This window comes from Nothobranchius furzeri, chromosome 2 (assembly GCF_043380555.1).
Source record: "Nothobranchius furzeri strain GRZ-AD chromosome 2, NfurGRZ-RIMD1, whole genome shotgun sequence".
NCBI classification, from domain to species: Eukaryota; Metazoa; Chordata; class Actinopteri; order Cyprinodontiformes; family Nothobranchiidae; genus Nothobranchius; species Nothobranchius furzeri.
The window spans coordinates 91,852,343-92,140,700 of NC_091742.1; the positions used below are offsets into that span (position 1 = coordinate 91,852,343).

At 43.9% G+C, this 288,358-nt stretch overlaps 11 protein-coding genes and 1 pseudogene across 18 annotated transcripts; 6 read left to right on the plus strand and 6 right to left on the minus strand.

The window, feature by feature from the left end:
- Nucleotides 1–40,823: 40,823 nt before the first annotated feature.
- LOC129159907 (zinc finger protein 721-like) lies at nt 40,824–73,901 on the minus strand. The gene is made up of 17 exons (XM_070542399.1): nt 71,987–73,901; nt 71,759–71,815; nt 59,917–61,388; nt 59,725–59,802; nt 57,909–57,957; nt 57,593–57,720; nt 55,925–56,051; nt 55,749–55,815; nt 55,400–55,508; nt 55,218–55,346; nt 54,903–55,060; nt 54,579–54,760; nt 54,459–54,535; nt 53,537–53,664; nt 53,337–53,361; nt 52,963–53,065; nt 40,824–45,563 (listed from the first exon to the last, which is right to left on the minus strand). Exons 1-17 carry the CDS (start codon nt 72,087–72,089, stop codon nt 43,783–43,785), a joined length of 4,773 nt encoding a protein of 1,590 aa, XP_070398500.1. The 5' UTR covers nt 72,090–73,901; the 3' UTR covers nt 40,824–43,782.
- Nucleotides 73,902–78,716: 4,815 nt separating this feature from the next.
- On the minus strand, nt 78,717–87,317 carry LOC139066170 (zinc finger protein OZF-like). Its single transcript, XM_070548332.1, has 3 exons — nt 86,995–87,317; nt 80,119–80,240; nt 78,717–80,013 (listed from the first exon to the last, which is right to left on the minus strand). The coding sequence occupies exons 1-3, from the start codon at nt 87,002–87,004 to the stop codon at nt 79,069–79,071; spliced, it is 1,077 nt and encodes a 358-aa protein (XP_070404433.1). The 5' UTR covers nt 87,005–87,317; the 3' UTR covers nt 78,717–79,068.
- Nucleotides 87,318–96,580: 9,263 nt separating this feature from the next.
- Nucleotides 96,581–124,928, minus strand: LOC107372905 (zinc finger protein 235-like; annotated as a pseudogene).
- An 8,078-nt stretch (nt 124,929–133,006) lies between these two features.
- LOC107372906 (glutathione S-transferase A) lies at nt 133,007–135,734 on the plus strand. Its single transcript, XM_054734807.2, has 6 exons — nt 133,007–133,528; nt 133,606–133,671; nt 133,840–133,945; nt 134,460–134,575; nt 135,268–135,356; nt 135,436–135,734. Exons 1-6 carry the CDS (start codon nt 133,361–133,363, stop codon nt 135,563–135,565), a joined length of 675 nt encoding a protein of 224 aa, XP_054590782.2. The 5' UTR covers nt 133,007–133,360; the 3' UTR covers nt 135,566–135,734.
- A 7,571-nt stretch (nt 135,735–143,305) lies between these two features.
- LOC107395687 (zinc finger protein OZF) lies at nt 143,306–156,132 on the plus strand. Of its 2 annotated transcripts, XM_054734808.2 has the most exons (4): nt 143,306–143,681; nt 144,003–144,115; nt 144,247–144,359; nt 151,894–156,132. In XM_054734808.2, the coding sequence occupies exons 3-4, from the start codon at nt 144,350–144,352 to the stop codon at nt 153,234–153,236; spliced, it is 1,353 nt and encodes a 450-aa protein (XP_054590783.2). In that variant the 5' UTR covers nt 143,306–143,681; nt 144,003–144,115; nt 144,247–144,349; the 3' UTR covers nt 153,237–156,132. The 2 variants fall into 2 exon arrangements, with proteins under 2 accessions (XP_054590783.2, XP_070404386.1); XM_070548285.1 differs by lacking the exons at nt 143,306–143,681; nt 144,003–144,115 and having other exon boundaries at nt 144,127–144,359.
- A 7,334-nt stretch (nt 156,133–163,466) lies between these two features.
- Nucleotides 163,467–182,925, minus strand: LOC107395685 (zinc finger protein ZFP2). 5 transcript variants are annotated; one of them, XM_070548331.1, is made up of 7 exons: nt 182,647–182,924; nt 182,388–182,550; nt 182,154–182,256; nt 172,837–173,079; nt 165,991–166,488; nt 164,012–164,073; nt 163,469–163,874 (listed from the first exon to the last, which is right to left on the minus strand). In XM_070548331.1, the coding sequence occupies exons 3-6, from the start codon at nt 182,161–182,163 to the stop codon at nt 164,042–164,044; spliced, it is 783 nt and encodes a 260-aa protein (XP_070404432.1). In that variant the 5' UTR covers nt 182,164–182,256; nt 182,388–182,550; nt 182,647–182,924; the 3' UTR covers nt 163,469–163,874; nt 164,012–164,041. The 5 variants fall into 5 exon arrangements, with proteins under 5 accessions (XP_070404431.1, XP_070404432.1, XP_070404430.1 ...); XM_070548330.1 differs by having other exon boundaries at nt 163,467–164,073; XM_070548329.1 differs by lacking the exons at nt 163,469–163,874; nt 164,012–164,073 and having other exon boundaries at nt 164,319–166,485; nt 182,647–182,925.
- Nucleotides 182,926–187,812: 4,887 nt separating this feature from the next.
- On the minus strand, nt 187,813–190,425 carry LOC107395686 (glutathione S-transferase A). The gene is made up of 6 exons (XM_054734814.2): nt 189,904–190,425; nt 189,761–189,826; nt 189,487–189,592; nt 188,859–188,974; nt 188,165–188,253; nt 187,813–188,085 (listed from the first exon to the last, which is right to left on the minus strand). The coding sequence occupies exons 1-6, from the start codon at nt 190,069–190,071 to the stop codon at nt 187,956–187,958; spliced, it is 675 nt and encodes a 224-aa protein (XP_054590789.2). The 5' UTR covers nt 190,072–190,425; the 3' UTR covers nt 187,813–187,955.
- Nucleotides 190,426–200,444: 10,019 nt separating this feature from the next.
- Nucleotides 200,445–214,430, minus strand: LOC107395684 (oocyte zinc finger protein XlCOF22). Its single transcript, XM_015975115.3, has 3 exons — nt 214,101–214,430; nt 206,381–206,743; nt 200,445–202,129 (listed from the first exon to the last, which is right to left on the minus strand). Exons 1-3 carry the CDS (start codon nt 214,270–214,272, stop codon nt 200,937–200,939), a joined length of 1,728 nt encoding a protein of 575 aa, XP_015830601.3. The 5' UTR covers nt 214,273–214,430; the 3' UTR covers nt 200,445–200,936.
- A 3,337-nt stretch (nt 214,431–217,767) lies between these two features.
- Nucleotides 217,768–223,248, plus strand: LOC129154824 (zinc finger protein 84-like). The gene is made up of 3 exons (XM_054735061.2): nt 217,768–218,043; nt 218,186–218,298; nt 220,516–223,248. The coding sequence occupies exon 3, from the start codon at nt 220,635–220,637 to the stop codon at nt 222,309–222,311; it is 1,677 nt and encodes a 558-aa protein (XP_054591036.2). The 5' UTR covers nt 217,768–218,043; nt 218,186–218,298; nt 220,516–220,634; the 3' UTR covers nt 222,312–223,248.
- A 10,958-nt stretch (nt 223,249–234,206) lies between these two features.
- Nucleotides 234,207–246,340, plus strand: LOC129154823 (zinc finger protein 235-like). Of its 3 annotated transcripts, XM_054735055.2 has the most exons (4): nt 234,207–239,680; nt 240,633–240,736; nt 241,233–241,343; nt 243,490–246,340. In XM_054735055.2, the coding sequence occupies exon 4, from the start codon at nt 243,609–243,611 to the stop codon at nt 245,058–245,060; it is 1,452 nt and encodes a 483-aa protein (XP_054591030.2). In that variant the 5' UTR covers nt 234,207–239,680; nt 240,633–240,736; nt 241,233–241,343; nt 243,490–243,608; the 3' UTR covers nt 245,061–246,340. The 3 variants fall into 3 exon arrangements, with proteins under 3 accessions (XP_054591030.2, XP_070404384.1, XP_070404385.1); XM_070548283.1 differs by having other exon boundaries at nt 241,233–246,340; XM_070548284.1 differs by lacking the exons at nt 240,633–240,736; nt 241,233–241,343 and having other exon boundaries at nt 234,207–234,634.
- Nucleotides 246,341–248,453: 2,113 nt separating this feature from the next.
- On the plus strand, nt 248,454–260,844 carry LOC107372467 (zinc finger protein OZF-like). Its single transcript, XM_070548299.1, has 3 exons — nt 248,454–249,261; nt 249,405–249,685; nt 257,339–260,844. Exon 3 carries the CDS (start codon nt 257,350–257,352, stop codon nt 258,688–258,690), a length of 1,341 nt encoding a protein of 446 aa, XP_070404400.1. The 5' UTR covers nt 248,454–249,261; nt 249,405–249,685; nt 257,339–257,349; the 3' UTR covers nt 258,691–260,844.
- Nucleotides 260,845–273,599: 12,755 nt separating this feature from the next.
- On the plus strand, nt 273,600–287,807 carry LOC129154822 (gastrula zinc finger protein XlCGF26.1-like). The gene is made up of 3 exons (XM_054735053.2): nt 273,600–273,856; nt 274,000–274,112; nt 286,209–287,807. Exons 2-3 carry the CDS (start codon nt 274,103–274,105, stop codon nt 287,753–287,755), a joined length of 1,557 nt encoding a protein of 518 aa, XP_054591028.2. The 5' UTR covers nt 273,600–273,856; nt 274,000–274,102; the 3' UTR covers nt 287,756–287,807.
- The last annotated feature ends 551 nt before the right edge of the window (nt 287,808–288,358 follow it).

Here is a 288,358-nt window from a genome sequence, read left to right on the forward strand (position 1 = left end):
ATTGAATGAGTATTGAACACATACTGAATATTGCATTGGTGGTATTGTGTACCAGGATAATGTCAGTACCAGTTAAACTGAGGAGTTATACACTCTTACTGGAGAGGGGATGAATGAGCTACGGTAGTGTTGTTTTACATCTGGGATGTCTCAGTCTGCCTCTGAAGGAGCTGTCCATGGTCTCCACAGTGGAATGCAGTGGGTGGGAGGATTTTTTTTAAGATGGTGGTCATCTACCCCAGCATCCTCCTTTCACACGTCTCCTTAACTGAATCCAGTGGGCAGCTCAGAACCGAGCTAGCCTTGTTATCCAACGTGTTCAGTCTCTTCCTGTCTTGATCAGAGCTGCCTGCACCCCAACAGACCACAGCAGAGTGGACAACAGAGCCAACCACAGAGTGATAAAAGGATTTTAGCAGCTGGGAATTAACTCCTAAGGACCTCAGCCTCCTCAGGAGGTAAAGGTGGCTTTGGCCCTTCTTATACAGAGCATCTGTGTTGTTGGACCAGTTCAGTTTGCTGTTGAGGTGAATAAGCAGGTACTTAAAGGTATCCACCTTCTCAATGTCTGCTCCCTGGATGTCTACCGGTGAGTGAGGAGGAGTGTTTCTCACATAAAAGCTCTTAATAACCAAGCTCCATCATACATCAGTGATCTGATTTTTCCATATGTTCCTAACAGAGCACTTCGCTCTCAGACTGCAGGTTTACTGGTGGTTCCCAGAATATCTGAAAATAGGAATTTGATAGTTAAAACTGCTTTAATCTTTGATTTTGTCTGGTTTCCTTCTCATCTAACAAGTTTGGCAGACTCAAGAGACACAGATTAAATCTCAAAAACACATTTTCTTATCTTTGTTAAGACAGAAGCTTAGGATTCGTCACTTTCTGAAGTTCTGACAATTCACCCTGAAAACAAGTTCTCTGGACATAACGTACAAAACGTGAGTTAAATTTCAGATTTTTCTTTTTTGTTGTAGATCTTTTTAACCAAACCTGGTGACTTAAATCTTAAAAACGTACATATTTTATCATCTTGGTTAGGATTGAAGCTTAGGATGGAATCTGTGAAAAACTGAGGCTGGACTAAACAAGACAGCTTTATTTATATAGCACATTTGCCAAACAAAGGCAACTCTGTATGCTTTACAGCTGAAATAACCTTTGTTATCCTCCTAGCTTATAAAAACCACCACGCAGCACAGTCTTGACTCGGCTTCTTTATTTTTTGTATTTTTTCCCCCACACTTCCTCATGCCCTCTTTTTTTCTTCCCCTCCAACACAGCACATAGGAACCAAAACTACGGCAAGGGGGTATATATAAGAATAACTTTGAGAGAATATAAAACAAATAATCAGATCAATTCTGTATTATTATACACAAAATAATTCCTTACTAAATGACACTAATTCCTCATTCTGATTGAATGAAACTGAAATTATTGTCATCCATATTAAAGATTACACTAGCTAGCTATTAAAGATTACACTAGCTAGCTATTAAAGATTACACTAGCTAGCTATTAAAGATTACACTAGCTAGCTATTAAAGATTACACTAGCTAGCTATTTCAAACTCATCTGGAAGTTTTGTGCTAAACATCATTAGCTTAGAGAATGTTTATTTTTGGTTCATCTACACCAAGATGTGTTAAATAATCTAAAGTAGTCATATGTAAATGCCTAGGTTTTATTTTGTTAACTTAAATCATGGAGATACAGCTCTGGGTAACGGCTGGAGACGGGGTTCTAGCCCTCCAGCTAGTGTGGATGTGCTCAGTTACCTGGATGTAAACAATAATATGCAATGGATCTATACTTTATTGTGTTTGGTGAAAACTGAAGCAAAGGATGGAATCTGTGTATATAAAAAAAGAGACTTATAAAATATTATATAATTTTAGATACACCTTTTCTAAAAGACATTTTTGTGCTAAGGATCCCAAACATTGCGTTTACCAAAAGAAGAGAAGTTGTGCTTTTAGAGGCACTTTTAAGGCAACTAAATGTTATATTAAACCCCATTTTGTTGCTAGAAGCCTAGTAAGAAGTCACTCTGTCTGTAACCCCCTCAACCCTGACCCTGAAGCTTGGTTTATGCTTGACTCATTTACTTTCCGCTTGGTGATGCGGCTTGCGGATGGAACGCGCTTCACAACTCACAGCGTTTATGGTTCATGCGACTTGTCTCTGAGGTGAGCCGATATTCTCCCAAACTGAATGGGGCAGCATGGAGCTCTACAGCATGCATCCAACACTACACCATCGTAGAAGTAAAAATTACTGTTGTTTACAACATGGCATTCCAGTATTTTTTACCAGCGTCCTCGTCTTTTCCAACAGTGCGAGCTATTTCTCTCCAAGAATTATTAACAACATGTTGATCACGGTGATCTTTGAGAGCGGAATCATACAAATGTCTACATTTACTTACCTCTGCCAAACTAGTTCTTGCCAGTTCGCCAAGTTTTTCTGTGTCCAACTGTCTGCGTGGTTAGAAAATTTCCTAAGTGCGCGGTGCGGAAAGTTTGGGCCGTGCGGAGGCGCGGTGGAGGGGCGTGGTTGTTAAAATGACGCAATTTTGCCGTGCGGAGCCATGCGAACCTCGCGGACGTGTCAAGCATAAACCAACCTTAACCCTACCACCATAACACTTAACTCATTAACTTTCAATGACGACTTTAAACGATCACGTGAGAGTCCACTAAAGTTGTCATTTGCATTTTTTTACTGTGTGGGCGTCGGAATGAGCCCCCGCACTGTAAGAACGAACATCCCAGCTCTAAAGCCGATCTTCATCTGCATACGTCACACATCATGTGATCAGGAAGCAGAAAATCCATGTGTTAGCAGATCGTTTTGGGCCATTGCTGTAAAAAAAGTGAGGCTCAAACCTGAAAAGCTTCTGCCGATCACAACTCAACAACGGATTATGAAAAAACGTATAACGTGTGAAACACACATATTCTCCTTAATTTTAGAGGTGAGTCTACTCTTTGTTTTGTTGGTTTTGGTGTTGGCATCATCCTAGCGCACAACATTCTGTGACTCTTAAAAATACAGTGAAAACGCTGGCAGCGAAGGGCTTTTCTGATCAGGAAACGGCTGGGAGTGAATGAGTTAAAATAGTGTAAAAACACAGAAGTCTAAAATACTTGACACAAATGAACATGGGTCAGTCGGGAGCACAAACACCCAACCCCCACCCCCGCAGCAGAGATCCGATGAAGTACATGTTTGAAAAGTGCAGATGTTTTTGACCCTAATAGCCATCCATTGGTCAAGTCTTACTTGAACACAAACATACTGCTTGCTTGCAATCATTTAGGTTTGTACTGCCCCCCTATTGCCAGGGAAAGTACACACTGTCACTTTAAATTTGTCAGCACAGCTCATTAACAGAAGGTTTCTATCCTGTGTGGACACTCATGTGCCTGAATTTTTTTTTCTTTTGTTCATATCTTTCTCCACAGAATTCACAAGTAAATGGTTATGTCCTGTGTGGACTCTCATGTGAGTGTTTAAATGCGACTTTTGGGTAAATCTTTTTTCACAGAGCTCACAGACAAAAGGTTTATGTCCTGTGTGGACTCTCACGTGATCGTTTAAAGTCGACTTCTCTGTAAATCTTTTTCCACAGAGCTCACAGACAAAAGGTTTCTGTCCTGTGTGGACTCTCATGTGACTGTTTAAATTTGACTTATGTTTAAAGCTTTTTTCACAGAGCTCACAGATAAAAGGTTTCTGTCCTGTGTGGACTCTCATGTGAGTGTTTAAGTTTGACTTACGTGTAAATCGATTTCCACAGAGCTCACAGGCAAAAGGTTTCTGTCCTGTGTGTATTCTCATGTGAGTGTTTAAAGTTGACTTTTCAGTAAATCTTTTTCCACAGAGCTCACAGGCAAAAGGTTTCTGTCCTGTGTGGACTCTCTGGTGTCTGTTAAAAGTTGATTTTCTCCTAAATATTTTTCCACAGTCACCACAACTAAATGATTTTAGTTCTTTCTGGACTTCCCTATATGAGTCTACAGATTGCTTAAGTCTTACCGATTTCTTATTAACCAAAGAGCTGGGAGACCTGATTGCTGAATGGCTGGTTACTCTCACGTGTTTCTGGAGAGACTGCTTGTCATGAAATCGTTCACCGCACTCAAGACAGCTAAAAGATATGTTGACAGTCTTAACACCTGACTCAGAAGACCTTTTCTCATTCCAGTCATGGTCTTCGTCTCCAGTTTCAGACCCAGAGTCTGACATCCCAGAGTCTAGATTCATATCATCATCTCCACTAACTTCAGTCTCTGAAGAATCAGATGTTTGTTCATGAGGGTTCAGATCTGGGTTCCTGCTAGTTCCTGCTCCTCCACCAGTTTCCGCTGTCATCTGGTCAGCTGAGCCGCTGGTTGGAACATCTTTGTCTTCTATTTGCTGCTGATGAATCTGTGATAACAGACGTTTTTCTTCATCATCCTCACTCTTTAAAGAAACAGCACTGAACTGAAACCAGGCAGAATCAGTCTCCTCCTTCAAACAGAGATGCTCTCCCTTAAGACTGGTCCAGAGTTCCTCCTTTTCCTCCTTTATGTGGAGATGTTCTGGGTCCTGCTGGTCCACACCCGCACTCTGTTCTTCAGGATCTTCTTTAACCTGCACCATCTGTTGAACACCTGTAGGAAACAGAAACACATAACGTGAAATACCGACTGCTGTAACTTTAAATTCACACACATGACAGTTGTGTTATTGCAGGGGTCTCCAACATGTTGGTCGCGATTTACTGGTAACTCTTGAAAGTCGCTGGCCTGGAAGCAGCCAGTGAGCTGCCCAGCCTGACTTGTACTTAACAAGGCACGGATTTCTAATTTGATGGCAAGCCTTCCCCGGTTCTCGTAATATCTAATGTAAAATTAGCATTTTGTGGAAGTAAAATAAAATCGGATTATTGCACAAATCTTTCAGCAAACATGTTCTACTGTAAATACAGTCAGGTCCATAAATACTGGGACATCGACACAATGCTCAACATTTTTGGCTCTATACACCACCACAATGGATATCAAATGAAACGAACAAGATGTGCTTTAACTGCAGACTGTCAGCTTTTTTTGTGGGTATTTACATCCAAATCAGGTGAAGGGTGTAGGAATTACAACATTTTGCATTTGTGCCTCCCACTTGTTAAGGGGCCAAAAGTAATGGGATAGAATAAGAACCATAAATCAAACTTATACATTTCAATACTTTGTTGCAAATCCTTTCCAGTCAATTACAGCCTGAAGTCTGGAACACATAGACATCACCAGACGTTGGGTTTCATCCCTGGTGATGCTCTGCCAGGCCTCTGCTGCAACAGTCTTCAGTTCCTGCTTGTTCCTGGGGCTTTTTCCCTTCAGTTTTGTCTTCAGCAAGTGAAATGCATGCTCACTCGGATTCAGGTCAGGTGATTGACTTGGCCATTGCAAAACAGTCCACTTCTTTCTGTTCAAAAACTCTTTGGCTGCTTTTGCAGTATGCTTTGGGTCATTGTCCATCTTTATTGTGAAGCACCATCCAATGAGTTCTGAGGCATTTGGCTGAATATGAGCAGATAATATTGCCCAAAACACTTCAGAATTCATCGTGTTGCTTTTGTCAGCGGTCACTTAATCAAAAATACAAGAGAACCAGTTCCACTGGCAGCCATACATGCCCACGCCATGACACTTCCAGCACCATGCTTCACTGATGAGGTGGTATGCTTAGGATCATGAGCAGTTCCTTTCCGTTTCCATACTCTTCTCTTCCCATCACTCTGGTACAAGTTGATCTTGGTCTCATCTGTCCGTAGGATGTTGTTCCAGACCTGTGAAGGCTTTTTTAGATGTTGTTTAGCAAACTTTAATCTGGCCTTCCTGTTTTTGGGGGTCACCAATGGTTTACATCTTGTGGTGAACCCTCTGTATTCACACTGGTGGAGTCTTCTCTTGATTGTTGACTTCGACACAGATACACCTTCCTCCTGGAGAGCGTTCTTGATCTGGCCAACTGTTGTGAAGGGTGTTTTCTTCACCAGGGAAAGGATTCTTTGGTCATCCACCACGGTTGTTTTCCGTGGTCTTCCGGGTCTTTTGGTGTTGCTGAGCTCACCGGTGCGTTCCTTCTTTTTGAGAATGTTCCAAACTGTTGTTTTGGCCACGCCTAATGTTTTTGCTACCTCTCTGATATGTTTCTTTTGTTTTTCCAGCCTAATGATGGCTTGCTTCACTGATAGTGACAGCTCTTTGGATCTCATCTTGACAGTTGACAGCAACAGATTCCAAATGCAAATAGCACACTTGAAATGAACTCTGGACCTTTTATCTACTCATTGTAATTGGGACAATGAGGGAATAATACACACCTGGCCATGGAACAGTTGGGAAGCCAATTGTCCCATTACTTTTGTAACCGTTCACCTGATTTGGATGTAAATACCCTCAAATAAAAGCCAACAGTCTGCAGTTAAAGCACATCTTGTTCGTTTCATTTAATATCCATTGTGGTGGTGTATAGAGCCAAAAATGTTAGCATTGTGTCGATGTCCCAATATTTATGGACCTGACTGTATTTGGAATGGATTAACTGCTCAGGTTGCAGCGCGGATCCCCGTTTCTGATAGCGGCTGCAGCTGCAGGTGCTTCTAAAGACGAGGTGACGTCAGTCACACAGACCTGATTTCAGAAAAAAACATCCTCAATAAAATATTGTGGGCGACTGTAAAGTCCTATCTGCATAAATAGTATGTCCTTAAAGCAAATTAAATGCCCTTCGCTTATTAACACAATTAACAGGCTTCCAAAGTCTGGACATCTCCGGTGATTTAGTTTCAACAAATTTCCCTCAAAAGTTTCAGCTGATTGTCCCGTTTAGGAATAAAACACGATTCTTAAATCTCTCGATCTCTCTGCTCTGTGTTGCTCATCCGTCAGACCCGCTGATCCAGAGGCAGAGAAAAAGGTTAAACCTCCAACCCTGCTTTAATGTTGTCTACAATAAATGCAGCAAAGCATTTATTGTTGACAGGTTAATCATTCACAGAAAGTAGATTTGTTATTCATTATCTGAAAGTATCTGATTAGTTAATAAACAAAATATTTTGTTTAGATTGAATTTCAGAATTCATCATTTTTCTTGTACTTTTTTATAATATTGATGTATTGAAATTCAGAGAAATCAACTAACATAAGCACATTCACACATGTGCTCTACTCATGATGTGGCACACCTGTGAGGTTGGATGGATTATCTCAGCAAAGCAGAAGTGCTCACTATCACACATTTAGACTGATTTGTGAACAATGTTAGAGAGAAATGGTAATATTGTGTATCTGGAATGAATTTTAGATCTTTAAGTCCCATCTCATGAAAAATCGGAGCAGAAACAAAGGTGTTGCGTTTATTTTTTGTTGAGTGTATGTACAGAAAAGGTTTCAATGTAAGATTATAGGCACCGCAGCTGTTGATGAAATTATGCAAAGTTTAACAATTGAAATCAGGACAAAAAGGTGTAAGAGTATAGTTTTGAGTTGTATCTATAGAACACCTGGCTCCTGTATGGAGCAGTATTTCAACATTTTAACAAACATCTTTGAAAGAATACGTGATAAAAAGTCTGATTCTGTGTGGGGATTTTAATATTGATTTGATGAAAGGAATGTTCATAAAGCAACAAATGACTTTTGCAATACTATGTTTAGTTTTGGATTAAGGCCACTAATACACAAGCCCTCCAGAATTACGAAAGACAATGCTACACTAATAGATAACATTTTTACAAATGTGTACATTTCAGCTACATGTGGTATATTCCTAAATGACATTATAGATCATCTCCCTATATTTGGAATTTTGCATAGGTTAATAGATAACACTTTAGTCGCAAACGATGAGTCAATGCATAAATGAGAATAAGGACCCTAGAAAGAATTGAGGCTTTAAAGGTAGACTTTGCAGATTTTGTTTGGGATGATGTGTATGAAGAGGATGTGAATTTGGCATATGATACATTTTGTCAATATTTTTAGATTTCTATAACAAACCTTGTACTATTAGAAAATGTAAGGTGAGGAAAAATCGTAACAGAAAACCATGGATGACTAAGAGTTTACAAAAGGCATGCAGAAAGAAAAAATGTACTATATAAGAAATATTTACTATTAAAAACTATTGAAAGTGAAAAAACATATAAACAATATAAGAATTGTTGACCTCTATCATAAGAAGACAGAAAAAGGAGCACTATAATACATTAGAAGGAAGTAAAAATAATATTCAAGCGACTTGGAATATTATAAATTATCTTATCAATAAAAATATGAATAAAACAGAATTTCCTAGACATTTTTAGATAAATGTGGTGATATTATAGTGGACAATAAACAAGATAATGCTGAAAAATTTAACAATTATTTTGCTGATGTCGGTAGAAGTCTGGCCAAATTCCAAATTGTGGTAAAAAATTAAATATGTTTGATCACCTTATTAAGGATAATAAAGATTCATTTTTTTGGGAGGGATCAATGATGGTGATTTAACAGAAACTGTTAGAAAACTTAAAAATAAGAAATCCACTGATATTAATTTTATTGATGCATTCATAATTAAAGAGGTCATTGATTTTATTGTAAAACCTCTGACTTTAATTTGTAAGCTATCCTTTCAAAAATGTGTTTTTCCAAACAGCATGAAAACGTCTAAAATCAAACCAATTTTTAAAAATGGAGACAAACATTGTGTTGATAATTATAGACAAGTGTCCATACTTCCTCAATTCTCAAAAATATTTGAGAAATAATTTGCAAAACAGCTGGATCTTTTCACTGAAGAATATGAGTTAAATAGTGAGCACCAATACAGGTTTAGAGCAAAAAGAACAACTACATATGCAATTATGGAAATGGTAGAAAAAATAACAGAGGCAAGGGAAAATGATGAGTATTTAGTAGGGGTGCTCCGATTGATCGGCCACAGATAATTATCGGCCGATTTTCCTGCAAAAGTGTGTGATCTGTGATCGCCGATCACTGCCTTTCATTTTCGATCTGGCGCTTACTCTTCCCGGCCGGTAGTTCACCCTTCCGCTTCTCCCCACTTAGTGCGCATGCGCGTGGCGGCAAACCCGCAAAGACAAACATGTCTGCCGTGTGGAACTTCTTTTCGGTGTGCGAGAGTGATATTAAGTTTGCGTCTTGCAACACTTGCAACGAAAACATACCCCGCGGAGGAAGCACTTCAAAAAAATTCAACACAACGAATTTGATCCGACATTAGACTAAACACTTGGTGGAGCATGGTGAGTTTTTGAGGCTCACCGCAGACAAGGAAAAGAAGCCTACTAATGCTAATGCAGCCACAGTCAGACGGCAGCTAACGCAGCCGACGCTTGGAAACACTCGCCCATATGAGCGTGACAGTCAAAAGGCTAAGCAAATTACCCGTAAAATAATCGAGTTTATTGGACTAGACGACCAGCCCTTTTCAGTTGTGGAAGACGCCGGATTCCGCCGACTACTAACCCACTTGGAACCTCGCTACATGCTACCGGGACGTAAATATTTCGCCGACGTAGCCCTTCCAGAGCTCCACCAGACAGTGTATTCTTTCATCGAGGGACTCCTTAACGAAAGCGTCTCATCCTCTGTGAGTTTCACAAGTGACATTTGGAGCTCAGATGTCAGTCCTGTGTCAATGCTGAGATTAACAGCTCACTGGATAGATGCAGACTTTCAACTTCAAAGAGCTGTTCTGCATGCCCAGGAGTTTTCCGGTTCCCATACTGCGCTAGCTTTAGCAGCTGCATTAGAACAAATGTTTCAAACATGGCATATTCCAAAAGATAGGGTACATAAGAGACAATGCCAGAAACATGACGAAAGCTATGGCAGATGCTGGGTTACCAAGTTTGGGGTGTATGGCACACACCCTGCAGCTGGCCATCCATGATGCTGTGCTGTCATAAGTGACAGTATTGCCAAAGGGAGACGCATTGTGGGACACTTCAGGCACTCTCCATTAGCATATGCAAGACTTAAGAGTGTACAAAAACAACTGGGACAGCCCACCAAAAGACTGCAGCAAGATGTCAGCACGAGGTGGAACAGCACCTATTATATGCTCCGCAGCCTCTTGGAGCAAAAAACGAGCTTTGGGCGTTTATGCTGCTGACTTTGAGCTACCTGCTACCTTTACATCTTCCCAGTGGGACCTGATTGAAAGCACAACACTACTCCTGGAACCCTTTGAAGAGCTGACTAAAGAAATATGCTCATCAACTGCATCTGCTGCTGATGTCATACCCTCTGTGCTGGTTTTAAAGCGCCTACTTGCCAAAGATGCTGCAGCAGATCATGGTGTGAAGACAACTAAGGCCACATTGCTGGAAGCTGTCTCCAAAAGATTTGCTGATATCGAAAAGGAACCTCTCTACAGTTTGGCCACCTTCATAGACCCAAGGTGAGAAAACTGTAAAATAAATAATGCTGAAATGTAAGCATTTACTTATCCATAGTTAATTATTTTGTTTTCAAGTTGCCAGAAGCTACAAGTTTAATAAGAAATGAATGCGATGTCCCCCCATCCCTATTCTAGGTACAAAGACAAATTCTACTCTGAAGACGCAGTCAAGATCGAGACACACAGACAGCTTCTTCGTCTGATCACAAAGGCCTCTCAGAGGGACCCAAACCAAGAAGCTGAAGCCAGCAACACAGGACCACCAGCAGAGAAAGTGCCACGACCAGGATCCTTTTCTTCCATGTTTGGTGAAATCCTGGCAGAAGAAACCCCACGACAGGCTCACACTGACACTCCAGCAGGACCAGCACCATCAGAGATGATTGTCTATCTCTCAGAGCCACCCATCCCTCGGAGTGCATCACCTTTGGCATTCTGGAAAACTAATAAGGAGAGATTTCCAGACCTTGCTAAAGTAGCTTGAGCCTACCTGTCTGCACCCTGCACAAGTGTAGAGAGTGAGCGATTATTCAGTGCTGCATCCAACATTGTAGATGAACACAGGAATAGACTCATGACTGAAAAAGCAGAGATGCTCCTCTTTATTAAAAAGAATCTTCCCATGATGCTTCTCAACAAGTCAAACACGTCATAAATATTTAGCGTACACAAATGCTGTTTAACACGTTTCCCTGTTTAAAGCAGTTGCACTTTAAGTTGTGCCAGTTTTCTGTTTCAGGGTCTTTAGGACCATATGTATGTTGTTCGAGTGACAAATGGGCTATTTTATTTACCTTGTGAAACAGTCATATTTATTTTATACTTTATAAGAAAGTGACAAATGTGCTATTTTTTTTTTACCGGTACCTTGAGAAACAGAGTCATATTTATTTTATACGTTATAAGAATGGTAAGCACTTTCATTTTTGGTATAACAATAAACAGAGTTTGATAATTCATGGCCTCAGGTATTTTTGATTTTGTAAGTTATAGTTAATAGGAATACATGCACCATTTGAATCTGAATGTATCCTTGGTTACTTAATTTGATTTAGGCGGTGATGTGAGATATTGACTTTTTTTGCACTATTTGTAGCCTAAAGAGAGCCTTAATGCTTTCAATTTCTTATAACTTGTTACTGATATTACATAATTTGACGTGAAGTAAAACCATGTTTTTTCTGAATTAATATGTAACACATGCATTAGAACTCACCATAGCTAAATGAACAATTTACAGCCAGTCTATGTAATTGGTATCGGTAATCGGCTGATCGGCCATGATCGGCCTCTTGGCTGATCGGTATCGGTGATCGGCAGATTAAAACCTGATCGGAGCATCCCTAGTATTTAGTTGGGATTTTTATTGATTGGCAAAAAGCATTTGATACTATTGATCACAGTATCTTATAAAAAAAATTGAGAAGTATGGATTAAGAGGGGTGACTTATTCATGGATGAGGAGATATTTGGACAATAGGAAGCAATATGTAGAAATCAATAAAGAACAAAATTAAGGAAGGTTACTTGTGGTATGCCCCAGGAATCTGTTCTTGGAACAAAACTTTTTATTTTTACTTTACATTAATTGTATTAGTAAGGTCACTAATTTATTGAAATTTGTGATTTTTGCAGATGATACAAATTTATGTTGTTCAGGTAATAATTTACAGAAATTTTTGCCCTTAATAATAAAACAATTGGGAATCCTTAAGACTTGGTTTGATATTAACAGATTATCACTCAATTTAAAAAAGACAAAATTTATGATATTCGGTAATCAAAAGGAACTTGAGAGGGAAATTAATAAATAAATAAAGCAAATCATGGAAATCTCATAAATATTAGAACAAATTAAACAGAGCAGAAAACTAGAAAAATTAAATGTGGGTTATTGAACATTAGGTCTATTTTTTCTAAGACTTTGTTAGTTAATGACTTGATTTGTGATAATCAGATCTCTTTGCTCTCTCTCACAGAATCCTGGCAGCAGCAAGAGGATTATGTTAGTTTAAACAAGTTGACTCCTAATAATTTAAATCATCATATTGCACGAGGTACAGGGCGAGGAGGAGGAGTAGCAACTATTTTTCATTCAGACCTATTAATCGTACTCTTAGTTTTCCTAATCCAGACTGAAAAACTGTGTAACGTGGTGACGGAGCTATTCCACCGAAGGTTATTTACCCTCTCTCCTCAGATGCCGCTGACACAGAACTAATCTGCATGAGACTGCCTCAAGGTCATGCATTTGCTTCTAAACTGCTTCCTTTCCAGCCCAAGAGAAGAATGAAGGCAAAGGACTCTTTCCTTTTAATAAATCTAAGAACTTTCTTTTTAATAAAGCTAATCAAACAAAGTAGAGCTGAAACAACTAATCGATTTAATCGATTATAATCGATTATTAAAATAGTTAACATCTTTTTTAGTCATCGATTAGTTGTTTAATAATCATATTTTACCGCATAAAGTCTATTTTTTACCACAATCTGACATCGGTTACAATCTGTTAAATTTGCCGCCAGTGTGTGGCAGTAATGAGCCACTGATCTACCAGTGGAGCCATAGAAGAAGAAATGAGGCAATAAGTGCCCTCGGTTTTCATGACGTAACACGTTACTGACGCTCATCTTGCTGTGAGAGATGGCAGAACAAGAAGAAATACAGAAGAAAAATAGAAGCGACAAAACAAGAGAAACCCCGGACAAAAACCTCACGAGTATGGGAGCACTTCACTCTAGATGTCATGAAAAGACGGTTGACCTGCAAAATATGCAAAAACCATCTAGCATGGCATGGAAGCACGACGTCCCTAAGTGAACATTTGAGCCGAAAACATGTGGGGGCTGATGCAGCAGAGGAAGAGCCAGCCCGGTAAATCCGGTAAGTAACAGAAAATAAACAAGCTAATGCAGATCAAATTTGGGAGCTGAGTTCGTTATAGTGGATGTTAAACATGTTGTTTTTTTGCCGCGCCAGTCTACGGTGTTCTACTTCTGATTGACTAGATGCAATCGTGAATCTCCTCCGTGTTGTGAATCATGCGCTTGCCAAATTTAGCACATCTGTTTATAAGAATGTTCTCGTTAAGAGAAAAACGGCACAAACCCATAACTATGTTCCCCATTCAAAAAAGGCCAACTCCGCGGAGAAAAATATACAGACGAGCTGTGTCCAGGTGAATATAACGCGGCATAGTTGTACGCTTTCAATTTTTAAATACAGGAGAAATTCAGAAAGTCATTTTTTTTACTATTAAAAGGCTGTTTTACTGTCTAACGCTGTAAAACGCCTCACAACACATTTTTGTCAAAATAAATGATCACTGTATATTGTTAATTAATTCAAATAATGTAATATTGATTTAGTGTTGTAGTGTGTGTGCTGCTTTATTTTATATGTGTACTTATTTCAGTCTATTTGTGTTTCTTACGCAGAAAAAAACAAGCAACGATGGACAACTACATGGGGAACAAGACACTCACCCGCCAGCAATGCATACCACTTACAAACTCTATTCTAGATTCTACATTATTTGTTATGGAATTTACCTCTTATATTTTGATGCCAAAAAATTATTCTGGACTGATATTTTGCACTGTTTAGCTCATTTTACACCGCTGACTGTGTTCATGTGCAATAAAATAGATTGCAGTCAACTGCACAATTCTCTTATGTTTTTCTTTTTCTTAACTGAAATGTATTCTTCACTTGTATAGGTTATATAGCTAAACAATAACAAACCGATTAATCGATTAATCGAAAAAAATAATCGACAGATTAATCGATTATGAAAATAATCGTTAGTTGCAGCCCTAAAACAAACTGTTAGTCAATAATAAGATGTTGACTGATCTGTGAAATGACAATGTTATGATTAGTAAGTTTTAGGGCTGTAGCGAAGCCTCGACAAAGTCGACGGCTCGATTCTAAAAATTTGTCGACGTCAGATCCGGAAGTCGACGCACCGCGCCCACTTGTTGCATCCCCAGGAGTTTGTAAATAGAGGAGGAATCTGCCCGTTTTTCCTCTAGTTCGCCCTCTTCTCGGCCTTCACTAAAATCTCCGCCAAATACCGAAGACCCGGAACAACGTCCGTCCACTACTAGATTATTTTCCTGTTTTGCCCCTTCGTCTCCCGGCAACGGACAACAACTTCCGGGGTCAGATGCGCTGCTTCGTGTCTATCGCAGATGTAGAAAATCACCGGGAGCGCTTCTCCCTTCATTAAGGAGCTTCTTTCAGACATGAGGAGAGCTGTTTTGGTGGTAGCAGTCTCTCCTCCGTGCTGGTCTGTTTGCTGCTGGGTGTTTTTGGTTTATTTAAACTTGGTAACTTGAACTTAACGTTGGTAAAGCTACTGTTAGCATCTTCGCTAACAGCTTCTTGCGTTGGGATAAGCTGTTACGTTTTGGTTTAGAGTTCATCTTTTTGTGGTGTAGATCTCCCTTTTATTACATTTAGAGTGTTGTGGGTTTTCGGTTTAGTGTAAAATATCACCTGAGTTTGGTTTAACCCGTAAGACCACTCGCCTCACGCACATAAGTGACCAAAACAAAGCAGCATGGAGACACTCCATCTTCTACCACCTCTCAGGCAGCAGCCTGCACTCCCAAGTTCTACACATCACCAGAACATAACCAACCGCAACACAATAAAAGCAGTGTTATACAAAATGGAAGGCCTGTAGTGTTTATTCTCTTACAGTAAGAATTTATCAATTTTTTTGAGGAATTTATTTGAGATTTTCTGGTTTTTGTTAATTGTGCAATAGAAAAATAATCATTAGATTAATTTTCTAAATAGTCATTAGAATAGTCGACTATTCGATAAAATAATCGTCAGAATAATCGTTTTAAAAATAATCGTTTACCCCCAGCCCTAGTAAGTTTCAATGAGTAATAGGACTTAAATCTAGCTGCACTAGACATGCTGACTACACGTAATGGACACACTGCTTTTACTGCAATCAGAACCTTCCTTTCTGAAGCGTGGCATAGTCTCTGTGGTGTTTATAAATCTGCCAACTTTTATTCAACCATAAATCAAAACATCCAGATTAATAAAACCAGTCCCCACGCCATCTTAGTTCAGTTCTCGTGAGTTCTCTGCTGTTCACTGCAGTTCACCGCATGCTAAGAGAAGTATCGGACTGGCCACGCGGACTTTCTTTTTAAGCAAAGAACCAACAAGCTGGATAAAATCTGTTGCATTTTACCAACCAAGCAATGATTCCTTTCAGAATAAAAGCTGAACTCACTGACCCTCTGGGTCCATCTGACGCTGTCACCCAACTGTCGCTTTTACCTGAGACAATCCAAAGCCTATTCTGTCGTACTGCTGACGCTGTTTCATCGGCTCCGGTACCGAAAGGGGGGTCCGAGGACCTGGCGGTCTGGATCTGTACGGAGGTCTCATCCTGAAGGGTATGTGTGGAGTGACAACATGGCGTCTTATGTGTTCATGAAACTACGATCATAGCTAATGAGCAAAACATCAGTTAGACTTGCTTCTCCGGAAACGAGAGTTCTGATGACAAACTTCACTCACACATACACCATTCATCTCACGTCTCATTCACACTAAGATCTATCCATTCACTTAGAATTTAGAGTTAGTCTTGTTTAAAATTGTTTTAGAAATAAATCTTCTTAAACGTTTTAAAGGTGACTCTCTTATGTTGTCTCTCAGTTAAAACGAAGTGTTACATAATCCCTGCAATAAAAAGTTCCAATTTTCTGGTTAAGAGTACCCAAAGATCCGTAAGATTGATTCCATTGTCATGACTTCCTATCCTTCACCCTCCTCTTCCTCTTCATTCAGCTCACCTGGTCCCCTCACCAAGCTCCAGCCAAGTCCTGTTTTCTCTAGCAACCTCAGTCAGCATCACAATCAACTCCATTCATCTCACCTGTTCCTGTAATCAGCTTCATCCACTTCACCTGCTCCTGACTTCTCAGCTCATCACTCACACCTGCTCCCCCTGCTATATATTCACCAGTCAGCCACCAGTTCCCTGCCAGATTATTGAAAGCTTCTTGCAAGTAAATCTTCCAGCCATCCACCCTGCCTGATCTCTGCCTCCGGACCTCGTTTTTCGCCTAACCCCTGCCTTGTACTCTGCCTGCCATCACTACCCTTGCCTGTCCTCCACCTCGTCTCCAGTCTGTTCCCTGTACCTGCTAGTCTGATCTGGTTTTGACCCTCGCCTCCTCTCCAAATCTGTCTCCAGCCTCGCCATCCTCTGGTAACCCTGCATCCAAATAAAGACTTTTAAGGAACTTTACTGTGTTTGGCGTCATTACGGGCCTTCTGAGTTCTGTTTGTGACAGAATAATCTGGCCACAACATTGACCCGATGCTGACACAGTACCTGTCATGGAGGATCTCACGCTCCTTGAGTTTATGGAGCTAGAAAGGGAACAAGAGTCACCATTTTGGCGAACACGTTTAGCCATCAGGCCACTGCCGCGCAGAGGTTCCACCCCTCCATCCAGGGCTGCTACAACCGTCTTGTGCAGCGGGTTCATGACCACGCAACAGTGCTGGACCCCTCCTGTCATCGCGCCGCTCCCGCCTCAAGCGCCTCCTATCATCACGCCACTTCAGCCTCAAACCCCTCCTGTCAGGTCACGACAGCGGCGGTCCCGGAGGTTTTCTGGAGCTGCAAAGAGGGTTGATTCTTCTCTCGTGCTGGTATCTGCGGGTTCCTCGGACAACACCTCATGTTTTGCTTCTGGACCGGTCCCAATGGAGAAGATTGTTCAGAAGATGATGCAGATGGTCGAGGAGGCTATGTGGGAGGTCTTTGCCAAGCCAACCTGCCCCCACTTACGTCTGCGGACGGCTGAAAGTTTTAATACCATCTTCTCCACCCATCCAGAATTGATAGCAGTTTCAGCCCTTGGTAATTACTACCTTTATGTCCGGAGTGTATATGGGTCCACACTTAAGGATGTCACAGCAGAGGGTCTGACCTTCTGTGAGAGGTGGTCACCTTCCCCAGAACCCTCCAACGCGCCGCTTCCTGCTCCAGCGGTGGTCCCAGAGGTCACACCGCATCCTGCCTCGGCGGTGGTCCCGGAGGACGCATCGCATCCTGCCTCAGCGGTGGTCCCGGAGGACGCATCGCATCCTGCCTCGGTGGTGGTCCCGGAGGACGCATCGCATCCTGCCTCGGCGGTGGTCCCGGGGGACGCATCGCATCCTGCTTCGGCGGTGGTCCCGGAGGACGCATCGCATCCTGCTTCGGCGGTGGTCCCGGAGGACGCACCGCAAAAGGTCCAGCCCATCCACGAGGCTCAGGTCCAGCCCGTCCACGAGGCTCAGGTCCAGCCCATCCACGAGGCTCAGGTACAGCCCATCCATGAGGCTCAGGTCCAGCCCGTTCCAGAGGCTCAGGTCCAGCCCGTTCCAGAGTTCCCAACTCCAGAGTTCCCGTCTCCAGAGTTCCTGTCTTCACCTGTCCCAGAGTCTGCGTCCCTGTCTCCAGAGTTCACGTCTTCACCTGTCCCAGAGTCTACGTCCCTGTTTCCAGAGTTCCCGTCTTCACCTGTCCCAGAGTCTAAATCCCTGTCTCCAGAGTTCCCATCTTCACCTGTCCCAGAGTCTACGTCCCTGTCTCCAGAGTTCCCGTCTTCACCTGTCCCAGAGTCTATGTCCCTGTCTCCAGAGTTCCTGTCTTCACCAGTCCCAGAGTCTACGTCCCTATTTCCAGAATTCCCGTCTTCACCAGTCCCAGAGTCTACGTCCCTATTTCCAGAATTCCCGTCTTCACCAGTCCCAGAGTCTATGTCCCTGTTTCCAGAGTTCCCGTCATCACCAGTCCCAGAGTCTACATCCCTCTCTCCAGAGTTCCCGCCTTCACCTGTCCCAGAGTCTACGTCCCTGTCTCCAGAGTTCCCGTCTTCACCTGTCCCAGAGGCTACGCCCCTGTCTCCAGAGTTCCCTCTGTCCCCTCAGTCTCCAGAGTTCCCTCTTAGCTTTAGTCCAGAGTTCCCTCTGTCCCCTCTGGGTCTTAGTCCAGAGTCCCCTCTTAGTCTTAGCTCAGAGTCCCCTCTTAGTCTTAGCTCAGAGTCCCCTCTTGGTCTTAGCCCAGAGACCCCTCTTGGTCTTAGCCCAGAGTCTCCTCTAAGTCCAGAGTCCCCTCTTAGCCCAGAATCCCCTCTTCATCCTCGTCCTCCAGTGTCCCCTATCCCGAGACTCCCGCAGTCCCAGCTCCTGGCTCCCCGTCGCCGGCCCCCCAAACTCCCGCAGTCCCGGCTCCTGGTTCCCTGTCACCGGCCCCCCAGACTCCTGCTGTCCCGGCTCCTGGTTCCCCGTTGCCGGCCCCCCAGACTCATCTGGCCCTCCTTCCTGGTCCCCCTCCTCCTGCCCTGCTCTGGCCCTCCCTCCTGCCCTGCTCTGGCCCTCCCTCCTGGTCCCCCTCTTCTGGCCTTCTCTGGCCCTCCCTCCTAGTCCCCCTCCTCCCACCCTGCTCTGGTTTCCTGTGGGGGTCTTGGATCCGCCCTGGGGGGGAGGGGGGGGGGGTCCTGTCATGACATCCTATCCTTCACCCTCCTCTGCCTCTTCATTCAGCTCACCTGGTCCCCTCACCAAGCTCCAGCCAAGTCCTGTTTTCCCTAGCAACCTCAGTCAGCATCACAGTCAACTCCATTCATCTCGCCTGTTCCTTGCTTGCTCCACTCAAAACCAAAAACTTAAGGCGAGTCAAATCATACATCACCTTGGAGAAATGAAAACCTAAGAAAACTAAAGAGAAACTGCAGAGTGGTGGAGAGGAGATGGAGGAAAAACTAATTAATAATAAACCATCAGATATATTCAGAACTACTTAAAACATACAATAATGCCGTAAGAAATTCAAGAAATTCATACTTTTCCAAAATCCTCTGACAATAAAAATAACCCTAAAATTATTTTCTCCACAATCAATAATATTCTCAACTCCAAACCAAACTCAACTCAGAAAACCCCCTCAAACACTCTCTGTGAGGAGTTTGCAGCCCACTTCAGAGGTAAGGTAGACACCATCAGATGTAACCCACGCGGTCTCTGCGCTCCTCTGGCAGCCGTCTCCTTGTCATCCCTAAAGTCAGGACACATATTCACGGCAAGGCGTCCTTCCAGTACTACAATCCTTGCCTCTGGAACGAGCTGCCAGGGGACCTCAGGGCTGCTGAGAATGTTCTTGTTTTTAGAAACGGGCTCAAGACTCATCTTTTTAGCTTAGCTTTTAACTGAATATTATCACTTTTTAAATTATTTAATTACTTAGGTTATTTATTTATCTTTATTTTTATTTAATGTATTCTTTCTTTATACGTACTTTTGAAACTGTTTTTTTTACCATGATTTATGATCAACATTATTGTTAGGACTGGCTCTTGATTAATTGTAACCTCCTGGAAGCCGCTGGTGTTTTAAAACAGCGATTTTTGGAATGATGGCAGAATCACAACCTGGCTTCTCAGACGGATTAATGATATTACATTGATCAGAGATATGATTGGAATGTAGAGAATTAAATTTTTTCTAGAACATAATTTTTCTTTCAGGATTAGAAGCTTAGCCTCCACGTGAGTTGACCCAAAACAAAGTTCATGCATGTTGGAGACAAACCAGATCCACCCCCAATATACCTTGGTAATGACCTGTGAAGAATTTAGTGTATCTGGGCTCCTTAGTGACGGACAACGGAAACCTGAAACTAGCGATCAATCGCAGAAGAGCCCTGGCTGCATCAGCTCTACAGTCGCTCTGGAAACCATTCTGGCAGCACCAAACCATCTCTCGCAAGATGAAGGTCCGTTTTTACAACTCTGCCATAATCTCCATTCTGCTCTATGGCTCGGAGACCTGGCCCATAAACAAGACTTTGGCTGAAAGAATCGATGGCTTTGATAGCAGGACTTTATGAAACATTGTGAACATCAGGTGGCCCCAGTGGACCTCCAACAGAGTGCTAAGAGAACGCACGCGCCAGCCAAGAGCACCACGCCTGGCAGTGCAAAGCTGCACCCGCTGGCTCGGACATGTTTTTTGTCTTCCCTTTCACCATCCGACCAGAGCCATTCTGCAGTTGGACCCCTGGCCCGCCAGCTGGAGACTATCACGAGATAAACCTCACACTCGATGGCTCGACATTGAAGCGGACGACATTAAATCACCACCAGCAGGCAACGTGGGTTAAGTGTCTTGCCCAAGGACACAAAGACAGCGACAGACTGAGTGGGGCTCAAACCTGCAACCTTCCGATTACTGGGCGAGCACTTAACTCCTGTGCCCCCGTCACCCACCGTTGTTGACATTCAACATTTTGGAGTTGCTGTGGCGAATGCAGAACAGCTGGCACAAGACCGCCAGCAATGGAGACAACCGGTTCACCTGGTGGGCTCAACGCACCAGAGCGAGACAACACCCGACCCCTTACAGGAGCCGTGGTGATGATGATAATGATGATGCCTTAGTTTTGGGTATGAAGTGGGAATAACATGGCTCTGGCAGGGATCTAAATAAAAATATCAATAAGTGTTAACTAAAGAAACAAAGAAACAGAAAATACATTTCTTTTCTTAGTGCCTCTCAAGTTAAAAATCACAAGGCTCTTCACCAGCACAAACTTCCAGAGTCTGGGCGCACAGCAGCTAATGATCCGACACCTTTGGTCTTTAGCCTGGTGCTGCACAACCAGTAGGCTTTGGTCACTGGACCTCAGGGACCTGCTGGGGGGGGGGGGGGGGGGGGGTTCTGAGAAGATCACCAATGTTTGATTGTGCTTGTCCATGTAAGGCCCTAAAGACCAATATATATATCCAGGAGGGGCTCTGAGTAGAACCGCTGCTCCTCCACATTGAGAGGAGCCAGTTGAGGTCTTCATTTAGCATCAGCATTATGTAGTCATTCTGGATACACGGTATTTGTGCTTGTACTATTGTCTCTGCTTTTTATTTATAAACCAAGATAAAAATGAATCACTGCCTCATCGTATTATTGAGGTATCGCCTTGGTAAAATTAATGTGAGCTGAAATACTTCAAAATCTCTCGAGCATCTATCCCCTGTGAGGCCAGAACCAGAGAGGTTCTAACCGAGCTTAATTAGCCCGCCGTGGACCGGATCTCAGAAACAAATCCAGCAAGACCATTATTTAAATATTGCAGCTCATGGGAGAGGTACTGTAATGTCCCACCATGCAGTGATGATATATTCATTCATCCACCAGTACCTGTGTCCATGCTGTCCAGGTCCAGGTGGTGAAGAACACACGATGAATCAGTCCCTGCTGATGGATGATCCTGAAGTGGTAGCAGGTTTTCTTTAGCCGTGTTTAGCTAACAGCTGCAATAGAAACAAAGACGGAGAGCTGATTAAGATGCTGCTTCAGAACAACGCAGGAGATTAAAGATCCAACGCTTTGGTTCTGATCAGCTGAGGACAGATCCAGTCTGGAAAAGAGGACCTTTGGTCACCTGAGTTCACGGAGTACAGCTAACCGCCTCAAATATTCTCCTCACACACCAGAACAACAAGCTAGCTCTGTTAGCAGCTTCCGGTTTCTGCTTTTTCCGGTGGTCGGTGACCAGCGTAAAGGTGCACTACCGCCACCTGCTGGACTTTCTGAGCTCTGATAAGCTAAAGAAAAATCGAATGTTGCATTTTCTACATGTAATCAATTCAATATAATACTATAATTATTATATAGCTATGCTAAAAATATTCTACACACATAAGTAATACACTATTCTAACACAACAGTTGACCTTATTTTATTTAATCTTTATTAAACCAGACGAGTCGATTGAGACTCATTCTCATTTGTGACGCTCTGGCCAAGAGGCAGCAGCAGCAGATTCATAGTTAGCTTTACACCAAAGACGTTTGTATTTTGGACAGAGAACACAAGTGGTCTGAGAGAAGCTTCTGGAAGCTTTAGAATAGAATAGACTTTATTGATCCCACGGTGGGGGGAATTAGTTACAGCCAGTGGTGGTTCTACATGGAATTACTCCCCGGGTGAGGCCCCCCTTTGATCCATAATATTTTAGAATAGCCTCTGAAATCGTAATTTAAACTGACATAAAAAAAAACTGTAGACTACCAAAAATGCCAACTTTTACAGAACAAATCATGTGAGAAATAATCAGTGCAGCCATCTGCAATTAATAAACAGGATAGTTAGTGGTGACTGGGGCCTTTTCTTCTGCTTGTAGAGATGTTTTATTTATTGTTATGTGAATATGATCAACATGTGTTTGTTGTTGTTCAGGCAGACCACAGGCTGCAGCGAGCATTTAAGAAATCCTAGTTTGAATCAGTAAAACACGATTCAAGGATTTTTTTCGAATCATTTGAATATTTGTTTCAATATTTCAGCTCTATTAGCTCTGTTAGCAATTTGTTGACCGAATTTAACCGTTAAAATCCCAGTTAACTGGTTCAAAAAATTGAAAACATGCATCATGAGAGCGTACATACCTTTATCTTTCTCCTCTTTTTTTTGTCCTGAATCGGGCACCTGGTGGTTAGCCTTTTTATGTTCATCTCTTCTGTTTGGCTCTTGACTCAATACGTTTCCTTTAGTCAGGACTAAACAATTTGACCTTGATGGTTGGGTGACCACAAAATCGTTTTTTCCTTTATTTGGTCATTTCACACAATTCAGAAAAACCTGAAAGAATGATAGGCCTGTGTTTATATTATGAATGAAATGTGCGTTTAATGGAAGAACATCAAGATGTGATTGACTTTAGCCATGTTAATACAGTTGATTCAGCCCCTACCCGCTCATTTCATTTGGGAAAGACCCAGAGGTGAATTCCCCCCCGCACCCCTCTCCTTCCTGTTCTTCATACACACACGGTGCACCTGAATCCTCTCAGTCAGGAGGAGCGCCTGCAGCTGCAGGGGGCGCCAACTTGCTGTTTCCAATCCAGACACTGTGATACGACAGATAATAGAAAACCTTGGTGCGGCGCAGATTTCTTTCTTTTTTATTTTTTTACTCAGCACTTGTGCGCCCCTTTTGTGTCATGAAAAAATAACGCCCCGGGCAACTGCCTTATCTGCCCGTGTCTAAAACCGCTACTGGTTACAGCAGCATCAACACTTAAGGGAATAATTTGAAGAAAAATGTTAGCAAAGCTACGTGTATTCATACACATAGGCAGTAGTCTAGAATTGTGACCTTCGACCACTAAAAATCACAAATAAAAAAGGAAAAAACTTTGGTTCCAACACTGCAGCATAGTGCAAGAGACACATACATACAATGTAAATCTGGTATTGAATGAGTATTGAACACATACTGAATATTGCATTGGTGTTATTGTGTACCAGGATAATGTCAGTACCAGTTAAACTGAGGAGTTCTACACTCTTAAGCCTGATTTATGCTTCTCCGTCTGCGTCAGTGCAGAGAAATGCAACGCCATTATCCGTCCTTGCGTAGGGCTCCGGCAGGCACGCAAGTACGTACGGAGTCGAGCCCACTTTTTAAACATCCGTCGAACGAAACGGATTACGCAAGCTTGTGATTGGTCAGGACGCCCCTGTTGTTTACAGTGGCACCATTGCAAAGAGAGCCGAGGATAACTAGCTGCAGACACGGAGAAGCTTGAAGAATACTTTGCGAAAAAACTCTAATAAATATGAAGGTTTAATTCCCCCGTGACTGGAGGAGTGAAAAGATGCACAGCAAGCATTTTATTTGTGGACGGAAATGACAGGAAACGTGGGTTTAGAGGTGGGGAGCGCATGAAGCGGTGGGAGAATGAGAGACAAATATGTCCGTGTTAAAAGTCTCTTATAAACACAAAAAACACAATATAAACAAACGATCTTGGACCGGATACATGACAGGGTACCACAGAACAGCGCTACGCCCTCTGTGGTCCTGCCAGGCAATTGCTTTGCAACACTCCCCAGCAGACGAAGAAGTAAAAGAGCAAAACGCTTCCGTCAATCCGTGCGTGTCTGTCCCTTGCGGAGCTGACGGAGAAGCATGGACCAGGCTTCACTGGAGAGGGGATGAATGACCTATGGTAGTGTTGTTTTACATCTGGGATGTCTCAGTCTGCCTCCGAAGGAGCTGTCCATGATCTCCACAGTGGAATGCAGTGGGTGGGAGGATTTTTTTTTAAGATGGTGGTCATCTTCCCCAGCATCCTCCTTTCACACGTCTCCTTAACTGAATCCAGTGGGCAGCTCAGAACCGAGCTAGCCTTGTTATCCAACTTGTTCAGTCTCTTCCTGTCTTGATCAGAGCTGCCTGCACCCGAACAGACCACAGCAGAGTGGACAACAGAGCCAACCACAGAATGATAAAAGGATTTTAGCAGCTGGGAATTAACTCCAAAGGACCTCAGCCTCCTCAGGAGGTAAAGGTGGCTTTGGCCCTTCTTATACAGAGCATCTGTGTTGTTGGACCAGTGCAGTTTGCTGTTGAGGCGAATAAGCAGGTACTTAAAGGTATCCACCTTCTCAATGTCTGCTCCCTGGATGTTTACCGGTGAGTGAGGAGGAGTGTTTCTCACATAAAAGCTCTTAATAACCAAGCTCCATCATACATCAGTGATCTGATTTTTCCATATGTTCCTAACAGAGCACTTCGCTCTCAGACTGCAGGTTTTCTGGTGGTTCCCAGAATATCTGAAAATAGGAATTTAAAAGTTAAAACTGCTTTAATCTTTAATTTTGTCTGGTTTCCTTCTCATCTAACAAGTTTGGCAGAATCAAGAGACACAGATTAAATCTCAAAAACACTCACATTTTCTTATCTTTGTTAAGACAGAAGATTAGGATTCGTCACTTTCTGAAGTTCTGACAATTCACCCTGAAAACAAGTTCTCTGGACATAACTTACAAAACGTGAGATAAATTTCAGTTTTTTCTTTTTTGCTGTAGATCTTTTTAACCAAACCTGGTGACTTAAATCTGAAAAACGTACATATTTTATCTTCTTGGTTAGGATTGAAGCTTAGGATGGAATCTGTGAAAAACTGAGGTTGGACTAAACAAGACAGCTTTATTTATATAGCACATTTGCCACACAAAGGCAACTCAGTATGCTTTACAGCAATAAAGGACAAAACAAAAATGAACAATAGAATTCACAAGCAAATGGTTCTGTCCTGTGAGGACTCTCATGTGCAACTTTTGGGTAAATCTTTTTTCACCGAGCTAACAGAAAAAGGTTTCTGTCCTGTGTGGACTCTCATGTGACTGTTTAAATTTGACTTATTTTTAAATCTTTTTTCACAGAGCTCACAGATAAAAGGTTTCTGTCCAGTGTGGACTCTCATGTAACTGTTTAAGTTTGACTTACAGGTAAATCGATTTCCACAGAGATCACAGATAAAAGGTTTCTGTCCTGTGTGGACTCTCATGTGAGTGTTTAAAGTTGACTTTTCAGTAAATCGATCTCCACAGAGCTCACAGATAAAAGGTTTCTGTCCTGTGTGGACTCTCATGTGACTGTTTAAGTTTGACTTACGGGTAAATCCATTTCCACAGAGATCACAGATATAAGGTTTCAGCCCTGTGTGGACTCTCATGTGACTGTGTAAAGTTGACTTTTCGGTAAATCGATTTCCACAGAGCTCACAGATAAAAGGTTTCTGTCCTGTGTGGACTCTCATGTGAGTGTTTAAAGTTGATTTTTCGGTAAATCCATTTCCACAGAGCTCACAGATAAAAGGTTTCTGTCCTGTGTGTTTGATCATGTGAGTGTTTAAGTTTGACTTACGGGTAAATCCACTTCCACAGAGATTACAGATAAAAGGTTTCTGCCCTGTGTGGATTCTCATGTGACTGCGTAAAGTTGACTTTTCGGTAAATCCATTTCCACAGAGCTCACAGATAAAAGGTTTCTGTCCTGTGTGGACTCTCATGTGAGTGTTTAAAGTTGACTTTTGGGTAAATCGATTTCCACAGAGCTCACAGGCAAAAGGTTTCTGTCCTGTGTGGATTCTCTGGTGTCTGTTAAAACTTGATTTTCTCCCAAATATTTTTCCACAGTCACAAATAAATGATTTTAGTTCTTTCTGGACTTCCCTGTTTGGATCTACAGGTTGCTTAAGTCTAACCGATTTCTTATTAACCAAAGAGCTGGAAGACCTGATTACTGAATGGCTGGTTACTCTCACGTGTTTCTGGAGAGACTGCTTGTCATGAAATCGTTCACCACACTCAAGACAGCTAAAAGATATGTTGACTGTCTTAACATCTGACTCAGAAGACCTTTTCTCATTCCAGTCATGGTCTTTGTCTCCAGTTTCAGACCCAGAGTCTGACATCCCAGAGTCAAGATTCATATCATCATCTCCACTAACTTCAGTCTCTGAAGAATCAGATGTTTGTTCATGAGGGTTCAGATCTGGGTTCCTGCTAGTTCCTGATACCCCACAAATTTCCGCTGTCATCTGGTCAGATGAGCTGCTGGTTGGAACATCTTTGTCTTCTACTTGCTGCTGATGAAGCTGTGAAAACAGACGTTTCTCTTCATCATCCTCACTCTTTGTAGAAACAACACTGAATTGAGACCAGGCAGAATCAGTTTCCTCCTTCAAATGGAGATGCTCTCCCTTAAGACTGGTCCAGAGTTCCACCTTTTCCTCCTTTATGTGGAGATGTTCTGGGCCCTGCTGGTCCACACCCGCACTCTGTTCTTCAGGATCTTCTTTAACCTGCACAATCTGTTGAACATCTGTAGGAAACAGAAACACATAACGTGAAATACCGACTGCTGTAACTTTAAATTCACACCAAGTCCCCACAATGCGGCTCTAAAATTGGGCCCAACCCGGAAGTACCAAAAATTGCAGTTCCACCCTCATCCGCTGGGGGCTGGTGTCAAAAGCGAGCAAATCCTCATTGACTCCCATGTTAAAAATACCAATTTCACAGCAGAAATAAACATGTTTACAGCCTGGTTCCAAAACATGTTTTTTGTTTAAATTATCTAGTGTACACTCATGACAACTCTGAGGGGGGTGATTTTTTTCTCACTCTTCTGTTTAAGTGTATTAAAAGCCTAAAATTCTGTATAATTAATGAGCATCAGAACCACATGACCACAGAGCTAGCTCCGTGGAAAGGACTCAGTAGAGCCTCGGTCTGGCCTGGAAACTGCTCCGGGATTTTGGGTCTCTGTGTTTATGTATTCTTTTTTGGATTTTTGTGCAATTGTTGGACAAAATGACTTGCTGTGGCATTAATTGCACTAATAGAGCGTCCAAGGAGTCTCCACTTCATTTTATTCGGTAAGTAAAATTATATTTATGTATTTTAGGTCACTGCTGAGCTGAGCTTAGATTTTAACATGTACTGTTTAACCATGAAATTTAAATGTAATAGGGTAAAACCCAGTGCATTTAACATAATGCTGCACTTTAGAAAATGGGTTAAAATATAACATGTTGGTGGAGCTGGGTTCTGACTATCGGCTTGTGGAGCTCTCAGGAGGCCGATGTTTTCCACCCGTTTCTCCCCTCCCCGCAGCTCGGTGCATCTCTGTCTGATCGCGGCTCCTGTGTGCTGTGCGGCTGCCGGCTTGTGGAGGTCTCGGAGACCTCTGTGTTCCACCCGGTTTTAACCAGCGGTCAGCCCGGCGTATCTCTGACTCAGAAGCTCTGGTGCACAGGTAACTCCGGTTGTAGCTAGGTTGCTACCTCCGTTAGCTTAGCTCCCACCTCCGCATTAGCTTTGGGTTAGCTTGTAGCTAGTTCGACCGGGTGTCGTCAGTTGATCCCAGCCTTACAGCCCCACCCTCAGCTCCTCCTCTCTTCCCTTTTTTGGAATTGTCTGGGCTTGACGGAACCTGTGACACGGTCAAAATGGCGGTGGCTACCTCCCATTTTAGTACAAAAACGTGATATTGGAGCCTATGGAAAGGAGATGTCCAGTATATTTATGTCGATGATTCACACATGAGAGTTGTGTTATTGCAGGGGTCTCCAGCATGTTGGTCGCGAGCTACCGGTAGCTCTTGAAAGTCACTGGCCTGGAAGCAGCCAGTGAGCTGCCCAGCCTGACTTGTAATTAACAAGGGACGGATTTCTAATTTGATGGCAAGCCTTCCCCGGTTCTCGTAATATCTCATGTAAAATCTGCATTTTGTGGAAGTAAAATAAAATTGGATTATTGCACAAATCTTTCAGCAAACGTGTTCTACTGTAAATACAGTCAGGTCCATAAATACTGGGACATCGACACAATGCTCAACATTTTTGGCTCTATACACAACCACAATGGATATCAAATGAAACGAACAAGATGCGCTTTAACTGCAGACTGTCAGCTTTTATTTGAGGGTATTTACATCCAAATCAGGTGAACGGTGTAGGAATTACAACAGTTTGCAAATGTGCCTCCCACTTGTTAAGGGACCAAAAGTAATGGGACAGAATAAGAACCATAAATCAAACTTATGTTTATGTATTTAGCAGATGCTTTTGTCCAAAGCCACTTACAAGTGATAATCGGCATATTGCCCTTGAGGCTAACAACAACAAAAACAACAACAACTTGACATCAGTCATGGAGAGTAGGGAACAAGGAGTAGACGGTAGAGAGGGGGGACGGGTGCAGGGAGGGGTGCTAGTTTAGAAGATGCTCTCTGAAGAGTTATACAAGTTATACATTTCAATACTTTGTTGCAAATCCTTCGCAGTCAATTACAGCCTGACGTCTGGAACACATAGACATCACCAGACGTTGGGTGTCATCCCTGGTGATGCTCTGCCAGGCCTCTGCTGCAACAGTCTTCAGTTCCTGCTTGTTCCTGGGGCATTTTCCCTTCAGTTTTGTCTTCAGCAAGTGAAATGCATGCTCAATCGGATTCAGGTCAGGTGATTGACTTGGCCATCGCAAAACAGTCCACTTCTTTCTGTTCAAAAACTCTTTGGTTGCTTTTGCAGTATGCATTGGGTCATTGTCCATCTGCACTGTGAAACACCATCTAATGAGTTCTGAGGCATTTGGCTGAATATGAGCAGATAATATTGCCCGAAACACTTCAGAATTCATCGTGTTGCTTTTGTCAGCGGTCACTTAATCAAAAATACAAGAGAACCAGTTCCACTGGCAGCCGGTGTTTCCCTTACATAGGCGTAGCCGTGGCGGCCCGCCACGGCTGAAATCCCAGAGCCACGCCTACAAGATCCCAAGTTTTATAGATTTTTTTTTGAGCCGTTTCCCGAAGAAGCAGCGGGAACTACTATGTTGTTGCTTGTGATCACAGCCGGCAGGCAGCAAGGAGGAGGAGGCAGGGCAGGGTGGTTACAGCTAGGGATGAGCCGGATACTCATTTCAGACTAGTATCCGGTACGGATAAAGAATTTTTGACGAATACGAGCATGAAACGAGTAAAACTCGTAAATATCTGTAATCATGCTGAAGGAAAATTCTCATTAGGTAACTGACTGTCTTCACGCTGTGATTGGCCAGTCACATTGAGCGCCCGCCCCTCCCTACACACAAAACTCTGCAGCCGGGAGCTCAGTCCGTCCGGCCCATCCATGCACACACACGCACGCACGCACACACACACACACACACACACACACACACACACACACACACACACACAGTAACAGATCTCTCTGTGCTTGCTTCACTGTTGCAAACGTTTCTCCAGTGCTCCCTAGGTTTTCTTCAGCTCGACTTTTTCGGTTGAATATTTAAAGTTACTTTTTCGTAACGTACATGGTGCATTTGACAAGACAGAGCTGAAAACGGCTTGTGCATGCGTCGGTCACTGCCTCCACTCTGGTCGTTCTCTCTCTCTGGGTAGGACATATTCATGTCTGTCACCCGGCCTTCCTTCTCTCTCTCTCTCTCTCTCTCTCTCTCTCTCTCTCTCTCTCTCTCTCTCTCTCTCTCTCTCTCTCTCTCTCTCTCTCTCTCTCTCTCTCTCTCTCTCTCTCTCTCTCTCTCTCTCTCTCTCTCTCTCTCTCTCTCTCTCTCTCTCTCTCTCTCTCTCTCTCTCTCTCTCTCTCTCTCTCTCTCTCCCTCTCTCCCTCTCACACACACACACCTCAATCAACATTGTTTTGTTTAACTGTGTGTGGGAAAAATGCCAACAACGTTAGGAAAAAATCAGTTTAATCAAATTAAAATAAAATGGTTCTAGTATTTCATATTTCCTAGTTCCTACTGCATGAGTTCAGATGCATTAATTCATGCACGTAAACATTAATGTTCTGATTTTACTGGAAAACTGGTTCTGTAATAGTTCCTTTACTACTGTGATCAAAACTATTTAATGTCATTTCTGAGGCTGCTCTGTAAATAGTTTTCAAATAAACAATACACATAGCAACTTCTGATCAATCCATATCAATATCACATTTAAAATAATGTATTGATGTAAACCACACCCACTCATTTCCAAATAATAAGGTGCATTCATCTGTGTATGTCCTTTGATCCGCATTAGTGATAATTTCAGCACCAGAACAGTGAAGCAAAGAAACAGATTCCTGAGTTTATATTAGTAATTTTATTTATTAGATGCATCTGATCTGTTCTACTTTTCTCTGAAATGAGATCAAATCAGTGCTTCTATGGGTTGTCTCCTCTCTGCACTAGAAACATGTACTTTATTATAATGTTCACTGTAATGCATCTTGATGTTCTTTAAATTAAATCAAAGATATTGGTCAATAATGCCAAATATGTACATTTGTGTTTCAGTCATTTTTATACTGGCTTAAAATACTTCATTAAGTCTACTAAGCAGGGGTGTTACGGATCCTGGGCTCCCGCACCTTGTATGGCCCGGTCCTGTTCCCTCTCTGCTGTTCAGGACCTTGGACAGGTCCTCCATCAGGCTGGCCTCCGCCTCGGCCCGCCCACTCTGCTTCAGCTGCGGACAATCTACCGCTGATGAGACGCTCTTAAAAGATTCCTGTTTCAGTTTCTCAGCGGGAGAACCACAGATTAAACCTCTGTCTTTCTCTCCTCGATTAGCTCGGTTTGGTAATTCGGATTGACTTGGCTTGACTTCAGCTAACAGTAAAGAGTATCCTTGGTTCGTTTGGAAGATCTGTTTGATTCTGCCCCAGTGAGGCCGTTTGTTTTCGTTTTCAGCTTTATAGCTCGCTTTAAGTTGTGTTTGTAATAATATTGATAGCAGTCGAGATTTGGTTTTTAGTTAGTTCCGGCTCTTTGTTTTTCGTTTCTAGGTCTATAGTTATTGTGGTGTTTTCCTCCCCGGGACCGTTTGTCCCAGGCGTTTTGAGTTATCTCCAGTTTCTCCTTCATGTGTTTTGTTTAAGTACATTCATTTTGAACTTTTCCAGTCTAGGACTGTGTATTTTGGGTTGAATTCTGCGAAATAAAACCCTTTTATTTACTCTCACCCCTCCTTTCTCCGCATCAGTTTTTATGTTACCCCTTGCCACAACGCTTAACACCTAGGGTTTGTAACAAGGGGTGTAGAATGTTTTTATTAGGACCAGCCCAGTAATGACCTAGGACCAAAATAAAGGGGGCAGAAGGAGATGTTTTTTCAGATACAAAGAAAAATTAAATGCCAAATCCCCCCTACAAAGTGCGTCACTGAGAGTTTAAAACAAAAAGTGTTCTTGTGCAAATATTGGTGTATTCACCTTTAATACTAGTTATTAAAATGCAGCAGTTGCTGGATTGGTGCAGTTCAAAGTGGAGTGCATCAAATAAAACAATATTAACATAAAGGTGAGACGTGGGAGGCACAAATGCAAACTGTTGTAATTCCTACACCGTTCACCTGATTTGGATGTAAATACCCTCAAATAAAAGCTGACAGTCTGCAGTTAAAGCACATCTTGTTCGTTTCATTTGATATCCATTGTGGTGGTGTATAGAGCCAAAAATGTTAGCATTGTGTCGATGTCCCAATATTTATGGACCTGACTGTATGTGGAAGGGATTAATTGCTCAGGTTGCAGTGCGGATCCCCGTTTCTGATATCAGCGGCTGCAGCTGCATCTAAAGACGAGGTGACGTCAGTCACACAGACCTGAATTCAGAAAAAACATCCTCAATAAAATATTGTGGGCGACTGTAAAGTCCTATCTGTGTAAATATGTCATTAAAACAAATTAAAAGCCCTTCGCTTATTAACACAATTAACAGGCTTCCAAAGTCTGGACATCTTTAACTTGTCAGTTTCTGGGTCCCCACCTCCTGCTCGCCGTATGGTTAGTTCTCGTTTTCTTAATGAGAGCACAGCTAGCAATTTTTCTGCTGCTTTTGATCCACCCTGTTCTTCTGATAACGACCCAGATTCCTTAACTTCTCAGTTTAACGAGCACTGCCTCTCCATTCTGGACAACATCTGTCCTGTCAGAACCAGATCAGTTCCTGCAGTGAACCCTACTCCCTGGTTTAATGACAGCCTGAAGCGCCAATGCAGAAAAATTGAGCGTTTATGGAAGAAAACCCATCTCCACGTCCATCTGCTGCACCTAAAGGATCTTCTGACATCCTTTAACTCTGCAGTCAGAGACGCTAGGGTTTCATATTTCTCCAACCTGGTGTCCCAGAGCAAAGGGAACCCCAAGGTGCTGTTTAACACCATCAGCAGCATCGTCTCTCCTGCCTCTGCTACAGCCTCCATCCACTCTGTTACAGACTGTGAGAACTTTCTGTCTTTCTTTGTGGACAAAGTCAATAAGGTTAGATCTAGCACCTCTCCTTCAGCCTTATCGCTGCCTCTGCCGACTCACACCAGGCCCATCATCCTAGATAGCTTTGCTCCTGTTTCTTTGCCTGAGTTAACCAAACTAGTTAACTCTATGAAGACCTCTGCATGCCCCCTCGACATCTTACCCTCATCTTTGTTTAAAAGTGCTTTTCAGTCCATCGGTCCCAGCGTGCTCTCTATAATTAATGCTTCTCTGGTTTCTGGTCAGGTCCCTGCTTACTTTAAGAACGCTGTAATCCACCCGCTTCTTACAAAACCGAGTCTCGACCCCTCTCTCCATAGCAGCTTCAGACCCATCTCTAAACTTCCGTTCATCTCCAAGATCTTGGAAAAGGTTGTGGCTAAACAACTCACAGCTGCTCTTGATGAACAGAACATCTATGATAGCTTCCAGTCAGGTTTTTGTAGAGCTCATTCTACTGAAACAGCTCTTCTTAGGGTCTCTAATGACCTTCTGACTCACAGTGATGCAGGAGACTGTTCTATTCTGGTCCTGCTGGACCTGACTGCAGCCTTTGACACAGTTGACCATCATCACCTGCTACTGGAGAGGCTGAGAGACTGGGTCAGCCTAGCAGGATCTGCTCTGGAGTGGTTCTCCTCTTATCTCTCTGAGCGCTCCTTTTCTGTGGCCGTCTCCAAGTTTAGGTCCTCCACCACCTCCCTTACCCATGGTGTCCCACAGGGTTCTGTGCTGGGGCCTCTGCTCTTCCTCCTCTATCTGCTTCCTCTTCAGCACATCCTGAGCTCCTTCAAAGGAATCTCCTACCATCTTTATGCAGATGACATCCAACTGTACATCTCCTTTAAGCCCCATGAGATGCCTAAGCTGCAGCTGTTACACACCTGCTTAGACTCTATTAAAACCTGGATGGCTGGGAGCTTTCTTCAGCTGAATGAAGATAAGACTGAGATCCTCATCTGTGCCCCAGACAAGCTGGTTCCCAAAGTCAGAGACTCTCTTGGTCAGCTTGCTTCCCACACCAAACCTTCTGTCAGGAATCTTGGCGTGACCTTTGACCCAGCTCTCACCCTGGATTCTCATGTCAGTTCTCTTGTTCGCTCTTCCTTCTTCCATCTCAGGAACATTGCTAAGCTAAATCATTAATTACTAAATCATTAATTTTCATAACATGTGATTTTAAAAACAACAGATGTGTATGTGCCAAATAATCTACCTTATTAATAAGTATTGCACGTTTTTGTAAGAGCACTATTGCACTAACGTTTGATTAGCCAGTCCCCAGACTTCCACACAGTGTGAAATGTAAGGTAGTATGAGTGAACAATAAATTATATGTAAAGCTGCATTATTCAACTTATGTCTTGATTTATACAGTATTGCTGTAATCTTAGAAAGTTTTCCTTTAATGTAATAAACATGCTGTCTCCATTTCATTTTAGTCAGAGGTTTTACAATAAAATCAATGACCTCTTTAATTATGAATGTATCAATAAAATCAAGACCATTATTTAAATATTGCAACTCATGGGAGAGGTACTGTAATGTCCCACCATACAGTGATAAAAAAGTCATTCATCCACCAGTACCTGTGTCCATGCTGTCCAGGTCCAGGTGGTGAAGAACACACGATGAATCAGTCCCAGCTGATGGATGATCCTGAAGTGGTAGCAGGTTTTCTTTAGCCGTGTTTAGCTAACAGCTGCAATAGAAACAAAGCAGGAGAGCTGATTAAGATGCTGCTTCAGAACAACGCAGGAGATTAAAGATCCAGCCCTTTGGTTCTGATCAGCTGAGGACAGATCCAGTCTGGAAAAGAGGACCTTTGGTCACCTGAGTTCACGGAGTAGAGCTAACCGCCTCAAAAAGTCTCCTCACACACCAGAACAACAAGCTAGGCTAGCTCTGCTAGCAGCTTTCGGTTTCTGCCTTTTCCGGTGGTCGGTGACCAGCGTAAAGGTGCACTACCGCCACCTGCTGGACGCTCTGAGCTCTGATAAGCTAAAGAAAAAACGAATGTTGCATTTTCTACATGTAATCAATTGAATATAATACTATAATTATTATATAGCTATGCTAAAAATATTCTACATACATAAGTAATACACTATTCTAACACAACAGTTGACCTTCTTTTATTTAATCTTTATTAAACCAGACCAAGGGCGTAGGAACGAGTTTAATATTGGGGGGGACACGTTTTGGAAATCTAACAAATCTGTTGTAGGTCAATATATAGGTCAACTTCACTGAAAAAATACATTTAATGATTATTTCTGATTCGAACGTGTCACTGAGTGTTTCATGCAGGCTGGACATGAACATAGTCTCCTACCGCTAGCTCCTGCAATAGCTTCTGATAGAAAATCTGATAGACGGTGAAACTCTAGGATTAGAAAACTCTGACAGATGTGACTCAGGGCGTAAGGCAAAGCCCAGAAAGATAAGAAAATAACTTTTATAGCCCAGTTCACTAACATTCTGGGTTTTTTTATTTTTGATCGGGGACCCTTGAGCAAGCCAGAAGGTGAGGAGACTTAGGCTCCCCATTAGCCAGATCCAGGTGATTACCGGCCAACGCGGACTTTTTAATTATAAAAAAAGCTGTTTATGTGTCAGTACTGTTTTACTTTTATTTAATAATATGAATGTAGGATATATTATCTTATTCATATGGGTAGAGATGTGTAAACAGATTTAATACAAGTGTAGCGTTGTGGTTTTATGCTCTTTTATGAAAGAGGAACCATGCTACGTATTAATTCGGAATATTAATTTTTAATAAATCAATAACCAAATTTTATATTGTTAAGAAGACTCAAAGGTTGTTTTCATCGATAAACTGACGATAATATCTGTGTGTCTGTGTTTCAGTTCAATGAGGAAACCAATTTGACAATGAAAAGTTTTAATGCTTCAAATTAAACTAATGATTTTGAAATTGACAAACAGGAAATAACAATCAACATTGGCAACTTGTGGGACAATCTTTAACAGTTGATATGATCAAATAGACCTTGTGGTGAATTTATGAAGCTTGAGAATGTTGTGATATGAATGCGTGTGTGAGTCTGATTTTGCTTCAGGAAGAAACAGGTGTCTGAGTGAAGTGATGGTTTGGATAAACTTAGGTCTTATCAGAGAACTGCATCAAACGCTAAACACCGTGTTCTGTCTCACCGAACTCTTGTGGACCCTCTTTCGGATCCGGGCCGTGGAGGATGGTGATGGTTCATCCAGATGACACCAACGGCTGACAGGGGAGACGTAGGTGTCGAACGGAACCGGTCCAGAGTTGCCCTCGGTACACGTTGATGGTAAAGCGTTTTGTCGATGCGCTTTCTTAAGTTAATTCACTCAGAAATCAAAGACTCTGTATGAGTCTGCGTTAGAAGTCGCGATTCAGCTGTCCTGTCTGGCTGACAGGAACAGCGTGAGGGGGGGGGGGGGGGGGAAACGAGCCAACCGGCTCCCCCCTTTTAGCGTTTATTCAGGTCCTCTCTCTTTCGTTGTCAAGCACGAACTGAAATCATAAGACTGAAACTTACCAAAAGCCTTTCTCTTCTCAAAGCAAACATGTGCGTCATCAAATGTGTTTTGGAGTTTACTGTGGGAAGATGTGTGTGGGTGTGTGTGAAGGTCGATAACAAACATCCTCAAACATTATTTAAGTATGGATTCATTAATCCATTATAATTACCCAAAGCATAAGAATCATTCATTTGATTAAAACACATTTATAATGAGCAAATTGATGATTAAACTTTTAACATTCAAAACAAGAAAAGAAAGTTTTAAGACTTGTTATGACTACATTTATGGGAACAACATCTTCTGGCACGAAGCTGCAGGTGGCTGATGTTATGGTTTCCTCCCAGACTCGCTGGCGTTCAGGTCTTAATCTGTGGGTGAAAGTTCTCAACGACCCAGCTTTGACCCAGCTGAGTCCAACACCACCTTTGTGACAGAAAACCCATATTTCCTCACGTTACACAAGACTAAAGCTGTGAATATTCAGTCTGAATTGATCTTACTCTGATCAGAATATTTTAAACTACATCAGCCAACAAGGCTGACCAACAATCAGAAAAATCTGTTTGTTTCTGACAGAATGAAAAAAGAAATAATTCACTTACAACAACAGCTGGAACTACGTTAATTTTCAGATGGACAAAAGAAAAAAACAGTGGCCACAATTGCAGTCTAAATGCACCAGAAAGCAGAGTTTAACACTTATTTTTCTAATATTTCTAAGGAAGCGTGTACAGAATGTAATTTATTCTTAAACCGTACTGCCCAGCCCTACTTGTAATGGGATTACATTTATTTAACTGTGTTCACTTATTATTACATTCAAATCTTCCTCTGATCAGCAACCTAAAACCATCTCATTCTTCACTGTAGCACCTCAGCAGGTCTGGCGCTGCCTGTCTCACCCTCAGCAGGTCTGGCGCTGCCTGTCTCACCCTCAGCAGGTCTGGCGCTGCCTGTCTCACCTTCTTCATCATTTCCTGCTGAACTTCCTCTGGTCTCTTATATGAAAAAAGTGACATGAATAAGGTTTAAAAATGAAATGTGATGAGAATGTCAAAAACAAGCAACAATCACACTTACAAACTCCATTTTTATGTGGAGATTCAACTTTTTTATTTATTTCGTGTCAAATGGTTTTTGTCTGTTACTGTAAAATTCGCCATTTTTTGTTGACTAGTAGTGTTGTTTAATGTTTAACGCTAACTAGCAAGATGTTTACGTTAGTCAGCAATTTTAGCGTTTGACCAGAAATACAATTATACTCTTGGACTAAATTATTACCAACTCACAATTCCTTTCTTTCTTTTTTTTACCCATGAAAAGAACTCGCTGAGCTGCAGCCGTCTGTCTTTGACACCTGTGTGCTTCACTCAGCCAGCCTGTCTAACTCCCTGAGGGGAGGGGCTGTGTCGGAGAGAAGTCCGCGGTGTCTTTCAAAATAAAAGCTCGCGAGTCAAATATTTCAAAATCATTCTTTTTCTTCTCCACGTTATTGGGGGGGGGGGGGGGGGGGAATGCGCGTTTGTCCAATACTGGAGGGGACATGTCCCACCCGGTTCCTACGCCCTTGAACCAGACGAGTCGACTGAGACTCATTCTCATTTGTGACGATCTGGCCCAAGGCCGGATTAACCATATGGGCAACTGGGCAATTGCCCAGGACCCACGAACTCTAAAGGGCCCAGGGCACGAGCAAAATACTGTATCTATAATTTCCCGCTTTATGAGGACTATGGTGACCGTACGTTCCGTTTTCGCCGGACATGTCCACTTTTCACTCTCTGTCCGGCGCGTCCGGACTGCGGGTTCTTGTATTGATGAAAATGTCCGGCTTTTCATCCAGGAGCAGGGATCGAATTATGGGGGAGATGGATATCCTACACATCCAGGGGAGCCGGAAAAAAGTTTTCTACCTATATTATATCATTTATGGACTCTTTTTAGCAGAGAGCACAGAGAGCGGCAGAGCGCTGCGTTGTTGCGCAGCGATCCAGGCAGCTGCGTCCAGCGCACGGTCCATTCTCAAAGTGGCGCAACCAAAAAACTATAATTAGCGCACGATCGTTCATGTCTGCACATGTTCTCTACTTTCTGTCTTATTTGCGCCTAAAGCGCTCTGCTACTGCGGAGCTCATCACCTGTGCTGCGGTGATTTCACCTCACCGACGCAGCATCGAATCGCGCTCTGCGCTTTGCGGTCAGGAGATCCCTTTGATCTGCTCAAAAGTAACTGATGAGGTGAAAAAGTAAGAATCCAGGCAGCAGTTTTTCTGGAGAGTTTAGAGGAGATGCAGGAAGATGAGAGACAGGACAGGACAGGAAAATAGTTAAATAAAAACAAGAAAACAAAGTAAAATGTAGGATTTATCTCCACTACGTGTTTTTACCTGTATAAAACAATAAATTATACACATGTAATATTTATACATCTGATACAATTCAGATCACCTTCTAAACTCAGTCACACACCCAGGGCCCTTTCAAGACATTTTGGGGCCAAGGCAAAGCCCCCACCCCCCACCCCCACCCCCACCCCATAACTGGGCTCCCCAGAAGCCTCTGTGTAATTCATACCCTCTCCAGTAGTGTTAGTTATACAGTGTTTGTAAAAGCCCCTCAGACATTACTGACATGCTCTAATATTATCAGATGAAAAACTAAATTATCAGACATGGTGTCTCATCTGCTGCTTTTCTAAACTTGCTAAAAGTAACAAAATCATTTGAAAGCCACTATTTGTGGATTCTCTGAAAGTTTCCATGGAGTGTGTGACCACTTATTTTTTCATTGATCCTATCGTCTAATCTCACAGCTGAAACAAGCATCCTTAATAATCTGTGCACAGGAAGCGTACCGATGCTGTAGTAAAACAAAAGGTATAATAATTTATTATTAATAAAACCTTGTTGCAGCACTAAAGCAGAAAAATAAGATTTTGCAGTAAATATGCTAAGTATTTATTGTTTTAGAGCCCTTTTATTGACAGAATCTGATATTAATTTAGTTCTTACAAAAAAATGGGTCCCAGCGTTGTGTGGAGTTGCCATAGTGTGATGTCATAGGCACAGACCCCCTGTCCTGTTTTTTGGAAATGGAAATATGGTCACCCTATATTAAACAAACTGTCCACTAGAGCTGAAACAACTAATCGATTTAATCGATTATAATCGATTATTAAAATAGTTAACAACTTTTTTAGTCGTCGATTAGTTGTTTAATAATCATATTTTACCGCATAAAGTCAATTTTTTTACCACAATCTGACATCGGTTACAATCTGTTAAATTTGCCGCCAGTGTGTGGCAGTAATGAGCCACTGATCTACCAGTGGAGCCGTAGAAGAAGAAATGAGCCAATAAGTGCCCTCGGTTTTCATGACGTATCACGTTACTGACGCTCATCTTGCTGTGAGAGATGGCAGATCAGAGAAATACGGAAGAAAAATAGAAGCGACAAAACAAGAGAAACCCCGGACAACAACCACACGAGTATGGGAGCACTTCACTAGATGCCTTGAAAAGACCGGTGACCTGCAAAATATGCAAAAACCATCTAGCATGGCACGACGGAAGCACGACGTCCCTAAGTGAACATTTGAGACGAAAACATGTGGGGGCTGATGCAGCAGAGGAATGTCCGGTAAGTAACAGAAAATAAACAAGCTAACGCAGATCAAATTTGGGACTTAGTACAGTTAGCTGAGTTCGTTATAGTGGATGTTAAACATGTTTTTTTGCCGCGTCAGTCTACGGTGTTCTACTTCTGACTGACTAGATGCAATCGTGAATCTCCTCCGTGTTGTATATCATGCGCTTGCCAAATTTAGCACGTCTGTTTATAAGAATGTTCTCATTAAGATAAAAACGGCACAAACCCATAACTGTGTTCCTCATTCAAAAAAGGACAACTCCGCGGAGAAAAATATACAGACGAGCTGTGTCCAGGTGAATATAACGCGGCATAGTTGTACGCTTTCAATTTTTAAATACAGGAGAAATTCAGAAAGTCCTTTTTTTAACTATTAAAAGGCTGTTTTACCGTCTAACGCTGTAAAACGCCTCACAACACATTTTTGTCAAAATAAATGATCACTGTATATTGTTAATTAATTCAAATAATGTAATATTGATTTAGTGTTGTAGTGTGTGTGCTGCTTTATTTTATATGTGTACTTAATTCAGTTTATTTGTGTTTCTTATGCAGAAAAAAACAAGCAACGATGGACAACTACATGGGGAACAAGACACTCACCCCCCAGCAATGCATACCACTGACAAACTCTATTCTAGATTCTACATTATTTTTTTATGGAATTTACCTCTTATATTTTGATGCCAAAAAATTATTCTGGACTGATATTTTGCACAGTTTAGCTCATTTTACACCACTGACTGTGTTCATGTGCAATAAAATAGATTGCAGTCAACTGCACAATTCTCTTATGTTTTTCTTTTTCTTAACTGAAATGTATTCATCACTTGTATAGGTTAAATAGCTAAACAATAACAAACCGATTAATCGATTAATCGAAAAAATAATCGACAGATTAATCGATTATGAAAATAATCGTTAGTTGCAGCCCTACTGTCCACCCGGGCTTTTGTGCTGCACAGAGACGCTTCGCTGCCTATGACTGAACGTCAGTTGAGAGTCAGTCTCATGCAGACTGACCAATGAAGAGAGGGCCTCAAGTTAAGACCCTCTCCGCATTGGTTAAACCACACAAGGTGGGTCAAAGGTTACCCAGAACAGTTTACTGATGTCAGGCATTCAAGTATTGAGTATTTTTACTGCATATTACAGTAAAATATTCTGTATGTGACCATATTATGGTGATCCTTGGGTCGTGATGATGGGGCCCTTGAATATTGTTGCCCAGGGTACAACAAAGTGTTAATCTGGCCCTGATCTGGCCAAGAGGCAGCAGCAGCAGACTCATAGTTAGCTTTACACCAAGGACGTTTGTATTTTGGACAGAGAACACAAGTGGTCTGAGAGAAGCTTCTGGAAGCTTTAGAATAGAATAGACATCGTTGATCACACATAGGCAGTAGTCTAGAATTGTGACCTTCGACCACTAAAAACCACAAATAAAAAAGGAAAAAACTTTGGTTCCAACACTGCAGCATAGTGCAAGAGACACGTACATACAATGTAAATCTGGTATTGAATGAGTATTGAACACATACTGAATATTGCATTGGTGGTATTGTGTACCAGGATAATGTCAGTACCAGTTAAACTGAGGAGTTCTCACTCTTACTGGAGAGGGGATGAATGAGCTATGGTAGTGTTGTTTTACATCTGGGATGTCTCAGTCTGCCTCTGAAGGGGCTGTCCATGGTCTCCACAGTGGAATGCAGTGGGTGGGAGGATTTATTTTAAGATGGTGGTCATCTACCCCAGCATCCTCCTTTCACACGTCTCCTTAACTGAATCCAGTGGGCAGCTCAGAACCGAGCTAGCCTTGTTATCCAACGTGTTCAGTCTCTTCCTGTCTTGATCAGAGCTGCCTGCACCCCAACAGACCACAGCAGAGTGGACAACAGAGCCAACCACAGAGTGATAAAATAATTTTAGCAGCTGGGAATTAACTCCAAAGGACCTCAGCCTCCTCAGGAGGTAAAGGTGGCTTTGGCCCTTCTTATACAGAGCATCTGTGTTGTTGGACCAGTGCAGTTTGCTGTTGAGGCGAATAAGCAGGTACTTAAAGGTATCCACCTTCTCAATGTCTGCTCCCTGGATGTCTACCGGTGAGTGAGGAGGAGTGTGTCTCACCTATAAAGCTCTTAATAACCAAGCTCCATCATACATCAGTGATCTGATTGTTCCATATCTAAATGCCTAGGTTTTATTTTGTTAACTTAAATCATGGAGATACAGCTCTGGATAACGGCTGGAGACGGGGTTCTAGCCCTACAGCTAGTGTGGATGTGCTCAGTTACCTGGATGTAAACAACATGCAATGGGTCTATATTTTACTGTTTGGTGAAAACTGAAGCAAAGGATGGAATCTGTGTATATAAAAAAAGAGACTTATAAAATATTATATAATTTTAGATACACCTTTTGCTAAAAAACATTTTTATGCTAAGGATCCCAAACACTGCATTTACTAAGAGAAGTTGTGCTTTTAGAGGCACTTTTAAGTCAACTAAATGTTATATTAAACCACATTTTGTTGCTGGAAGCCTAGTAAGAAGTCACTCTGTCTGTAACCTCAACCCTGACCCTAACCCTACCACCATAACACTTAACTCATTAACTGCCAATGACAACTTTAAACCATCACGTGAGAGTCCATTGAAGTCATCATTTGCATATTTTTTTCTGTGTGGGCGTTGAAACGAGCCCCCAATGTGAGAACAAACATCCCAGCTCTAAAGCCGATCTTCATCTGCGTACGACACACATCACGTGATCAGGAAGCAGAAAATCCATGTGTTAGCAGATCGTTTTGGGCCGTTGCTGTAAAAAAAGTGAGGCTCGAACCGGAAAAGCTTCTGCCGATCACAACTCAACAACGGATTATGAAAAAACGTATAACGTTTGAAACGCACAGATTCTTCCTAATTTTAGAGGTGAGACTACTCTTTGTTTTGTTAGTTTTGGTGTTGGCATCATCCTAGCACGCAATGTTCTGTGACTCTTAAAAATACAGTGAAAACGCTGGCAGCAAAGGGCTTTTCTGATCAGGAAACGGCCGGAAGTGAATGAGTTTAAAGCAGCGAAAAACACAGAAGTCTAAAATACTTGACACAACTGAACATGGGTGAGTCGGGAGCACAAACACCCAACCCCCCACCCCCACAGCAGAGATCTGATGAAGTGCATGTTTGAAAAGTGCAGAGGTTTTTGACCCTAATAGCCTTCAATTTACATTGGTCAAGTCTTACTTGAACACAAACATACTGCTTGCTTGCAATCATTTAGATTTGTACTGCCCCCTATTGCCAGGGAAAGTACACACTGTCACTTTTAATTTGTCCACAGAGCTCATTAACAGAAGGTTTCTATCCTGTGTGAACACTCATGTGCTTGAATAAAAATGTCTTTTTTCCATATCTTTCTCCACAGAATTCACAAGCAAATGGTTTATGTCCTGTGAGGACTCTCATGTGAGTGTTTAAATGCGTCTATTGGGTAAATCTTTTTTCACAGAGCTCAGACAAAAAGGTTTCTGTCCTGTGTGGACTATCATGTGCCTGTTTAAATGCGACTTATTTTTAAATCTTTTTTCACAGAGCTCACAGATAAAAGGTTTCTGTCCTGTGTGGACTCTCATGTGACAGTTTAAATTTGACTTATTTTGAAATCTTTTTTCACAGAGCTCACAGATAAAAGGTTTCTGTCCTGTGTGGACTCTCATGTGACTGTTTAAATGCGACTTATTTTTAAATCTTTTTTCACAGAGCTCACAGATAAAAGGTTTCTGTCCTGTGTGGACTCTCATGTGACTGCTTAAATTTGACTTATTTTTAAATCTTTTTTCACAGAGCTCACAGATAAAAGGTTTCTGTCCTGTGTGGACTCTCATGTGACTGTTTAAAGTTGACTTTTCGGTAAATCGATTTCCACAGAGCTCACAGATAAAAGGTTTCTGTCCTGTGTGGATTCTCATGTGAGTGTTTAAAGCTGACTTTTTGCTAAATCTTTTTTCACAGAGCTCACAGATAAAAGGTTTCTGTCCTGTATGGACTCTCATGTGACTGTTTAAGTTTGACTTACGGGTAAATCCATTTCCACAGAGATCACAGATAAAAGGTTTCTGTCCTTTGTGGACTCTCATGTGACTGTGTAAAGTTGACTTTTCAGTAAATCGATTTCCACAGAGCTCACAGATAAAAGGTTTCTGTCCTGTATGGACTCTCATGTGACTGTTTAGGTTTGACTCACGGGAAAATCCATTTCCACAGAGATCACAGATAAAAGGTTTCTGTCCTGTGTGGACTCTCATGTGTCTGTGTAAAGTTGACTTTTCGGTAAATCGATTTCCACAGAGCTCACAGATAAAAGGTTTCTGTCCTGTGTGGACTCTCATGTGAGCGTTTAAAGATGACTTTTCGGTAAATCGATTTCCACAGAGCTCACAGACAAAAGGTTTCTGTCCTGTGTGTTTGATCATGTGAGTGTTTAAGTTTGACTTACGGGTAAATCGATTTCCACAGAGCTCACAAGCAAAAGGTTTCTGTCCTGTGTGGATTCTCTGGTGTCTGTTAAAACTTGATTTTTTCCCAAATATTTTTCCACAGTCACAACTAAATGATTTTAGTTCTTTCTGGACTTCCCTATATGAGTCTACAGGTTGCTTAAGTCTAACCGATTTCTTATTAACCAAAAAGCTGGAAGACCTGATTACTGAATGACTGGTTACTCTCACATGTTTCTGGAGAGACTGCTTATCATGAAATCGTTCACCACACTCAAGACAGCTAGAAGATATGTTGACTGTCTTAACATCTGACTCAGAAGACCTTTTCTCTTTCCAGTCATGGTCTTCGTCTCCAGTTTCAGACCCAGAGTCTGACATCCCAGAGTCTAGATTCATATCATCACCTCCACTAACTTCAGTCTCTGAAGAATCAGATGTTTGTTCATGAGGGTTCAGATCGGGATTCCTGCTAGTTCCTGATACCCCACAAATTTCCGCTGTCATCTGGTCAGATGAGCTGCTGGTTGGAACATCTTTGTCTTCTATTTGCTGCTGATGAAGCTGTGAAAACAGACGTTTCTCTTCATCATCCTCACTCTTTATAGAAACAGCACTGAATTGAAACCAGGCAGAATCAGTCTCCTCCTTCAAATGGAGATGCTCTCCCTTAAGACTGGTCCAGAGTTCCTCCTTTTCCTTCTTTATGTGGAGATGTTCTGGGTCCTGCTGTTCCACACCCGCACTCTGTTGAACACCTGTAGGAAACAGAAACACATAACGTGAAATACAGACTGCTGTAACTTTAAATTCACACCAAGCCCCCACAATGCGGCTCTAAAATTGGGCCCAACCCGGAAGTACCAAAAATTGCAGTTCCACCCTCATCCGCTGGGGGCTGGTGTCAAAAGCGAGTAAATCCTCATTGACTCCCATGTTAAAAATACCAATTTCACAGCAGAAATAAACATTTTTACAGCCTGGTATCAAATCATGTTTTTTGTCTAAATGATCTAGTTTACACTCATGACAACTCTGAGGGGGGTGAATTTTTTTTCTCACTCTTCTGTTTAAGTGTATTAAAAGCCTAAAATTCTGTATAATTAATGAGCATCCGACACACGTGTGACCACCGCCTCAGACCCACGTGACCACAAAGATCTCTGACAACCCACCTTTCACCAACCTGAATAAAGAATAAAAGCAGAGAGCTGAAGCCAACAGGATGCAGGTTAAAACAGAAACATGAACTAAATCAGCTAGCTCCATGGAAAGGCCTCAGTAGAGCCTCGGTCTGGCTTGGAAACTGCTCCAGGATTTTGAGTCTCTGTGTTTGTGTGTTCTTTTTTGGATATTTGTGCAATTGTTGGACAAAATGACTTACTGTGGCATTAATTGCACTAATAGAGCGTCCAAGGAGTCTCCACTTCATTTTTTGTCGGTAAGTAAAATTATATTGATGTATTTTAGGTCACTGCCGAGCTGAGCTTAGATTTTAACATGTACTGTTTAACCATGAAATTTAAATGTAATAGGGTAAAACCCAGTGCATTTAACATAATGCTGCACTTTAGAAAAAGGGTTGAAATATAACATGTTGGTGGAGCTGGGGTCCGACTATCAGCCTGGGGAGCTCTCGGGAGGCCGATGTTTTCCAACCGTTTCTCCCCTCCCCGCAGCTCGGCGCTTCTCTGTCTGATTGCGGCTCCTGTTTGATGCGCGGGCTGCCGGCTTGTGGAGCTCTGGGATGGAAACCATTCCACCCGGTTCTCCCCAGCAGCAGCTCTGCGCATCTCAGATCGCAGCGGCGCTAGTCTGCTGTGCGGCTGCTGGCTTGTCAGGGGTGGACCTTTAAAGCGCCCGAGCGCCAATGGCGCTAAATTTTCTCGTCGGGCGGTAAATACTTGACGACTTACCGCCCGGGTGGCGTTCAAGCCTTATTTGTCATTTACACACCGGCTTTCACCTGCATCATGTCCCCGCCCTGTAGGAATCTGCCGTTTTCGTTTCGTGCGCGCGAACCTGCGCGCCTCTAGCCACGTACTGCACTTGTACGATTCGTGCACGTACTGCACATTCTAGTTATAGTCACGTGAACTATAAGTTCACTATTAAAGACGAAGTGGAACCACGCTAGAAACACACAGGGCGATCGCGCCACCACAGGGATGGGATTTCTTGATGAAATCTCCGGCAAAACGCTTTAAAACTGGTGCGGAGAAGCGAGACAGTTCGAAACGGTATGAAGCAGAGAAGCGTGTGCGTAGGTGGAATGATTCTTGGCGGTTTAAAGAAGACGGGAGGCGCAGAGAATGGCAGTGTTCGAGTTGAGCAGCGCCTGGAAAACAGGCGAGAGAAGACGGAAGCAGCGGGGGGAGTGGCTGAAAGCCGGCGTTTTGCCGGGTACACACCGGCCGCGGAAGCGCCCGAAGCGAATCGCTCACGAAGTCCGGCCGCTGCTCGCCGCTCCTCAGTTCAGATCACGCGCGCCCCATTCGAGGCGCGCCTCGGCTCAGCTGTAGTTTTTCTTTTAGCTACTTGTCCTCCATTTCCTCGGCTCTTTTCCTCTACGTGTGTGTGTGTGTGTGTGTGTGTGTGTGTGTGTGTGTGTGTGTGTGTGTGTGAGAGAGAGAGAGACTGGTGTGAACCAGTTGTTTCTGCCAGTTGAATCTCTTGGATTTTCCTGCATGTGTAGCTCGGGGGTGACGATGGCTGAAGATATCACGTTAGCGTTCACACTTGTTCAATTTTCAATTTAAATTCTGGTGCCTGTTAGCAGCTGAAACACATCCTTACATACTTGTGGATATCATATATTGTATATGAAAACATGACTGTAATAATAAGTAAAGGTTATCAGCTGTAGCTTCAGTGTGCTCATAGGAAACGTGACAAAAGAAAACAAAACACATTTCTCTTTATGGCCTATATAGTTGTCATCATCAACGTAACATGATTTACAGAATACATGTGACCAACTAACATTTCATGTTCTACCACCGGATGTTTGGATCAAAATATGAACCAATCAGATCTTAGATCAGGTGAGAGCCAGGCGTTTCCCGTCATCCTCTAGGTTTTGCAGCCGAGGGAGAGCAACTGCAGCGCCTTGCTCCAAAATCTGCGGCCGCCTTGATCTCACGAGGTTATCGTTGCCTACGTATGCATGACGTCAGAGCAAGTCGGCGTCAAGTCGGACACAAATCTAACCGGCATGCACTGCTCGCCGATCACCGCTGGTCTAATCTGCGCAGAACTGGCTCATCTCGAACACAGCCAATGGCTCGAGTACAGCAAAGCGGAGTTGGTGATGTACTGCGTTGTATGCCGGAAGTATGCAACGACAAAATCGTGTTTTGTTGACGGAACAAATTCAAACTTGAATACGTTATTATGTTTGTGAATGTGTACAAAATAAAGGTTTATTACATTTAAAACGGTTCAGTTGTTATTTTGACTCGTTTTGGCAGCTGACCAGCGGGGCCGGTAGATTCTTGGCAGGGCCGGTAAATATTCAGAGTTACCGGCCCGGCTGGCCGGTTGGTTTTGAAGTTAATGTCCACCCCTGCTTGTGGAGGTCTCGGAGACCTCTGTGTTCCACCCGGTTTTACCCAGCGGTCAGCCCGACGTATCTCTGACTCAGAAGCTCTGGTGTTGTGCACAGGTAACTCCGGTTGTAGCTAGGTTGCCACCTCCGTTAGCTTAGCTCCCACCTCTGCATTAGCTTTGGGTTAGCTTCAGGTTAGCTTGTAGCTAGTTCGACCGGGTGTCGTCAGTTGATCCCAGCCTTACAGCCCCACCCTCAGCTCCTCCTCTCTTCCCTTTTTTGGAATTGTCTGGGCTTGACAGAACCTGTGACACGGTCAAAATGGCGGTGGTGGCCACCTCCCATTTTAGTACAAAAACGTGATATTGGAGCCTATGGAAAGGAGATGTCCAGTATATTTATGTCGATGATTCACACATGACAGTTGTGTTATTGCAGGGGTCTCCAACATGTTGGTCGCGAGTTACCGGTAGCTCTTGAAAGTTACTGGCCTGGAAGCAGCCAGTGAGCTGCTCAACCTGACTTGTAATTAACAAGGGACGGATTTCTAATTTGATGGCAAGCCTTCCCCAGTTCTCGTAATATCTAATGTAAAATTAGAATTTTTTGGATGTAAAATAAAATCTGATTATTGCACAAATCTTTCAGCAAACGTGTTCTACTGTAAATACAGTCAGGTCTATAAATACTGGGACATCGACACAATGCTCAACATTTTTGGCTCTATACACCACCACAATGGATATCAAATAAAACGAACAAGATGTGCTTTAACTGCAGACTGTCAGCTTTTATTTGAGGGTATTTACATCCAAATCCTGACTTTATGTGGAAATTTGCTGCCAGTGTGTGGCAGTAAAGAGCCACTGATCTAACAGTGGAGCCGTAGAAGAAGAAAGGAGCCAATAAGTGCCCTCGGTTTTCATGACGTATCACATTACTGATGCTCATCTTGCTGTGAGAGATGGCGGAACAAGAAGAAATACGGAAGCAAAATAGAAGCGACAAAACTGAAGAGAAACCCCGGACAAAAACCTCACGAGTATGGGAGCACTTCACTCTAGATGTCATGAAAAGACGGGTGACCTGCTAAATATGCAAAAACCATCTAGTATGGCACGGAAGCACGACGTCCCTAAGTGAACATTTGAGACGAAAACATGTGGGGGCTGATGCAGCAGAGGAAAGTCCGGTAAGTAACAGAAAATAAACAAGCTAACGCAGATCAAATTTGGGACTTAGTGTTTTAGCTGAGTTCGTTATAGTGAATGTTAAACATGTTTTGTTTTGTTTTTTTGCCGCGTCAGTCTACGGTGTTCTACTTCTGATTGACTAGATGCAATCGTGAATCTCCTCCGTGTTGTGAATCATGCGCTTGCCAAATTTAGCACGTCTGTTTATAAGAATGTTCTCGTTAAGAGAAAAATGGCACAAACCCTTAACTATGTTCCTCATTTAAAAAAAGGACAACTCCGCGGAGAAAAATATACAGACGAGCTGTGTCCAGGTGAATATAACGCGGCATAGTTGTACGCTTTCAATTTTTAAATACAGGAGAAATTCAGAAAAAGTCTTTTTTTTTTTACTATTAAAAGGCTGTTTTACTATCTAACACTGTAAAACGCCTCACAACACATTTTTGTCAAAATAAATGATCACTGTATATTGTTAATTAATTCAAATAATATAATACTGATTTAGTGTTGTAGTGTGTGTGCTGCTTTATTTTATATGTGTACTTATTTCAGTTTATTTGTGTTTCTTATGCAGAAAAAAACAAGCAATGATGGACAACTACATGGGGAACAAGACACTCACCCCCCAGCAATGCATACCACTTACAAACTCTATTCTAGATTCCACATAATTTTTTATGGAATTTACCTCTTATATTTTGATGCCAAAAAATTATTCTGGACTGATATTTTGCACTGTTTAGCTCATTTTACACTGCTGACTGTGTTCATGTGCAATAAAATAGATTGCAGTCAACTGCACAATTCTCCTATGTTTTTCTTTTTCTTAACTGAAATGTATTCATCACTTGTATAGGTTAAATAGCTAAACAATAACAAACCGATTAATCGAAAAAAAAAATAATCGACAGATTAATCGATTATGAAAATAATCGTTAGTTGCAGCCCTAGTTAAAGGAATCACTGAAGCGGTGTGAAGCGCTCCGTTGCACGTCTAGGCGGTACCATAGGAGGCGAGCTGCCGTGGTTCGCCGCATGCTGCAGGAGCGAGCTTTCTAGGTGCGCACAGCATCCCCCGGTCCCCTCCTCCTCCCCCTCCCCCTTGTCCGGAACTCTACCTCACCAGTCTGAAGCAGCCACCCTGTCCGTAACAAGTCCGGACCTGTTATTAGGGGCTTAGTCCGGTTAAATTTCGGAACACGTTATCCGGATGTTTGTATTCAGACACAAAGGTCTTACTTTTGTTCTGAAAAAATACAACATATTACCTTCAAATATAGCAGGTTTTTTCTGTTCCCTATATTCCAGACTGAAAAAGCTGAATTATTTCATTTTGAGGAATGCACTTTTGATCTGTATGGCAGCTTGTTTGTAATGTTATCATATGCCAGACTCATTAAGTTTCCATTAAATAAATTTGATGGAAGTAAAAATCGTGTTTACTTGAATTAATGATCTCATTAAATCCAGGGCTTGCCTGTTTCCAGTGTTTCCCAACAATGGAGGGGACACTAATGTAAGTAAAGCTTTCCCTGATCGAAGTTAAGTTGGTCAAACTGCAAATATTTACACGTCATACAGTCATAAAATGAGAATTTGACTTTCAAAAATAGTTAAATGTTAAAAAATGTATTTACTAACAGAGAGTAGTTTTAGAGGAACTGAATTAATTGATAGGTTATTTATTTACAAATGTAGATAAAGAAAAAGACAATCTTGCATGAAAAAAGAATTAAAAATGTCAATAATCGAAGAATCGTGGTACCAGTAATTGAATCGAACCAAAAATCATTATAATCAAAGAATCGAAGCATTGAAGCTCCCATAATCAAAACTGAATCGTGAAGTACCCTTTTTGGAACACCCCTACCGATTACTGGGCGAGCACTTAACTCCTGTGCCCCCGTCGCCCACCGTTGTTGACATTCAACATTTTGGAGTTGCTGTGGCGAATGCAGAACAGCTGGCACAAGACCGCTAGCAATGGAGACAACCGGTTCACCTGGTGGGCTCAACGCACCAGAGCGAGACAACACCCAACCCCTTACAGGAGCCGTGGTGATGATGATAATGCCTTAGTTCTGGGTACGAAGTGGGAATAACATGACTCTGGCAGGAACCAAAATAAAAATATCAATAGGTGTTAACTAAAGAAACAAAGAAACAGAAAATACATTTCTTTTTTTAGTGCCTCTCAAGTTAAAAATCACAAGGCTCTTCACCAGAACAAACTTCCAGAGTCTGGGCTCACAGCAGCTAATGAGCCGTCACCTTTGGTCTTTAGCCTGGTGCTGCACAACCAGTAGGCTTTGGTCACTGGACCTCTGGGACCTGCTGGGGGGGGGGGGGGGGGGGGGTCTAAAGAAGATCACCAATGTATGATTGTGCTTGTCCATGTAAGGCCCTAAAGACCAATATATATATATATATATATATATATATATATCCAGGAGGGGCTCTGAGTAGACCCGCTGCTCCTCCACATTGAGAGGAGCCAGTTGAGGTGGCTGTAACCTCCACTTAAATTACTGCAAAATGCTGTAAGAACAGGACTTTAATTTAAATACTTAAGCCATAGATTATTTTTTTTAATCAGCAATGATTGATATTGAAACATCAACATATTAACCCCAAATTCAATACCCTAAGGACTGAGAAAAAATGCAGGAACGTTACAAGTAGAGAATAAAATGGATGCCATTTTCTTAGAACAACGGGATAAAAAATAACAATTCTCACACAATTCCAGTTGGCCAAATAATCCATCAGGTTTTTGAAGGGGTGGCTTGACCTCTACAGTGGGTCTGTTGGATTATTTGTGTATTAACTCACCTGGGTCACAATGCTCCAGGGTTTTATCTGACCTTTGAAAAACTAGTTAGAACTTGCTAGAATTGCCTTGATTTAATTCCACAGTCACTTATATTAGGTGCAGACACCACATAACTCACTATCTCTTCATTCAGCATCAGCATTATGTAGTCATTCTGGACACACGGTCTGGTTTCTAATCTAATCAGGGAATGCCCTTGGAGGGTTAGAATAGATTATGACAGCCAAGTATAGGAACTCTTGGAAAGATCCAAAGAGCCCGGCATTTCTGTATTTGTGCTTGTACTGTTGTCTCTGCTATTTATTTATAAACCAAGATAAAAATGAATCATTGCCTCATCGTATTATTGAGGTATCGCCTTGGTAAAATTAATGTGAGCTGAAATACTTCAAAATCTCTCGAGCATCTCTCCCCTGTGAGGACAGAACCAGAGAGGTTCTAACCGAGCTTCATCAGCCCGCCGTGGACCGGATCTCAGAAACAAATCCAACAAGACCAATATTTAAATATTGCAGCTCATGGGAGAGGTACTGTAATGTCCCACCATGCAGTGATAAAAAAAGTCATTCATCTATCAGTACCTGTGTCCATGCTGTCCAGGTCCAGGTGGTGAAGAACACACGATGAATCAGTCCCAGCTGATGGATGATCCTGAAGTGGTAGCAGGTTTTCTTTAGCCGTGTTTAGCTAACAGCTGCAATAGAAACAAAGCAGGAGAGCTGATTAAGATGCTGCTTCAGAACAACGCAGGCGATTAAAGATCCAACGCTTTGGTTCTGATCAGCTGAGGACAGATCCAGTCTGGAAAAGAGGACCTTTGGTCACCTGAGTTCACGGAGTAGAGCTAACCGCCTCAAAAATTCTCCTCACACACCAGAACAACAAGCTAGCTCTGTTAGCAGCTTTCGGTTTCTGCTTTTTCCGGTGGTCGGTGACCAGCGTAAAGGTGCACTACCGCCACCTGCTGGACTCTCTGAGCTCTGATAAGTTAAAGAAAAAACGAATGTTGCATTTTCTACATGTAATCAATTGAATATAATACTATAATTATTATATAGCTATGCTAAAAATATTCTACATGCATAAGTAATACACAATTCTAACACAACAGTTGACCTTATTTTATTTAATCTTCATTAAACCAGACGAGTCTACTGAGACTCATTCTCATTTGTGACGCTCTGGCCAAGAGGCAGCAGCAGACTCATAGTTAGCTTTACACCAAGGAGGACGTTTGTATTTTGGACAGAGAACACAAGTGGTCTCAGAGAAGCTTCTGGAAGCTTTAGAATAGAATAGACTTTATTGATCCCACGGTGGGGGAATTAGTTATAGCAGCATCAACACTTAAGAGAATAATTTGAAGAAAAAAGTTAGCAAAGCTACGTGTATTTATACACATAGGCACTAGTCTAGAATTGTGACCTTCGACCACTAAAAACTACATATAAAAAAGGAAAATACTTTGGTTCCAACACTGCAGCATAGTGCAAGAGACACTTACATACAATGTAAATCTGGTATTGAATGAGTATTGAACACATACTGAATATTGCATTGGTGGTATTGTGTACCAGGATAATGTCAGTACCAGTTAAACTGAGGAGTTATACACTCTTACTGGAGAGGGGATGAATGAGCTACGGTAGTGTTGTTTTACATCTGGGATGTCTCAGTCTGCCTCTGAAGGAGCTGTCCATGGTCTCCACAGCGGAATGCAGTGGGTGGGAGGATTTTTTTAAGATGGTGGTCATCTTCCCCAGCATCCTCCTTTCACACATCTCCTTAACTGAATCCAGTGGGCAGCTCAGAACCGAGCTAGTCTTGTTATCCAACGTGTTCAGTCTCTTCCTCGACAAGATGGCGCCGAGTATGGCTGCCTCGTCGCGAGCTCCACCAAGCAAGTTTTTGTGTTTACTACTTTTTCTTTTTCTTTATTTTTTCATGAGTAGCACATGTATCCTTGTGTACGACCGACAAACCTTACTGGACATAAAAGACGGATTTTCTCATTGCTTCCCGGAGTTCAGGTTTTTCATCACGGACCCGCCGTTTGCAGATCCTCCATTCATCTCACCTGAGACGCCTTTGTTATGGGTCCGTGGAGGCCGCAAGCGCCGACGCAGAGGGAGAAGATCTGGCGTTGTGGTTCGACTGAGACGGCGCACTAACAGACCACCATTACCCAGTTTAGTACTGGCTAATGTGCAGTCCCTGGAGAACAAGCTGTGCAAGCTTCGGGCTCGGATCTCATTCCAGCGAGAGATGCGGGACTGCTGCGTGATCTGCCTCATAGAAACCTGGCTATCGGACAAAGTACCGGACAACGCACTACAACTACCGGGGTTCTCCGTGCACCGCGCGGATAGGTCACAGGAGCTTACAGGGAAAAGCAGAGGTGGCGGTGTGTGTTTCATGATCAACAACAGCTGGTGTGATTATGCGAACGTGCACCCGGTCAAATCCTTCTGCTCTCCGGACCTGGAGTACCTGATGATTAAGTGCCGACCATTCTGGCTACCGAGGGAATTCACAGCAGTGACTATTACGGCTGTTTACATTCCCCCACAAGCCGGCACTGACCGAGCACTCAGAGAACTGTACAGCGCGATCAGCAATGAGGAAACCGTACACCCAGAGGCGGCGTTTATTACGATCGGCGACCTTAAGAAGGGTAACCTGAAGAAAGTCTCACCAAAACTACACTAACACATCCATTTCAATACACGTGGAGACCGGCTACTCGACCACTGCTACACCTCTTTCCGAGATGCGTACAAAGCCCTCCCCCGCGCCCCATTCAGCCAATAAGATCACCGCTCTATCCTGCTTATACCTGCCTACAGACAGAAGCTGAAACGGGAAGCTCCAACCCTGAGGGCGGTGCATCGTTGGTCAGACCAATCGGAGTCTGCGCTGCAGGTTTGTTTTGATCGTGCGGACTGGGAAATGTTTCACGCGGCTGCTAGAGACATTGATGAGTACACAGACTCAGTCTGCGGATTTATCAGGAAATACGTGGAAGATGTTGTCCCATCCAGAACAGTTAAATCCTTCCCGAATCAAAAACCCTGGATTATTGGAGGTGTGCGAACGGCGCTGGCGGCGCGATGCACCGCCTTTGCCTCTGCGAACACATCAGACTACAAACACGCACATTACCAACTCCGGAAGACGATCAAAGCAGCCAAACTTGAGTACAGAGACAGGGTGGAGCAACAGTTTGACAACCCCCGGAGTATGTGGCAGGGACTAAACACAATCACAGACTTTAGAGGGAAAACCAGAACACCACAGACCACGGCCTCTCTGTGTGAGGATCTAAACGCATTCTATGCCAGATTCGACACAGCGAACACCATGAGACCGGACAGTGAGCGCACCGAGGATGACGTCTGTGCTCACACTGTGTCTGAAGAGGATGTGCGGAGGTGCTTCAGGAGGGTGAACGCACGCAAAGCTACTGGTCCGGACGGGATTCCCGGCCGCGTCCTCAGGTCATGCGCGGCTCAGCTGGCTGGAGTGTTTACACACATCTTCAACCTTTCCCTCTGTCTGTAGTCCCAGCCTGCTTCAAAATGGCCACAATTGTCCCTGTACCAAAATCCTCCACCATCTCCTCATTGAATGACTGGCGACCTGTAGCCCTGACCCCCATCGTGAGCAAATGCTTCGAGAAGTTGGTCAGGGACTTCATCTGCTCTGCACTGCCCGATTCACTGGACCCTCTACTGTTCGCATATCGCCACAACAGGTCCACTGATGATGCCATAGCCCTGACACTCCATGCTGCCCGTCACACCTGGAGAAGAGGGACATGTATGTGAGAATGCTGTTTGTAGATTACAGCGCAGCATTCAACACCATTGTTCCCTCGAAGCTGGACAGGAAACTGCAGGATCTAGGACTGAGCAGCTCCCTCTGCAGCTGGATCCTTAACTTTCTGTCTGACAGACGCCAGGTGGTCAGACTGGGCGGCACCACCTCATCCCCCGTCACACTGAACACTGGTGCTCCACAGGGGTGTGCGCTGAGCCCTCTCCTGTACTCACTCTACAGCCACGACTGCACGGCCACGAGAAACTCCAAGATCATTGTGAAGTTTGCAGATGACACCACAGTGGTAGGTCTCATCACCAACAATGATGAGACGGCCTACAGGGAGGAGATCAGCGCCCTGACCCACTGGTGTCAGGACAACCGTCTCACCCTCAACGTCACAAAGACAAAGGAGATGATAGTGGACTTCCGGAGGAGCAGAGGAATGCACACCCCCATCACCATCAACGGCGACGCTGTGGAGAGGGTGAGCAGCTTCCATTTCCTTGGAGTTCATCTGGCTGAGGATCTTACGTGGTCAGTGCACACGAACAATACAGTGAAGAAGGCACAGCAGCGCCTCTTCTTTCTCAGGAGACTGAAAAGATTTGGCATGAGCCGCCGCATCCTCAGGACCTTCTATCGCTGTGCCATTGAGAGCATCCTCACTGGATGCATCTCCGCCTGGTATGGCAACAGCACCGCTTACAACCGCAAATCTCTCCAGAGAGTAGTGCGGTGTGCAGAAAGGATTATTGGAGGTGAGCTTCCCTCCCTCCAAGACATCTACAGGAAGCGGTGCCTGAGGAAAGCGGGGAGGATCATCAAGGACTCAAGTCACCCCAGCCATAAACTGTTCAGACTACTTCCATCAGGAAGGAGGTTCTGCAGCATCCGGTCCAGAACCAGCAGACTGAGAGACAGCTTTTTCCATCAGGCCATCAGACTGCTGAACACTTCACAGACGCCTCACCCTCACTACTGAAACTCCAACATTACACACTCCATACTGTACATTAATGCCACTGTTTTGCACATGCCAGCCTCTGTATATTTTATATCTCTGATTTTATTGTTTACTTTATTCATTTGTAAAACATGAACATACACACTATACACACTCACACACGTAGAAAAAAAATACTAGCACACACATTAGTAATGTACATACCTTACATACTATACATATTACTTAGATTAGCCATTTTTTTATTTTATATTTTGCTTGTTTTTACGTTACTGTATTTTTTCACAACTCTGTTGCAGTGAAGCGCGCACACAAGAATTTCACTCGCATGTACTGTACCAGTGAACCTGCACATGTGACGTGACAATAAAAGTGATTTGATTTGATTTCCTGTCCTGATCAGAGCTGCCTGCACCCCAACAGACCACAGCAGAGTGGACAACAGAGCCAACCACAGAGTGATAAAAGGATTTTAGCAGCTGGGAATGAGCTCCTAAGGACCTCAGCCTCCTCAGGAGGTAAAGGTGGCTTTGGCCCTTCTTATACAGAGCATCTGTGTTGTTGGACCAGTCCAGTTTGCTGTTGAGGCGAATAAGCAGGTACTTAAAGGTATCCACCTTCTCAATGTCTGCTCCCTGGATGTTTACTGGTGAGTGAGGAGGAGTGTGTCTCACCTATAAAGCTCTTAATAACCAAGCTCCATCAAACATCAGTGATCTGATTGTTCCATATGTTCCTAACAGAGCACTTCGCTCTCAGACTGCAGGTTTACTGGTGGTTCCCAGAATATCTGAAAATAGGAATTTAAAAGTTAAAACTGCTTTAATCTTTAATTTTGTCTGGTTTCCTTATCATCTAACAAGTTTGGCAGAATCAAGAGACACAGATTAAATCTCAAAAACACTCACCTTTTCTTATCTTTGTTAAGACAGAAGCTTAGGATTCGTCACTTTCTGAAGTTCTGACAATTCACCCTGAAAACAAGTTCTCTGGACATAACGTACAAAACGTGAGTTAAATTTCAGTTTTTTCTTTTTTGTTGTAGATCTTTTTAACCAAACCTGGTGACTTAAATCTTAAAAACATACATTATTTTATCATCTTGGTTAGGATTGAAGCTTAGGACCCACAGTAATTTTATCATGAGTGTTTTATTAGTTCTTAAATTTGCTTATCGCTTAATAAAAAATTTTTTCTATCTTACCTTGTGCACCAAAATACCGCAGCAATTTCCTAATGTTGTGACTTGGCACACATATGGCAATAAAAACTTCTGATTCTGAATCTGTGAAAAACAGACTCGACTAAACAAGACAGCTTTATTTATATAGCACATTTGCCAAACAAAGGCAACTCATTATGCTTTACAGCAATAAAGGACAAAAACAAAAATGAACAATAGAATTAGATATAAAACACTGAAGACTAAAACTAGAAAACACACACAGTCCTGTAGGCTGCACAAGTAGATGAATGAAGAACAGAAAAGTTAAAATTTACAGGTTTCCAGCTAATAAAATAAACTAAAGTCAGGACCAGTTCTAGTGGCTAAACCATCCACATAGTGGGAGACAGTGACAGAATTAAAGTAAAATATCTGCCTCACATATCCATCATTTTCACTGCTCATCAGTACCGGAGGCTGTGGGTCTTAGGCGGGTTACAGTTGAGCTGAAGTGAGTTATAACCTTTGTTATCCTCCTAGCTTATAAAAACCATCACGCAGCACAGTCTTGACTTGGCTTCTTTATTTTTTTCCCCCACACTTCCTTGTGCCCTCTTTTTTTCTTCCCCTCCAACACAGCACATAGGAACCAAAACTAGGGCAAGGGGGTATATATAAGAATAACTTTGAGAGAATATAAAACAAATAATCAGATCAATTCTGTATTGTTATACACAAAATAATTCCTTACTAAATGACACTAATTCCTCATTCTGATTGAATGAAACTGAAACTATTGTCATTCATATTAAAGATTACACTAGCTAGCTATTTCAAACTCATCTGGAAGCTTTGTGCTAAACATCATTAGCATAGAGATGTTTATTTTTTGTTCATCTACACCAAGATGTGTTAAATAATCTAAAGTAGTCATATCTAAATGCCTAGGTTTTATTTTGTTAACTTAAATCATGGAGATACAGCTCTGGGTAACGGCTGGAGATGGGGTTCTAGCCCTCCAGCTAGTGTGGATGTGCTCAGTTACCTGGATGTAAACAACATGCAGTGGATCTATATTTTATTGTGTTTGGTGAAAACTGAAGCAAAGGATGGAATCTGTGTATATAAAAGAGACTTATAAGATATTATATAATTTTAGATACACCTTTTGCTAAAAAACATTTTTGTGCTAAGGATCCCAAACATTGCGTTTACTAAGAGAAGTTGTGCTTTTAGAGGCACTTTTAGGTCAACTAAATGTTATATTAAACCACATTTTGTTGCTGGAAGCCAAGTAAAAAGTCACTCTGTCTGTAACCTCATCTACTCCACCTAACCCTACCACCATAACACTTGACTCATTAACTGCCAATGACGACTTTAAACCATCACGTGAGAGTCCACTAAAGTTGTGATTTGCACTGTCACTTTTAATTTGTCCACAGAGCTCATTAACAGAAGGTTTCTATCCTGTGTGGACACTCATGTGCTTGAATAAAAATGTCTTTTGTCCATATCTTTCTCCACAGAATTCACAAGCAAATGGTTTATGTCCTGTGAGGACTCTCATGTGAGTGTTTAAATGCGACTTTTGGGTAAATCTTTTTTCACAGAGCTCACAGAAAAAGGTTTCTGTCCGGTGTGGACTCTCATGTGATAGTTTAAGTTTGACTTACTGGTAAATCCATTTCCACAGAGATCACAGATAAAAGGTTTCTGTCCTGTGTGGACCCTCATGTGAGTGTTTAAAGTTGACTTTTCGGTAAATCGATTTCCACAGAGCTCACAGATAAAAGGTTTCTGTCCTGTGTGGACTCTCATGTGACTGTTTAAGTTTGACTTACGGGTAAATCCATTTCCACAGAGCTCACAGATAAAAGGTTTCTGCCCTGTGTGGACTCTCATGTGACTGTGTAAAGTTGACTTTTCGGTAAATCGATTTCCACAGAGCTCACAGATAAAAGGTTTCTGTCCTGTGTGGACTCTCATGTGAGTGTTTAAAGTTGACTTTTCGGTAAATCGATTTCCACAGAGCTCACAGATAAAAGGGTTCTGTCCTGTGTGTTTAATCACGTGAGTGTTTAAGTTTGACTTACGGGTAAATCCATTTCCACAGAGATCACAGATAAAAGGTTTCTGCCCTGTGTGGACTCTCATGTGACTGTGTAAAGCTGACTTTTTGTTGAATCGATTTCCACAGAGCTCACAGATAAAAGGTTTCTGTCCTGTGTGGACTGTCATGTGAGTGTTTAAAGTTGACTTTTCGGTAAATCGATTTCCACAGAGCTCACAGGCAAAAGGTTTCTGTCCTGTGTGGATTCTCTGGTGTCTGTTAAAACTTGATTTTCTCCCAAATATTTTTCCACAGTCACAACTAAATGATTTTAGTTCTTTCTGGACTTCCCTGTTTGGATCTACAGGTTGCTTAAATCTAACTGATTTCTTATTAACCAAAAAGCTGGAAGACCTGATTACTGAATGGCTGGTTACTCTCACGTGTTTCTGGAGAGACTGCTTATCATGAAATTGTTCACCGCACTCAAGACAGCTAGAAGATATGTTGACTGTCTTAACATCTGACTCAGAAGACCTTTTCTCTTTCCAGTCATGGTCTTCGTCTCCAGTTTCAGACCCAGAGCCTGACATCCCAGAGTCTAGATTCATATCATCATCTCCACTAACTTCAGTCTCAGAAGAATCAGATGTTTGTTCATGAGGGTTCAGATCTGGGTTCCTGCTAGTTCCTGATACCCCACAAATTTCCGCTGCCATCTGGTCAGATGAGCTGCTGGTTGGAACATCTTTGTCTTCTATTTGCTGCTGATGAAGCTGTGAGACCAGAGGTTTCTCTTCATCATCCTCACTCTTTATAGAAACAACACTGAATTGAAACCAGGCAGAATCAGTCTCCTCCTTCAAATGGAGATGCTCTCCCTTAAGACTGGTCCAGAGTTCCTCCTTTTCCTCCTTTATGTGGAGATGTTCTGGGTCCTGCTGTTCCACACCAGCACTCTGTTCTTCAGAATCTTCTTTAACCTGCACAATCTGTTGAACATCTGTAGGAAACAGAAACACATAACGTGAAATACCGACTGCTGTAACTTTAAATTCACACCAAGCCCCCACAACGCGGCTCTAAAATTGTGCCCAACCCGGAAGTAATAAAATTGCAGTTCCACCCTCATCTGCTGGGGGCTGGTGTCAGAAGCGAGCAAATCCTCATTGACTTCCATGTTAAAAATATGAATTTCACAGCAGAAATAAACATGTTTACAGCCTGGTACCAAAACATGTTTTCGTCTAAATTATCTAGTTTACACTCATGACAACTCTGAGGGGGGTGAATTTTTTTCTCACTCTTCTGTTTAAGTGTATTAAAAGCCTAAAATTCTGTAAAATTAATGAGCATCAGACCCACGTGACCACAGAGCTAACTCCGGAGAAAGGCCTCAGTAGAGCCTCGGTCTGGCTTGGAAACTGCTCCAGGATTTTGAGTCTCTGTGTTTGTGTTTTCTTTTTTGGATATTATTGGTGCAATTGTTGGACAAAATGACTTGCTGTGGTATTAATTGCACTAATAGAGCGTCCAAGGAGTCTCCACTTCATTTTTTTCGGTAAGTAAAATTATATTCATGAATTTTAGGTCACTGCCGAGCTGAGCTTAGATTTTAACAAGTACTGTTTAACCATGAAATTTAAATGTAATAGGGTAAAACCCAGTGCATTTAACATAATGCTGCACTTTAGAAAATGGGTTGAAATGTAACATGTTGGTGGAGCTGGGTTCCGACTAGCGGCTTGGGGAGCTCTCGGGAGACCGATGTTTTCCACCCGGAATGCCGGCTGTTTCTCCCCGCAGCCCGGTCCATCTCTGTCTGACCGCAACTTTTGTTAGCTGCGCGGGCTGACGGGTGTTTCTCCCCGCAGCTCGGTGCATCTGTCTGATCGCGGCTTCTGTTTGATGCTCGGGCTGACAGCTTGCGGAGCTCTGGGATGGAAACCTTTCCACCCGGTTCTCCCCAGCGGCAGCTCTGCACATCTCAGATCGCAGCGGCGCTTGTCTGCTGTGCGGCTGCCGGCTTGTGGAGGTCTCGGAGACCACTGTGTTCCACCCGGTTTTACCCAGTGGTCAGCCCGGCGTATCTCTGACTCAGAAGCTCTGGTGTTGCGCACAGTTAACTCTGGTTGTAGCTAGGTTGCTACCTCCATTAGCTTAGCTCCCACCTCCGCATTAGCTTTGGGTTAGCTTCAGGTTAGCTTGTAGCTAGTTCGACCGGGTGTCGTCAGTTGATCCCAGCCTTACAGCCATAAGTCAGCACAAGGTCCAATGTATGATGGCAGGAGTGGGTGGAGCTAGGTATTCTTTGAGTAAAACCAATTGAGTCTAAGATATTACTAAAGGCTACATCGAGGCAATCATTTTCGATGTCCACATGAATGTTGAAATCCCCCACTACAATGACCTTATCAGTATTTAGCACTGTAGCGTTATGGATTTATGCTCTTTTATGAAAGAGAAACCATGCTACGTATTAATTCGGAATATTAATTTTAATAAATCAATAACCAAATTTTATATTGTTCAGAAGACTCAAAGGTTGTTTTCATCCATAAACTGCCGATAATATCTGAGTGTCTGTGTTTCAGTTCAATGAGGAACAAGTTTGAAGGATTAAAAGTTTTAATTCTTCAAATTAAACTAATGATTTTGAAAATTGACAAACAGGAAATAACAATCACATTGGCAACTTTGTGGGACAATCTTTTAACAGTTTATATGCTGTTCTTGCTCAAATAGACCTTCTGGTGACTTTATGAAGATTGAGAATGTTGTGACATGAATGCGTGTGTGAGTCTGATTTTGCTTCAAGAAGAAACAGGTGTCTGAGTGAAGTGATGGTTTGGATAAACTTAGGTCTTATCAGAGAACTGCATCAAACGCTAAAACCGTGCTCTGTCTCACCGAACTCTTGTGGACCCTCTTTCGGATCCGGGCCGTGGAGGATGTTGTGGTTCATCCAGATGACACCGGCGGCTGACAGGAGACGTAGGTGTCGAACGGAACCGGTCCAGAGTTGCCCTCGGTACACGTGGATGGTAGAGCGTTTTATCGATGCGCTTTCTTAAGTTAATTCACTCAGAAATCAAAAGACTCGGTAATGAGTCTTCGTTAGAAGTCGCGATTCAGCTATTCTGCCTGGCTTGGCAGAAACAGCGTGAAAGGGGGGAAGAACGAGCCAACAGGCTCTGCCCCCCCTTTGGTTTTCAGGTCTGTTCTCTCTCGTTGTCCAACACGAACTGCCTCAAAAGACTGAAGCTTACCAAAAACCTTTCTCTTCTCAAAGCAAACGTGCGTCATCAAATGTGTCTGGAGTTTACTGTGAGCAGGTGTGTGTGGGTGTGTGTGAATGTTTGTGCTTGTGTGTGTGAAGGTCAGTAACAAACATTCTTAACATTATTTAAGAATGGATTCATTAAACCATTATAATTACCCCAAAGCATAAGAACCATTCATTTGATTAAACACATTTATAATGAACAAAATGATAATGGTTATTTTAACATTAAAATCAAGAAAAAGAAGTTTAAACTTTATGTTTTGACTTGATCTGGGTACAACTCATGTAAACACATCTTCTGGTAGACTGCAGGTGGCAGATGTTATGGTTTCCTCCCAGACTCGCTGGCGTTCAGGTCTTAATCTGTGGGTGAAAGTTCTCAGCGACCCAGCTATGACCCAGCTGAGTCCAACACCACCATTGTGACAGAAAACTCATATTTCCTCACGTTACAGCACCAAATCAGACAAAAAAATCAGAGATCTGATCCAAAAACTCAGAGTAAGGGCCTGGTGGACGATATAAAACTACAAACAAGAGTGGTTTTACAGTTTTGCAATCTGGATTAGGAAAACTAAGAATAAGATGTTCGAACGAACTGTAGCTATTAATTGGTAAGGGACTGATTAATAAGTCCGAATGAAAAATGGTTGCTACTCCTCCTCCTCGCCCTGTACTTCGAGCAATATGATGATTTAAATAATTTGAAGGAGTCGACTCGTTTAAGCTAACATAGTCCTCTTGCTGCAGCCAGGATTCTGAGAGAGAGCAAAGAGATCTGATTATCACAAATCAAGTCATTAACTAAAAAAGTCTTAGAAAAAATGGATCTAATGTTCAACAACCCACATTTAATTTTTCTAGTTTTCTGCTCAGTTGAATTTGTTCTAATATTTATGAGATTTCCATGGTTTGCTTTATTAAGCCTGATATTTAATCTGTGTGATTTTGGCCGTGGGCAGGACACTGTCTCTATGGGGTAGTGGGTGGGTAACAGTACAGAAGCTGCAGAGGGGTGTGTTAAACTACGACTCTGCTTTCTGGTCTGGACCTTGGGTAGTCATGGAGGACTAATAAAACTGGCCATGTTCCTAGAAAGAAGAGCTGCTCCATCCAAAGAGGGATGGATGCCGTCTCTCCGCATCAGACCAGGTTTTCCCCAAAAAGTTTTCCAATCATCAATGTAGCCCACGTTGTTTTCAGGACACCACCTAGACAGACAGCGGTTGAAGGACAGCATGCGGCTAAACATGTCGTCACTGGTCCGATCAGGCAGGGGGCCAGAGAAAATTACGGAGTCCGACATTGTTTTGGCAAACTTACATACCGAAGCAACATTAATTTTAGTGACCTCCGATTGGCGTAACCGGGTGTCGTTACCGCCAGCGTGAATAACAATCTTACTGTATTTACGCTTATCCTTAGCCAGCAGTTTCAGATAAGATTTAATGTCGCCTGCTCTGGCCCCAGGTAAACATTTAACTATGGTTGCTGGAGTCTCTAATGCCACATTTCTGACTATGGAGCTGCCAATGATCAGAGTCGGCTTGTCAGTGGGTGCGTCACTGAGCGGGGAAAATCTATTAGAAACGTGGATGGGTTGGTGGTGGCCTACGGGCTGGGTTCTATGCTTCCTACGTACCGTCACCCAGCCGGCCTGAGGTCCCGGCTGCTCGGGTTCTACTGGAGGACCGCTACGGGGTTGTTCTGAGCTAGTTAGCCCCGTGCTAGCTAAGTAGCTACGGCTGTTTACGGGTTTTTCAACAGCGCGGAGCCGGGACTCCAATTCCGACACCCTCGCCTCCAAAGCTACAAAAATACTACATTTATTACATGTACCATTATCACTAAAGGAGGCAGAGGAGTAACTAAACATCTGACACAGAGAGCAAGAGATAGGAGACGGAGAAGCAGAGACAGAAGTAGCCATAGCCGTGCTGAGGCTAAGCTAACTGGAAAGCAAACTGTTCAACACCAAATAAACTGCGTGCGAACTCAAATGGTTCCCTAAAAGCTAGGTGGAACAACAGAAAATGTGTGTTTTAGCGTGCTTAGGTGCTACAATAACTCAGAGATATCCTGTTACAGAGAAATTAAATCGGTTTTAGCGAGCCCCAAACACCAAGCAGCTTCACGGAGTGCAACACTAAAAACAGGAAACAGGAAACGCCTTACCGCCAGGTACAGCCAATAAGCAATATTAATTTTATTGATGCATTCATAATTAAAGAGGTCATTGATTTTATTGTAAAACCTCTGACTTTAATTTGTAATCAATCCTTTCAAAAATGTGTTTTTCCAAACAGCATGAAAACGTCTAAATTCAAACCAATTTTTAAAAATGGAGACAAACATTGTGTTGATAATTATAGACAAGTGTCCATACTTCCTCAATTCTCAAAAATATTTGACAAATAATTTGCAAAACAGCTGGATCTTTTCACTGAAGAATATGGGTTACACAGTGAGCACCAGTACGGGTTTAGAGCAAAAAGAACAACTACATATGCAATTATGGAAATGGTAGAAAAAATAACAGAGGCAAGGGAAAATGATGAGTATTTAGTTGGGATTTTTATTGACTGGCAAAAAGCATTTGATACTATTGATCACAGTATCTTATAAAAAAAAACTTGAGAAGTATGGATTAAGAGGGGTGACTTATTCATGAATGAGGAGATATTTGGACAATATGAAGCAATATGTAGAAATCAATAATACAATCTCAAAATTAAGGAAGGTTACTTGTGGTGTACCCCAGGAATCTGTTCTTGGAACAAAACTTTTTTTTTTTACTTTACATTAATTGTATTAGTAAGGTCACTAATTTATTGAAATTTGTGATTTTTGCAGATGATACAAATTTATGATGTTCGGGTAATTTACAGAAAATTTTCCCCTTAATAATAAAACAATTGGGAATCCTTAAGACTTGGTTTGATATTAATAGATTATCACTCAATTTAAAAAAGACAAAATTTATGATATTTGGTAATAAAAATGAACTTGACAGGGAAATTAACTTAAAAATATGTTATGTTGAAATTGAAAGGGTGACAGAAATTAAATTTTTGGGGGTGGTTATTGATCATAAAATGAAATGGAGACAGCATGTTTATTACATTAAAGGAAAACTTTCTAAGATTACAGCAATACTGTATAAATTAAGACATATGTTGAATAATGCAGCTTTACATATAATTTATTGTTCACTCATACTACCTTACATTTCACACTGTGTGGAAGTCTGGGGACTGACTAATCAAACGTTAGTTAGTGCAATAGTGCTCTTACAAAGACGTGCAATACGTATTAATAAGGTAGATTATTTGGCACATACACATCTGTTGTTTTTAAAATCACATGTTATGAAAATTAATGATTTAGTATACTATAAAATAATGCAAATAATGTTACCCACTCACTACTGTTACCCACCCACTACCCCATAGAGACAGTGTCCTGCCCACGGCCAAAATCACACAGATTAAATATCAAGCTTAATAAAGCAAATCATGGAAATCTCATAAATATTAGAACAAATTCAACTGAGCAGAAAACTAGAAAAATTAAATGTGGGTTATTGAACATTAGATCTATTTTTTCTAAGACTTTGTTAGTTAATGACTTGATTTGTGATAATCAGATCTCTTTGCTCTCTCACAGAATCCTGGCTGCAGCAAGAGGACTATGTTAGCTTAAATGAGTCGACTCGTAATTATTTAAATCATCATATTAGGGCTGAAACGATTCCTCGAGTACCTCGAATAATTCGAGCACAAAAAATCCTCGAGTCAAATTCTCTGCCTCGAAGCTTCGTTTAATTCAGGTTTAATTAATTCATGGCTTTGCAATCGCCCGTGGTCATGTTTCACCCGGACCGAAATAAGTGACGCACATACACACTGCACTGAATGCACACGCTAGTAGCGAACGCAACTTAACTTTCTTTTAAGCCATGGCGGACAACGTGGACCCCAGTGGAGTGCGAAAAAGACACAAAATGTCAAAGGTGTGGGACCATTTTTCATGTCGTAAGGCGGAAAACGTAGTCCAGTGTAAATACTGTAAAATAGATTTAGCCTACCACACCTTATTCCTCGATGCTGCAACCTGACCAGGAAACATCCACATGTAAATGTCACTTCTGCAAGCGGACTCGGAGCCTCTACAAGATAATGCATTTAGCCTGTATTTCTATATATTCTACGGACACTGTGCAACTTTTTCAATTGTAGCACTCAGTTTCAGCTCACACCATACATCTGGTAGCAACACGTCGGACTTAAAATGTGCTAAAAATAGCAGTTTTTACAACACGTCGGACTTTTTACTGTGTAGCGTTAGGAAGTATAATGGTCTGCCCTTAACAGCTGCCCCTTCACACAGTAACACCGCCAAGGTCGGACGCTTGGTTCAGTATGTTTACATTCCAGGAGAAGAGACAAGAACAGAAGAACGCTTTTCATGGGTTAATCAAAGTACTTCATTTGTGATAAGCTAATCAAAGCATATGTTGATCATTAATAATCAGGTGAATGATCTGTGAAATAAAGATGTCATGAGTTATGTGTTTAATGAATAAACAGGGCTGCCCCAGACACACTGATATGCATTACCATGGAAACGCATGACACATTGTTTTCAACCAATCAGAACTTTCGTCTGTGGTAGGGCAGAATCTGGTTTGTTTATGAAAGTAGTCCAATCCGGTTTACTAAGATTCTCAAACAACTGGGAGATATAAAAAGAAGGCAACGCCATTTTAAGTCAGTTCCACGTTACGTTCCACTTTCAGCAGTTAAGTATTAAACTCAGCTCCAGGACATCCGAGTTCCTAAGGATTTCCATCGTCATCATTAAGAAGTTCAGACTGGCCAGCTGGACTTCCTACTTTGAGCTGAAATCTGTCAAGCTTGAGATTTTCCGTCGTTTTACCAACGAGACTACGTTCTTTCAAAATAAGAGTGAACTTGCTGACGCCTGCCAACCATTAATGGAGTTATCCTCAGACGGGTGTTGTGTGCTGTGACCGCTGTTCCACCAGCTCCAGTACAACCGAGGTCTTGGAACCTGGCAATTCCTGATCTACACGGGAGACTCCATCTAAGGTACGGCAAAATGGCGGCTCATGTCATCAGCTCCTGAAGCCTCGTGGTAGCCTAGTCAAAACAACCAGATTCGCTGCTCAGACTAGAGTTTCTGAACAAAACACACACACACACACACACACACACACACACACACCAAACCGAACCGTCTACATCCATATGCATCCATCATTGAGATAGTCCTGGTAGATTGTAAGAATTTATATTTATAGAAATTAAAGATTCTTAAATGATCCCAACTCTCTCTCTTTCTTGTCTCTCAGTCAATACAAAGTGTTTAAGTAAACTCCCTGATGATAAAAACAGCCTCTTCTGATTGATTACTTAGTTTGTATAAATATACCAAATCAGGTAATTAAATTATCTAATTACAGTATATAAATATACAAACTTCAAATCATTACATCTGTGTTGTTATTGATGTCCGTTGTCCCTCGGGATTGCTGCAGGACACATGTATTTATGAGTGGCGGAGGAAAACGAAAGAAAGTAAATAAATGTTTTGTGATCAGTATAATTTGACAAAACCACAGCAAACACGCTTTCGACAATCCTTGTTAGTGTGAGACAAAAAAAAGTGTAGAAATTAAAACGAACGTGTGTTAATAGGGAAACAGCTGGCGAGCCATGTTTGCGCATGCGGCGTGAGTGGTTCTGGTGCTGTTTGGGCCGCAGCCGCTCGCATTTGTTTACTGTGAAGTAAAGTAGAAGTGCTGAAGTTTTGAAAACTAATTTTGAAAAAAACTTGAAGAATAACTGGCAATCGCTTTCTCAATTCAAGAGGTCTTTCAGATTTTATAACATGCTATTTTATATAATGGTTTAAAAACGCAAAAGAGTAATTTATTAGAGTACTCGATTAATCGATAAAAGATTCGATAGAGTACTCGATTACAAAAATATTCGATAGCTGCAGCCCTACATCATATTGCTCGAAGTACAGGGAGACTATCACGAGATAAACCTCACACTCAATGGCTCGACATTTTACCAAGTTTGGTAAGAATGCTGCTTTTCAGGACTTTTATTTGGTGTTTTTCATTCTCTGCTTCCGTACATTTAACGTTTCGACTCTATCTGCGTGGTTTGGACAGATTTCGTTCTCTGCTTCTCCAGTCTGTTAAAAGTATAATGCGCCACTCTGTCCCGCAGCCTCCTGTCCGCCTACCGGGCGTTCATTAGTAGCTGAGTGAGAGAGGCTGAGGGGGAGAGACTCAGAGAAGCTTTAGAGCTTTTTTACTGCTGGAGAAAAAAACGTAGCAAGTCATCATCTTCCTAAATGCAGTTATTCTCTTCTGAATCAGCACTTCTTTAAAGAAGAAATAGTTAAATGCAACAAAGGGAAATCAGTCTGTTCATGCGACTTGTATCAACAAATAAGTCTGAACAGTGTTAAAGGTTCATCTTAAAATAAACCTTTAAGAGTTTGAAGATTTTTAATTTTAATAAGTTCATCTTAAAACATCTTTCTCAAGTAGAATAAAGTTTCCTCTGTGAGGTCAGATAGGCCCATCTGTGCTGTTTTGAAACAGAAATAAACAAATGAATCATATTTGTCCACCCAAATACTTAAATATCACAAAAACAGGAAGGACAAAAACACAGTCAAGGTAAAGTAAGACATTTTATTTTTAAATAAGCGGCTGTTTGTGATTAATCATGAGGACATGATTTATATCATTATTAAATAGCCTATGTGGCCTATAGGCTATGTAACTGAGATTTAATATGAAAAATTAGACAAACCTATTTTCTAATTAGGTATTTGCTCTATGTTGATTTATATTTCATAAACATTTACGGGCCAAGAGGAACATCAGCTGCTGATGGTATAATTTGAAGAAAAAAGTCCATTATGCTAACCTCCTCCCTTCATATTCAGAATTTTCTAGTTGTGTATAAAATGTGTACATTGTGCCTCTCTAGTTCTTAATAAAGGTTAAATAGTTTTGAATTTAGTCATGTCACATGCCAGTGATTTATAATATAAACCTATAAATAATCTATGGCAGTATTTTTTTACCATGGTTTAAAACTTTTATCTTATTATAGAATGAATATGACAAATTATCATTTTGTGTTTGAATGCAGGCTCAGTGAACAAGTACATTCAAGGAGGGGCTCAAGCCAAAAGTTCAGATCAGCCATCCACCAGCAGTTCAAGAGCCATCACGTCTGAACCTTCTACAACATCACCCAGCCCTGACCAGGATCAGACCGAGCACAGCCCACAGCCAGCACTTCTGAAGGCAGAGGGAGTCCTGGATCTGAAAAAGCATCTGAAAATTACACTGGAGAAACACATGTTTCTACATCCGGTGCTTGTGTTGTGTGGATCCGTTACATAGTTCTAAATAATAACAATAAGGAGTTCTTGTGTTGTGTATGTTATATTATGTAAATATCAATCCTACTTTCTGGATATAATGAGCAGTTTGTGCATACAAGAGATTTAAAGAGAATTTAAGGCGAAGCGCCTGCACATACTGTGTTATTGTGTTGTTTTTTCTGCCGGGGGGGGGGGCACCACGATGCCTTTGTACTTAGGGCACCAAAATAGCTAGCAATGACCCTGTCAGTGCACATCTCCAACATTGTTCTTTACAACACATTCTCTAACAATATAACAATCTACCTTCTGTTCAAACAGCTGTTCTGAGATTTTCAAACCTTTAAAATGAAATGACTCAGCACTCCCTTTCACACTTTTTCCAGTTTCCCTAGACTCGCCTGCACACAATTAAAATAATCATCTGTAAAGCTTTAGCACATTTGATATAGAAAACACATCTTTTGTAACCAATTAAAATATTTTCTATGGCAAAATATGCAGGCTTATTTCATTTTACTTTCATTCTAATAGCGATCTGTTGTGGGCTTTGTGCATTTACTAATAAAAATACAACAGGTCACTACGATTATTTGGACATTAAAATTATTATAATGAAACTGATGTTTGCACATGAGTTGGCTCACCTTCTATCCCAACAGGAGCAATACCCTCACTGCTGGCTCCTGGCTCTTCTTCTGACACTACATTGTGTGAAAATGGTCACAATTCAGCATTCATTTTCCTTTTTTACACGCTTTCTGATCAATGCTGAATCATCTAGCATTTTAGAACACTTTCATATAGACCCAGGATAGTTTTCATCATATAAATTTTAATAATATTCAGTTCACTGACTTAATAAGTAATCCTACCTGTACATGCCCGCTCTGGAATTGTGGGTTTCTGCCTGGTGCTTATTAGGCCTACTGGATCTTGTGTTTGACTCTGAGGGGCTACAAGACAGTTTGGTGGCATCAGTCACATCATACTGTTAATTATATTACATAACGTTATGTCATGATGCCATATAATTCATTATTGATGCTTAATTAACTTGAATGGTGATTTGCAGCCGGTAAAGTTTAACATCTTGACTTGCCTTAACCGTTTTTATCTTCATTTGAAGTTAAAGACCGCGAGCTTGTTTGAGAAAAAAAGGTGCTCATTTTTGCACATTTAGCTGCATCTGTTTCCAGCGCTTTCCTCTTTTTAATTCTTGCCTTCTCCGCGCCACCCTTGCTCTTTCTACTTTCCATCTTTCCGTCAACTGCGTGGTCACGTGGTGCGCACAGGCGCATTCAGGGAAAAAAAAACAGCTGCAGCCTGCAGGTAGAGACAGCCGGGAGGAGCGTATGAGATCAGCCCGGCGGCCTCACCCCCAAATTCCACTACCTCCGCTCCGCTGCGCTCCGCTCCGACACGAACGCCGGAGCAAAATCGGTCCCGTTGTAGTCAATCAGAGCAATTCCACTACTGCGGCCGTGCTCCGGCAGTGCGGCGCAGTGCTCCGCCCTCTGTTCCGGCAAAAATAGAATCGATCCTATTTTCGCCAGACGCCGGAGCACCTCCGCAGTTAATGGACAGAAATCACAACGGCCCAACAAGAAAAGGAGCAAGCACAATTTCCGTATTTCACAATTAATCGATAAACAAAAGGCGTTTTTTGTTTAATATGCACAGGTTTAACAACTTTTAACAACTATCAATGGCGGCTGAAGTTTAAATGCACAAAATTAAGCCATAAATACAGTTTCCACTATCAAAGTAGTCACACTTTTTTGATCCAAACACTGCTGATCTGTCAACACAAATGATGGGCAGATTAAACAGTTCATGCCGATGCTTCTCCCACACAACGGGTGTTTGGATCTAACTTCCGCGTTTATTGCTCGGACTGTATCGCAAGATCTCGAAAGTCCCGCGCATGCTTGTTTGTCCACCTCAGGTCTCCGCACCGGAGCGGAGCCGTTGTAGAGCGGGTACCAGTAAAAATTGAGTTTCAGTGCCATGACTGAACACCGGCACCAAAAAATAAAAATAAAATGATAAAAAAAACAAAAACGAGAGCACCGGCCTATGCGGCCCTAACATCGCGCGGCCCACCGGGAATTCTCCAGACCCTCCCGATTAGCCACTCCGGGCCTGAATCCATCAGGTTTTTGAAGGGGTGGCTTGACCTCTACAGTGGGTCTGTTGCATTATTTGTGTATTAACTCACCTGGGTCACAATGCTCTAGGGTTTTATCTGACCTTTGAAAAACTAGTTAGAACTTGCTAGAATTGCCTTGATTTAATTCCACAGTCACTTATATTAGGTGCAGACACCACATAACTCACTATCTCTTCATTCAGCATCAGCATTATGTAGTCATTCTGGACACACGGTCTGGTTTCTAATCTAATCAGGGAATGCCCTTGGGGGGTTAGAATAGATTATGACAGCCAAGTATAGGAACTCTTGGAAAGATCCAAAGAGCCCGGCATTTCTGTATTTGTGCTTGTACTGTTGTCTCTGCTATTTATTTATAAACCAAGATAAAAATGAATCACTGCCTCATCGTATTATTGAGGTATCGCCATGGGAAAATTAAAGTGAGCTGAAATACTTCAAAATCTCTCGAGCATCTCTCCCCTGTGAGGACAGAACCAGAGAGGTTCTAACCGAGCTTCATCAGCCCGCCGTGGACCGGATCTCAGAAACAAATCCAGCAAGACCATTATTTAAATATTACAGCTCATGGGAGAGGTACTGTAATGTCCCACCATGCAGTGATAAAAAAGTCATCCATCCACCAGTACCTGTGTCCATGCTGTCCAGGTCCAGGTGGTGAAGAACACACGATGAATCAGTCCCAGCTGATGGATGATCCTGAAGTGGTAGCAGGTTTTCTTTAGCCGTGTTTAGCTAACAGCTGCAATAGAAACAAAGCAGGAGAGCTGATTAAGATGCTGCTTCAGAACAACGCAGGAGATTAAAGATCTAACGCTTTGGTTCTGATCAGCTGAGGACAGATCCAGTCTGGAAAAGAGGACCTTTGGTCACCTGAGTTCACGGAGTAGAGCTAACCGCCTCAAAAATTCTCCTCACACACCAGAACAACAAGCTAGCTCTGCTAGCAACTTTCGGTTTCTGCTTTTTCCGGTGGTCGGTGACCAGCGCAAAGGTGCACTACCGCCACCTGCTGGACGCTCTGAGCTCTGATAACCTAAAGAAAAAACGAATGTTGCATTTTCTACATGTAATCAACTGAATATAATACTATAATTATTATATAGCTATGCTAAAAATATTCTACATACATAAGTAATACACAGTTCTAACAAAACAGTTGACCTTATTTTATTTAATCTTCATTAAACCAGACGAGTCGACTGAGACTCATTTGTTACGCTCTCGCCAAGAGGCAGCAGTAGCAGACTCATAGTTAGCTTTACACCAAGGACGTTTGTATTTTGGACAGAGAACACAAGTGGTCTCAGAGAAGCTTCTGGAAGCTTTAGAATAGAATAGACTTTATTGATCCCACGGTGGGGGAATTAGTTATAGCAGCATCAACACTTAAGAGAATAATTTGAAGAAAAATGTTAGCAAAGCTACGTGTATTTATACACACAGGCAGTAGTCTAGAATTGTGACCTTCGACCACTAAAAACCACAAATAAAAAAGGACAAAACTTTGGTTCCAACACTGCAGCATAGTGCAAGAGACACGCACATACAATGTAAATCTGGTATTGAATGAGTATTGAACACATACTGAATATTGCATTGGTGGTATTGTGTACCAGGATAATGTCAGTACCAGTTAAACTGAGGAGTTATACACTCTTACTGCAGAGGGGATGAATGACCTATGGTAGTGTTGTTTTACATCTGGGATGTCTCAGTCTGCCTCTGAAGGAGCTGTCCATGGTCTCCACAGTGGAATGCAGTGGGTGGGAGGATTTTTTTTAAGATGGTGGTCATCTTCCCCAGCATCCTCCTTTCACACGTCTCCTTAACTGAATCCAGTGGGCAGCTCAGAACCGAGCTAGTCTTGTTATCCAACGTGTTCAGTCTCTTCCTGTCTTGATCAGAGCTGCCTGCACCCCAACAGACCACAGCAGAGTGGACAACAGAGCCAACCACAGAGTGATAAAAGAATTTTAGCAGCTGGGAATTAACTCCAAAGGACCTCAGCCTCCTCAGGAGGTAAAGGTGGCTTTGGCCCTTCTTATACAGAGCATCTGTGTTGTTGGACCAGTTCAGTTTGCTGTTGAGGCGAATAAGCAGGTACTTAAAGGTATCCACCTTCTCAATGTCTGCTCCCTGGATGTTTACCGGTGAGTGAGGAGGAGTGTTTCTCACATAAAAGCTCTTAATAACCAAGCTCCATCATACATCAGTGATCTGATTGTTCCATATGTTCCTAACAGAGCACTTCGCTCTCAGACTGCAGGTTTACTGGTGGTTCCCAGAATATCTGAAAATAGGAATATTTTCCTATTGACTTAAATCTTAAAAACGTACATATTTTATCATCTTGGTTAGGATTGAAGCTTAGGATGGAATCTGTGAAAAACAGACTTGACTAGACAAGGCAGCTTTATTTATATAGCACATTTGCCAGACAAAGACAACTCAGTATGTTTTACAGCAATAAAGGACAAAACAAAAATGAATAGAATTAGATATAAAACACTGAAGACTAAAACTAGAAAACACACACAGTCCTGTAGGCTGCACAAGTAGATGAATTTAGGACAGAAAAGTTAAATTTTACAGGTTTCCAGCTAATAAAATAAACTAAAGGCAGTACCAGTTCTAGTGGCTAAACCACCCACATAGTGGGAGACAGTGACAGAATTAAAGTAAACTATCTGCCTCACATATCCATCATTTTCACTGCTCATCAGTACCGGAGGCTGTGGGTCTTCGGCGGGTTACAGTTGAGCTGAAATGAGTTATAACCTTTGTTATCCTCCTAGCTTATAAAAACCACCACACAGCATAGTCTTGACTCGGCTTCTTTATTTTTTTCCCCCACACTTCCTCATGCCCTCTTTTTTTCTTCCCCTCCAACACAGCACATAGGAACCAAAACTACGGCAAGGGGGTATATATAAGAATAACTTTGAGAGAATATAAAACAAATAATCAGATCAATTCTGTATTATTATACGCAAAATAATTCCTTACTAAATGACACTAATTCCTCATTCTGATTGGATGAAACTGAAATTATTGTCATCCATATTAAAGATTACACTAGCTAGCTATTTCAAACTCATCTGGAAGTTTTGTGCTAAACATCATTAGCGGGGGCAGTTCCTAGGGAGTGGCAGACCGGGGTGGTGGTCCCCATCTTTAAGAAGGGTGACCTGAGGGTGTGTTCCAACTATAGGGGGATCACACTCCTCAGCCTCCCTGGAAAGGTCTACTCCAAGGTACTGGAGAGGAGGGTCCGATCGATAGTTGAATCTCAGATAGAGGAGGAGCAATGTGGTTTTCGTCCTGGCCGTGGAACTGTGGACCAGCTCTATACCCTTGCAAGGGTGATGGAGGGGGCATGGGAGTTTGCCCAACCAATCCACATGTGCTTTGTGGATTTGGAGAAGGCTTATGACCGTGTCCCCAGGGGCACCCTGTGGGGGACGCTCCAGGAGTATGGGGTGGGTGGCTTTCTGTTAAGGGCCATTCAGTCCCTTTACCAGAGGAGCGTGAGTTTGGTCCGCATAGCCGGTAGTAAGTCGGACCTGTTCCCAGTAAGGGTTGGACTCCGCCAGGGCTGCCCTTTGTCACCGGTTCTGTTCATCACATTTATGGACAGAATTTCTAGACGCAGCCGTGGTGTGGAGTGTGTCGAGTTTGGTGGCAGGAGAATCTCGTCTCTGCTTTTTGCGGATGATGTGGTCCTCCTAGCTTCATCCAGCTCTGACCTTCAGCTCTTGCTGGGTAGGTTCGCGGCCGAATGTGAAGCGGCTGGGATGAGGATCAGCACCTCCAAATCTGAGACCATGGTTCTCGACCGGAAAAGGGTGGCTTGCCACCTCCGGGTCGGGGGAGAGGTCCTACCTCAAGTGGAGGAGTTTAAGTATCTCGGGGTCTTGTTCACGAGTGAGGGTAGGAGGGATCGGGAGATCGACAGGCGGATTGGTTCGGCGTCTGCAGTGATGCGGACGCTGAGCCGATCTGTCGTGGGGAAGAGGGAGCTGAGCCAGAAAGCCAGGCTCTCGATTTACCGGTCGATCTACGTCCCAATCCTCACCTATGGTCATGAGCTTTGGGTAATGACCGAAAGAACGAGATCGCGGATACAAGCGGCCGAAATGAGTTTCCTCCGTAGGGTGGCCGGGCTCAGCCTTAGAGATAGGGTGAGGAGCTCGGACATTCGGGAAGGACTCGGAGTAGAACCGCTGCTCCTCCGGATCGAAAGGAGCCAGTTGAGGTGGTTTGGGCATCTGGTCAGGATGCCTCCTGGACGCCTCCCTGGGGAGGTGTTTCGGGCATGTCCTGCCGGCAGAAGGCCCCCGGGTCGACCCAGGACACGTTGGAGAAGTTACATCTCCAATCTGGTCCGGGAATACCTTGGGGTCCTGCCGGAGGAGCTGGTGGACAAGGCCGGGGAGAGGACGGCCTGGAGCTCCCTAGTTGGGATGCTGCCCCCGCGACCCGGACCCGGATAAGCGGAGGAAGACGAGACGACGAGAGACGAGACGATCATTAGCATAAAGATGTTTATTTTATTTTTTGTTCATCTACACCAAGATGTGTTAAATAATCTAAAGTAGTCATATGTAAATGCCTAGGTTTTATTTTGTTAACTTAAATCATGGAGATACAGCTCTGGGTAACGGCTGGAGACGGGGTTCTAGCCCTCCAGCTAGTGTGGATGTGCTCAGTTACCTGGATGTAAACAATAATATGCAATGGGTCTATATTTTATTGTTTTTGGTGAAAACTGAAGCAAAGGATGGAATCTGTGTATATAAGAAAAGAGACTTATAAAATATTATATAATTTTAGACACACCTTTTGCTAAAAACATTTTTATGCTAAGGATCCCAAACATTGCGTTTATTAAGAGAAGTTGTGCTTTTAGAGGCACTTTTAAGTCAACTAAATGTTATATTAAACCACATTTTGTTGCTGGAAGCCAAGTAAGAAGTCACTCTGACTGTAACCTCAACCCTGACCCTAACCCTACCACCATAACACTTAACTCATTAACTGCCAATGACGACTTTAAACCATCACGTGAGAGTCCACTAAAGTCGTCATTTGCATATTTTCTTACTGTGTGGGCGTTGAAACGAGTCCCCCAATGTGAGAACAAACATCCCAGCTCTAAAGCCGATCTTCATCTGCGTACGACACACATCTTGTGATCAGGAAGCAGAAAATCCATGTGTAAGCAGATTGTTTTGGGCCGTTGCTGTAAAAAAAGTGAGGCTCGAACCGGAAAAGCTTCTGCCGATCACAACTCAACAATGGATTATGAAAAAACGTATAATGTGTGAATCGCACAGATTCTTCCTAATTTTAGAGGTGAGACTACTCTTTGTTTTGTTAGTTTTGGTGTTGGCATCATGCTAGCGCGCAATGTTCAGTGACTCTTAAAAATACAGTGAAAACGCTGGCAGCGAAGGGCTTTTCTGACCAGGAAACGGCTGGCAGTGAATGAGTTAAAAGCAGTGTAAAAACACAGAAGTCTAAAATACTTGACACAACTGAACATGGGTCAGTCGGGAGCATAAACACCCAACCCCCACCCCCGCAGCAGAGATTAGACGAAGTACATGTTTGAAAAGTGCAAAGGCTTTTGACCCTAATAGCCATACATTGGTCAAGTCTTACTTGAACACAAACATACTGCTTGCTTGCAATCATTTAGGTTTGTACTGCCCACTATTGCCAGGGAACGTACACACTGTCACTTTTAATTTTTCCACAAAGCTCATTAACAGAAGGTTTCTATCCTGTGTGGACACTCATGTGCTTGAATAAAAATGTCTTTTGTCCATATCTTTCTCCACAGAATTCACAAGCAAATGGTTTATGTCCTGTGTGGACTCTCATGTGAGTGTTTAAATGCGACTTTTGGGTAAATCTTTTTTCACAGAGCTCACAGATAAAAGGTTTCTGTCCTGTGTGGACTCCCATGTGAGTGTTTAAATGCGACTTTTGGATAAATCTTTTTTCACAGAGCTCACAGAAAAAAGGTTTCTGTCCTGTGTGGACTCTCATGTGACTGTTTAAATTTGACTTATTTTTAAATCTTTTTCTACAGAGCTCACAGATAAAAGGTTTCTGTCCAGTGTGGACTCTCATGTGACAGTTTAAGTTTGACTTACGGGTAAATCCATTTCCACAGAGCTCACAGGCAAAAGGTTTTTGTCCTGTGTGGATTCTGTGGTGTCTGTTAAAACTTGATTTTCTCCTAAATATTTTTCCACAGTCACAACTAAATGATTTTTGTTCTTTCTGGACTTCCCTGTTTGAATCTACAGGTTGCTTAAATCTAACTGATTTCTTATTAACCAAAAAGCTGGAAGACCTGGTTACTGAATGACTGGTTACTCTCATGTGTTTCTGGAGAGACTGCTTATCATGAAATCGATCACCGCACTCAAGACAGCTAGAAGATATGTTGACTGTCTTAACATCTGACTCAGAAAACCTTTTCTCATTCCAGTCATGGTCTTCGTATCCAGTTTCAGACCCAGAGTCTGACATCCCAGAGTCTAGATTCATATCATCATCTCCACTAACTTCAGTCTCTGAAGAATCAGATGTTTGTTCATGAGGGTTCAGATCTGGGTTCCTGCTAGTTCCTGATACTCCACAAATTTCCGCTGTCATCTGGTCAGATGAGCTGCTGGTTGGAACATCTCGGTCTTCTATTTGCTGCTGATGAAGCTGTGAAAACAGACGTTTCTCTTCATCATCCTCACTCTTTATAGAAACAACACTGAATTGAAACCAGGCAGAATCAGTCTCCTCCTTCAAATGGAGATGCTCTACCTTAAGACTGGTCCAGAGTTCCTCCTTTTCCTCCTTTATGTGGAGATGTTCTGGGCCCTGCTGTTCCACATCAGCACTCTGTTCTTCAGGATCTTCTTTAACCTGCACCGTCTGTTGAACACCTGTAGGAAACAGAAACACATAACGTGAAATACCGACTGCTGTAACTTTAAATTCACACACATGACAGTTGTGTTATTGCAGAGGTCTCCAACATGTTGGTCGCGAGCTACCGGTAGCTCTTGAAAGTCGCTGGCCTGGAAGCAGCCAGTGAGCTGCCCAGCCTGACTTGTACTTAACAAGGGACGGATTTCTAATTTGATGGCAAGCCTTCCCCGGTTCTCGTAATATCTCATGTAAAATTTGCATTTTGTGGAAGTAAAATAAAATCTGATTATTACACAAATCTTTCAGCAAACGTATTCTACTGTAAATACAGTCAGGTCTATAAATACTGGGACATCGACACAATATTCAACATTTTTGGCTCTATACACAACCACAATGGATATCAAATGAAAGGAACAAGATGTGCTTTAACTGCAAACTGTCGGCTTTTATTTGTGGGTATTTACATCCAAATCAGGTGAAGGGTGAAGGAATTACAACAGTTTGCAAATGTGCATCCCACGTCTCACCTTTATGTTAATATTGTTTTATTACACGCACTCCACTTTGAACTGCACCAATCCAGCAACTGCTGCATTTTAATAACTAGTATTAAAGGTGAATACACCAATAATTTTTGTTTTAAACTCTCAGTGACACGCTTTGTGACACACAGCTGGCATTTGAATGAGAATAGTTTAATGGGTACATTTTTACAATTGGCTGGACTGTGAATTTAGAAATATTTGCTGATATCTGAAACTGATAGATGAACATATGTTCAGATTTGATATGGGATGGATGAAGGGTTGGATGAATGAAATAACGGATGGATTGTTGGATGGATGTTAGATGGTTTATTGGATGGATGGATGGATGGATAGATAGAAGCATGTATGGATTTATATGTAGATGGATGGATTCCTTAGGCCAAGCTGATCAATTTGATGTCTCACATGCGTGGGTGTGTAATTCCATCTAGCCAGAAGATGATTGACCTCTCTCAACCAATAAGGGAGATGGGAGGGAGCGGGGCACTTTCCCACCTTCTGACGGTCAATCAAATTGAACTTATTTCTAGTTTTAAGTACAAACAGTTCAAAAACAGGAGTCTGTTAATGGCTCAATATTCTGCTTTTTATATTCATTCCTATGAGACTTGGTTAAAGTGATTTGTAGTTCCTTGTGTTGCCATGGTAACAGATGACAGAAGTCTGCATTAATAAAGCTATGTACAATAACACATGACTCATTTAAACTTTGAGTAACATTTTTATATTAAAGTATGCTGATACAGTTGTGTCTAAAATATTGTTAAATGTTGTTGCTAAGCACGTTGCCATGGTAACGCAGAGCACAATATCAAGTTGATACAAGACTCCTGGGACCAAGCAGGTTGAGTTGATGTACCATACGTGTGGGTGCACATTTCCTTTTAGGCAGAAGACGATTGAAAACTCAGCCAATGAGAGAGCAATGAAGGAGGAGGGGGCAGTTCCTGCCTTCTGACTAGTGTTAAAATGTCAGCTATGCTGCTAGTTTTAAGTGTATAGAGTTTTAAGTGTATAGAGCTGCTTGGTTGGTTGGTTGGATGGATGGATGGATGGTTGTTTGGTGTGTTGGTTGGATGGATGGATGGATGGTTGTTTGGTGTGTTGGTTGGATGGATGGATGGATTCCTTAGGCCTAGCCGATCGATTTGATGTCTCACATGTGTGGGTGTGTAATGCCATTTAGCCAGAAGATGATTGACCTCTCTCAACCAATCAGGGGGCTGGGTGGGAGCGGGGCACTTTCCCACCTTCTGACGGTCAATCAAATTGAACTTGTTTCTACACACAGAAAAAAACAACACAATAACACAGTATGTGCAAGCGCTTCACCTTAAATTCTCTTTAATTCTCTTGTATGATATTTAATGTGTGTGTATGTGTGTGTGTGTGTGTGTGTGTGGCGAGGGGTGGGGGTCATTTTGCCTTGGCCCCCAAAATGTCTTGAAACGGCCCTGGGTGTGTGACTGAGTTTTGAAGGTGATCTGAATTGTATCAAATGTATAAATATGACATGGTTGTAACTTATTGTTTTATACAGGTAGAAACACATAGTGGAGATAAATCTACCTACATTTTACTTTTCAACGCTTTGTTTTGTTTTCTTGTTTTTATTGAACTATTTTCCTGTCCTGTGTCTCTCTTCTTCCTGCATCTCCTCTAAAGTCTCCAGAAAATCTGCTGCCTGGATTCTTACTTTTTCACCTCATCAGTTACTTTTGAGCAGATCAAAGGGATCTCCTGACCGCAAAGCGGAGTGCGCGATTTGATGCTGCGTCAGTGAGGTGAAATCTCCGCAGTGCAGGTGATGAGCTCCGCAGTAGCAGAGCGCTTCAGGCACAAATAAGACAGAAAATAGAGAACATGTGCGGACATGCACGACCGTGTGTTGTAGTTTTTTGGTTGCGCCACTTTGAGAATGGACCGTGCGCTGGACGCAGCAGCCTGGAGCGCTACGCAACAACGATCAGTGCTGTGCAGCTGTCTGTGCTCTCTGCTCAAAAGAGTCCATAAATGAAGTAATATAGGTAGAAAACTTTCTTCCGGCTCCCCTGGATGTGTAGGATTTACAGCTCCGCCATAATTCGATCCCTGCTCCTGGATGAAGAGTCGGACATTTTTATCAATAAAAGAACCCGCAGTCCGGATGTCCCGGACAGAGTGAAAAGTGGACACGGTCCATCTCCTTTCCCTTTTGTATCGTTTTCTCTCTGTAAACATGCTGTTAACTTGCTTTGCACATCTTCTAATTGAAATCTGTCTTTATCATATATATATTATTTTTTCATAAGCTTGCGTTTGGTGCCCCTTCCCCGGCGTGGTGCCCTACGCGCTATGCGTGGTGTGCGTGCGCAGAGCGCCGGTGCTGCTCCTGTTAATGAGAGAAGCCTTTAAATCTGTCCTTCAGAAGTGAAATTGGACCTGTCAAACTTCTCATCACCATTCGAAAAGTACTGCACCGATTTGAAAAATTCAAAAAGCGTGAGTAGCAGAAGTCTTTGATGATCATCTGTGCCGATTTTTATTTTTCCCATCACGAATTGTCTAGAAGCTATGACGAGAAACTTTTAGCTGTCTGAAGGCGATCTGAGGAGAAAATCTCTGTTCCTTTAACATGGGCTTCAATGAGACAGAATCAGGGTCTCTCCTCCTTCTGAGGCTTGTAGCGAAAGAACGGTAACACTTACAGAGAAAATGAAACCCATTCTGAAAAGCTGACAAAAATTCCTACTTTCTGAGTTATAATTTGTTTTGGTAATCCAAACGGTGTGGGGGTAGTAAAGAGTTGTTCACAGAAGATGTGAAGTTCAAAACTTACAGTGCGGAATTCTCAAGTTAGAGTGGGCAGAGACATTTTTTTAATTGAATTTTCTCAAACAAATGAACCGTACGACCACAATTTTTGGAGCACAGTCATGACTTATAGCTCAAAACGAAGCTATATTCGTTAGCTGTAAGCCAGCGTGTGTCCCATTTCAGTCGGACCTACGGTTCTCTCGGGACAACGCCGGAAATGGAGCAAGGGAGGGTCACTGCTCCTATTTTTCCCCATTATAACTTTTGTGAATTTTTCTGAAAATTTCAAGTCGTACCTCAACTTCTACCTGAGATTTTAGAAAAACCGTAAAAGATATCAAAAAGCCTCTTTAATATGTTAAACAGGAAAGTCTTGGGAGTTTGTTAAACTTTGAATGAAGTCTCTGAGTTAAAAGGAACCCAATAGAGTTTGAGGTCAAAAAAGTGAGAGGAATTTGCTGAAAATTGACCAATCCCATTCATTTCAATGGGAAATTTTTCGCAGAAAAAGCTTCATAACTCGAAAAATTTGAAAGATATCAACGCCAAAAGTAATAGCTGGAAAAAGCTTAACGAGCTGAACGTTTTGATATAAAATTGTTGAAATAGCTCAAAATTTGAAGGAGAAGAAGAGGTTCAAAAAGTGTACGGAAGCAGAATAAGGAAGAAGAATAAAGAAAAAAAGGGAAAACAATAGTTTGAATGCTTACCATTATTCAAACAATAAAATATTGTGGACGACTGTAAAGTCCTATCTGCGTAAATATGTCATTAAAGCAAATTAAAAGCCCTTCGCTTATTTACACAATTAACAGGCTTCCAAAGTCTGGACATCTCCGGTGATTTAGTTTCAACAAATTTCCCTCAACAGTTTCAGCTGATTGTCCCGTTTAGGAATAAAACACGATTCTTAAATCAGGGGTGGACCTTTAAAGCGCCCGAGCGCCAATGGCGCTAAATTTTCTCGTCGGGCGGTAAATACTTGACGACTTACCGCCCGGGTGGCGCCCAAGCCTTGTTTGTCAATTACACACCGGCTTTCACCTACATCATGGCCCCGCCCTGTAGGAAGCCGCCGTTTTCGTTTCGCGCGTGTAAAACCTGCGCGCCTCTAGCCACGTACTGCACGATTCTAGTTATAGTTACGTGAACTATAAGTTCACTATTAAAGACGAAGTGGAACCACGCTAGAAACACACGAGCACGCAGGAAGATGGCGTCACCACAGGGATGGGATTTCTTGATGAAATCTCCGGCAAAACGCTTTAAAACTGGTGAGGAGAAGCGAGACAGTTCGAAACGGTATGAAGCAGAGAAGAGTGTGCGTAGGTGGAATGATTCATGGCGGTTTAAAGAAGGTGGGAGGCGCAGAGAATGGCCGTGTTCGAGTTGAGCAGCGCCTCGCCTGGAAAGCAGACGAGAGCAGACGGAAGCAGCAGGGGGAGTGGCTGAAAGCTGGCGTTTAAGTCGGACAGATTTCCCTACGTGTGTAGCTCACGGGTGACGATGGCTGAAGATATCGCGTTAGCGTTTACACTTGTTCAATTTTCAATTTTAATTCTGGTGCCTTTTAGCAGCTGAAACACATCCTCACGTGCTTGTGGATATCATATATTCTATATGAAGACATTAATAATAATAAGTAAAGGTCATCAGCTGTAGCTTCAGTGTGCTCATAGGAAACGTGCCAAAAGAAAACAAAACACATTTCTCTTTATGGCTTATATAGTTGTCATCATCAACGTTACATGATTTACAGAATACATGTGACCAACTAACATTTCATGTTCTACCACCGGATGTTTGGATCAAAATATGAACCAATCAGATCTTAGATCAGGTGAGAGCCAGGCGTTTCCCGTCATCCTCTAGGTTTTGCAGCCGAGGGAGAGAAACTGCAGCGCCTTGTTCCAAAATCTGCGGCCGCCTTGATCTCACAAGGTTATTGTTGCCTACGTATGCATGACGTCAGAGCAAGTCGGCGTCAAGTCGGACACAAATCTAACCAGCATGCACTGCTCGCCGATAGCCGCTGGTCTAATCTGCACAGAACTGGCTTATCTCGAACACAGCCAATGGCTCGAGTACAGCAAAGCGGCGTTGGTGATGTACTGCGTTGTATGCCGGAAGTATGTAAAGACAAAATTGAGTTTTGTTGAGGGAACAAACAAATTCAAACTTGAATACGTTATTATGTTTGTGAATGTGTACAAAATAAAGGTTTATTACATTTAAAACGGTTCAGTTGTTATTTTGACTCGTTTTGGCAGCTGACCAGCGGGGCCGGTAGATTCTTGGCGGGGCCGGTAAATATTCAGAGTTACCAGCCCGGCTGGCCGGTTGGTTTTGAAGTTAATGTCCACCCCAGAGAGTTATCAAAAATATTAGCTTCATCTAAACCTTCAACTTGCATTTTGGATCCAATCCCAACCAAATTATTTAAAGATGCATTTCCTTTGGTTACTGCCCCCATTCTAGATATAATCAATCTATCCTTAGTAAATGGATATGTACCACAAGATTTTAAGGTTGCTGTAATCAAACCTTTACTTAAGAAGCCTTCTCTGGATCCAGATGACCCAATGAATTATAGACCAATATCTAACCTTCCATTTTTATCCAAAGTCCTGGAGAAAATAGTGGCCATCCAAGTATGTCAGCATTTAAACACTAATGATCTGTTTGAGGAATTTCAGTCTGGTTTTAGAGAATATCACAGCACTGAAACTGCATTAGTGAGAGTTACAAATGATATTCTCATGGCCTCAGATAAGAATCTTGTGTCTGTTCTAGTCTTGTTAGATCTCAGTGCTGCCTTTGACACAGTAGATCACAATGTTCTTTTAGAAAGACTTGAACATGTTGTAGGGATCAAAGGAACAGTGTTAGGCTGGTTTAAATCCTACCTGTCTGACAGAATTCATTTTGTAAATGTACATGACAAATCGTCTTCATACTCCAGGGTTACTTGCGGAGTACCACAGGGTTCAGTGCTTGGACCAATTCTTTTTACTATATATATGCTCCCAATTGGTAAAATCATTCCACCTCAGCTCTCTTTTCATCACATTGTGAGGAGAAACCTGCTGACATGTCAAAAAAGGTTTTTTATTTCAGGTTTTTATTTAGTTTCAACTGAGTTGTCTTTTACCATTTGTTTGATCATTTTAGTAAACAAAGATAAAATTCAATCACTGCCTCCTCGTCTTGAAGTCCTGCTGTGTTAAAATTAAAGTTAGTTCAATAGCTCAAAAGCTCTGGAGCTTCTCTCCTCTGTGAAGAAAGAACCAGAGAGGTTTGGACCGAGCTGCTGCAGCAGACTAAAACACAACACGGACATTTTTTAATGATAACCCCTCATGGGAGAGGTACTGTAATGTCCCACCATGCAGTGATAATATATTCATTCATCCACCAGTACCTGTGTCCATGCTGTCCAGGTCCAGGTGGTGAAGAACACACGATGAATCAGTCCCTGCTGATGGATGATCCTGAAGTGGTAGCAGGTTTTCATTGCAATTTCTGCAGCAGCAGCAGTTAGTCGCTTTAGCTGATCAACTCTCCCAGAGACTGAAGTGAAGACATTTTTACTGCAGAGCCTCAAATATTCTCCTCACACACCAGAACAACAACAAGCTAGCTCTGCTAGCAGCTTCCGGTTTCTGCTTCTTCTGGTGGTCGGTGACCAGCGTAAAGGTGCACTACCGCCACCTGCTGGAGCAGAATAAAACACACCTGTGTGCACAGAATGGGACTAATAAAACACATAACATGTAATATCTTCCTCAAACAATTACTTAAAGTAAAGACAAGTTAGTTTTACACTTTATTTTTATTTAATCTTATATATATATATATATATATAAGATTAAATAATACTACCCCAGGGCAGCTGTGGCTACATCGTAGCTCATCACCATCAGTGTGTGAATGTGTGTGTGAATGGATGAATGATACACTGTAGTGTAAAGCGCTTTGGAGTCCTTACTTGGAGAGGCGCTATACCAGTGCGGGTCATTAATCATTTATCATTTAGTACCTGTGCGTGGAAATGTTAATCAATATAAGCAAACTTCAGACCATACGTAGGAGCAGCATCTAGTTGTAGAACGAGGGAAACCTCAACACCGAAGGTCTCAGTCATCCACACACACACACACATATATATATATATATATATATATATATATATATATATATATATATATATATATATATATATATATATATATATATATATATGTATATACAGTGTTGGGAGTAACGCCGTTTAAGTATAACGGCGTTTCTAACGGCGTTCTTTTATAGGTAACGGAATAATCTAATTAATTACTTTTCCCGCCGTTACAACGCCGTTACCGTTACTGGGGACGGAAGGTTGTGCGTTACTATGTGCTTGTCGAACGTTGAGCAACAGCGTGAGGCTTTCTGACCGCCACACTTCAGCTGCAGCCAGGGAGAGAGAGGTGTCGGTAACGCACTTACAAACACGATGATGATTGGCCGGGTGGGCGGAGACCCTCAGTGTTCTCGCTGTCACCGCATGCTGTAGACACAACGGGAATAACTCCGTTTAAAATAACCGCGTTAATAAAAAATATTTCTTTCAGTAACGAGCAAACTAATTAATTAATCAGTGATCTACGGCTTAAAACAGGAGCTGAAATGGACGATGCTAGAGTTTACAGCGATCACTTTCTAACAGGTAAGAGATTACTGTGTTTTATTAAACATTTTCTTAGAAACAGCCATAGAAACGACAGGTTAGCAGTTTTATACTGTTAACACGTGTCCTCACTGCAAATAGCTTTCAGAGTGCTAATGTTGTTAGCAGTTAGCTTAGTGCTGTAATGGAGCATTTATACTTTATTGAAATCAAACAAACCTACTGCAACAGGATGAGTGTCACTGTATCCCAATTGATCATGTGCCCTGGGTACTTGGCCAAGGGGATATCCCTTTGCCTGACTGGTTAGCGTGCATGACTCTCACCCGGGAGTCTGGGAGTCGAATCCCGCCCGGGCCCTCGTTCCTCCACCTTGCCACACTACCAGAAATTTGGATTTAATAAGACATACAAAGTTAGTTACAAGTAGTTCCCATACTGATCATTAGCATTAGCGATAGCAATATTATCATGAGCTAATGAATTAAAATAGCACACCTCACTACCGAACTAAAACATAATTCACTGTAGGCTTCCAGGCTTGTAAAAGGCTTTTCTTTGGTTTGCAGTGTAATATAAGACATGCAGCAAGAGCTTGTTTAGCTGACCGCTTCAGCCCTTTCCAAGAGTTGATGTTTTAGCAGTTAGCTTAAGTGTTGTAACGTGGCGTTTATACATTTTAAAATCAACCCATCCAACCAGAAATTTGGATTTAAAAAGAATAAAAGGTTAGTTACGAGTAGATCCTGGCACATATTGTTCATTAGCGTTAGCAATAGCATTATTATCATGAGTAAATGAAAAAATGCAACGACTCACTACCAATCCAAGCAAAAACAAGACTATCGTCATTTATAGCTTCTCCGGATCACTAAAAGTTTAAGCAACCTTAAATAAAATGTCTGTAGGCTTCCAGGCTTTCGTTTGGTTTGCAGTACTATGAGGAAGGCAGCAGGTAGTTTGTTGCTGATCGCTTCAGCGCTGGGTGAATCCTCCAGTGTATGGAAAGTCTGACTTTTAAAACTATCGTCGTCGTCGTCTTCCTCCGCTTATCCGGGTCCGGGTCGCGGGGGCAGCATCCCAACTAGGGAGCTCCAGGCCGTCCTCTCCCCGGCCTTGTCCACCAGCTCCTCCGGCAGGACCCCAAGGCGTTCCCGGACCAGATTGGAGATGTAACTTCTCCAACGTGTCCTGGGTCGACCCGGGGGCCTTCTGCCGGCAGGACATGCCCGAAACACCTCCCCGGGGAGGCGTCCAGGAGGCATCCTGACCAGATGCCCAAACCACCTCAACTGGCTCCTTTCGATCCGGAGGAGCAGCGGTTCTACTCCGAGTCCCTCCCGAATGTCCGAGCTCCTCACCCTATCTCTAAGGCTGAGCCCGGCCACCCTACGGAGGAAACTCATTTCGGCCGCTTGTATCCGCGATCTCGTTCTTTCGGTCATTACCCAAAGCTCATGACCATAGGTGAGGATTGGGACGTAGATCGACCGGTAAATCGAGAGCCTGGCTTTCTGGCTCAGCTCCCTCTTCCCCACGACAGATCGGCTCAGCGTCCGCATCACTGCAGACGCCGAACCAATCCGCCTGTCGATCTCCCGATCCCTCCTACCCTCACTCGTGAACAAGACCCCGAGATACTTAAACTCCTCCACTTGAGGTACGACCTCTCCCCCGACCCGGAGGTGGCAAGCCACCCTTTTCCGGTCGAGAACCATGGTCTCAGATTTGGAGGTGCTGATCCTCATCCCAGCCGCTTCACATTCGGCCGCGAACCTACCCAGCAAGAGCTGAAGGTCAGAGCTGGATGAAGCTAGGAGGACCACATCATCCGCAAAAAGCAGAGACGAGATTCTCCTGCCACCAAACTCGACACACTCCACACCACGGCTGCGTCTAGAAATTCTGTCCATAAAAGTGATGAACAGAACCGGTGACAAAGGGCAGCCCTGGCGGAGTCCAACCCTCACTGGGAACAGGTCCGACTTACTACCGGCTATGCGGACCAAACTCACGCTCCTCTGGTAAAGGGACTGAATGGCCCTCAACAGAAAGCCACCCACCCCATACTCCTGGAGCGTCCCCCACAGGGTGCCCCTGGGGACACGGTCATAAGCCTTCTCCAAATCCACAAAGCACATGTGGATTGGTTGGGCAAACTCCCATGCCCCCTCCATCACCCTTGCAAGGGTATAGAGCTGGTCCACAGTTCCACGGCCAGGACGAAAACCACATTGCTCCTCCTCTATCTGAGATTCAACTATCGATCGGACCCTCCTCTCCAGTACCTTGGCGTAGACCTTTCCAGGGAGGCTGAGGAGTGTGATCCCCCTATAGTTGGAACACACCCTCAGGTCACCCTTCTTAAAGATGGGGACCACCACCCCGGTCTGCCACTCCCTAGGAACTGCCCCCGATGACCACGCAATGTTGTAGAGACGTGTCAACCATGACAGCCCTACAACATCCATAGCCTTGAGATACCCAGGACGAACCTCATCCGCCCCCGGGGCTCCGCCGCTGTGTAGTTGTTTGACTACCTCAGCAACTTCTGCCCCCGAGATCGGACAGTCCATCCCCAGGCCTCCCAGCTCTGGTTCCTCCTCGGAATGTGCATTGGTGGGATTGAGGAGCTCCTCAAAGTATTCCTTCCACCGTCCGACTATAGCCTCAGTTGACGTCAGCAGCTCCCCCTCCCCACTGTAAACAGTGTGAGCGAGTTGCTGCCTTCCTCTCCTGAGGCGCCGGACGGTTTGCCAGAACCTCTTTGGAGCCGATCGATAGTCTTTCTCCATGGCCTCACCAAACTCCTCCCACGCCCGAGATTTTGCCTCGGCAACTGCCACTGCTGCACCCCGCTTGGCTATCCGGTACCTGTCTGCTGCCTCCGGAGACCTACAGACCAGCCACGCCCTGTAGGCCTCCTTCTTCAGCCTGACGGCTCCCCGAACCTCTGGTGTCCACCAGCGGGTACGGGGGTTGCCACCACGACTGGCACCGGCCACCTTACGACCACAGCTAGCAACAGCCGCCTCGACAATCGCAGAGTGGAACAAGGCCCACTCGGACTCAATGTCCCCCACTGCTCTCGGGACGTGGTCAAAGCTCTGCCGGAGGTGGGAGTTGAAGACCGTCTTGACAGGTTCTTCTGCCAGGCGTTCCCAGCAGACCCTCACTATGCGTTTGGGTCTGCCAGGTCTACGCGGCATGTTCCCTTGCCATCTGATCCAACTCACCACCAGGTGGTGATCAGTTGACAGCTCCGCCCCTCTCTTCACTCGGGTGTCCAAAACATACGGCCGCAGGTCAGATGATACGACTACAAAATCTATCATCGACCTGTGACCTAGGCTGCCCTGGTACCAAGTGTACCGGTGGGCATCCTTATGTTCGAACATGGTGTTCGTTATGGCCAAACTGCGGCTTGCACAGAAGTCCAATAACAAAACACCGCTCGAGTTCTGATCAGGTGGGCCGTTCCTCCCAATCACACCCCTCCAGGTCAAGCTGTCATTGCCCACGTGAGCATTGAAGTCCCCCAGCAGGACAATGGAGTCCCCTGATGGAGCACTATCTAGCACTCGTCCCAGGGACTCCAAAAAGGGTGGGTACTCTGAACTGATATTTGGCCCATAAGCACAAACAACAGTCAGGACCCGTTCCCCGACCCGAAGGCGCAAGGAAGCTACCCTCTTGTCCCCCGGGGTAAACCCCAACACACAGGCAGAGAGTCTCGGGGCTAACAAAAAGCCAACCCCAGCCCTCCGCCTCTCACCCGGAGCAACTCCAGCAAAGTAGAGTGTCCAACCCCTCTCCAGGTCTCGGGTTCCAGAGCCAATGCAATGTGTCGAGGTGAGTCCGACTATATCTAGCCGGTACCGCTCAACCTCTGCCACAAGCTCCGGCTCCTTCCCCGCCAGCGAGGTGACGTTCCATGTCCCAAAAACTAGTTTTCTTGTCCGGGGATTGGACCGCCAAGGCTCCCGCCTTGGTCTGCCACCCGATTCACATTGCACCGGACCCTTCATGTTCCTCCTGCGGGTGGTGGGTCCACAGTTGGACGAGCCCATGTATCCGGTTCGGGCTGGGCCCGGCCGGGCCCCATGGGCGAAAGCCCGGCCACCAGGCGCTCGCTCACGGGCCCCAACCCCAGGCCTGGCTCCAGGGTGGGACCCCGGTAACCCTCCGGGCCGGGTACTCCGACTCTTCGTTTTCACCGCCATGAAAGATCCTTCGAACCGTTCTTTGTCTCACCCTTCACCTAAGACCAATTTGTCATGGGAGACCCTACCAGGGGCACTAAGTGCCCCAGACAACATAGCTCCTAGGATCATTAGGGCACTCAAACTCCTCCACCACGATAAGGTGACGGTTTTAAAACTATATGGGTCATAACCTAAAAGAGGTATTTTTTCACGATCGTGTTTGTGCCAACTCATTTAAAGCCTTAGTGAAATCACCTTCATCCATCGCACTGTGATGTATCTCTATGTTTTGTTGAAGAGCACAACACTTCCTGTCCCCCATTTGAGTTTCACACAGCTGCAGACATCACGAGTCACGTGAGTGAAAACCCAGCAATGTTGAATTTTTCAACAACAAAACTATTGATAACAATAAACAACTACTCGGTGCTGTTAAATAGCAAAAAGAAACTTAAACAGAACATACAAATGGGGAAAAAAATAAGACAACAACTTCCTGGTAGCACTGGGCTCAGCCATCTTTTAAGTTGGGATGTCAGTGTCCTCTGAAAGCTACAAGCTTGCACCTCGGAATTCCAAGTTCATTGAGTCATTTCCAGCTAACTTGTCTTGGAAACACTAGTTCCAATGACAACTGGAATCCATCACTAGTTCGAACTGAAACTTAGGATGGAATCTGTGAAAAAACGACACTTGACTAGAAAAGACAGCTTTATTTATATAGCACTGTTCCCAAACAAAGGCAACTCAGTATGCTTTACAGCGAGATGAACAAAACAAATACAAAAATGAACAATAGAATTAGATATAAAACACTGAAGACTAAAACTAGAAAACTAACAGAATATCAATGAAACATTGAGTAGAGAACTAAATGATAGGAATTCCTAAGTACGTGAAAACGTTGATTAAGCTAAAGGTTTTAGGCGACCAAAAACTAAAGCAGTAAAAACTGATACAAAAAACTACAAAATACAATCAAAATTTTAATGTTTTACATAGATAAAAGGGCTAAACTTGGAATTGGGGAGTGAGGGAGTGAAACAGGGTGAACAACATATATTAGACAGACACAAAAGTGAGGAAACTACACAAGGGTAGGGAGGGCTGAGTTCAGGAAGCACTCCATGAACTGAAGCTAAGGATGGAATCTGTGTATATGTAAAAAAAAAAAAAAAAAAAAAAAAAAGAGACATAAAATATTATATAATTTTAAATACATCTTTTGCTAAAAGACATTTTTGCTCTAAGGATCCCAAACATTGCTTTTACTAAAAGAAGAGAAGTTGTGCTTTTAGGTCCAGATTTAAGTCAACTAAATGTTATATTAAACCCCACTATGTTGCTGGAAGCCTAATAAGAAATCACTCTTGTCTGTATCCCCCTTAACCCTACTCACTACTACCACCGTAACACTTAAAAGCAGTGTAAAAACACAGAAGTCTAAAATTCAGCCGGGAGCACAAAATAAAATCAAACCTGCAGCTTTGACAGTCATGTGATCGTGTTATCTAAAATCACAATTTCCATCGGAAAACATTTCAGCCCTAGTGGATGCTAATGTGACTGTTAAAATTTTTGTCCACAGAGCTCACAAGTGGACCGTCCTCTGCCTCTGTCCTGAGTGGACACTCATGTGAACAATTAAAGTTACATTGTGTAGTTTTTACCATTAATCTCTGGAGTTATCCATCGAAATGTTGTTGAAAATTAATTAAATGATGGCCAGCTGTTGAAAAATATTGGTGGCTTCGTAACACATAACCATAAAAACCGCATCCAAAATACACAGGAGCGGGTCTAAGTCTCTGGGCGATGCCCTATTTCCTTCTACGGGAGCCCATGAGGACAAAATGTTCTTTACTGATTTGTAACAAATGGTTACAAAACTTTTGCCATTCATAAACATTGTTGTATTACACATTTACCTCATTGCCAGTGATGAAAGGGAGTCTGATCTACTTGTCATTTTGCTGGAGGTTGAACATGTTTGAAAAGTGCGCTTCCAGGGATTTTTGACCATAATGGCCAAATGTTGGTAAAGTCTTAAGCCTAATTTATACTTTTGTCTGCATCGGGACAGACGCATGCACTTTTGAGGGCTCTCCAGCAGACTCACAAGGACGGACGGAGTCAAGCTCTCTTTTCTAAACATCCGTCCAACGAGAAGGAGAAGGTAAGTTTGTGAATGGTCAGAATGCCTCTGTCACCCTCAAAAGCATAGAGAGCTGAAGATATATAGCGCAGACACGAAGCAGCTTGAAGAATCAGACATGAAAATGAGTCAAGGGTGAAAAAGGTGAGGTTTATGTTTATTTATTTGGCAGACGCGTTTATCCAAAGCGACTTACAATTTATAACCTATAGGGCATGTTGTGATCTGTGGGGGAAACCGGAGTACCCGGAGGAAACCCACGCATGCATGGGGAGAACACGCAACTCCACGCAGAAAGGTCGCAGCCGAGTTTCGAACCTGCAACCTTCGTTCTGCAAGGCAACAGTGCTAACCACTGCGCCACCATGCAGTGAGGTGAGGTTTGAGCTGCGTCCTTATCTCCTCACATTGCGCTGCCAGTCTCTCACTCTCTCTGCTGTCCAAGCGTGACTAATCAAGCTCAAATTATTAATCAACCCAAGTCCGATCCAACCCGTCAGGCTTACTCAGTTCGGGCTAGAATCGTACTAGCGGGAAAGAGCTGTCTGGAGGTCTACGCAGGAGATCTCAGCGTTTTCTCTACATAGGCTCACGCGTGGCGCTGCACCACACCTGAAATTCTAGCGCCACGTCTATGAAATCACCCCCCCATCCCCCCACCTCTTCCCATCGGAAAAGCGCGGGGGTCAAATGTTCCACGCGCTATTACCCCTCTTCCCCACTCTCACAGCAATGAAATGGGCCACAAATGTAAACAACCTTCTCCCGCTCTCACAAACAACACATGGCAGGGTCCCGAGCGGTCCGAGCCCCCCCCCCCAATCACATATACATTACCATCACCCCACCCCTCAACTTCACAGCTGGAAAAATTTCTAGGGGAGACACTGGAATTCCAGACGTCTGATTCCGATGGATATATTTATTTATTGTACTGTTGGTGTTGTCAGGGACGTCTTAAAAATTATCTTGAATGTTTCCCCCAGTGGATAATACTGAAACTGGTTAAACTGTAAATCCGGCCTTGCTGGATCTGCATGGATAATGTTGGTGAACCATTTTGAATTCAAAAGGGTGAATTTCACTGAATGCTGTGGGACTTTCATGTCTGAAAATACCTCGCGGAAAAACTCTAAAAATATGAATGTTTTATTCACCCATTACTGAAGAAGTGAAAAGATATGCAGCAAGCGTTTTTTTAGTGGATGGAAAAGATGGGAAATGTTGGTGTAGAAGTGGTGAGTGCTAGCCTGGCAAGCTAAATAAAGGACTTAAATACATCTATCTGCTCCTGAATCTAATAAAACCCAAGTCCAAACAGTCCAAAATTGATCTAAAAGCCATTTCAAAGGAGCTGTCCCCATCTTGTTCCACTCTTTTGCATCATCCCGCCCACTAGACAAATAGAGGGCTCTGATTGGTCCACAAAGCCGATAAAGCTCTGTGATTGGTCTACAAAGCAGACAGTGCTCTATAAGAGTGAAATCCCTATAAAGAGCTGTGCTATTGGCCAGCCAGAATGCTGCTAGAGGTTGCAGAGGTTCCAATGGAGCGTTCCTAAACCAAACTTTGCAAAGAAAGAATTTGGTCTAGTTCACTAGGCTAGGCGGGCGCATGAAGAGGTGGAGGAGAATGATAGACAAATTTGACTGTGTTAAAAAGTCTCTGACATACAAAAAACACAACAGCAAATGCACCATCTTGGACCAGATGCATGACAGGATACCCAAGAACAGTGCTACGCTCTCTGTTGTCCTGGCAGGGAATTGCTTTGCAACACTCCTGAGAAGACAGAGAAGTCCGGAGGCAAAACGTCTTTGTCCGTGCATGCGTGTCTCTCCCTCGTGGAGATGACAGAGAAGCATAGATTAGGCTTTACCCAAATACAAAAGTACAGCCTGCTTGCAGTGATTTAGGTATGTACTGCACCCTTTTGCCAGGGAAAGTACATACTGTCATACTGTCACTTTCGTCTAAATCTTTATCCACAGAGCTCACAACCAAAAGGTTTCTATCCCGTGTGGACACTCATGTGCTTGAGCAAATTTCTCTTTTGTCCATATCTTTTTCCACAGAACTCACAAGCAAATGGTTTCTGTCCTGTGTGAACTCTCATGTGAATGTGTAAAGTTGATTTTTGGGTAAATCTTAGTCCACAGAGCTCACAGGAAAAAGTTTTCTCTCCTGTGTGGACTCTCATGTGATCGTTTAAAGTGGACTTAAGGGTAAATCGATTTCCACAGAGCTCGCAAGCAAACTGTTTCTGTCCTGTGTGGACTGTCATGTGACCATCTAATGATGACTTATAGCTAAATCTTTGTCCACAAAATTCACAGACAAATGGCTTCTGACCTGTGTGAACTCTCATGTGATTGCGGAAATTTGAACTTCGACTAAATCGTTGTCCACAGACCTCACAAAGAAATGGTTTCTCTCCTGTATGGACTCTCATGTGATTGTTAAAACTTGCCTTTTGGCTGAATCTCTGTCCACAAAGCTCACACGCATAGGGTTTCTGTCCTGTATGAACTCTCTTGTGAACATTTAAATTTGTCTTTTGATTAAAGCTTTGTCCACAGAGCTCACAGACATAAGGTTTCTCCCCTGTGTGGACTCTGACGTGACATCTCAAGTTTGGCTTATGTCTAAATCTTTGTCCACACCATTCACAAGCAAAACCTTTCTGTTCTGTGTGGACTCTCAACTGATTTATAACATTTTTATTTTGGTTAAATCCTTGTTCACATAACTCAAAAGTAAAATGTTTTTGTGCTGTATGGACCCTCATGTGAATGTTTAAATGTGACTTTTGACTACATTTTTGTCCACAGACCTCACAAACAAAAGATTTGTCTCCCGTGTGGACAACCATGTGATTTTTTAAATTTGTCTTTAGGCAAAATCTTTGTCCACAGAGTTCACATGCAAAAGGTTTCTGTCCTGTGCTGGCTCTCATGTGAACATTTAGATTTGTCTTTTGACTAAATCTTTTTCCACAGAGCTCACAGACAAAAGGTTTCTCTCCTGTGTGGACACTCATATGTCTTCTTAAATGTGCTTTTGTAGTAAATCTTTTTCCACAGTCATCACAACTAATTGATTTTGATTCTGTATGACTTTCCTTGCACAAGTCTATATGTTGCATTAATCTAACACATTTCTTATTAGCCAAACAGCCTGAAGACCTTACTGCTGAATGACTTGTCACTCTCACATGTTTCTGGAAAGACCACTTCTGAAGAAATTCTTTACCACACTCAGGGCAACTAAAGGTTTTGCCAACAGTCTTAACATCTGACCTGCTCTCTTTCCAGTGATTGTCTCCATTTCCACTTTCAGACCCAGAGTCTGACAGTTCAGAGTCTAAATTCACATCATCATCATCATCATCATCCTCTTTATCATCTCCACTAACTTCGGTCTCTGAAGAATCAGACATACGTTCAGGAAGGTTCAGATCTGGATTCATGCTAGTTTCTGGTCCTCCACCAGTTTCTGATGTCATCTGGTCACCTGAGCTGCTGGTTGGAACATCTCTGCCTACCATTTGTTGCTGATGAAGCTGTGAGACCAGAGGTTTTTCTTCATCCTTCTCATTTTTTATAGAAACTGCAGTGAATGGAAACCTGACAGCATCAGTCTCCTCTTTCAAATGGAGATGCCCTCCCTTCAGACTGATCCAAAATTTCTTCTGTTCCTCCTTTATGTGAAGATGATCTGGGTCCTGCTGGTCCACACAAACACTCTGTTTTTCAGGTGCTTCTTCCTTAACCAGCATCAGCAGTTGACCATCTGTTGGAAACACAGAATCCAATGAAGTTATTTACTGACAGGTGTAATTCCACACTCACACATAGGAGTTTCATTATTCGTTTAGGTTAGTGAATCAGTACTGGCTCAGATAACTGGAATAGACTTTGAATTGAATGAATACGTCATGTGAGGTGAATACAAAAATTAAAGAGATTGAAGGCTTACTAGAAAAAACATCTGATTTTCTAAAATATTGACAAACTTTGATTAAAAGTAGGCTGCTAGCTTATGGCTAAAATGATAATTGTGATTATTTTGACTAAAATTGAGACCTAAATTATTTGTAACAAATAGTACTGTGTTGAAAAAAATAAATTCTCCGATTCTGAATCGATTCTCATATTAATTCATGAAGATCGATTCATATGTCCAAGGATCGATTTAACCATTTAACAGTGTCTGGCTCTTGTACAGCTAAAATATAAAAGAAGTTCAGAGGCTTGGGTGATGATTAGAGCTGTAGCGAAGCGTTGATGATGTCGACGGCTCGATTCTATAAATTCGTCGACGTCAGATCCGGTAGTAGACGCACCACGCCCACTTGTTGCATCCCCAGGAGTTTGTAAATAGAGGAGGAATCTGCCTGTTTTTCCTCTAGTTCGCCTTCTTCTCCACCTTCACTAACATCTCTACCAAATACCGAAGACCCGGAACAATGTCCATCCGCTACTAGATTCCTTTCCTGTTTTGCCCGCCTTCATCTCCCCGCAACGGACAACAACTTCTGGGGTCAAATGCGCTGCTTCGTCTCTACCACAGATGTAGAAAATCACCGGTAGAGTTTCTCCCCTCATAAAGGAGCTTCTTTCAGACATTAGGAGAGCTATTTTTGTGGTAGCAGTCTCTCCTCCGTGCTGGTCTGTTTGCTGCTGGGTGTTTTTGGTTTCTTTAAACTTGTTAACTTGAACTTAACGTTGGTAAAGCTACTGTTAGCATATTCGCTAACAGCTTCTTGCGTTTGGATAAGCCGTTACGTTTTGGTTTAGAGTTTAGAGTTATTTGTGGTGTAGATCTCCCTTTTATTACATTTAGAGTGTCGTGGGTTTTCGGTTTAGTCTAAAATATCACCTTGAGTTTGGTTTAACCACCCAGTTTGAATTTAGAGATCCTTATTGTTGGATAAATTATGGATATATTATTTATTATTTTAAACGAAAGCTTCATCCAGCTCATTTTTCCTTGGCAACAGACAGGCGTTTGACCTTGCCTCTTCCCAGTCCTGGCTTATCAGTAAGAACGCCCTGCGCCAGCGCATGTTTGTCTCCCTTTCGAGAGTCTAAAGGAATGTGTAAATGTGTGTGCGTTTTATCATTTTTGTGTGTCCTTAATAAATACTCTTGGAGGGCTCTGTCTGACAAGAGTGAACTGACAACCCGTGTGTGGTGTGATGTATTTTTGCTCCCCCTTTGCAAAGTCTAAATTGTTTGGTTATTGGTAAAGATTGGTATGGGTTAAATCGATCAGCTTGTTAATACAACCCCTGTGTGTTGAGCTCTCCCTTCAGGTAACCCTGGATGGGAAAATGAAAATACCTAACACTTATTTTGGAAGGATCTTTCATGGCGGTTAAAACGAAGAGTCGGAGTACCCGGCCCGGAGGGTTACCGGGGTCCCACCCTGGAGCCAGGCCTGGGGTTGGGGCCCGTGGGCGAGCGCCTGGTGGCCGGGCTTTCGCCCATGGGGCCCGGCCGGGCCCAGCCCGAACCGGATACATGGGCTCGTCCAACTGTGGACCCACCACCCGCAGGAGGAACATGAAGGGTCCGGTGCAATGCGAATCGGGTGGCAGACCAAGGCGGGAGCCTTGGCGGTCCAATCCCCGGACAAGAAAACTAGTTTTTGGGACATGGAACGTCACCTCGCTGGCGGGGAAGGAGCCGGAGCTTGTGGCAGAGGTTGAGCGGTACCGGCTAGATATAGTCGGACTCACCTCGACACATTGCATTGGCTCTGGAACCCGAGACCTGGAGAGGGGTTGGACACTCTACTTTGCTGGAGTTGCTCCGGGTGAGAGGCGGAGGGCTGGGGTTGGCTTTTTGTTAGCCCCGAGACTCTCTGCCTGTGTGTTGGGGTTTACCCCGGGGGACAAGAGGGTAGCTTCCTTGCGCCTTCGGGTCGGGGAACGGGTCCTGACTGTTGTTTGTGCTTATGGGCCAAATATCAGTTCAGAGTACCCACCCTTTTTGGAGTCCCTGGGACGAGTGCTAGATAGTGCTCCATCAGGGGACTCCTTTGTCCTGCTGGGGGACTTCAATGCTCACGTGGGCAATGACAGCTTGACCTGGAGGGGTGTGATTGGGAGGAACGGCCCACCTAATCTGAACTCGAGCGGTGTTTTGTTATTGGACTTCTGTGCAAGCCGCAGTTTGGCCATAACGAACACCATGTTCGAACATAAGGATGCCCACCGGTACACTTGGTACCAGGGCAGCCTAGGTCACAGGTCGATGATAGATTTTGTAGTCGTATCATCTGACCTGCGGCCGTATGTTTTGGACACCCGAGTGAAGAGAGGGGCGGAGCTGTCAACTGATCACCACCTGGTGGTGAGTTGGATCAGATGGCAAGGGAACATGCCGCGTAGACCTGGCAGACCCAAACGCATAGTGAGGGTCTGCTGGGAACGCCTGGCAGAAGAACCTGTCAAGACGGTCTTCAACTCCCACCTCCGGCAGAGCTTTGACCACGTCCCGAGAGCAGTGGGGGACATTGAGTCCGAGTGGGCCTTGTTCCACTCTGCGATTGTCGAGGCGGCTGTTGCTAGCTGTGGTCGTAAGGTGGCCGGTGCCAGTCGTGGTGGCAACCCCCGTACCCGCTGGTGGACACCAGAGGTTCGGGGAGCCGTCAGGCTGAAGAAGGAGGCCTACAGGGCGTGGCTGGTCTGTGGGTCTCCGGAGGCAGCAGACAGGTACCGGATAGCTAAGCGGGGTGCAGCAGTGGCAGTTGCCGAGGCAAAATCTCGGGCGTGGGAGGAGTTTGGTGAGGCCATGGAGAAAGACTATCGATCGGCTCCAAAGAGGTTCTGGCAAACTGTCCGGCGCCTCAGGAGAGGAAGGCAGCAACTCGCTCACACTGTTTACAGTGGGGATGGGGAGCTGCTGACGTCAACTGAGGCTATAGTCGGACGGTGGAAGGAATACTTTGAGGAGCTCCTCAATCCCACCAATGCGCATTCCGAGGAGGAACCAGAGCTGGGAGGCCTGGGGATGGACTGTCCGATCTCGGGGGCAGAAGTTGCTGAGGTAGTCAAACAACTACACAGCGGCGGAGCCCCGGGGGCGGATGAGGCTCGTCCTGGGTATCTCAAGGCTATGGATGTTGTAGGGCTGTCATGGTTGACACGTCTCTACAACATTGCGTGGTCATCGGGGGCAGTTCCTAGGGAGTGGCAGACCGGAGTGGTGGTCCCCATCTTTAAGAAGGGTGACCTGAGGGTGTGTTCCAACTATAGGGGGATCACACTCCTCAGCCTCCCTGGAAAGGTCTACTCCAAGGTACTGGAGAGGAGGGTCCGATCGATAGTTGAATCTCAGATAGAGGAGGAGCAATGTGGTTTTCGTCCTGGCCGTGGAACTGTGGACCAGCTCTATACCCTTGCAAGGGTGATGGAGGGGGCATGGGAGTTTGCCCAACCAATCCACATGTGCTTTGTGGATTTGGAGAAGGCTTATGACTGTGTCCCCAGGGGCACCCTGTGGGGGACGCTCCAGGAGTATGGGGTGGGTGGCTTTCTGTTAAGGGCCATTCAGTCCCTTTACCAGAGGAGCGTGAGTTTGGTCCGCATAGCCGGTAGTAAGTCGGACCTGTTCCCAGTGAGGGTTCGACTCCGCCAGGGCTGCCCTTTGTCACCGGTTCTGTTCATCACTTTTATGGACAGAATTTCTAGACGCAGCCGTGGTGTGGAGTGTGTCGAGTTTGGTGGCAGGAGAATCTCGTCTCTGCTTTTTGCGGATGATGTGGTCCTCCTAGCTTCATCCAGCTCTGACCTTCAGCTCTTGCTGGGTAGGTTCGCGGCCGAATGTGAAGCGGCTGGGATGAGGATCAGCACCTCCAAATCTGAGACCATGGTTCTCGACCGGAAAAGGGTGGCTTGCCACCTCCGGGTCGGGGGAGAGGTCCTACCTCAAGTGGAGGAGTTTAAGTATCTCGGGGTCTTGTTCACGAGTGAGGGTAGGAGGGATCGGGAGATCGACAGGCGGATTGGTTCGGCGTCTGCAGTGATGCGGACGCTGAGCCGATCTGTCGTGGGGAAGAGGGAGCTGAGCCAGAAAGCCAGGCTCTCGATTTACCGGTCGATCTACGTCCCAATCCTCACCTATGGTCATGAGCTTTGGGTAATGACCGAAAGAACGAGATCGCGGATACAAGCGGCCGAAATGAGTTTCCTCCGTAGGGTGGCCGGGCTCAGCCTTAGAGATAGGGTGAGGAGCTCGGACATTCGGGAGGGACTCGGAGTAGAACCGCTGCTCCTCCGGATCGAAAGGAGCCAGTTGAGGTGGTTTGGGCATCTGGTCAGGATGCCTCCCGGACGCCTCCCCGGGGAGGTGTTTCGGGCATGTCCTGCCGGCAGAAGGCCCCCGGGTCGACCCAGGACACGTTGGAGAGGTTACATCTCCAATCTGGTCCGGGAACGCCTTGGGGTCCTGCCGGAGGAGCTGGTGGACAAGGCCGGGGAGAGGACGGCCTGGAGCTCCCTAGTTGGGATGCTGCCCCCGCGACCCGGACCCGGATGAGCGGAGGAAGACGAGACGAGACGAGAAACGAGAACTTATTTTGGTCCAGAACTCAGCAATCTTTGCCCAGTTGGACATTCCTAGTTATTTGTACTATTGTTTTAATTCCCCACAGGCAGAATTAGTTTTATTATTCCCAACCTGTGGATGGAAAGATGTATGTTTTATTGTAGTTGTAAATAAACCTGATCATCATTTTAACTTTTAAATCCCGTGTTATTGTCCCTTCCTTTTTGCACACGAGCCAAACTCCCCAGGAGGGGTCGTAACACCACTCGCCTCACGCACATAAGTGACCAAAACAAAGCAGCATGGAGACACTCCCGTCTCCAACCACCTCTTAGGCAGCAGCCTGCACTCCCGTGTTTTACATGTCACCAGAACATAACCAATAAAAGCAGTGTTATACAAAATGGAAGGCCTGTAATGTTTATTCTCTTACAGTACCAACTGATAACTTTATTGAGGAATTTATTTGAGATTTTCTGGTTTTTATTAATTGTGCAATAGAAAAAGAATAATAATTAGATTAATCGTCTAAATAGTCATTAGAATAGTCGACTATTCGATAAAATAATTGGCAAAATAATCATTTTATAACTAATCGTTTACCCCCAGCCCTAGTGATGATAAAGGGTTAATATGGTGCAGCGAACTTCTTCCGCCCACTGTCACGTGACTGAATTCACGCATGCATGCTAGGTGTGAAGATATTTTTAAAAATGGCGTCGGATACTAGCAGCAACGTTAGCCAGCACTCGGTTTGAAAACACGGAAAACTCTTAAAGCTGCAGTCTGGCAGCATTTTGGTTTCAGAACGGACAAAGAGAAAGGTCAGCTTGACAAAAGCAAAGTGATTTGCAAGGCATGCCAAATGGAGGTTAAATATTGCGGAAATACAACCAATCTCAACGATCACATTTTGCGACATCACCAAGATCTTGCGTGCAAGCCGTCCACTGGTCTGCAGCAGATGAAATTCAAGGAATCACTACAACTACCGGCTAATTCTGCACGTTCTCACAAAATAATTGAGGCGATAGCGGGCTTCGTTTGCAAGGATATGCGCCCATATTCTGTCGTTGAAAACGAGGGCTTCAAACGGCTAATGAAAGTAGCGGAGCCGCAATATGTTATGGTTTCTCGCAAATGTCTTTCAGAAGAAGTCATCCCAAACATGTACCAGTGGGTGAAAGAAAATGTGAAAAGTAAGCTTGAGTCAGCAGAGAGAGTGGGCATTACAACGGACACCTGGACATCTGTGGCTACGGAATCGTACATGAGTTTGACGACGCACTACTGTGACGAGGAGTGGAACCTCGACTCGTACGTATTACAGACCACAGAAGTTGAAACTGACCATCGTTCTGCCAGTCTAGCAGAAATGTTGACCGCAGCGATAGAGGAGTGGGGCTGATGAGCAGAGATCCTGCTATGGTGACCGACAATGCGGCTAATATGATTCGTGCTGTTGAGATGACGGGGTTAACACACATTGGCTGTTTTGCACACATTATAAACCTCGCCTCACAAACCGGTCTCAAACTCCCAAATATCGCACGCCTGCTTGGGAGAGTGAGGCACATTGTAACGTTCTTCCATCGCAGCACAACAGCCAGATGCATCTTGAAAGAGAAGCAGAAACTATTGCAGCTTAAACAACACAAGCTCCCACTTGATGTTGTGACCAGATGGAATAGTGCACTGGAAATGCTCGAACGTTTTCTGGAGCAGCAGCCTGCTATCTCTGCTGCTCTGCTCTCACCTGAAGTCCGCAGAAAGGAAAAAGATTTGTGCAGTCTGAAAGAGGAAGACATAACTGATGCTGAAGACGTGGTCAGAGCTCTGAAGCCAATGAAAAAAGCTACTGAAGTCATGTCAGAAGAAAAGTCACCAACTCTCTCAGTGATGGCACCCCTGCGTGCTCTGCTGCTGAAGGAGACGACCAGCCTCCCAGAAGACTCCAAAGTTGTTAAGGATATGAAGAATGAGATCAAGAAGAACCTGAGCACCAGGTAGGCCTATTCTGTGTGTGTGAGAGAGAAAATAGGTTATATTATGTATTTAATTAAACAATTTAAGAAAATATTATCTCCCTAATTGCATAGATTTAAATGTGTGACATTTATATTTCAGGCATGTGAACCAGACGGCCATGCTGCGTGCCGCCTCAGCTGTTGATCCACGCTTCAAAGCCCTGCCATTTCTGGGTGAGGAGGAGCGAGAGCACACCTTCTCCAGGCTCCAGGCTGAGGCAGTGGGTGGGACGGAGGAAGAAGCATCTAATGTAAGTAATAAGAAGCCTTGTGAAAAAAAAATCCAAGCAAATACTACCATGTAATTGATATCTCTCTCTCTCTCTCTCTCACTCACTCACTCACTCACTCACTCACTCACTCACTCACTCACTCACTCACTCACTCACTCACTCACTCACTCACTCACTCACTCACTCACTCACTCACTCACTCACTCACTCACTCACTCACTCACTCACTCACTCACTACATATTTTGGTGAAGTCTGATCTGAATTAGTTGAAAGCTAATTTTGCCTATTTTCTGAAATCATCCTATTAAACCTGGTTTTCACAACATGTTATTGGTTTTATTCTTACTTATATATTTTTCATTTTAGCTTTCATTTATTCTTTCATATTTACTTAGTAGTAGTACCTAAGTTGAGTGTTACTAGGTTAGTGAGTTTGTTGATAGAAGTATATGAACTGAAATGTTTAATTACATTTGTTAAACTCTTACCTATCAGGGAGACGTTGTTTGTGTTTATTCCATTTATAAATGTGCAGTTTCTTACTGTTCAGAAACACATTTTTAATATTTTTATTTTTAAATATTTAAAGGGACTTTACGGAGTTTTGAATTTTTATGCTCGTGATTGCCCCCTCAGGCCAAAAGCATAACGGCAGCTTCAATAGTAGGCTCGTGCACGAGGCGCATAAGCTGTATGTGCACACTCCTTAACAAAAATAACAGCTGTGACAGTCCCGTGTGTGTGTGTGTGTGTGTGTGTGTGTGTGTGTGTGTGTGTGTGTGTGTGTGCATGATTGTTTGTCCTGTGTGTCTCTGTGTTGCCCTGCGATGGACTGGCTCTCTGTCCAGGGTGTACCCCGCCTGATTGCCCGTTGACCGCTGGAGATAGCCCCCACCCCCCCACCCCCACATGGACAAGCGGGTTCAGAAAATGGATGGATGGATGATTTAAGCACAGGTTATTTGTAACAGACCATGTCTGTTTGTGGCCACTAGGTGGCCTCAGCACACTGCCTGCACAGCTGTAGGAAATTCTAATCCAGGTGCTCCCTGTTGAAAGGAAGCGCCTGGTGATGTGATGGGGGGGGGGGAACCAGATGAGAGCAGGCACGGAGGTGTTTGTTCTCCTCTCTCCCTCCTTTCAGCAGACTTTAGCTTAGCATGTGATTTTGATCCGTTAAGTGAAGCGCCTTTGTTCGTTTATCCATTTAGACTCGTCCTCGTTAAAGAGAGACTCGGCTCACCCTTTAGGTCAGGGGTGGGCAATTATTTTTTCCATGGGGCCACATGAGAAATAGAAAATATTGTGGAGGGCCGCAGGCCAAAAGGCTGAAGTCAATTATGCATAATATTAATGGTATTTCTTTATAAAAAGCAGTAAATACCATTGTTTCTTCAAGCTGGTAAGAGTAGACTATATGTTATAAATGAGCAAAAAGGAAAAAGTGAGGTTGGCTTACAAAAATGTGATTTATTCAAATTTCCCAAGGCAATGGTAAACAAAGTGCACATTTGGTTTTTGTTAAACATTTGTGACTTATATTAGTTAACAGTTTCAGTCACATTCACTCCAAAACACATTCTGAGTTTCAAATATTGTTGGAAAGAGGTTCTTAGCATTCTACAGACACACAGTATTGTCTGTAAAATAAAATCACTGAACTGTGATCTTGAGAAAGAGGTTTAAAAAAAGTGTCCCAGTTCACTGCTAGTTGCCTACATTTGTGGTCCAAACACCTTATTTTGTGTTTTTAAGCAATTTTTTTCTTATTCAGTGAGAGAAATCTAGTCTCTGCTGGGCTTTAACGAGTGCATCACAGTCAGGTTGAATGTCTGAGGTGGAGAAGCGAAGCACAGCTGACAAATGATCATCAGTGAGAGAGGATCTTTACCTGGATTTTGTAAACTTCATCATTGAAAATGTTTGTTCACAAATGTAGGTAGAGCCGAAGAGAACCAACATCTTCTGAGCATGTCTCTTCAGGTTTGGAAAGTCCTCCTTAAGAGAAGAGTAGAAATCCAGCAGAGATCCTGAATCTCTGCTTTCGAGTCCCAAACCCTCTGCAGCACTTTCCCCAGGCTGAGCCATCTGGCAGCTGTGTGGAGTCCTCCACAAGAGCCACAAACTGTCTGTGATTCATCGCCCGCGCCCTGATGAAGTTTATTATTTTAGTAACAACATCAGTAACATGGTTGATTTTTAGCACTGACTTGCACAACACATGTTGGTGTATAATACAATGCAAAAACACCAATTTTTGATCTGCATCGATTTCTGTCACTTTATCTTGCATGCGTTTCAAAAGTCCGACATTTTTCCCTGTAAAGCCGGACGGACACTGTGCGACTTTTTCACTCGCAGCACTCAGCTTCAGCTCAAACTGTACGACTTCCCCGCAGAGCAGATCTCACGAGTCATGTGCTCACACTGTACGACCCAGTTCTCGCATGCGACCTGACTGCTCACACTGTACGTCTGGTAGCAACACGTCGGCCCTAAAAATATGCTAAAAATAGCAGTTTTTACTCAACACGTCAGACTTTTTTGTCTTGTTTTGCCTGTTGTCCTTCGGGAGAGCTGCAGGAGGACACACAGGGATTTATGGGGGTTGGATGAGGAAAACGAAATAAAGAAAGTAAATCTGTGTTTTGTGATCAGTTTAATTTGACATGAACACGACAAACACACTTTCTTGACAATCTTTGTGAGTAAAAAAAACGTGTAGAAACAAAAACGAACAGCGTGTGTTATTAGGGAAATAGCGAGCGACAAGCGTTGATGCAGGATTGCGCATGCGCCGTGAGTGGTTCTGATACTTTTTGGGTTGCAGCTGCTCGCAGCGCCGCTTCAACAGTGCGATACCCTCACGAGGGACGAGCGGGATACCAGAGTGCGACCTCACGACTGCTGATCGGCGGCTGGTCACGTGGTGTTAATCGCCTCTCGTAACCCCCTGTACACTACACGACGCTCGGCGCAAAACTCGCCCCGATGTCGTGGCTTCTCGCACGACTGGAAAATCGGCTCAAAAAAGTGAAAAAGTCGCACAGTGTACGCCCGGCTGTGACAGTCTCTCCCATTTCAATCCCAGTGTCCATGCACGCATTTACCTCTGTAAAAAGATCACTCCCTGTCGTTGTCCCTCTCATCGACCGCATTGCTGCCCGCTCCTCTGTGAGCTTGAAGTCCGTTATCCCCCGGACAAATACGAGCAGCTGGGCTGTGTCCCGGACATCACAGCTCCCGTCTAATGAGAAAAAGTCAAAACTTGCCACTTCACGTTGCAGCTGAAGCTCCAGGTTCCCCGCAATGTCCTCGATCCTCCTGGTCACGGTTCGCTGTTTTTAGCTATTTTGTGGGATATCACAAAGCTGGTCCTGGTTGCTGCATCCCTGGATGTGTGAAGCTTAGTAAAACAGCCTTGCTGCTTTAGCAACTTTGCTAGCAAAGCTTCGGATGTCCGTGCCCTCTCAGCATCAGACAAGTTCTTGTATTTTTCCGAGTGTTTCTTGTCGTAATGCCGACTCAAATTGTAGTCCTTAAACACGGCAATCTCCTCCCCTCAAACCAAACACACGGTTTTACCTCCGACTTCAGTAAAAAAAATACTTAGCAGTCCAATTTTTGTTGAAAATCCTGCATTCGGCATCTTTCTTTTTTTTTTTTTTTTTTTTTTTTTTTGCATGAGCGGACATTTCTCGGGCTACAATCACCATGTCAACCGCGGGCACTTGTTGCTATACGTATTGCGTCATTGTGCACGTAAAATACAACTTCAAAATAAAAGCAATGCAGCCTTAGCCCATGCATGAGGTAAAATGAGAAAATACATTTATTTTGTAATTTCCAATTAACCTTACGCGGGCCGGTCAAAGTCAACCAAAGGGCCGGATGTGGCCCGCGGGCCGTAAAATGCCCAGGTCTGCTTTAGGTGAAGCTTTTTGCATTTGTTATAGTCTTCAGCCAGCCTTGTGCGCTTGCGCTTTGTGTTTATTAGAGCTTGTTTTGTTTGTTATCAGTCCTTTGTTTATTATCCCCCAGCTCTGGATGACCATTTGTGTTTTTGTATTTATTCTATTTATTCCTTCCAGCCCAGAGAGCTGTTTTCTTTAATAAACTGCCTTTTAAGAGATTTAATTTGGTTGGTTCTTTTCACGCTTCATTTTCTTTACTCCCTCCTTTAACCATCATACTCCTAGTAGAGCTGAGGGACGTAAAATTATTCAAACATTTCATTTAAACATCTTGTTCATTCATCACATATGAATATTTAACTTATAACTATAAAATCATGGAAACTTCACTTGTTCAGAGTGAAGAATGTTGACGTCTGGCTTTCATGCAGAGAGTGTAGGACCTTGGGAGAGAATGTTTGTTTGTTTTGTCTTCATGGAATGTAAACACGTGCTGAGCAGAACCTTCTGGTTCTGGAAGGCCATATAGAAAGAGGATTGATGCTGTAGATGAAAGGTTATTATGTTTAATATATAGGTCACACACACACACACACACACACACACACACACACACACACACACACACACACACACACACACACACACACACACACACACACTCACACACACTCACACACACACACACACACACACACACACACACACACACACACACACACACACACAACCAAACACTCTCCAGTGTAAACAGTTTACATTCCCAACAGGAGCCGCGTGCGCAGAAGACAAAAATTCCCACTCAGTGGAGGCGGAACCAGGAGAGGTGGAGTTGTGATGTGAAAGCCTTCACTGACAGTTCATCCAGTTTCAGGATCACACCTGTCAACTCTCCTGTTTTGGTCTGGAAACTATTTTAAAAAGAATAAACTATTTTATTCCTCATTCCTGCCATGTTCCCATATTAGTTTTCACTGAAAATGAATGAAGTTCATTCACCCCTTCTCTCTCAGAAACACCCCCCGAGGAGACCGGAGAGGCGCTTCGCTCCAGCAGCACCCCTGCTCTCATGCTCATCTGGATTTTTATTCCCAAAACTTGACAGGAAGTCCAGAGAGAGCTCTGAATCGCTATTTTTTAAATGGCCCTTTACATGATCAAAAACATGACGGCAGGGATGGCTTACATAACTGTGGAAACTACAGAAGAACAAAGAAAATGAGTCAAACAGCGAAGCTCTGGGAAAGAGTTGTGGAAGTTACGGTTCGGTTACAAGGGAGTATTTGTGAACAGAACGGTTTAAAATGGTAAATGGTCTGTATTAGATATAGCGCCTTCTAGAGTCCTGGAACCCCCCAAGGCACTTTACAACACAACCAGTCATTCACACACATTCACACCCTGGTGGGGATGAGCTACGACTAGCCACAACTGCCCTGGGGCGCACTGGTGGAGGCGAGGTTGCCGAGCACTGGCGCCACCGGTCCCTCCGACCACCGTAAGGGGGGTAAAGTGTCTTGCCCAAGGACACAACAACAGCGACAAACTGAGTGGGGCTTGAACCTGCAACCTTCCGATTACGGGGCGAGCACTCCTGTGCCACCATCCCCCTACGGTTTAAGGCAACGAAAGAGTCCTACAGATGCTGATGAGAAGTACAGAGAAGATCAGAAGTGTATGATGGTGCTGAGGAGGAGTTCTGGAGTGGGCAAGAAGTATTAGAATGTTGCAGAACATGTATGAGAGCAGTGAGACAGCAGTGAGCTGTGCTGTAGGAGTGACAGAAGTTCAAGGTGGGGGTGGGAGTGCATCAAGGATCGGTTCTGAGCCCCTTTTGTTTGCCGACAGATGATATTGGACTTAAGTCTCCGTGGACGATGTCTGCAGACGATCTGCTGAGAGAGCAGGGTGCAGGTCGGGGCAAAGCTAGAAAGGTGGAGATATGAACTGGAAAAGAGAGGAATGAAGATTTGTCACAAGACAGAAAACGTGTGTAAGTGAGAGGGACACAGGTGGAACAGTGATGTTTCAGGGAGTAGAAGTTAGACTGTAGGTAATCAGAGTCTACGGTCCAAAGCAACGGAGAGGGTGGAAAAGTGTAAAGCAGGCTGGAATGGGTGGAGAAAAAAGTGTCAGGTGTGATGTGTGATAAAAAGGATTTAAGGTGTGGAAGATACAGACAGTAGTGAGAGCAGCCATGTTGTCTGCTTTAGAGACGGTGTCCACGACTCTCAAGATGCTGAGATTCTCTTTGGGAGTGACGAAGATGGAATGGATCAGGAATGAGTCCATCAGAGGGACAACTCGTGTTAGATGTTTCAGATAGGGCAGCAGTAGCTCAGCAGACAGGACTGAAGGAAGAGAGGGTGATCCCTGAAGGGACACGGCCAAAGAGAAAAGAGATTGTTTTTATCACGCTTGCATTGATATAGATCTGGAATTGATATAGTCGAAGAGGTCTTAAAATCTGTTTTTTATACATGAAGGTTTATGCCCAAGGTTCCTGCACTCCCTCAGAAAGCCACACCCTCCTTAGATACAAAGATGTTTTTAACACTGAATGAGAATGTCTTGAAACACTTATTGAAATGTGTATGAGTGTAAACAATGACTCACTTGTTAAATCAAACACATAGTTATTTGTGATATACCTTGGAGGGGGTGCTGGAAAGCGCGCCTTCCGGTGACTCCCTCGTTCTGCTGGGGGACTTTAACGCTCATGTGGGCAACGACAGTGAGGCCTGGAGAGGTGTGGTTGGGAGAAACGGCCGCCCGATCTGAATTTGAGTGGTGTTTTGTTATTGGACTTCTGTGCCAGTCATGGATTGTCCATGATGAACACCATGTTCAGACATAAAGGTGTCCATGCTCTTGGCACCAGGATACCTTAGACTGCAGCTCGATGATCGACTTTGTTGTTGTTTCATCTGACCTGCGGCCGCATGACTTGGACACTCGGGTGAAGAGAGGGGTGGAGCCGTCAACTGACCACTACCTGGTGGTGAGTTGGCTCAGATGGTGGGGGAGGTTGCCGGTCAGACCAGGCAGGCCCAAACGTATTGCGAGGGTCGGCTGGGAACATCTGGCAGAGTCTCCTGTCAGAAGGAGCTTCAATTCCCACCTCCGACAGAACTTCCAAAATGTTCTGGGGGAGGCGGGGGACATTGAGTCTGAATGGACCCTGTTCCGTGCCTCCATTATTGAGGCGGCCGACCGGAGCTGTGGTCGCAGGATCGTCAGTGCCTGCCGTGGTGGCAACCCCCGAACCCACTGGTTAGGGATGCTGTCAAGCTGAAGAAAGAGTCCTATCAGGTCTTTTTGGCCTGTGGGATTCCAGAGGCAGCTGACGGGTACTGGCAGTCCAAGCGGAACGCGGCTCGGGTGGTCGCCAAGGCAAAAACCCGGCATGGGAGGAGTTCGGTGAGACCATGGAGCAAGACTTCCGTATGGCTTCGAGGAGATTCTGGCCCGCCATCCGGCGCCTCAGGGGGGGAAAGCAGGTGTGCTGCTGACCTCTACTCAGGACTTTGTGTATCGGTGGACAGAATACTTCGAAGACCTCCTCAATCCCATCGACACGTCTTCCAGTGGGGATGCAGAGTCTGGGGACTTTCGGTTAGCCTCTCAAATCTCTGGTGCTGAGGTCACTGAGGTGGTTAAAAAGCTCCTCTGTGGCAAGGCTCCAGGGGTGAATGAGATCCGATTGGAGTTCCTTAAGGCTCTGGATGCTGTGGGGCTGTGTTGGCTGGCAAGGCTCTGCAATATCGCGTGGACATCGGGGGCAGACCCACTGGACTGGCAGACCGGGGTGGTGGTCCCCTTATTTAAAAAAGGGGGGCCGCAGGTGTGTTCCAACTACAGGGGGATCACACTCCCGAGCCTTCCTGGTAAGGTCTATTCAGGGGTTCTGGAGAGGAGGGTCCATCGGATTGTTGAACCTCCGATTCAGGAGGAGCAATGTGGTTTTCGTCCTGGCCGTGGAACACTGGACCAGCTCTACACCCTAAGGAAGATCCTGGAGGGTGCATGGGAATTTGCCCAACCAGTCTACATGTTAGGTGTGTTCTTGCTGTGTCTTTCTAAATCCATTCTTTCGAAAGAATGCAGTCTACATGTGTTTTGTGGATTTGGAGAAGGCGCTTGACCGCGTCCCTCGGGGGGCCCCGTGGGGTACTCCGGGAGTATGGGGTACCACGCTCTCTGATGTCGGCTGATAGGTCCCTGTATGACGGTGTTAGAGCTTGATCCGCATTGCCGGCAGTAAGTCGTGCTCGTTCCCAGTGAGAGTTGGACTCCACCAAGGCTGCCCTTTGTCACCGATTCTGTTCATAACCTTTATGGACAGGATTTCTAGGCGCAGCCAAGGTGTGGAGGGCATCCGTTTTGGTGGCCTGAGGATCAGGTCTCTGCTTTTTGCAGATGATGTGGTCCTGTTGGCTTCATCAGAACGAGATCTCCAGCTTTCACTGGAGCAGTTCGCAGTCAAGTGTGAAGCAGCTGGGATAAGAATCAGCTCCTCTAAATCTGAGACCATAGTCTTGATTCGGAAAAGGGTAGAAAGCCTTCTCCGGGTCAGGGATGAGGTCCTGCCCCAAATGTAGGAGTTTAAGTATCTCGGGGTCTTGTTCACGAGTGAGGGAAAACTGGAGCATGAGATCGATAGGCCGATTGGTGCTTCATCTGCAGTGATGCGGGAGTTGTACCGGTCTGTCGTGGTGAAGAGAGAACTGAGTCCGAAGGCGAAGCTCTCAATTTATGTTCCTACCCTCACCTGCGGTCATGAGCTTTGGGTAGTGACCGAAAGAATGAGATCGCCGACACAAGCGGCTGAAATGAGGTTTCTCCGAAGAGTGGCTGGGCTCTCCCTTAGAGATAGGGTGAGAAGCTCGGTCATTCGGGAGGGGCTCAGAGTAGACCTGCTGCTCCTCCACATCAAGAGGAGCCAGTTGAGATGGCTCGGGCATCTGGTCAGGATGCCTCCTGGATGCCTCCCTGGTGAGGTTTTCCGGGCACGTCAAACCGGGAGGAGACCTAAAGGTAGACCCAGGACACGGTGGAGGGACTATGTCTCTCACCTGGCCAAGGAACGCCTTGGGATTCCCCCGGAGGAGCTGGCCCAAGTGGCTGGGGAGAGGGAAGTCTGGGCCTCTCGCCTCAAGGTTGGTTTATGCTTGACGCGTCCGCGAGGTCTGCATGGCTCCGCGTGGCAAAATTGCGTCATTTTAACAACCATGCCCCTCCACCGTGCCTCTGCACGGCCCCAAAATTTCCACACCGCGCACCTAGGAAATTTTCTAACGACGCGGATGGTTGGACGTGGAAAAACATGGAGGACTGGCAAGAACTAGTATGGCAGAGGTTTGTAAATACAGACACTTGTATGATTCAGCTCTCCAAGACCTCAGTGATCAACATGTTGTTAATAATTCTTGGAGAGAAATAGCTCGCACTGCCGGAAAAGACGAGGACGCTGTTAAAAATGCTGGAATGCCATGTTGTAAACAACAGTAATTTTTACTTCTACTATGGTGTAGTGTTGGATGCATGTCGTAGTAGGGCTGCAACAACGAATCGATAAATTCGATGAAAATCGATTACTAAAAGCGTTGACAACGAATTGCGTCATCGATTCGTTGTGTTGCACAACTCTTGCAAAAGCCCCCTCCCCTCCCGCCCGCCGTTGCGCGCAGACCGGAGAGCCGGCAGGTGTTTGGAAAGAGGAACATGGCAGAAGCAGCGAGACCCAAAAAAAGTAAAAACTTCTAAAGTTTGGGAGCATTTTCAGTTAAATCAGGTGAAGACATTCGTTACCTGCAACGTTTGTAGGTCAGACTTAGCATGGCACGGGAGTACTACAGTGATGATGCAGCATCTTAAACGCAAGCATGTCAGAATCATCAGCGAGGAAGGAGAGAGCTCTGTGTCCGGGTAAGTTAAAAACTTTTCAAAAGTGATTCACCCAAGCCCCGGATTATTACACAGGCTAGACATGCCCTAAGCTCGTTAAAAAAAAGCCTATAAAATCGTAAGCGCGACGCTATTGGATCGGCGGGCGGGGGGGGTGGGGGGTGGGGTGGGGGGGGACCTCGCTGCTGCGAACAGGCTCCGCCGTCACATTCCTGCAGAAACTGGTTGATCACACCGGGGCCAGACTACTAGCTTGTGGCTTTACAACCACAATGTCCTCAGAATTAAAAACGCTTTTAAAAGGGAGGGAGGAGTCCTAACTGTTGCTGCAGGCGTGTTGTGTGAGAGTGCAGTTATATACTGGTTAATATATTTTTGGGTTCCGTTGCTTTCATGTGGCCTAATGTGAGTCTATTTGGGATCATTAGAATGATCAGCAGCATTTCTTGATGTGATCTTATGGCAGTTGCCCAGGGCATCATCGCAAGGAGGATGGCATTCATTTACTTTTGTTTTATTTGGTATTTTTTCAGTAATTTTTGGAAATAGTGATTAATTTTGATTAATTCACTGCCTATGTTTAATTACATTTAAAAATTAGTTGTTTGACATCCCCAATTATAATAAATGTCTACAGATGAGATCAAACAAAACAGATGAGAATTGCCCTTAAAGAGCAAGTCACCCCCAAATAAACCTTTTTTTGCTGATAAACTAAATAAACAAGTGTCTAATCGTGCTGCAGACACGTGTCGTCAATAATTTGGCACTTCAGTGCATCTTAGTTAAAATTTAAATATTCTGCCTAAAACTGGCAGTGTTGTGCCGTTGTCAGGTAAAAACTCTGCACTGTATTTTAATTTAAATCTGCCACCGCTATTGGCTAAGAAGTATGCTATGATGTAAACTGGTACATTATGATGTCACAATGCTGTCGTGAGCCTGAGTGTGTGTGTATTTGTTAGCGGCTCCGCCCCCTCGGTCTGCCAGGCAACAGCATGTGTTGCATTTTTCAAACATGAAGTGGGAGTGGAGTTAGACTCTGGTAGGGGTTGACTTGCTCTTTAAGCTGTTTAACTTGGACCAAACATTTTAGGTCACAGATAGGTGTAGCTTAGGGTCTGTCTATACACCTTATAAGACAATTTAGGTGATGGCATGTTGTTTTTCTGCTATTGAAATGTTTTCTAATAATGTTGTGTTTAATAAAGTCTTGTCTCGTCTCGTCTTCCTCCGCTTATCCGGGTCCGGGTCGCGGGGGCAGCATCCCAACTAGGGAGCTCCAGGCCGTCCTCTCCCCGGCCTTGTCCACCAGCTCCTCCGGCAGGACCCCAAGGCGTTCCCGGACCAGATTGGAGATGTAACCTCTCCAACGTGTCCTGGGTCGACCCGGGGGCCTTCTGCCGGCAGGACATGCCCGAAACACCTCCCCGGGGAGGCGTCCAGGAGGCATCCTGACCAGATGCCCAAACCACCTCAACTGGCTCCTTTCGATCCGGAGGAGCAGCGGTTCTACTCCGAGTCCCTCCCGAATGTCCGAGCTCCTCACCCTATCTCTAAGGCTGAGCCCGGCCACCCTACGGAGGAAACTCATTTCAGCCGCTTGTATCCGCGATCTCGTTCTTTCGGTCATTACCCAAAGCTCATGACCATAGGTGAGGATTGGGACGTAGATCGACCGGTAAATCGAGAGCCTGGCTTTCTGGCTCAGCTCCCTCTTCCCCACGACAGATCGGCTCAGCGTCCGCATCACTGCAGACGCCGAACCAATCCGCCTGTCGATCTCCCGATCCCTCCTACCCTCACTCGTGAACAAGACCCCGAGATACTTAAACTCCTCCACTTGAGGTAGGACCTCTCCCCCGACCCGGAGGTGGCAAGCCACCCTTTTCCGGTCGAGAACCATGGTCTCAGATTTGGAGGTGCTGATCCTCATCCCAGCCGCTTCACATTCGGCCGCGAACCTACCCAGCAAGAGCTGAAGGTCAGAGCTGGATGAAGCTAGGAGGACCACATCATCCGCAAAAAGCAGAGACGAGATTCTCCTGCCACCAAACTCGACACACTCCACACCACGGCTGCGTTTAGAAATTCTGTCCATAAAAGTGATGAACAGAACCGGTGACAAAGGGCAGCCCTGGCGGAGTCGAACCCTCACTGGGAACAGGTCCGACTTACTACCGGCTATGCGGACCAAACTCACGCTCCTCTGGTAAAGGGACTGAATGGCCCTTAACAGAAAGCCACCCACCCCATACTCCTGGAGCGTCCCCCACAGGGTGCCCCTGGGGACATGGTCATAAGCCTTCTCCAAATCCACAAAGCACATGTGGATTGGTTGGGCAAACTCCCATGCCCCCTCCATCACCCTTGCAAGGGTATAGAGCTGGTCCACAGTTCCACGGCCAGGACGAAAACCACATTGCTCCTCCTCTATCTGAGATTCAACTATCGATCGGACCCTCCTCTCCAGTACCTTGGAGTAGACCTTTCCAGGGAGGCTGAGGAGTGTGATCCCCCTATAGTTGGAACACACCCTCAGGTCACCCTTCTTAAAGATGGGGACCACCACCCCGGTCTGCCACTCCCTAGGAACTGCCCCCGATGACCACGCAATGTTGTAGAGACGTGTCAACCATGACAGCCCTACAACATCCATTGCCTTGAGATACCCAGGACGAACCTCATCCGCCCCCGGGGCTCCGCCGCTGTGTAGTTGTTTGACTACCTCAGCAACTTCTGCCCCCGAGATCGGACAGTCCATCCCCAGGCCTCCCAGCTCTGGTTCCTCCTCGGAATGCGCATTGGTGGGATTGAGGAGCTCCTCAAAGTATTCCTTCCACCGTCCGACTATAGCCTCAGTTGACGTCAGCAGCTCCCCATCCCCACTGTAAACAGTGTGAGCGAGTTGCTGCCTTCCTCTCCTGAGGCGCCGGACAGTTTGCCAGAACCTCTTTGGAGCCGATCGATGGTCTTTCTCCATGGCCTCACCAAACTCCTCCCACGCCCGAGATTTTGCCTCGGCAACTGCCACTGCTGCACCCCGCTTGGCTATCCGGTACCTGTCTGCTGCCTCCGGAGACCCACAGACCAGCCACGCCCTGTAGGCCTCTTTCTTCAGCCTGACGGCTCCCCGAACCTCTGGTGTCCACCAGCGGGTACGGGGGTTGCCACCACGACTGGCACCGGCCACCTTACGACCACAGCTAGCAACAGCCGCCTCGACAATCGCAGAGTGGAACAAGGCCCACTCGGACTCAATGTCCCCCACTGCTCTCGGGACGTGGTCAAAGCTCTGCCGGAGGTGGGAGTTGAAGACCGTCTTGACAGGTTCTTCTGCCAGGCGTTCCCAGCAGACCCTCACTATGCGTTTGGGTCTGCCAGGTCTACGGGGCATGTTCCCTTGCCATCTGATCCAACTCACCACCAGGTGGTGATCAGTTGACAGCTCCGCCCCTCTCTTCACTCGGGTGTCCAAAACATACGGCCGCAGGTCAGATGATACGACTACAAAATCTATCATCGACCTGTGACCTAGGCTGCCCTGGTACCAAGTGTACCGGTGGGCATCCTTATGTTCAAACATGGTGTTCGTTATGGCCAAACTGCGGCTTGCACAGAAGTCCAATAACAAAACACCGCTCGAGTTCAGATTAGGTGGGCCGTTCCTCCCAATCACACCCCTCCAGGTCAAGCTGTCATTGCCCACGTGAGCATTGAAGTCCCCCAGCAGGACAATGGAGTCCCCTGATGGAGCACTATCTAGCACTCGTCCCAGGGACTCCAAAAAGGGTGGGTACTCTGAACTGATATTTGGCCCATAAGCACAAACAACAGTCAGGACCCGTTCCCCGACCCGAAGGCGCAAGGAAGCTACTATCTTGTCCCCCGGGGTAAACCCCAACACACAGGCAGAGAGTCTCGGGGCTAACAAAAAGCCAACCCCAGCCCTCCGCCTCTCACCCGGAGCAACTCCAGCAAAGTAGAGTGTCCAACCCCTCTCCAGGTCTCGGGTTCCAGAGCCAATGCAATGTGTCGAGGTGAGTCCGACTATATCTAGCCGGTACCGCTCAACCTCTGCCACAAGCTCCGGCTCCTTCCCCGCCAGCGAGGTGACGTTCCATGTCCCAAAAACTAGTTTTCTTGTCCGGGGATTGGACCGCCAAGGCTCCCGCCTTGGTCTGCCACCCGATTCGCATTGCACCGGACCCTTCATGTTCCTCCTGCGGGTGGTGGGTCCACAGTTGGAAGAGCCCATGTATCCGGTTCGGGCTGGGCAAGAACCAGACAAAGAACGGTTCGAAGGATCTTTCATGGCGGTTAAAACGAAGAGTCGGAGTACCCGACCCGGAGGGTTACCGGGGTCCCACCCTGGAGCCAGGCCTGGGGTTGGGGCCCGTGAGCGAGCGCCTGGTGGCCGGGCTTTCGCCCATGGGGCCCGGCCGGGCCCAGCCCGAACCGGATACATGGGCTCGTCCAACTGTGGACCCACCACCCGCAGGAGGAACATGAAGGGTCCGGTGCAATGTGTTTAATAAAGTGAAGGAGAGAAATAACGTTTCCCTAGCAGTTTTTAAAAATGTCCCCATGTAATCTGATTAAATCTATTAATCGTGTCGAGACCCCATCCGATTCATCGATTATCCAAATAATCGTTTGTTGCAGCCCTATGCCGTAGAGCTCCATGCTGCCCCGTTCAGTTTGGGAGAATATTGGCTCACCGCAGAGACAAGCCGCACGAACCATAAACGCTGCAAGTTGTGAAGCGCGTTCCATCCGCGAGCCGCATCACCAAGCGGAAAGTGAATGCGTCAAGCATAAACCAAGCTTGAGGCTACTGCCCCTGCGACCCGACTCCGGATAAGCGGATGAAAATGGATGGATGGATCATTGTAAGAACAATATTGATTTCAAATTAATTGATTTAAGCACAGGTTATTCAAACATTTGATTTAAACATCTTGTTCATTCATCACATATGATTATTTAACTTATGAGTTGTAAAAGTCATGGAAACTTCACTTGTTTGGGGTGAAGAATGTTGACATCTGGCATTCATGCAGAGAGTGTAAGACATTGAGAGAGAATGTGTGTTTGAATGTTTTGTCTTCATGGAATGTAAACACACGCTGAACAGAACCTTCTGGTTCTGGAAGGCCAAACAGAAAATGGATTTATTTCTGTGTAGATGAAAGGTCATTATGTTGATAGATGGTGAAAACGGACCCTTTTGGTACTTTCAATGATGGTGAAGTAGCTCTCAGCTTCATAAGGTTGGTGAACCCTGCTGTAGAGCATGCCACACACACACACACACACACACACACACACACACACACACACACACACACACACACACACACACACACACACACACACACACACACACACACACACACACACACACACACACACACACACACACACACACACAGTCCTGGTGGTGAAGAACACACTTCTGCATAATTTTACAACCCAGACTCCACAAACTCTCTCAGATATTTAAAGAGCAAGTCACCCCCTAACAGTGTATTTTTTAACTCCCACTTCCTGTTAGAAAAATGCAACAAATGCTGTTGCCTAGCAGACAGAGAGGGCGGAGCCGCTAACAAAGGCCTTGTTCGAGTTGAGCAGTGCCTAGCCTGGAAAATAGACAAGAGCAGACGGACGCAGCAGGGGGAGTGGCTGAAAGCCGGCGTTTAAGTCAGACGGATTTCCCTACACGTGTAGCTCACGGGTGACGATGGCTGAAGATATTGCGTTAGTGTTCATACGCATTTAATTATTTATTTTAATTGTGGTGCCTGTTAGCAACCGAAACACATCCTCACGTGCAGATATTGTATATGAAGACCTGACTGTAATAATAAGTAAAGGTTATCAGCTGTAGGTTTAGTGTGCTCATAGAAAACGTGACAAATAACACAAACCACATTTCTCTTTATGGCCTATATAGTTGTCATCATCAACGTAACATGATTTACAGAATACATGTGACCAACTAACATTTCGCATTCTACCACCGGATGTTTGGATCAAAATGGGAACCAATCAGATCTTAGATCAGGTGAGAGCCAGGCGTTTCCCGTCATCCTCTAGGTTTTGCAGCCGAGGGAGAGCAACTGCAGCGCCTTGCTCCAAAATCTGTGGCCGCCTTCATCTCACGAGGTTATCGTTGCCTACGTATGCATGACGTCAGAGCAAGTCGGCGTTAAGTCGGACACAAATCTAACCGGCATGCACTGCTCGCCGATCACCGCTGGTCTAATCTGAGCAGAACTGGCTAATCTCGAACACGGCCCAATACACACACACAGGCTCACAATGACATTGTGACATCATATGGTACCAGCTAACGTTCTAGGGTACCTCTTAGCCAATAGCGATGGCAGATTTAAATTCAAATGCAGTGCAGAGTTTTTACCTGGCAACGGCACAACACTGACAGTTTTAGGCAGAAAATTTTAATTTCAACTAAAATGCACTAAAATGCAAAACTATTGGCTTCATGTGTCTGCAGCACGATTAGACACGTGTTTATGTAGTTTATCAGAAAAAAAAAAAAGAGTTGCTTTGGGGGTGACTTGCTCTTTAAAAAAGGTTTTGCTAAAACATCTGGCTTCCATTCCAGCATTCCACACATTACATGAAATCCCTTCTTGTCTGCCGGTGCAGGCATAAGGTGTCAGAGAGGTAGGCGGGGCTAGGCCATTACTTGAATGTAAACAGAATGACCCATGGAGCCAGTGCAGCGCTGAGAGGATGGCAGCAGCTACTCAAATGTCCGTTTTTGGGCAGCAGTTGAATTTAAATGCTTCAGTTCTGAACACCTGCCTTCAAAACGGCCGAGTAGATTTAGTGTTGCATGGCTGTTACGACCTGTAGGTGAAAAATGAAGGACGTTGCAACGTAAGGAGGCGTGTGGTAATAAAAACCTAACCCTAACCATTTGTATTACTGATAAAGACTCGAAGGTAAACCCAAAAGTGTGACACAACGCTCCACCAACAACCAATTACCTACACCGATAAAACACCAGTACTAACTGAAGGACTCTCGCTCAAAACGGTCCAGAAGGCGCGGCACGAGCTGCAGCCAGTTCCAGCAGCTCTGGCTTCTTTACTCCCTTTTTTGTTCTTTGCTGGTCTTGTGTTGCGTGTTTTTCACACCCTTAATGTGGGCGTATGTTCCCTCCACAGGAGCACTTCACTGTCGTTTGTGTTCATTTGTTTTTTACTGTTTTTTGAGGTTGTTGGGAACTCGCTGAGAAATTCCTCCGGCTTCATCCACGCACCTATTGTTTACACCGGGGATCAGCTGTTGGCGCCGTGGACAGTGCTGGAACTCATTTGATGAGTTTAATTGTCATCATAGACGTCGTGAACGACAAGCCAGCTTCCAACCACTGACCTTTAGGTGGGGAAGAGCTAAAAAGCCTTTAGCTCAGCAGTAATGTTTGGAGTACGTAAAAGAAACGGAAAGGCAGAGGTGGCCGTACGCAATTTAGAACTTCCTTAGATTATTTCTGAAAGCATTTGTCGGGCTTAAATCCAGTTACTGCAGCAGTATTCAGAGCGGTTCTGGTTTTTGTTGTCTTTGATCACCACTCAGAATATTGCTCTTTGAGGACAGATGAGATCAGATTTCCCCTCCATCATCAACGAGTTAAAGCTCACATTAGTGAGGACAATTTTCTATTAATCAGCTGAGGAGAATGTGGTTAAACGTGTGTGTGTGTGTGTGTGTGTGTGTGTGTGTGTGTGTGTGTGTGTGTGTGTGTGTGTGTGTGTGTGTGTGTGTGTGTGTGTGTGTGTGTGTGTGTGTGTGTGTGTGTGTGTGTGTGTGTGTGTGTGTGTGTGTGTGAAAGAGAGTATGGTGCAAAAAGTTCATTTATGTCAGGAAATTAAAAGATGAAACTAATACATGAGATTAACTCATTTTGTGCATATCCAGATATTTCAAGTCTTTATGGATTCCACCTCATAGGAGCTACTAGTAGTTTCACTGTAATGTCCCATCAGTGCCGATATTAATTAATTAGTTAATTAATTAATTAATTAATTAATTAATCATTTAATCAATTAATTAATTAATTAATCATTTAATCAATTACTTAATTAATTAAGTAATTCATTAATTCATTAATTCATTAATTAATTAATTCATTCATTCATTCATTCATTCATTAATTAATTAATTAATTAATTCATTCATTCATTCATTCATTCATTCATTCATTCATCCACCAGTACCTGTGTCCATGCTGTCCAGGTCCAGGTGGTGAAGAACACACAATGAATCAGTCCCAGCTGATGGATGATCCTGAAGTGGTAGCAGGTTTTCTTTAGCCGTGTTTAGCTAACAGCTGCAATAGAAACAAAGCAGGAGAGCTGATTAAGATGCTGCTTCAGAACAACGCAGGAGATTAAAGATCCAACGCTTTGGTTCTGATCAGCTGAGGACAGATCCAGTCTGGAAAAGAGGACCTTTGCTCACCAGAGTTCACGGAGTAGAGCTAACCGCTTTTGAAGTTGAATCTTAAAGCGGTCCAAAGGCAGAGGCCGTGTCGGGCAGACCTGGATATGATAAGAGCCAAAGCTACATGCCGTCCCAAGGACTCTTCTGTAGGACCAGAAAGCAAAGAATGTTGGTTGCTAGGAGATTTTGTTTTTTGGCCTTGAGCTAAGTTTCAGGAAGAGTCAGGCTCTGACTTCACATCAGGAGAATAAAATCTGTGACTCTTCACAGGAAACTGGGAGGTGAAGACCATCTCCAATGCATGCTTGGATAAATAAATGATTGAGATGAATAGAAACCTAAAAGGCAAGCGGTGGCTTTTCTTCTCATTTGTGCAGAGAACCTTAAGACCTGGGAGGGTGGAAAAACAGCAAAGGATAACAAATAATATTAAAGAGCAAGTCACCCCCTACAAGAAACTTACTTCACTCCCTCTTCATGTTTAAAAAATGCAACAAATGATGTTGCCTAGCAGACCGAGAGGGCGGAGCCACTAACAAATACACACACACACACAGGCTCACAATGACATTGTGACATCATAATGTACCAGTTTACATCATAGCATACCTCTTAGCCAATTGCGGTGGCAGATTTAAATTCAAATACAGTGCAGAGTTTTTACCTGACAACGGCACAACACTGCCAGTTTTAGGAAGAAAATTTAAATTTTAACTAAAATGCACTAAAGTGCAAAACTACTGACTACTCGTGTCTGCAGCACGATTAGACATGCATCTATGTAGTTTATCAGGAAAAAATAGCTGATTTGGTGGTGACTTGCTCTTTAACTGTAACTAACTTAAGGTTAAATCAATGGCATCATGGAGCAAAAAAAACAACACTTTATTTTTATTTTCCACTACACTTCCACCTCATAGGAGCTACTTGTAGTTTCACTGTAATGTCCCATCAGTACCGATATTAATTCATTCATTCATCTACCAGTACCTGTGTCCATGCTGTCCAGGTCCAGATGGTGAAGAACACACGATGAATCAGTCCCAGATCCTGAAGTGGTAGCAGGTTTTCTTTAGCCGTGTTTAGCTAACAGCTGCAATAGAAACAAAGCAGGAGAGCTGATTAAGATGCTGCTTCAGAACAACGCAGGAGATTAAAGATCCAACGCTTTGGTTCTGATCAGCTGAGGACAGATCCAGTCTGGAAAAGAGGACATTTGCTCACCAGAGTTCACGGAGTAGAGCTAACCGCTTTTTCCTCCAGAGTCACATTCAGATTCGGGGCTTTTCCGTCGGAGAGTGTGAGCAGGATGGACCAGAGAGCGAGCAGCGATCCTGCATCATGACCAACTCAGATGAGCGAGTCTGATAGAGGGAACCTCTTCAATCTGATGAAAGCAGCAAAACGAGCGCGTTTCTCAGAGAGGCCACGTAAAAACACGCCGTGTGCGCACTGCGTGAGCTGTGGGCTGAGCTATGACATTCTAGTGGCCAATCAAAGCACGTTCTCCGCTCACGTGACCCCAAGATGACAGCCTGTCTGCATGTCAGAAAATAAACAAAACTGAGACAGAGCTGGAAACGGGGGAAATACCTCCACTTTTTTGTTGAGGAAGCGTCGCCGCCGCTGGCATTTCAAGGTTAGGAGAGTATGGCTGGAAAGATGGGCCAGGCAATGAGTTTATGCCAATCTACTCCAAGAGATGCGCCTGGAAAACCCAGAATCCTTCCGACAGTACCGCCGCCTGGGCAGGGGCGCCTCCAGAAAATTTTGATAGGGGTGGCCAGATGAGGCCAAAGACAGTTTTGGGGTGGCACACCAAATTGGTCCTTGTGGTAACTCTGGGAGAGTTTAGCCTGTGGCGATGTATTGCATTGCTCCTTTATTAGTTTTTATATATAAAAAACACTATGTGTTCAAAACATAAAATGTACAAACACAAACATTTCAGAAAAATACATTTCAGTTATTTAAATTTTATTACAAATTTAAAACGGGAACAAAAAAAATTTAAAGGGCAAGCAGAAGAAAAGTATGTTTTTTTATTCCTGCTTATTTCTTTACTCATTAATTGTGTTCGTTTTTTTGTTTGTTTTACAAATATGTCTTGAATAAATAAGATTAATTTATGGTTTGAGTGAACATTAGTATGATTTATTAACACCGGCTTTTCCTGGGGGGGGGGGGGGGGGCAGCAATTTTCTAGGGGGTGACCATGGCCACCCCTTGGGGGCGCCCTTGTGCCTGGATCCTTCGAGAGGGTAATGGAATTAGAGGGCCCATCTATCTGCAAAGTACCGTTTTGTTTATTTTTCTGACACGCAGATGGGGGGCTGCATCTGAATACATCTTGGGGTAATGTGAGCAGAGAACGCGCTTTGATTGGCCACTAGAATATTTCAGCTCAGCCAGCAGCTCGGTAATGCGCATATGGCGAGTTTTTACCCCCCATGAGGCGGAAAACTCAGTGAAAATCACGCGCACATATCGAGGTATCTGCTGAGCAAATGGCCTCGAATGACCGTTTGCTCAGCAGATACCTCGATATGTGCGGCATCTGTACTTCACCCAAGTCTGCAGCAATGTGGACCTCGGGCAAGGGTATTACCCACAAGTCATTGCTGCAGGAGAAATGGCTCAAGTTCCTTTTCTGAAAATATGTATTTTCTAAACAAATTTGTTCATTTTAGGCTGATTAGTTGATGCTCTGAATGTTTTAGACAAAGCAGCAATGGAGTAAAATTTGTTTCAAATAATTTATGTGTTGTTTGTTTGAAAGTTGTTAATAAAGGTTTGTGAAAAAAGTTTCACAGCGACTAGCATCCCAGCATTCATTGCGATCGATGACACAATGCTCCCTGTATTGATTCTGTAATTATTTGCACAATTGTGTACTACGCACTCGAACCTAACTACGCACTTTCTCCAAGTGCACTTTGCTGAAGACCGCAAGGCGTTGTGCGAGAAATACCCCCAAAACGTGTTGGGCAAAAGCAGGTTTCCCAGTAATTAGACAGGTTCATTCTGAAACCCAAAGGAGGTTCTAACACAGACAAGATGCTAGAGTTGTGCTGTTTCAGATCCTTACAAGCTAAACTCCTTTTAAAGCACATTAAGATAATGAGCGAATCAAATTGAAGCCTTCATTACTTATTCTCAGAATTTTGAGGAAAGCAGTAATTATAAGGAGCTCTGTTCTTAAATTAGATCTGAAAATTTTCAGAGATTAAAATCAGTGATGATTTTTTTCTCTCTCGTAGATATCTTTTATAAGAGATTTGTGGTCATTTTAGAGAAAAATAAAACACAATTTTCTGTCTAAATTAAAGTGACAGTGTGTATTTTTCCTGGTGATAGAGGGCAGTAGATACCTAAATCGTTGCAAGCAAGCAGTACTTTTTATGTTGGAGTAAGACCTTACCAACGGATGCCCATTAGGGTCAAAGATGCCTTGGGGAATGCAAACTTCAGCAAAATAACAAGCACATTAAAGCCCCTTTCATTACTGGCAACAAGTGAAGAGGCAAATGAGTAAAACAACATTTATGAATGGTGAAAGTTTTGTAACCGTTTGTTATAAATCAGTAAATGCATTTTGTCCTCATGGGCTCCCATAGGAGGAAACATGGTGTCTAATATGGTGTTGCCCAGAGACTTAGGGTGTTTCTCAATGCCAAGGAACCTCGCCTTGATGTATTAGTCCCGCCCGGATTGCTTAGGAGATACATAATCAGGAACCGCCAAGACGTGTTCCAATGTTCATGTTATACCGAGGCGTGTGTTCTCCGTTTGCTAACTGTTTAGCTAGCTGAGCAAGGATACATAGGAGGTGTCTTGCAGCCTAGCCTTGGTCAAAAAAAAAAAATCCCAGAATACACCGCAGTATTTTCTAAAGGATGGCAGATCAGAAGTTGGCAGCTACTTCAGGGGCAAATATCAAGTTTAAAAGTAAGTCAACAAATTTAAAATGTGAATTTTTTTAGATCCAAAGAAGTTATCTATGGTTGGTAAGTTGCTTAGTAGTTGCAGCTTCGGTGGCTAGCGGGTAGTAACTCGCTAATATATTTGATTTAACAAATGTATACACAATTTAAAAGGTAAAAGGCTTGTTATATATCTATATTTAAACTAATACGTGTAAAATATAACGTTATCTCCGGTGTCACATGATGTTACGTGACCGCCGTGGAAGCGTTAATGTGATGCAAGTCTGTTCCATTTAACCGTTTTGTTTGACAGAGGAAGGCAGCATGGGCAGCAGTAGCTCAACAGGTCGAGCGGGTTGTCCAGTAATCAGAAGGTTGCAGGTTCGATCCCGGCTCCGGACAGAGAATTCTGCTGTTGTGTGTTTGGGCAAGACACTTAACCCACCTTGCCTGCAGTGGTGGTCAGAGGAACCGGTGGCGCCCATGCTTGGCAGCCTCGCCTCTGTCAGTGCGCCCCAGGGCAGCTGTGGCTACATCGTAGCTCATCACCATCAGTGTGTGCATGTGTCTGTGAATGGATGAATGATACACTGTAGTGTAAAGCGCTTCGGAGTCCTTACTCTGAGAGGCGCTATACAAGTGCGGGTCATTTATCATTTCATAAGGACAGCGTCCTCGTAAGTAAGGCGCCTGGCCTCGCAAGACATCGCCTCGCAAGGCCAGGCGCCTTGACATTGAGAAACACCCTTAGACCTGCTCCCATGTATTTTAGACCTGATTTTGATGGTTATACATTACAAAGCTGCCAATATTTTTCAACAACTGGGCATCATTTGTTTTATTTTCATCAACATTATGATGGATAGTTCCAGAAATCAATGGTAAAACCTACACATTGTGTCTTTAAGAAGAAAATAAGGCAAAAATATTTATGGATATTTTTTTTACGGGATGCAAAGATGTGGAAACTCTGGTATAAGTCTTTCTCTGTTTTAGATGAGGGAGTTTCTATAATTTATACTTTATTTTCACACTACTGTTATTATTGTCTCTTGTGCTTTAGCGTGTCATATTGTGGCCATTTCATTTTGTTACCTGTACAATGTTTTCTCTACTTCTGTGAATTAAACTAAGAGTCTGGAGCAAGGAAAACTGGACTTTAGTGGAAAATTAATATAAACGAAACAAATAAATGTAAAAATGTTATTGGTACTTTTACTGTCATTTTTTGTAGAAAATATTCAATGAAATCTCTGAAAAGCTGCTCAAACCTGTATTTTCTATTATGCGTCTATCTATAATATAAGTCAATGGTTAAAAATTATTTTAGCTGACGTTATTCAGAGCCATGAAGTTATTCATGGATTTGGTAAGCTGGTTGTTCAACGCAATTGACAAGATTTACTCAACAATTAGAACAGAGCAAGAGCTCAAGTGGAGGAGTTTAAGTGTCTCGGGGCCTTGTTCACGAGTGAGGGTAGGAGGGATCAGGAGATCGACAGGCGGATTGGTTCGGCGTCTGCAGTGATGCGGACGCTGAGACGATCTGTCTGGTGAAGAGGGAACTGAGCAAGAAAGCCAGGCTCTCGATTTACCGGTCGATCTACGTCCCAATCCTCACCTATGGTCATGAGCTTTGGGTAATGACCGAAAGAACGAGATCGCGGTACAAGCGGCCAAAATGAGTTTCCTCCGTAGGGTGGCTGGGCTCAGCCTTAGAGAAAGGGTGAGGATTTCGGACATTCGGGAGGGACTCGGAGTAGAACCGCTGCTTCCTGGATCGTAAGGAGTCAGTTGGGGTGGTTTGGGCATCTGGTCAGGATGGACGCCTCCCTGGGGAGGTGTTTCGGGCATGTCCTGCCGGCAGGAGGCCCCCGGGTCGACCCAGGACACGTTGGAGAGGTTACATCACCAATCTGGTCCGGGAATACCTTGGGGTCCTGCCGGAGGAGCTGGTGGAGGTGGCCGGGGAGAGGACGGTCTGGAGCTCCCTAGTTGGGATGCTGCCCCCGCGACCCGGACCCGGATAAGCGGAGGAAGACGACGACGAGAACAGAGCGAGGGGCTCCATCTTGACTTATACCTGTTGTATTCTTATCACCTTGTTCTCCAGGTTCCTCCTGATAGAGCAATATTATTGCCAATGAGATGTTTACATGTAAATAGAGGATGTGTGAGCTGTAAGCAGTTGGAGTTCAAGACGGCCGTTTTGTGACTAATGACCTTTGAACCTCCAGACGACGTAGCGTGCAGTCAGATGTGACCTTTCTGGTTTTACAAGAGCGACTAAGGCGTCGCCAAAGCAGACATGACCTCCATGCTTTATCGCTTGAATGCTTTGATGGCAGAAACTGGTCTGCTCAGCTCAAAACCTCGACGCTGTCATGACTTTGCACGAATCTTCCATTTCTTCCTCTTTTGCATGACTCTGCTTTTCGTCGTCAGCGCAGAGCTGCTCCTGAAAAACAAATGTGCTCTGTCTATTATTCTCTGTGACTGCTTCATGTTCTCCTGAACAGCAGCTCACTCACCGCCTTGAACAAACAGGAAATTCTCTAAACAGAACAAACTGTTTTGATTTTTAAAATGAAAGCCAACACACCCACCATGGTGCTCTGTCTTCCTCTAACCGTCATTTATACAGGGCGGTGCAACGAGTCCTCATATTTTCAAAGGTTCTTTTGACGTTGGACAAAAAAAAGCTATTGGATAAAACCTCAAATACGTTATTAAAACCAACGCAACACAAATAAATAAATAAATCCAACACAGAGAGAGGCAGATAAAACATACAGGCAGAGCCGGATTAACGCAAAGGCAAAGTAGGCACGTGCCTAGGGCCTGATTGGCTGGATGGGGCCCAGACAGAGGGACAAAATTAAAAATTAATTAATTTAAAATGAAATGTACAAATCTCCTATGATGTAATTTGTGGATAGGACTCCTATCTACAGTTTATTTCAATATTTATTAATTAACTAAAAATAGTGATACTGTTTATCTTAACCATAGACCGTTACATTAGCTACGTCACATTAACGCCAGCCCATGACTGTATTCTACAACTGGGGCGTCACCCAATGAAGGACGTCAGAGAAGCGGTCAGAGTCAGAGCGGGACAACAAAGCTAGCAGGTGTTTTTGAGTGGGCTAACTTTCACGATGCTTTCGGGTGCGGCAAAACGTGAAAAGAAAAAAAATGAAGAGGAACAAAAGAAGAGACGGCGGGGGCTTTACAGAAGTTTCTGTCGGGCTGCTCGGGCAGCCGTCCGACAGCTGTGAACCTGCTCGAGTCAGCAGAGCCAGAGGCCAGACCCAGAGCAGACACAGCCCGAAGATGCGGCGGAAGACGCTGTAGCACCAACGCCGTCACAGAAGGGTGAACTGGAAGAACAGCAGCCAGCCAGAAGTGAGCCCAATCTAGTCTTACAGCAGGAGCCTCTAGACCCAGAAAGGGTGTTAACAAGCTACATCGGATCCTGCAGTGGTACATAACCAAACTGATGACAGGATGCGTGAGTACTTTGCACTAAACCATCCCTCCCAAAATATTGCATATTTCTCTGCATCACAGAGGAAATGTGGAGACACAAACCGAAGCTTAACCAAGGAACATTTCTTCAGACGTGTTTCTGCTGCGACTGAGGCCTGTGATGCTGGAAGGCTGAAGATTATCCCGGAGTGGAGCGTGCTAAATGGTTTCCTTGGTAAGTGTTGCTGGTTTTATTAATTTTTATTTTTAAATATTTTTATTAATGTTCAAATAACAAAACTAACAATAAGTTCACACTCAGAAAATAGACACCGAATTTCTGATTCAGCAGAGGCAAAAACAGCCTGAATGAGCATAAAGCAAGATCAAAACTTAAGATGATGTTTTCATTTTATTAAAATACTTTCTTTTAAGATGATAGATTGTATTAAATTTATACTGTAATAATTTAAGCTGCGTGTTTATAGTTTGTTTTTGCACCTTTAAAACATGCTTCAGTCCATTCAAATTAATCTATTCATTCTTGAAAGTCTTTCCACCATCATGTGATTAATTTGTCAACATTTATAAATGTTGTAAGCTATTGTATTTAGCAGAAAGTATTTTTAATTGAATGTGTTTATTAAATGTAAACAGAGCAAATAAGATGAATATATTTGCTCTGTTTACATAGTTTAATGACACCTAGTGGTTATATACTGGTACCGCCTTGACAATGACACTCCCAATGGATAAGATGAGGATAACTTATTAGCATTTAATACAGCTGTGTAATGATGTATAATTAATATAAAAAAAATTGTCTGATAGAATGTTTAACATACAAACAACCAATTTGTGAACAAAGACTAGGCTACATAAAATGTGAATGAACTTTTATAAGTAACTTTGGTAAGTTTCAGATTTCAATTCATTAAATAATATCGAGGGGGGGGGGGGGCATAAAATGCAGCCTGCCTAGTGTAGTCCATTTATTTAATCCGTCTCTGCATGCAGGTGTACCTAGGGAGGTAAAATAATCATTTGTCTTGTATGAAGGCGTTCGCTGCAGAAGGACGGGCACAAACGTGTCGTGGGACCAAAGAAAAAAATGTTTTTGCTGCAAATCCTCAGCGGGCCTGTGAGGCTCAGCCTGCATAGTGACGTAGACATAGATACAGTTCACGTGTCCCAGTGACGAGGAGGAGGAGATCACGCAGAAGACGACCACTTTTACATTGTAGGTTTTGTGTCATCAGACAAAGAACTGGAGAAGGAATCAAATGTGGGCGGGTTTAAAAAGCGTTACCGCAGAGAAACTATGGAACCTGTTTCTCACTCATTTTAACACCAACTCTGCACTGAGTGTTGCATAAAATGCATTTGGTGTTTTTTACCGGCATCACTGGTGATTGTTCTAACGGCCCAGAGAAAATACCACAGAGGAACTTCCAGCTGAGAACAACGGAGATCATTTTGGTCCATTTAAAGCAGCTCGAACGTTTCTTTGCAACATAAATCCAGTGAGATGTTGGTTAAAGTGGTTCTGTTTACATCGTATCAGTGGGAGTGAGTTCTTCTCATTCTCTGTCTGCACAGGCTAGAATGAAAAGTGCTGAGTCACTGTGAGAATGCAGTCCTGGCATTGCTGCAGGTCTGAATGAAGGAGATTACAACTTTGTCACTTCTAGCTTCGATGAAGAGCTTCGCGTGACTTTTCTTCTGTAAAAACACTTTCTCCTGATGCTTAAATGACTTTTCCCCCACATAAAAATACAAACAATGTCACTCCCAGCCCTTATTTTGAAAGGATTACAGCTGTGTTGACAGCATGGATGCTTTGTCTCTATTAATAAGGCAGACACAGGTGAAGAGTGTGAGCTCTGGACACTCGTCTGCCTTTTCCCCTCAGTTCACCTGATAGAGCTGCAGCACGAGTCGAGAGAAGCTCCTCCTCCTCGTCACTGATGATGTCCAACACCAGCAGCTGGACTCAAACCACTGCTGACCAGTGGTTAGGCTCAGGGTTAGTTTAACCAGCCTGGCAGCAGAGTAGACCCTCTCACCAGCCATCAGTCAGTGATCTTTGGGACAACAACCTGGGCTGGGACTTTGTTCCACCAATCCAGTCGTGGAGGGTGAGCTCTATAAAAGAGGAGGTGTGCAGCCTTCCAGACTCACTCCTCACCACCTCCCCCATCGCTAACTCCTGCTGCGTCTGCTGCGAGTGGCTGCTCGATCTGAAACCATGGCCAAGGACATGACTCTCATGTGGGGCTCTGGCTCTCCTCCCTGCTGGAGGGTGATGATCGCTCTGGAGGAGAAGAACCTGCAGGGGTACAACAGCAAGCTGCTCTCCTTTGACAAGGGGGAGCACAAATCCAAGGAAGTCATGGACGTTAACCCAAGGGGTCAGGTAGGTTCCGTTCAGAAACAGCCGCTGCGTTTTGGAAAACCTTTAAAAATCTGTAATTCTTTGTTTTTATTTGAAAGCTGCCTGCCTTCAAACATGGAAACATCATCGTGAACGAGTCCTATGCTGCTTGTCTGTACCTGGAGGTGAGAAGGGGCCGAACCTCGGACCGGGTTAAAGTTTTACCGGTTCTGCCAACAGAAGTGGGAGGTGTGCTTGTGCTTTAGCAGAGGCAGACACCCGACGCCCTGGTGAGTAGAACAGGAAACCTGAGCCGCTCGTAACCGTCGCTCTTTTCATGTCAACAACAACAGAACCAGTTCAAGTCCCAGGGAACGAAGCTGATCCCCGACAGCCCGGCTGAGATGGCCCTGACGTACCAGCGCATGTTTGAGGGTCTCACACTCTTCCAGAAAACAGGTGTGTGCCCCGACAACCACGCCTCCATGACCAGCACACACACCACTTCAGCTGACCGCTGTGACCTGAAGGGACTCGGAGAAGCTGCCTGATCCTGTCTGAGCAACGACTTGTTCATGTCAGACTCGGAGGGATGACTAGCGCTTAGCAACATCAGACAGTCTCCTGATGGGGGGGGGGGGGGGGGGGGGGCAGCTGCACCCATCCCCGTGAGAACCCAACTGTTTCAGAGACACATGACACGCACAAGCAACGAGTGTGCACTCGCACGCTTAGGCTAGACTCGGGGCATTAAACCTTTGGGGTCCAGATGGGGGTGGAATGTTAGCGGGTCACGAGTTAATCCCACAGAGATCACATGATCTCACTGGTTACAGCACGGCAGCGAGAGGTTAAAGGAAGTTTTCTAACCGATGTGGCCGCTCATCCCAACTGGTCCCGTCTGCTGCCGCTACAGGAAATGAGAGTGATCAGTGGGAGTGGGTGTTTGTTTTAACGTCCGCTTGTTTCGCAGCACAATCTCTCTTCTACGAGCGCTTCGTCCCGGAGAACGAGAGGCACGATTCTGCCAGAAAGAGGAACGGAGAAGATCTGAAGAACGAGATCAAACTGTGGGAGGGATACATGCAGGTGGGACCGCTGATGCTTCTGTCTGCAGCAGTTTTTACACTCAGCACACGTCCATTAATGTCAGGGATCCAGGTCCGACTGAGAGACCATCTAAAGGCTCAGGAACCCTGTACAGTTGTCTGGATTAGAGTGTGACACTCTGAGTCTAGGATATTGGACCTTTAGTAGTCTGAGATCATGAATGTGGTGTTTTCATCAGCTGTGGGCCACAATCATCACAGTCCTAACAGATCCAGGCTGAAACGTCTGGCTCTGTCCGTCTCCTTTATTAGTTTCACCTTCTTAAGCTGAATTAGTGACATGAATGAACTTTTGCACCAGATTCTGATTTCCAGGTTAATCTGTGCAGAATTACATTTAGACCAACTCTTCATTTATATTTAACTTCCTCCCAAACGTTAAAACCGTACAGGATGTGGTTTTAGTCGTGTGTTTAACTGGATGCAGAGTTTTCTGCCTCACTGCTCTGAAACAACGTTTCACCTTCAATCTGAGCTCAGCTTGTTTGTAATCTGCTCTGATTGCTGGGATTACCTGACCGTGTCGGTCTTTACATCAGCCTCTGAGACGGAAACTTGGCTTATTTCCTCGTTTGCCTTTTAGGAAAACATCTTAGCCACCGATCCAACAACGTAGATAAAACTGGTGAAGCTTTCTGAACCTCTGGTTCATCCATTTACTCTGTTTTGTAGAACTCATCAGGAGATTTCCTCGCAGGAAAGACCTTTTCAATGGCCGACGTAATCGTTTTTCCTGTGATTGCTTTTCTCTTCCGCTTTGGGTAAGTCCAGATTAAACGAACCACTTCTTTAAAGTAAAGGACAAAATAAAAACCAACAACAATTCTGTGTTTTCTGCAGGTTAAACGAGGAGCACTTCCCTAAGCTTGCAGCTTATCATGAACTTCTGAAGAACCGACCCAGCATCAAGGCTTCCTGGCCTCCCAGCTGGAAGGACACACCAGGAATGCTGGTGCTGAAAGACTTCTGAGCTGTTAAACCTGTTAGATATGAACCCGCGCCTTCGGCTGCACGCTGTAGAAGTTAATAAAGCACGCTTTTGCGGCAGCTGTGTTAATTACAGGTACGGTTTTATGCTGTGAACAAACGGATAACATTTAATTTAGTGTTTAATTAAAGTTTACATCTCATCCCTTCAAGTGCATTAATGTGTGTTTTTCACCAGTAAAGAGCATAGCTACTGGACAGTAGCTCAGGAGGTAGAGCGGGTGGTCTGGTAATCAGAAGGTTGCAGGTTTGATCGCAGCTCCTGCCAGAGAATTCTGTTGTGTCCTTGGGCAAGCCCACCTCGCCTGCTGGCAGTGGTCGGAGGGATTGGTGGCGCCTGTGTGTAGAAAGCCTCGCCTCTGTCAGTGAGCCCCAGCGCAACTGTGGCTACATTGTAGCTCATCATCAAGAGTGTGTGAATGGATGAATGATGCACTAGTGTAACGTGATTTTGGGGCTTCTGACTCAGAAAGGTGCTGTACAAGTGTGGGTCATTTATCATAGAATACTATGAAGCCAAATGGGAGCTTCCCACCACCGATATTTTGCTCGTGTCACATGTCTCGTCACGCCAAGACAACCCAAACACTGGAAAAGAGGTGGAGCTGAGTCCAAAATTCCACTAGCTCCGCTCTGCTCCACTCAGGCACGAACTCTGCAGCAAGCGGCGTTAGGCCCGGCTACTTGGGCTCAAGCCCCGAATGTTTTATGAAAAGCCCCGGATCTAAAACGTGGAAGTAACATGCAGTACCAAAGTCCAACAGAGAGGGAGCAGCTGGCAGTAGTTTGTATATAGCCAGCCTGAGTCTCCACCACTGAAGAAGCCCTTCAGCAGCTGGTTTCTTCTACAGTCTGCCTGAAACTCATGAGTGAAGATGGACATAAGGACGTTTTTTAGACAAAAAGTACCGCGACAGAACCCCAGCTTTGATACTGGTGTTGACTCAGGTTTGTGAGTCTTATTTGAAAATATTTGTGATTTGTAATATATATGATGCTGACAAGTGCATGTCACGTGTGTGTGTGTGTGTGTGTGTGCGCGTGTGTGTTAAGCCCCGGATCTTTTTCAGTCCTAAATCCACCCCTGGCTGTTCCACTACTGCGGCCGTTCCGCCATCCGGCAAAAATAGGATCGCTTCTATTTTTGCCGGACGCCGGAGCACCTCCGCAGTCAATGGACAGAAATCACAACCGCCCAACAGGAAAGGGAGCAAGCACAACTTCCGTTATTTCACAATAAATCGATAAACAAAAAGTGTTTTTTTTTTTGTTTCATATGCACAGGTTTAACAACTTTTAACAACTATCAATGGCGGTTGAACTTTAAATGCACAAAAATAAGCCATAAATACAGTTTCCACTATCAAAGTAGTCACCCATTGTTGATCCAAACACTGCTGATCTCTCAACACAAATGATGGGCAGATTAAACAGTTCATGCCGATGCTTCTCCCACACAACGGGTGTTTGGATCTAACTTCCGCGTTTATTGCTCGGACTGTATCGCAACGTCTCAAAAATCCTGCGCATGCCTGTTTGCGCACCTCAGGTCTCCGCACCGGGGCGGAGCCATTGTAGAGCGGGTACCAGTAAAAATTGAGTTCAGAAGCGAGCGGCAGCGGAAAGCGGGGGCGGAGCGGAGATTGTGCAATTTTGGGGTAAGGCTGTGAGATTGGGAGCAAATTGACACTCATGAATGCTGAATAGATGGAGGTATGAGCTAAGCTAACCCAAAGCTAACACGGAGCTAGGAGCTAATCATTGACAGTTGAAATACACCGTCAGACCGCGGCGAACGGAGCCGGGTGCCTGGTCCGTATACAAGAGTAGACGGTCCGCTCCTCCACAGCGATCAGCCGGAGATTAGCAACAAGCTAACCAGAAGGTATACAGAGCTTGGAGCCAACTGAGCTAGCTACAAACTACCTGAGCTAACCCAAAGCTAATGGAGGTTTTCAGGCGCTTTTAGCCAGAAATACGTTGTTGAGCGACTCAAAGGTGAAAAAGCATCAACTTAAAGAGTTTCAGTGCAGATTAAGATGATTATGCCTCACTTAGATTGTTGTCGATGTTGCCCTCATCACCCAGTCTCCCATCGCATTTAGTAAAGTGGACCCAAACTTTAGAGCATGTTCTTTCTACCAAGCTGCTTTCTCTGTTTACAGCAACTGATGGCATTAAGCTCTTGTGCATACTATGCTGCTGTCTATGATGGCAAATCACTGTCTTGCAAGTTCTCGTTAATGAAGGACAGATACCGAAATAAGGCATTGTTTCATATCACGTGAATCAGTCCTCGATAGGTACCATGGAATTTGGTTGGTGCCTTAAAAAGTACCTAGTCGTTGCTGCAGAAGGGAGAGAAACCAAAACTTGGTAATCCTCCCTTCTGTGGCAGAGACCTTGCCGATTCTTGGCCATGGTGGGCGAGCAACACCCAGAAACCTCCGGCCTTGGCCAGCTTAGCTCAAGTTTCGGTACCCAGCCGGCACGTCACATTTGAACCCGTCTTTACCAAGCAGTGTTACATTAAATGCACAGCATTTTCTCCCATTCAACCAGTGAAATAAAGTACAGTACTTACTGATAAAAATGAAGCAGACTTCTTGGATGATCTCTTAAAGCAATCACAGCTTGCCCTCTTTGTCCAAATAATTCCATGATTAACATACAAACACACAGAGGACCCAACTGAAGCTCAGAGAGTCAAAAAGACCAAACATCTGTTATCGAGAGTCCCAGGCTGAGGCCTTCTGCGAAGCTAGCTGTTAGCACCAGCTCTGACGCTTACACTACCTGTCAACCACATCTAATTATTCATCATTTCAAGCATTTAATTACACATAAACAGAGGAGTAAAACGGTTATGAACCAGGCTGTAAACATGTTTATTTCTGCTGAGAAAACTGGCATTTTCTAACATTGAATAACGAGAATTCTGGAGCCAGCCCCTAGCAGCTGAGGGCGGAACTGCAATTTGTATCTCTTCCATGTTGGCATCAGCTTTGGGATCTTCGGGTTTCCCCTTGGTGAAAACCAGTCTGAGCTATTAGAAACCAACAGACTTCATGAACTTTAGTCCGTGAGGCAGACACCTTGTCTACTTTTAAGAATAGGCTTAAAACTGTTTTATTTGATAGGGCTTATGGTTAAAATCTGATGTTAGCCTAGCTCTGGACAAGTGGGGGAGTAGAGGGAGGTGGAGTGTACAGTCGGTAAAGACGGCTCTCCCTTGCCCTGCCTCCAACATGCCTACATCTAAAAGGCTAGGTTATCCAGAGTTATCTCTGTAGTTATGCTGCTATAGGCTTAGACTGCTGGAGGACACACTGACCACTTTTCACACTCTACTGCTTTATTCTACAAATTGCTCTTTAACTGTATTATTTGCTGCTGTTGCAGCTGTTACCTTTATTTTTTCTCTAAGTGTTTTTCTCCCCAGAAGAAGCTACAGTGATGTTCTGCTCAGCTGTGGTGGCCTCATGGAGGGGCCCATCGTCTAGCACACTGCTGCTAACCACTAAAACATTCTTCCTCTCCTGATAATATTTTACTCTCTTTGACATTGGATGTGCTACTACTAGTTTACCCGTTTAGGATAAATACAATAAAGTTCATCTCTCGCCAAATAGAATATTTACTAAGAAATCATGATGTAACCATAGAAACACTACTTGGTATTTATGTTGTGTGTGTGTGTGTGTGTGTGTGTGTGTGTGTGTGTGTGTGTGTGTGTGTGCGCGCGCGCACGCTCTGTCTTCTTGATCCCCAGTAAGTCGTGGAGGATGGCTGCTTATACTGAGCCAGGATCCTCTGGAGGTTTCTTCCTGTTAAAAGGGAGTTTTCCTCTCCACTGTCGCTAAATGCTTACTTAGTATGAGGATTGCTGTAAAGACTCTGACGCTAGTCAGTGACATGATGCAACCTGCTGGGTTCCTTATATAGGAAACTTTACTGATTGGCTTAATGAACTGACCTGTATTGGAATGTTTACTATGTGAAGTGCCTTGAGACGACTCTTGTTGTGATTTGGCGCTTTATAAATAAACTGAATTGAGCTGCCTTTCATTCTGATGTTGATGGATGTAATTGTGAATGCAGGTCAAACGACTGACACTCTGCTGGACCTTGCATCTCACAAAAATTATGGCTGTGCCTCAATTCAGGGTCTGCATCCTTCGTCGGCCGGTTACGTCACAGCGCCGCGACTTGGCCTGTAATTCGAAGACTCCTTCAAATGCGGTCGACGAATCCGGCCTTCTTTTCACCTGTATGAAGGATGGGTCCGGTGAATCCTTCAGTGGTTTACCTTTCCCAAGATGCCTTGCGGGCCGGACGGCAGAACTTTTAAAAACAATGGCGGACAGTGAAGCGGGAGCTGTCGGAGAGGATTGCGCATATAAATGTCAGTATAAACTTGAAAACCGTTAGGTTAAGGACTTTTTGTGATACATGAACGTTATTTTAGTTAGAAATGTTACAGTAAAAGTGCTTGTATTGCGGTCTCTGCTCGTATGTTCGGCCGCGCTCGGTGTCGTACTTCTCCCGCTACGTTTTCCCCCTGATTTTAATAGGAGTTTGTATTTTAGGGACAAAAGAGAAAACCAGGGAATTTATTAAGCTTAGGGTGGAGATGGACCACATGTTCACTGGAGCAAAGTATTCGGCGGCTGTGGCTTGGAGGTACAATAACATCTCATATTTTAAAAACTCGTTTGAGTTTATTTTTTTCTGTGAAACCATGAAAGGAATAACCCGTTGTCCTCTTTTCTCTTCCTGTTTCTTTTCTTACATGTTTGTTAAGACTATTCCGGAGAAAATGGGCATCCAGGGGAAGGTGCCAGCGATGACCAGCTTCTGGAGCTGATCAGGGAGGACATGAGGCTGCAGAGGGAGGCAGAGCAGCAGAGGGCACAGAGAGAAGGAAGAACTTTGACAGCCTTTTACTTTGTGAAAAAAATGGTTAATAAAGATTAAACATGTACATATAAAAGAAATATCTAAATAAAATCAGTTCTGCATTAAACTCTTGAATTTTATTTTTGTTTACAAATGTGAATTGTTTACTAGAAGGTATCCGCTGGGTCTTGAAAAGTCTTAAAAGGTGATAAATCAGTTTTGGTCAAATTAAGACCCTTAGAAAGTATTAAAAACTATTATCACATCTTTGCTCAGGCTCAGCTTGCTGAAAGTATTTTCTCTGAATTAGCTCTCCAACAGTCAAGGAAATGATTAAAAACTTTGAGCTCCATCGTTTAAAGTTCCTTCTCCTTTCTGCTCAGCGGTTCCACAGTTGCTAGGTGACGGAACGTTCGCCGAGGGAGAGGCGGGATTTCATGAAGGCTAGGCCTGTCCAAATTCACAGCCGTTAACATCCGGTCTACCCGGCCGACGGAGGACGGAGCCCACGTCGGCCGAATAGGCTGGGTCCTTCGAAGGATGCAGACCCTGAATTGAGACACAGCGCACATCACACACAGGGAGCCTAAGTCTCGCCCATCTACTTCTGGACCACGGGTCCCCGGAAGAACAAAAAAATGAATGCAAGTCAACGGGGCCAAAGACGCTATTTTCTAATTCCGCTTGTTATGTGCCATGGAGTGAATTTTAAAGACACATTTAGATACCAAGACAGCGCTCATTTTCGAACGGAGGGAAACAGTATTTTAGGTTTTGTGTGAAAATAAGTCCAGGACTACAAATGTGCTTCACGAAAGTCACGTCATTGAACCAGACACGGAGAAAACCAAGAGGAAAATGGCTGGAAGTTCAGCGAACTTCAAATCTTTCAGGAGGAAACAAAAACACCATAAATCTGGCCATGTGATAAGTAGCAGCTATGCTAGGGCAGACGAGATTCTGTGGTGATGTCATATATGCGACGTGCCGATGTCTGGTTCATATGATATGGACAAGTGTTGCAAATTAACACTTGTGCTAACACACTAAACAATGCATCTGGTTTGTCCAATGTCATTGCTGTGTCCCTGTCAAATGATCACATCATGCTAACTACAAAATTTTACAAGCTGATAAAGACACCTACAGGCAAAAGAATATGTCAAATAGTTTTTATAGACCTTATTAAACCACCAAGGTGCACAAAGTTGTTGAGCCTAAGAGGCTGCAAAGATTTTCTCAGAAGTCAAGCAGGTGGAACTGAGAACGCAGCTGGAATAGAAGATTTATTCTGGTTAGCTATTGGTTAAATATTTTTCTTGAGTTATCAGTATATACACACAGTGGTTAAACCGGCAGAAAATGATTTTATTTACATGTAGATTACCAAATTTGATTGGGACTGTCACGAGCTTAACTGGTGGAGTCAGAGACTCTCTTGGTCAGCTTGCTTCTCACACCAAACCTTCCGTCAGGAATCTTGGCGTGACCTTTGACCCAGCTCTCACCCTGGATTCTCATGTCAGTTCTCTTGTTCGCTCTTCCTTCTTCCATCTCAGGAACATTGCTAAGCTGAGTCACATTCTGTCTCGCTCTGAACTTGAGACAGTTATCCACACCTTCATCTCCTCACACTTAGACTACTGTAACTCTCTTTTCACGTGTCTGAGCAGAACCTCCCTGAACCGTCTACAGGTGGTTCAGAACGTCTGTGCTCGGCTTCTGACCAAGTCCTCCAAACACACCCACATCACCCCGCTTCTCCTCCAGCTTCACTGGCTGCCAGTCAACTTCAGGGTTCATTTCAACATCCTTGTTCTGGTCTATAGGGCCTTACATGGACAAGCACCATCTTACATTGGTGATCTTCTTAGTCCCTACACCCCCAGCAGGTCCCTGAGGTCCAATGATCAAAGCCTACTGGTTGTGCAACGCACCAGGCTAAAGACCAAAGGTGACAGATCATTTGCTGCTGTGGCCCCCAGACTCTGGAACTCTCTCCCCCTGAGCCTGACATCAATGGACTCAGTGGTCTCCTTCAAAAAGCAGCTGAAAACTAACCCGTTCAGGCTGGTTTTTACATGACCTTCATCACCACCCTCTTCTTATTCTGCTCTTATTCCGCCCTTTCCAGTATCCACTGGTTTTCCTCTTTCCCATTCATTTTCTCTCTTCTTTTCTTACATTTTTTCTTTTCTCCTTTTTAACATTTTTAAATCATTTTTGAAATCTTTTTATACCTACATAAGTTTTTTGTGTGAAGTGCCTTGTGATTTTTATCTTGAGAGGCGCCATATAAAATATTGCCGGCTTTGTCTTCTTCTTCTTCTTCTTCTTCTTCTTCTTCTTCTTCTTCTTCTTCTTCTTCTTCTTCTTCTTCTTCTTCTTCTTCTTCTTCTTCTTCTTCTTCTTCTTCTTCTTCTTCTTCTTCTTCTTCTTCTTCTTCTCCTCCTCCTCCTCCTCCTCCTCCTCCTCCTCCTCCTCCTCTCACTCAGAAGTCTGGGGACCGAATCCTGCCTGGGCCTTTTCTCCACCTTGCCACAAAAGGAAGTGCAATTTAAAGTTACCACTGCCAGGATTTGAACCTATTCTGTTTGTTTCTCTGGGCTGCTTCAATAAAAACAAAACAAAGACAAAAGCAACTAAGTATTTTTGATTTGGTTATGGGTCATACAATTACAAAAAGAAATTTGGTCATATTCAGATAATGGAACATCAAAAAGGAACGTATTTGACTCGTCTTTTTTATCCTGGGCTTTTGAAGAAACCACAAAGAAATGACAAATATATTTTAACAAATGGAAAAACGTTTTTAACTAATCGCCGTTATCAGTTATGCGCGGTTTATCAAACTCTGAACACAGGTGTTTTATTCTGCTCCAGCAGGTGGCGGTAGTGCACCTTTACGCTGGTCACCGACCACCGGAAAAAGCAGAAACCGGAAGCTGCTAGCAGAGCTAGCTTGTTGTTGTTCTGGTGTGTGAGGAGAATATTTGAGGCTCTGCAGTAAAAATGTCTTCACTTCAGTCTCTGGGAGAGTTGATCAGCTAAAGCGACTAACTGCTGCTGCTGCAGAAATCTTCTCACCAGGCTGTGGAAACTTTCTTCTCCTCCTCAACAACTTGGTGGAGTTCTTTCCAGAACCAGAGAAGATATTCTGCGGTCTTCGTGACAATCGGAGCTCCAGAATCAGGTTGTGGGTGAGAAAAGCTTTTCTCTAGACTTCCTGCCCTCTGGATCTGCTGCTGTTCCTTTGGCCTCTCTGAGAAACGCGCTCGTTTTGACGAGGCTGCAGTTTGCTTCCGATTCGGCAAATGGTTAAAGGGCAATTTCACCCAATTTTCCCAACTCTGACCAACTTTAATCTGCTCTAGCTCAACAACTACTACACCCACACTCTTCACACCTGTACTGGGTTATCCTACACTAATAGCAGATTGCATTAAACATAGTTTCTGAGTTGTGAAACTATAAGAAAGCCGGATTTATGCATTTGTAAAGAAAACCTGCTACCTCTTCAGGATCATCCATCAGCTGGGACTGATCCATCCTGCTCACACTCTCCGACGGAAACGCCCCGAATCTGAATGTGACTCTGGAGGAAAAAGCGGTTAGCTCTACTCCGTGAACTCAGGTGAGCAAAGGTCCTCTTTTCCAGACTGGATCTGTCCTCAGCTGATCAGAACCAAAGCGTTGGATCTTTAATCTCCTGCGTTGTTCTGAAGCAGCATCTTAATCAGCTCTCCTGCTTTGTTTCTATTGCAGCTGTTAGCTAAACACGGCTAAAGAAAACCTGCTACCACTTCAGGATCATCCATCAGCTGGGACTGATTCATCGTGTGTTCTTCACCACCTGGACCTGGACAGCATGGACACAGGTACTGGTGGATGAATGAATATATCATCACTGCATGGTGGGACATTACAGTGCCTCTCCCATGAGGTGTTATCATTAAAAAATGTCCGTGTTGTGTTTTAGTCTGCTGCAGCAGCTCGGTCCGAACCTCTCTGGTTCTTTCTTCACAGAGGAGAGAAGCTCCAGAGCTTTTGAACTATTGAACAACTTTAATTTTAACACAGCAGGACTTCAAGACGAGGAGGCAGTGATTGAATTTTATCTTTGTTTACTAAAATGATCAAACAAATGGTAAAAGAGCTCAGATGAAACTAAATGAAATTAAAAACCTGAAATCGAGAAAAAAGAAAAGAAAAATGCAAAACAATTAAAACACCTGGGTTAGTATGTCATTAAGTTTTTCTCTAGGAAAGATGGATCTAGTTTGTGAGTGGTTGAAATCACCCTGGTTGCTAGTTTGACGTCCACAATAAGAAGAGCTGGGTTTCAGGTCCTTATATTAAATGGGTTGTCTCTGCTAGACTCGGTGGCTGACATGTCAGCAGGTTTCTCCTCACAACGTGATGAAAAGAGAGCTGAGTCGATACGCGAAGCTCTTGATTGGTTGATCTATGTTCCCACCCTCATCTATGGTCACGAGCTTGGGTAGTGTCTGAAAAAACCAGAAACAATGTCCAAAACTAGTTTTCTCCACAGGGTGTCTGGGCTCTCCCTTAGAGATAGGGTGAGAAACACCATCATCTAGGACGGGCTTGTAGTAGATCTGCTGCTCCTCCACATCGAGAGGAGCCGTTGAGGTGGCTCAGGCATCTGATTATGATGCCTCCTTGTGAGGTTTTCCGGGCACACGTTCACCCAGGAGGATACCTAAAGGAAGAGTCAGGACACGCTGGAGGGACCATGTCTCTCTGCTGGCCAAGGAACGCCTTGGGATTACCCACCCCCACCCACCCCATTGGAGCTGTCCCAAGTAGGTGGGGAGAGGGACGTTTGGGCCTCCCTGCTTAAGCTTGGTTTATGCTTGACGCATTCACTTTCCGCACGGTGATGCGGCTCGCGGATGGAACGCGCTTCACAACTCGCAGCGTTTATGGTTCATGCGGCTCGTCTCTGCGGTGAGCCAATATTCTCCCAAACTGTAGGGGGCAGCATGGAGCTCTACGGCATGCACCCAACACTACACCATAGTAGAAGTAGAAATTACTGTTTACAACATGGCATTCCAGCATTTTTAACAGCGTTCTCGTCTTTTCCGAGCTATTTCTCTCCAAGAATTATTTACAACATGTTGATCACGGTGATCTTTGAGAGCTGAATCATACAAATGTCTGTATTTACAAACTCTGCCGTACTAGTTCTTGCCGGTCCGCCATGTTTTTCCGCGTCCGTCCATCCGCGTGGTTAGAAATTTTCCGAGGTGCGCGTTGCGGAAATTCTGGGCCGTGCGGAGGCGCGGTGGAGGGGCGTGGTTGTTAAAATGACGCAACTTTTCCGCGCGGAGCCGTGCGGACCTCGCAGACGCGTCAAGCATAAACCAACCTTTAGGCTGCTGCCCCCGCGGCCGACCCCGGAAAAGCGGCCGAAAATGGATAAATGGATTGATATTCCACATTTTAATGAGGGACCCTGGGCTCAGGAACACAAGCCTGAACAGGTTGATCCACAAAGTAAACCACTGAGTGTTTATAACAGTCAATTAAAGGAACAAATACAAATGAAAGTGCTAAAATCACAGCATGAATGTGTTGTGGGTACCAGAAAGTCTTATTTTGTTTTTGTTTAATTTTTGTGAGTTAAATTTCAAATCTACACGTTGTGGTTGTGCTACGCTGAGAATTCCTCTTAATCTCGAAACTGTATTTTTTATTTTTGTATATATTTGTAAGTCTATGTCTGTCTATTTTTGTCAATAACATAACCTGAACTTCAGAGTAACATGGGGTTTTGTTGGTCTGGAACTAGTAAGCCTACATTTTTTATTCACCTCCCAAGAAAAAGTCTCTCAATTCAAAAGAGTTTTCCTGTAATTTGAGTCGTTTCTGATTTCACCAACTTAAAGCATCAATCCAGGCGTCTCCAACCTTTTTGGGCTCGTGAGCTACTTAATGAAAGTACAGAAGAGCTGCCGCCATACGATGTGTTCAAGTCCATGTGTGAATGTGCTTATGTTAGTTGATTTCTCTGTATTTCAATACATCAATATTATAAAAAAGTACACGGAAGAAAGTGAGATTCTGAAAATCAATCCCAACAAAATATTTTGTTTATTAACTAATCAGATACTTTCAGATAATGAATAACAAATATACTTTCTGTGAATGATTAACCTGTTGTCAACAATAAATGCTTTGCTGCATTTATCGCTGACATTAAAGCAGGGTTGGAGGTTTAACCTTTTTCTCTGCCTCTGGATCAGCGGGTCTGACGAATGAGCAACACAGAGCAGAGAGAGAGAGATTTAAAAATCGTGTTTTATTCCTAAATGGGACAATCAGCTGAAACTGTTGAGGAAAATTTGTTGAAACTAAATCACTGGAGATGTCCAGAGTTTGGAAGCCTGTTAATTGTGTTAATAAGCGAAGGGCATTTAATTTGCTTTAACAACATATTTACGCAGATAGGACTTTACAGAAGAGACAAAAACAGTTCAGAGGATCTTTCATGGATGTACAATCAAAGAGTCTGAGTACCTGGCCCGGAGGGTTACTGGGGTCCCACCCTGGCGCCAGGCCTGGGGTTGGGGCCCGTGAGCGAGCGCCTGGTGGCCGGGCTTCCGCCCATGGGGCCCGGCCGGGCCCAGCCCGAACTGGATACATGGGCTCATCCAACTGTGGACCCACCACCCGCAGGAGGAGCATGAAGGGTCCGGTGCAATGCGAATCGGGTGGCAGACCGAGGCGGGAGCCTTGGCGGTCCGATCCCCAGACAAGGAAACTGGTTTTTGGGACATTGAACGTCACCTCGCTGGCGGGGAAGGAGCAGGAGCTTGTTGCAGAGGTTGAGCAGTACCGGCTAGATATAGTTGGACTCCCCTCGACAGATAGCATTGGCTCTGGAACCCAAGTCCTTGAGAGGGGTTGGACAGTCTCCTTTGCTGGAGTTGCTCCGGGTGAGAGGCGGAGGGCTGGGGTTGGCTTTTTGTTAGCCCCAAGACTCTCTGCCTGTGTGTTGGGGTTTATCCCGGGGGACGAGAGGGTTGCTTCCCTGCGCCTTCGGGTCAGGGAATGGGTCCTGACTGTTGTTTGTGCTTATGGGCAAAATATCAGTTCGGTGTACCCACCCTTTTTGGAGTCCCTGGGATGAGTAGTGCTCCATCAGGGGACTCCCATTGTCCTGCTGGGGGACTTCATTGCTCACGTGGGCAATGACAGCATGACCTGGAGGGGTGTGATTGGAAGGAACGGGCCGCCTGATCTGAACTCGAGTGGTGTTTCGTTATTAGACTTCTGTACAAGCCACAGTTTGGCCATAACGAACACCATGTTCGAACATAAGGATGCCCATCGGTACACTTGGTACCAGGGCAGCCTAGGTCGCAGGTCGATGATAGACTTTGTAGTCATTTCATCTGACCTGCCGCCGTATGTTTTGGACACCCGAGTGGAGATAGGAGCGGAGCTGTCAACTGATCACCACCTGGGGGTGAGTTGGATCAGGGGAAGATGCCGCGTAGACCTAGCAGACCCAAACGCATAGTGAGGGTATCCTGGGAACGCCTGGCAGAAGAACCTGTCAAGACGGTCTTCAACTCCCACCTCCGGCAGAGCTTTGACCACATCCAGAGAGCAGTGGGGGACATTGACTCTGAGTGGGCCTTGTTCCACTCTGCGATTGTTGAGGCGGCTGTTGCTAGCTGTGGTCGCAAGGTGGCCGATGCCAGTCGTGGTGACAACCCCCGTACCCGCTGGTGGACACCAGAGGTTCGGGGAGCCATCAGGCTGAAGAAGGAGGCCTACAGGGCGTGACTGGTCTGTGGGTCTCCAGAGGCAGCAGACAGGTACTGGATAGCAAAGCGGGGTGCAGCAATGGCAGTTGCCGAGGCAAAATCTCAGTTGTGGGAGGAGTTTGGTGAGGCCATGGAGAAAGACTATCAATCGGCTCCAAAGAGGTTCTGGCAAACTGTCCGGTGCCTCAGGAGAGGAAGGCAGCAACTCGCTTGCACTGTTTACAGTGGGGATGGGGAGCTGCTGACATCAACTGGGGCAATAGTCGGACGGTGGAAGGAATAGTTTGAGGAGCTCCTCAATCCCACCTACGCGCATTCCAAGGAGGAACCAGAGCCGGGAGACCTGGGGACGGACTGTCCAATCTCGGGGGCAGAAGTTGTTGAGGTAGTCAAACAACTTCATAGCGGCGGAGCCCCGGGGGCGGATGAGATTCGTCATGGGTATCTCAAGGCTATGGATGTTGTAGGGCTGTCGTGGTTGACACATCTCTACAACATTGCGTGGTCATTGGGTGCAGTTCCTGTGGAGTGGTAGACCGGGGTGGTGGTCCCCATCTTTAAGAAGGGTGACCTGAGAGTGTGTTCCAATTATAGGGGGATCACACTCCTCAGCCTCCCTGGAAATGTCTACTCCAAGGTACTACTGGAGAGGAGGGTCCAATCGATAGTTGAATCTCAGATTGAGGAGGAGCAATGTGGTTTTCGTCCTGGCCGTGGAACTGTGGACCAACTCTTTACCCTTGCAAGGGTGATGGAGGGTCATGGGAGTTTGCCCAACCAATCCACATGTGTTTTGTGGATTTGGAGAAGGCTTATGACTGTGTCCCCATGGGCACCCTGTGGGGGACGCTCCAGGAGTATGGGGTGGATGGCTTTCTGTTAAGGGCCATTCAGTCCCTTTACCAGAGCAGCGTGATTTTGGTCCGCGTAGACAGTAGTAGGTTGGACCTGTTCCCGGTGAGGGTTGGACTCTGCCAGGACTGCCCTTTGTCACCGGTTCTGTTCATTACCTTTCTGGACAGAATTTCTAGGCGCAGCCGTGGAGTGGAGTGTGCCGAGTTTGGTGGCAGGAGAATCTCATCTCTGCGTTTTGCGGATGATGTGGTCTTCCTAGCTTCATCCAGCTCTGACCTTCAGCTGTTGCTGGGTAGGTTCGTGGCCGAGTGTGAAGCGGCTGGGATGAGGATCAGCACCTCCAAATCTGAGACCATGGTTCTCGACCGGAAGAGGATGGCTTGCCAACTCCGGGTCGGGAGTGTAGCGTGATGAATTGTCCATTTCTGACCTAAAAGGCCCTGCTCTGTTTTGCTCTGCTCAAAGCAAAACCAGAAGTTTCTGACACTAACCTAGTCTGCATGAGATATTGCTCAAGGTCATGCATCTGCTTCTAAACTGTTTCTTCCTTTCCAGCTCAAGAGAAGAATGAAGACAATGTACTCTTTTTTTTAATAAATCAGAAGAACTCTATTTTTAATAAAGCTAATGAAACAACGTGTTAGTCCAATAACAAAATGTGAACCAATCTGTGAAATGACAATGTTATGATCAGTAGTGATAATAAGTAATATAACTTTAAATATTTCCACTAGACATTCTCATCCACGTAATGTTAGGTCAGATGACACATGTCCTTTTTCGGATCCAATCAGAGCCTTTCAGATCTGACGCGAGGCCTGGTTATGGTGGTGCTTGTTAAATCCCCTCTTGGTGTCCCTTTTTGATTCGACCGTAAATCAAAACATCCAAATTATAAAACTATGCCCACGTCATCTTAAACTTCAGTTCAAAGCTTTCTAGAGAAGTTGTCCGAGAGGCCAATCCGTAACTTTACTCCTCAGCCGAAAGAACCTAACGACAAGCTGGATTAAATCTGTTGCAAGTTTCACCTGCTGCAACGGTTCCTTTCAGAATAAAAGCTGAATCATCACGACCCCTTTTTGGATCTCGCTAGATGCCAATAAAACTTTCGTGACCCGGAAGTATCTCAAGACTGGTCTGGTGGCCAACCGCTGCTTTTCCTACCGGCTTCGGTTCCAGAGAAGGTCAAGCTGGACCTCGACATTCCTGATCTGACGGGGACTTCCGCAAAGGGTACATTGGCCAGCAGAATGGCGTCTCATTGTGTGTTATAAATCTCCAAACCAAGCTTAGCGTGAAACGTCATCTTCACTCCCATCAGAACTAATTGTTTCTCCAGATTTGCTGGTTCTGAACAACACTCCACACTACACCATCCATCTTGCCTCATTCACACCGAGATCCATCCATCAAATAGTGTTTAGTGTTTAAAGTTAAGTCTAGTTTTAATTTGTTTAGTAATAAATCTTTTAAACTTTTAAAACTTGACTCTCTTTCTTTTGTCTCTTAGTTAATACGAAGTGGTTACATAATTCCTGCAATAAAATGTTCCAATCTTCTGGTTTAAATTATCCAAAGGTCCATAAGATTGATTTAATATTTCCTATGGAATCTCACATTTTATGGTTCAATAAATAACGTGTAAATTTAATCATTACAGGAGAGAGGTCCTACCTCAAGTGGAGGAGTTTAAGTATCTCGGGGTCTTGTTCACGAGTGAGGGAAGGAGGGATCGGGAGATCGACAGGCAGATTGGTTCGGCGTCTGCAGTGATGCAGACGCTGAGCCGATCTGCCGTGGTGAAGAGGGAGCTGAGCCAGAAAGCCAGGCTCTCGATTTACCGGTCGATCTACGTCCCAATCCTCACCTATGGTCATAAGCTTTGGGTAATGACCGAAAGAACGAGATCGCGGATACAAGCGGCCGAAATGAGTTTCCTCCGTAGGGTGGCCGAGCTCAGCCTTAGAGATAGGGTGAGGAGCTCGGACATTCGGGAGGGACTCGGAGTAGACCCGCTGCTCCTCCGGATCGAAAGGAGTCAGTTGAGGTGGTTTGGGCATCTGATCTGGATGCCTCCCTGGGGATGTGTTTCGGGCATGTCCTGCTGGCAGGAGGCCCCCTGGTCGACCCAGGACACATTGGAGAGGTTACATCTCCAATCTGGTCCGGGAATGCCTCGGGGTCCTGCCGGAGGAGCTGGTGGAGGTGGCCGGGGAGAGGACGGTCTGGAGCTCCCTAGATGTGATGCTGCCCCCGCGACCCGGATAAGCGGAGGAAGACGACGACTACTTTACAGTCGCCCACAATATTTTATTGAGGATGTTTTTCTGAAACCAGGTCTGTATGACCGACGTCACCTCGTCTTTAGAAGCACCTGCAGCCGCTGATATCAGAAACGGGGATCCGCGCTGAAACCTGAGCAATTAATCCATTCCACATATTTCCAGTAGGACACATTTGCCGAAAGATTTGTGCAATAATCAGATTTTATCTCACTTCCACAAAATGCTAATTTTACATGAGATATTACGAGAACCGGGGAAGGCTTGCCATCAAATTAGAAATCCGGCCCTTGTTAAGTACAAGTCAGGCTGGGCAGCTCACTGGCTGCTTCCAGGCCAGCGACTTTCAAGAGTTACCGGTAGCTCACGACCAACATGTTGGAGACCCCTGCAATAACACAACTCTCATATGTGTGAATTTAAAGTTACAGCAGTCTGTAATTCACGTTATGTGTTTCTGTTTCCTACAGGTGTTCAACAGATGGTGCAGGTTAAAGAAGATCCTGAAGAACAGAGTGCGGGTGTGGAACAGCAGGACCCAGAACATCTCCACATAAAGGAGGAAAATGAGGAACTCTGGACCAGTCTTAGGGGAGAGCGTCTCTGTTTGAAGGAGGAGACTGATTCTGCCTGGTTTCAGTTCAGTGCTGTTTCTATAAAGAGTGAGGATGATGAAGAGAAACCTCTGGTCTCACAGCTTCATCAGCAGCAAATAGAAGACAGAGATGTTCCAACCAGCAGCTCATCTGACCAGATGACAGCAGAAATTTGTGGAGTATCAGGAACTAGCAGGAATCCAGATCTGAACCCTCATGAACAAACATCTGATTCTTCAGAGACTGAAGTTAGTGGAGATGATGATAAGAATCTAGACTCTGGGATGTCAGACTCTGGGTCTGAAACTGGAGACGAAGACCATGACTGGAATGAGAAAAGGTCTTCTGAGTCAGATGTTAAGACAGTCAACATATCTTTTAGCTGCCTTGAGTGCGGTGAACAATTTCATGACAAGCAGTCTCTCCAGAAACATGTGAGAGTAACCAGTCATTCAGTAATCAGATCTTCCAGCTTTTGGGGTAAGAAGAAATCGGTTAGACTTAAGCAACCCGTAGACTCATATAGGGAAGTTCAGAAAGAACTAAAATCATTTAGTTGTGGTGACTGTGGAAAAATATTTAGTACAAAATCAAGTTTTAACAGACACCAGAGAATCCACACAGGACAGAAACCTTTTGTCTGTGAGCTATGTGGACAAAGATTTACCCGTAAGTCAAATTTAAACAGTCACGTGAGAGTCCACACAGGACAGAAACCCTTTTCCTGTGAGCTCTGTGAACAAAGATTTACCCGTAAGTCAAATTTAGACAGTCACATGAGAGTCCACACAGGACAGAAACCTTTTGTCTGTGAGCTCTGTGGAAAAAGATTTACCCAAAAGTCGACTTTAAGCGATCACATGAGAGTCCACACAGGACAGAAATCTTTTGTCTGTGAGCTCTGTGGAAAAAGATTTACCCAAAAGTCGCATTTAAGTGATCACATGAGAGTCCACACAGGACATAAACCTTTTGCCTGTGAGCTCTGTGGACAAAGATTTAAACAGAATTCAGGTTTAAACCATCACATGAGAATCCACACAGGGCAGAAATCTTTTGTCTGTGAGCTCTGTGGGAAAAGATTTACCCAAAAGTCGAATTTAAACACTCACATCAGAGTCCACACAGGAGATAAACCTTTTTCTTGTGAATTCTGTGGAGAAAGATATGGACAAAAGAACAATTTATTCAAGCACATGAGAATCCACACAGGATAGAAACCTTCTGTTTGTGAGCTCTGTGGACAAAGTTAAAGTGACTGTTTGTACATTCCCTGGCAATAGTGGGCAGTACAAACCTAAATGATTGCAAGCAAGCAGTATGTTTGTGTTCAAGTATGACTTGACCAATGTATGGCTATTAGGGTCAAAAACCTCTGCACTTTTCAAACATGTACTTCATCAGATCTCTGCTGTGGGGGTGGGGGTTGGGTGTTTGTGCTCCCGACTGACCCATCTTCAGTTGTGTTAAGTATTTATGCTTCTGTGTTTTTACACAGCTTTTAACTCATTCACTGCCAGCCGTTTCCTGATCAGAAAGGCGCTTTGCTGTCACTTTATTTTTAAGAGTCACAGAACGTTGCGCGCTAGGATGATGCCAACACCAAAACTAACAAAACAAAGAGTAGACTCACCACTTAAATCAGGAAGAATCCGCGAGTTTCAAGCATTATCCATTTTTTCGTATTCCGTTGTTGAATTATGATCGGCAGAAGCTTTTCCGGTTCGAGCTTCACTTTTTTTACAGCAACGGTCCAAAACGATCTCCTAACACATGGATTTTCTGCTTCCTGATCACATGATGTGACATACGCAGATGAAGATCGGCTTTAGAGCTGGGATGTTTGTTCTCACGGTGAGTCCATCCATCTATCCATTTTCATCCGCTTATCCTGAGTCGGGTTGTTGGGGCAGTAGCCTAAGGCAAGAGGCCCATACTTCCCTCTCCCAGCCACTTGGGCCAGCTCCTCCAGGGGAATCCCAAGGCGTTCCCTGGCCAGGTGAGAGACATAGTCCCTCCACCGTGTCCTGGGTCTACCTTTAGGGCTCCTCGTCTCCTCCCGGTTGGACGTGCCCGGAAAGGAGGCATCCTGACCAGATGCCCGAGCCACCTGAACTGGCTCCTCTCGATATGGAGGAGCAGCAGGTCTACTCCGAGCCCCTCCTGAATGACCGCGCTTCTCACCCTATCTCTAAAGCCTGGTTTATGCTTCTCCATCAGCTCCGCAAGGGACAGACACGCACGGATTGACAGAAGCGTTTTGCTCTCATACTTCTCCGTCTCCTGGAAAGTGTTGCAAAGCAATTGCCCGGCAGGACCACAGAGGGCGTAGCGCTGTTCTGTGGTATCCTGTCATGTATCGGTCCAAGATGGTGTGTTTATATTGTGTTTTTTGTGTGTATAAGAGACGGAGAAGCATAAATCAGGCTTTAGGGAGAACCCAGCCACTCTTCGAAGAAAACTCATTTTGGCCGCTTGTATCCGCAATCTCGTTCTTTCCGTCACTACCGAAAGCTCATGACCAAAGGTGAGGGTAGGAACGTAGATTGACTGGTAAATCGAGAGCTTCACCTTCTGGCTCAGCTCTCTCTTCACCACGACAGACCGGTACAACACCCGCATCACTGCAGATGCAGCACCAATCCGCCTATCGATCTCATGCTCCAGTTTTCCCCTCACTCGTGAACAAGACCCCGAGATACTTAAACTCCTCCCCTTGAGGCAGGACCTCATCCCTGACCTGGAGAAGGCATTCTACCCTTTTCCGAATCAAGACCATGGTCTCAGATTTAGAGGAGCTGATTCTTATCCCAGCTGCTTCACACTCGGCTGCGAACTGCTCCAGCGAAATCTGAAGATCACGTTCTGATGAAGCCAACAGGACCACGTCATCTGCAAAAAGCAGAGACCTGATCCTCAGGGCACCAAAACGGATGCCCTCCACACCTTGGCTGTGCCTCGAAATCCTGTCCATAAAGGTTATGAACAGAAACGGTGACAAAGGGCAGCCTTGGCAGAGTCCAACTCTCACTGGGAACGAGCACGACTTACTGCCGGCAATGCGGACCAAGCTCTAACACCAGTCATACAGAGACCTAACAGCCGATATCAGAGGGCGTGGTACCCCATACTCCCGGAGTACCCCCCACAGGGCCCCCCGAGGGACACGGTCAAATGCCTTCTCCAAATCCACAAAACACATGTAGACTGGTTGGGCAAATTCCCACACACCCTCTAGGATCCCCTGACTCTGCCAGACTTTCCCTGCAGACCCTCGCAATATGTTTCGGCCTGCCTGGTCTGACCGGCATCCTCCCCCACCATCTGAGCCAACTCACCACCAGGTAGTTGTCAGTTGACAGCTCAGGTGATTCTCATTTTTTTCTATACATGGAATCCATCCTTTGCTTCAGTTTTCACCAAACACAATAAAATATAGATCCATTGCATATTATTGTTTACATCAAGGTAACTGAGCACATCCACACTAGCTGTAGGGCTAGAACCCCGTCACCAGCCGTTACCCAGAGCTGTTTCTCCATGATTTAAGCTAACAAAATAAAACCTAGGGATTTAAATATGACTACTTTAGATTATTTAACACATCTTGGTGTAGATGAACAAAAAATAAACATCTCTAAGCTAATGATGTTTAGCACAAAACTTCCAGATGAGTTTGAAATAGCTAGCTAGCTAGACGACAGTCCTCAGAACTGGCTGTCTGGAGTTCGCACAGCTGAACCAAATGAGTGTAAGGAGCATAATTATATAATAAAAGTCCTTAGATGGCAGCTATAATTTGTTAGTTTCTGGACATGTGAGGTAGATATTTTACTTTAAATCTGTCACAAGTCTGTCTCCCACTATGTGGATGGTTTAGCCACTAGAACTGCCTTTAGTTTATTTTATTAGCCGGAAACCTATAAAATTTAATTTTCTGTTCTTCATTCATCTACTTGTGCAGCCTACAGTACTGTGTGTGTTTTCTAGTTTTAGTCTTCAGTGTTTCGTATCTAATTCTATTGTTCATTTTTGTTTTGTCCTTTATTGCTGGAAAACATATTCAGTTGCCTTTGTTTGGCAAATGTGCTATATAAATAAAGCTGTCTTGTTTAGTCAAGTCTCAGTTTTTCACAGATTCCATCCTAAGCTTCAGTCCTAACCAAGATGATAAAATATGTACTTTTTAAAGATTTAAGTCACCAAGTTTGGTTAAAAAGATCTACAACAAAAAAGAAAAAACTGTCAAATTTAACTCACTTTTTGTACGTTATGTCCAGAGAACTTGTTTTCAGGGTGAATTGTCAGGTCTTCAGATAGTGACGAATCCTAAGCTTCTGTCTTAACAAAGATATGAAAATGTGAGTGTTTTTGAGATTTAATTTGTCTCGTGATTCTGCCAAACTTGTTAGATGAGAAGGAAACCAGACAAAATTAAAGATTAAAGCAGTTTTAACTATCAAATATAAAAAGTAGTACATGAGTAATGTTCCCCACAGGCATAACTGGAGACCTCTAAGCCAAAGCGAACTGCCCGTGTGTCCCTGAGGTCTGAAGAGACGGCTCTCTGATTATAGTTTTCTGTAGCCACTGTTACGGCCCAGGGCCATTTGGGTTATTTTTTTCCCGTGTGTGTGAGAGGAGATGCAGCACCTGTCTCCCATCTCACTAAATTGCCTCCCAATTAGACTCCCCCAGCTGATCCTGTTTTTGTTTAATGACGCTGTCACAAGGGAGCTAGCGCTAAGCTAACTCAGCTATTTCCTAAAAGGACTCTGTAACCTGCCGTTTTGCTAGCGTGGTGAAACCTAAGAAGCTTTTGAGGATTGTTACTGGACTGGATAACTGACGTCAGAACCCAGAAAGTCACTCTGATAAAACTATAATTTGTGCATTACCACCATCGACATACATATATGGACAATGGGTTTCCATAGACTCCAATAATAAGTTTTTGTACTAAAATGGGAGGTGGCCACCACTGCCATTTTGACCGTGTCACAGGTTCCGTCAAGCCCAGACAATTCCATAAAAGGGAAGAGAGGTGGAGCTGAGGGTGGGGCTGTAAGATCAACTGACGACACCCGGTCAAACTAGCTACAAGCTAACCTGAAGCTAACCCAAAGCTAATGCGAAGGTGGGAGCTAAGCTAACGGAGGTAGCAACCTAGCTACAACCGGAGTTAACTGTGCACAACACCAGAGCTTCTGAGTCAGAGATACGCCGGGCTGACCGCTGGGTAAAACCGGGTGGAACACAGAGGTCTCTGAGACCTCCACAAGCCGGCAGCTGCACAGCAGACAAGCGCCGCTGCGATCTTAGATGCGCAGAGCTGCCGCTGGGGAGAACCGGGTGGAAAGGTTTCCATCCCAGAGCTCCAGAAGCAGTCAGCCCGCGCAGCAGACAGAAGCCGCGATCAGACAGAGATGCACCGAGCTGCGGGGAGGCGAGAACGGGTGGAAAACATCGGTCTCCCGAGAGCTCCACTAGCCGATAGTCAGACCCCAGCTCCACCAACATGTTATATTTCAACCCATTTTCTAAAGTGCAGCATTATGTTAAATGCACTGAGTTTTACCCTATTACATTTAAATTTCATGGTTAAACAGTACATGCTAAAATCTAAGCTCAGCTCGGCAGTGACCTAAAATACATAAATACAATTTTACTTACCGAAAAAAATGAAGTGGAGACTCCTTGGACGCTCTATTAGTGCAATTAATTCCACAGCAAGTCATTTTGTCCAACAATTGCACACAAAAAATCCAAAAAAGAATACACAAACACAGAGACTCAAAATCCCGGAGCAGTTTCCAGGCCAGACCGAGGCTCTACTGAGGCCTTTCCACGGAGCTAGCTCTGTGGTCACGTGGGTCTGATGCTCATTAATTATACAGAATTTTAGGCTTTTAATACACTTAAAAAGAAGAGTGAGAAAAAAATTCACCCCCCTCAGAGTTGTCATGAGTGTAAACTAGATCATTTAAACAAAAAACATGTTTTGATACCAGGCTGTAAACATGTTTTTTCTGCTGCGAAATTGGTAATTTTAACATGGGAGTCAATGAGGATTTGCTCGCTTCTGACACCAGTCCCTAGTGGATGAGGGTGGAACTGCAATTTTTGGTACTTCTTGGTTGAGACCAATTTCTGAGCCGCATTGTGGGGGCTTGGTTACCACAGCTCGGACAGATGGCAAAGGAGAACCAAAGTGACCAAGAATGCAAAAATAAAAAAGACAAGACACTACAACAGTAAATGGTAGTTCCCATGTAGACACATACACAGTAAGCATTATGGATAGGGGGTTGGGAGTCACTGTGGAAGTAATAATACATAAAAAGTATCGGCTGTTCTGCTACAACTACTATTTACTGTCTAAGTGATAGATATCTGTAAGTACAACCATAAACATGTACACACACATGTACAAATGTACATACATCAGGTGTATTATGCATGGAGTACTGACCGTAGAGTTAAAGTGGCTGGGTGACTCATGAATGTGTTGTAAATCCTAACTGCTGACAGGATGAATGATCTACTGAAGCGATCCTTCCTGCGGCGGGGGTGTAGCAGTCTCTGACTGAAGGAGCTGCTCAGTGCACCCACCGACTCATGCAGAGGGTGGTGTGGGTTTTTCATGATGAACGGCAGCTTGGCTAACATCTTCCTCTCGCCCACCACCACCGCAGACTCCAGAGGGCATCCCAGTACAGAGCTAGCTGCTGCTGGCCCTATCTGCACATCTGCTCCCCCAACAGGCCACTGTTAGGGACCGAGATGGTCAGCAGCTTCTTAGCAGCAGCTTCTCCGATCATGTCCACAGCAGCTGAGAGCATTACAGTTTTTCTCAGTTGCTTTGGTGCATTTCTCTCAACAGAATTAAACTTTGCACAACAGTTAGTTCAACCTCCAAAACATGTAGTCGTTTTGGCACAACCTAGTGGCGGTTTCATGTTCATGAAGCAGTTGAGTAAGTACAAATGTATAAAGAATGGTCACTTTTGACTTTCTATTCATCACTATCTCCTTGCTTTTATCATGAATGTCACAATTATTTATACTTGTACCGGCTGAATAGTAATTGTCCTTACAACTAATAGTCTTCATTTCATTGCTTGTGCCATTGCACTCAAAATTGTTGAACATCTTGTCAAACAACTTGTACACCCATTTTGAAAAGCCTATTTTAAGGAGTTTCCATGGAAATCTCCATAAATTACTTTTCTCAGGTGGACCTTATCTCACACTAATGAAAATTGGTGTGTGTCCTGGTGACATTCGGACCAATTATGTAGTGGTTTGGGATAATGTTGGCTTCCATCACTCTGCCCTCGCTCCCTTCATTCATCATAAATGTGTAGAAAATGAAGACAGGGTTGTACTTGCACACATATTTTGGCTTCTGTGGAGCTCTACCACCAGTCACCTGTGTTTCTTTTCAAAAACGTCTCCATAATGCTCACATTGTAATGGCCTAGAGTGGCTGACTGAACTCCAAAATTAATTAAATTATTTTGTGGTCCACAAGGTATTGCTGAGGGCCCTTGGTTGGGCCGGGACCCAATTAAGAATCACTGACTTAAGTGACTTAATGGTGGCCACGTCCAGCAGGATAATGCTCCATGTCATAAGGCTCAAATAATTTCAGACTGGTTTCTTGAACATGACAATGAGTTCACTGTACTCAAACGGCCTCCACAGTCACCAGACCTCAATCCAATAGAGCCCCATTGGGATGTGGTGGAACGGGAAATTTGCATGGACGTGCAGCCGACAAATCTACAGCTACTGCGTGATGTTATCATGTAAATATAAACCAACATCTCTGAGGAAACATAACATCTATGAAAGTTTCCATGTTTTCATAGAGCTCATTCCACGGAAACAGCTAGGGTCTCTAATGGCCATCTGTCTCAGTGATGCAGGGGACTGTTCTGTTCGGGTCCTGCTGGACCTGACTGCAGCCTTTGACACTGTTGACCATCACCTGCTACTGGAGAGGCTGAGAGACTGGGTAGGCCTATCAGGATCTGTTCTGAAGTGGTTCTCTTCATATCTGTCTGAGTGTTATTTCTCTGTGACTGTCTCCAATTATAGGTCCTACACCACCTTCCTCACCCATGGTATCCCACAAGATTCTGTGCTGGGGCCTATACCCTTCCTCCTCTATCTGCTTCCTCTTCAGCACATCCTGAGATCTTTTAAAGAAATTTCCTACCATCTTTGCGTGGATGACATCCAACTGTACATCTCCTTTTAAGCCCCATGAGATGTCTAAGCTGCACCAGGCTAAAGACCAAAGGTGACAGATCATTTGCTGCTGTGGACCCCAGACTCTGGACCTCTCTCCCTGAACCTGAGATCAGTAGATTCAGTGGTCTCCTTTAAAAAACAGCTGAAAGTTCACTTTTCCAGGCTGGTTTTTGCGTGACCTTCATCACCACCCTCTCCTTATTCTGCTCTTATTCCACATTTCCCAGGATCCACTGATTTCCCCTCCTTCCTATTAATTTTCTCTCTCGATTTCCTTACATATTTTTTTATTCAGAATTTTTATTAATTTCCTTTTTTTTTCATTTTAAACATATATTGGGGTGACGGTGGCACAGGAGTTAAGTGCTCGCCCTGTAATCAGAAGGTTGCAGGTTCAAGCCCCGCTCAGTCTGTCGCTGTCGTTGTGTCCTTGGGCAAGACACTTAACCCACGTTGCCTGCTGGTGGTGGTCGGAGGGACTGGTGGTGCCAGTGCTCGGCAGCCTCGCCTCTGTCAGTGCACCCCAGGGAAGCTGTGGCTACATCGTAGCTCATCCCCACCAGTGTGTGAATGTGTGTGTGAATGGGTGAATGACTGATTGTGTTGTAAAGCGCCTTGAGGGGTTCCATGACTCTAGAAGGCGCTATATCAAATACAGGCCATTTATATATATTTAATACGTTTTTGAAATCTTTTTTATACTTTTTTGTTTTGTTTTTGTGAAGCGCCTCGTGATTTTTATCTGAAGAGGTGCTACATAAAAGATTGTTTTCCTTCTATCTTTCAGTGCCTTGTTGAATCACGAAGGATTAAGACAGTTCTGAAAGCAAAAGGAGGTCCAACCCAGTACTAGCAAGGTGTACCCAATAAAGTGGTTTCATGAGCAACATCATAGATGTCATGTTTCTTTCTATGTGAGCCCCCGAGGACAAAACACATTTACTGATTTGTAACAAATGTTTACAAAATCTTTGCCAATTGTGAACAATGTTTTACACATTTACATCTTCACTTGTTTCCAGCAATGAAAGGGAGTTTCATGTGATTGTCATTTTGCTGGAGGTTGAACGATCTGATGAAGTACTCCTTTGAAAATTGCACTCCCAGGGATTTTTGTCCCTAATGTCCATCTGTTGCCACAATGACTTTCTTACAATGATTTAGCTATATACTGCTCCTTATAGAGCTCCGGGAGTTGACGTCACTTCTCACGGCATGCAACAGTTCAAATCGAAACGGCGCCATATTGCCCGCAGCTGGACTATTTGTTATTGTCAGAAAACTCAAACGGGAAATATGGTAGATTCCTGTTGTGCCCCAGGATGCAGAACAGGCGCGGATGACATAAGGAATGAGCCATCTACAGGATTCCCCAAGATCCAGAGCACTACAAACGTTGGATCATTGTAATAAAACACACTAGTGACCGGGCAAAAATGAAGCTGTGGGATCCCGTGAGTAAAAGTTTTCACTTATGCAGCGACCGCTTCATATCAGGTACTTAAACCAACGTTTCCTCAACTGTGTATGGTATTTATTTTAAATGCTTTTATTACGATTCTTAGTGGGCTTCCTAAACTTATTTTGGCGTGGCTTTTTCTGTCTTATTACTCATAGCAGCAAGTAAACATCACGTAAAACGTTGCCTCGTGAGTTCTGCGTGCTGCCGTTTACGTGTTTTATGATCACAGCAATTAACCGGCTAAGCAGTATTTAATTTTTAAGCAATGGTTGATCAATTGTCAGATCACACATAAAAAGCACTTTGGATTGCTATTATCTGTCTCATTGAGACAGATCTCAGACAGATCCTGAGACGCTCCTGCCTGACAAATTTATTTTATTCACGGAAAAAAATCAAACTAGTGATTTCTCTTGGCATTCAGTTTATACATTCAAACAGCACAGCACTCTAATTAAACTACTTACATGTATATCTGTTATTTGTCCATCCATCCATTTTCATTCGCTTATCCGGAGTCGGGTTGCGGGGGCAGTAGCGTCGAGAGGCCCAGACTTCCCTCTCCCCAGCCGCTTGGGCCGGCTCCTCCGGGGGAACCCCAAGGCGTTCCCTGGCCAGGTCCGGTAAGAAGTCCGCTCCGACAGCTTCTGGCGTTTTTAAAAAGTATCCCAGGGGCACGGTAAGGGTCGGAGATGTTTAGTCTATTTAATTTCTGACTACATAAAACGATTTCTTCGGTTTTAAAGTGTGAAGTATACTCCGACGAAGTAAAATCCAAGCCGGTCCAGTTCAGTTTGTTTACATTTGTTGCCTGCCAACATGGCGTCTACTCTATTGCTAGGGAAAATACACACCTTCATTTTAAACTGTTTGAACAGATATTTTTTTAAGACTAGCAACATCATTACTGCTACTGTTTAGCTTAACTATGGCTCAGCAGGGTAACTCAAACTTTTTTTCTTTTGAAATAAAAAAATCAGCTTGCTCATCTCAGTTTGAGCCTTTGCAAAACCTGTATGATGACGACAGTCCTGGACCAGCTCACCTCAGACCTACCCAGAGTAGGTGGTGATAATACAACCATGCTTTATTGCTACTGTTACTATTATTTATCATATCCATTTTGCTTTATGTTTTGGTAAACAAGCTGGGGATAGGGACGTCTGGGCCCCTTGGCTTAGGCTGCTGCCCCTTCGCCCCGAGTCCAGGTAAGTAACAGAAAATGGATAGATGGGTTTTCATTGAAGTCGTATTAATACTGGAGCCAATGCAGCAAGGGCAGCTTCAACCAGAGGAGCATTAGCAAAAAGACAGTGCTGCTTCCTCTTCCTTGTCCTCATCAGGCGCAGGCAGCAGCATGAGAAACAAACGACCCTATGTTACACACCAGGAAATGTTGACTTTTAGAAAAGGAGAAGATTAAAATGAGGCATCAGAGCTGCAGAAGGAGGAATTGCTGATGAAAAAAGAATATACAGAGTGTCAGCAACTGTTGCCAGTTAACAACTCGAATGATGTATTCCATGTGTGGAAAACAACACTCTCAAGCTTCATTCATTTACTCACGTGGCAATTACCATGTCTTCGGGTGATTTCTGCCTTTTTTACGAGAGGAAAATGTGCATAAAGGACAGGGTTTACCCTAGTACTTAAAAGCACTGGCTAAGTGTGGTCGTCCCCCCCCCCCCCCCCCCCCGCCCCCCGGCCCTACCTTCTCCGTTGACACGGACGACCCATACGAAACGAACTGCGGGCCTCCCCTACACAAATACTGACGAGAAATAGTAGCGGAGCACAGCAAAAACTCGATTTCCCCGCCACTAACGTTTTTGCGGTAAAAAAAAAAAAACAGGAAGTGTGCGCACCCCCAGTTAAACATTAGTTTATTTAAACAGGTTTTCAAAACAGTACACAAAACCTTACTGAAAATATCAAGGGCAAAATGAATGATTTTACCACACTGTCAACATTTACAAGAATATTTGTGCCTGAACACAATTATTCAGAGAAGGGGTTGTGTTTAAGGGTTTTCCTCCATCAGCCTCTAGCTTCTCTCCAAAGTTGTAACGATGATTACGGTCAAATTGTCCAGCTTTGTGCGAGGTCCATCATTAATGCAGGAAAATCTTCTTTACTGTGAGAAATAATAAAACTGAGATGCTGACCTCAGTGCACTGATTGGATCACGATGCTGCTACATTTCATGGAACAAACAGGAAGCCAGTGTAAAAAGGCCATACAGGAGTGAGATGTGGTGACGCCGTCTCCTACCTGTCTACAGGTGAGCTGCTGCCATCTGGATCATCTGCAGGTGATGGAGAGCCGACCAGAGTCTAGAGGATGTTGTAAGAGAGGAAATCAGCTCCATCTTTCCATAGTTTGTGTGAAAACACACAGAGGCAGAACCGATGGGAGCAGGTCTCTGAGCTAAAGCCACAAAACGAGCAGCAAACATCCACGTGACGTTGGGTTTTCAGAGGAATACTTTTGCTGGGTCAAATCTCTGGATGAACTTCAGAGAAATGTCCTTCAACTTGTTAGAGAGAAAACATTTGTGAAGCAAAGAAGTTTTCCAGACTTAGTGCTCATCCTAAAACTTTTATTGTATCGCTTAAACTAGGCTAGTCCACTTTTAAAAATTAAATATGGAACATGAACACCATAGCGACACCTGGTGTATTTAAGTGTAGTGTCGCAAGAACAGAAGGTTTAAAAAAAAAAAAAAAGCTTTTAAATAAACTGTTATATTCAACCTTTAAGGTTTCAATAATTAACTGTCATAATGTCACTTCTTAACTGTAGAAATTCTCATTTGAAGTCAGTTATTTTGTGAGGAAAAACATTTAAACACATTATATGAATAAAATATCTAATGGGAATTTTCACACGACAGGTTAAAGAAAATTGTTGAACAAAGATTTCAATTCCTCCAGACCTGTGTATTAAACAAAAGCAGTTCTGGATTACCTCTCAATCTGTGTGTTAATAAAACCAGGCTGAGAGGTCAGAGAAAGGTCTGTGTGTGTATGTGTATGTGTGATTTGACTCCTGATCTCCTAATGTCGTAAATAATGAATGTGCTTCACTACTCTGCTGTTTTTGGTAAATATATGTTGTGGCTTTAGCCTTTTACTGACCTATGTGGGGTTAGTCCAGGATGCGATAAAGATTCAGGGTAGACGCTGCATCTGGGATATGTTTATGGTTGGCTTAAGCAGACCCCTGGAGAAGACAAGGAAAGGGCACGCCTCGCCCTGTTAACTGATGACCACAAGCCTGAAGAACACCAAGCAAGAGATGCTGGGAGGAGTCACAAGGCTGGGCAGAGTGCTTCCTGAAGCGGGAAGAGTTGCCATGGAGACGAACAGAAGACAAGAAGGAGGGGAAGTGGAATAATAAAAGGGGGAACCATGGGGGCCCAAGGGGGAGTTCTGAATTCTGGGAGAGTTCTGTACGAGTTCGGTGTTTTTTTGTCTTACCTGCTGCGTCGGGGTGATTCTGTTTGGATTAATCTTTTTTCATCCTATTAAATAAAAACCTTGGTTTCTTATTGTAAGAAACTTAAAAGGATTTTTGGTGCCTGGGGTCTCCGCTGGTGTCGTGTAACCGAAAAGGTGAGATGCTGCAGGTGACTAAAAGATGTGTTTGGGTTTGAACCGAGTCTTCCTTTGAGCTGCAAGCAGTGTGTTTGCCGGGATCAAAATCTAGGTTAATGGTGATCACTGATCAGCTCCTATAGTGTGCAGGCAGTTTAAAGAGCGACTGAATATCACGCCCACGCATAAACAGAAATACAAGTCAACCCTGAGACGTAACATCTGTTAAAGAGTCAGCTAGTTTGGGAAGATGGCTTGTAACAAAAATGTTCTGATGAATCTCGCTCTAGAGATCAAACATGCGAAAGACTTCTCAGCTGTGTTGTGTTTTCACGTGTTTAGTCAAGTTACCTCTTAGAGAGAAACATTTACCACAAGATTCACATGGATATGGTTTCTCACCTGTGTGGCTTCTCATGTGTTTAGTCAAGTCACTACTATTAGCAAAACATTTATTACAAGTTTTACATTGATGTGGTTTCTCACCTGTATGAGTTCTCATGTGTTTAGTCACATCACTACTGTTAGTAAAATATTTATCACAATATTTACATGGATACGGTTTTTCACCAGTGTGAGTTCTTGAGTGTTTTGTCAAGGAACCACTGTCAGCAAAACATTTACCACAAGATTCACATGTATACGGTTTCTCACCTGTGTGAGTTCTCATGTGAAGGGTTAAAAAACACTTGTACTTGAAAGATTTCCCACAGAGCTTACATGAAACAAGTTTCTGATCTCTGTGAACCCTCTTGTGCTTTTTTAGTTTCGGACTGTCTCCATGATCTTTGGTTTGTTGATGTCTTTTATTTTGAGTTTGTTTTTCATTGCTGTTTGGTTCTGAGTTTTCATTCCTGCATCCATCCTGATCTTGGTTCTTAGCTTCAGTAGAACTTTGACACAAGGGTTTGTTCTTGTTTGGTTCTGGTTCACAACGTTCTGTTTCTTCAGAAGAAGTCACCATTAAGGTAACATTCTCCTGCTTTAGAATGAACTGCCCTTCAGGCTGATGGATACAGAGCTCCTGCTGTTCCTCTTTTATCAGTGGAGGTGCTGGTTCCTTCTGGTCCAACCTGGAGGTGGTCTCTTGGTTAGAGAGCTGCTGGTCAGTCAGAATCTCCTCCTTTACACAGACATGACGCTGAAAAACTTCTGGACAGGATAAGAGAAAAGAAAACATTGATTAATGTAACCTATGGTTATGAGCTTTGGGTAATGACCAAAAGAACAAGATCGCGGATACAAGCGGCCGAAATGAGTTTTCTCCGCAAGGTGGCTGGGCTCAGCCTTAGGGATAGGGTGAGGAGCTCGGACATTTGGGAGAGACTCGGAGTAGTTGAGGTGGTTTGGGCATCTTGTTAGGATGACTCCTGGATGCCTCCACAGGGAGGTGTTTCAGGCATGTCCTGCTGGCAGGAGGCCCCCTGGTCAACCTAGGACACGCTGGAGAAAGATCTCCGAACTGGCCCAGGAACACCTTGGGGTCCTACCGGAGGAGCTGGTGGAGGGGCCGGGGAGAGGACGGTCTGGAACTCCCTAGTAGGGATGCTGCCCCTGCACATACACTTCCCATAAAACCAGATGCTCAAGATTGGACCTGATCTCGAGCAGTGTTGGGAGTAACGCCGTTGAAATATAACGGCATTACTAACGGCGTTCTTTTTTAGGTAACGGAATAATCTAATTAATTACTTTTCCCACTGTTGCAACGCCATTACCGTTACTGTTACTATGTACTTGTCGAACGTTGAGCAACAGTGTGAGGCTTTCTGACCGCCACACTTCAGCTGCAGCCAGGGAGAGAGAGGTGTCGGTAATGCACTTACAAACACGATGATGAATGTCCGGGTGAGCGGAGACCCTCAGTGTTCTCACTGTCTCAGTTGCTGCCTGCTGTAGACCCAACAGAGCAGTGATGGGAATTACGCAGTTTAAAATAACCACGTTAATAAAAAAAATATTTCTTTCTGTAACGATCAAACTAATTCCTTTCCGTCTTCTTTTAACAAAACGATCATTTCTGTTACTGATAAGGAAATGCGTGAGTTAAGCAGTGCGGTGTGTTGAAGCTGTCATCAGCTGATCAGGAACTAAAGAGGTAGATGTTTTCATCCAAGCGCATCATGGCCCGTGAAGAACGAGAAAGACGTGATGAATATCTACGGCTGCAGACCCCCCGCAGATATGTTGCTGAAGCAGAGCATCTGCGGGTCTGCAGCCGTGTCCTTCTTAGCGTGACAGCGGGACGTCCCGAAGGTCCGCTCACCTGTTCACCGCTCAGACGTCCTGATCTTCTACCTTCCTAGATCATCCAGCTGTAACCGGTAACTGATCACGTCTTTAGTCCCGCTGTAACACTGATGCATCAGTCTCAAACGTCATGGAGCGCAGGTGTTATTAGAACTAGGGCTGCAACTAACGATTATTTTCATAATCGATTAATCTGTCGATTATTTTTTCGATTAATCGATTAATCGGTTTGTTATTGTTTAGCTATTTAACCTATACAAGTGATGAATACATTTCAGTTAAGAAAAAGAAAAACATAAGAGAATTGTGCAGTTGACTGTAATCTATTTTATTGCACATGACCACAGTCAGCAGTGTAAAATGAGCTAAACAGTGCAAAATATCAGTCCAGAATAATTTTTTGGCATCAAAATATAAGAGGTAAATTCCATAAAAAATTATGTAGAATCTGGAATAGAGTTTGTAAGTGGTATGCATTGCTGGGGGTGAGTGTCTTGTTCCCCATGTAGTTGTCCATCGTTGCTTGTTTTTTTCTGCATAAGAAACACAAATAAACTGAATTAAGTACACATATAAAATAAAGCAGCACACACACTACAACACTAAATCAATATTACATTATTTGAATTAATTAACAATATACAGTGATCATTTATTTTGACAAAAATGTGTTGTGAGGCGTTTTACAGCGTTAGATAGTAAAACAGCCTTTTAATAGTTAAAAAAAGGACTTTCTGAATTTCTCCTGTATTTAAAAATTGAAAGCGTACAACTATGCCGCGTTATATTCACCTGGACACAGCTCGTCTGTATTTTTTTCTCCGCGGAGTTGTCCTTTTTTGAATGAGGAACACAGTTATGGGTTTGTGCCGTTTTTCTCTTAACGAGAACATTCTTATAAACAGACGTGCTAAATTTGGCAAGCGCATGATTCACAACACGGAGGAGATTCACGATGGCATCTAGTCAATCAGAAGTAGAACACCGTAAACTGACGCGGCAAAAAAAAAAAAAACATGTTTACCATCCACTATAACGAACTCAGCTAACACTAAGTCCCAAATGTGATCTGCGTTAGCTTGTTCATTTTCTGTTACTTACCGGACATTCCTCTGCTGCATCAGCCCCCACGTTTTCGTCTCAAATGTTCACTTAGCGACGTCGTGCTTCCGTCGTGCCATGGTTTTTGCATATTTTGTAGGTCACCGGTCTTTTCAAGGCATCTAGTGAAGTGCTCCCATACTCGTGAGGTTTTTGTCCGGGGTTTCTCTTGTTTTGTCGCTTCTATTTTTCTTCCATATTTGTTGTTGATCCGCCATCTCTCACAGCAAGATGCGCGTCAGTAACGTGATACGTCATGAAAACCGAGGGCACTTATTGGCTAATTTCTTCTTCTACGGCCCCACTGGTAGATCAGTGGCTCATTACTGCCACACACTGGCGGCAAATTTAACAGATTGTAACCGATGTCAGATTGTGGTAAAAAATAGACTTTATGCTGTAAAATATGATTATAATATGATTATTAAACAACTAATCGATGACTAAAAAAGTTGTTAACTATTTTAATAATCGATTATAATCGATTAGTTGTTTCAGCTCTAATTAGAACTACCTGTGTGTGTTTACCACCCAGCTTCAGCTCTTCTGTGTTTGGGTCTGACCCAAGTTAGTACATGTAAGTTCTCCATCAGGCTGGGTTGGTGCCCTCGGACTCCGTGAGGCTCTGTAATGCTGCTGCTTTGGGCCCTGGCAGGATGGGCTGGGGTCTCCATGCCCTGGGTGGCAATTTGACAACAGTGGTGCCTATTGGGGCCAGTGGGGGAGCTGGCTCCCTGGAGGGCTAAGCCCAACCAGCCATTCCTCCCCATCCCCGCATATTTCTCTCCTCCTGCTCCCTCACATCATCACACAAACATGCACATAGGACCTTGGGGGGTGGACAAGTCAGGGAGTGCGGGTATGGACCCCATTTCCGCATTCCTGTGGCAAACTGCCCCCCAATTTTATTTGCACCTTAGACACTTCCATCGACGACATTCCACGCAAACACACACTTAGGGCCTTGGGAGTGAGCACATTCAACGGCAGTTGGCAGGGGGATTTCTCAGCCTCCTCCCGAGTGCCGGTGTCCACTTCCAATTTTAAACTGCACTTAGACACCGAGGGCTGTGGGTGCAAGTGGGGTGGTGCGGTGGCATCAGCTGGCATAGGCCGGACAATGCCCGCACTGCCCGCTCAACACAGCCATGGAATACACCTCATCAACACACAACACTGTATTGGAGCAGGTGGAGGGTCTTAGCCACCTCTGTTGTTGCTTGGCTTACTGGGGCTGGAGGCTACGAAGGAGATCTGGCCGTCTGGTTGGGGTCTGGGGTGGTGGGTTGCTGTGCTCAGCGTTGGGCGGGGGAGCCTGCTCATCAGCACCCCAGCAGAAAGGGTCAAACTCTGGTAACCGGTGATGGTTGTACCCAATGTGCAGCAGTACCGGGACTAGAGTGAATAGGGTATGTATGGGCAGCATGAGTGGGTGTCCGGCATGCATTTTTGTAAGTCTTGGGTTGTATGTGCATGTGTGAGCATGAGGGAGGGAGTGTGTGACTGTATTTGTGTATGACTGTATATGTCAGGTGGGGCCGTTGACTCCTCCCATCTCCTGGGACTTCTTTTGATGATATTGATCTTCGTCTCCCCTCCCCCTGCCACACCTGGTGTGGGGTGTGGTGCCTTGGTCTGCCTGAGTGTTCGTGGCTCCCGGGTCAGGGGGTTTAAGATTTTTGGCATCTGCCTGATCAATCCTGGTGGCTGCCTGGTGGGGTCTGGGTCCCTGGGCTCTACTGGGTCCCCGGCGGGGGTGGTCGCCCCTGGGTCCCGGGTCGCTGGGTCCCGGGCTCGGCCGGCTAGGGGGTGGGAGGCTGCGGGCGGGCCTGTGGGCTTGCCGCTGATATCTCCCGGGACTCTGCTGGCTGCTGGTTGTGGCCCCCCCGGGGCGATCCTCTGTGCCTCTCGGGGGGGCTTTCTGGTTGCAGTCTCCTTGGGGTTCCTGTGTTCTGGGGCAGTGCCTGGATCTCTGGAACTTGGAGCTCCCCCCGTCTCCTACACATCTTTGGGGGGCAGATCTGTGGTTCCTCACACTCTCTATTGGATGCTCCTATAGAGAAACCTTACATAAACAAGCGTGTGTGCACACACAGGTGCTCACATGGCGCTCTCAAAAATATGGACTTGGGCACATTAAACACAGGTTTTAAGACTATGGTGGGCACTTACTGCACTGTGATTTATTATTGTGTGATTGTTCAGTTAAACAATGTTGATTATATATTTCTTCATCAAGTTGACGCAGTGATAGCTTGATCTTGTTGTATTGTTGTTGTGTCCCATTTTTTTTTGTTTTTTTTTTGTTGCTTTTTTTCTTGTCTTTTTCTGCAGGTCTAGAAGCAGACTCTTGTTCATTATTGTTTATTTTTGGGGTCTTGTTAAATATCACACAGTGCCCTTATAATAGTCTAGAGTGTAATGCTCCTGTTAATAGTTCCTCCTGTTAAGTGCTTATTTATTTAAATTATTCAGGTTTATAAAAAAACATTTGGACATACATTTTATTATGTTCCAGTCATTAGTCATTTATATTTCACTATTGTAGTAATTCTTGCATTCTTTAATGAAAAAAGTAACTAAGTAGTTATTTTTCTTGGTAATTAGTTACTTTTATAATCTTGTAACTCAGTTAGTAACTGAGCTACTTTTTTGACAAAGTAATCAGTAACTATAACTAATTACTTTTTTAAAGTAACGTTCCCAACACTGATCTCGAGTGAACATGCACACCTTTGGTTTTCATACTAAACTGCGGAGCCATCGGGCGGCAGGGGGAATCCAATGAGACCAATCAACCAAACCGAATTGACTCGACGGACATTAAGCCCAAACCCGGATCGCTAGAGACAACATAGTCTACATGTTAGTGTTTCTTTACCACCATGGATGAATGATAACGCTTCCACTGTGTTTCATTTGAGGCGCATCCTTGTCTCCTCACATTATGCGCTGCCAACCTCTCTCTCTGCTGTCCTAGTGAGACTCATCACACTCAAATTATTAATCGACCCAAGTCCGATCCGACCCATCGGGCTTGGATTGTTCAAGCGGGGAAGAGCCATCTGAGGTCTCCACAGGACAGGAGCCCTTCAGATGAGATGCGTTCGTGTGGCTCGCATGTCACTGATTACGACGGATTTATTTGTTCTGTATTGTTGTTGCTGTACTGAAAAAAATAACGTAAATAATTAACTTTTTTTTAAACACAGCCTATTACAAAAATCTTTCACCAGAGGAAACAGTATGTTTAATTTTCCAGCTTAAACGTTGCATGTTATGAGCCGACAGCTTTCCCTATGGTGCTGAAACTCGCTCCAATGGTGGCCTTATGGCAGTCATGACTTCTGAGAAAGAGACTAGTAGTTTATTTCCAGTGATTCATCACCCACCCCTGAACCTAGAATCGCCCCTCCACTGGTTGTGAGTGAGATACGGAGTAGGGTTAGGTGGATCGCAGTTTAAAGTCCGCCGTTGTGAGAGACGAGCGACGCAAAGCTAACACTCTGAGTGAAATTATTGTATTAGGGTTGACAGGATTCCCTGGGGACCACCAGCAACAGTAGCTCTTAGAAATAACCGCGATGGGTACCCACCTTGTGAAGTCTTGTTTTTGATTTGTCCCGTGTGCTACAGCTTGAAGTTTAGTGTGTGTTTGTTGTAGTTAGTGAAGAAATGTTCGTTGATATCTGTCGAGTGCCGGCTGTTTGTCTTCCTTTTCCATTTCACTGTTGAGCTGTCTGTGTTAAATGTTGTTGGTGTTTGGGACTTTATGACTCATTTTAAAGAGGTCTATTCTGAACAAAGTATCGAAGTCTTAGCCAAGGTTTCTGGTGCTGTGGTATGTGCACCTGCGGGTTACGTGCCTAAGCTTACGCGTTGAGCCATGCTGCCTGACGCAGGAGTTGTTTCTCCATCTTTTGTAGTTTTTGAAGACTAGTCTTCAGGCTCCTGTAACGGCGATCTCCGGTGCTTGAGCCTGAACACTGGTTTAACTTTGGACTGACTTGCTGAGGGCTGTGGAGCGTTGTCTCTTCAGTTGCTGCTTAGTGAATCCATTTTAGGTTTTGGGTTTTTCTTTTCAGTCTAATTGTCTGAGTTTTCAGGGTGTTTTAAGGCGACTTTGCTGTTAAGCACGGATGAACTCACCCAACGGATGAAGCTGTGAGACCAGAGGTTTCTCTTCATCATCCTCACTCTTTATAGAAACAGCAGTAACAGGAAACCCGACAGCTTCAGTCTCCTCCTTCAAACAGAGATGCTCTCCCTCCAGACTGGTCCAGAGCTCCTCCTGTTCCTCCTTTATGTGGAGGTGTTCTGGGTCCTGCTGGTCCACACCAGCACTCTGTTCTTCAGGAGCTTCTTCTTTAACCAGCACCAGCTGTGGAACATCTGTAGGAAACACAAACTATGTGTATTACTGACCACCGTGACTCTGCAAGCTCCACAAGACAAGTGACGGGCTGGTTTGATCAGCACTGAAAGGTAATCGCATTTTCCACTGAGGTCCCTACTTAATACAAACGTAGACATAGAATAAATGAAGTTTATTATAATGTTCTTTACTGCTAGCTGCAGTTCCTTGCTGTTTGAACATCTTTGGGAGCCCAGTGTTGCTTCAAGCTGGACCAATCAATGGATGGAATGGAGTGACATAGTAGATGATGCACCACGAAGCACATCTCTCTCACAGTTTCTGCCAGTTGAGATTCATCTCTCTCTCTCTCTCTCTCTCTCTCTCTCTCTCTCTCTCTCTCTCTCTCTCTCTCTCTCTCTCTCTCTCTCTCTCTCTCTCTCTCTCTCTCTCTCTCTCTCTCTCTCTCTCTCTCTCTCTCTCTCTCTCTCTCTCTCTCTCTCTCTCTCTCTCTCTCTCTCTCTCTCTCTCTCTCTCTCTCTCTCTCTCTCTCTCTCTCTCTCTCTCTCTCTCTCTCTCTCTCTCTCTCTCTCTCTCTCTCTCTCTCTCTCTCTCTCTCTCTCTCTCTCTCTCTCTCTCTCTCAGGTCCCTGCTCAATAAAAATGTAGGTATTCAGTCAATATTCAGTCAGCCTCTCATTGTCCAAGTTCTCCTGGCCTGTATGTTTCATCATATGTACACCTCAACTATGAGACAAAATTAGAAATAAACATCCAGAAAATCACATTGTCTGATTTTTAAAGAATTTATTTGCAAAGCATTTGGTGAATAACTACATTCCAGCTCAGTACTTTGGTTATAGACCCTTTGTTGGCAATGGCAGAGGTCAAGAGTTTTCTGTAAGTCTTCACAAGGTTTTCACAAACTGTTGCTGGTATTTTGGCCCATTCCTCTATACGGGTCTCCTCTAGAGCCGGGATGTTTTGGGGCTGTCGCTTGGCAACACAGACTTCCAACTCCCTCCAGACTTTTTAAGAGGTTGAGATCTGGAGACTGGCCATGCCACTCCAGGACCTTGAAAAACTTCTAAAGAAGCCACCACTTCGTGTTTGGGATCATTATCATGCTGAAAGACCCAGTCATGTTTCAACTTCAAAGCCCTTGCTGACGGAAGGAGGATTTTACGAACTCTGGGTAGAGAGCGAAAGAACGAGATTGCGGGTACAAGCAGCCAAAATGAGTTTCCTCTGCAGGGTGGCTGGGTGAGAAGCTCGGTCGTCCGGGAGGGACTCGGAGTAGACCCACTGCTCCTCCACGTCAAGAGGAGCCAGTTGAGGTGGCTCGGGCATCTGGGCAGGGTGCCTCCCTGGTGAGGTTTTGCGGGCACATCCAACTGGGAGGAGACCCAAAGGAATACCCAGGACACGTTGGAGGAACTATGTCTCTCAGCTGGCCAGGGAATGCCTTGGGATTCCCCTGGAAGAGCTGGCTCAAGTAGCCGGGTGGAGGGAAGTCTGGGCATCCCGGCCCCCTGCCCCCGCGACCCGACTCCGGATAAGCGGCTGAAATTGGATGAATGGACGAGTTTAAAAAAGTTTTTGTGCTGGAGCCGGGAAACAACTAAAACATTATGGATATGGAATATCGAGGACCAGGCTTAGAGAGCTGGTGTAAAGAATCAGGATTTATTGTTTTTCCATCAATAGCTGTTGGGCCGGTCTCGGCTCAAAACATCCAGGCTGATTTTTTTGTCCCAGTCCAGCCCAGGAAAGTCCTCTTCCCGACCCTCTTCCCACATTTGCCAAAAAATATCCAGTTGTGTTCTGTATTATGGAATGTTTTTACCAAACCAATGAGACACAATAAAAAGACTGAATGTTCTGTCTTTTGCATTATTTATTCTGAGGGATCGAATCCAAAATCCTTGCCTCAGTAAGCTGAGATCAAAGGTCTTGAGCAGGAACTAACGCCGTTTACACATTAGCGTTGGTACGGTTGTGGAGGATAGCGTCAGTTCTGTCTCGAACGGCGGTGTAGTGTTCAGAGTTCTGAAGGACTTCTCAGGAATGCAGAAATCCCCGAGCCTGCGGGCGGCCTTTAAGACGCATGGGAAAGTCTGTGGTGTCCTCCATAAGAAGATAAACAAAGTGAGTTGTGTTGCTTTTAGAGTCTGAACCACATTATTTTATTTATTTGCTGTGTGTGTCCTCTAGGTTTGTCACGGTGTGAAAATTTAACCTCACGGTTATTGTGACCAAAATTACCACGGTTTTCGGTATTATCGCGGTATTTTTTTTTAAACGTGCTACATTTTCACACAATTAAATAAACCCTGTATGTCAGGAAATATTGTCCTCAGTTTGTGTCTTATTTTGCCTAAAATGTGTTATTTTGTAATTATGTTGTTTATTTGTTTACATTTTTTCCCTTTAGTCTTTAAAATACCAATATTTGCCCATAACTTCTTATGTTTTGTCTGTTTGACGTTATCATTTTAAAAATATTAGATCAGATGATACTCAGTACTCAAGTAGCCTTCTAACCAGATACTTTTTTACGGTTACTTGAGTAATAAACCCTATATCAGGAAAATATTGTCCTCGGTTTGTGTTCCAGTGAGCTTTGCAGATTTGGGAAAATGTCATCAGGCAGTAATCATTGTTAAATTCATAATTATCCTCGGAGAGAGACCAAATCTCATCTGCCCCTGGGAGCCCCGTAATGCATAGCGTCATTTCAACATGGCGGTGTCCGCGACACGGTTTATATGCAGGTAGCGGCGCTGCGGTGCTTTATATAGCCACTCGTTGCATTCTCCCTCAACCCAAATCCTCGGATCACGCATTTTAGCTAAAACGCCAACGTTAGCTTGCCTTGCGTTGACTGTAGAGTTGTGGGTGATGGTCACGCAGATGTGTCATGAGATTTGAAGCGTTGCTGCCTTTCACAGACCCTTTTTCTGTGTGTGTGTGTGTGTGTGTGTGTGTGTGTGTGTGTGTGTGTGTGTGTGTGTGTGTGTGTGTGTGTGTGTGTGTGTGTGTGTGTGTGTGTGTGTGTGTGTGTGTGTGTGTGTGTGTGTGTGTGTGTGTGTGTGTGTGTCCTCCGCACATGCCCTAGCACAGGGGTCGGCAATCCGTGGCTCTGGAGCCGCTTGCGGCTCTTCCATCCATCTGATGCGGCTCTCTGTGCTTGTAAAATAATGAATGGATATTTAAATAAAATGCTTTATATTTTACTGCATTAATTTTACATCTGTAAGCTAATTCTAAATGTAAAGATTGTCTGCGTAAACCTGAACAGGTCCAACCCGGTCTACTGTGTGACCGGGTTGACGGGTCACGCTTGTGCGTAATCATAGGCGCTTTATGAGATGAAGACGATGTGAGATTCTGGGATTCTCCTCAGACGGCTCCTGGATGCGTCGCTACATTGGAGACAGGAGCACAATTCAGCCAAAGTTTCATAATCAGGGAACATTTTCTAAGTGACAAGTCTCTCTGAGAGACCGGGTTTGGAAAAGTCGCTTCAGTGGAAGGAATCTTCCCGCATGCGCTCTGGTTCTGCGACGCGCTCCAAGCCGCTCTCCACATCTTCAGCTCGCTGTGGACCTTATGTAGTACACGCTGACAGTGAGCTGCGCTGAGCAGTGTCCAGCTCAGATGTTCAGAAGGAAATCTTTTCTTGGGTGATTTAGCTACATCTGCGATGTGCGTAGAATAAAATGTCAGTTCGTCTGCATGCGTCGGGGTAATTCTTTCTATTCTTTCACCGTCAAAATAAACGGCCAAATACGGGAACTGTCCGATCAACACAAGCCCTGCTTTTAACTGTTTTGTTTTCTTGTGAAAATTGTTACAAATTTAACTTGATTAACACCAGAGCCAGACGCACTGCACCGTTATCTCCGTCACTGTAAAAGAGGGAAAAACAAATTGATCGGATCCTTTTCTGACCTTCCCCACCTACAAAGTTTAATTACAACAATCAAACGTGACAGAGCCTAGATTTGTATTCTGAACAGTCTAAACATGTTTTAAAAAGAAACGTATGACAAAAGTGGCACCTGCTCAGTAAAACCACCAACAGGGTGAAAAATATCAAAATATTGTAGGCAGAGACGGGCTACAGCTTCTGGATCCATTTTATATAAATCGTTTTATTGATTATCGTCTTATGAAAGATAACTTTGACGTACACGAGCGACCGGTACTGGCTGCTGTCACCTGTTGTGAGCAGCGCTCTGCTGTCTGAGGGTAGGCCCCGCCCACAACGCCGCAGCTGCGGTGGCTCCCAGTGTTTTCTTTACTGTGGGAAATGGGTAATAATGGCTCTTTGAGCCATATATATATATATATATATATATATATATATATATAGCCATGCCCTGATGGGGGGCTGGGGGGTGCGTCAACATGGTCGGGACATAGAAGGGGGTGCACGGCTAAATAAGTTTGGGAACCACTGATGTATAGAAATAATAAAGTTCTTCTTCATACATTCTCCTGCAATGCCCTGGTCCTGTAGAATGAGCCCTGGCATTTTTACTGTGATTGCCTGTTTTTCTGTAAAATCACAGAAAAAGAAAGCTGCTCGGGTCGAGCAGGCTGCTTCATGCGCGTTCACGCTCAGGCATAGCCCGTAGCATTTGCTATCCGTAGCTTTAGCAGCAGAGAGAGAGGCAGTGCCAACTCAGCGACTTTGTCGCCGTTCCTAACGCCTAGTGACGAACCTAGCTACATTTCTGAGGACCCTTAGCTACTTTCTTCTAGATATTTCCTGCAAATTAGCAACAAAATAGCCATTTTCGCTCTGAACCGTTCTTTGAACGTTGTTTCAGCTGTCATCAAGGATATAAATGTTACAGATACAAAATACATCATTGGCGCTTTAGCTCACCTAGTAAAACGTTGGACTCTGGTGCTGAAGATCAAGGTTCGATTCTGGATGTGAACATAGTTTTTTATTTAGAGTTTATTTTTTACATTAATGGTATATTTTTTTACAGTAAGATGCTTAAATTTTTATTTGAGACTCACCGAACTGCAGTGAAATCACAGATAAAAAAGATGTGGGTTCAACTTTCATTTCCGAACAATGTTTCAAGCAAGGGAAGGGAATGATCTGAGCATGTAGGAGGACTGACCCATCTTAAACCTTTGTCGGCTGTGCTGAAGAGAAAGGTACAGAACCAAATTATTTAATTAATTAGCTGCACGTTCTCCAGTCCTCTGTCCTCCGGGCCACCCCCCCCCCCCCCCCCCCCCCCCACACACACACACACACACGAGACTGTCTCAGCTGTTATTTTCGTTAAGGAGTGTGCACGTACAGCATGCGCGCCTCGTACACGAGCCTACTATTGAAGCTGCCGTTACGCTTTTGGCCTGAGGGGGCAATCGCGAGCATGAAAATTCAAAACTCCATAAAGTCCCTTTAATTATGCATTCTTAAACCAATTTTAGTCGTTTCTCCAAACTCCTTACATGTTTTCTCTGCTTGATGCATGCCAATGGTTTGACCCTTCTCAAAATAACTAACATCTTTTCCATGACGATGTGTCTTTCGACATTGTTGTTTACGAAATTACAATCAGCCTGCTATAACTAGTGCTAACAACGAGCTAACATTAACACGAGCCAACTATTACAAAAATAAACTGTGAAATCAAAAAAATCCACACTGCTTGACATAAAACACCTTACAAATCCAGTAGCAACAAAGCCAGGCCACCATCAGTCCTTGATTTTGTATGGAGCTGCTCTATTGTGGAAGAAAGGAAATCACGATTATTTTCACTTAAATTGAGATCTCAATTATTTTAAATTATTTTAAATTAACGGTGATTTTATTTATTTATTTAATCATAAGATTGCACAGGGCATAATCAGAGGAAAATAAAAAAATATAAAAAGAAAGAAAGATAATCACAAGATGAATTTCTCGTGTGAAAGAGCACATTCATTCGCTCATAGTTTACGACTGAAGGCTGAATGATGGTGAAGGTTCTCAGTCATCCGGTCATGGTAATCCAAAAGGGTTCAAATGAAGGCAACTGGACTTCTTTGGTTGGCTATAGGCTGAAGTTTGACTTATTTAAGCATACCCAATACATACCCAACCAATACTCCAAATACTGAAAACAAAATAGAACTATACAGTGCAAACATCTGTAATATAGAAATATATTAACATCTATTTAGCCCTGCCCAGCGGTGTCATAGGGTAATATGTCCAGTAGCACGATGCAACATGTCGCTCAGACAGAGATGAACTATTATTATTCACCAGTGTGAGAAGCTGGAGGCGTGGCGTGAGAGCACGTGAAGATGAGCGAAACACTTGGCAGCCCTGATGAAATATCAATTCACTTCAGATATGGATGCCGTGTCTTGAATTTATTTAGATTGCAAAACAGTTTTTTAGCGAGTGAGCTCCACCGAGAAAAGCTTATGATTCGTCATCCGACAAAATGTGATCACATCATTCTGTCCGGTGTTGTGAGACGGTCCGGAGCACAGCTGAGTGTTTTGCTAGCCTGCAGAGAATATCGTTGACAAATTAAAACAGAAAGTTGGTTTGAGTCCCGAGAAATGCAGCTAGGTTGTTCAATGGGTGCTTTTAGGAAATGAAAGTTAAGATGGAGGCTTGAAAAGTTGTTAGAAATAGCGACAAAGTTCCTAAGTTGGCAACGGTGTGTGGGAGGTGCGCTTGATTTGGAGTAGCGCGGGAGTAAATGGCGAGGGAGGACCTAATAATCGGCTTGTTTTGTTTTCATAATCGCACAAAACCCAGATCGTAATTGTGATTAAAATGTGATTAATTGAGCAGCCCTAATTTTGTAGCCTCCTTCAGCTCCCTCAAACTAGTGTAGGCTGAGTCGATGCTCACGCTGGTTTTAGCTCGTTGTTTTACCTCCAAAGACATTATTCTCTTACTTTTACTTCCAGACTCTGCCATGACGCCAACAAAAAAGCAAACGTGTTTTTCTTCCTCTTGTGCTTTTTATTGACGATTGGCGAACTAAATAAGCTAACTGCTTGTTCAACAACTAGCAGCTCTACAGCGCCCCCTATAGAGCACCTACCCACTCCACAGGAGTGTTAGTGCAGTATCTGGCCAGCAGAGGGCTGCAGAGCGGTGTCGTTCAGCTGTCGTCATCTCCTTGGGCAAACCTTCACCCACTTTTCTTACTGGTGGTGGTTGGAGGGACCCAGGGCAGCTGTGACTACATTGTAGCTCATCACCACCATTGTGTGAACGAGTCTGGTACTTGTGAAGCACCTTAGGGGTTTTAGAACCCTAGAACCGAGCTATTCAATTCCAGTCCTGGAGGTCTGGTGTTCAGTGTTGGGAGTAATGCGGTACAAAAGTAATTAATTACTGTAATGCATTGCTTTTTGCTGTAATGTGGTAATGTAAGGCATTACAGGGAAAGAAAATGGTAATATTTACTCGGTACTATTGTCAGTAACGCGGTAATTACAATGCATTTTTAAACCCAGAATCAAGATGTGTTCCTTAAAAATTCAAATTGCAGGAAACCCGAAGAAAGATCCAGTATCTGCATATATGACGTCATTTATGGACTCAGCTTTTTGGGCAGAGAGGACGCAGCGGTAACGGCTCAACTACTCCAGCTGCGTCCTGCACGCGGCCGCTGCAACATTCACAAAATCGCTCCACTAAAACAAAATAATTCACTTGCGATCGTTCATATCAGCGCATGTTCTCTGGTATTTTGTGCTTTTCTGACGTGCTTTGCCTCAGCTGAGTTCATAATCTGGGCCCCGGTGATTTCAACTCATTACTGCTGGAGCGCCGCGCATGTGAAGATCCCTTTGACTGATCGTTAGAAAGTAAGAAGTCTAGGAAACAGTTTTTTCTGGAAGACGGAGAAAACATGCAGCATGCAGGAAGGTTAGAGAAAGGGCCGGAAATTATTCAAATAAAATCAAGAAAAAAAAAAGAAAAAAGTAGGTAGATTTATCCCCAATACACATGTTTACCAGTGAAAAGCAATAAGATATAAGCATTTTAATATTTATACATGTGATAGAATCAGATCACCCCAGAAGTCAGTCCCACATCCAGGGCCGTATCAAGGCATTTGGGGACCAAGGCAAATATAGGCTTGGAGCCCCCACCACCTCACTCCCTGCTCAGTTAATATAAGATGGCAGCGTGCTGAGAGTACAGATTGTTGTTGCTTTTATTTAATAAACAGTCATTTTAAAGCACTGTTATTATATCTGACTGTTTTTAACAGCAACCCTAGCTCAGACACCACATCACCTTCCACATATATGTCATGAGCTCACTGAGCGTCACATGACCAGATTCATGTTGAAGTTGTTTTAGTGAAAGTAACTTAAAGTAATGCAAAAGTAGCGTAATGCCTTACATTTTAAAATCAGTAATACTGTAATGTAATGAATTACTTTAAAATGAGGGTAACAAGTAATAAATAATGCATTACTGTTTGGAAGTAACTTGCCCAACACTGCTGGTGTTATGTGGATATGTGTTCCCCCCTTGAGATCTGTTTCTTTTTCACCCAGCTGCGAGTTTGAACCATCCACTTGCAAAAAATGTGTGCCCTAACCCTTACCCTAACCATAACCCAGAAACAAACATAAAAATTGTGCTACATATAATATTTTTTAAATGTATATTTATGTAAAACATACATTTTTGGTGACTGGGTGGTTATGGATAAGGTGAGGGTTATTTTTTGTGATTGGGTCGTTTCTACTTGCAGCTGGGTACAAAAGAAACAGACCTCGAGGGGGGACACACATATCGACGTAACACCGGTATCCAGCACGTTTTTGTGGTTTCTCTGATTCAACACTTGATGTACCGGTGCAGCAGCTCATCCGGCTCTGCAGACGCGTGTTAATCATCAGCTGATTGAAATCAGGTTGAAAAAGAGTTAAAACTAAAACGTGCTGGAGACCGATCCTCCAGGCCTGGAATTGAATGCCCCTGCCCTAGAAGGCTCATTATAAATACAGAACATTATTTAAAGATCACACCTCAGAGGAGACATACTCATAATTTCACTCCAATGTCCCACCATGCAGTGATGATATATTCATTCATCCACCAGTACCTGTGTCCATGCTGTCCAGGTCCAGGTGGTGAAGAACACACGATGAATCAGTCCCAGATCCTGAAGTGGTAGCAGGTTTTCTTTAGCCGTGTTTAGCTAACAGCTGCAATAGAAACAAAGCAGGAGAGCTGATTAAGATGCTGCTTCAGAACAACGCAGGAGATTAAAGATCCAAAGCTTTGGTTCTGATCAGCTGAGGACAGATCCAGTCTGGAAAAGAGGATCTTTGCTCACCAGAGTTCACGGAGTAGAGCTAACCGCTTTTTCCTCCAGAGTCACATTCAGATTCGGGGCTTTTCCGTCGGAGAGTGTGAGCAGGATGGATCAGAGAGCGAGCAGCGATCCTGCATCATGACCAACTCAGATGAGCGATTCTGATAGAGGGAACCTCTTCAATCTGATGAAAGCAGCAAAACGAGCGCGTTTCTCAGAGAGGCCAAAGGAACAGCAGCAGATCCAGAGGGCAGGAAGTCTAGAGAAAAGCTTTTCTCACCCACAACCTGATTCTGGAGCTCCGATTGTCACGAAGACCGCAGAATATCTTCTCCGGTTCTGGAAAGAACTCCACCAAGTTGTTGAGGAGGAGAAGAAAGTTTCCACAGCCTGGTGAGAAGATTTCTGCAGCAGCAGCAGTTAGTCGCTTTAGCTGATCAACTCTCCCAGAGACTGAAGTGAAGACATTTTTACTGCAGAGCCTCAAATATTCTCCTCACACACCAGAACAACAACAAGCTAGCTCTGCTAGCAGCTTCCGGTTTCTGCTTTTTCCGGTGGTTGGTGACCAGCGCCACCTGCACCACTACCGCCACCTGCTGGACTCTCTGAGCTCTGACAAGCTGTAGAAAAGAATAAGGCTGATTGTTACACATATAATAGATTAAATATAATACTATAATATACTACATACCAATAAAATACTCAAATATACATAATTGGTACCTGCTCATGTACGTCTGCTGTTTCTGACATGTTTAGGACCAAAGGCAACAACTTCTATGTCCTCTTCTCACAGGAGTTTCTAGAAGTTTCCTGAGGTGTCTTCTCACATGAACACCAGTGTTATGTGTCCAGTCCAGAAGGACACATGTTCTTTTAGCTTGTTGACTCCTTCAGAGGCAGTTTTACCATTAGGCATAGGTCGGCGGCCGCCTAGGGCCCCCTTGTGTTGGGGGCCCCCCTTGCCCTGACCGCCGGCACCCCTCTGTTAATGCCACAATATTCTTATTACCAACCTGTGGCCGCAGATGGGATTGGACATGCTTCTCATTACCATAATTCCTGAACCGTTCAAGATATCATTAAAATTCCAAAAGTGCTGAAAAGATTAAAAATGGGGCTTTTCGTGCATATACAATACATTACGGTAGCCACCGGGATTACCAGTCTTGAATGCAACGAATCACAACAGAGACGTGCTGAGTTTGTCATCCAAAATCCTCCGTTTTATAACTTTTGAATGCTGATCCGATTCAAAAACTTCCAACGGTTCCTACAAGCACATAAAAGCAGCTTTCCAACGATCTATAGCATGAAGCAATCAGAGTTATGGAACATATCGCTACGAGGGGAAATCCTGCTGTACAGCCTGATTGAAACGGAGCACAGCGCTGGAAGCAGATAACGGAACAGGGAAGCTAATCAGCATAAAAAACCAGCATGAAATTATGGAAATGCCTCAAAGAAAATCAACATAATCTATTAGGTGTCCCAGAAAGCTTATATCTGAAGACAGTGACCACGAAAGGACAGATCTCCAGTGAACCAGGGTATGAAAGTTTGTTCAGTCTTTATGTTTTTTTTTATTTGAACAACCCTCAACTATTTGCTAATTGTAAGATTCATCTTCATTCCAGCATTATTTATCTTTTTACAATAAATAATTATTTTTGCTAAAACAAACGTTTTTGGTATAGCAGTGCACATGTGCCAGAGAAGCACCCCATGGCAGTGTGAGGTGTGCAGGACTCTGCCTGCAACTGGAGAGAAACTGCTTCAAGGTCTACCACATCAAATAAAAACGTCTGAAAGTTAACAATACTAAATGGTCTTAAAAACAGCTAAAAAAGATACCAAGGTTCAAACTTTTTAAAGAATAGATGCATTTCAGTTCAAAGTTTAAATTGTTTGCCCAGTCATTTAGAAGTTCCTGTTCAGTAATAAATGGAAAAAATTCAAATCTGTTTTTTGCTTTTTTCACTTTTAAGCTGATTTTTTAAAGGCTTTAATAGAAATAAATTCTAAATACAAACCATACACTGAAAGCTGAGGTTGTTCTGAAAAAAATAATAAGTGACTAAGTATTAAAGTTGGCATTAGTGGTTGTGTTGTTTTCTACTGAAACTCTCTTTCAGTGTTTTTTATTTTTATCTAATTTGTCATTTAAAAAAGCCCCAGCAGAACGGCCACACACAGATGCAGTGCTCAGGGATGGTCCAGAGCTTTTTAAGCAGAGGGGTACCAACAATGTACCTGGGGGGGGGGGGGGGGGGGGGGGATGGGGGCAACAACTGGCAAGAATTAAAGCCGCCACCAACCTCTTTTCAATAGTTAAACTACTAGAAACAATGACTTCTTTTAGCCTGTACACTCAGCCAGCGTAACTGTGTATTTTTTAACTATTTTAGGTGAACTACATGAAAGAGTTCTCTTGTGAGCAGTGGAAACACTTCCTTTATTTGTTTCAACATAAACGCACCTATATGCTGCTGTAATCTAAGTGGTTACTACAAACCAAAATATAACCAAAATCTGTCAGCGCACAATGCTATTTATACGATTTTGGTAAGGGGAAACGAGTTTCACTTGCTTTTATCACCCTCGAGTGTCTGTCATCAATTCACTGTGGTTATTTCTCCTCGCTCCACAGTCCCCCCCCCCCCACCACCACCAGCAGGGAATGGACCAGCAACTGTGAAGTTCTCTGAGTGGTATTTCATGACCCCGTAAAGGGTCATTGTAGCAAATACTGGCTCATGGAAATGATTTCTAAATATGAAAAAGATGCTAAGCATTCAATCCATCCAGATTTTCTGTGGTTGGATCGCGGGGGCAGCAGCCTAAGCAGGGAGGGCCAGACTTCCCTCTCCCCAGCCACTTGGGCCAGCTCCTCTGGGGGAATCCTACGGTGTTCCCTGGCCAGCCGAGAGATATAGTCTCTCCTGGGTCTTCCTTTAAGACTTCTCCCAGTTGGACGTGCCCAGAAAACCTCACCAGGAAGGTGTCCAGCAGTTCATCCTAACTAGATATCCAAGTCACCTCAAATGGCTCCTCTTGATGTAGAGGGGCCCTCTGAGTCCCTCCCGGACCGGGAAGGCTATTGTTGCAGTAGTCTAAGCGTGAAGGCTTGTGCATACGTCCTACAGCATTGCTAATAATTTGTTGTATTGTTTGGGTATTCAAAATAACCAAAAATACTTCTAATAAAGTTTTTTCAAAAGTATCATTTTCACTGCATTAGAGCACAGCCTAAACCTACGAATTAGCATACTGGCTTGTGCATTCGTCCTACAGCATTGCCGATTGATATCATCACCTAAGTCATCATTGATGAAATGCCCCACATATTTGTATTTGCCACTCACAGCCAAGGTTTTACCACACAATGTGAACTGGGGAAACTAAACCTTTATCTTCCTTTGCTGCAGGTCATGATGACACTCTTGCAAGGATTCAATTGATGTCAAATTCCAAGGCAATCAAAACTTCAAACAAACATCTAGTGATGTGCCCCACATCACTAGATCATCAGCATACATAAGATGGTTGATTAGGGTTGAACTAATCACACAGTCTGTTCTGCTATTATTTAACTTCACTGACAGTTCATCCAGGCTGAAGAGCACAAGAGATTTGTTTTTGCTCACATTTTTCACGAGTTGAACTCAAACATCTGAAACTTCTTTTACGTGCACAAAACACCCATGACTCTCAAATGTTGTACTGAAGTCTGTCTACGTGTGAGTTAGTGAGCACTTTTCCTTTACCAAGAAAATCCATCCCACCTCACAAGTGTGCCTTAGACTGCCCACAATAAAAGGACACCCTGACATGTGCACAGTTTTGCTCTATGGGGGTGTTGGGGCAGAAAACCAGTCAGTATCTGGTGTGGCCACAATTTGCTTCACGCAGGGCAACACATCTCCGTTGCATGAAGGTGATCAGGTTGTTGATTGTGGTCCACTCCTCTTTAACAGCTGCGAGAAGTTGCTGAATATTGGCTGGAACTGGAACACGCTGGTCGTATACACCAGAACGTCCCAGCATGCTCAACGGGTGACATGTCTGGTGAGTATGCCGACCAAAGCCTCCTGGTTGTGCAGCACCAGGCGAAAGACCAAAGGTGACAGATCATTTGCTGCTGTGGCCCCCAGACTCCGGACATCTCTCCCCCTGAGCCTGAGATCAGTGGACTCAGTGGTCTCCTTTGAAAGGCAGCTGAAAACTCACCTGTTCAGGCTGGCTTTTGTGTGGCCTTCTGTTCATCCTCCTCTTTCTCATTAACTTCTCTTCATGCTGGTGTTTATTTTTGTATTTCTCAGGCTTACTTGCCCCCCCCCCCCCCATTTTTATTATTTTTAATCTTAAATTTCTATTTTAATTTCAATTGCTCTTAAATTTTACAGTCCTTGTGAAGCACCCAGTAATTTTTATCATCAGGCACTATATTAGAAAATCTCTGATGCAGTGTAATGGGCTCGACACACAGGAGGCGACATCGCCTCTCCTCCATTCATTTTCAATGAGACATGCACGACAAAGCGATAATCGCGGGTCTCCCTCCTACCAAGCGAAACGCGACAAACGTGCGTGTGAAATTTTGCGCACGTGCACATGTCGTGCACAGGCGACCCAGCAACGCGATCCCAGAAAGTTGAAACATTTTCAACTTTTCATCGCTGTCGCTCGGACGAGGACCAATCAACGGAGGTTTCATTCACTGACCAATGAGTGGACAGGATGCTCCGTACACCTCCAAGCAAACATGGAGGAGAAGTTGATTATTGTGTTTTATTGTAAAATCACAAGTAAGATTTCACATAACTCTAGCAGCACCTTGTGAAACATCATATCTACCGCTTTATTAACTCTGAACCGCTTAAATAACCTTAATTCCCTCCAACGTGACACAGCCAAACAAAACAACGGAAGTTTTGATTTCGCCATGAAACAGAACGCGTAGATGGCTTGGTCGCTGCCGCGGATCGCCTCCCGTGTGTCAGGTAATAAAAGCGACAGCGAGAAATTTCGCTGATCGCGGTCGTTTGTCGCCTCCCGTGTGTCGAGCCCATTAGTCTGTTACCAGCTCAGTGGCCTAGTGGTTGAGTGTCTGCCCTGGGAGTGGAAGATCGGGGTTCAAAACTGCTCGGGTCATACCGAAGACTTTAAAAATGGAACCCAGTGCCTCCCTGCTTGACACCCAACTTTAAGGGGTTGGACTGGGGGGTGGGGGGGTTAAACCACTAAATTGTTCCCGAGCACAGCCACTGCTGCAGCTCACCGCTCCCCACAGGGCTGGGTCACATGCTGAGATGCGTGATGACTAATGGGACTTTAACCTTAGATGGCACCAAAGAAGAGCCCAAAACATGACTCATTATTGGTGAAAAATGTATATTATTGCATTTGAGGGGATGAAATGTAAACTTATATGAGACACATGAACATGTAATTAAATTTTATTATCGTTTTGTTCACAGCATAAAACCGTACCTGTAATTAACACAGCTGCCGCAAAAGCGTGCTTTATTAACTTCTACAGCGTGCAGCCGAAGGCGCGGGTTCATATCGAACAGGTTTAACAGCTCAGAAGTCTTTCAGCACCAGCATTCCTGGTGTGTCCTTCCAGCTGGGAGGCCAGGAAGCCTTGATGCTGGGTCGGTTCTTCAGAAGTTCATGATAAGCTGCAAGCTTAGGGAAGTGCTCCTCGTTTAACCTGCAGAAAACACAGAATTGTTGTTGGTTTTTATTTTGTCCTTTATTTTAAAGAAGTGGTTCGTTTAATCTAGACTTACCCAAAGCGGAAGAGAAAAGCAATCACAGGAAAAACGATTACGTCGGCCATTGAAAAGGTCTTTCCTGCGAGGAAATCTCCTGATGAGTTCTACAAAACAGAGTAAATGGATGAACCAGAGGTTCAGAAAGCTTCACCAGTTTTATCTACGTTGTTGGATCGGTGGCTAAGATGTTTTCCTAAAAGGCAAACGAGGAAATAAGCCAAGTTTCCGTCTCAGAGGCTGATGTAAAGACCGACACGGTCAGGTAATCCCAGCAATCAGAGCAGATTACAAACAAGCTGAGCTCAGATTGAAGGTGAAACGTTGTTTCAGAGCAGTGAGGCAGAAAACTCTGCATCCAGTTAAACACATGACTAAAACCACATCCTGTTCGGTTTTAACGTTTGGGAGGAAGTTAAATATAAATGAAGAGTTGGTCTAAATGTAATTCTGCACAGATTAACCTGGAAATCAGAATCTGGTGCAAAAGTTCATTAATGTCACTAATTCAGCTTAAGAAGGTGAAACTAATAAAGGAGACGGACAGAGCCAGACGTTTCAGCCTGGATCTGTTAGGACTGTGATGACATGTACAGGGTTCCTGAGCCTTTAGATGGTCTCTCAGTCGGAGCTGGATCCCTGACATTAATGGACGTGTGTCGTATGAGCCGAGTGTAAAAACTGCTGCAGACAGAAGCATCAGCGGTCCCACCTGCATGTATCCCTCCCACAGTTTGATCTCGTTCTTCAGATCTTCTCCGTTCCTCTTTCTGGCAGAATCGTGCCTCTCGTTCTCCGGGACGAAGCGCTCGTAGAAGAGAGATTGTGCTGCGAAACAAGCGGACGTTAAAACAAACACCCACTCCCACTAATCACTCTCATTTCCTGCAGCGGCAGCAGACGGGACCAGTTGGGATGAGCGGCCACGTCGGTTAGAAAACTTCCTTCAACCTCTCGCTGCCGTGCTGTAACCAGTGAGATCATGTGATCTCTGTGGGATTAACTCGTGACCCGCTAACATTCCACCCCCCATCTGGACCCCAAAGGTTTAATGCCCCGAGTCTAGCCTAAGCGTGCGAGTGCACACTCGTTGCTTGTGCGTGTCATGTGTCTCTGAAACAGTTGGGTTCTCACGGGGATGGGTGCAGCTGCCCCCCCCCCCCCCCCCATCAGGAGACTGTCTGATGTTGCTAAGAGCTAGTCATCCCTCCGAGTCTGACATGAACAAGTCGTTGCTCAGACAGGATCAGGCAGCTTCTCCGAGTCCCTTCAGGTCGCAGCGGTCAGCTGAAGTGGTGTGTGTGCTGGTCATGGAGGCGTGGTTGTCGGGGCACACACACCTGTTTTCTGGAAGAGTGTGAGACCCTCAAACATGCGCTGGTACGTCAGGGCCATCTCAGCCGGGCTGTCAGGGATCAGCTTCGTTCCCTGGGACTTGAACTGGTTCTGTTGTTGTTGACATGAAAAGAGCGACGGTTACGAGCGGCTCAGGTTTCCTGTTCTACTCACCAGGGCGTCGGGTGTCTGCCTCTGCTAAAGCACAAGCACACCTCCCACTTCTGTTGGCAGAACCGGTAAAACTTTAACCAGGTCCGAGGTTCGGCCCCTTCTCACCTCCAGGTACAGGCAAGCAGCATAGGACTCGTTCACGATGATGTTTCCATGTTTGAAGGCAGGCAGCTTTCAAATAAAAACAAAGAATTACAGATTTTTAAAGGTTTTCCAAAACGCAGCGGCTGTTTCTGAACGGAACCTACCTGACCCCTTGGGTTAACGTCCATGACTTCCTTGGATTTGTGCTCCCCCTTGTCAAAGGAGAGCAGCTTGCTGTTGTACCCCTGCAGGTTCTTCTCCTCCAGAGCGATCATCACCCTCCAGCAGGGAGGAGAGCCAGAGCCCCACATGAGAGTCATGTCCTTGGCCATGGTTTCAGATCGAGCAGCCACTCGCAGCAGACGCAGGAGGAGTTAGCGATGGGGGAGGTGGTGAGGAGTGAGTCTGGAAGGCTGCACACCTCCTCTTTTATAGAGCTCACCCTCCACGACTGGATTGGTGGAACAAAGTCCCAGCCCAGGTTGTTGTCCCAAAGATCACTGACTGATGGCTGGTGAGAGGGTCTACTCTGCTGCCAGGCTGGTTAAACTAACCCTGAGCCTAACCACTGGTCAGCAGTGGTTTGAGTCCAGCTGCTGGTGTTGGACATCATCAGTGACGAGGAGGAGGAGCTTCTCTCGACTCGTGCTGCAGCTCTATCAGGTGAACTGAGGGGAAAAGGCAGACGAGTGTCCAGAGCTCACACTCTTCACCTGTGTCTGCCTTATTAATAGAGACAAAGCATCCATGCTGTCAACACAGCTGTAATCCTTTCAAAATAAGGGCTGGGAGTGACATTGTTTGTATTTTTATGTGGGGGAAAAGTCATTTAAGCATCAGGAGAAAGTGGTTTTACAGAAGAAAAGTCACACGAAGCTCTTCATCCAAGCTAGAAGTGACAAAGTTGTAATCTCCTTCATTCAGACCTGCAGCAATGCCAGGACTGCATTCTCACAGTGACTCAGCACTTTTCATTCTAGCCTGTGCAGACAGAGAATGAGAAGAACTCACTCCCACTGATACGATGTAAACAGAACCACTTTAACCAACATCTCACTGGATTTATGTTGCAAAGAAACGTTCGAGCTGCTTTAAATGGACCAAAATGATCTCCGTTGTTCTCAGCTGGAAGTTCCTCTGTGGTATTTTCTCTGGGCCGTTAGAACAATCACCAGTGATGCCGGTAAAAAACACCAAATGCATTTTATCCAACACTCAGTGCAGAGTTGGTGTTAAAATGAGTGAGAAACAGGTTCCATGGTTTCTCTGCGGTAACGCTTTTTAAACCCGCCCACATTTAATTCCTTCTCCAGTTCTTTGTCTGATGACACAAAACCTACAATCTAAAAGTGGTCGTCTTCTGCGTGATCTCCTCCTCCTCGTCACTGGGACACGTGAACTGTATCTATGTCTACGTCACTATGCAGGCTGAGTCTCACAGGCCCGCTGAGGATTTGCAACAAAAACATTTTTTTCTTTGGTCCCACGACACGTTTGTGCCCGTCCTTCTGCAGCGAACGCCTTCATACATGACAAATGATTTAATCTTCTGTAGGTTCACCTGCATGTTTTATTTACCCATCTCTCTATGTAAAAATGTTGGTCCTAATATTGAACCTTGTGGTCCTCCGTGGGTTATATACTCCTTGTTATAATCAATCAATCAATTAATCAATCAGCTTTATTGCCACTTCCACCACATGTACAGCGCATACATATAGCGAATCAAATTTTCAATTTCTCTTCGACCCTTAGTGCTAAATATTTGCATTTAAAAGCATTAAAACCTTTTAAAAGCAAAACACAGTTTAAGTTAATTGTCCTTTAATGATGCAAAGTCATAAAGCCGATTGGAAGTGTACTGGTTGATGTTTTAGGTGGAGTAGAAATGATAAACGTTGGGAAGTGTTAAGAAAATGTGTAAATAACGTCATTACAATTTTATTAACTTTATAATTCTTTGAAGTTTCATCATTAATATGTAAGATCTAAATGGTGGAATTAAGAGCCTGTTTTAGACCACTTCACAAACAGAATATTAGACCAAAATGGAACGTTCCAACATTTAAGTGAGTAACTCGTTAAAGGAGAGGTATTTTTACGCCTCCTTTATTGTTTTATTGTGGAGGGTGCAATGGTTTGACCTGTTGGCAGCTGCCCATGTGTGTGTTATTAAAGCAAAAGAAGGTCTGTCTCGGCTAAAAGAAGATTGTTGAGCAACAACGGGTAAGCATGCAGGGTTATCTGTAGCTAGTTGATCCTGTCCTGGACTGTTTGAGTGTTTGTAGAAGCAAGATTGTGCTATTCCTGCGATCTGACCCCTCGGATGATTGAGTCACTGCTTTTAGGAAATAAAACACCGCACTGAGAAGTCAGAGATCTTATACTTGGGGTCCACCCTTTGTGTAACAGCTCTCCTCATGAGCCAAAAACTTAATTCATGTGTCTGCCTGAATTTGTCAATTTTCTCTATAACTTTCTAAAAGTCTTTAATTTTCAGTAAATCCAATTTAAGCCTTGTAATGATTTAAATGACATGTTATTTAATAAGCCACAAGGCGTGTGATTCCATAGTAAATGTGAAATCCACCTTATGGATCTGTGAGGTTATTTTAAACCAGAAGATTGGAACTTTTTAATGCAGGGATTAGATAACAGCTTCGTGTTCACTCAGAGACAACAGAAGAGAGAGAGTCTAGTTTAAAAGTTTTAAAATTTTATTACTAAACAAATTAAACTAGACTAACTTTAAACTCTAAATGTATGGTGTAACTAAGGTGGATGAGACGGAGAATGGTGGAATGTTGCTCAGAACCAGCAAATCCGAAGAAGCGATTAGTTCTGATGGGAACCGAAGACGATGTCTTTTCGTTAAGCTTTGGTTAGGAGGTTCATAAACACATGAGACACCATTTGTCCGTCTACATACCCTGAGCAGAAGTTCCCGTCTAGATCAGGAGGTGTAAAGGTCCAGCTTGACCTTATGGAGCAGGAGCCGGTAGAAACAGCCATGGCAGCCGACCACCCGTCTTGAGATACATCTGGGTCACGACAATTTGTTGGCATCTGGTGAGACCCGAGCCTGGGTCTTGATGGTTCAGCTTTTATTCTGAAAGGAACCGTTGCAGCAGTTGGAACAGCGACCAATTTTCCAGCTTGTCGTTGGTTCTTTTGGTTGAAGAGGAAAGTTACGGATTGGCCACTCCGGCACTTTCTCTGGAACGCGTTGAACTGGCGTTAGAGATAACGTGGGCATAGTTTTATACTTCTGATGTTTTGGTTTATGGTCGAATGAAAAGTTGACAGATTTTACCAAACACCATCAAAACCACGCCTCCATCAGATCTGGCAGACTCTGATTGGATCAGTGAAAGTGATGTGTCATGTCTTTTAACGCTACGTGAGATCAGTCCTGTTGGAACATTTAAAGTAGTGGTGTGCATCTCTACCTGCCTCACGATTCGATTTGAGTCTGAAATGCATCACGATTCTTCACACAAAATTTTTCTTTACTTAATAAAAGCAGTAGAATAGTTTTTAATTTATTTTTTATTTCGATATCCCTGAAAAACAGAACATACATCTATTCGCTATAGTGAGCAACAATTTTTTAAGTGTGCTGCCTATAATTACTTAAATAATATAATAAATAATGTTTTCTGTAGAGCAGCTTTAAGATAGAATACTGCTGAACTTAAAAATAGTAAACAAATACTGTGCAGAGAGCTGCTTTAACCAATCACAACAGGTGACAGCAGCCGGTACCGGTCGCTCGTGTACGTCAAAGTTATCATTCATAAGACGATAATCAATAAAACGATTTATATAAAGTGGATCCAGAAGTTGTAGCCCATCTCTGCCTACAATATTTAGATATTTTTCACCCTGTTGGTGGTTTTACTGAGCAGGTGCCACTTTTGTCACACGTTCCTTTCTAAAACATGTTTAGACTGTTCAGAATACAAATCCAGGCTCTGTCACGTTTGATTGTTGTAATTAAACTCTGTAGGTGGGGAAGGTCAGAAAAGGATCCGATCAATTTGTTTTTCCCTCATTTACAGCGACGGAGATAACGGCGCAGTGCGCCTGGCTCTGGTGTTAATCACGTTAAATTATATCTATTTGCAACAATTTTCACAAGAAAACAAAACCGTTAAAAGCAGGGCTTGTGTTGACCGGACAGTTCCCGTATTTGACCGTTTATTTTGACGGAGAAAGAATTACCCCGACGCATGCAGACGAACTGACAATTTATTCGTTAAGCACATCGCAGATGTAGCTAAATCACTCAAGAAAAGATTCCTATCTGAACATCTGAGCTGGACACGGCTTAGACAGCTCGCTGTCAGCGCGTACGTACGGTCCACAGCGAGCTGAAGATGTGGAGAGGGGCGTCGCAGAACCAGAGCGCATGCGGGAAGATTCCTCCGACTGAAGCGAGCGTTTTCCAAACCCGGTCTCTCAGAAAGACTTGTCACTTAGAAAATGTTCCCTGATTATGAAACTTTGGCTGAATTGTGCTTGTTCCTGTCTCCAATGTGGCGACGCATCCACGAGCCGTCTGAGGAGAATCCCAGAATCTCACATCCTCTTCAGCCCAGAATACGCACAAGCGTGACGCGTCAACCCGGTCTCACAGTAAGAGTGGGTTGGACCTGTTCAGGTTTACGCAGCCAATCTTTACATTTAGAATTGGCACACAGATGTAAAATTAATGCAGTAAAATATAAAGCTTTTTTTAAAATATCCATTCATTATTTTACAAGCACAGAGAGCCGCATCAGATGGATGGAAGAGCCGCATGCGCTCCAGAGCCGCGGGTTGCCGACCCCTGCACTAGGGCAACGCAATGCACATGTCATTGCAACTCTGCCCCTGGAAGTAGTTGTAAAACCTCAAAACTTGATTTTGCTCACACGTCCAGAATATAGACATAGTGAGAATCTCATTATCTCACGTTGCTGCATCGATGCAGAATCATGCACGGCTGAATCGCGATGCATCTTAGAATCGATCATTTTTCCCACCTCTAGTGCAGAGTAGGAAGCATGACTCATAATGCAAACTGCTTTTTTTAAGTAGGAAATTGCTTGATAGTTGTTTCCCATATTTCCACCCCTTTTGTCGAATGTGGAAAAACAAGGAATAATATAAATTCAGGAATTTTATATCTAAGGCAAATCTCATTCTACTCATTAATCTAATGTTTGCGATGATTTTAAATTTATGTCATTTATATGCTGCTTCCAGCAAACATTTCCCATTTTTTATATTTGAAAAAAAAAATTTGTTGTTCTTTTGAAGCGCTTTGTGATTTTTATCTTGAGAGGGGTAATAAAAAAGTTTGTTTCTTCTTCAAAATTTATCATTGATGGTGATTCCTAAGAACCTGTTGGTATGTGCTTGTTCCTGTTCTTTACCATCTACAGTAATAATTTGATTATTAATTACCCTTTTTCCAAATACAATGTATTTTGTTTTTGTCAGATTCATCAAACGTTTGCTCCGATCAAACCATCGTTATGGAACTATAGAAGCTCTTTATTGAGAATGGTTATTAACTTATTTAGGTCATAATCAGATAAATAAAGGCTGGTATCATCAACATACAACAAGTAATTCACTTTATCTAGAGCCGTGCATAAATCATTATTGTAAATGAAAAATAATTTTGGTCCTTATACTGAACCTTGTGGTATTCCATAGTGTATAAATTCTTTATTGGAGTTGACATCATTCATATTCACATTCTGATTTTTACTACAATAACTTTCCAGCCAGATGAGCGCAATGCCACAAATACCATAAATTTAAAATTTTTGTAAAAGAAGTGTGTTACCTATAGTGTCAACAGCCTTACTTAAGTCAAAAAAACACCCACTGCATATTTTTTTCTGCTGTTGTGATGCATTCAAGGACCATGGCCGCTATCTATATGGATCAAAAGGATGGGAACCAAAACTTTTTTTCACTCAGCAAGCCAACTGTATGCCCGAGTACCACAGGCCAGAAAGACTCAATATGACTCTTTCTTCAGCCTGACAGCATCCCTAACTTCTGGTGTCCACCAGCGGGCTTGAGGGCTGCTGCCACGACAGGCACCAACTACCCTGCAGCCACAGCTACAGTCAGCCACCTGAACAATGGAATTACGGAACATGACCCACTCTGACTCTCGCAGATCAGATGGGACGACAAGGTTGATCATCGAGCTGTGGCCTACGGTATCCTGGTGCCAAGTGCACACATGGGGGGGGGGGGGGGGGGTTGGGTCAAGGGCCATTATTATACTTAAATGTCCAGGGAGTGCAGGACTGCTGGCAGACAAAGTGAACGGTTCTCTAAAAGGACTCGGCTTTCATTGTTCACCCTGAAGACCTGTTTAAAAGATTTGATTACTTCATGAACATCGCTACAAATGACACAAGCCTGAGTGAGATCTGCCATGCGCTGGAGTTGCGAACAGTTACCTCCAACTAGTCGAGACGTTCTCTGCGGTTTCCTGGACGCTAAACCACCAACGGCCTTCCCCGTTGCGAGTCAAGATGGGTGAGTTCATGAATGTTAAGTGACAGTGTGACTCTGTCAGGCTTCTCTGAACCGAGACTCTATCCATTTATTTTCTATCAGAAGCTAAGTTGTAGAGAACTATTTTCATGTTCAGGCTGCATGACAAACGTGACCAGTTAGATTCAGAAATAATTAAAAAATGTTTTTTAACAGACATGTACTGCATTTTTACAACAAGAAACATTTGTTTGTAATCATAACTGTACACAGTAATGTAACATTTAAAGAGCAAGTCACTCCAAATCAACATTTTTTTGTTGATAAACTATATAAATGAGTGTCTGATCGTGTTGCAGACACGTGAAGTCAATAATTCGGCACTTTAGTGCATCTTAGTTAAAATTAAAATATTCTGCCTAAAACTGTCAGCGATGCACCGTCCTCAGGCAAAAACTCTGCACTGCATTCGAATTTAAATCTGCCATCGCTATTGGCTAAGAGGTACACTATGATGTTAGATGGTACATTATGATGTCACAATGTTGTGAGTGTGTGTATTTGTTAGCAGCTCCGCCCTCTCGATCTGCTAGGCAACAGCATTTGTTGCAGTTTTCAAACAGGAAGTGGGAGTTGAGTAAGAATCTGGTAGGTGGTGACTTGCTCTTTAATATTAATCATACTCAAATACATTTTCGCAGTTACAGCCACTCCAGGGGTCACACACACACACACACACCACACGAGAACAGCTTGGTTTTCACACATTTTATTTACCTTATGCAGCCTACTCCAGCATCAGTCATTCCTTCTCCTCCTCAACCTCCAGCATGTATCCACGTACGTAAGCTGCCTGCTACTTTACGCCGTAACCGGCGGCTTTGCCATTTCAAAGACGAGCTCTGGTCCAACATGTGCTGTTGTCGGTTGCCTCAACAATTCAAGAAAACTAAAAAACATTTTAGAAAGTCAGACATGAAAATGGGTCAAGGGCCATTATTATACTTAAATGATTGTTATTAAATTAACAACCTAAAAATTGAGCTTTAAAAACTAAATGAATTATGGATGAAATAAGATAAATAAACAACATGAAATTACATGTTTGGCCTGGTTTGTTATTTTGTTTGAACCCAAAGGAAATGTGACAAAGCATGAACCAGGCTCTGCTGCTGAAAACACTAAAACCATAAACACTAAACTTCCAAGATGCTTGTTTTATATTTGTGATAATATTATAACAACAACAGCAGGAGGCAGTGGGCTGGATCAGGGTTTAATGACAGCTACCTCCCCTTCACTAACCAGCTAACTGACCCTTCACTAACCAGCTAACTGACCCTTCCTTTGGGGACATTTTGACTTTTATCATCTCCTTATATCCAGCGTGTCTCTGAGGAGAAACAAGCAAACAAGAAGAAAACATCTAACTCAAAGGTAGACTAAAGTTTTCTCCCAGTTTTAAAGTTGAATTGAACATAAACCCAGGTCACCCTGGTTCATGAAACAGAATAAAGTTCAGCAGGAACTTCTACAGGCTGACAGCTAAACTATATCATAGTTTCTCTTTGACTGCTCTGAGCTCCTTCGAGCTGCGTTCGTGGAACATTCAGCATTTAACCATAAACTATCAAATAGTTTTAAGTCTAGTCTTAAAAGTAGACGAAGTGTCTGCCTCACATACTAAAGCTGGGAGCTGGTTCCACAGCAGAAGAGCCTGATAAAATCCTAGTTTTAGATATTCTAGGAGCCTGACAGCCATGTGTTTTGGACTGAGGGAGGAGGCCGGAGTACCCACGTGTGCACATGCAGAAAGACCCCAGGCCAGGTTTGAACCCAGGACCGTCTCGCTGCAAGGCAACAACTTTAAGCACTCTTTGGTGTGTTCTTGCTGTGGTCAATTTCTAATTCTATTTTGGGTTCTTTTTAAAACACAAGAAGGTTTTTCTTTACCTGCTAACGTTTCGTTTGCGGCTGCAAAACATCCTCAGAGCTGACGTTGATGGTGGCGTCACTTCCTTCTCCGTTTCTCCGCGGGCAGCAGAGGAAGTTGTCGCCCTCTGCTGCCCGCTCTCCCCTCTAGCTTTAAGCACTGCCCCACTGTGCAGCCACAATTGGAAGCATATTTTATGAAAATAATTAGTCAAAGCACTGAGCCCTGTGGTACTCCACAAGTAACCCCAGAGAAAGATTTCTCATTCCCATGAATAAAATGTGGGGCGACGGTGGCACAGGAGTTAAGTGCTCGCCCCGTAATCGGAAGGTTGCAGGTTCAAGTCCTTTCAGTCTGTCGCTGTCGTTGTGTCCTTGGGCAAGACACTTAACCCACCTTGCCTGCTGGTGGTGGTCGGAGGGACCGGTGGCGCCGGTGCTCGGCAGCCTCGCCTCTGTCAGTGCGCCCCAGGGCAGCTGTGGCTACATTGTAGCTCATCACCATCAGTGTGTGAATGTGTGTGTGAATGGGTGAATGACTGGTTGTGTTGTAAAGCGCCTTGGGGGGTTCCAGGACTCTAGAAGGCGCTATATCAAATACAGGCCATTTACCATTTTACCATTTAAAATGAAATGTCAGACAGAGACATCAGCCTAGCACTCTTCAAGCCTTTCTAAGAGAATATTGTGATCAACTGTGTAAATATCAGCACTGAGGTCCAACAAGACCAGAACAGAAACAAGATCCTTGTCTGACGCCGGGAAATAAAAGTTATCGTTGTTGAAATGTCTGACTCTTATCAAGATGATTTCCCCCATGTCAATAAATTTGATGCTTTAAAATCTGACTGAAATTCCTTGAACAGATCATTAGTTTTTAAATGCTTAATATACTTGATTAGCCACTGTTTTTGCATGGACTATAGAAAAGAATGGAAGATTAGATAAGTGTCATCTGGATCGAGAGGTTTCTTAAGTAGAATTTCATTTACAGCAACCTTAAAATCCCTTAGGTGATCTGAATTGCATCATGTATAAATATTACAATATTGTAAGTTATTTGCAGGGTTTCCCTTACATAGGCGTAGCCGTGGCGGCCCGCCACGCCTACAAGATCCCAAGTTTTTTTTTTTGGGCGCTGTTTCCCGAAGAAGCAGCGGGAACTACTATGTTGTCGCTTGTGATCACAACCGGCAGGCAGCAAGGAGGAGTAGACAGAGCAAGGTGAAGTTACAGCATAAGTTACGGAGTTTAAAATTAGAAAGGTAGCAGTGGATATAATGCTTTCAATAGCATTAAGATAAATGAGTGTTGACGATCTTGACAGGGTTTCCTCCCCCCACCAGGCTAAGCATCACTGATTCATGTAAAATTTATTTTTTCATGTCTGACTTTAACCGCATCTAATACTGTATTACGGCGTGAGCGCAACAGCGACAACTTAAGATCGATGTGTGAGGTCGGGTGTTTTCATCTGAACCCTTAAAACCTCCAGCAGGCTACGCTGCACTATTGACGTGTTAGTGCGCGGCGCTAACAACTTAGCGACGTGACATGTCTCGGAGAAAGCGTAAAAACACGGACGCTTCTTCTGAAGCGGGAAAATAACACTTCTTCTTAAGCAGAGCACGACGTCGCCTCAGCTTGTTGACGGCCGAGCCGGACTGAGCTCGATAACATTGACCCAGCACAGCCACTGGGTCGTTGGAGCTGCCCCGTGACTGCCTGATGGAAAACCAGCGGGTTTCATCAGACTCGTAAAGTTTCTTGTTTTTTCTGGGGACCCCCTGTATTTTACCTCTCCCTCCTGCAGTCTTTCCCTATTAAAATTTAAAATGATTCTGTAAACTCCGTGTATCAATAGAAACAATCTCTGCTTCTGCCAGCTGCAGTAAATGTAGTCTCCAAATAATAAATAAGAGGTGCATTCATCTGTGGATCTCCTTTGATCCGCATGAGTGATATTTTCAGCACCAGAACAGTGAAGCAAAGAAACAGATTTCTGAGTTTGTTAGTAATTTTATTTATTAGGTGCATCTAACCTGTTCTATTTTTTCTCTGAAATGAGATCAAATCAGTGCTTCTATGGGTTGTCTCCTCTCTGCACTAGAAAATTTTGCTTTATTTAGAGACGTGTCATAATTTCTCCCCAAGTCCCCCCCCCCCCCCCCCCCCCCCCCCGGCCGGCCCCACTGCCACAGCTGGAAAAATTCCTAGGGGAATCACTGATTTGTTTAAAAAGGTGTAGGCAGGAAACTCAACCAACCTTTTCCATTTCAAGTGCTTTATTTATTTTTCTTGTGTTTTGAATGTAAGCCAGAAAGTACCAAAGAATATGAGCAGACATTAACAACCTTGTGTTAATATTTTTTGGTGGGGCCACTCTCTTGCTCCGGCCATGCACAAGAAGCTGCTGCCTGGAGCGCACGAACAATCAGCTTTCCCCCTTTCCACTCAGAAGTTCTGGAACACTGAGACTCCATATAAATACACCATTCTTGATGGAAACTGTATCTTGTTTTAGGCTGCCCCTAAGCTGAGGGCTTCTAGGGGAGCCCATTAACCCCTCGAGGGAGCCAGATTTCCCTTAGCTCCCCCATAATTTGAATCCTGACCCATCCCTCTACGGACAATAGTCCGACGGGGCCAGCGGGCAGTCATATAATCACCAAACATTCTAAAAGTACTTTTAAAATCAGGATCATCAACCCCCCCGGAACCTTTACTCAAACCGCACATCAAACATGAGAAAAACTTCTCATTTGTGTTGAGTTTTCAAGTGCTTTGTCAGAGAAGAGCTCTGTGAGAAACATTTGCCACAGATTCCACATGGATATGGCTTCTCACCTGTGTGACTTCTCACGTGACTAGTCATATTACCGCTGTCAGTAAAACGTTTCCCACAAATCTTACATTCATGTGGTTTCTCACCTGTGTGAGTTCTCATGTGACTAGCCAAGTTACTACTGAAAGTAAAACTTTTACCACAAGTTTTACATGGATATGGTTTCTCACCTGTGTGAGTTCTGGTGTGCTCGGTCAACTGATCACTCCTAGAGAAACACTTACCACAGATTTCACATAGATAAGGTTTTTCACCTGTGTGAGTTCTCATATGTTTGGTCAGACGATCTCCACAAGAGAAACGTTTACCACAGATTTCACATCGATATGGTTTCTCACCTGTGTGGCTTCTCATGTGTTTAGTCAATTTACCGCTGCCAGTAAAACATTTACCACATATTTTACATGGATATGATTTCTCACCCGTGTGAGTTCTCATGTGATCGGTCAAGTGATCACTCCTAGAGAAACATTTACCACAAAATTCACATGGGTAGGGTTTTTCACCCGTGTGAGTTCTTGAGTGTTTAGTCAAGGAGCCACGGTCTGTAAAACCTTTACCACAAGCTTCACATGCAAATGGTTTCTCACCTGTGTGAGTCCTCAAGTGAAGAGTCAAATGACCTTTGTAGCTGAAGGATTTTCCACATAGTTTACATGAAAATGATCTATCTCTGCGAGCCCTTTTGTGCATTATTAGTTCCTGACTGTCTACACTGTCTCTGTGATCTTTGGTTTGTTGACTTATTTTATTTTGTGTCAGTTCTTCGTTGCTTTTTGATTCTGAGTTTTCATTCCTGCATCTATCCTGATCTTGGTTCTCATCTTCAGTAGAACTCTGACACAAGGGTTGGTTCCTATCTGGCTCTGGTTTACAGCAGTTTGTTTCTTCAAGTGGATAATTCGCCATGAAGGTCACATTTTCCTGCATCAGAATGAACGGCCCTTCCTGCTGATGGATACGGAGTTCCTGCGGTTCCTTTTTGATCAGTGGAGGTTCTGGTTCCTTCATGTCCGAACTGAAGGTGCCCTCCTGGTCAGAGAGCTGCTGGTCAGTCAGAACCTCCACTTTTTCCCAGACGTGATGCTGTGCAAGTTCTGGACAGGCTGAAAGACAAAAAAAAGTTAATTAATAGAACAATTTAAAACATCACATTTTATTTTAATCATCTGATGAACGTACATCCCTAGTTAATATGTCATAGTAATGCAAGTACACCCTTTAAAATGCAACAATTAAACCATTATTTAACATTGAAATGCCCACCACAACTTCTAAATAAAAAAATAAAATGAGATAAAAAAAGGACTTTCACTCCCTGTAAGAAAATATTTCACCAAAAACAATAAAATAGACTCTGTCTCTCCAAAAAAGTAAATACAATGGCCTATCCAGTCATTGCAAGCAAGCAGTATTTTTTGTGTTGGAGTAAGACCATACCAACGGATGCCCATTAGGGTCAAAAAGCCCTGGAGAGTGCAAACTTCTGCTAAATAACAAGCACATCAGACTTCCTTTCATCACTGGCAACAAGTGAAGAGGTAAATGTGTAAAACAACAACATTTAAGAATGGAGAACAGTTTGTAACCATTTGTTTCAAATCAGTAAATGCATTTTGTCCTCATGGGCTCCCATAACAGGAAACATGGCATCCAATATGGCATTGCCCAGAAACGTAGACCTGCTCTCATGTATTGTAGACCCGATGTTTATGGTTCTATGTTACGAAGCTGCCAATATTTTTCAACAACTGGGCATCATTTATTTCATTTTCAACAACATTTTGATGGATATTTCTAGAAATTATTGGTAAAAACAACACATTGTCGGTTTAATGTTATGCTTGATGTGATTGATACAACAAATCATGATCAAAGAGCTATGATCTGAAGTCAAAATACGGCTACTGGAGCTGATGGTCACCAATGAATGCACACATGAACACATTTCTTGCAGGTTCTGTAATGATGCATGTTCTATTTTAAGATGATGCAGTAGATGACTAATAATAAACTCCCACACTGCTACTGACAATTCCACAGTGCTGATACTTTATCACAAATTACTCAGCCTTGCAAAGCCTGGTTAACAACTACAGACTTAACCCAGCAAATATTTGAACGTTAATCAACGTTGAAAAGACGTCGGGCCGACACGTCCCGTCATGGTTGAAAAATAGTTCCAAAATGAAAGTTGAACCGACGTCTTTTTTGGGCGTGAATTATACGTAATAATTATACATGCAACTACAAATCTGAGTGGATTTTTAGGAAATGTTATGTTAATTATTTTTAAAAATTTGGGCCGTCCTACCGTGACCATTTTTGACCGTGGATACCACGTCGCCGCCGGACCAATGATTTGTAGGGTCCTAACGCGACTATTTTTGGCCGTGGACACGACGTTGCCATCGGACCAATATTTGCTGGGATGCTATGTTGAACTACACGTAACTAATTGTCAAAATAACAATTACACATATAACTGTAGGCATATACAAATGTATCTGAATGGATTTTTAAGACATGTTCCGTTATTTTTTTTTTTACAAATTCGGGCCGTCCTACTGCAACCATTTTTGGACGTGGACACCACGTCGGCGTCGGACCAGTGTTTGTTGGGAATATGCATAAAAAACAAACATACAACCCATAACTCCCCTTCAGTTGAGGTGGAGAAAAACAAATAGACCAAAATAATATTCATGTGTGTCTGTACACATCCGGTCCCCTCAAAGAAAGAGAAGAGAGAGATGTTCTGTTTTGTGCCATCAGTGTTACAGAGAAAGTCTTAAAGGCATACTAAGAAGTTTTGCTTGCTTATAGCACCTCCTAGTGTCCCTTTGGAGCAGTTTATTCTAAGTTATTTAAATCTTGGAGCCTGGCAGAACATGGTGCAGCAAACTGAAGCGAGACTTGCAACAGGTCAGTGTGCCGTGACGCTGCTTGTGCCTGACTCCTAATTTGTCTAGTAAAATAAAGAAATGCCAGTGTAATTATTTAGTTCAACGTAAGAAATATATATTTTTAACTCATTCACCGCCAGCCGTTTCCTGATCGCTAACGGCCTTCGCTGCCAGCGTTTCGCACCGTTTTTACAGTTTTTTTAAGAGTCACAGAGCGTTGCGCGCTAGCATGATGTCGATGCCAAAACAACCAAAACAAAGAGGAGACTCACCTCTTACATCAGGAAGAAGCCGTGTGTTTCGAGCGTTATCCGTTCTTTCATAATCCGTTGTCGAATTGTGATCGGCAGACGCTTTTCCGGTTCGCGCCTCACTTTTTTTACAGGAACGGCCCAAAACGATCTCCAAACACATGGATGGTCTGCTTCCTGATCATGTGATCTGTGACGTATGCGGATGAAGATCGGCTTCAGGGCTGAGGTGTTTGTTCTCTCAGCGCGGGGGCTCGTTCCAATGCTCAAACAGTAAAAAAAATGCAAATGACGACTTTAGTCGTCATTGGCAGTGAACGGTTGGATCTAAAATGACGACTTTAGTCGTCAATGGCAGTGAATGAGTTAAAAACCGTGGCCTCCAGAATGTGCTTGTAAGCACACCATCGCAAGCAGCGCTGTGCATCTGATCCCAGACTGTCCGCTGCACAAGTTCTGAGTCTGACAGACATTTCAGCTGTCATCCAACTCTCTCTTTACTTTATGTTCATCAACATGACTTAACTTTTTTCTCACTTATATGTTCTGTTTTCTTACTTTTAACAGCACCGGTAGGTTGTTTATCATTGTTGTTACCAACAGTTTCCTTGTTGAAAAACTCACCATTGCTGCCAAAATTGACCGGTGTTTATGGTTTCTACTTTACCTGTCATTTGTATTTTTACATTTGGTTTGTAATGTTTTGCTGGTTGTTTGTGGAAACTGTCAAAGGGTGTGTGCATCACAATTATTTAGGTGCAGAGAATACTTGGTACGTTCTTTTGAATAAGTTCTTTTAGTACTCAACAACTCTGGTGGAGTCGTTTTTTTCCGAGTTAGAAGCTGTTGGAGATTTTTAATGTATTACTGAGTGCGTTTACATGCAGCCAGTAACCCTTTTAAAACCCGAATATTCACAATAACCCGGTTCCGCACGGCCATGTAAACACCGCCAAAAACCCGGATATGTTCATAACCGGGTTTTTAAAAACCCGGTTACTACACCTGGGGTAACCCTTTTCTAACCCGAATGTTTGGTCGTATAAACGCATATCGGGATATCCCCATCAAAGCGTGTGTTCTGCGCATGCTCTGTTCGCAAGGAATCTTGGTCTTTTGAGTAGCGACACGTCTTGTATGCGCCAGAACACCGGAAGTAAACAACAAGTTGGGAGCAACATGGCGAGTCGCGGCCCAGCACCACACTTCTGGAGTGACGAGGAAACCTCTGTCTTCATCGGGCTGCTGGTGGGTCAATACCAGCACTAAAGCGCAAACAAACACGGCCGCTATCTCTCCCGAACTGGGAAACATGTTGTTGTTTTCACGGATACCATAACAAGAAGAACCGGAAATGACGCATATTGCGTCTTGACGTAGTCCATACGTCCTGACGCTACCCCAACGTCCGCATTTAAATCGGGTTATGCAAGTTAGGGGTAACGCTTTCTATTTATGCTTGTAAACGGGTTATTCTGATCAACTCAGAAACCCGAATGCCGACCTTAACCCGATCATAACCCGGATATTGGCTGCATGTAAACGTAGTCACTGTCTTAAATGTTCCTTTTTTAAGTAATCATATGTTAATAAGTAAGCCACAGAGGGCTTTCTCCTCTCTATTACTGTGGTATGTGACCTGATAAGCATGGGGGTTGGTGAAGTAGCCTGCCTAACAGGTATCCATGGTTACTGAGTTTCTGGCTGTCAGTCATAAATTAAGACTTCCTTTGGGAAGGGTCTGCTTGGCAACAGGGAAGCTAGCTGTAACTTGAGACTTCCATTTTAGAAGGTCCCGCCTTAGATAGAAAACCATATTATTGGTTAAGTGTGGACAGTGATGGATCGTCCTTTGTCTCTGTTTGCCTGTGTTTAAATAAAACCAGCTGAAGAGAGAGGACGCGCCAGAGGGTTGATTGGAACAGGGCCTGAAACGGTTCTGAGCCAGTCTCTATCTGCGCTGTCTCCTTACAGCGTAAAAAACCTACTGACTTCCTCTCCCGTGTGGTTCATTTTCATGGTTCATTTCAGGATATAAAAAATACCTACTGTAGCATAAGCTGGAATGCAAAATGACCTAGTTTGTCATTTTCTGCGGGCAACTCAGGGTTGCAATCCGAGGACAACTGGAAAGAAGCACAGACCCCACATTTGTCTAAAACCGTTTGTGATGTCACAATAAGGAAATACCCTTCCTCACCTGTGGACACTGGAGGAGCAGCAGCTCTGATCTCAGCCTCAGGAAACAGTGACAAAAGGAGCTGGTGTCTGTCTGGTTCTGGTCCATGGTGGTCTCTGTCCTCATCAGCAGGAGTCACAAGGGAGGTAACCGTCTCCTGCTTCAGTACAAGCTGCTCTTCATCCTGACTCATGCAGAGCTCCTCTTGTTCTAGAACCTGCAAAAGTTCTGGATCATCCTGCTCCACTTTCATCTGTGGAGGTTCTGGTCCCTCCTGTAAAGGTTCTGGTTGTTCCTGGTCCAAACTGGAGGTCCTCTCCTGGTTCCAGAGCTGCTGGTCAGTCAGAACCTCCTCATCTTTGCTGACATCATGCAGCGGGAGTTCTGGACAGACAGACCAAACAAAAAGATGAATCATGTGACAATAAGAGAGCACACTTCACTTTAATCATCTGATGCATCTGAAGATGTTTTAGAACATAATGAACTCTTAACCTGACAAACAACCACACACAGTTCTACAGTCAGACATGAGAACAGCAGGTGTGTGTGTGTGTGTGTGTGTGTGTGTGTGTGTGTGTGTGTGTGTGTGTGTGTGTGTGTGTGTGTGTGTGTGTGTGTGTGCGACTGACCCACAGCAGAACTGGACTCAGTATCCATCAGATTTATTCATTTAACAAGTCTCTGATTGTAGAACATCAGCTGAAAACGTTCACCAAGTCTTTTACCCTTATTTTATTTATTTTATATTTTGATTTTTAACGTTTCTGGTGTTTGATCACAAAAAAATGCACATACAAAACATCCAACAGAAATATTATATAATATTTTATATGTCCCAACTTTTTTACATGAATTTCCTCCTTGGCTTCAGCCCTAACAAAACATAATTTAAAAAAAAAAACACGTGTTTCTGAGATTTAACAGATTAAACCCCTTTATTGGCAGGTTTATCATCAATACCAGAATTGTGAAAATTTTTCTAATGAATACATTTTTTTGTGTTTTATATTCAGATGACCTTTAACTGCCAAAGCCTTGGAGTGTCACAAATGGGCATAAAAATATTTTTTGCTCACTTAATAGTTTTTGTGTAATTTCATGTTTTCTAACAAGTCACGTTTTTAACCTAATGTGCAAAATCAAAAAGAAGACACAATAGTTCCTCATTTAATATTTTATAACTCAATTTTTTTACATGAATTTTGTCCCTGGCTTCAGTACTCACAAATCATAATAAAATATTTGTGCATTCCCAAGTTTTAACCTTTTTACTTCCCTTCTTTATTGTCAGGTGAATAATCATAACCAGAAATGTAAACAAATCCATCCATCCATCCATTTTCACCCTCTTATCTGGAGTCGGGTCGCGGGGGCAGTAGCCTAAAGCCTGATTCATGCTTCTCCGTCTGTGTCAGTGCGGAAACATGCAACGCCATTATCCGTCCTTGCACAGGGCCCCGGCAGGCCCGCAAGTGCGTACGGAGTCGAGCCCACTTTTTTAAACATCCATCGAACGAGACGGAGAATGCAAGCTTGTGATTGGTCAGGGCACCGCTGTCGTCTACACCGCTGCCATTGCGCCCTCAAAAACATAAACAGAGCCAAGGATAACTAGCGGCAGACACGGAGAAGCTTGAAGAATACCTCGCGAAAAAACTCAAAAATATGAACGTTTAATTCCCCCGTGACTGGAGGAGTCAAAAGATGCGCAGCAAGCGTTTTATTTGTGGACGGAAATGACAGGAAACGTGGGTTTAGAGGTGGCGAGCCCATGAAGAGGTGGAGGAGAATGAGAGACAAATATGTCCGTGTTAAAAAGTCTCTTACAGTGGGGCAAAAAAGTATTTAGTCAGTCACCGATTGTGCAAGTTCTCCCACTTAAAATGATGACAGAGGTCAGTAATTTTCATCATAGGTACACTTCAACTGTGAGAGACAGAATGTGAAAAAAAATCCATGAATTCACATGGCAGGATTTTTAAAGAATTTATTTGTAAATCAGGGTGGAAAATAAGTATTTGGTCAATAACAAAAATTCAACTCAATACTTTGTAACATAACCTTTGTTGGCAATAACAGAGGTCAAATGATTACTATAGGTCTTTACAAGGTGTGCACACACAGTAGCTAGTATTTTGACCCATTAATCCATGCAGATCTTCGAGAGCAGTGATGTTTTGGGGCTGTCGCCGAGCAACACGGACTTTCAACTCCCTCCACAGATTTTCTATGGGGTTGAGGTCTGGAGACTGGCTAGGCCACTCCAGGACTTTCAAATGCTTCTTACGGAGCCACTCCTTTGTTGCCCGGGCGGTGTGTTTGGGATCATTGTCGTGTTGGAAGACCCAGCCACGTTTCATCTTCAAAGCTCTCACTGATGGAAGGAGGTTTTGGCTCAGAATCTCACGATACATGGCCCCTTTCATTCTTTCCTTAACACGGATCAGTCGTCCTGTCCCCTTAGCAGAAAAACAGCCCCAAAGCATGATGTTCCCACCCCCATGCTTCACAGTAGGTATGGTGTTCTTGGGATGCAACTCAGTATTCTTCTTCCTCCAAACACGACGAGTTGAGTTTATACCAAAAAGTTCTACCTTGGTTTCATCTGACCACATGACATTCTCCCAATCCTCTGCTGTATCATCCATGTGCTCTCTGGCAAACTTCAGACGGGCCTGGACATGCACTGGCTTCAGCAGCGGAACACGTCTGGCACTGCAGGATTTGATTCCCTGCCGTTGTAGTGTGTTACTGATGGTGACCTTTGTTACTGTGGTCCCAGCTCTCTGCAGGTCATTCACCAGGTCCCCCCCGTGTGGTTCTGGGATTCTTGCTCACCGTTCTCATGATCATTTTGACCCCACGGGATGAGATCTTGCGTGGAGCCCCAGATCGAGGGAGATTATCAGTGGTCTTGTATGTCTTCCATTTTCTGATAATTGCTCCCACAGTTGATTTTTTCACACCAACCTGCTTGCCTATTGTAGATTCACTCTTCCCAGTCTGGTGTAGGTCTACAATTCTTTTCCTGGTGTCCTTCGAAAGCTCTTTGGTCTTGGCCATAGTGGAGTTTGGAGTCTGACTGTTTGAGGCTGTGGACAGGTGTCTTTTATACAGATAATGAGTTCAAACAGGTGCCATTAATACAGGTAACGAGTGGAGGACAGAAAAGCTTCTTAAAGAAGACGTTACAGGTCTGTGAGAGCCAGAGATTTCCCTTGTTTGAAGTGACCAAATACTTATTTTCCACCCTGATTGACAAATAAATTCTTTAAAAATCCTGCCATGTGAATTCATGGATTTTTTTTTCACATTCTGTCTATCACAGTTGAAGTGTACCTATGATGTAAATGACTGACCTCTGTCATCATTTTAAGTGGGAGAACTTGCACAATCGATGGCTGACTAAATACTTTTTTGCCCCACTGTATATACAAAAAACACAATATAAACACACTATCTTGGACCGGATGCATGACAGGATACCACAGAACAGCACTACACCCTCTGTTGTCCTGCCGGGGAATTGCATTGCAACACTCCCCAGTAGATGGAGAAGTATGAGAGCAAAACGCTTCCGTCAATCCGTTCGTGTCTGTCCCTTGACCATCATCATCAAGACCATGATCTCAGATTTAGAGGAGCTGATTCTCATCCTAGCTGCTTCACACTCGGCTGCAAACCGCTCTAGCGAAAGCTGAAGATCACGTTCTGATGAAGCCAACAGGACCACGTCATCTGCAAAATGCAGAGACCTGATCCCCAGGCCCCCAAAACGGATGCCCTCAACACCTTGGCTGCGCCTAGAAATCCTGCCCATAAAGGTTATGAACAGAATCGGTGACAAAGGGCAGCCTTGGCGGAGTCCAACTCTCACTGGGAACGAGTCCAACTTACTGCCAGCAATGCGGACCAAGCTCTGACACCGGTCATACAGGGACCTAACAGCCCGTATCAGAGGGCCAGGTACCCCATACTCCCGGAGTACCCCCACAGGGCCCCCCGAGGGATGCGGTCAAACGCCTTCTCCAAATCCACAAAACACATGTAGCTTGGTTGGACAAATTCCCACGCACCCTCAAGGACCCCCTAAGGGTATAGAGCTGGTCCAGTGTTCAATGGCCAGGACAAAAACCGCATTGCTCCTCCTGAATCTGAGGTTCAACAATCCAACAGAAACTCCTCTCCAGAACCCCTGAATAGACCTTACCAGGAAGGCTCAGGAGTGTGATCCCCCTGTAGTTGGAACACACCCTGCAGTCCCCCTTTTTAAATAAGGGAACCAACACCCCGGTCTGCCAGTCCAGTGGAACTGTCCCCGATGTCCATGCGATATTCAATCAATCAAATCAAAGATAATTTCCCTCTGAGATTAATAAAGTAAGAGTTTCAGTACACACAATTCAGAGATCAGACATACATGGGCAAGACACATGACAAGAATTGGTGACTGTGGTCATTCGCAACCCTGAGTCGTGCTACCTTAATAGAGATAAGACGGTAACATGAGGATTGGTTCAGGTGGAGGGGAAAAAAGAGGCACTTCAGAGCTACTCTCCAGCAGGAGAGCAGCTTTTTTTTGGGGGGGGGGGGGGTGGATTCCGATTAGAAATAGTTTTAGGGCCAAACAGAGATAATTTCCTCTCTGTCTTACAGTCTGCTGGTCCTCACCTCTCCGAATCCCAATAGTAATGGACGTTAATCTATCCCAATCCGTCCTGATTCGTCCACTCTCTCCTTGATGACATCCATCTTTTGTGCCAATGAATGAATCTCTGCCAAAGTCCCAAGCTTACGATTCATCTCGACAATTATTTGAGTCTGTGAATTCACAGCGTGGTGCAATCCATCTCTGAGCTCCGGGATCAGGCCAATAATCCTCGACAGCTCGTTAATTTTCCGGTAAGCCAGGTAGCCTCCAAGGCCAATGAGCAGGGAACCTGACACCAACACCACGAATATCCACACATCTTCAGAGTCCTCCACAGACAGCTGAGTTAAACAAATCCACTTCCACTGTTTCCAGGAGTCCAAGATGTAACCAACTGGGTCTGTACCGGCAGGGCATCTGGGAGCCCCTAATCCCCTTCTCATCGTTGAAAAAATTTTATCAATCGCGTTGAGAGACCAGCTAACGAGATCCATTTAAATGTATATCAGTTTCCAGAAAAATGCAGAAGCAGCTGTGCACCTAGCACCCAGAGACAAACAAAGGCCTGGAGGATAAGATATGGAGGAGAGGAGGAAAAGAAGTGTCTGCACCTGCCAAGAGCAAGAAGAGAAAAAAACTTTTGCTCTGCCACATCAGCTAACACAGCCCCACAACATCCAGAGCCTTAAGGAACTCCGCGCGGGTCTCATCCACCCCTGGGGCCTTGCCACAGAGGAGCTTTTTAACCACCTCAGTGACCTCAGCACCAGAGATTTGAGAGCCCAACTCAACGTCCCCAGACTCTGCTTCCTCACTGGAAGATGTGTTGGTGGGATTGAGGAGGTCTTCTGCCCACCGATCCACAACGTTCTGAGTAGAGGTCAGCAGCACACCGTCCCCAATATAAATAGTGTTGGTAACGCACTGCTTTCCCCCCCTGAGGTGCCGGATGGTGTACCAGAATCTCCTATAAGCCGTACGGAAGTCTTGCTCCACGGTCTCACTGAACTCCTCCCACGCCCGAGTTTTTGCCTCGGCGACCACCCAAGCCGCGTTCCGCTTGGACCGCCGGTACCAGTCAGCTGCCTCTGGAGTCCCACAGGCCAAAAAGACCTGATAGGACACTTTCTTCAGCTTGACAGCATCCCTAACCAGCGGGTTCGGGGGTTGCCACCACGACAGGCACCGACGATCCTGCGACCACAGCTCCGGTCGGCCGCCTCAATAATGGAGGCACGGAACAGGGTCCATTCAGACTCAATGTCCCCCGCCTCCCCCCGGAACATTTTGGAAGTTCTGTCGGAGGTGAGAATTGAAGCTCCTTCTGACAGGAGTCTCTGCCAGACGTTCCCAGCCGACCCTTGCAATACGTTTGGGCCTGCCAGGTCTGACCGGCATCCTCCCCCACCATCTGAGCCAACTCACCACCAGGTAGTGGTCAGTTGACAGCTCCACCCCTCTCTTCACCCGAGTGTCCAAGACATGTGGCCGCAGGTCAGATGAAACAACAACAAAGTCGATCATCGAGCTGCAGCCAAACGTATCCTGGTGCCATGAGCATATATGGACACCTTTATGTTTGAACATGGTGTTCATTATGGACAATTCATGACTGGCACAGAAGTCCAATAACAAAACACCACACAAATTCAGATCAGGAGGGCCGTTCCTCCCAACCACACCTCTCCAGGTCTCACTGTCATTGCCCACCTGAGCGTTAAAGTCGCTCAGCAGAACGAGGGAGTCACCAGAAGGAGCACTCTCCAGCACCCCCTAAAAGGTCTCCAAAAAGGGTGGGTAGTCTGAACTGTAGTTTGGTGCATAAGCACAGACCACAGTCAGCACCTGTCCCCCCACATGCAGGTGGAAGGAGGCTACCCTCTCATTCACCGGGGTAAACCCCAACGTACAGGCATCAAGATGGGGGGCAACTAGTATGCCCACCCCTGCTCGGCGCCTCTCGGTGGGAGCAACTCCAGAGTGGTAGAGTGTCCAACCCCTCTCAAGGAAACTGGTTCCAGAGCCAGAGCCATGCGTTGAGGTGAGTCCAACTATATCTAGTCGGAATCTCTCAACCTCACACACCAACTCAGGCTCCTTCCCCACCAGAGAGGTGACATTCTATGTGCCAAGAGCCAGCTTCTTTAGCCGAGGATCAGACCGCCAAGGTCCAGGCCCTCGACTACCACCCGTCACACACTGCACCTGACCCCTTTGGACCCTCCCACGAGTGGTGAGCCCATAGGAACGGGAACCCACGTTTCCTCTTCGGGCTGTGCCCGGCCGGGCTCCATGGATGAAAGCCCGGCCACCAGGTGCTCGCCAACGTGCCCCACCTCTAGGCCTGGTTCCAGAGGGGGGCCCCGGTGACCCACGTCCGGGCGAGGGAACACGGTTTCCATTTATATTATATAATGTAAACAAATGAAAAAATATAAAAACATCTGTGTGTTCATGTCCAGATGAACACATTCGAGTGTCATAAATGGTCATAAAAATATGTATTTATATGTATATATGTATATATGTATATATATATATATATATATATATATATATATATATATATATATATATATATATATATTGAATGCAGCGTTAGTTATTTCCCTGGTATACATAGGGAAAAAATCTAGTGGAAAACATTAAAAACTCAAAATTGAGTCTGCAACTGTCCTGGGAACCAATACAGAATAATGCATATTCTGTGTGTGTATGCATATATGCGCTAATATTTAGGCTTACTAGGAAAAAAATGACTTAAGTCAATGGCCAAATGTCAAAATTATTCACAAAAAACAAAAATAAAACACCTGTCTGCGCAAAAACATAAATAAAAATGCACTTAGGACATAATAAGGGTTAAATGTAGTCTCTTTATAACGGATTTAGTGGAGTTGCTGAAAATGAAAAACTTCCTAAAACCCCTGAAATGTGATTGATTTATTTCTCTAAAGTGGAACAAATTTACCGGCTGATTTCAGCTCAGTTGTGTCAAAAAGCTTCAGAACGGCAGACGGACCCAAGCAGACTGTCCTGAGATTGTGTCCTCAGTAAAACCTCATGAGTCCCGCTGCTGTTTCATACCTATTCTGTGCAAGTTGATCTGTGGTTTCCAGCTGATCTCCAGCAGTCTGCGCTGACGATCGATCTCTTCCTCGTAGCGGACGATGGTTTGTTCAAACTCGGAGAATATTTCTGCAGCAGCAGCAGTTAGCCGCTCTCTGATAAACTCTCTCAGAGACTGAGCTGAAGACATTGTTGCTGCAGAGCCTCATAGGTTCACCTCACACACCCACACAACAAGCTAACGCTGCTAACGAGCAACAAGCTAACGCTGCTAACGACTTCCGGGTTATACGGCGGTTTGTGATCAGCGTAAAGGCGCCCTACCGCCACCTGCTGGACCAGAGTCGGAACAGCAACAATAAGGAAGAGCGTGGATCCGCGTACCTTTTATCTCCTTTTATTTAAAAAAAATTTAAATCTGCTTTATTATACAACAGACAGGGCAATCAATCAATATCTAAAAGTGCTGAATTGTCTTTTGCAACAAGACAATTAAACAGAAAAGAAAATAACAAAAATCATAGGAAAACTTGAGGAAAGTTATTCTTGAATGTTTCCAACAAAGAACATGTAAAACAGATTTTTCTTGAATACTTCCAGGTTCTTTTCCCATCTGCTCATGTAAGGCTTAACCTTGATGAATTAACATCTGTGTGTAAAACGTTTTCCAAGCGAAATCAAAATACCAAGAAATCTTGATTTTTGTTATTTTAAAAAAATCTACTTTTACAGCAGACCAGTTTAAAGGACTTACTGTTTTATGGTAGACAACAACAAATTGTGAACAGAAAACCAGAAATCTTTATCATCATCACATAAAAAATAAAAGTTCGACCTTTTCAATATTACTTTCATAAAAAACACACGAATTACTTGTCCAGTTAACTCTTTCCTGTAAAACGTTGTTGGATGAATAAATATTTAAACTTTTGAATGTTGCCTACTTTGCTTTATGTGGGATTGGATGGGATAAATATCTTTTCCTCATTTTTCTTTTCTCAGTTTCATTAATTCAATTCAATTCAAGTTTATTTATAAAGCGCCAAATCACAACAAGAGTCATGTCAAGGCACTTCACACAGTAAACATCCTAATACAGGTCAGTTCATTAAGCCAATCAGTAAAAAGTTTCCTATATAAGGAACCCAGCAAATTGCTGTAAAGTCACTGACTAGTGTCAGAGTCTTTACAGCAATCCTCATACTAAACAAGCATTTAGCGACAGTGGAGAGGAAAACTCCCTTTTAACAGGAAGAAACCTCCAGAGAATCCTGGCTCAGTATAAGCAGCCATCCTCCACGACTCATCCACCATGACCATCACCTCTACCACCTGAGCAGAGGCAGTTTTACCATTAGGCATAGGTAGGCGGCTGCCTGGGTCCCCCTTGTGTTGGGGGGCCCCCTAGCCCTGACCGCTGGCACCCCTCTGTTAAAGCCACAATATTCTTATTACCAACATGTGGCCGCAGACGGGATTGGACATGCACAATTCTCGTTACCATAATTCCTGAACCGTTCAAGATATCATTAAAATTCCAAAAGTGCTGAAAAGATTAAAAATGGGGCTTTTCGTGCATATACAATACATTACGGTAGCCACCGGGAGTCCTTGTCTTGAGCGCAACGAATCACAACACAGATTCAGAGACGTGCTGAGTTTGTCATTCAAAATGCTCCGTTTTATAACTTTTGAATGGCTGATCAGATTCAAATAATTCCAACGGTTCCTAAAGTACATAAAAGCCGCTTTCCAACGATCTATAGCAAGAAGCAATCAGAGTTAGGGAAAATATCGCTACGAGGGGAAATCCTGCTGTACAGCCTGATTGAAACGGAGCGCAGCGCCGCGGTGAATGCGGATAACGGAACAGGGAAGCTAATCAGCATAAAAACCAGCATGAAATTATGGAAATGCCTCAAAGAAAATCAGCACGATCTGTTAGGTCTCCCAGAAGGCTTATATCTGAAGACAGTGACCACGAAGAAGGACAGATCTCCAGTGAACCAGGATATGAACGTTTGTTCAGTCTTTATTTTTTCATTCGAACAACCCTCAACTATTTGCTAATTGTAAGATTCAGCATAATTCCAGCATTATTTATCTTTTTACCATAAATGATTATTTTTGCTAAAACAAAAGTTTTTGGTATGGCAGTGCACCGAGTGCAAGAGAAGCACCCCATGGCAGTGTGAGGTGTGCAGGACTCTGCCTGCAGCTGGAGAGAAACTGCTTCAAGGTCTACCACATCAAATAAAAATGTCTGAAAGTTTACAAAAATAAATGGTCTTAAAAACTGCTAAAAAAAGATACCAAGGTTCAAACTTTTTTAAGGTTAAATGCATTTCAGTTCAAAGTTTAAATTGTTCATTCCAAATTGTTCTCCCAGTAATTTTGAAGTTCCTGTTCAGTAATAAATGTAAAAAATTCTAATCCGTTATTTGCTTTTTTCACTTTTAAGCTGATTTTTTAAAGGCTTTAATAGAAATAAATTATAAATACAAACCATACACTAAAAGCTGAGGCTGTTCTGAAAAAAGAAGAGTAACACACACTTTGCGCATTTTATTACAATTTTACAGCCATAAGATTAAAAAATACCAGGCGGCCCTGTTATAATTATGGTCATAAGAGGGTTATTAAGACGGCGAAGCACAAACAGGAAGTGATTGGTAGTCATTCCACTCCAATCCAGTTGGTGGCGGTAATGCACCAAATTGTTGTTTGCCAAGTGCCATAAGACCACAAATAATAAGAAAAAGAGAGGCAGGGGCGTTCCTAACAAACCCAAAGCGATAGTCAAAACATGAAGCATGACATGGAGTTATCCTAGTGGCTCCAATAAGAGAAAGAAGCAGCTTGCTTCATAAAAGCTTTTATCTTCACTTCTGAAAGTGACGTTGTTTTTCGGTGTAAACATCAAAAGGAAGCAGAAAGGAAAGACAATAGAAAATGTTTAAAGGGAGGAAAACATAGACCAAAATGGAAAATAGAAAAAAAATAACTAAGGCTAAAGCATGGGAGCACTGACAGGAAGAAGAAAGCAGAGCAAATATTGAAGGCACTCAAAGGGAGAGAAAGGCAGGAAAAAAGGAGGACTAATAAAAAGTGAAAATAACTCATGTCAGAAGAGGGGAGAGTTTTGCAAATCCAGTTAAAGGTAAGATTAGTGTAAGGGGCCCCATGTCTGTGTTCACCTTGGGCCCCCAAATTGCTAAATCCGCCCCTGCACCTGAGCTACTGCTGCCCCAGAATGTGTGTGTGTGTGTGTGTGTGTGTGTGTGTGTGTGTGTGTGTGTGTGTGTGTGTGTGTGTGTGTGTGTGTGTGTGTGTGTGTGTGTGTGTGTGTGTGTGAAATATATTGAACCAGATGAGTCGGTAGGGAACTCATTCTCATTTACAGCAACGATCTGGCCAAGAGGCAGCAGCAACAGACACATAATTAGCTTTACATCAAAGAAAAACAGATGAGATAAAGACAAGCAAGATTAAAATAAAAATTAAGTGAATAACAATAATTATTAAGACAGGTGTAAAATTAACTTGTCTTTACTTTATGTAATTGTTTGGGGAAGTTATCACAGTCTACAGTTTATGTGTTTATTAGTCCCATTCTGAACACACAGGTGTGTTTTATTCTGCTCCAGCAGGTGGCGGTAGTGCACCTTTACGCTGGTCATTGACCACCGGAAAAAGCAGAAACCGGAAGCTGCTAGCAGAGCTAGCTTGTTGTTCTGGTGTGTGAGGAGAATTTTTGAGGCTCTGCAGTAAAAATGTCTTCACTTCAGTCTCTGGGAGAGTTGATCAGCTAAAGCGACTAACTGCTGCTGCTGCAGAAATCTTCTCACCAGGCTGTGGAAACTTTCTTCTCCTCCTCAACAACTTGGTGGAGTTCTTTCCAGAACCGGAGAAGATATTCTGCGGTCTTCGTGACGATCGGAGCTCCAGAATCAGGTTGTGGGTGAGAAAAGCTTTTCTCTAGACTTCCTGCCCTCTGGATCTGCTGCTGTTCCTTTGGCCAGAACCAAAGCGTTGGATCTTTAATCTCCTGCGTTGTTCTGAAGCAGCATCTTAATCAGCTCTCCTGCTTTGTTTCTTTGCAGCTGTTAGCTAAACACGGCTAAAGAAAACCTGCTACCACTTCAGGATCATCCATCAGCTGGGACTGATTCATCGTGTGTTCTTCACCACCTGGACCTGGACAGCATGGACACAGGTAGGGCTGCCACCTTTCAGATATGTAAATAAGTAAATGAGTTGGAGAAGTGGTTTTTCTCTTAGACAGATGTGTTATTCACACAGGTGGGAAACATCTGTAAAAACCAGATCTGGTGCAGGAAAATAGCTGAACAGGGAGTGGGGACACACTTTGCCTTCTGCTGTTGTAAATGATAATAATAATAGTAATACATCAATCTTATATAGCGCTTGTTAGGTCACTCAAAGACGCGTCACAAAAAATGTAATAAACACATAATAAAACAAAATGAAACATAGTAAACAGACTGGGGGATGCTGGGTTGATCTTAAAGAGCAAATAGCAGGTAAAATTTTTTTTTCTAATTCATATAAAATGCTGTCCAAAAATACAATTTGAAATGCTTATTGTGGATATTTGGTTTTAAAACAGCAGTTTTCTAGTAAAAAGTGTGCTTTCTCAGCAAAGCTTCTAAAAAGGCTCTTTTATCTAAATGTGAACCTCTGACGTAACCAAAGGGAGTTAGAAGCTAGGCGCTGCCTCAGCTCCGTGTGGAGAGGCTAGTTTTAGGGTAGAGAGGTCATGCTATCGAGTCAGTGTGTGTGTTTACTCGTGTTGGATTGTCTTCATGTTGATAAACTATAGTGTGTGAAGGCTGTACCAACTCCAGCCTGTCTGGACGAGTCCTCCCCACATCGGTCGGTACCAGGACAGGGAGGTCAGCGCTGGACCCCGGAGATCCGTGGCGAGGTTTAAAAAATTAAATGCGGATTTCTGGAGCTCAGATCACCGTCAGAACCAGGTCAGAACCGACCACCAGAAGAGACGTGTGGCTCAGTGGGCCAGTCTAGCTGGTTTATGGGTTAAAACCGGATCAGAACCACCGCCTGGACCACCAGGAGAGGATGCGCAGCTTTTAAAAATACCAACTCGACTGGCTCTCTGGTGTTTGGGTGGGATCCAGCACACAGGAGTGTGAGCTGGACAGGAATAATGGTCCCTCTCTTCCACAGCACCAGCATCACAGCAAGCTCTGCCACTGTTGAAGCCCTGTTCAAAAATGTGAAAAGTTGGATTTTCCAACATGACAACCTGCCTGTTAGAGTTGATCGCTTCATTGCTCGTCATCTTTTCTTCGTGGAGGGAAATATGCGGATTTGTTCTGCAAAAGAACAAAATAAAGATGAGGCTACAATGAGCCCAGTGACAGCAACAGAAGACAATCCCTCCTCCAGGACTTCCCACAGAGCAGAAGACAAGATAAAAATGGAAACTCAACATTTGGTGGAATCTGGTTGTGCCACAAACATTCCTACAACAGATGAAGATGAGGTTGAAAACTGGAGGGATCTCGCAGTTCCTCCCAAAACCCAACGACCTCCCTCCCCTGTCCAAATGGAGTTGACGGGCGCTGCTTATCATGGCTGCATGCACTGATGTGAGGAGAGTCCCCAACCCTACCTCCCCACCTACTGGACACTTATGTTGTGTAATGTCTGAAGTCTGTTGCATTTCTGTCTGAGGTGTTTTTTGCATGGCAAAGCTGCCCTCCCTGTGGAGGGTAACTCTGGTGTGCCTTTTTTTCCTCCACCTGACCCAATCCTCATGTAAACCCTCTGATCTCTATTAAGGTAGCGCGACTCGGGTTGCGAATGACCACAGTCACCAGTTCTTGTCATGTGTCTATGCCTATGTATGTATGTCTGATCTCAGAATTGTGTATACTGAAACTCTAATTTCCCTCTGGGATTAATAAAGTATCATTGAGTTGAATTGAATTAAATGTCCTCACAATTTTAACATGTCCCCATGTTAGATGTGAAAAGTCAAAATATGTCCTCACAGCATTCATAAGATATGCGAACGTGTGCACACACACACACACACACACACACACACACACACACACACACACACACACACACACATTATTCCCAGGCTATAAGGGTAAACTGTCTAGTCAGCATGCAGCTCAGTAATTTAATGTCCTAGTCGAGTGGGTGGGGAAAATAGACCTTTATATAATAGGCGTGAATATCCGTCTTTTATTTAGCGTTTGTCAGGGCTCCTGAGACATTTAAGGCTCATATGATTTATAGAGGCTCAACATTCAGTTTCCAGTTGTAAATACATTTCATTCTACTGTCTGTTTAAAGAAATAATACAAATGTTATATGTGTGAAAACAAAGTTACAGCTGTCTGTAAATCACAATATGTTTCTGTGTTTCCTTCAGGTTTTCAACAGGTGGTTCTGGTTAAATAAGAAGCTTCAGAAGAACTGAGTGCTCGTGTCAACCACCAGCACCTAGATTTCCTCCACAAAAAGGAGGAACAGGAGAAACTCTGGTCTAATATGGAGGGAGAGCAACTCCATTTGAATAAGGAGACTGATGCTGCCAGGTTTCAATCCCTTAGCCATAAAACACATTTAAACAAACACACGAGAGTCCACACAAAACAGAAAAATTTTGCCTGTGAGCACTGTGGACAAAGATTTCACCAAAAGACCAATTTCAACAGACACATGAGTGTCCACACAGGACAGAAGCCTTTTGCATGTGAGCTCTGTGAAAAGAGATTTATCCAAAAGTCAAATTTAAACAGTCACATGAGAGTCCACACAGGACAGAAGCCTTTTGCATGTGACCTCTGTGGAAAAAGATTTAGCCAAAAGTCAACTTTAAACAGACACATGAGAGTCCACACAGGACAGAAGCCTTTTGTTTGTGAGCTCTGTGAAAAGAGATTTAGCCGAATGCCAACTTTAAAAAGTCACATGAGAGTCCACACAGGACAGAAGCCTTTTCCGTGTGACCTCTGTGGAGGAAGATTTAGCCTGAAGTCAACTTTAAACCGTCACATGAGAGTCCACACAAGACAGAAGCCTTTTGTCTGTGAGCTCTGCGGAAAAAGATTTAGCGGAAAGTCAACCTTAAACAGTCACATGAGCGTCCACACAGGACAGAAGCCTTTCGCCTGTGAGCTCTGTGTAAAAAGATTTAGCCAAAAGTCAACTTTAAACAGTCACATGAGAGTCCACACAGGACAGAAGCCTTTTCCGTGTGACCTCTGTGGAAGAAGATTTAGCCTGAAGTCAACTTTAAACAGTCACATGAGAGTCCACACAGGACAGAAGCCTTTTCCGTGTGACCTCTGTGGAGAAAGATTTAGCCTGAAGTCAACTTTAAACCGTCACATGAGAGTCCACACAAGACAGAAGCCTTTTGTCTGTGAGCTCTGCGGAAAAAGATTTAGCGGAAAGTCAACCTTAAACAGTCACATGAGAGTCCACACAGGACAGAAGCCTTTTGCCTGTGAGCTCTGTGAAAAGAGATTTAGCCTAAATGCCCATTTAAATAGTCACATGAGTGTCCACACAGGACAGAAGCCTTTTGTTTGTGAGCTCTGTGAAAAGAGATTTAGCCTAAAGTCAACTTTAAATAGTCACATGAGTATCCACACAGGACAGAAGCCTTTTGCATGTGAGCTCTGTGAAAAGAGATTTATCCAAAAGTCAAATTTAAACAGTCACATGAGAGTCCACACAGGACAGAAGCCTTTTGCATGTGACCTCTGTTCAAAAAGATTTAGCCAAAAGTCAACTTTAAACAGACACATGAGAGTCCACACAGGACAGAAGCCTTTTGTTTGTGAGCTCTGTGAAAAGAGATTTAGCCGAATGCCAACTTTAAAAAGTCACATGAGAGTCCACACAGGACAGAAGCCTTTTCCGTGTGACCTCTGTGGAGGAAGATTTAGCCTGAAGTCAACTTTAAACCGTCACATGAGAGTCCACACAGGACAGAAGCCTTTTGCATGTGACCTCTGTTCAAAAAGATTTAGCCAAAAGTCAACTTTAAACAGACACATGAGAGTCCACACAGGACAGAAGCCTTTTGTTTGTGAGCTCTGTGAAAAGAGATTTAGCCGAATGCCAACTTTAAAAAGTCACATGAGAGTCCACACAGGACAGAAGCCTGTGGGGAAAAAAATTGGCCACAAGACAGCTTTAAATAATCACATGAGTTAGGGGTTGGCAATATAAACAATATAAGGTAGAAACGATATAAAATTGGGTAATGATAAGTTTTTGGCTCTACCGCGATATCACCATAACACATGATGTCACTAAGATGTGCACCCGTGCCGACATTGGAACAACAGAATGGCAGTGACTGCAAGCATGTAGCGGGAGGAGGAGGAGCATTCTACACTTTTTGGACGTCTTTATTCTGCTGCAATATATTTTCCATAAGAGGATTTTTTAAAGCATGTCATTCTGACATATATAAACAAAGGAAAAAATATATCGCAGTATATATCGTAATCGCACATGCTTCAGATATATCGCAATATAGATTTGAGGCCATATCGCCAGCCCTAACATGAGTGTCCACAAATGACAGAAGCCTTTTGCTTGTGAGCTCTGTAGACAAAGATTTAGCCAAAAGAAAACTTTAAACAATCATCTAAGCATCCACTAGGGCTGAATGATCTATTGCAGGGGTCTCCAACCTTTTTTGGCCTGTGAGCTACTTTTACACAATGAAAGTACAGCAGAGTTACTGCCATATGATTTATTTACATTGATGTGTGAATGTGCTTATGTTAAACATGCTATACTTACTATATTAACATGCATTGTATTCACAAGTTGATTTCTCTGTATTTCAGTACATCAGTATATATTTTTAAGTATAAGTAAACTAGTGACATTCTGAAAACCAAATTAAACCAAACATATTTAGTTTTTTAAACTAATCAAATACTTTCAGATAATGAGTAACAAATCTACTTCATGTGAATGTTTTGGTAATTTTTTTTAGAAGGTTAGTAACAACTTTTTGAGCACACAGGAACCGCTAACCTGTAAAGCTGATGATATTTGATATAAAATACAAGCTAAATGTGATGAAAACACAAAATTGTAAATAGTCTGAATTGAAGTAAAACATGTAAAATCACAAGATTTGTTCCTGCTCTCCTGATTTATTGAATTTTTATGGGTTTTTTGTTACGTTTATTGCTGACAATGTTAAGGTTGGAGGATACTTTTTTTCTGCATCTTGTAGGTCAGTGATCCGCAAATGGTGGCCCGTGGGCCGGACCCTCTCTTTGCCCCCCCCCCCGATGGCCGACGGCCGACCGGGAGGTGTAGGATAGATAGAGCTGAGGAAAATACTCAAATAATTAATGCATCAAGTTGTGGGCATAAACGATTCTGCATCATAGAAGAGTACCATAGTCAATTATAGTGGAATGTAGTTTTGTTATTTTAATGGCAGCACCAGATCCTGAAAAAATGTCCCAGTGAGGAGATGTTTACCCATAATGCACTGCATCACAACCGTCTGATCCCAGCTGTCAGCACGGTGGTGGAGGGCTGATGGTCTGGGCTGGTTCCGACCCAACTGGACTCATTAAGTTCACCATGAACTCCTCTAGAGACCAATGTCTTCTAGAGTCTAACGTGAGAACATCTGTCTGACAGCTGGAGATGGGATCAAACCGGGTCATGAAGCAGAACCATGATCCAGAACACGGCAGCAGATCTACAACAGAATCAGGATGTTGCAGTGGTCCAGTCAGAGTCCAGACTAGAACCAGACTGAGTGGTGGGACCTTCAGAGAGCTGAAGGTTTGCTAATGTCAAGAAGAGTGGACCAGAACTCCTCCAGGACCATGAAGAGGTCCAACAAAAGATGATTCCTGAGTTCCTGAAGGAGGTTCTACAAGCTGTAGGAGCTCCAGTCTTTGTTCTGCTTTTGTTTCTGAATTCAGTCCAACTGTGGAGAACCCAAAGGTACCAGAACCATCTGATGGTGATGCTGGTTCCTCATGATTACCAGTCTCAGTCAGACTCAGGCCTCCAGTAATCTCTTGTTTCCATCTGAACTCTTAAAATAAATATTATGGGATGTCTGTGAAGGTTCTCAGTCATCCAGGTCATTGTAGTCTAAGGAGCTTTGAAATTGGCTGCCTCAACGCCCACGCATATCCTGGGCCATCTGACCTCAGGAATTCACATGATAGGGTGGGTCCAGGCTTCACAATGAGCTCACCTGAAACTGGCTGAATAGGACCCACACCCACCCTCACACCTTGGCTCATGTGTTTATGTAGAAGATCATCAGGGGGTCTTTTGTTCCCTCTTCGGGGGGAAACTCCCACTGGGTTTGAATCTGGGACTCTCCACCATTTGACCTTAGAACTGAAGAAGCCTCTCGGATGAGAGGTGAAACGTCTTCAAGCAACTCAAAGAAGTCCAGACGCTTTTCTTTCAAAGCTCCTTAGAATATTATGGGATGTTCGCTGACAAAAGTCTTGAGTCACACTGAAATAAAACTAGAAAGTCAGATTTTGGGTCATTAGTCAATAATTCTGGAGACGTTTAATCCAGCAGAAACCCAGAGGTCTCAGTAGCAGCTGGAGTTAGATAACAGGCGGTAGTTTTTATTTACATTTAGAAAATAACCGTTTCATTCAGACGGGTTTAGTTTAAAAAGCTTTTAAATCTATTAATGTTGTAGTTTGTGCTGAAAACATTTCAGCTCTCTGAGATTTTCAGATTATTTTAGATTCTGGTGAAAGATGACAAGTTTGGATTAGCTGTAATAAACCACGCCCACTTCCTGTTTGTCTCCTAAAAACGTTTGCAGCAGAACCTCAGATGAACATGACTCAGCATCCTCATGCAAACACAGAAGCTTCAGACTTTTATTCTGACTGTTTCAGTAGATTTTTCCTCTGGATGCAGGATCTACTTTCTGTCCAAAGGTGGAAAAACTTTCAAAGATGAAAAAATCATTTTGTTGTTAAAAACACAACAAAGTGACTTTAAATGAAACAGATCTCTAATCAGCTTTTGTTCCAGGAAACATGAGTCACATGATCAGAACTGCAGCATCTTGATGCTCTGGTTAAAAGATGGAAACTCTTGACATTTCCAGTTGTTTCCAGTGTGTGAGATCTTTTCAGGTGACTGCGGGCCGACACGAGAAGAACCAGTTAGATGAACTGGGCTGGTTTAGGTGGCGTGCAGATGAACGTCCAAACAGACTGCTGGTAGCTGCTGGCAGGTCTTGATGGTTGTGGATCACAGCGTCTCCCTCACTGATGATCTTCAACAAAGCAGGACTGAGATGCAGGAAGATGAGGGTGCAGCACCTTCAGACTCCAACAGGAGATCCCAGTTCCAACGTGGTGAAGCCAAGCATCTTCATCAGAGTCCTTCAGAACAAATCTCAGCATCCAGTCATTACTTCCTCATTAAACACCTTCAATAATCCTTCATCATGTAGCGTAATGATGGGAGAGTCACTGCTGGAGGGGATGGGACCATCAGATCAGCTGACTGATAAAGAGAAGGGCATCACAATAGAAACATGTGGGATTAACCTCACTAATCCAATGTAATCCAGTTGTAGTGAGGGTATAATATGTTGCTTTTAAGCTTATTATATTACCTTTACTTATGACCAATAATACGTGATATTCTATATAGATATAGGGTATCAACCTGATTGGTCTTTCAATGTTTATTCAGAAGAATTTGGGTTCTTTGCTTTTTCAGTGATCATAAACACACTTCGTATTAATTCAAAGTCAATGTAGGAGCCAAATATGTTGTTTCCTTTTCTTTGGTCTCGATGTCTTAATTGATATGTGGGCGTGTCATTGTTACTGGTCGGAATAAAGGTAGTGATGTCATTGTTGGTGTCAGGCACTATTCCGGAAGGGCAAACAGGTTTTTGACCGCTGTGGCGTGAAGACGTTTTGAATGGGAAAGTTAACAATTACTCCTATCATTCACCTGGAATGCAATCAACATTAAACAAGCATATCATAACAATTCCACGCTTAAGGCTGTTTTTTAAGTAATTTAATCAGTCAACATCGGATCAACACAGAGCGTCAACCAGGTCCCGGTCTAGCAGCCTCAGGAGTTCGAGTACTGGACTTGACTTCTACATTTAGTCAAAAACCTCCCGTGGGATGAGTGGACGTCGTTGGACGCTGTTGTCGCTGGTTGAAAGGGAGCCGTGTGACAAGTGGAGCAACTGGATGTGCGTTGGATCACTGCGGGTCTGAAGGGCGTTTCCTGTTTGTTTGGAGGAGGAAATCAAGGCGTCGGATCAAGCTGAGGATCACCGCAGCCACAAGTCGTCACGGCGCCCATCAAAGGTATGCGTAGCGCTACGCTGAGCATGGCCATTTAAATTGTGTGCACACAAAAGAAAAACAAAAATCCAATGCATTGGTACCCGAATTAAGGGAGCTACAACTTTGTACAAGTTTTCATCTTCGCTGCGAACCTGGGGGGGTTGTCATGGAAACCGAGGAAACAAAGTCGGAGATAATGAATCACGGGACTAACGTGCAATCTATTGCAAGTAGCCTGTCAGACTGTGCTAAAACGGTAGCAGTAAAAAGAGTGGTAAAGCTCACTGAGAAGGCACTTGTTAATGAGTTGGACAGGTTGCAATCAGGTAGAAAAGCAATATGAAACAAAGCAGCAGTATTAATGAAGTCAATACAAAGTTTGATGCAGAAAAATGAAAAATTAATGGTAAAAAATGCTTTGGAAGACATGCTTGCACTGTATGTTAAGGTAAAAGGTTTGCATAATGATTTGATGGGTTTATTGCCGGTTGATGAAAAAGAAAAACATGAAATATGGTTTAAAGCAAAAATGCTTCCTATTGATGAGTGCGTTGAGAACACTAAGGTGTGGGTTTCAAATGATGATGGTGATAAAAATGACAAGGTTGTTGATGATATAAACCCTAATGACAGTGTTTCAAATATCAGTAAATATTCAAGTCACAAAAGTGGTCGTAGTAATAAATCCAGCAGCACATCAGTGGCAGCTGTCATGGCTCAGGCAGACAAAGCAGCACTTCTGGCTCGTGCTGCAGAATTAAAGAAAAACATGCATTGGAGGAGGAAGAATTGATGTTGAAGAGGAAAAAGGAACAGCTGGAACTGGAAACAGAAATTGCTGCATTTGATGCAAAACTGGCTGTGTTGCAAACTTCAGGAAGAAAAGGTTCTTCACAAGGATCGAGCAATGGCATGAACTCTTATTTTGAAAGGGAAAAAGGAAAAAAGGCTCATGATGTTTTAAATCCACTGGCAAAGGAATATCAACCTGGAGCATTGAAAACAACTCAAACAAGTGCAAGGCAGCTATTAAAAGATGTGCAACCTACAAAAACAAGGCAATGGATTGAGGATTCCTCAAAATATCTGCTTCGTCACCAGGAAGAGGACAATATTCCAGAAACATCTCATCTTTTGGCTCATCCTTTAACTGTTCAACCAATGCAGCAGCCACAAAGCAATAAAGACGTTTCTGAAAATATACTGAATGTCATGCATAGACAAAATGAAATATCAGCAGCATTGTTACAGCAGCAACAGTTGACCTCATTACCACCAAGGAATATTCCTATATTTGAAGGTAACCCTCTTCAATACAGAGCCTTCATAAAAGCCTTTGAACAAGGAGTGGAGAAAAAGACAGGAAAAGCTGATTGCTTGTATTATCTTGAGCAGTTTACAAGTGGACAACCAAGCGAGTTGGTACGCAGTTGTCAGCACATGGCTCCAGAGCGTGGCTATACAATGGCAAAGGAGTTGTTACAGAAACATTTTGGAAATCAATATACAATTTCAAGTGCTTACATGGAAAAGGCTTTTTCCTGGCAACCCATGAAATCAGAAGATCTGAAAGCACTACAAGCCTATTCCTTGTTTTTAAGAGGATGCAGTAATGCCATGGAAGATCTGCAACACATGCAGGAGTTGGACATGCCCGTACATATGAGAGCCATTATTGCAAAGCTACCCTTTAAGTTAAAGGAGCAATGGAGGACCAGTGCTTATGAAATAATGGAATCAACCGGACGTCCAGCATGTTTTAACGATTTGGTCCTGTTCATTGAACGTCGTGTCAAGATTTTGTCAGATCCATTGTTTGGTGAAATGCATGACCCAATCTCTGGTGTCATTGGGACAAAGGCTGTTACCAGTTTCAGAATACCATCCAGCAACAGAGTAAAAGGAAATGTTGTTGCCACCACAGTAACCTCAATGGAGGTATCAAAAGGAAATAAAGAGCCAGCATCCGATGAGTGTCTTTATTGTGCTCACACACATCCATTGGAGGGATGCAAGAAATTTAAAGAAAAAAGGCACAAAGAAAAGCTCTCATTTCTGATGGAAAAGGGGATTTGTTTTGCATGTTTGTGTACAGGGCACCTGAGCCGGGATTGTAAGGCCCGTCTAAAATGCAAAGTTTGTGGACACCTCCATCCTACTGTGCTTCATATAAAAAGAGAAACACCAGTTGAAACAGTGGATACTTCCAACCAGTTAATTTCACCCAAAACATGTGGACATACAGGGGCCGGTAATGAAAAGTGTGTGCTGTCTATCTTAAAGTTCTATCTGTCAAGTTCATAAAAATAACGAATTTATTTTCTAAACAAAACATGACCAGCTATAAACAATAAATGTGATGGATGAATATGAGTGGATGGAATGTGATGTATGTTTATCAGAACCTTGTATCCAGAAGAAACTGAGTTCTGGGTGTGAAAAGAATTTGTGGTTTGCTATAAGCTGAAGAATTGATTTATCAAAACAGCGTCAGACGCAATCTTGTTGTGCCTACGTACCCAGATAGGAACCCCCCATGGTAGATCCGGAATGTCGGGAATCTGTGTGGACCCCCAGGCACCGAAGTCCACAGGATCAACTGCAGTACCACTAGACCGGTCTCGAGTTGTTCCCGGGTCACAACAGATAGATGAAGTTGTTTGCATCTAGAACAGCTGTTTCGGAATAGCTGAAGGAGCAAGTTTCTGTGTCGCTGCAGGCAGCTTTTGGCTCGTCGAAAGCTTTGATGGTTCAAAGTCCCTTCAGGACTGGCCACTCCAAAGGTGTACCTGAACTGAACTGAGCTTGAGCTGAATCACTCAGGAAGTGAGTTCTGTTTTAATTATTCTCATATTATGATTGTGTGGCAATGTGGAGAAACGAGGGCCCGGGCGGGACTTGATCCCCAGACTCCCGGGTGAGAGTCATGCGCGCTAACCAGTCAGCCAAAGGGACATCCCCTTGGCCAAGCAGCCAGGGCACATGACCAATCGGGACACTGTGACAGGACGCTCACACTGCCACAATTCAGGACTTTGAGGGAATGTTATGGAAGTGGATAAAATTTCTTATTTTCCTTATTTTGTTTTGTTGCTTCCTTTTGTTTGGTTATCCTTTTCGGATAAACAGGAGGGAATGTTATGGGAATTTTAAGTTTATTAATTCTTAATCATTGACTCAATCAGCTGAATGTAATATGTACTGCTCTATGCTTCTTTGCATGCCCACTTATTCAGACACACCCACACGAGCCACACACACACACACACACACACACACACACACACACACACACACACACACACACACACACACACACACACACACACACACACACATTCTTGACCTCCCACAAACACACTCTCTCACTTTCATTCCTTTCCTATCTCTTGGTATAAATAAACTCTATGACCAGATGTTCGGGGCATTTTGCCTCTTGCATTATGTCACAGTTATAACTGTTTGACTTGTCTGATCATTGTCTCCTTCTCTCTCCGACTACAGGAAATGGGTTATAGATAAACTTATTGATAAAATCCATGACAACATGTAAAGAGGAGTTAACAACAAACCTCAGAACCACACCTTTCCCAGATACAGGATGCTCTGATTTGTGGATAAGAAAATATCCATGTGCCATGAAATTACTTTAACCTTGTGTATGAGTGTATGGCTGATTAGCTCGTCACGTAGACTAATTATCAGTCAAATGGATCATTGCAGGACAATAGTCATTTCAACCTTATTAACTTAGGCACAGATGAATCAACCTTATTAATTTAAGCACATGGTCCATTTCATTATATGATTAGTTAACTCATATGAGCTGAAATGTTTTATTCAGAGGCAGGAGGAATCCTGTAGAAGCCATAAGAGGGAAGCTTAAGGCCTTGAAATGGGAACACTTTGTTCAAAGCTGCAGAGGACTTGGACTCAAGCTGATAGAATAGCAGAGTCCAGCAGATTAAAGGCACTAGATGTAGATTCATGTCTTCATATGACCAGATTCTGAAGAGGTCAAACTGTAGATGAAAAACTGACCATTTCTGGACGCTACACAGTGAATTAGAAACATCCTTCAGACCAGAGCATCGAGAGCTGAAAGCCAACATGCTGTCTGTGTTTTACAATCTGTCGGGCTCATTGATCATGTTTCAGTGGAATGCTATGTTCACGTGAATAATAACAAGCTCACAGTGATGTCATCATGATGCCTTCAGGTACCATCTAAGAAGGTAAGGAGGAACTTCCAAAGGCTGATCTGTAGAAGTGTGTTGTCTCGTCACCGAGGAGAATCAGAAGCTGTCTCGGCACCAGAGTCTGAACATCAGCTAGCTCTGAAGTCTGGGGAAGTAAAACAACAAGTTCAGCTTCACACAGCTGCTAAATGAATGCTTCAGACTCCTGAATGTTCCATCTGATACAGCAGAACTTGGTGTCAGTTGTCCTGTTGGGAGAAACTATTCATGTGCATGACGAGTGAACACAAACCTTGGTGTGGTGTGAAAGTTGTGGCAACAGCTTCCTAACATTCCCTCCTTAATATTATGTCTCACATTATGACAGAATATATCATAATGACCACGTTGTGCAACAGTAAAGGAAAACACACACAAAAAAATGACAAACTAAACTAAGGTTTACTAAATAAATGACAACTATATATGAACTATAGAGAAATAATTGATAGATTTTACGTAATATTTTATATTGAAACCTATCAATTACAAACGTAAGTATGTTTGCCGTTTTATTTTGTAATGTATCCCGTGCATTTCCCGTCCTGACAGTGGAGCCTCCACCGGAAGCAGCCTGACAGTGGAGGTCTGCAGCCAGGTGCTCTTGAAATTAACACCGACTTAGACGAGATGAATCACAACAATGTCATCAAAGGCAATTTTTTTGTTTTAAAAGTACTGTAGTGGCATTTGAACATTGAACTAACTTAAATTACGAGACATCACCCCAGCAACTCACCCTGCGAAAATCATGACCATATGACCTTCTGTTAACCCTCCCACTGTCTTTATGGGTGACCCCGCGAGGAAAGTTGTCCAATGAGCAGGATTAATGGTTTATCCCTTGGGGTCCACGTGGCAGGGGTGAGGTGGTGCTCACTCCTCACTCCTGCCACATGGACCCAAGGGATAAACCATCAACCAGCAGTAGTTCAGGTGGTAGAGCGGGTTGCCTCGTTAACCGGAGGGTCATGGGTTCGATTCCAGCTCCCACCAGGGGTATCCTGCTGTTGTGTCCTTGGGCAAGACACTTCACCCAACTTGCCTGTGTTAGTGGTGGTCAGAGTGGCCAACGGCGCCAAATGGCAGCCTCGCCTCTGTCAGACCTCCCCAGGGCTTACCATCAATAGCAGGGTGTGAATGTGAGAGTGTGTGAAAGCGTCTTTGGGTGTCTAGAAAAGCGCTATATAAGTTCAATGTATTATTATTATTATTAATGGTCAACTTTCCTCACGGGGTCGCACCCATTAGGACAGTGGGAGGGTTAAGTAAATTCTGTGAATTCTGGTAAAAAAGAAGCCCAAAACAAATGCAAAACGGGTCATTAGAACACCATAACGTGCAACTACATCAACCAAACTGACACCACCTACTCACATGGACACTACAGTACAGAATACATTTTTGTTTGGTGAAAACTGCTGAAAAAGGCCGTATTTGATGAGAATATTGTATTTTGCACCAAACAGTGACATGTGGTCATGAGCTAACCCTTAGCAGGCTTCAGTCTGCATGAATTTGACGTATGATGAAGCAGTCATAGCCGGTGTGCAGCTGTAAATTTTTTGAGTCTATACAATGTCAATTCAACCATTGGCTGCATGGTGGTGCAGTGGTTAGCACTGTTGCCTCACAGCACGAAGGTTGCAGGTTCGAAACTCAGCTTGGCAGCGGCCTTTCTGCGTGGAGTTGCATGTTCTCCCCATGATTCCTCCGGGTACTCCGGTTTCCCCCACAGATCACAACATGCCCTATAGGTTATAAATTGTAAGCCACTTTGGATAGAAGCATCTGCTAAATGAATAAACATAAACATAAACAATGGGCAGAAGCCGTGATACAATGCTAAATTTAGCTCAGGCCTCATTCTGCAGCCTATTGGCAGTTTGGCTGTCAAATACCTTAGAACCATCTAAACAAATACAAACATAAACGAAATTCACAGAGCTCACTCAGGGACATGCTAACATACTTAATCAGTTTTTGTTTGGTGAAAACTGCTTAAAAACAGCCATATTTTTTCAGAATCTTGTAATTCATGGCAAACAGTGACATGTGGTCATGAGCGGAGTTTGACACCCTACCTGTGGGGAACATTATTCATGTACTACTTTTTATATTTGATCATTAAAACTGCTTTGATCTTCATTTTGTCTGGCTTCCTTCCAAGCCCCCACAATGCGGCTCAGAAATTGGTCTCAACCTGGAAGTACCAAAATTTGCAGTTCCACCCTCATCCACTAGGGGCTGGTGTCAGAAGCGAGCAAATCCTCATTGACTCCCATGGTAAAAATACAAATTTCACAGCCTGGTACCAGAACATGTTTTTTGTTTAAATGATCTAGTTTACACTCATGACAATTCTGAGGGGGTGAATATTTTTCTCACTCTTCTGTTTAAGTGTATTAAAAGCCTAAAATTCTGTATAATTAATGAGCATCAGACCCACGTGACCGCAGAGCTAGCTCCGTGGAAAGGCCGCAGTAGAGCCTCGGTTTGGCCTGGAAACTGTTCCGGGATTTTGAGTCTCTGTGTGTGTGCATTCTGTTTTGGCAGTTTTCACCAAACAAAAATGTATTCTGTACTGTACTGTCCATGTGAGTAAGTGGTGTCAGTTTGGTTGTATACTGTTGATTTAAAGTGGAATTACCCTGTGGAAACAGCAATTTTCTATTTTAGAGCATTTTGAAATCACTGAAAGTTTGGTCGTATATGGACTATTTGAAAGGCCTTTATTTTGGAAGGCAACATCAGAATGACTTGGTATTGATATGGTATCACTGTGGGGTTGTATACAGTTGATCTAAAGTGGAATTACCCTGTGGAAACAGCAATTTTCTATTTTAGAGCATTTTGAAATCGTTAAAATAGTCGGTCAAATATGGGCAATTTCAAATTGCTGTGGTTTGATAGTGTTGATACAAAATGCAACTACTCTTTGGAAATATGACTGTTGCTTTTAAGAGCATGCTGAAGTCATTGAAAGAGTAGTTTAAAAATGAAAATTCACAGGGCTTTTACTTTTAAATCCAAAATAAGATTGCCTTGATATTGAAAGGGCACTAATAGTGAACAAGCCTAATTGATTTGTTATTATGTTCGTAAAATATCTTATAATTCACTGGAAGTTGAATTTTATTTTGAAATCCGGTTTCCACATCCATTCCCGTAATAACTTGAATAGATGGGGAACAGAAAACAAACTGGAGGCTGGCTTGACTGCAGTGCTGGAATTGGAGGCTGGCTTGACACCAGTAAGCTGCTAGCCGAGCTAGCTTGTTGTTGTTCTGGTGTGTGAGGAGAATATTTGAGGCTCTGCAGTAAAAATGTCTTCACTTCAGTCTCTGGGAGAGTTGATCAGCTAAAGCGACTAACTGCTGCTGCTGCAGAAATCTTCTCATTAGGCTGTGGAAACTTTCTTCTCCTCCTCAGCTGTGTCCCTTTTCTGCAGGTCTAGAAGCAGACCCCTGTTCATCATTGATTGTTTATTTTTGTTTACTTTAATTGTTTGGGGAAGTGAGTCATCACAACCTACAGTATATGTGTTTATTAGTCCCATTCTGAACACATAGGTGTTTTATTCTGCTCCAGCAGGTGGCGGTAGTGCACCTTTACGCTGGTCACCGACCACCAGAAGAAGCAGAAACCAGAAGCTGCTAGCAGAGCTAGCTTGTTGTCCTGGTGTGTGAGGAGAATATTTGAGGATCTGCAGAGTTGATCAGCTAAAGCGACTAACTGCTGCTGTTCCTTTGGCCAGAACCAAAGCGTTGGATCTTTAATCTCCTGCGTTGTTCTGAAGCAGCATCTTAATCAGCTCTCCTGCTTTGTTTCTATTGCAGCTGTTAGCTAAACACGGCTAAAGAAAACCTGCTACCACTTCAGGATCATCCATCAGCTGGGACTGATTCATCGTGTGTTCTTCACCACCTGGACCTGGACAGCATGGACACAGGTAGGGCTGCCACCTTTCAGATATGTAAATAAGTAAATTAGTTGGAGAAGTGGTTTTTCTCTTAGACAGATGTGTTATTCACACAGGTGGGAAACATCTGTAAAAGCCAGATCTGGTGCAGGAAAATAGCTGAACAGGGAGTGGGGACACACTTTGCCTTCTGCTGTTGTAAATGATAATAATAATAATAATACATCAATCTTATATAGCGCTTGTTAGGTCACTCAAAGACGCTTCACAAAAAATGTAATAAACACATAATAAAACAACATGAAACATAGTAAACAGACTGGGGGATGCTGGGTTGATCTTAAAGAGCAAATAGCAGGTAAAAAAAATCCTAATTCATATAAAATGCTGTCCAAAAATACAATTTGAAATGCTTATTGTGGATATTTGGTTTTAAAACAGCAGTTTTCTAGTAAAAAGTGTGCTTTCTCAGCCAAGCTTCTAAAAAGGCTCTTTTATCTAAATGTGAACCTCTGACGTAACCAAAGGGAGTTAGAAGCTAGGCGCTGCCTCAGCTCCGTGTGGAGAGGCTAGTTTTAGGGTAGAGAGGTCATGCTATCGAGTCTGTGTGTGTGTTTACTCGTGCTGGGTTGTCTTCATGTTGATAAACTATAGTGTGTGAAGGCTGTACCAACTCCAGCCTGTCTGGACGAGTCCTCCCCACATCGGTCGGTACCAGGACAGGGAGGTCAGCGCTGGACCCCGGAGATCTGTGGCGAGACTAGAAGTCCCAGAGAAGGGTCATTTAACATTTCTACCTTTGGAACCCAGAGATGGGTCGAGTGACCTGAAGGATTTTAGCTAACATTGTATAATGAGTTATGAACAGCCACTTTTGTTTTGTAAATAAGGTTTTCCAGGTCCAGCTGTGAGCAAAGACCAGAAGCGTTTGTGTCTAAGTCAAGAGGACTGAAATTTCAGCATGAGACATATACAAAAGAACAACTGTTAGTTTCCATGCTTTTTATTTTTGTCATAAAAATGATACAAAAAATACAAGGAATAAAACAATTTCACACATATTTACACTAAGCTGCAGTGGGGCGCTGCATGTGTGTGCGTGCGTGCGTGCGAGTGAGTGAGAGCATCAGTCTGCACTGTCGGAACATACCTGGCACTGCCAGGGTATGACTCTGGTACATTTGCCACATGCATATTTGTAGCAGTCAGCACATCTCACAGTTGCACAATTGTTTGTGCAACGATGGTTGACCTGACACGTTGCCCTTTTGCCAGGGCTGGGTGTGGAAGGTTTTAGCCGAAGCAGTTTCTCCTTGCGTGCCTTCTTCTCACTCACATGACCGTCACCCAACTCTTTTGCAAGCTCAACCAGGAAGTTCACCCGTCTCTCCTGCACCTCAATGCATGCCTGATAAAGCACATGTGCATTCAGTGCTGCCATGTCAATCATGTTGTAGAACACGGCGACTGGCCATCTCCGTGTTCCTGCACGCACGCTGTACTCCCGCACCATTTGGTCCATCACATCCACAATGGCCTTAGCCATTGGCTCTCCTGCTGTGGCGTTAGGTTCTATTGGAGTAATATGGAGACATGTCCCCACTTGTTTTTCACACCACACAGTGCCATCTTTTGAGGTCTCTGTCAGCTCACTCTCCAACCGAGCTCTCTTTTTTGGTAGAGTCGACTCCTCATCTGCAAGAGAAACAATTTTAAATTAACTTTTTGTCACAAGGGTTGGCCTTGCTCACGATCAGTTCCAATGCCTGTTGAGTGGTTAGCCTCCTTTGCGTTTTGTTTCTTGTCAACAAAATAGGTGAAGCAGTCGCCTATTTATCCTCCACAGCACTAAAGGCTGCATGCAAATTTCTGTAGCTGTTGCTCAGGATGGCCCTGCAAAAAATGCAGCTGGGGGATGGGCAGACACTCTCAGGAGCAGCTTACACTCAGTCATTTTGAGCCAACTCATCCCCAACTTTTGAACAAGTTGATTTACAGTTTTTTTTCAATTAGTTTGGCTCATTTCTCGAAACTGAGATGACATTCTCAAAATTCAAGGTGTATTTGGCAAAATCCTCTATATGGTTTAGCGAAGCACCATGGAACAGCAGCAAAATGCCATATCTCTACCAAAACAGTGAAAACTTCTCTTATGTTTTCATGTCTCATGTTTCTAGTCCTCTCACATTTGGCAAAATAACCTGGATAATGCGGCACAACATCATGTGACTTTTGTGTGAATTCATCTCTCCTCCCCCCTGCTGATTCCTCTGGCAATGGCCACATTTACAAATGAAGGGATGCTAATTGGAGCTATCAGTCATTCGTGTGGACTAAGGGTCTTTTGACCCTGTTTCAGGACTTCAGGGGGGATGTTGAAATTCTTGGGACTTCTAGTGTTAAAAAATTAAATGCGGATTTCTGGAGCTCAGGTCAGAACCGACCACCAGAAGAGACGTGTGGCTCAGTGGGCCAGTCAAGCTAGTTTTTGGGTTAAAATCGGATCAGAACCACCGCCTGGACCACCAGGAGAGGATGCGCAGCTTTTAAAAATACCAACTCGACTGGCTCTCTGGTGTTTGGGTGGGATCCAGCACACAGGAGTGTGAGCTGGACAGGAATAATGGTCCCTCTCTTCCACAGCACCAGCATCACAGCAAGCTCTGCCACTGTTGAAGCCCTGTTCAAAAATGTGAAACGTGGGATTTTCCAACATGACAACCTGCCTGTTAGAGTTGATCGCTTCATTGCTCGTCATCTTTTCTTCATGGAGGGAAATATGCGGATTTGTTCTGCAAAAGACAAAATAAAGATGAGGCTACAATGAGCCCAGTGACAGCAACAGAAGACAATCCCTCCTCCAGGACTTCCCACAGAGCAGAAGACAAGATAAAAATGGAAACTCAACATTTGGTGGAATCTGGTTGTGCCACAAGCATTCCTACAACAGATGAAGATGAGGTAGAAAACTGGAGGGATCTCGCAGTTCCTCCCAAAAAACGGAAGAGGACTTCCTACCTCTCCCCTTGTCCTGAATGGCTCCATGCAGATCCATCTTTTACTGCCAAAAGAGTGAAGGTGGGATTATTAAAAAAGGGAAACCTAAACTAGCCTGTAAGGCTTGGGGCATCAACCATCTCTGTGCTGAATACCTGTGCATTTGATGCATTCGGTCAGTTCTTCTGTTGTGCTTTCTGTGAAAGCTCTGCATTTCAAAATGCTGTTGGGAAAGACCAACCAACTCCCCCATCAACTGATGTCTTCCTCCTCAGAGCTGAGGACAATACTGGGACATGTGGCTGACATGTCTCTGTCTTTGTCTCTTCTCAGAGGAACAGAAACTTGTTAGCAGAAGAGTTAATTTCTAGTTATGTAGATTAAGAACGCTACAACTGAGTGGGCCAGATTAACGGCAGGCCACCTGGAAGTTTCCCGGTTCTCTTGATTACCAGTTCATTTAAGGAACTAATGTTGTTGTATTCCTAACCCAAACCTCAACTAAAACTTAATTCACCCCTAGGGTTTTATTATTTTTACTGTGATGATCTGTCACATTTCTTCTTCGGGCTCTTGGAGAGTACAGAGACTTTTTCCTTCTCTCCTCCCTATCTTATCCCAAGGCTCTTTGTCTGTCTTTGGGTGTATGGCACTTCTGCATTCTTTCTGGAAACTGGAAATTATTAAAATGGACCTGGTCAGTTGGTCTCTCAATGCAATTGACAACATTTTTTCAGTGATGAGAACAGGAGTTGCCCCTCTGGGACAGAGCCAGCTGGGCATATCATGGACTCCTGGAAACAGTGGAACCTGATCTGCCTCTCTCAACTGTCTGTAGAGAATTCTGAAGACGTCTGGATATTCGTGGTGTTGGTGTCAGGTTTCGTGCTGTTCGGTCTGAGCGGTTACCTGGCTTACCGGAACATTAATGAGCTGTCGAGGAATATTGGCTCAATCCCGGAGCTCGGGGATGGATTGCGCCGTGCTGTGAACGCACAAACTCATATAAATGTCGAGATGAGTCGTAAGCTTGGAACTTTGGCTGAGCTTCAGACTCTGGCACAGAAGGTTGATGCTATCAAGGATAGAGTTGACGGATCAGCACGGATTGGGATAGATTAATCTACGCCATCATTGGATTCAGAGGGGTTGGAGATCAACAGAACTTTAAGACAGAGAGGAAATTATCTCTGTCTGGCCCCAAAACAAGTTCTTATCTGAATCTGGTGCCCTTGAGCCTGTGAGGCTGAAGAGATTACTCCCCCTCAGAAGAAATGTGGAATGCTGCAGTCTTCATGGTAACTCTGTCTCCCTATCCCAGCCTGGGCGGGACTGCGACCGGTGAAGGCCGTTGAACCTTTTCCAGGAGTCACTGTGCTTTCTAAACCCAACAACCTCCTTCCCCTGTCCAAATGGAGTTGACGGGCGCTGCTTATCGTGGCTGCATGCACTGATGTGAGGAGAGTCCCCAACCCCACCTAGTGGACACTTATGTTGTGTAATGTCTGAAGTCTGTTGCATTTCTGTCTGAGGTGTTTTTTTGCATAGCAAAGCTGCCCTCCCTGTGGAGGATAACTCTGAAGTGCCTTTTTTTCCTCCACCTGAACCAATCCTCATGTAAACCCTCTGATCTCTATTAAGGTAGCGCGACTCGGGTTGCGAATGACCACAGTCACCAGTTCTTGTCATGTGTCTATGCAGGCACGTGCAGGGGGTGGGGGGAGGGTGCTTGAGGCCCTGCCCCTTTTGTCCCATGTGCCCAAAGCTCCCTTTTTGAGGTTTAGTGATTTTTTTATATTTATTTTTAAAAAAAATTTTTAAAAAATTTAAAGAATTTTCTGTTTGTGCCCCCTCAAGAATAACAAAAATAATAATTAATAAAATTTCTGTTTAATAATGTTATATAGCTGGTGTGAGTCACGTGACCATACCGTCACGTGACCATTCCGTCTCTTCCTCACGCCAGAGCACACAGCCGGTCACAACAAGCTGCAAGCACCCACGTTTTCTTCATGGCCGAGCGAGCGGTGCAGAGCTTTTAGGACATACATATTGATTGGGAGAAACGGACTAACACCGGTAAGTAGGATGCACACTACTACACACAGTTATTAGATTATTTTGTACATTATTAAGTTGTTTTGTGGCACTAGGTGTGTGTGTGATATATTACTAGCTGGGTGTGTGTGTGGCTGGGTACCGATTCTGAACCTCAGTAGCTTTAGGATTAACCAAAAACATTCTGTACATAAGTACTTGTATGAAAATATTTTTTTCGATCTTAAATATTGGGAATTTGCCAATAAAATGTCATTGTTGTTAACTAGGTACCGCAAAGTTGCATTCTTATTGCTGCTGCGTGTCACGTGACTGGGGTCTCACACAGCCCTGCTTCTTGTTTACAAAATCACTTCCTGGTTCGCGGACTAATAAAACTTGAACAAATTTAAAATTTAGCTACCTTTTGTGAAAGGAAATAAGAAAAATACTAAAGGTAACATCCGTCACAAGTTTTGTGTTCCAAAATATTCAGTCCTTGTCTGTAAATTCGGTCCAGCGTTTTAGGGAACATAGTTTTGTTTTAGATTTTAAGGTTTCTCAGCCCTTCTGGTGGGTTTTATTGTTCACTAATACTATGCATATTCTCAACATGCTGGAGTTTATATTTGCCCTCTTTGTGAATGCATTGTATTAAAAACATTATGTTTTAAAGATGTACATTTAAAAAAAACTACTGTTTTCACATTAAAATTATTTTATCTGTACAGTTCTCTGTTTTGCACAAAGTAGATAGTAAAACTGAATGAAAGCATAAACATTGTTTTATTCTTTATTTTTATTATAAATACTAAAGCACTATGATTAAAATATTATGGACATATTCTGGATCAGCATCATGAAGCAAATTTGTGGCCAAATTATATACAGTTAGTTTTCTGGAAAAGGAATGAAATGTCCCAGAATGTGTATGCATGAGTTTTATATGCATGAAAAAATATTTGTAAATTAATTATGATATATCATTGTACAGACATGCCTCGTAAGGAGAGGAGGCGGAAGCAGCGACAGAACGAGCTACATGAGGCAGCTAAAGGCAGTGGGTCCCTCACCAGCTGGGTAAAATAAAGAGTACAGGTAAGTTGCATCACAGCAACAAGTGTAGAAACAATAATATACACAACTGCAATGTTTTGATGCCAGAAAATGTTTTTGTTAGCTACTTGATCATGGATTAGGTGCAAGACCTGTTAAATGTGAATAACTACATAATTCATTCATACAATAGCTAATGTTGCCTTGTTCTCAGATGGACAGCAAGTGGAGAGTGATAGATCACATGAGGAGATTGAAGACACACACACACACACACACACACACACACACACACACGCACACACACACACACACACAACTCTTTCTGTTTATATTTCTGTCACATTCTTATCTCAGACATAAACTCCTCTATTATCCACTAATGTTTAGATTTCCATTCATTGACCACAGGTTATGTCTCAGATATTTCTGTCTTACAGTTCTAAGAGTTTTCACCAATTGTTGCCATTTTTTTATGCTCTTACATTAATTTTGTAATTGACTAACATTTCTCCTCTGTTCGTTTTACTACCTACAGTCTGAGATCAACACAGCCTTGCCCTCCAGCATCAGCAGCAGCAGCAAGAGGAGCAACCCTGTGTAGAGAAATAGAGTGATGTAACGATCTAGAGTTGTATTTTATTATACTGTAAGTAGATCTAGTTTTTATAATCAGAAGAATAGGTTGTTTTTATCATCAGGGAGTTCATTTAACACTCTGTATTTACCGTGAGACAAGAAAAGAGAGAGTTGGGATCGTTTAAGAATTTTATTATAAATTCTACAATCTATCAGGACTAACTCTGTGTTGTTTGGAAATGAATGTGATGTTCAATGTGTGTGTGTGTGTGTGTGTGTGTGTGTTTGTTCAGACTCCTTAGGCTGACGTCATTGAATCTGGTAGTCTGATTATTATGACTAGATATCACGAGGCTTATAAAGTGATGACATGAGCCGCTATTTTGCCGTGTACGTACCCAGTGGGGGGCCTCCCAGGTAGATCAGGAAATGCCAGGTCTGGAGACCTCGGATGTGCGCTGGAGCTGGTCGAAACAGCGATCGCAGCGTTTCAAAGCCCGTCTGAAGGGTCTACCCAGGTACCAATCGGCAGCGTCAGCAGGTGCTCTTATTTTGAAAGGATGTCGTCTGGTTGTTAAACGACGAAAATCTCCAACTTCACAGTTCTTAGTTTAAAGAAGAAAACACATCTGGCCAGGCTGTGCTTTTCTTTAGGATGACAGTGAATAGAACTGAAGTCAAAATGGAACTGAGCTTAAAATGGCGTTGCCTTGTTTTATATCTCTGAATTGTTGATAAGTTTTAGTAAAGCGGATTGGACACTTTAAGTCAACAAGCCAGATTCTCTTGCGGCAGCCGAAAGCTCTGATTGGTTGGAACAATGTGTCATGCGTTTCTATGGAGATGAGGGTCAGTCTGTCTGTGCAGTAGTCCTGTTTTCATTAAACACATAAATCATGACATCTTTATTCCACAGATCATTCACTTGATTATTATTGATCAACATCTGTTTCGACTAGCTTTAATGACAAATTAAGTACTTTGATTATTGAAAAGCGTTCTTCTCCTCCTTCTGGCTCTTCTCCTGGAATGTAAACAGTCTGAGGAACACCCGACCTTGGCGTTTTCTACACGGGTGTTACTGTGTACAGGGACAGCTGTGTGGAGCTGAAAATAATGAACTTCATAACGTTACACCTGCAACAGCTACATTGTACCCCATCATCAGGTAAAATAGGACAGCAATAGATCAGGAGGTGGAGCAGGTTGTCCAGTAATCGGAAGGTTGCAGGTTTGATCTTGACTTCAATCAGAGATTGATGCTGTTGTGTCCTTGGGCAAGACAATTAACCTGCTTTGCCTGCTGGTGGTGATCGGAGGGACTGGTGGTGCCTGTGCTCAGCAGCTTCACCTCTGTCAGTGCGCCCCAGAGCAGCTATGGCTACAGCATAGCTCATCACCATCAGTGTGTTAATGTGTGTGTGTGAATGACTGATTGTGTTGTAATGTGCCTTGGGGGGGTTGTAGAACCCTAAGAAGGCATTATGCAAATACAGACCATTTACCAAAACAAGTTACTTTTGCTTTACATTGTCCTTATGGTGTATATAATGATTTGCTTCCATTTTGGATTTCTAATAAATATGATTTGTTATTCAGCCGGGTATACTGTGGTTATGTCATGGTGTTTAAAAATATTATTCTGTGTGCCCCTTTTTAAATTTGAGCACCCGCCCCTTCAAAGGTCTCTGCACAGCCCTGTGTCTATGCCTATGTATGTATGTCTGATCTCAGAATTGTGTGTACTGAAACTCTAATTTCCCTCTGGGATTAATAAAGTATCTTTGAATTGAATTGAATTGAATGTCCTCACAATTTTAGCTTGTCCCCATGTTAGATGTGAAAAGTCAAAATGTGTCCTCACAGCATTCACACACACACACACACACACACACACACACACACACACACACACAAACATTATTCCCAGGCTCTAAGGGTAAACTGCAGCTCAGTAATTTAATGTCCTAGTCGAGTGGGTGGGGAAAATAGATCTTTATATAATAGGCGTGAATATCCGTCTTTTATTTAGCGTTTGTCAGGGCTCCTGAGACATTTAAGGCTCATATGATTTATAGAGGCTCAACATTCAGTTTCCAATTGTAAATACATTTCATTCTACTGTCTGTTTAAAGAAATAATACAAATGTTATATGTGTGAAAACAAAGTTACAGCTGTCTGTAAATCACATAATATGTTTCTGTGTTTCCTTCAGGTTTTCAACAGGTGGTTCTGGTTAAATAAGAAGCTTCAGAAGAACTGAGTGCTCGTGTCAACCACCAGCGCTTAGATTTCCTCCACAAAAAGGAGGAACAGGAGAAACTCTGGTCTAATATGGAGGGAGAGCAACTCCATTTGAATAAGGAGACTGATGCTGCCAGGTTTCAATCCCTTAGCCATAAAACACATTTAAACAAACACACGAGAGTCCACACAAAACAGAAAAATTTTGCCTGTGAGCACTGTGGACAAAGATTTCACCAAAAGACTAATTTCAACAGACACATGAGTGTCCACACAGGACAGAAGACTTTTGCTTGTGAGCTCTGCGGAAATGTTTTTAGCCAAAAGTCAACTTTAAACGTTCACATGAGAGTCCACACAGGACAGAAGCCTTTTCCGTGTGACCTCTGTGGAAGAAGATTTAGCCAAAAGTCAACTTTAAACAAGCACATGAGAGTCCACACAGGACAGAAGACTTTTGCTTGTGAGCTCTGCGGAAATGTTTTTAGCCAAAAGTCAACTTTAAACAGTCACATGAGAGTCCACACAGGACAAAAGCCTTTTCCGTGTGACCTCTGTGGAAGAAGATTTAGCCAAAAGTCAACTTTAAACAGTCACATGAGAGTCCACACAGGACAGAAGCCTTGTCTGTGTGACCTCTGTGGAAAAAGATTTAGCCTGAAGTCAACTTTAAACCGTCACATGAGAGTCCACACAAGACAGAAGCCTTTTGTCTGTGAGCTCTGCGGAAAAAGATTTAGCAGAAAGTCAACTTTAAACAGTCACATGAGAGTCCACACAGGACAGAAGCCTTTCGCCTGTGAGCTCTGTGGAAAAAGATTTAGCCAAAAGTCAACTTTAAACATTCACATGAGAGTCCACACAGGACAGAAGCCTTTTGCCTGTGAGCTCTGTGAAAAGAGATTTAGCCTAAATTCCCATTTAAATAGTCACATGAGTGTCCACACAGGACAGAAGCCTTTTGTTTGTGAGCTCTGTGGAAAGAGATTTAGCCTAAATGCCCATTTAAATTGTCACATGAGTATCCACACAGGACAGAAGCCTTTTGCATGTGAGCTCTGTGAAAAGAGATTTATCCAAAAGTCAAATTTAAACAGTCACATGAGAGTCCACATAGAACAGAAACCTTTTCTGTGTGACCTCTGTGGAAAAAGATTTAGCCTGAAGTCAACTTTAAACAGTCACATGAGAGTCCACATAGGACAGAAGCCTTTCGCCTGTGAGCTCTGTGGAAAAAGATTTAGCCGAAAGTCACATTTAAACAGTCACATGAGAGTCCACACAGGACAGAAACCTTTTCTGTGTGACCTCTGTGGAAAAAGATTTAGCCTGAAGTCAACTTTAAACAGTCACATGAGAGTCCACACAGGACAGAAGCCTTTTTCGTGTGACCTCTGTGGAAAAAGATTTAGCCAAAAGTCAACTTTAAACACTCACATGAGAGTCCACACAGGACAGAAGCCTTTCGCCTGTGAGCTCTGTGAAAAGAGATTTAGCCGAATGCCAACTTTAAAAAGTCACATGAGAGTCCACACAGGATAGAAGCCTGTGGGGAAAAAAATTGGCCACAAGACAGCTTTAAATAATCACATGAGTTAGGGGTTGGCAATATAAACGATATAAGGTAGAAACAATATAAAATTGGGTAATGATAAGTTTTTGGCTCTACCGCGATATCACGATAACACATGATGTCACTAAGATGTGCACCCGCGCCGACATTGAAACAACAGAATTGCAGTGACTGCAATCATGTAGCGGGAGGAGGAGGAGCATTCTACACTTTTTGGATGTCTTTAAAGTTAAAGTTAAAGTCCCTTTAGTTGTCACACACACAGGTGTGTGTGCGAAATTTGTTCTCCGCATTTGACCCATCCCCTGGGGGAGCAGTGAGCTGAAGACACAGCTGCGCTCGGGAAATATTTGGTGGTTTAACCCCCCAATCCAACCCCTTAATGCTGAGTGTCAAGCAGGGAGGCATTGGGTCCCATTTTTTCAAAGTCTTTGGTATGACCCGACCAGGAATCGAACCCCTGATCTCCCAGTCTCAGGGCGGACACTCTACCACTAGGCCTCTGAGAAAGGTTAGGGTTAGGGTTTATTCTGCTGCAATATATTTTCCATAAGAGGATTTTTTAAAGCATGTCATTCTGACATATATAAACAAAGGAAAAAATATATCGCAGTTTATATCGTAATCGCACATGCTTCAGATATATCGCAATATAGATTTGAGGCCATATCGCCAGCCCTAACATGAGTGTCCACAAATGACAGAAGCCTTTTGCTTGTGAGCTCTGTAGACAAAGATTTAGCCAAAAGAAAACTTTAAACAATCATCTAAGCATCCACTAGGGCTGAATGATCTATTGCAGGGGTCTCCAACCTTTTTTGGCCTGTGAGCTACTTTTACACAATGAAAGTACAGCAGAGTTACTGCCATATGATTTATTTACATTGATGTGTGAATGTGCTTATGTTAAACATGCTATACTTACTATATTAACGTGCATTGTATTCACAAGTTGATTTCTCTGTATTTCAGTACATCAGTATATATTTTTAAGTATAAGTAAACTAGTGACATTCTGAAAACCAAATTAAACCAAATCAAATACTTTCAGATAATGAGTAACAAATCTACCGGTACTTCATGTGAATGTTTTGGTAATTTTTTTTAGAAGGTTGGTAACAACTTTTTGAGCACACAGGAACTGCTAACCTGTAAAGCTGATGATATTTGATATAAAATACAAGCTAAATTTGATGAAAACACAAAATTGTAAATAGTCTGAATTGAAGTAAAACATGTAAAATCACAAGATTTGTTCCTGCTCTCCTGATTTATTGAATTTTTATGGGGTTTTTTTTTTGTTACGTTTATTGCTGACAATGTTAAGGTTGGAGGTTTATCCTTTTTTTCTACATCTTGTAGGTCAGTGATCCGCAAATGGTGGCCCGCGGGCCGGACCCTCTCTTTGTGGCCCCCAAACCTCGCACGAACCCCCCACCCCCACCCCCTCGACGGCCGACCGGGAGGTGTAGGATAAATAGAGCTGAGGAAAATAATCAATGCATCGAGTTGCGGGCATAAATGATTCTGCATTATAGAAGAGTACCATAGTCAGTTATAGTGGAATGTAGTTTTGTTATTTTAATGACGGCACCAGATCCTGAAAAAATGTCCCAGTGAGGAGATGTTTACCCATAATGCACTGCATCACAACCGTCTGAGCCCAGCTGTCCGCACGGTGGTGGAGGGCTGATGGTCTGGGCTGGTTCCGACCCAACTGGACTCATTAAGTTCACCATGAACTCCTCTAGAGACCAATGTCTTCTAGAGTCAAACGTGAGAACATCTGTCTGACAGCTGGAGATGGGATCAAACCGGGTCATGAAGCAGAACACGTGATCCAGAACACAGCAGCAGATCTACAACAATCAGAATGTTGCAGTGGTCCAGCCAGAGTCCAGACTATAGAACCAGACTGAGTGGTGGGACCTTCAGAGAGCTGAAGGTCTGCTAACGTCAAGAAGAGTGGACCAGAACTCCTCCAGGACCATGAAGAGGTCCAACAGAAGATGATTCCTGAGTTCCTGAAGGAGGTTCTACAAGCTGTAGGAGCTCCAGTCTTTGTTCTGCTTTTGTTTCTGAATTCAGTCCAACTGTGGAGAACCCAAAGGTACCAGAACCATCTGATGGTGATGCTGGTTCCTCAGGATTACCAGTCTCAGTCAGACTCAGGCCTCCAGTAATCTCTTGTTTCCATCTGAAATATTATGGGATGTTCCCTGTTGTGTTGTTTCTTGTCTTTATAAACAATTTGTGACAAAAGTCTTGAGTTACACTGAAATAAAACTAGAAAGTCAGATTTTGGGTCATTAGTCAATAATTCTGGAGACGTTTAATCCAGCAGAAACCCAGAGGTCTCAGTAGCAGCTGGAGTTAGATAACAGACGGTAGTTTTTATTTACATTTAGAAAATAACTGTTTCATTCAGACGGGTTTAGCTTAAAAAGCTTTTAAATCTATTAATGTTGTAGTTTGTGCTGAAAACATTTCAGCTCTGAGATTTTCAGATTATTTTAGATTCTGGGGAAAGATGACAAGTTTGGATTAGCTATAATAAACCACGCCCACTTCCTGTTTGTCTCCTAAAAACGTTTACAGCAGAACCTCAGATAAACATGACTCAGCATCCTCATGCAAGTTTTTTAAGGTCGGTTTATCCTCATTCCTCAGTGGTTTCTCCTCCTGTTCCCTCCATAAATGGTTTTTATAAACACCGTGGATCTAACCCCGCTAATTTACGTCCACTAACTCCAGCTGTTTCTGTAGTTTGTGATTCCTCCTCATCACTCAGCATGGCTCTATTAAATACCCGCTCTGTTAATAAGTCCTTCCTGCTCAATGATCCAATTCTGTATAAAAACCTGGATTTTCTGTTTCTGACTGAAGTTTGGCAGCAAACTTCTGATTATTCTGGTGCAATTGAACTCTGCCTGAGTGGTTATTCTTTTCTTAGCTAGCCCCGGGGTTCTGGTCGTGGTGGAGGCCTAGCTGTTGTTTTCAGAGACCATCTTCCATGTAGCTCTACAACCTCTGGTCACTGCTTCCTTTGAACTGCAGCTGAAGTCGGGCGTAAGGAACCGTTCTACTGTGCTGTGGTCTATCGTCCACCTGGTTCAAACAGTTCTTTCCTTCAGGAGTTTAGTGACTTTCTATCCACTGTGAAGCTGTCCAGACTGGTGATTGTTGGTGACTTTAACATCCACGTTGATGATCTCTCTGATCACTTTTCCATGAATTTCTCCAGCCTTATGGACTCCTTCGGCTTTACCCAGCATGTTTCTGGGGACACCAGGGGGCACACTCTAGACCACATATGTCAGAGTCAAGGCCTGCGGAGCATTTTTATGTGGCCCGCGAGATAAATATCAAAAATATGTTAAAACTGGCCCGCTGGCCGATTTTACCGCAAAGACTTCAACTCTGATGATGCTTTGCGCCGTCAGCGCAGAGCCGACGCGCCCCTTCCTTTGTGTTTTTTCCAGCGCCTGCTGCCGGTGTGTGTGTGTGTGTGTGTGTGTGTGTGTGTGTGTGTGTGTGTGTGTGTGTGTGTGTGTGTGTGTGTGTGTGTCAGAAATATATTTAACCAGATGAGTCGGTAGAGAACTCATTCTCATTTACAACAACGATCTGGCCAAGAGGCAGCAGCAACAGACACATAATTAGCTTTATATCAAAGAAAAACAGATGAGATAAAGACAAGCAAGATTAAAATAAAAATAAAGTAAATAACAATAATTATTAAAACAGGTGTACAATTAATTTGTCTTTACTTTAAGTAATTGTTTGGGGACCTACAGTATGTGTGTTTCTTAGTCCCATTCTGAACACACAGGTGTGTTTTATTCTGCTCCAGCAGGTGGCGGTAGTGCACCTTTACGCTGGTCACCGACCACCGGAAAAAGCAGAAACCGGAAGCTGCTAGCAGAGATAGCTTGTTGTTGTTCTGGTGTGTGAGGAGAATATTTGAGGCTCTGCAGTAAAAATGTCTTCACTTCAGTCTCTGGGAGAGTTGATCAGCTAAAGCGACTAACTGCTGCTGCTGCAGAAATCTTCTCACCAGGCTGTGGAAACTTTCTTCTCCTCCTCAACAACTTGGTGGAGTTCTTTCCAGAACCAGAGAAGATATTCTGCGGTCTTCGTGACAATCGGAGCTCCAGAATCAGGTTGTGGGTGAGAAAAGCTTTTCTCTAGACTTCCTGCCCTCTGGATCTGCTGCTGTTCCTTTGGCCAGAACCAAAGCGTTGGATCTTTAATCTCCTGCGTTGTTCTGAAGCAGCATCTTAATCAGCTCTCCTGCTTTGTTTCTATTGCAGCTGTTAGCTAAACACGGCTAAAGAAAACCTGCTACCACTTCAGGATCATCCATCAGCTGGGACTGATTCATCGTGTGTTCTTCACCACCTGGACCTGGACAGCATGGACACAGGTAGGGCTGCCACCTTTCAGATATGTAAATAAGTAAATGAGTTGGAGAAGTGGTTTTTCTCTTAGACAGATGTGTTATTCACACAGGTGGGAAACATCTGTAAAAGCCAGATCTGGTGCAGGAAAATAGCTGAACAGGGAGTGGGGACACACTTTGCCTTCTGCAGTTGTAAGTGATAATAATAATAATAATAATAATAATAATACATCAATCTTATATAGCGCTTGTTAGGTCACTCAAAGAGGCTTCACAAAAAATGCAATAAACACATAATAAAACAACATGAAACATAGTAAACAGACTGGGGGATGCTGGGTTGATCTTAAGAGAAGGCCAGTTTAAAGAAGTGGGTTTTAAGCAGAGACTTAAAAGTAGAAAGAGAGACGGCATTCCTGATGTTTAGTGGGAGAGAGTTCCAAAGTGTGGGGGCAGCGGCTGCAAAGGCTCCATCCCCCATGTTGCCATGTTTTGTTTTGAAAGGGGAAAGGAGGCTGGAGTCAGCAGAACGGAGTTGCCGGGAAGGAGAATGGCGATGGACTGATTATCTTTTTGATTTAAAAGTTGTGAAACTATTCAGCATTTCCGTGCTGCAACAAATGGTCTGCAGCGCTAAAGACAAAAACAAAATGCTTACTGCAGCCTCCACATGTGACTCCAGAGTGCAGTCGCTAATTCAGCATGCAGCTCAGTGAATTTAATGTCCTAGTCGAGTGGGTGGTGGTCTTATGGAAACATGAGAGCAAGTCAAATTGCAACTTTAAGAGCACTCTGAGCTACAGTTGTTTTTCTACACATCTGTTTTTGATTCACTGTTTAGCAGTTGTCTGACTTTTCAGTATAATTGTCAATAACATAACCTGAACCTCAGAGTAACACAGGCTTTTGTTGGTCTGGAACTAGTAAGCCTACATTTTTTTATTCACCTCCCAAGAAAAAGTCTCTCAATTCAAAAGAGATTTCCTGTAATTTGAGTCATTTCTGATTTCACCAACTTAAAGCATTAATCCAGGCGTCTCCAACCTTTTTGGGCTTGTGAGCTACTTAATGAAAGTACAGAAGAGCTTCCGCTATTCCATGTATTCAAGTCCATGTGTGAATGTGCTTATGTTAGTTGATTTCTCTGTATTTCCAGGGGTGGACATAAACTTCAAAACCAACCGGCCAGCAGGGCCGGTAACTCTGAATATTTACCGGCCCCGCAGGTCAGCTGCCAAAACGAGTCAAAATAACAACTGAACCGTTTTAAATGTAATAAACCTTTATTTTGTACACATTCACACACATAATAACGTATTCAAGTTTGAATTTGTTTGTTCCCTCAACAAAACACGATTTTGTCGTCGCATACTTCCGGCATACAACGCAGTACATCACCAACGCCGCTTTGCTGTACTCGAGCCATTGGCTGTGTTCGAGATGAGCCAGTTCTGCGCAGATTAGACCAGCGGTGATCGGCGAGCAGTGCATGCCGGTTAGATTTGTGTCCGACTTGACGCCGACTTGCTCTGACGTCATGCATACGTAGGCAACGATCAACTCGTGAGATCAAGGCGGCCGCAGATTTTGGAGCAAGGCGCTGCAGTTGCTCTGCCTCGGCTGCAAAACCTAGGGAATGACGGGAAATGCCTGGCTCTCACCTGATCTAAGATCTGATTGATTCATATTTTGATCCAAACATCCGGTGGTGGAACATGAAATGTTAGTTGTTCACATGTATTCTGTAAATCATGTAACGTTGATGATGACAACTATATAGGCCATAAAGAGAAATGTGTTTTGTTTTCTTTTGTCACGTTTCCTATGAGCACACTGAAGCTACAACTGCTAACCTTTACTTATTATTACAGTCATGTCTTCATATAGAATATATGATATCCACAAGCACGTGACGATGTGTTTCTGCTGCTAACAGGCACCAGAATTAAAATTGAAAATTGAACAAGTGTGAACGCTAACGCGATATCTTCAGCCATCGTCACCCCCGAGCTACACATGCAGGAAATTGTGTCCGACTAATGGGCTCGACACACTGGAGGCGACAAACGACCGCGATCAGCGGAATTCGTCGCTGCCGCTTTTATTACCTGACACACGGGAGGCGACCCGCGGCCAGCAGCAAAGCCGTTTACGCGTTCTGTTTCATGGCGAACTCGAAACTTCTGTTGTTTTGCTTGGCTGTGTCAGGTTGGAGGGAATTAAGTTAATTTAAGCGGTTCAGAGTTAATAAAGCGGTAGATATGATGTGTCACAAGGTGCTGTTAGAGTTATGTGAAATCTTACTTCTGATGTTACTATATAAAACATAATAATAATCAACTTCTCCTTCATGTTTGCTCGGAGATGTGTGGAGCATCCTGTCCGCTCATTGGTCAGTGAATGAAACCTCCGTTGATTGGTCCTCGTCCAAGCGACATCGATGAAAAGTTGAAAATGTTTCAACTTTCTGGGGTCGCGTCGCTGGGTCGCCTGTGTACGACACGTGCACGAGCGCAAAATTTCACACGCACGTTTTTCGCGTTTCGCTTGGTAGGAGGGAGACCCGCGATTATCGCTTTGTCCCGCATGTCTCATTGAAAATGAATGGAGGAGAGGCGATGTTGCCTCCCGTGTGTCGAGCCCGTTAAACGCCGGCTTTCAGCCACTCCCCCTGCTACTTCTGTCTGCTCTCGTCTGTTTTCCAGACGAGGCACTGCTCAACTCGAACACGGCCATTCTCTGCGCCTCCCGTCAACCGCCAAGAATCATTCCACGGCACCTACACACACGCTGCTGTTTCATACCGTTTCGAACTGTCGCTTCTCACCAGTTTTAAAGCGTTTTGCCGGAGATTTCATCAAGAAATCCCATCCCAAGTGCACAAGTGGCTAGAGGCGCGCAGGTTCACGTGCGTGAAACGAAAACGGCGGCTTCCTACAGGGCGGGGCCATGATGTAGGTGAAAGCCGGTGTATAAATGACAAACAAGGCTTGGGCGCCACCTGGGCGGTAAATCGTCAAGTATTTACTGCCCGACGAGAAAATTTAGCGCCATTGGCGCTCGGGCGCTTTAAAGGTCCACCCCTGATTTTAGTACATCAATATTATAAAAAAGTACAAGGAAGAAAGTGAGATTCCGAAAATCAAACTAAACAAAATATTATGTTTATTAACCAATCAGATACTTTCAGATAATGAATAAGAAATCTACTTTCTGTGAATGATTAACCTGTCAACAATAAATGCTGACGACATTAAAGCAGGATTGGAGGTTTAACCTTTTTCTCTGCCTCTGGATCAGCGGGTCTGACGGATGAGCAAGAGAGAGAGAGAGATTTGAAAATCGTGTTTTATTCCTAAACGGGACAATCAGCTGAAACTGTTGAGGGAAATTTGTTGAAACTAAATCACAGGAGATGTCCAGACTATGGAAGCCTATTACCATATTTTCACGACCATAAGGCGCACCTAAAAGTCTTAAATTTTCTCCAAAATGTACGCCGCGCCCTATGGTGCGGCGCGCCTATTGTGTTGTTGTGAGACGCGAACGTAGTAGAAGACAGGGGGCGTGAACGTGAGGACGTGAGCGAAGACAGACCCCGAATAGTTCAAAAGGGCAGGTATGCGTGGCATGCTGAACATTGTTCTGACAACTCTGAGAATGGCACCTGCTAAGAGACACGCCTATGACGCACAGTTTAAACTGCAAGCGATCAGCTACGCGGAGAAACACGGAAATAGAGCAGCGGCGAGACAATTCATCATGAATGATTCCATGGTTCGCAAGTGGAGGAAGTTGGAAAACGAACTCCGACAAGTAAAGAAGACGCAGCTGAGTTTCCGTGGGCACAAAGCCAGTTGGCCTGAGCGGGAAGACCGCCTCGAGCTTTGGGTTAACGAGCAGAGGACAGCTGGGAGAAGCGTCTCTACCGTCACCATTCGTCTGAGAGCAGTAACGCTCGCACAAGAAATGAACATTGAACATTTTCAAGGAGGTGCGTCTTGGTGCTTTCGTTTTATGAAACGCCGTCATCTTTCCATCCGGGCAAGGACTACGGTGGCTCAGCAACTTCCAGTGGATTACAAAGAAAAGCTGTCCATCTTCCGCTCCTACTGCAAGAAGATTGCCGACAAACACATCCAGCCCAGCCACATAACCAACATGGACGAAGTGCCGCTCACTTTTGACATCCCGGTGAATCACACTGTTGAGAAGAAGGGGTCTAGCACGGTACCGATACGCACAACGGGACACGAAAAATCAGCATTTACTGTTGTGCTTGGCTGCCATGCTAATGGACAGAAACTGCCACCTATGGTGGTTTTTAAGAGAAAGACTCTGCCTAAAGAGAAATTTCCAGCTGGAGTCATCGTCAAGGCTAACGAAAAGGGATGGATGGATGAGGACAAAATGAAAGAGTGGCTGAGTGAGTTGTATGTGAAGAGACCAGGCGGTTTTTTCCACACGTCACCGTCCCTGTTGATCTATGACTCCATGCGCGCTCATCTCACGGACGATGTGAAAAAACGGGTGAAGCAAATGAACTCGGAGCTCGCTGTCATTCCGGGAGTCTTGACAAAGTAACACCAACTCCTGGACATTGGCGTGAACAGGGCGTTCAAAGTAAGGCTGCGAACAGCGTGGGAGCGATGGATGACAGATGGCAAACACACGTTTACAAAGACTGGGAGGCAACGCCGGGCAAGTTACGCCGTAATTTGTGAATGGATTGCAAAAGCTTGGGCTAATGTGTCTACTTCTACAGTTGTTCGGGCTTTTGCAAAAGCCGGCATCATTCATGAGGAGACGAACGGCAACGAGACAGATTCTGACTGTGACGAGAGAGAACCTGGCGTGTTTGACTGTACTCTAGCCCAGTTGTTCTTATCAGATACAGAAGATGAGGACTTTGATGGATTTGATGATTAATTACCGGTAATAGCGCTCAAATAAAGCACAACCAAACTCATATTTGCTCCCGCTACCTTTTTTTAATCAAACACAATTCAAATCACACTATTTTCTTAGGCCTTTTAATAACACACATATGATTTTGTTCATGTGGAAAGTTTATGTGGTTAAATCTACCAACTAAACACATTCTGAACTTCAACACAGCGCATAAGGGGATGTGAATCTTCTGTTTTGTTTTGCTGTGTCAGGTTGGAGGGAATTAAGGTTATGTAAGCGGTTCAGCGTTAAAAAAAGTGGTAGATATGATGTTTCACAAGGTGCTGCTAGAGTTATGTGAAATCTTACTTCTGATTTTACTATTTAAAACATAATAATAATCAACTTGTTCATGTTTGCTCGGAGATGTACGGAGCTGATGTCCTTCGGGAGTGCTGCAGGAGGACACACAGGGATCTATGGGGGTTGGATGAGGAAAACGAAATAAAGAAAGTAAATCTGTGTTTTGTGATCAGTTTAATTTGACATGAACACGACAAACACGCTTTCTTGACAATCTTTGTGAGTAAAAAACGTGTAGAAATAAAAACGAACAGCGTGTGTTATTAGAGAAATAGCGGGCAAGCGGTGTTGATGCATGATTGCGCATGCGCCGTGAGCAGTTCTGGTACTTTTTGGATCTCAGCCGCTCGCTGCACCACTTCAACCGTGCAATCGTGAGCTCGCACAGACTTCTGGCGTGTTATTTTGCTCGTCCCTCGTGAGGGTATCGCACTGTTGAAGCGGCGCTTCGAGCAGCTGCGACCCAATAAGTACCAGAACCGCTCACGGCGCATGCGCAATCATGCATCAACACCGCTTGCCCGCTATTTCTCTAATAAAACACGCTGTTCGTTTTTATTTCTACACGTTTTTTACTCACAAAGATTGTCAAGAAAGCGTGCTTGTCGTGTTCATGTCGAATTAAACAGATCACAAAACACAGATTTACTTTATTTCGTTTTCCTCATCCAACCCCCATAAATCCCTGTGTGTCCTCTTGCAGCACTCCCAGTGTACGCCCGGCTTTAGTAAGAGGGAGACCCGCAATTATTGCTTTGTCGCGCTTGTCTCATTGAAAATGAATGGAGGAGAGGCGAAGTTGCCTCCCGTGTGTCGAGCCCATTAGAAGAGCACGAGCCGTCAGCGCACGCAATGAGGAAGTGCACGTGCGCTCTAAACCAGGTCTGAACCAGGACTAGACCAGTAAAGTGACGCATGCTTTTGGCTGTTTATAATTTTCACAATGTCTGGTTTGCACTGATATGTTCAGAGTCCTGAACCCACACAGATGTTTTACCGGTACGTTTTACCGTGCCCGCGCCCTATAACCGCCTTTTGTATGTGTTAAATACCAAAAAGACACCCTTAACTGAAGCTGCGCCCTATAACACGGCGGCCCTATGGTCGTGAAAATACGGTAATCGTGTTAATAAGCGAAGGCCATTTAATTTGCTTTAACGACATATTTACGCAGAGAGGACTTTGCAGGCAGAGTGTTTAGCTAACCTGCAGGAAATGTCAACGACAGTTATCCAGAAAGTAGCTAAGGGTTACCAGAGATGTTTCTGAGGTGTTCACTAGGTACTTTTAAGATTTAAAAAGTCAAGAAGGGGGTCTGAAAAGCTGTTAGAAATAGCGTCAAAGTCGCTAAGTTGGCAACACTGTGGGAGGAGCGCTTCATTTGCAACTCAGGGCAGCGCAAGTGGGAGGAGCAAATAATCGGCTTGTTTTGTTTTTATAATCATTCAAAACTCAGATCACACACACCGTACCTGCGGACTCCTGAGCCACTAAAACGGCTAAATGTGTGCGTGCGGCGCACTAAGCACACGTGCAGCTTGCCCCTGATTGCTGTGAGACCGAGTGGGGGGTGCAGCTTTGGTTGGGACAATTATTACATTAATGAATGGACTTGTAAATAGTTTATAAATAAGGTAGAAATAGATAGAAATAAGTTCCTCACGCTGATAAATAATAACTAATCTCTCTGAGGACATGGTGCTAGTGCACTCTCCTACAGCACCTTGACATGACTAAGACTAAGTGTTTTTGTGAACATCAATTTATTTGCATGTGTTTGTTATAAATGCCACTGTATAATTCTTGCTGTCAGTATCTGCAAGATGTTAGTATTTGGGTCTGTACTGGTTAGACTTAAATGAGTTAAACCAAGGTCTATAGCCCTTGGGTCATAAACTATGAGCTATAAGCATATTGGTCTTTTTATACTGGGAATCAGGAGTTATTTTAGTGATCATCTTGTTTCTTATATATTTTTGTCCTGATTGTGTCCTGAGCAGCTTTATGGCTGAATAAAAACAAATAAAATCAACATAAATTGAAAAATTGTCTTAAATAATCGAGATCTCAATTTCAGTCGCAACAATCGTTATTATTGGTTTTGCCATAATCGAGCAGCCCTACTTTACAGTCGCCCACAATATTTTATTGAGGATGTTTTTCTGAAACCAGGTCTGTGTGACCGACGTCACCTCGTCTTTAGAAGCACCTGCAGCTGCAGCCGCTGATATCAGAAACGGAGATCCGCGCTGCAACTTGAACAATTAATCCATTCCACATATTTCCAGTAGAATACTTTTGCTGAAAGATTTGTGCAATAATCAGATTTTATTTTACTTCCACAAATGCTAATTTTACATTAGATATTACGAGAATCGGGGAAGGCCTTCCATCAAATTAGAAATCCGTCCCTTGTTAATTACAAGTCAAGCTGGGCAGCTCACTGGCTGCTTCCAGGCCAGCGACTTTCAAGAGCTACCGGTAGCTCACGACCAACATGTTGGAGACCCCTGCAATAACACAACTCTCATATGTGTGAATTTAAAGTTACAGCAGTCGGTAATTCACATTATGTGTTTCTGTTTCCTACAGGTGTTCAACAGATGGTGCAGGTTAAAGAAGATCCTGAAGAACAGAGTGCTGGTGTGGAACAGCAGGACCCAGAACATCTCCACATAAAGGAGGAAAAGGAGGAGCTCTGGACCAGTCTGGAGGGAGAGCATCTCTGTTTGAAGGAGGAGACTGATTCTGCCTGGTTTCAGTTCAGTGCTGTTTCTATAAAGAGTGAGGATGATGAAGAGAAACGTCTGTTTTCACAGCTTCATCAGCAGCAAATAGAAGACAAAGATGTTCCAACCAGCAGCTCATCTGACCAGATGACAGCAGAAACTGGTGGAGGAGTAGGAACTAGCAGGAACCCAGATCTGAACCCTCATGAACAAACATCTGATTCTTCAGAGACTGAAGTTAGTGGAGATGATGATATGAGTCTAGACTCTGGGATGTCAGACTCTGGGTCTGAAACTGGAGACAAAGACCATGACTGGAATGAGAAAAGGTCTTCTGAGTCAGATGTTAAGACAGTCAACCTATCTTTTAGCTGTCTTGAGTGCGGTGAACGATTTCATGACAAGCAGTCTCTTCAGAAACATGTGAGAGTAACCAGCCATTCAGTAATCAGGTCTTCCAGCTCTTTGGTTAATAAAAAATCTGTTGGACTTAAGCAACCTGTAGACTCATATAGGGAAGTCCAGAAAGAACTAAAATCATTTAGTTGTGGTGACTGTGGAAAAATGTTAAGAGGAAAATCAAGTTTTCACAGACACCAGAGAGTCCACACAGGACAGAAACCTTTTGCCTGTGGGCTCTGTAGAAAAAGATTTACCCAAAAGTCGCACTTAAACACTCACATGAGAATCCACACAGAAGAAAAACTGTTTTCTTGCGAGCTCTGTGGAAATCGATTTACCCATAAGTCAACATTAAACGATCACATGAGAGTCCACACAGGACATAAACCTTTTGCCTGTGAGCTCTGTAGAAAAAGATTTACCCAAAAGTCAGGTTTAAACAGTCACATGAGAATCCACACAGAAGAAAAACAGTTTGCTTGCGAGCTCTGTGAAAATCGATTTACCCATAAGTCAACATTAAACGATCACATGAGAGTCCACACAGGACAGAAACCTTTTGTCTGTGAGCTCTGTGGAAAAAGATTTAAACATAAGTCAACTTTAAACAGTCACATAAGAGTCCACGCAGGACAGAAACCTTTTTTCTGTGAGCTCTGTGGACACAGATTTACCCAAAGGACAACTTTAAACAATCACTTGAGAATCCACACAGGACATAAACCTTTTGCCTGTGGGCTCTGTGGAAAAAGATTTACCCAAAAGTCAGGTTTAAACAGTCACATGAGAATCCACACAGAAGAAAAACTGTAAGCCTTTTGCCTGTGGGCTCTGTGGACAAAGATTTACTGAAAAGTCAACTTTAAACAATCACATGAGAATCCACACAGAAGAAAAACAGTTTGCTTGCGAGCTCTGTGGAAAAAAATTTACACATAAGTCAACTTTAAACAAGCACATGAGAGTCCACACAGGATCGAAACGTTTTGTGAGCTCTGTGGACAAATTTAAAGTGACGGTGTGTACTTTCCCTGGCAATAGGGGGCAGTACAAACCTAACTGATTACAAGCAAGCAGCATTTTTGTGTTCGAGTAAGACTTTACCAATGTAAATTGAAGGCTATTAGGGTCAAAAACCTCTGCTGCGGGGGGGTGGGGGGTTGGGTGTTTGTGCTCCTGACTGACCCGTGTTCAGTTGTGTCAAGTATTTTAGACTTCTGTGTTTTTACCCTGCTTTTAACTCATTCACTGCCTTCCGTTTCCTGGTCAGAAAAGCCCTTTGCTGCCAGCGTTTTTCAGCATTTTCACTGTATTTTAAGAGTCACAGAGCGTTGCGCGCTAGTATGATGCCAACGCCAAAAATAGCAAAACAAAGAGTAGACTCACCTCTAAAATCTGGAAGAATCCGCGTGTTTCAAGCGTTATCCGTTTTTTAATAATCCATTGTTGAGTTGTGATCGGCAGAAGCTTTTCCGGTTTGAGCCTAACTTTTTTACAGCGACGGACCAAAACGATCTGCTAACACATGGATTTTCTGCTTCCTGATCACATGATGTGTGACGTATGCAGATGAAGATCGGCTTTAGAGCTGGGATGTTTGTTCTTACAGTGTGGGGGCTCATTCCGACGCCCACACAGTAAAACAATTGGTAGTTAATGAGTTAAGTGTTATGGTGGTAGGGTTAGGGTTAGGGTTGAGGGGGTTACAGACAGAGTGACTTCTTACTGGACAGGCTGGACCAGACGCGGTGCGACCTCCGGGACCACCGCTGGAACTGGATGCGGTGCAACCTCCGGGACCACCGCTGGAACTGGCTCTAACTGGACTGGTGGCGCGGGACCTGGTGGAGCCGGTAACTGGAAAAGCAGGGAGGATAGATTGTCCTGTCTCCTCCTAGAGACTGAGGATCTGACGGAGTCGGTCCAGCTCAGCTCAGAGACCGGCGAGCTCTGTTGGATGGACTGCGAGCTCGGTCCTTTGGCCTGGAGACGAGAGAGCTGCCGACTGGACCGGAGGCGGGGCCGCTGGCCGGACAGAAACCCTCCCCTGGAGATACGGGGAGGACAGTGTGTCCAGCTGGAACTCCCGGAGGCTGACGGATCCGGCCAAGTTCCGCCCGGAGACCGGCGAGCTCTGTCAGCTGGGCTGTAGGCGTGGTTCCTCCGCCTGCAGACAACGGAGGCGCTGATTGGACCGGAGATGGGAGAGCTGATCCGACTGGGGGCGGGTCCATGCCGGTGCACCGAGCCGGGGCAGCTGCGAGCTCGCGGCTCCGTCCGGGGATAAGGGGTGACGGTGGAGCCCAGCATCCTTCCAAACGCCGTGGGCCAACTCCGGGGGAGCACACAGCCAGTCTGGTGCCCACATAGCAGGAGTGGTCCGTCTGCGCCTCCCCGTCCAACTCTCCTTCCGGCTCCGGGAGGGTGGAGAGGATCGCCGAAGCCCGGGCTCGGCGGCAGCGTCCGCGGCGAGACGATGCCGGAGGAAGAGGAGCCGGCCAGTGGTCCGCAGTTAAAAACTGGGGCAAGCACTCCCAAGGGAGAACCTCCCCGCTCGATCCTTTACTGGGTTGCCTCATTCTGTCATGACACGCTGGTGAGTGGAGCGGAGGTGAGGATCCAAACACTGGGGAGGGATCAGGCAGGCAGACAAACTAGAAAACGTAAAAGGTCTTTAATGATCACTGGACACAGGACATGGAAACAATGAGGCAACAAGAGACACAGAACTGGAGGGGTTTAAATACAGGAGGGCTGGGAGCTTGGGTGATTGGGAAACGAGAGGCAGGTGGGAGCAATCAACAGAGACACAGGCTGAACCAAATGGGGAGACAGGACAGGGTGTGACATTGATCATTTTAGGACGATTAGTCTGAAACTTTTAAACAAAACAGCAATGAATGTAAATTTATATCATATAATTGTTTGTTTGAAAGTTGTTAATAAAGGAAGTATCATAGCAACCAGCATCCTGGCATGCGTTGAGATTGATGACGCAATACTCCCTGTCTCAATTCTGCAATTATTTGCACATTTGTGTATGACACACTCAATCCCTATGGCACGCTTTCTCCAAGTGTACTTTGCTGAAGACCCTAACCCTAATTATTAGGCAACTTCCTTTCCTTTGGCAAAATGGGTCAAAAGAAGGACTTGACAGGCTCAGAAAAGTCAAAAATAGTGAGATATCTTGCAGAGGGATGCAGCAGTCTTAAAATTGCAAAGCTTCTGAAGCGTGATCATCGAACAGTCAAGCGTTTCATTCAAAATAGTCAACAGGGTTGCAAGAAGCGTGTGGACAAACCAAGGTGCAAAATAACTGCCCATGAACTCAGAAAAGTCAAGCGTGCAGCTGCCAAGATGCCACTTGCCACCAGTTTGGCCATATATCAGAGCTGCAACTTCACTGGAGTGCCCAAAAGCACAAGGTGTGCAATACTCAGAGACATGGCCAAGGTAAGAAAGGCTGAAAGACGACCACCACTGAACAAGACACACAAGCTGAAACATCAAGACTGGGCCAAGAAATATCTCAAGACTGATTTTCTAAGGTTTTATGGACTGATGAAATGAGAGTGAGTCTTGATGGGCCAGATGGATGGGCCCGTGGCTGGATTGGTAAAGGGCAGAGAGCTCCAGTCCGACTCAGACGCCAGCAAGGTGGAGGTGGAGTACTGGTTTGGGCTGGTATCATCAAAGATGAGCTTGTGGGGCCTTTTCGGGTTGAGGATGGAGTCAAGCTCAACTCCCAGTCCTACTGCCAGTTTCTGGAAGACACCTTCTTCAAGCAGTGGTACAGGAAGAAGTCTGCATCCTTCAAGAAAAACACGATTTTCATGCAGGACAACGTTCCATCACATGCGTCCAAGTACTCCACAGCGTGGCTGGCAAGAAAGGGTATAAAAGAAGAAAAACTAATGACACGGTCTCCTTGTTCACCTGATCTGAACCCCATTGAGAACCTGTGGTCCATCATCAAATGCGAGATTTAAAAGGAGGGAAAACAATACACCTCTCTGAACAGTGTCTGGGAGGCTCTGGTTGCTGCTGCACGCAATGCTGCTGGTGAACAGATCAAAACACTGACAGAATCCATGGATGGCAGGCTTTTGAGTGTCCTTGCAAAGAAAGGTGGCAATATTGGTCACTGATTTGTTTTTGTATTGTTTTTGAATGTCAGAAATGTATATTTGTGAATGTGGAGATGCTATATTGGTTTCACTGGTAAAAATAAATCATTGAAATGGTTATATATTTGTTTTTTGTTAAGTTGCCTAATAATTATGCACAGTAATAGTCACCTGCACACACAGATATCCCCCTAAAATAGCTAAAACTAAAAACAAACTAAAAACTACTTCCAAAAACATTCAGCTTTGATATGAATGAGTTTTTTAGGTTCATTGAGAACATGGTTGTTGTTCATTAATAAAATTATTCCTTCGTCGTCGTCTTCCTCCGCATATCCGGGTCTGGGTCGCAGGAGCAGCATCCCAACTAGGGAGCTCCAGACCGTCCTCTCCCCGGCCTTCTCCACCAGCTCCTCCGGCAGGCCCTAAGGCGTTCCCGGACCAGATTGGAGATGTAACCTCTCCAACATGTCCTGGGTCGACCCGGGGACCTCCTGCCGGCAGGACATGCCCAAAACACCTCCCCAGGGAGGCGTCCAGGAGGCAGCCTGACCAGATGCCCAAACCACCTCAACTGGCTCCTTTCGATCCGGAGGAGCAGCGGTTCTACTCTGAGTCCCTCCCGAATGTCCGAGCTCCTCACCCTATCTCTAAGGCTGAGCCCGGCCACCCTACGGAGGAAACTCATTTCGGCAATCTTGAGAGAGATTAGACTACTGTAACTCTCTCTCCGCAATCTTGTTCTTTCAGTCATTACCCAAAGCTCATGACCGTAGGTGAGGATTGGCATGTAGATCGACCGGTAAATCGAGAGCCTGGCTTTCTGGCTCAGCTCCCTCTTCACCACGACAGATCGGCTCAGCGTCTGGATCACTGCAGATGCTGAACCAATCCGCCTGTCGATCTCCCGATCCCGCCTACCCTCACTCGTGAACAAGACCCCAAGATACTTAAACTCCTCCACTTGAGGTAGGACCTCTTCCCCGACCCGAAGTTGGCAAGCCACCCTTTTCCGGTCGAGAACCATGGTCTCAAGGTGACAAGGTATGTCAGCTCCAACAGAAGGGGACCGGCACTCTGAAGGTAAAAATGCGGTATTCTGGCCACAGAGGGCAGTGGGGGTCTGAGTGATTCACCCTGTAAAGCATCATTTTAGCACACAGTGGCTCTAGGAAATGATTTAAAAATATGAAAATGTTGCTAAGTATCCCATTAAGGTTACCATGGTAACCACCTGGCTTAGGTATTTATCTGACAAAACAAAAATGAATAAAAACCCAATGAGACTGATTCACTTAGTGTTGTTAATTATTTATATTTAATTATCTTTTAAATTCTGATCAAAGACATAAAGCATTATACATTTGAAGTGGCGGTGCCTGGCGATAGGGGCAGTGTATACAGATGGCCATTAGGGTCAAAAATCCCTTCATCAGATCGTTCAGCCCCATTATTACGTCCCCGGCTCTCTAGGAGAGATGAGGAGGGGAGTAATAAAATTAGTGTGTGGGTAAATAATCAACAGAGTGCTGTGTCGCTTAAAAACAATAAGAATTTTACTACAAAACGAAGGGAGTATTTACAAAGAACCTAAAAAGCAATATTATATACAAAAACAAACGAAGATTTTCAAAAAGGAGAAACAAAAAGCGCCAACCCAGAAGGGGATGGGGAGAAAACCAAGAATAATATATATATATTCCAAAGGGGAGATCCTAAAGTCAATGTCAAAAGCTGTTCCGAGGTCAAATTATCCAAACAATCTACCCAAATCCAAATACAAGCAAGTCATCTATCTAATTTCCAGAAGAGCGAACCGAGGAGAAGAGAATAGCCCAAACTGTTCCCAGTCTGCACTATCCTTGACCTTCTCAATGACTGAGGGCAGGAGAGCAGCTTTTAACAGCTGCCTAGTAATTTCAGTAATTGGTAACAACTGGTTACCAGGAGACAGGTGAGGCAAAAGTCACTGAGGCCATCTTGTGGCCAAAAAGGGGCACGGCACGTAACATGCTGATCTTCATCCCAGCCGCTTAACACTCGGCCGCAAACCTACCCAGCAAGAGCTGAAGGTCAGAGCTGGATGAAGCTAGGAGGACCAAATCATCCGCAAAAAGCAAAGACAAGATTATCCTGCCACCAAACTTGACACACTCCATACCACGGCTGTGCCTAGAAAATCTGTCCATAAAGGTAATGAACAAAAACCGGTAACAAAGGGCAGCCCTGGCGGAGTCCAACCCTCACCGGGAACAGGTCCGACTTACTACCGGCTATGCGGAACAAACTCACGCTCCTCTTGTAAAGGGACTGAATGGCCCTTAACAGAAAGCCACCCACCCCATACTCCTGGAGCGTCCCCCACAGGGTGCCCCTGGGGACACGGTCATAAGCCTTCTCCAAATCCATAAAACACATGTGGATTGGTTGGGCAAACTCCCATGCACCCTCCATCACCCTTGCAAGGGTATAGAGCTGGTCCACAGATCCCTGGCCAGGACGAAAACCACATTGCTCCTCCTCAATCTGATATTCAACTATCGATCTGACCCTCCTCTCCAGTACCTTGGAGTAGACCTTTCCAGGAAGGCTGAGGAGTGTGATCCCCCTATAGCCCGGTCTGCCAATACACAGGAACTGCCCCCGATGACCACGTAATGTTGCAGAGACGTGTCAACCATGACAGCCCTACAACATCCATAGCCTTGAGATACCCAGGACAAACCTCATTCGCCCCCGGGGCTCCGCAGCTTTGTAGTTGTTTGACTACCTCAGCAAATTCTGCCCCCGAGATTGGACAGTTCGTCCCCAGGTCTCCCGGCTCTGGTTCCTCCTCGGAATGCACATAGGTGGGATTGAGGAGCTCCTCAAAGTATTCCTTCCACCGTCTGACTATAGCCTCAGTTGACGTCAGCAGCTCCCCGTCCCCACTGTAAACAGTGTGAGCGAGTTGCTGCCTTCCTCTCCTGAGGCGCCGGACAGTTTGCCAGAATCTCTTTGGAGCCGATCGATAGTCTTTCTCCATGGCCTCACCAAACTCCTCCCATGCCCGAGATTTTGCCTCGGCAAATGCCACTGCTGCACCCCGCTTGGCTATCCGGTATCTGTCTGTTGCCTACGGAGACCCACAGACCAGCCACACCCTGTAGGCCTCCTTCTTCAGCTTGATGGCTCCCAGATCCTCTGGTGTCCACCAGCGGGTACGGGGGTTGCCACCACGACTGGCACCGGCCACCTTGCGACCACAGCTAGCAACAGCCGCCTCAACAATTGCAGAGTGGAACAAGGCCCACTCGGAGTCAATGTCCCCCACTGCTCTCGGGACGCAATCAAAGCTCTGCCGGAGGTGGGAGTTGAAGACCGTCTTAACAGGTTCTTCTGCCAGGCGTTCCCAGAAGACCCTCACTATGCGTTTGGGTCTGCCAGGTCTACGAGGCATCTTCCCCTGCCATCTGATCCAACTCACCACCAAGTGGTGATCAGTTGACAGTTCTGTTCCTCTCTTCACTCAGGTGTCCAAAACATACAGCCGCAGGTCAGATGACACGACTACAAAGTTTATCATCGACCTGCGACCTAGGCTATCCTGGTACCAAGTGTACCGATGGGCATCCTTATGTTCGAACATGGTGTTCGTTATGGCCAAACTGCGGCTTGCACAGAAGTCCAATAACGAAACACCACTCGAGTTCAGATCAGGCGGGCCGTTCCTCCCAATCACACCCCTCCAGGTCAAGCTGTCATTGCCCACATGAGCACTGAAGTCCCCCAGCAGGACAATGGAGTACCCTGATCGAGCACTATCTAGCACTCGTCCCAGGGACTCCAAAAAGGGTGGGTACTCTGAACTGATATTTGGCCCATAAGCACAAACAACAGTCAGGACCCGTTCCCCGACCCGAAGGCGCAGGGAAGCTACCGTCTCGTCCCCCGGGGTAAACCCCAACACACAGGCAGAGAGTCTTGGGGCTAACAAAAAGACAACCCCAGCCCTCCGCCTCTCACCCGGAGCAACTCCAGCAAAGGAGAGTGTCCAACCCCTCTCAAGGACTTGGGTTCCAGAGCCAATGCTATATGCCGAGGTGAGTCCGACTATATCTAGCCGGTACCGCTCAACCTCTGCCACAAGCTCCTGCTCCTTCCCCGCCAGCGAAGTGACGTTCCATGTCCCAAAAACCAGTTTTCTTGTCCGGGGATTGGACCGCCAAGGCACCCGCCTTGGTCTGCCACCCTATCCACATTGCATCAGACCCTTCATGTTCCTCCTGAGGGTGGTGGGTCCACAGTTGGATGAGCCCATGTGTCCGGTTCGGGCTGGGCCCGACCGGGCCCCATGGGCAAAAGCCCGGCCACAGGCGCTCGCTCACAGTGCAGTTGGTAATTGCATTTGTAAGGAACATCATTATTTTGTTTTAATTATAAAACAAGACTCTTCAAACCTGGACTACATGAATCTAAACTAACAACAGAACCCTTAAAGCATAGTTTGTGGTTTGTGAAACCTTTATTTGATGTGTGAAAGTGAACAGAACACCTTTTTCTGCACCATTTAGCATCTAGACCACATTAGAACTGGTCCAGCTCCAAAACTCCAACACCTAGACTCTTACTGTTAGTCTACGTTAACAGCAGCATCTATGAAAGACAGTTGGTGATGTGTGAGACCTTTTGTTGATTTATGCAGGAATAAGTGACGCCTGTACCTCTCAGCTTCAGAGAGTAAACAGAATGCTGCTGCAAAATGAAAAAGATCGTTTGATGGCATCTCCCCCGTTCAGCTGCCTGAGCCTTTTAGCTTCAAATGATTTTATTTGCTTTTAAATCTCTTGATGACCTTGCCCCGCCTTACCTGTGTGAGCTGCTACACACACACACACACACACACACACACACACACACACACACACACACACACACACACACACACACACACACACACACACACACACACCCTCCTGTTCCCTCAGGTCTGCTGACCAGCTGCTTCTGATTGGCCCAAAGACAAAGCGTAAGCTTAGAGGAGACGGTGCTTTTGCTGCAGCAGCTCCGATTGTGGAATGGGTTTACTTTAAATGTCAGACAGGCCTCTTCACTGTCTGATGTTAAACACCTGCTTAAACCCGCCTCCTCTCTGGCCTTAACACCACCTGAGATGTTGACTTTTAGCTAGTTTTGGATCATTTTTACGATTTAAATAGCATTTTTATTTAGTTTGAACCATATTTGAATCTACTTAGTTTATTGGTTGAACTCCTTGGCTGTTTTAGTCCAGGTTGTATTGTTTTATTGTTGATTCTGTTGTTCTGTGTGCAGGACTTTGGTCCTGCATGTGTTTCAAGTGCTACACAATTAAAGTTGGTACGATTAGAGAGTTCAAAGAAGGCTGCTTTCTTCACGCTTTATGTTATTTTGGATTATCACACTATCAACATGTTTAAATGTTATAATTAGGGCAGATTAAAGCTACTCGAGGAGCGGGAACATTAGTTGGAACTGTCTTTTCTGAATAAGAAACTTAAAAAGGAAACCAACTTCAGTTTGATACAAAACAGGCAATAAAATCTAAACAAAACATTCAAAAGAAAGAAAAAAGAATATTTTTAAAACAGCATTCCAATTAGCTTCAGTTTTGTAAGTAGTGTAACGGAATGAAATGAATGTTTTCCACCTAAAAGTCATTTTCCCCTCTCCTCTGACACAGAACTGAAAGAACTGTATTTTTAATAAGCTAATCAAACAAAGTGTTATTCAATAATAAAATGTGAACCAATTTGTGAAATGAAAATATTAATTACTTGATATTATAATCCTAGAGAATATAATAAGTAATATAACTTTAAATGTTTCCACTAGAGAATGATCACACATAACGTTAAGACATGACACATTGCTTTACTGATCCAATCAGAATCTGCCAGATCTGACGGAGGCGTGGTTTTGGTGGTGTTTGGTAAATCTGTCATCTTTTCATTCAACCATAAACCAAAACATCCGAATTATAAAACTATGCCCACATCATCTTTAACGCCAGTTCAAAGCGTTCTAGAGAAGTTGTCGGAGTGGCCAATCCGTAACTTTCCTCTTCAGCCGAAAGAACCAACGACAAGCTGGATAAAATCTGTTGCTGTTCCAACCAAGCAACGGTTCCTTTCAGGATAAAAGCTGAACCATCACGACCCCGTTTTGGGTCTTGCTAGATGCTGATAAACTGTCAAGACCCAGAAGTATCTCAAGACTGGACTGGTCGGCTGCTGCGGCTGGGCTTCAGGCTTCGGCTCCAAAGGTCCAAGCTGAACCTCTACACCTCCTGATCTAGGCGGGGACTTCCGCCAAAGGTACGTAGACCGACAAATGGCGTCGTATGTGTTTATGAATCTCCTAACCAAAGCTTAGCGCAAAGACATCACCTTCACTCCCACCAGAACTAATCGTTTCTCCGGATTTGCTGGTGCTGAACAACATTCCACACTACACCATTCTCTATCTCACTCCACCTTAGTTACACCATACATTTAGTGTTTAAAGTTAGTCTAGTTTTAATTTGTTTATTAATAAATCTTTAAACTTTTAAAACTTGACTCTCTTTCTGTTGTCTCTGAGTTAATACAAAGTTGTTTCATAATCCCTGCAATAAAAAGTTCCATTCTTAATAACATGTAAATTAACCCTTTACAGTAGTAAATCTAGAGATTACAGAGTAATGCACACTGGTACTGTTGTGCATGCATGCACGCACGCACGCACGCACGCACGCACGCACGCACGCACGCACACACACACACACACACACACACACACACACACACACACACACATCTTTAAAGCCCGGTTCTGGCTGTCAACTCATCCTTTTGAACGTTCCACACTCCACCTGCTACCAGCTGGTATGAAAGTAAACATCTTCATACTCAGAGGATTCACATTGATTACACACATTTAATCCTGAAAGATCTGTTGTTCCATCACTCTATAACCGCATTTCTGACTGGTGTTAGCATCAGGGTAACTGCTGCTAACGATGTTTTCCTTATTGTCTAACTATAAATTAATAGAGACTTTATTTAGGTGGCTGTGTTAAACATGATGGTTGTGTGGAGTCAAAGTGCTGAACCTCCACCCTGCTGTTAGGTTTTAATTGACACTAAACACTTTGTGGTTTTGGCCATGAAAGTTGATAAATAAACAAACTTGATCTACTTTCTGAGTCTCTTGCATGCTTATAAAAGTTAATATTTGTCATTTTAAATAATGTGAGGGCTCAATATATTTTGTTTAACGTTTTAACATTTTCATGAACAAAGTTTCTTTTATTTTTACCGTAAGAGCAAACATACCTGTTGTAGTTCCACTACATCACCACCAGAGGGCAACACATCTCCCTAAAACTCAAAGGCCAAAATCAACAAAACAAAGTTAGTTTTCGGTTTCATTTTCTATCATTATAGGTAAATTAAAGATGAACAGAATTATCACATATTCAGTATTTTTATGTCTTTTGTATTATTAAATCATGATCACATATTAAAGGCTTTTATTTTGTTAGGAGTTGGGAGTTTTGGAGCTGTTCTACATTTTCCTCTGTTTCCATCTCCTGCCCCTCCCCATTTCTGTCTCCTGTTTGTCCTTTTAAACACTTTGAGTGTAGAAATGAACTCTGTCACGTAAATCAAAGTAAGCGTGTAAAGAGTGTCTGCCAGGGGCTCTTCTAGCATCAGAGGTTTAGGGGGGCTGAGCACGCAGAGAGCTGCCGTCCAGACAACATTAGTTTCACTTTTGTACATTTTTATACAATTTCATCAAATTTGTAAAATAAAAGCAAAACACTCTCTTCCACAAATAAAAAAGAAGGTTTTATAAATCAAAACACAACGCTTTATGGATTCTACAATTACAATAATCTAGTTCAGGGCTCAGAGGCTCTAGGTCAGTGATCCCCCACTCCCTTCCCTGAGGGCCGGTATCCAGCATGTTTGACTGGTTTTCCTTCTTCAACACACCTGATTTTAATCAGCAGGTGATCAGCAGGCCTCTGCAGAGCCCGACGAGCTGCTGAACAGGTGTGTTAGTTTCAGGCAGCTCAAACATGCTGGATACCCGCCCTCAGGGACGGGAGTTGGGGACACTGGTGTTCCTATGTGGCCCACATGCAAAACAAATAGGCCTAAATAAACAAAATGCTGAAATCATGTTTTTAACTTTCACAAACCACAAACTATGTTTTAAGGACTCTGCTGACTCATCTTGATGCAGGGGACTGTTCTGTTCTGGTCCTGCTGGACCTGACTGCAGCCTTTGACACTGTTGACCATCATCACCTGCTACTGGAGAGGCTGAGAGACTGGGTAGGCCTATCAGGACCTGCTCTGGAGTGGTTCTCCTCTTATCTCTCTGAGCGCTCCTTTTCTGTGGCCGTCTCCAAGTTTAGGTCCTCCACCACCTCTCTTACCCATGGTGTCCCACAAGGTTCTGTGCTGGGGCCTCTGCTCTTCCTCCTCTATCTGCTTCCTCTTCAGCACATCATGAGCTCCTTCAAAGGAATCTCCTACCATCTTTATGCAGATGACATCCAACTGTACATCTCCTTTAAGCCCCATGAGATGTCTAAGCTGCAGCTGTTACACACAGGGTCCGAAATTAAATTTTTTACTCACCGGCCAAGTTGGCTGGTAGATAATGAAAATCTACCGGCCAAGCATATTTTTTACCGGCCAAAATTCTAAATGATTTAGATCTACCTAAAGCATGTAATTCTATATTATGTTGATTCCAAACAGAGTGACAAAATAATTAAAACATCAATTAATAAGAATAACAACGCTTTTGTCATTTTTACTATTTATTTATTTATTTTTAGAGATGTTTTTATGAACTCTTTCATTGAAATCTAGTCAGACTCCTTGTTTTCTCTGTCCATGAAGTCTGGCCTCCTGCTTCTGACACCGTCTTTGTGCCAAAGCATTACAGCCTCATTTGGGTCATAGTCCTTGATCTCTGGAGAACACAGCTGCAGCATGAGAATATCTGAAAGTGTGTCAGGGCTAGGGTTGTCATGGTAACCGGTGTAGAGGTAAACCCCGGTAAAAAAGTTGACAATAATAATAACCGTCTTGTTTAAAAAAATATATAAATATTATCTCGGTGGATTACCGTGGCTGCGGTGTAGGCGTGTGTGTGTGTGTGTGTGTGGGGGGGTGCCTAAATCATATGATATATTGCACATTTAACATAACAGCACTATGTAAGTAAGACACCATATTATGAGTTACAGCATCGTTTTAGACCTTTTGCGTCTCTAGGGAGCTGCCTAGGTGACCCTTACCAGCCACCGTATCATCTGGAAGTTGCCGGCGGCACATGCGCACTTTGTTGTTTATGACCAAAACTTTCTTTAAGCTAAAGCTGAAATAATGGCCAAAGGAGGAGACGGCAGCACTCGGGACATTTATTATCCCTCAAAGAAGACAAAGTCGGAAGTATGGGCATTTTTTGGATATTTGAAGAATGCAGAGGGCCAGTTGTCTGTCAAAGGCAGCAACGCTACGTGGCCATCATAATGTAGCCATTGTCTCACGACTCCGCCGTCTCCAGTTCGCCACTTTTCACAAATTCTTCTGGTTGCCACTGGTCCTGGTGGTTTTTCTTCCAGTTCGACGAGTTTTCTTTTGGAAGGCTGGCTGACTCCAGTTAAAAACCGCCACATTTCACCGCTAGTTTTAACACGAAGCTAACTGCTAACTTGATAACCTGAATGAATGGGATAGGTGGAAATGACGTTGGATGCGGCGCTCACGTTTCGCGTACGTTTGTGTACGTTGCATGCAGGTGGGAGGAGTGTCAGAAATCCATGGAAGATGACTGATAATCATAACTAATTTGGTGCAAATATTTACTCGCCAGGTGGCAGGTAGAGCTCAAAAATTTACTCGCCAAATGGAGCAATTTGCTCGCATTTGGCGAGTGGCGAGTGTTAATTTCAGACCCTGGTTACACACCTGCTTAGACTCTATCAAAACCTGGATGGCTGGGAGCTTTCTTCAGCTGAATGAAGATAAGACTGAGATCCTCATCTGTGCCCCAGACAAGCTGGTTCCCAAAGTCAGAGACTCTCTTGGTCAGCTTGCTTCTCCCACCAAACCTTCTGTCAGGAATCTTGCCGTGACCTTTGACCCAGCTCTCACCCTGGATTCTCATGTCAGTTCTCTTGTTCGCTCTTCCTTCTTCCATCTCAGGAACATTGCTAAGCTGAGTCCCATTCTGTCCCGCTCTGAACTTGAGACAGTTATCCACACCTTCATCTCCTCACGCTTAGACTACTGTAACTCTCTTTTCACGTGTCTGAGCAGAACCTCCCTGAACCGTCTACAGGTGGTTCAGAATGCCTGTGTTCGGCTTCTGACCAAGTCCTCCAAATACACCCACATCACCCTGCTTCTCCTCCAGCTTCACTGGCTGCCAGTCAACTTCAGGGTTCATTTCAAGATTCTGGTTCTGGTCTAGGGCCTTACATTGACAAGCACCATCTTATATCTTACCAGCTCAGTGGCCTAGTGGTAGAGTGTCCGCCCTGAGACTGGGAGATCAGGGTTCGATTCCTGGTCGGGTCATACCAAATACTTTGAAAAAATGGGACCCAATGCCTCCCTGCTTGACACTCAGCATTAATGGGTTGGATTGGGGGGTTAAACCACCAAATGGTTCCTGAGCGCGGCTGTGTCTGCAGCTCACCGCTCCCCCAGGGGATGGGTCAAATGCGGAGAACAAATTTTGCACACACACCAGTGTGTGTGACAACTGATGGGACTTTAACTTTAACTTAACATTGGTGATCTTCTCAGTCCCTACACCCCCAGCAGGTCCCTGAGGTCCAGTGATCAAAGCTTACTGGTTGTGCAGCACCAGGCTAAAGACCAAAGGTGACAGATCATTTGCTCCTGTGACCCCCAGACTCTGGAACTCTCTCCCCCTGAGCCTGAGATCAGTGGACTCAGTGGTCTCCTTTAAAAAGCAGCTGAAGACTCACTTGGTCAAGCTGGCTTTTGTATGACCTTCTTCACCACTCTCTCTTTATTCTGCTCTCCCCACCTATTCCACCTTCCTCAGGATCCACGGATTTCCCTCTTTCCTACTCACTCTCTCTTTCTTAACATTTTTTCTTTTAAATCACAATTGCTCATTTGTTGCTCATTTTAAATATATTTTTAAACATTTTCTATATGCTTTTTTATATTTTTACTTTTTTTTGTTTGTTTTTGTGAAGCGCCTCGTGATTTTTATCTTGAGAGGCGCTATAGAAATGATACTTTCTTCTTCTGTTAGTGGGAATTCTGCTAGTCCAGGTTAGATGTGTCCACGTTGTGCTCCTGCTGTATCGTTGTGTGTCCCTTTTCTGCAGATCTAGAAGCAGACCCCTGTTCATCATTGATTGTTTATTTTTGTTTACTTTAAGTAATTGTTTGGGGAAGTCATCACAACCTACAGTATATGTGTTTATTAGTCCCATTCTGAACACACAGGTGTTTTATTCTGTTCCAGCAGGTGGCGGTAGTGCACCTTTACGCTGGTCACCGACCACCAGAAGAAGCAGAAACCGGAAGCTGCTAGCAGAGCTAGCTTGTTGTTGTTCTGGTGTGTGAGGAGAATATTTGAGGCTCTGCAGTAAAAATGTCTTCACTTCAGTCTCTGGGAGAGTTGATCAGCTAAAGCGACTAACTGCTGCTGCTGCAGAAATCTTCTCACCAGGCTGTGGAAACTTTCTTCTCCTCCTCAACAACTTGGTGGAGTTCTTTCCAGAACCAGAGAAGATATTCTGCGGTCTTCGTGACAATCGGAGCTCCAGAATCAGGTTGTGGGTGAGAAAAGCTTTTCTCTAGACTTCCTGCCCTCTGGATCTGCTGCTGTTCCTTTGGCCAGAACCAAAGCGTTGGATCTTTAATCTCCTGCGTTGTTCTGAAGCAGCATCTTAATCAGCTCTCCTGCTTTGTTTCTATTGCAGCTGTTAGCTAAACACGGCTAAAGAAAACCTGCTACCACTTCAGGATCATCCATCAGCTGGGACTGATTCATCGTGTGTTCTTCACCACCTGGACCTGGACAGCATGGACACAGGTAGGGCTGCCACCTTTCAGATATGTAAATAAGTAAATGAGTTGGAGAAGTGGTTTTTCTCTTAGACAGATGTGTTATTCACACAGGTGAGAAACATCTGTAAAAGCCAGATCTGGTGCAGGAAAATAGCTGAACAGGGAGTGGGGACACACTTTGCCTTCTGCGGTTGTAAATGATAATAATAATAATAATAATAATCATGGCCAGATTAACACTTTGTTGTGCCCTGGGCAACAATATTCAAGGGCCCCATCATCACGACCCAAGGATCACCATAATATGGTCACATACAGAATATTTTACTGTAATATGTAGTAAATATACTCAATACTTGAATGCCTGACATCACGTAACCCGCTCAGGGTAACCTTTGACCCACCTCCTGTGGACTGACCAATGAGGAGAGGGTCTTAACTTGAGGCCCTCTCTTCATTGGTCAGTCTGCATGAGACTGACTCTCAACTGACGTTCAGTCATAGGCAGCGAAGCGTCTCTGTGCAGCGCAAAAGCCCGGGTGGACAGTTTGTTTAATACAGGGTGATCATATTTCCATTTCCAAACAAGAGGACAGGGGATCTGTGCCTATGACGTCACACTATGGCAACGCCACACAAACCATGTTGGGACCCATTTTTTGTAAGAACTAAATTAATATCAGATTCTGCCAATAAAGGGCTCTAAAACAATTCATATGTAAATATTTAGCATATTTACTGCAAAATCTCATTTTTCTGCTTTAGTGCTGCAACAAGGTTTTATTAACAAGAAATTATAACTTTTGTTTTACTACAGCATCGGTAAGCTTCCTGTGCACAGATTATTAAGGATGCTTGTTTCAGCTGTGAGATTAGACGATAGGATCAATGAAAAAATAAGTTGTCACACACTCCACGGAAACTTTCAGAGAATCCACAAATAGTGGCTTTCAAATGATTTTGTTACTTTTTGCAAGTTTAGAAAAGAAGCAGATGAGACAGCATGTCTGATAATTTAGTTTTTCATCTGATAATATTAGAACATGTCAGTAATGTCTGAGGGGCTTTTATAAACACTTTATAACTAACACTCCTGGAGAGGGTATGGATTACACAGAGGCTTCTGGGGAGCCCAGTTTTGGGGTGGTGGGGGATTGCGGTGGTGGTGTTGGGGTGTGTGTGTGTGTTGGCGGGGGGGGGGGGGTAATTTTTGCCTTGGCCCCCAAAATGTCTTGAAACGGCCCTGGGTGTGTGACTGAGTTTTGAAGGTGATCTGAATTGTATCAGATGTATAAATATTACATGTGTGTAACTTATTGTTTTATACAGGTAAAAACGTGTAGTTGGAGATAAATTCAGATTTCAGGTTTCAGATTTATTGGCCAAGTAAAATTACATTTACAAGGAATTTGTCTTCGGTAGATGTTCGCTCTCTAAAACATACAACAACCACAATAAATGAGAAAAAAAATACCTAAAAACACATAAGAACATGTATACCCACACACATGTTCATTTACACCCACACATATATACATATATACATACACACACACACACACACACACACACACACACACATATCCATAAGCATACTGATTAAGTATTAAAAACTATAGTAAAAGGACGGTAAAAGAATCTACAGATTCAGGAGAGAAATGGCTGAAGGAAAGAAACTGTTCTTGTGTCTGGTAGTTTTTGTGTACAGCGATCTATAGCGTCTGCCAGATGGGAGGAGATGGAAGAGAGTAGATGCAGGATGTGTGGCATCCTGGACAATATTCACTGCCTTTTTCCTGGTCCTGCTGATGTACAGTTCCTGGACAGAGGGCAGCTGGGCACCAATGATTTTTCCTGCTGGTTTTAATAATACGCTGTAGTCTGCATTTGTCCATTTTTGTGGCTGACCCAAACCAGACAGTGATGGATGAGCAAAGTATGGATTCGACTGCAGCAGTGTAGAAGATGATCAGCAGCTCTTGTGGTAGGCCGTACTTCCTTAGTTGCCGTAAGAAATACATCCTCTGCTGAGCCTTTTTGATGATGGAGTTGATGTTTGTTTTCCACTTCAGATCCCTGGAAATAATAGTTCCCAAGAACTTGAATGAGTCCACCATTGACACTGGGCTGTTGGATATTGTGAGGGGGGGGGGGCAGCACTGTGGGAAGCTTCCTAAAATCCACGACCATCTCCACAGTCTTAAGGGTGTTACCTTAAGACCTTAAATCTACCTACATTTTACTTTTTGTTTTGTTTTCTTGTTTTTATTTAACTATTTTCCTGTCCTGTCTGTCTCTCATCTTCCTGCATCTCCTCTTAATTCTCCAGAAAAACTGCTGCCTGGATTCTTACTTTTTCACCTCATCAGTTACTTTTGAGCAGATCAAAGGGATCTCCTGACCGCAAAACGGAGAGCGTGTTTCGTTGCTGCGTCAGTGAGGTGAAACCACCGCAGCACCGCGCAGCACAGGTGATGAGCTCCGCAGTAGCAGAGCGCTTCAGGCACAAATAAGACAGAAAATAGAGAACAAGTGCGGACACGAACGATCGTGTGCTAATTATAGTTTTTTGGTTGCGCCACTTTGAGAATGGACCGTGCGCTGGACGCAGCAGCCTGGAGCTCTGCACACCAACGATCATCGCTGTATGTGCTCTCTGCTCAAAAGAGTCCATAAATGATGTAATATACAGTGGGGCAAAAAAGTATTTAGTCAGTCACCGATTGTGCAAGTTCTCCCGCTTAAAATGATGACAGAGGTCAGTAATTTTCATCATAGGTACACTTCAACTGTGAGAGACAGAATGTGAAAAAAATCCATGAATTCACATGGCAGGATTTTTAAAGAATTTATTTGTAAATCAGGGTGGAAAATAAGTATTTGGTCAATAACAAAAATTCAACTCAATACTTTGTAACATAACCTTTGTTGGCAATAACAGAGGTCAAACAATTACTATAGGTCTTTACCAGGTCTGCACACACAGTAGCTGGTATTTTGGCCCATTCCTCCATGCAGATCTTCTCGAGAGCAGTGATGTTTTGGGGCTGTCGCCGAGCAACACGGACTTTCAACTCCCTCCACAGATTTTCTATGGGGTTTAGGTCTGGAGACTGGCTAGGCCACTCCAGGACTTTCAAATGCTTCTTACGGAGCCACTCCTTTGTTGCCCGGGCGGTGTGTTTGGGATCATTGTCGTGTTGGAAGACCCAGCCACGTTTCATCTTCAAAGCTCTCACTGATGGAAGGAGGTTTTGGCTCAAAATCTCAGGATACATGGCCCCATTCATTCTGTCCTTAACACGGATCAGTCGTCCTGTCCCCTTAGCAGAAAAACAGCCCCAAAGCATGTTGTTCCCATCCCCTTGCTTCACAGTAGGTATGGTGTTCTTGGGATGCAACTCAGTATTCTTCTTCCTCCAAACACGACGAGTTGAGTTCATACCAAAAAGTTCTACCTTGGTTTCATCTGACCACATGACATTCTCCCAATCCTCTGCTGTATCATCCATGTGCTCTCTGGCAAACTTCAGATGGGCCTGGACATGCACTGGCTTCAGCAGCGGAACACGTCTGGCACTGCAGGATTTGATTCCCTGCCGTTATAGTGTGTTACTGATGGTGACCTTTGTTATTGTGGTCCCAGATCTCTGCAGGTCATTCACCAGGTCCCCCCGTGTGGTTCTGGGATTCTTGCTCACCGTTCTCATGATCATTTTGACCCCACGGAATGAGATCTTGAGTGGAGCCCCAGATCGAGGGAGATTATCAGTGGTCTTGTATGTCTTCCATTTTCTGATAATTGCTCCCACAGTTGATTTTTTCACACCAACCTGCTTGCCTATTGTAGATTCACTCTTCCCAGTCTGGTGCAGGTCTACAATTCTTTTCCTGGTGTCCTTCGAAAGCTCTTTGGTCTTGGCCATAGTGGAGTTTGGAGTCTGACTGTTTGAGGCTGTGGACAGGTGTCTTTTATACAGATAATGTGTTCAAACAGGGGCCATTAATAAAGGTAACGAGTGGAGGACAGAAAAGCTTCTTAAAGAAGATGTTACAGGTCTGTGAGAGCCAGAGATTTTCCTTGTTTGAAGTGACCAAATACTTATTTTCCACCCTGATTTACAAATAAATTCTTTAAAAATCCTGCCAAGTGAATTCATGGATTATTTTTCACATTCTGTCTCTCACAGTTGAAGTGTACCTATGATGTAAATTACTGACCTCTGTCATCATTTTAAGTGGGAGAACTTGCACAATCGGTGACTGACTAAATACTTTTTTGCCCCACTGTAGGTAGAAAACTTTTTTCCGGCTCCCCTTGATGTGTAGGATATACAGCTCCCCCATCCCTGCTCCTGGATGAAAAGCCGGACATTTTCGTCAATACAAGAACTCCCAGTCCGGATGCCCCAGACAGAGAGTGAAAAGTGGACATGTCCGGGGAAAACAGGATGTATAGTCACCCTAGTTTAATATTAAGTGGGAGATTACAGATACAGTATCTTAAATGGCCTGTATTTGATACAGCGCCTTCTAGAGTCCTGGAACCCCCCAAGGCGCTTTACAACACAATCAGTCATTCACCCATTCACACACACATCCACACCCTGGTGGGGATGAGCTACTATGTAGCCACAGCTGCTCTGGGGCGCACTGACAGAGGCGAGGCTACCGAGCACTGGCGCCACCAGTCCCTCCGACCACCACCAGGCAACATGGGTTAAATGTTGCCCAAGGACACAGCGACAGACTGAGCGGGGCTCGAACCTGCAACCTTCCGATTACGGGGCGAGGACTTAACTCCTGTGCCACCGTCGCTCCAAATGGTTAATCCGGCCTTGATAATAATAATAATAATACATCAAACTTATTATATAGCGCTTTTTAGATCACTCAAAGAGGCTTCACAAAAAAAGTAATAAACAGATAATAAAACAAAATGAAACATCAAATCAAAGATACTTTATTAATCCCAAAGGGAAATTAGAGTTTCAGTACACACAATTCAGAGATCAGACATACATGGGCAAGACACATGACAAGAATTGGTGACTGTGGTCATTTGCAACCATGAGTCGCGCTACCTTAATAGAGATAAGAGGGTTACATGAGGATTGGTTCAGGTGGAGGGGGGAAAAAAGCCCTTCAGAGTTAAGCTTGGTTTATGCTTGACGCATTCACTTTCCGCTTGGTGATGCGGCTCGTGGATGGAACGCGCTTCACAACTTGCAGCGTTTATGGTTCATGCGGCTTGTCTCTGCGGTGAGCCAATATTCTCCCAAACTGAACGGGGCAGCATGGAGCTCTATGGCATGCATCCAACACTACACCATAGTAGAAGTAAAAATTACTGTTGTTTACATCATGGCATTCCAGCATTTTTAACAGCGTGCTCGTCTTTTCCGACAGTGCGAGCTATTTCTCTCCAAGAATTATTAACATGTTGATCACGGTGATCTCTGATACAAATGTCTGTATTTACGAACCTCTGCCATACTAGTTCTTGCCAGTCCGCCATTTTTTTCCGCGTCCAACCGTCCGCGTGGTTAGAAAATTTCCTAGGTGTGCGGTGCGGAAATTTTGAGCCGTGCGGAGGCACGGTGGAGGGGCGTGGTTGTTAAAATGACGCAATTTCGCCGCGCGGAGACGTGCGGCCCTCGCGGATGCGCGTCAAGCATAAACCAACCTTTACCCTCCATAGGGAGGGCAGCTTTGCTCTGCAAAAAAAAAAAAAAAAACCCACCTCAAACAGATATGCAACAGACAACACAACATAAGTGTCCACTAGGTGGGGTGGTGGGTTGGGACTCTACCACTTCAGTTCCTGCAGCCACGATAAGCAGTGCATGTCACCTCAGTGTGGATAGGGGGAGGAGCATTGAGGGTTGGAGGGTTGCAGTGACCCTGGAATGTTTCAGCGGCCGTCCCGCCCAGGCTGGGATAGGAGACAGAGTTGAGTTGCCATAGCGACGGCACATTCCACATATCTTCTGAGGGGGGAGTTTTCGTTGTAGCCTTGCTGGCTCAAGGGCGCCAGATTCCGATTAGAAATTGTTTTGGGGCCAGACAGAGATAATTTCCTCTCTGTCTTACAGTTTGTTGGTCCTCAACCTCTCAAAATCCCAATAATGGACATTAAATTATCCCAATCCGTGCTGATTCGTCCACTCTCGCCTTGATGGCATCCATCTTTGTGCCAATGAATGAATCTCGGCCAAAGTCCCAAGCTTATGATTCATCTCGACAATTATGCGAGTCTGTGAATTCACAGCGCGGTGCAAACCATCTCTGAGCTCCGGGATCCGGCCAGTATTCCTCGACAGCTCATTAATTTTCCGGTAAGCCAGGTAGCCTCCAATGCTGATCAGCAGGAAACCCGACACCAACACCACGAATATCCACACGTCTTCAGAGTCCTCCACAGACAGCTGGTCTGTCCCGGAAGGGCATCCGGGAGCCCCTTCTCCCGTTCTCATCGTTGAAAAAATTTTATCGACCGCGTTGAGTGACCAACTGACGAGATCCATTTTAGTGAATTCCAGTTTCCAGAAAAAATACAGAAGCAGCCGTGCACCCAGCACACACAGACAGACAAAGGCCTTGAGGATAAGATATGGAGGAGAGGAGAAGTAAAGCGTCTGCACCCTCCAAGAGCCGGAGGAAGAAGTAGTAAACAGACTGGGGGATGCTGGGTTGATCTTTAAGAGAAGGCCAGTTTAAAGAAGTGGGTTTTAAGCAGTGACTTAAAAGTAGAAAGAGAGATGGCATTCCTGATGTTTAGTGGGAGAGAATTCCAAAGTGTGGGGGCAGCGGCTGCAAAGGCTCCATCCCCCATGGTGCCATGTTTTGTTTTGAAAGGGGAAAGGAGGCTGGAGTCAGCAGGACGGAGGTGCTGGGAAGGAGAATGGCGATGGACTGATTATCTTTTTGATTTAAAAGTTGTGAAACTATTCAGCATTTCCGTGCTGCAACAAATGATCTGCAGCGCTAAAGACAAAAACAAAATGCTTACTGCAGCCTCCACATGTGACTCCAGAGTGCAGTCGCTAAGTCAGCATGCAGCTCAGTGAATTTAATGTCCTAGTCGAGTGGGTGGTGGTCTTATGGAAACATGAGAGCAAGTCAAATTGCAACTTTAAGAGCACTCTGAGCTACAGTTGTTTTTCTACAGATGTTTTTGATTCACTCTTTAGCAGTTGTCTGACTTTTCAGTATAATTGTCAGTAACATAACCTGAGTAACACGGGCTTTTGTTGGTCTGGAACTAGTAAGCCTACATTTTTTATTCACCTCCCAAGAAAAAGTCTCTCAATTCAAAAGAGATTTCCTGTAATTTGAGTCATTTTTGATTTCACCAACTTAAAGCATTATGGGCTCGACACACGGGAGGCAACATCGCCTCTCCTCCATTCATTTTCAATGAGACATGCGCGACAAAGCGATAATCGCGAGTCTCCCTCCTACTAAGCGAAACGCGAAAAACGTGCGTGTGAAATTTTGCGCTCGTGCACGTGTCGTGCATGGACGACCCAGCGACGCGATCCCAGAAAGTTGAAACATTTTCAACTTTTCATTGCTGTCGCTCAGACGAGGACCAATCAACGGAGGTTTCATTCACTGACCAATGAGCGGGCGGGATGCTCCGTACACCTCCGAGCAAACATGGAGGAGAAGCTGATTGTTGCTGTGACGGACTTCCCCGAACTTTACAATATCTCTACGAAAGAATATAGAGATATTCACAAAAAGGCCGCGGCATGGGAACTTGTTGGTGCCAGAATTAACACATCAGGTAAGTGTACTTTACGAACGCTAAAGGTTTTTGTAAGTTTATCTAGTGCAATAGCAAACCTAACAAAACACGTTTATGCATGTACAATCTAATAATTTAAAATGTCATTCTTTTTGGGAGACAAAAAATATTATCAATAATTGTTTTTCTAGCGTTTTTAAAAAAAATTCTACTAATTTATTGGATTGCTTTATTGGTTGTGAAACATTTCTTTTACATTTTATTAGGATGATCATATTTTTACTTTCAAAAAAGAGGGCTCTTGGCCCAGGACGGAAACACTTCCAACTGTACTCCATTTAGTTAAAGAAAACTTTGCTTTCAACATATTTAAAGTCTTATTTCTGAATTTTGTGAAAAATAAATGCTCCCTGGATGCGTAAAAAAATGATCAGAAAGAAAAGTGGAAATGTTCTGAGAAAAGAGGGCATGTGGTCATCAAAATTTCAAACAATGTCATGCTGCCAGGTGAGGAGAAGTAATCACAGAATTTGTCTCTTATTTTATAAGTCTCTCTGCTTGAGTTGTTGGATCCAGTGTGAGGGATGGGCTGCAAACCATCATTTGTTGTCATGTTGTCAGTGAGTGATGCTTGAGGTATAGCTCTGTCAACCTCACCATTTTTCCGCATGTAGTTTTGAAGAACACAGGTGGCCTTCACAATACGGTCGGCTTTCTTTGGGCAGATACCCAGAACACGTCGATACACACGCCACTGTGTAGAAAGGATGCCAAATGCATTTTCTACTATTCTTCTGGCACGAGACAGGCGGTAGTTGTAGCATCTGTTGTTTCTCTCTAGATTTTTACCTGGATATGGTGTCATAATGTGGCGTTGAAGGGAGAATGCTTCATCTGCCACCAGTACGTGTGGCATTGGACCCAGGTGCTCTGAGCCTTGTAGTGTGGTGTCTTCAGGTATGCTCAGTGTCCCAGCCTTTAAGTGTTTCCCCAGGGGAGACTCTGACAGTATGCCCCCATCACTGTTTCTCCCATAACCACCCGCATCAATAACTCTAAACATATAATGAGCATCTACCACAGCTAGAAGGACAATAGAGTGGCTGCCTTTGTAGTTGTAATATTTAGAGCCAGAAGATGGAGGCGCTTGCAACACAACATGCTTTCCATCAAGAGCACCTATACAGTTTGGAAAGTTCCATCTTTCTCTGAAACCCTCTTCAATGGCGTTCCAATCTTCCATTGTTGGCTCTGGCTTGTATTCAGGCTGCAGCACATCCCAAATGGCCTTTGAGACAAACTGTTGAGTGCCCCACATGGTAGTTGAAACCAACAGTGGAGGAGTCCCCGGTTGCAAGAAATCTGAAAAAGGAAAAATGACATTAGTGTTTGTTAAATGGTTATTAAAATTTTTTGTATTAGTAACATTATATCAGACTTTTACTTCAATTTTAAAGTAAAATACAGTGATCCCTCGCTACTTAACGGTTCGTTTATCGCGGATTCACGACTTCGCAGATTTTTCCTTTGGAGCCTTATTCAAGGGAAATTCGCCGATTTGCGGTATTTTTCTATGCGAAATATCAAGAAATTCCTGTTTTTTTTCATCAATTTCATCATAAAATGCACTTTTTGTAATAAAACTATTAAAAAAAAAGTAAAAAAATTTTATTCTTGAGTTTTACCCACAAAAAGAGAATTTGATCATACGATAATTCAATATAGTACTGTACTGTAAATATGGTGTCCCTACTTTGCGGATTTTCACCTATCGCGGCCGGGTCTGGAACGCATCTACCGCGATAAACGAGGGATCACTGTATTGATAAGATTATGCATTTTTATTCTGGTTTTGCAGGTGAGGAGGCCAAAAAGCGGTGGAAATATCTAAGAGACATATACATGCGAGTCCGCAAATCTCTGAAAGAAAAAGAGTGGTTCAGCTGCTGGCGGGCAGAAGACTTGGAAGTACTATCAGATCATGTCCTTCCTGGAGCCACTCCTCAAAGAACGAGTCACAAGTGGAAACCTAACAGCAGATGACCTCCAGCAAGAAGAGGAGATCATATTGACCCTGGAACCAGCACCAGAGGATGAAGATTGCTCTAGTGTTTTTTCACACAACCCTGATATGGTCAGTGACACCAGTAGTCCATCCTCACTTGACCAGTCATTCCAGCAACCATCTTCAATTCAACAAAACACACCAGTCAGCTCATGGAAAACGAAAGCGGCCTGCTGACAGATTAGAAGCAACCATCCTCAACAGGTTCGACAACATTCAAGCCCAGCTGAAGCAGGGTGATGAGGATGAACTGTACCTTCAGAGCCTTTTGCCAATATTCAGGCGTCTGACAGGAGCTAGAAAATCTGTGGCCAAGGTGGAGATCATGAAAGTGCTCCACAAAATTTGAATTTGGAGAGGAGTGACATTTCTACAAGTTTATTTTTTTGTAGTTCACCTGTTCTACACACAGCATAGTCTGTGTATATTTGTTCTTTAATACAGACCCAGAGGGCAGTCAATTGTTATTTAATTTTAATTTAATATATTGCAGCAAAGCACATTTTAGGCACTGCAGATTATATACTATAATTTTCTTTGTTGTAGCCTACCTCGTTTCGTTCAAGTCGAGTGCTGTGAGTTTTAAAAAAAACTTTTCTACTTTCTATATGTTGTGATACATTATGAACATTACAAATGACTACTTTACACAGTGTCATGGTACACTCACCTAAAGGATTATTTGGAACACCATACTAATATTGAACAGATGTTCCTAATAATCCTTTAGGTGAGTGTACATGAAAATATAATTATTGTTTATCATATTAACTTACCTTAGACAGATAGCAAGTCGTTCTTCTGGGCTTATTGGTTCTCTCATGTTTGTGTGAATCTTCTCTATCTTTGGGGTTACTAGGGTGAGAAGATGGGCAAATAGCTCTGGGCTGAGGCGAAAGTAGGTCCGGAATTTATCAGGGTCGTCCTTGAGGTCCCTCATTAAATGATGGTATTCTCCGTTTCTTTCTCTGGTTTTTAGTATGGGATGAACCCATTCTCGGGTTTTTTTATGTAGTAAAATCAAAAGGGAGATTTCACACAGCTCTAGCAGCACCTTGTGAAACATCACATCTACCGCTTTTTTACTCTGAACCGATAAATAACCTTAATTCCCTCCAACCTGAAACAGCCAATCAAAACAACGGAAGAATCGATTTCGCCATGGAACACGCGTCGACGGCTTTGCCGCTGCCGCGGGTCGCTTCCTGTGTGTCAGGTAATAAAAGCGACAGCAACAAATTTCACTGTTCGCGGTCGTTTGTCGCCTCCCGTGTGTCGAGCCCATAAATCCAGGCGTCTCCAACCTTTTTGGGCTCATGAGCTACTTAATGAAAGTACAGAAGAGCTGCCGCCATACGATGTGTTCAAGTCCATGTGTCAATGTGCTTATGTTAGTTGATTTCTCTGTATTTCAATACATCAATATTATAAAAAAGTACAAGGAAGATGGCGAGATTCTTAAAATCAATCTAAACAAAATATTTTGTTTATTAACTAATCAGATACTTTCAGATAATGAATAACAAATCTACTTTCTGTGAACGATTAACCTGTCAACAATAAATGCTTTGCTGCATTTATTGTTGACAACATTAAAGCAGGGTTGGAGGTTTAACCTTTTTCCCTGCCTTTGGATCAGCGGGTCTGACGGATGAGCAAGAGAGAGAGAGAGATTTAAAAATCGTGTTTTATTCCTAAACGGGACAATCAGCTGAAACTGTTGAGGGAAATTTTTTGAAACTAAATCACAGGAGATGTCCAGACTTTGGAAGCCTGTTAATTGTGTTATTAAGCGAAGGGCATTTAATTTGCTTTAACGACATATTTACGCACAGAGGACTTTACAGTTGCCCACAATATTTTATTGAGGATGTTTTTCTGAAACCAGGTCTGTATGACCGACATCACCTCGTCTTTAGAAGCACCTGCAGCCGCTGATATCAGAAACGGGGATCCGCGCTGCAACCTGAGCAATTAATCAATTCCACATATTTCCAGTAGAACACATTTGCTGAAAGATTTGTGCAATAATCAGATTTTATTTTACTTCCACAAAATGCTGATTTTACATTAGATATTACGAGAACTGGGGAAGGCTTGCCATCAAATTAGAAATCCGTCCCTTGTTAATTACAAGTCAGGCTGGGCAGCTCACTGGCTGCTTCCAGGCCAGCGACTTTCAAGAGTTACCGGTAGCCTGCAACCAACATTTTGGAGACCCCTGCAATAACACAACTCTCATATGTGTGAATTTAAAGTTACAGCAGTCGGTATTTCACGTTATGTGTTTCTGTTTCCTACAGATGTTCAACAGATGGTGCAGGTTAAAGAAGATCCTGAAGAACAGAGTGCGGGTGTGTACCAGCAGGACCCAGAACACCTCCACATAAAGGAGGAAAAGGAGGAACTCTGGACCAGTCTTAAGGGAGAACATCTCTGTTTGAAGGAGGAGACTGATTCTGCCTGGTTTCAGTTCAGTGCTGTTTCTATAAAGAGTGAGGATGATGAAGAGAAACCTCTGGTTTCACAGCTTCATCAGCAGCAAATAGAAGACAAATATGTTCCAACCAGCAGCTCATCTGACCAGATGACAGCAGAAACTGGTGGAGGAGCAGGAACTAGCAGGAACCCAGATCTGAACCCTCATGAACAAACATCTGATTCTTCAGAGACTGAAGTTAGTGGAGATGATTATATGAATCCAGACTCTGGGATGTCAGACTCTGGGTCTGAAACTGGAGATGAAGGCCATGACTGGAATGAGAAAAGGTCTTCTGAGTCAGATGTTAAGACAGTCAACATATCTTTTAGCTGTCTTGAGTGCGGTGAACGATTTCATGACAAGCAGTCTCTCCAGAAACACATGAGAGTAACCAGTCATTCAGCAATCAGGTCTTCCAGCTCTTTGGTTAATAAAAAATCTGTTGGACTTAAGCAACCTGTAGACTCATATAGGGAAGTCCAGAAAGAACTAAAATCATTTAGTTGTGGTGACTGTGGAAAAATATTTGGTACAAAATCAAGTTTTAACAGACACCAGAGAGTCCACACAGGACAGAAACCTTTTGCATGTGAGCTCTGTAGAAAAAGATTTACCCAAAATTCAACATTAAACGATCACATGAGAGTCCACACAGGACAGAAACCTTTTGCCTGTGGGCTCTGTGGAAAAAGATTTACCCGTAAGTCAAATTTCAACCGTCACGTGAGAGTCCACACAGGAAAGAAACCTTTTGCCTGTGAGCTCTGTGGAAATCGATTTACCGAAAAGTCGACTTTAAACAATCACACGAGAGTCCACACAGGACATAAACCTTTTGCCTGTGAGCTCTGTGGAAATCGATTTATCGAAAAGTCGACTTTAAACTATCACATGAGAGTCCACACAGGACATAAACATTTTGCCTGTGAGCTCTGTAGAAAAAGATTTACCAAAAAGTCAGGTTTAAACAGACACATGAGAATCCACACAGAAGAAAAACTGTTTGCTTGCGAGCTCTGTGGAAATCGATTTACCCAAAAGTCAGCATTAAACGATCACATGAGAGTCCACACAGGACAGAAACCTTTTACCTGTGAGCTCTGTGGAAAAAGATTTACCCAAAAGTCAACTTTAAACAATCACATGAGAGTCCACACAGGACATAAACCTTTTGCCTGTGGGCTCTGTGGAAAAAGATTTACCCGTAAGTCAAATATAAACAGTCACATGAAAATCCACACAGAAGAAAAACAGTTTGCTTGCAAGCTCTGTGGAAATCGATTTACCAAAAAGTCAAGTTTAAACAATCACATGAGAGTCCACACAGGATTGAAACCATCTGGTTGTGAGCTCTGTGGACAAATTTAAAGTGACGGTGTGTACTTTCCCTGGCAATAGGGGGCAGTACAAACCTGAATGATTGCAAGCAAGCAGTATTTTTGTGTTCAAGTAACCCCTGCTTTCCACCGGAGCCGTCAGCAGCACGTCATAGCTGCTGATAGGAACCGCTGTGGTCAACAGAACCTTTTCCACTGGAGCCGTCAGCAGCGCGAGTCGGCCGCCTCTCAGGAGCAGCATGTCGCGGCCTTTACGCGCTGGTTCTATTTTCTACGCGCGACGCCTCTGAAACGGGTAAAGTTCGACATTTTTGGGGAAGGAAAGACAGGAAATCGTACGCGGAAATGGCGAGAAGCTCCCGAGATTTTCAGAATAAAGAAACGTACTGCCTTCCGGCGTCTTAACTTTTAAGAAAAGTTACTAAATGTGCGGCCCCGTGAGAAGTAAGTTATCAACTAGCTAGGGGTCTCCTTTGTTTTTCAGGTCCGTATTGGCGATTATAAAACGGACAGAACATAAAACACAAACCTTTTGGAGCCATGTTGTAGTTTTCTCCTGCTTGTTGTTGTTTACTGACGAAGTCACTCGTGTGACTTCGTGCTCGGTCGGTGACAGCTGCTCCCCTGCTGCTTC

What these genes read in the sequence shown, in the direction of transcription:
- LOC129159907 (XM_070542399.1), bottom strand. Translation starts at nt 72,089, where the DNA reads ATGCCACCAAACTGTCTTGTAGCCCCTCAGAGTCAAACACAAGATCCA. An exon ending in GATGGGACAACATCTTCCAC is followed by an intron (nt 55,347 to 55,399) that starts GTATTTCCTGAT and finishes CAATGTCTCTAG; the next exon opens with CAGCCGCGTGAAACATTTCC. An exon ending in CAGGGACTGCACATTAGCCA is followed by an intron (nt 54,536 to 54,578) that starts GTACTAAACTGG and finishes GCGCCGTCTCAG; the next exon opens with TCGAACCACAACGCCAGATC.
- LOC139066170 (XM_070548332.1), bottom strand. An exon ending in AACTCTGGACCAGTCTTAAG is followed by an intron (nt 80,014 to 80,118) that starts GTAGAGCATCTC and finishes CTGTTTTCACAG; the next exon opens with CTTCATCAGCAGCAAATAGA.
- LOC107372906 (XM_054734807.2), top strand. Translation starts at nt 133,361, where the DNA reads ATGGCCAAGGACATGACTCTCATGTGGGGCTCTGGCTCTCCTCCCTGC. An exon ending in TGTGGGAGGGATACATGCAG is followed by an intron (nt 134,576 to 135,267) that starts GTGGGACCGCTG and finishes TCTGTTTTGTAG; the next exon opens with AACTCATCAGGAGATTTCCT. An exon ending in GCTTTTCTCTTCCGCTTTGG is followed by an intron (nt 135,357 to 135,435) that starts GTAAGTCCAGAT and finishes TGTTTTCTGCAG; the next exon opens with GTTAAACGAGGAGCACTTCC.
- LOC107395685 (XM_054734810.2), bottom strand. An exon ending in CTCACAGCTTCATCCGTTGG is followed by an intron (nt 166,489 to 172,836) that starts GTGAGTTCATCC and finishes TATCCTGTCCAG; the next exon opens with AAGTTTTTCAGCGTCATGTC.
- LOC107395686 (XM_054734814.2), bottom strand. Translation starts at nt 190,071, where the DNA reads ATGGCCAAGGACATGACTCTCATGTGGGGCTCTGGCTCTCCTCCCTGC. An exon ending in CTGCTTGCCTGTACCTGGAG is followed by an intron (nt 189,593 to 189,760) that starts GTGAGAAGGGGC and finishes CAACAACAACAG; the next exon opens with AACCAGTTCAAGTCCCAGGG. An exon ending in TGTGGGAGGGATACATGCAG is followed by an intron (nt 188,254 to 188,858) that starts GTGGGACCGCTG and finishes TCTGTTTTGTAG; the next exon opens with AACTCATCAGGAGATTTCCT.
- LOC107395684 (XM_015975115.3), bottom strand. Translation starts at nt 214,272, where the DNA reads ATGTCTTCAGCTCAGTCTCTGAGAGAGTTTATCAGAGAGCGGCTAACT. An exon ending in GATCAACTTGCACAGAATAG is followed by an intron (nt 206,744 to 214,100) that starts GTATGAAACAGC and finishes CTGTCTGTCCAG; the next exon opens with AACTCCCGCTGCATGATGTC. An exon ending in TGCTCCTCCAGTGTCCACAG is followed by an intron (nt 202,130 to 206,380) that starts GTGAGGAAGGGT and finishes TTTGTCTTTCAG; the next exon opens with CCTGTCCAGAACTTGCACAG.
- LOC129154824 (XM_054735061.2), top strand. Translation starts at nt 220,635, where the DNA reads ATGGAGGGAGAGCAACTCCATTTGAATAAGGAGACTGATGCTGCCAGG.
- LOC129154823 (XM_070548283.1), top strand. Translation starts at nt 243,609, where the DNA reads ATGGAGGGAGAGCAACTCCATTTGAATAAGGAGACTGATGCTGCCAGG.
- LOC107372467 (XM_070548299.1), top strand. Translation starts at nt 257,350, where the DNA reads ATGGTGCAGGTTAAAGAAGATCCTGAAGAACAGAGTGCTGGTGTGGAA.